The 260,069-nt window shown below is 41.8% G+C and overlaps 23 protein-coding genes and 1 non-coding gene across 33 annotated transcripts; 10 read left to right on the forward strand and 14 right to left on the reverse strand.

Moving 5' to 3' along the window:
• Positions 1-11,675: 11,675 nt before the first annotated feature.
• On the reverse strand, positions 11,676-11,794 carry LOC114443939 (5S ribosomal RNA). Its single transcript, XR_003671476.1, has one exon. It is a non-coding gene; the product is annotated as a 5S ribosomal RNA (ribosomal RNA).
• Positions 11,795-12,051: 257 nt separating this feature from the next.
• mettl26 (methyltransferase like 26) lies at positions 12,052-14,958 on the forward strand. Its single transcript, XM_028410158.1, has 6 exons — positions 12,052-12,388; positions 12,566-12,728; positions 14,046-14,105; positions 14,193-14,260; positions 14,435-14,513; positions 14,602-14,958. Exons 1-6 carry the CDS (start codon positions 12,195-12,197, stop codon positions 14,656-14,658), a joined length of 621 nt encoding a protein of 206 aa, XP_028265959.1. The 5' UTR covers positions 12,052-12,194; the 3' UTR covers positions 14,659-14,958.
• An 862-nt stretch (positions 14,959-15,820) lies between these two features.
• On the reverse strand, positions 15,821-17,702 carry wfikkn1 (WAP, follistatin/kazal, immunoglobulin, kunitz and netrin domain containing 1). Its single transcript, XM_028421634.1, has 2 exons — positions 17,445-17,702; positions 15,821-17,326 (listed from the first exon to the last, which is right to left on the reverse strand). Exons 1-2 carry the CDS (start codon positions 17,700-17,702, stop codon positions 15,821-15,823), a joined length of 1,764 nt encoding a protein of 587 aa, XP_028277435.1.
• A 1,322-nt stretch (positions 17,703-19,024) lies between these two features.
• LOC114438548 (ras-related protein Rab-40C-like) lies at positions 19,025-22,730 on the reverse strand. Its single transcript, XM_028410035.1, has 6 exons — positions 22,044-22,730; positions 21,893-21,953; positions 21,751-21,811; positions 21,588-21,665; positions 21,173-21,395; positions 19,025-20,865 (listed from the first exon to the last, which is right to left on the reverse strand). The coding sequence occupies exons 1-6, from the start codon at positions 22,195-22,197 to the stop codon at positions 20,564-20,566; spliced, it is 879 nt and encodes a 292-aa protein (XP_028265836.1). The 5' UTR covers positions 22,198-22,730; the 3' UTR covers positions 19,025-20,563.
• A 310-nt stretch (positions 22,731-23,040) lies between these two features.
• Positions 23,041-25,304, forward strand: zp3c (zona pellucida glycoprotein 3c). The gene is made up of 8 exons (XM_028409774.1): positions 23,041-23,615; positions 23,703-23,809; positions 23,890-23,993; positions 24,325-24,508; positions 24,590-24,710; positions 24,790-24,878; positions 24,956-25,029; positions 25,104-25,304. The coding sequence occupies exons 1-8, from the start codon at positions 23,076-23,078 to the stop codon at positions 25,268-25,270; spliced, it is 1,386 nt and encodes a 461-aa protein (XP_028265575.1). The 5' UTR covers positions 23,041-23,075; the 3' UTR covers positions 25,271-25,304.
• On the reverse strand, positions 25,294-39,254 carry LOC114438058 (inositol 1,4,5-trisphosphate receptor-interacting protein). 2 transcript variants are annotated; one of them, XM_028409145.1, is made up of 3 exons: positions 39,037-39,254; positions 35,208-35,351; positions 25,294-27,195 (listed from the first exon to the last, which is right to left on the reverse strand). In XM_028409145.1, exons 2-3 carry the CDS (start codon positions 35,262-35,264, stop codon positions 25,333-25,335), a joined length of 1,920 nt encoding a protein of 639 aa, XP_028264946.1. In that variant the 5' UTR covers positions 35,265-35,351; positions 39,037-39,254; the 3' UTR covers positions 25,294-25,332. The 2 variants fall into 2 exon arrangements, with proteins under 2 accessions (XP_028264946.1, XP_028265037.1); XM_028409236.1 differs by lacking the exons at positions 35,208-35,351; positions 39,037-39,254 and adding an exon at positions 27,464-27,573.
• calhm1b (calcium homeostasis modulator 1b) lies at positions 28,388-31,036 on the forward strand. The gene is made up of 3 exons (XM_028410598.1): positions 28,388-28,493; positions 29,143-29,730; positions 30,524-31,036. The coding sequence occupies exons 2-3, from the start codon at positions 29,185-29,187 to the stop codon at positions 31,034-31,036; spliced, it is 1,059 nt and encodes a 352-aa protein (XP_028266399.1). The 5' UTR covers positions 28,388-28,493; positions 29,143-29,184.
• LOC114438712 (RING finger protein 122) lies at positions 33,396-41,318 on the forward strand. Of its 2 annotated transcripts, XM_028410359.1 has the most exons (8): positions 33,396-34,038; positions 34,222-34,602; positions 35,659-35,710; positions 35,935-36,088; positions 37,496-37,538; positions 37,982-38,023; positions 39,062-39,144; positions 40,439-41,318. In XM_028410359.1, the coding sequence occupies exons 4-8, from the start codon at positions 35,982-35,984 to the stop codon at positions 40,557-40,559; spliced, it is 396 nt and encodes a 131-aa protein (XP_028266160.1). In that variant the 5' UTR covers positions 33,396-34,038; positions 34,222-34,602; positions 35,659-35,710; positions 35,935-35,981; the 3' UTR covers positions 40,560-41,318. The 2 variants fall into 2 exon arrangements, with proteins under 2 accessions (XP_028266160.1, XP_028266074.1); XM_028410273.1 differs by lacking the exon at positions 35,659-35,710.
• On the reverse strand, positions 41,315-51,693 carry pdcd11 (programmed cell death 11). 3 transcript variants are annotated; one of them, XM_028408588.1, is made up of 36 exons: positions 51,617-51,693; positions 51,285-51,410; positions 50,917-51,057; positions 50,673-50,837; positions 50,418-50,579; positions 50,220-50,340; positions 49,927-50,102; positions 49,734-49,841; positions 49,434-49,646; positions 49,223-49,347; positions 49,078-49,138; positions 48,720-48,866; positions 48,369-48,620; positions 48,162-48,278; positions 47,877-48,071; positions 47,611-47,781; positions 47,312-47,525; positions 47,019-47,168; positions 46,630-46,742; positions 46,018-46,517; positions 45,816-45,878; positions 45,632-45,728; positions 45,450-45,539; positions 45,258-45,360; positions 44,998-45,175; positions 44,685-44,741; positions 44,470-44,592; positions 44,197-44,319; positions 43,785-43,953; positions 43,394-43,519; positions 43,142-43,288; positions 42,781-43,031; positions 42,466-42,634; positions 42,203-42,356; positions 41,886-42,051; positions 41,315-41,778 (listed from the first exon to the last, which is right to left on the reverse strand). In XM_028408588.1, exons 2-36 carry the CDS (start codon positions 51,384-51,386, stop codon positions 41,607-41,609), a joined length of 5,421 nt encoding a protein of 1,806 aa, XP_028264389.1. In that variant the 5' UTR covers positions 51,387-51,410; positions 51,617-51,693; the 3' UTR covers positions 41,315-41,606. The 3 variants fall into 3 exon arrangements, with proteins under 3 accessions (XP_028264389.1, XP_028264311.1, XP_028264233.1); XM_028408510.1 differs by having other exon boundaries at positions 43,142-43,285; positions 48,153-48,278; XM_028408432.1 differs by having other exon boundaries at positions 48,153-48,278.
• Positions 51,694-51,838: 145 nt separating this feature from the next.
• Positions 51,839-53,161, forward strand: atp5md (ATP synthase membrane subunit k). The gene is made up of 4 exons (XM_028410481.1): positions 51,839-51,934; positions 52,679-52,783; positions 52,858-52,951; positions 53,036-53,161. Exons 2-3 carry the CDS (start codon positions 52,697-52,699, stop codon positions 52,945-52,947), a joined length of 177 nt encoding a protein of 58 aa, XP_028266282.1. The 5' UTR covers positions 51,839-51,934; positions 52,679-52,696; the 3' UTR covers positions 52,948-52,951; positions 53,036-53,161.
• Positions 53,155-58,494, reverse strand: taf5 (TAF5 RNA polymerase II, TATA box binding protein (TBP)-associated factor). Of its 2 annotated transcripts, none has more exons than XM_028408935.1 (11): positions 58,077-58,494; positions 57,537-57,765; positions 57,136-57,451; positions 56,877-57,040; positions 56,616-56,751; positions 56,412-56,532; positions 56,193-56,322; positions 55,925-56,089; positions 55,631-55,808; positions 53,802-53,979; positions 53,155-53,704 (listed from the first exon to the last, which is right to left on the reverse strand). In XM_028408935.1, exons 1-11 carry the CDS (start codon positions 58,492-58,494, stop codon positions 53,490-53,492), a joined length of 2,250 nt encoding a protein of 749 aa, XP_028264736.1. In that variant the 3' UTR covers positions 53,155-53,489. The 2 variants fall into 2 exon arrangements, with proteins under 2 accessions (XP_028264736.1, XP_028264816.1); XM_028409015.1 differs by having other exon boundaries at positions 57,537-57,762; positions 58,077-58,488.
• A 17,908-nt stretch (positions 58,495-76,402) lies between these two features.
• Positions 76,403-80,526, reverse strand: inab (internexin neuronal intermediate filament protein, alpha b). The gene is made up of 3 exons (XM_028409908.1): positions 79,456-80,526; positions 78,861-78,985; positions 76,403-78,776 (listed from the first exon to the last, which is right to left on the reverse strand). Exons 1-3 carry the CDS (start codon positions 80,500-80,502, stop codon positions 78,503-78,505), a joined length of 1,446 nt encoding a protein of 481 aa, XP_028265709.1. The 5' UTR covers positions 80,503-80,526; the 3' UTR covers positions 76,403-78,502.
• A 3,148-nt stretch (positions 80,527-83,674) lies between these two features.
• On the forward strand, positions 83,675-103,419 carry nt5c2b (5'-nucleotidase, cytosolic IIb). 3 transcript variants are annotated; one of them, XM_028409365.1, is made up of 18 exons: positions 83,675-83,906; positions 85,675-85,795; positions 90,280-90,353; positions 95,844-95,961; positions 96,174-96,269; positions 96,367-96,458; positions 96,570-96,627; positions 97,232-97,325; positions 98,752-98,805; positions 98,963-99,046; positions 99,182-99,223; positions 99,326-99,433; positions 100,348-100,414; positions 100,822-100,992; positions 101,105-101,156; positions 101,458-101,518; positions 101,782-101,958; positions 103,074-103,419. In XM_028409365.1, exons 2-18 carry the CDS (start codon positions 85,695-85,697, stop codon positions 103,308-103,310), a joined length of 1,686 nt encoding a protein of 561 aa, XP_028265166.1. In that variant the 5' UTR covers positions 83,675-83,906; positions 85,675-85,694; the 3' UTR covers positions 103,311-103,419. The 3 variants fall into 3 exon arrangements, with proteins under 3 accessions (XP_028265166.1, XP_028265245.1, XP_028265317.1); XM_028409444.1 differs by lacking the exons at positions 83,675-83,906; positions 85,675-85,795 and adding an exon at positions 88,581-88,698; XM_028409516.1 differs by lacking the exons at positions 83,675-83,906; positions 85,675-85,795; positions 90,280-90,353; ... (2 more) ...; positions 96,367-96,458; positions 96,570-96,627 and adding an exon at positions 98,624-98,681 and having other exon boundaries at positions 97,230-97,325.
• A 7,630-nt stretch (positions 103,420-111,049) lies between these two features.
• Positions 111,050-139,641, reverse strand: cnnm2b (cyclin and CBS domain divalent metal cation transport mediator 2b). The gene is made up of 8 exons (XM_028402347.1): positions 137,983-139,641; positions 118,494-118,637; positions 117,600-117,737; positions 114,871-115,040; positions 113,555-113,648; positions 113,094-113,156; positions 111,426-111,604; positions 111,050-111,331 (listed from the first exon to the last, which is right to left on the reverse strand). Exons 1-8 carry the CDS (start codon positions 139,478-139,480, stop codon positions 111,050-111,052), a joined length of 2,568 nt encoding a protein of 855 aa, XP_028258148.1. The 5' UTR covers positions 139,481-139,641.
• Positions 139,642-140,242: 601 nt separating this feature from the next.
• as3mt (arsenite methyltransferase) lies at positions 140,243-145,246 on the reverse strand. Its single transcript, XM_028398252.1, has 11 exons — positions 145,139-145,246; positions 144,847-144,895; positions 143,864-143,991; positions 143,631-143,781; positions 143,396-143,532; positions 143,242-143,311; positions 143,069-143,150; positions 142,868-142,999; positions 142,331-142,470; positions 142,086-142,208; positions 140,243-141,274 (listed from the first exon to the last, which is right to left on the reverse strand). The coding sequence occupies exons 1-11, from the start codon at positions 145,153-145,155 to the stop codon at positions 141,167-141,169; spliced, it is 1,137 nt and encodes a 378-aa protein (XP_028254053.1). The 5' UTR covers positions 145,156-145,246; the 3' UTR covers positions 140,243-141,166.
• A 1,196-nt stretch (positions 145,247-146,442) lies between these two features.
• wbp1lb (WW domain binding protein 1-like b) lies at positions 146,443-157,490 on the reverse strand. 2 transcript variants are annotated; one of them, XM_028398121.1, is made up of 4 exons: positions 157,134-157,490; positions 151,532-151,634; positions 149,935-150,096; positions 146,443-149,200 (listed from the first exon to the last, which is right to left on the reverse strand). In XM_028398121.1, the coding sequence occupies exons 1-4, from the start codon at positions 157,218-157,220 to the stop codon at positions 148,368-148,370; spliced, it is 1,185 nt and encodes a 394-aa protein (XP_028253922.1). In that variant the 5' UTR covers positions 157,221-157,490; the 3' UTR covers positions 146,443-148,367. The 2 variants fall into 2 exon arrangements, with proteins under 2 accessions (XP_028253922.1, XP_028254006.1); XM_028398205.1 differs by lacking the exon at positions 157,134-157,490 and adding an exon at positions 152,926-153,093.
• A 345-nt stretch (positions 157,491-157,835) lies between these two features.
• Positions 157,836-163,156, reverse strand: poll (polymerase (DNA directed), lambda). The gene is made up of 9 exons (XM_028413487.1): positions 163,122-163,156; positions 162,012-162,155; positions 161,627-161,924; positions 161,423-161,540; positions 160,944-161,282; positions 160,644-160,817; positions 159,695-159,823; positions 158,862-159,030; positions 157,836-158,777 (listed from the first exon to the last, which is right to left on the reverse strand). Exons 2-9 carry the CDS (start codon positions 162,124-162,126, stop codon positions 158,416-158,418), a joined length of 1,704 nt encoding a protein of 567 aa, XP_028269288.1. The 5' UTR covers positions 162,127-162,155; positions 163,122-163,156; the 3' UTR covers positions 157,836-158,415.
• A 218-nt stretch (positions 163,157-163,374) lies between these two features.
• Positions 163,375-165,885, forward strand: dpcd (deleted in primary ciliary dyskinesia homolog (mouse)). The gene is made up of 6 exons (XM_028413500.1): positions 163,375-163,467; positions 164,002-164,082; positions 164,184-164,308; positions 164,402-164,535; positions 164,696-164,798; positions 165,142-165,885. The coding sequence occupies exons 1-6, from the start codon at positions 163,404-163,406 to the stop codon at positions 165,244-165,246; spliced, it is 612 nt and encodes a 203-aa protein (XP_028269301.1). The 5' UTR covers positions 163,375-163,403; the 3' UTR covers positions 165,247-165,885.
• Positions 165,886-167,670: 1,785 nt separating this feature from the next.
• On the reverse strand, positions 167,671-170,503 carry fgf8b (fibroblast growth factor 8b). Its single transcript, XM_028413516.1, has 5 exons — positions 170,436-170,503; positions 170,298-170,334; positions 169,611-169,791; positions 168,225-168,331; positions 167,671-167,967 (listed from the first exon to the last, which is right to left on the reverse strand). Exons 1-5 carry the CDS (start codon positions 170,492-170,494, stop codon positions 167,671-167,673), a joined length of 681 nt encoding a protein of 226 aa, XP_028269317.1. The 5' UTR covers positions 170,495-170,503.
• A 20,824-nt stretch (positions 170,504-191,327) lies between these two features.
• slc2a15b (solute carrier family 2 member 15b) lies at positions 191,328-201,158 on the reverse strand. Its single transcript, XM_028408589.1, has 12 exons — positions 201,052-201,158; positions 200,019-200,117; positions 198,517-198,677; positions 198,312-198,436; positions 197,421-197,566; positions 196,933-197,065; positions 196,650-196,837; positions 195,337-195,447; positions 195,144-195,245; positions 194,725-194,800; positions 193,393-193,520; positions 191,328-191,976 (listed from the first exon to the last, which is right to left on the reverse strand). The coding sequence occupies exons 1-12, from the start codon at positions 201,088-201,090 to the stop codon at positions 191,758-191,760; spliced, it is 1,527 nt and encodes a 508-aa protein (XP_028264390.1). The 5' UTR covers positions 201,091-201,158; the 3' UTR covers positions 191,328-191,757.
• A 35,634-nt stretch (positions 201,159-236,792) lies between these two features.
• On the forward strand, positions 236,793-238,397 carry lbx1b (ladybird homeobox 1b). Its single transcript, XM_028413394.1, has 2 exons — positions 236,793-237,120; positions 237,548-238,397. Exons 1-2 carry the CDS (start codon positions 236,793-236,795, stop codon positions 238,033-238,035), a joined length of 816 nt encoding a protein of 271 aa, XP_028269195.1. The 3' UTR covers positions 238,036-238,397.
• A 4,374-nt stretch (positions 238,398-242,771) lies between these two features.
• cenpk (centromere protein K) lies at positions 242,772-245,163 on the forward strand. Its single transcript, XM_028413134.1, has 10 exons — positions 242,772-242,867; positions 243,115-243,207; positions 243,339-243,395; positions 243,715-243,778; positions 243,913-243,959; positions 244,058-244,140; positions 244,246-244,344; positions 244,452-244,575; positions 244,667-244,714; positions 244,854-245,163. The coding sequence occupies exons 1-10, from the start codon at positions 242,865-242,867 to the stop codon at positions 245,007-245,009; spliced, it is 774 nt and encodes a 257-aa protein (XP_028268935.1). The 5' UTR covers positions 242,772-242,864; the 3' UTR covers positions 245,010-245,163.
• A 727-nt stretch (positions 245,164-245,890) lies between these two features.
• On the reverse strand, positions 245,891-247,212 carry anapc11 (APC11 anaphase promoting complex subunit 11 homolog (yeast)). 2 transcript variants are annotated; one of them, XM_028409658.1, is made up of 3 exons: positions 247,025-247,212; positions 246,786-246,895; positions 245,891-246,438 (listed from the first exon to the last, which is right to left on the reverse strand). In XM_028409658.1, exons 2-3 carry the CDS (start codon positions 246,892-246,894, stop codon positions 246,293-246,295), a joined length of 255 nt encoding a protein of 84 aa, XP_028265459.1. In that variant the 5' UTR covers position 246,895; positions 247,025-247,212; the 3' UTR covers positions 245,891-246,292. The 2 variants fall into 2 exon arrangements, with proteins under 2 accessions (XP_028265459.1, XP_028265451.1); XM_028409650.1 differs by having other exon boundaries at positions 246,786-246,922; positions 247,025-247,208.
• Positions 247,213-247,780: 568 nt separating this feature from the next.
• smap1 (small ArfGAP 1) lies at positions 247,781-254,772 on the forward strand. Its single transcript, XM_028403891.1, has 10 exons — positions 247,781-248,047; positions 248,433-248,566; positions 249,303-249,388; positions 249,481-249,556; positions 249,644-249,706; positions 249,823-249,898; positions 251,738-251,865; positions 252,743-252,959; positions 253,312-253,649; positions 254,099-254,772. Exons 1-10 carry the CDS (start codon positions 247,930-247,932, stop codon positions 254,231-254,233), a joined length of 1,371 nt encoding a protein of 456 aa, XP_028259692.1. The 5' UTR covers positions 247,781-247,929; the 3' UTR covers positions 254,234-254,772.
• Positions 254,773-260,069: the final 5,297 nt, after the last annotated feature.

Genomic DNA, 260,069 nt, shown 5'->3' on the forward strand with positions numbered 1-260,069 from the left:
GCAAAAAGGTGACAATGATGGTTACAGATGAATAGATACAGAAAGACAAACATAAAATGTAATACAGGCAACAATGAACACTGAAAAACAACCTAAACCCGTTTTATGCTTTTGTACATAATAGATGTTTCCATTTAACAATACAATTTGTAAAATACTTGAACAACATATAATGATAATGGCATCAACCTACATTAAGTTACCTTTCCAAACCTCTTGCTCAGCCGTCTTGTCTTCGTAATATCATCACCGTCGCTTTCTCAAAATGGTTATGTAATGTTGAAAATGCAAATGAAATATTGCTTCAAATTCGTCCGTTTTTCCTGGGCATGTTTGTGTATTAATGCATATATGGCTGTGTGTACACACACACACACACACACACACACACACACACACACACACACACACACACACACACACACACACACACACACACACACACACACACACACACACACACACACACAGAGACACTGTATGTATATAGATTTGAGCTTAAAGTAGTTGAAAACATTAACAAAACTATAAGGGGTGGGGGGGGAATAACAAGGTAAGCAATGGCATGGCGGCCGCGAATACACTTTCGTAACAATATACAGTTTTGGCACAGCGGCCGCGTAACAATATACAGTTTTGGCACAGCGGCCGCGTAACAATATACAGTTTTGGCACAGCGGCCGCGTAACAATATACAGTTTTGGCACAGCGGCCGCGTAACAAGAAATAAACTTTTGTCTTACCGTTTGTAGATTGCCCTAGAAGAAAAACATGTTATTGTACTAAAACCGATGTGTATGTAACTGTATAGCAATAAATGACTGAGTCAGTGGTTGTTGTGCAGCTACTGATGAGAACCAATTTGAGTTGTAGTAGTTTAGTGTTCTCTTTCATAGAAAATTAAACTACACAACAAGGTGCTCACAAAGCTGTACAAGGTTTGTAATTTTTTTTTTAGTCTTTGTATCTATGTGTTGGTGTGTGTAAGCAAAAAAACAGTAGGAAGAATAAAGTTGGGAATTGGTACAGAGACCATGACAGAGAGCAACAAGATAACAAGGGCCCATTTCATTAAGGAGGTTCAACAAACTGATTTAATATGTGAATTCAGTTGATTCACTCTAAGCTAACTGAGATTCCAGTTTCAGTACAGCTGATTTGTTATATCAGTCAACTCCGAGTACATTGAGACATTCTTATTCAAGTCACTTATTTTAGGATAAGCATACATCCTACCATTAAACCTGCTTTACAAAATGGGCCCCAGTAAGACATTACTGATAAACCTTCTTTTTAAAAACACTAATGATATAGAATTCACACTAAAAATGAGACCTTTTGTAAAATTAAAAATGAATAGACTAATAACCAAAATTGGATGGCCTAATGGTGGGCCATGTTGGATGAAGGGGAAGAGAGCAGAAAGGACAGTGATAGAGCGAATGGCACGGCGGCCGAAAGCACAAAGTTAGTTCGGCACAGCGGCCATACAAACCCACACCACCTAAACTACTAAATTATTTACAATTATTGTAACCAATGCTAAAGATTTATTTTTTAACTGACACATTTTTGTATACTTTATTAACATTTTAAAAAGAAAAAGAGAATAGTTGTTGAAATAAAAGGATTGGCACAGCGGCCAAGAAAAATCCAAGAATTGAGCAATAAACATTTCCGTCTTACTGTTTGTTGACTTGCTTGCTTGCAGATCAGACTAGAAAACAAAAAAAAAACAAAACAAAAAAAAAACTTAGTCAAGTCTGAGTCCAACCTCAAACTTCCATTATCAAGCTTGACATCTTTTCAGTATCAATTTCACTGTGACGGTTTAAAAAATATGTACAAGCAGAATTGTATTGGAAATATGTAAAAAATTGCCCCTCTGTGCTAAATAGTGACATAATCGTAACTTAGTATTTCACTGTCAAAGTTTTAGCCCTGTAACCTTCAGGTTTGTGTAATAAAAGCTTCTAATATCGGAAAAATGAAATAGCAGTGTAACTGGGTGATAAACTGATGTATCATTATATGACATTTATATCCATTTGATTTAACTCTTTATTATTTTGTCTTAGTGCATATGACATTTTTCTAAAACAGAACACCAAAACCAAAATACCCTTTCAAATCATTAAGGAAAAAAAGTTAAAAAAACAAAATCACTGCATTGATTGCGAGAAGAATTATTGCAGTACAGTGGTTACCCTATTCCAGTGTCATGAAAATTGTACAAAAAAGAAAAAACATTTCCACATTACATATAATACAGTAGGGTTAGTTCAATATCAATGTCATTAATTACAGCTTTTATCTTGATTATGATTGTTTTTATTCAATCTTGTTTGGGGGGGGAGGGTAGTTAAATATGCTCAATGTCAGCTTCACTCATTGCTTCGCTTTGAACATAGACTAGATGGAGGTGGAGTCACATGACTTTAGCTTGTTACATACTCCCCGAGAACAGAGAAATCTGTCCCTGAGATGGCAAGAACAAACTGTTTCCACTAGGGATGTATATTATCAATTCATTAATCGTTGAAAGACCTTATCAATCGATTGATAAGCGACGATTTTCCTGAGCCGAAATTCCCTCAGTTTTACTAAGATTAATCAAATCAAACTTTATTTATATAGCACTTCTTATATATTATACTATAACAAAGTGCTTTACAAAAACAAAAATTCACAGGGATGTCGAAAGTGAGGGGGACCTCATCCATGTTAATGATGTGGCTGGGCTGAATGTTTTTAACCGGAAATCTTGCCACTGCAGTAGGCGCGAAAGCTGGCCAGCTTTTGTTTATAATCCGCTGGAAGTTGCTGCGCCATTGAGAGATGACGCCTTTTCATAAAACGAAAGCACCAAGACGGGCCTCCTTTAAAGTGTTCGATATCCATGTCCTGTGCTATCGTTGCTGCCTTCAGTCGAATGGTGACTGTAGAGATGCTTCTCCCGGCAGTTCTTTGTTCAACAATCCATTGCTCGAGTCGGTCTTCTAACTGTGGCCACCTCGCTTTGTTGCCACAGAAACTCAGTTTCATTTTCTTTGCTTGCCGCAGTTCGTCTTCCTGCTTCCTCCACCTACAAACCATCGATTCATTGATGCCGAATTCCCTCGCAGCTGCTCTATTTCCATTTGCAACCGCATAACTGATCGCCTGCAGCTTGAATTGCGCGTCGTAAGCAAGTCTCTTCACTGGTGCCATAGTTGTAGTTGTAGTAGTACTAAAAGATGTTATCGTTTTGCAGCATACCGGTTATATATACGTGCCGGGAGCTGTACCGTAGCATTCAGCTGATTGGTGAATTGCTGCCAACGTATGTAGTGTACGTATGACGTCGCGTTCAGCTGATTGGTGAATTGCTGCCAGCATACGTAGTTAAAAGTGCCTCAATGGGCCTGGGGTCATCAGGAGTCTATAGCTTTTGGATGAGGATTCCTTTATGGTGATATGGACCAGTAAGGCCAACCATATTATGAAGTCTGTTCAAAAGAATTTCATGGTCTACTGTGTGAAAAGCTGCACAACACAACACAAGGACAGAGGTTTCTCATGTCAGCATTTACCCTGAGATCATTTACAACCTTGATTAAAAGCTAAATATTGTTTATTGAATAAAAAAAATGTCAGGGTGATTTAGTACATTAGATTTAGTAGTGATACAGTACAATGACATTTATGTAGTATACCAAAATCAGTTGTAAACAGAAATTAAATAAAATATATAGGCTACTTTAACATGAAAATAAGTTGTTCACTGGCTCAGCTGTTGTATGTTAAACATTCGGAACAAAATAAATCCTGAACAGAAAGCTAAGAAATATATCTTTATTAACCTAGAGGGCAATTTGCAAGTAAAAACATTAGCAGCACCTATAATCTCCTTTAATCTGAGAGGTGACGGTAAATTTACAGGCAAATTTACAATCACCTGTCCTGAAACAAAAACGTTGCCATCTCATGTGTTGTCACTCCTCATCGCATACAGACACATGTCCAGGAGTCAGCTTGTTTACAGTGAGGGCAACTACTGAGAACACGTGTTCTATTCAACTAGCATCCTGATTTAAAAAGAAAGACATTCCAAGTACTTCATGTGACCTGCGTATTCACAACAAGCACAAATGGAAATGCAGATTATCACGCGGCAATCTCCTAGTTTGATCTATTATGGGACTATATTCTGACGGAGCACTGCTACATGCGCTAAGAGATCACACAGTGCCTAAAAACGTCAACATACCAGCATGGCTAGGCTACTAATAACTTTCCAACAGAAAGCGTGGTGCTTGACACAGTTTTTAAATGTGTGCTCTGTCTGCTGGTGGGAGTGCGCAAACCTGTGTTGGGGCGGAACTCCACTGTGCACAGTACAGAGAGCAGCGGAGAAATGCTCAAGCATGTAGAGACATAAATAACACGCCGAGCAGAACTGAGGCTGCCACCCGGGGAGTGATGAAATGTCTTCACCACTATATATATCAAAGAAATACTTAATGACAATTAATCAGCCGATTAACTTTTTACGTCCCTAGTTTTAGCCAAGACTTTTCATACTTCACGAGAAATGTCTGTGCTGAACTACTACTCAAGCACACACAGGTTTGGAAGATGGTTCGCTGCTAAACAGCAGAAGCCGCAGTTTAGGTGATATTTGGAAAAACAAGCAAAACCATGAAATCCTAAATAGTACCAACATCTTCCTCCTCCCCTTCAAAACACGTTCACCTGAACTGCTGCTTCTACCATCGTCTTCAAAATCTGTGTGTGCACAATGTGCACTGCACGCTGCAGTGGGCGGGCCATAAGGAGTTCTGCACACGTTTCTGGTTCAGAAGTTCTGTCCTGTCCATTTTCGCAACACTCAAGTCCAATAACACTTGTGCTCTGTTCCATGCGTGTTTAGCGGTGCAGTAATGAAAAACATCCCCTGTGAGACAATATACCACCACGTTGAGTTTCTGACATTTTTAGACTATTTAAACTTTTGTAGCTGGGTCATTGACAAATCAAGCTTCTAAAAGGCTATTTTTAAAAAGTATTTTTTTAAATAACGTAATGCATATTTTTGAGTCCAGAATAATGTGTTTAAACAAATCTCATTTATTAAATAACATTTCTATCTGTTTTAACTCATATTTTAACAGTTTTTTTCAACGTCACAAGCAAGAAATGTCAGGTGGCGCAACCAAATATTTATAAATATATATATATATTCCTAATATTTATTTCAAGATAAATCTTTGGCAAGTATCCATTAGGGTGTGTACACTAGGTAACACATTATTATTTGGTAGTTTTGTTTTGTTTATGCAATAATTTAAGATTTTTCCCTTTTGTAGGTCAGGTTTTAACTATCGTTAGCATCCAATTTTGTATTTAAAGACAGAAAAAATATTTAAAAAAATACACAAATTCATATATTCAGTAAAATAAGTACACAGATTACATTTAGAAACCATTTGGTCACTTTAAGCTATTATTTATTAGTTTAAATTGGTTGCACCACCTGACGGTTATTAGTTGTACCACCTGACAACATTAGTAATGACATGAAATATGCTCAAAAAATGCATTTCATTTCAAATATTTACATGTGTTTTAGTAAATAGTCTGTATTTAAATTTTTTTAAGTAAAATAAATCTTTTTTTTCAAGAATGCGAGTAGTAAACATCTCATCAAAACCACTTAATACAACATTACATTTGATACAACCCTATACTAAATGATAATTTAAAAAAGGGCATTTCATGAAGAAAATGCAAGTTTGATTGCTGCAGCTGAAGCATTGCTTTGAAGGCTGATGTGAAGGATTGCTCTGAATTGCTGGAGAATCAGAGCAATTCAGAGCTTTGTATGCCTCTGTGTGTCAGCCTGTCACCATGGTAACAGCAGAGTACTCCAACTTTGAGAGCCTGGTGTGCAGAAACAATTCAGAATTAGAAAATGCTGAATACAAGTTTGATAGAGCAGCATCTAATGAGCGTTTAAGACTAAAATGGAGTCTGTAGCTTGAAATTTGTAGGAGGAGAAGCATTTGGCAGATGACCCTCGTTGAAGGGCTCTCTCATAGACTCCCATGTTAAAAATGACATCGAAATTGCTTAATATTTAAAAAATTATCATTTTTTTTGAGAAAAACTTAAAGTTGACCCGGAATGTCCTCTGTGAGATGAACATTTTTATAGTTGAATGGCTGAAATCGGTCAATGTATGCTGAAGATACGCTGCACCAAATAATGTACGGAAGAATAAGAAAGAAAGAAAGAAAGAGGATGAAGAACACGAGTTTGATTGCCTAGCAGCAATCAAACTAACACTAAAGGGAAGTTTTAACAAAATTAAACCATTTTCAAATATGGAGTAATATTTGTACAGACCTACGGAGCCCCACTGATGACATGGTAAAAAAAAAAAAAAAATTTGTAGGCCACGAAATATGTATAATGCGCGCACGAAATACTAATTCATGGCCACTTAGTATTTCGTAGGAACTAATTAGTATTTCGTGGCCACGAATTAGTATTTCGTGCGCGCATTATACATATTTCGTGGCCTACAAATTATTTTTTTTTTTACCATGTCATCAGAGGGGCTCCGTACAGACCTTCTCAGGTCTGTGTAATAAAGAATTCCCAGTGTGAATGCATTAGCCATGTGTGCCATGAATTGAGAGGCTCTGGTTCTGATATCACTCTGAGAACTTCAGCTGAGTAGAAAAAAATGACGTCAGCACGGTGGGGCCAAGTGAAAGCATTTTTTCCTCCCAGTTACTTTATGCAGCTCACCTGAATCTCTTCACCAACTACTTGAAGAACTTGCCCTACAAAGCGGCATCTAAAATGTACATATTATTATGTAAAAATGTGTAATATCTTTGATTAAAACTAGTAAACATTTTAAACATGTCACAGATATATTTAGAGCTTTTAATAACATTATATAGTGATATTCCTTGCAGTTGTGCCACCTGACTAACTGGTTGCACCACCTGACTTTTCCAACTTATCTTAAAATAAATAGGCTTATGTTTGGATGCTAGTATTAGCGTCTACCCATGTCATCATATTCATATAGATCAATTTTTATAAATAAAGTGTTTTATGATAAAATTTATTTTTTCTAGTTTTCCATTGGTTGTACCACCTGACATAGAAAGTGTACCAGTCTGTATATGAATTGAAAGTAGTTGTTTTTATCAATATTTAAGAGAGAGCTACAAATCTTTTAGCTTAATCCCAAGGGTCCCTTGGGGTCCTCTGGCTGATACAACATCCTGTTTATGGCTATTGTCTATTCACTTTAAAATAAAAGCCCATTGTTTATGGTTGCACCACCCTGACATTAAGTAAATGTAAATTGCGGGACAAATGTTTTTCAGTTATCTCAACAGCTTTAAAACTGTTGATATGAGAAAAAAATAGATTATACAAAAGACTATAAACATAAAAGTATGCCAGAGCATTTAATTTTGAATGTATTGTTATTAAAAGAGCATTTTTAATAGGTTTTTTAGTCTGAGCATTTGCTCGGACAGGTGCTCCACCTGACATTTTAGGGGTTTGAGAAGCCAAAACAGAAAAGAATATAATTATTTGAATGTACTGAAAAATGTATCAAAATAAATAAGTTTTATAGATAAAAGTGACCAATGTTATGAAAAGATTACATTATTTTGAAAGAAAATAGTGGACTCGGACTCAAAAATATGCATGTCATGTCATTGACCCAGCTAGTAAATGAAAAATTCATATTGTAACACCAATAAAAAACAATTTTCAGTGCGAACTAAAAAATAAAATGTTAAATCTCTGTGATGACAAGTATGTTTATACTAAGTGTATCAACGAAGCAACGGTGACTTTAAGTTGTCAGTGTCACTCAAGCAATTGTGTTCTGACTTATTTAACGTAACAGACTTCTCGGGTTGTCCGAGTGACTTGTGTGTACAGATGCTGTAAATGTTAAAATACCCCCCCCAAGCAGATAGCTGCACAGACAGCAGCAAGCCAGTCGTCATCAATCATGCAATCAACCTACAAGAACTAAAAAATAAATTGATGCATTACTGCCACCCGCTGGTATGTCCGGTTATAAACTGACACCATCATGGGAGTTTGCTGCATTCAGCAGGCCTTAGATGGTTTGGCAAATCCTGTAGTCTGTGATTTCCTATCAGGAGCAGTGTGTAACCCCCACCATGTCCTCTTACCCTGAATTCACACCAAGCGACTAAAGCTGTAAAATCACTTTTGTCGCTTATGACGTGAGCAAGTTAAATGGTCGATTTTGCTTATCTACTTAAAGGAGCCATATGCTTTTAGTACAGACAGCATGGCAACTATTGAACAAACAGAAAACACAGCTCTCATTTACATTCTGATTGGTTGTCAGTGTTTTACAGCTGAAATGCATCATAGCCTTCAGCTTTTTTTAGTTGCTCAAGTTTTAATGCTTGTCACTTTTGTACCTTTAGTCGCTATTGCCCATAGAAAGTGAATGACTTCCAGCGATTTTACAGCTTTAGTCCGTTTTGCAGATTTGCGTCTTCACACACTCACAGTTTTTGGTGCCGACTACATGACGACTGCCCTCAGCTAGTGCAGACTTTGCCCAACTTGCAATGGAGGTTAGTATTTGATTACTCTTAAAAATACTACAGGTGAAAGCAGATTATAACTTATTTCCATGTAGGTGCAGCTCCCTTGGCTGAAAGCTAAAAATAATATTTAAAAAAACATTAAATCAGTTAACAGTAATGTTATGATTGTACCCAACTTTGAAAACATTTAATAATAAGTCCAATCACAGACACAATTAGGCCTGCACAATTCAGAGGAAACGTTTTACTGTGAGACGAAAGAGCAACAAGTCATGCAAGCATGGTGAGCAGCCACCAGCAGAAACAAAAATCAGCACCCCTGGTTCACAAGATCTACCCCCATTAGAAAGCTAAGATGATTGGCTAAACAGCTAAATCAATATCTTGTAGAATAGCCAATAACCGCTAGCTTTACTCCTGCTTGAAATCTCACGAGAGATGCAAAACGCATGTGATAAGGACTGAATCAGCAGCACTTCTGGGGGGGAGTCGGAGAGAAACTCTGGATTTTTTTTTTTAAAATGCTCCTGACCAGGTAACATTCACAGACTTAACTACCGTGTTAATAGTATAAACTTCCTCCTCTCCCTCTGGTGTAATTTACCCTTATTAAAAACAGGAAACCCAAGGTTTGCCTCCTTTCAGGCTTAATATACTCAGAGTTTCAACTCAAACTGCTTTATGAAACAGGCCCTGGTCTAGTTGTGGGAGTCCATCATTTCTACATTGTTACAATTCAGGTGCAGTTATTTAACTACAATACTACATCTAACAAGCTAGCTGGTATACATACAAGGGTGGCTAGCATTTGGGACACTAAACTACACTACAACTAAAGATAGGTAAGACTACCTGCCAACACCAGCCATTTTGAAATTGTTATTGTAGAGTTGGATTTCTAACTTCTTTCTCTCTTTAATCTTTAAAAAGCACCTAGGCATTCAAGTTTTAGCTTCAAAAAACGTTTTTCAAGCAATGACAAAGACGGCCATCTTGAAAAAAAAAATGGCCACCATCTTGGATTATCAGGTGGCTAACAGGCTTTTTTGGAAAGAGTAGGCCCAGGACATACTTCATGCCAAATTTAATGCTTGTATCACAAACTGAAAGATTCTCCTGGTCTATGCACTTTATGAACCCCACTACATCCTTTTAACAAGTCAATAAAAACATCAATGTTGTGGCTGTAATTCATATTTCTTTCACTATCAGACCGTTTGATTTATTACTACAAAACTGGAATACTATATGAAGACAAACTGTGGTTAACCATGTTACTGCTCACCTGCAGCCATTTTATTGGTGCTGAGCACACCGCAGCTTCACCCCGTTTTAACTCATGTAGCCTCAAGTTTAATTTGCCAACTTAATTCAAACAACGGTACAAAGTCAGAGGCAAGCCACCACTTACAGCACAAGATTAAAATGATCCTAACAAGCTAACACACCTGACAACAATTAAGCAACACCGATTAGCATTTGTGGTTAATGTAGCTTGCTATCAGAGCTTCACTAACCTTTAGGCCAGGTGAGAGGAATCACTCCGCGTGTCCAAACTTTCCACACATAGTGGAGCTCCGGCGTCTGGTGTCCTCATCTGTAGTGGAGAATAAACACGGCAAAGATGCGTGAAGCTCGTGGAAGCCATAACTTTTTTAGACTAGTTGAATGTAAAATCCCTGTGAGCCTTACTTCAGGCATGAGAGGCGCTGTCGACTCCACTTTGAAACGCTGATAAAACGTGCAACGTGTGTCCAATGGACGCTGTCCTCCATTAATTGACGGAACACTTCTGCGCAGAAACACAACGCGCAGCTCCTCTGAAGTAGGTGCGCAGCTGCTGCTAATTGGCAGCCGATTGTTTTTTTTTTAAATCTTTATTGAACGGTTTAACATATACAGAACATACACAAGGATACACTTATATTCTTGACTATAGGAATACTGGTAACCGATTTGTAGCACGCAGAGTGATAGTGACCCATATGTCACCTACGTTTAATTTAAACTTCCGGGACTAAAAATACACAACAGAAAAACAAATAAAATGATCATTATTGATCCCACCATCGGGTGAAATGGGCAGGAAAATAAGAAAGATCAATTATAATTTAATATAATCTAAAATAAAATGAAAATAACTCGTAAAATAACGTTTTACTGATAAATTAAATTTAAAAAAAAAGATTCTTCTTCTTCTTTTTAAGTTGGCAGCCAACTTGCAGTGTGCATTACCGCCACCTACCGGACTTTATTAGTCCCCCGCAGGGGAAATTCACAGTATTACAGCAGCAACAGCACACGTAAGAAGAAAAAAAAATGATCAATAGAAATTAACACAAGGTGAACGAATGCTTGATTAAATAACAGAATAAAGTGACTTCAGTACTGAACTGTTATTGCACAGTATGACCAAGTGCAATAACCTTCTTTTTACAGCTCTTTAATGTAATGTATAATTGATTTCCTATCCTTGTGATTTTAAGATGCTTCATTAACAGATCCCTTTAGTTTTCCAGATATTTTCCCTAAAATACTGTTAACAGTCAGGTTTTTATGTTCTCTCCTAAGATGATCAATCAGTGACTTTCTTTCTGTTTGGTAGGCACAACAATCAATCAGAATATGAACAACTGTTTCCGGGACACTGGCCGTGTCAGTGTACATAAACCAATTGGGTATTTATTAATCCATAACTCTCCACCTGACGTTGTCATCTTTGCCAGTTATTTGTGGCCTTGGAGTGCCCTCTGTTGGTGGATATGCGCCTTGCACTTACAAAGGTGTAATCATTTTCAACAATGCACTACTAATGCCATGATATAATTTTTTAAGTAATTTCTGTAGAGTAGATTTTATACAGTCCAGTAAAGATAATATATGATAAAAAATAAAACTTTATAAGTCTGACAGTGAAGATTAATATCTTAATTTTTCTGTAGAGTCAATACACACTGGTAAAAGTGCTTCACAGCATTAATAATGTGAAATTAAAATGTAAAATAATGCTAAACATGACATAAAAAGTTGTAAATTCGTGCTGTAAACAATTCCTTATTTAGAAAAAGCTTACAGCACCTGGTATTCCCAGGCGGTCTCCCATCCAAGTACTGACCAGGCCCGACCCTGCTTAGCTTCCGAGATCAGACGAGATCGGGCGTTCTCAGGGTGGTGTGGCCGTAAGCGACAGTCCAATGTATATTTAGAGTATTTATAGTTGACCTATATGCTTATTATGTGTGTTGATAACTTTATTTTTGCTGTTATGTTGAGGTTGGCCTCAAACCCCCAACTGACGTTTAAAATAATACAAATGTGTATCTCATATACATGAACACAGACATAATCATATCTGTTTTCATCCTTCCTGTACTGAGTAAGACTTGTGCCCGCCCCCACGCTCCTATTGGTCGTGAATTCAGTCATGTGACGCAATGCGGAAATGGACCATTTTCAGTGGAGAAAACATAACATTCGTGGGTGGCGTGGAGAGAGTTAGTGTGGTGTAACGTTAACTCAGACCCGCTGGAGTGGTTATATAAACTGTACCGAATAACTCGGCAATTACACCCGGGGTTTGGCAAGATGCTGAGCGCCGCCGCCGCGGAGAGAAACAAGGAGCCCATCCTGGCTGTGCTCCTGGAGAACCTGAACATCGGGAGACCCCTGCAGGCTCTGGAGATCTCCTCCGGGACCGGGCAGCATGTCACACACTTCGCCCAGGCCCTGCGAAATATAACCTGGCAACCTTCCGAGTATGACCGGCAGTCTTTGGTCAGGTGAGCGCAGGTTGTGCCCATTTAAGCCTCTAGTTTAAATTAAAGCTCGGGATTATATTGGAAAATTTTATGGGAAGATTTTTTTTCTCTGTGTTGCAGTCTACCTCTGACGCAGCACTCTGGTCAGGTGTGTTTTGTTGGAGGGGGGCAATAATAGTCTTTTGTTTGCATTCTCAGTATAGAAGCATACAGAGCTCACTACCAGCTGCACAATGTGAGGCCTGTCATCCACCTGGATGCTTCTCTGCCTCATCAATACTGGGGAGGGATCCAGCTGGAGAGCCTAGACCTGGTGCTCAACATCAACATGATCCACATATCTCCATTTGCTTGCACAGAGGTAGGAGGCAGAGTTTGTACATAACACAGAGAATACTACCAAAAAAGGTAAAGTGGGCGACTTCAGGGGCCCTCCAGACCTCTAAAGGGTCTGTTTTCAACGTGTGGCCATTTTTTTTGTAGTAATTGGCATGTTTGCACTGTAATAGTGCACACAGAACTAAACCATAACCACAATGTTAAGGTTGTTATTACCACCTTTCCACAATCTAATGTTCAGGCCCAGTATGCGAATAATGGTCATCAGACTGTTATTATCTTAGATTTATAGATGCATATTTCTTTACAATTTTCCTCAGCTCAACACAAACATATTTATCATATGGCCCTTGCTTATTTGCACCCCACAGGATCATGATGCTGCTTGAAATTTGGATTAATACTAATACTCTGTGGTTGCAGAGGCAGGTGAAAGCTAAAAATAGTCTAATATAGATGGGTCTCAATCTGACAAATGTCACTGCACTCTGGAGTTTGAAGCAATTCGTTTGAAGTAAAGGCACTAATTTAAGTGTTTTAATAAAGGTCAGCATGCCTTCAGTCTGGAGAAGCACAGAATCAAACCCTACAAAATTGTGTATTAAAAGGAATATTACTGCCATCATACCACCATTTCTATCTGTGAACTGAGCCCGTTGCTCTCTTCAAAGGTAGCAAACTGTGATTTTACCTCCGTAAAATACAGGAGCTGCTCGTATACCACTGCCTGGATGGCTTGATTTTTTTTTTTTTTGTGGCTCAAATTAAAGGAAGTCAACAAGTCATACAATGATGGTGAACCCACCACAGAGGGTCTGTTAGGGTCAACCAGTAAAAATACAGTTCACAACACAGTTTACATTTATCATATACATTTTGAACTGGCTGAAATCTTTCATTTTATTCTTACCCCATTACTCCAAACCTGGGTTGTGACTGACTATGGATATGTGTTTTTTTAATCACCCCACTTTGAAGAAACTGAATTGTCCGTTCAAGTTAGCAACATAAGCAGACAGTCATACCAGAGCACTAGCAGAGCATCTCCAGTGTATTTTATTCCTTATACATCAGTTTTTGTAAGTTAAGTGAGATATTCTTTGAAACCTGGTTCTGCTGTATTGACTGGCTCTGCTGTTATACCAGGTGTAATAAGAGCGGTGTATTTCTCTCAGTGTATTGGCTGACTCCTCATATTATTACTGCAAGCAGTGCCTCTTCACTATATCTCCCTCAGGCCTTTTCAATTTATAGAAGAGGGAGGGAACAAAAAGGCTTTTTACCAGTTGTATCTCTTGCCACTCAACCTCCCCGCTCACTGCCTTCTGCTCTCTTCCAGGGTTTATTCAAAGGAGCTGCGGCCGTGTTGAAGCCGCAGGGTCTTCTGATCACATATGGGGTGAGTGGCAAAAACAATTTAACACTATTTCTACATATATAAAGGCTAATTATAGTGTAACATTACATATCTTGTTGTGACCTTCAGCCCTATGCAGTGAATGGACGGATCGCTCCTCAGAGCAATGTTGACTTTGACTACAGCCTGCGGCAGAGGTAAAGTGGTCTGTGTTGTACGCTGAAGTTATTTTTTTGTTACAAAGGCTCTTGATGTGGATGAAAGCATCTCTCTCAGTTTGAGAGCACAGTTTTTTTTATATACACCATAATGTTTTTAATGATGAAATTAAAGTTCAATATACATAAATAGATGTGTTGTTTCACCTGCAGGAACCCAGAATGGGGACTTAGGGACATCTCACTTCTAAGTTCTCTGGCACAAAAGAATGGTTTATTCCTGGAGAAAATGGTGAGTATGCAGCTCAATTTATGTTTTATCTTAAAATGACCACAATGACCGCCGCTTTGATTTACTCACATAATGTTTTTGTTGCTAGGTGGATATGCCGGCAAACAACAAATGTCTTCTGTTCAGGAAGGAGAGTTTTGTGTGACATCACCTGCTTACAGACCGTTTTGCAGTGGGACGGTCAAAACGCCTTAAAATGACACTTTAAAGCTCTGATACATAGCCAAATTCTCAAAAAACTGTTTTATTTCTTAGAACACACTGACGTCATATTAGTGACAGTGTTTAAAAACCCTCTGAGCCTAACTTCTCTGCATATTTTGAACAATGCTGTGTATGTGTATGAGGCATAAACTGCACACTATATACTTTTCTCCTACTTTCTGTGATCACGTGTGTTGTATTTTACTACAGCTGAATTTACAATAAAGCTGTTCTCATTTAATCATTTTACTGTTTCTGTTGTCAGACAGGAGGCGTGTTAGGACTACCAGTATTCACTGCTCTGCAATGCTAAAAGACAGATGTCACTGAACTCAGAACAGAACTCAACCATACACACAAGTTAACAGCCATGTATCTTTGTCTCTGTGCTGAGTAATGCAAGTGGGAGAAATAACATTTTTATATCCATTTAATGATATTAAGACATCCTAAGCCACTGACTCTGTCAACGCTGGCCTTATAAGCATCAGAATAACATCAGTCTCTTGCAGTCTAATCTATGACACGCTATACTCTGTATTGCACATGTGAATAAATGTAATAATGCTCAACGTATATAATATATTTACCTGAGGACAGACGTATTTATTTTTTTGTACTTTTCAGAAGTGCTTTGCAGGATGAGATATTTTAAAAAGAAGACTGTTCATTACATAAAATCTGCACCAAACACCTACAAAATAAAACTCCTACTAGATGTTATATAAACTTACTATTAGGCTAGGGATTTTTGCAACATGATCAACTTGTATGACGACTTTTCACAAAATGAATATACACAACAAAAGGAAATTAAAAACAGTATTTCACAATATGTCCATATAAAAAGGTCCGCAACACATTTGGAATGTAGTACAACCTGTGCTGAATGAAAACACACATGCTAATGATCTCTAGTAACCTTCTTAAAGGGACAGTACACCCCAAAATCATACATATTTATGCCCCTGTTGCTGTTTCTTTTTTTTGGGATATCTGCAGTCTGTGTTTGTTTGATCACATTGTCCACTTTCAGCACAATTTATGGCTTAACTCACACTGAAACTATACAGACAGGTGGAGGTAGTTGTGTTGTGGTGTATTCAACATGTCTTTTTCTTCACAACATCGCGCAGCCTCTTGAGCCTGCGTTCAGTAATAGCTCTGACATAGCTGTCTGACTGGATGATAGCTATACCATCCTGCACCACTCCCATCACCAGCAAAGGGTTCTCCTCCACGGTGATGTTGGGGCAGGGGCAGCTCCAGTCTATTTTGGCAATAGTTACCTCGAGGTGTTTAGTATTAAAGAAAGTCAAGCCCATCTTCTCGTCTCTTAGGACCTCTTCCAGGCTGAAGCGGGCTAACCCAGAGTCCAGATCCTCCACCAGCTCTGTCAGCCGACCCACAATGGCAAAGTCGCTGTGGCACAAGCTGGGTACCATTTTCCCCTTCACCCGACATGTCTTGCAGGATTTCTTTTTTGGTTGCGGGCAGTTTGCCTCGCACTCCTTCTTGGTGTGGAAGCTGTTGGCATTTCCATGACAGCCACCATAAACAAAGGCTTGACACTGCTTCATTACTGTATTCCAGGCCCAACGTGCCTCCCAAGCTTTGCAGGGGCCCTGAACAGCAGGCAGGGAGCAGATCCCCATCCCTTCCCTCTGACACGAGGCTTTGCACTCCTCATAGGTCTCAAAACGGTTGCGGCTATCTTCACATCCACCATTGCTGAAGGTCATACACGAACCCAGCTTGCTGTCGTAGTACCAGTCAATGTGACGCTCTGTGCTGCACACCCTCAGGTCAACTTCAGCCAGACAGTCTGCTGGTGAGAATGGCCGCCCCATAGGCATCTCAGGATCTTCAGAGAAGTCGTCATCAGCCCGGCGAATGACAGACAGCGGATAGTCTGCACGAAGAACTCCTGCAGAATTCCGTGCAATACAGGTGTAGATACCTGTATCCCACACCTGGGCATTGTAAATGACTAACTGTCCAATGTTGGTGATTACTACATTACCATACATCTGGTCAGGCCTCATGACCAGCCGTTGACGCTGCTCACTCTGCTTCTCCCATGTCACATCAGGTCTGGGGACTCCGATGACGTCGCAGTGGAAGCTGACGGTGCCTCCGACGTAGATGGACTGATGATGAGGGTTGGAGTACAGTGTGGGTGGCATGGGGTCCTCCTGAGAGGACGTGGGAGTGGGGCTAACTGTAGTGTCCTGAGGCAGTGGACTGGTGTTGGGCCCAGCAAGGTAGAAGCGGCAGGGGACCACGGTTAGGCTCACCCCACGGATGCAGGCCTCTGCGTCCATGTAGCAGCGGTTGAAGTAGGTGAGGCCATCTGATGCACAGGTGAAGTTGGGCTCTTTCTCACAGCGGTCCTGGCACTTGCAGATGGGTTGTCCATCCCAGATGTCACAGGTTGCTCCCTGCTGGCTGCATATAAAGCCCTCACAGGTAGCTGTGGGCAGGGTAGACTCTCCCTTTCCTCCACCCTGCCCATCTGGCTGAGCAGGGGTGCCATCAGAGAAGCGAGCAGCAACACAACTGTTGAGACCACACACGTTGGTGCAGCATTTCTCAAAATCAGCACAGTCCTGAACGCACCAAAATATAAACCACACATTATTAAAATAATAAAAACAAGCAAACAAACGAAAACCAACAAATTTAATTGTTCTTTTTTTAATCACTGATGAATAATAAAATCCTCACCTCATCGATGCTGCAGTCTCTCTCGCAGGTGCTTTGCGCATCAACCCAAAGATTTGAGTTCAGCTTGTTAGGACAAAGTCCGTCGTGCTCAACTTTGGCCCCTGCCACACTTGCACACAAAGAAAGGTCCAGAACATCGCAGACAAAGAGCACCAATATATACACACGTGTCCATCTTTGTGCGTGTGTATTTGAGCAGCTCACATTGTGCCAACTTGTATCTTTAACCTCCAAGAATCGAAGAGGGATTTTACGCATTGTTGCTGTTTTGCATGAGTCGCTCACCAAGTAATTCCATTCCTCCTTTCAGGAAAAAAAAAACAAATACAGTTATTATCAAAAGTTTCCTCCCTTCCTTTTTGTGCGTAAATATTAGAGGCAGTTCACCGTGCGCAAAGAGAGAAGTTGTTTTTTCCTGCGACCAAGACGACTCCCTGCGAGCTCGACTTTCAGTGGATAAAATATTTTTCCGGCAGCAAGAAGAGAAATGCTTTTGGGTTTGCATAAAGTATTCGTCTTGAATAAGTAAATAAAACGATTGCAACAATGTAAGTATAAAAATAAGACTTGCACGAACAGCGTAATAAGCGAAGAAAAAGTGCACAATGAGAGAGAAGGACGCAACATCAGCCTTTCAGGGTGTGAATGGAGGTGGAGAGGGCAGCCCCCTCTGACCGCCCCCATGGTCGTCCACAGTGTCTGAAACTTTTATGAAGCAGCACCATGCGCTAAGCAACTGGACAAACATTGTAAAAACATCAAAGAAAACGTGGGGCCGCGTTTGCAAGCTGTCTCAACAACCGTGCGCACGGAGCTGAACATTCCGGTGAGAAATCCAATGTTAAAATGTGTCCAGACAGAATTTATAGAGGTGTCATTCATAAATGAGTTAATGAGTTGTTGTGGTGCTGGAAGCCGCTGGTACTAGTTCAGTTTTCGGTCATTATTGGGTGCTTCCAGGTGTTTTACGCGTCACAAAATAGGTGTTTTCTCTCACAAATCTAAAGCAGCACGAGGTAAAAAAACAAAAAAGAAAAAAAAGTTGTCTGCGGGGAACGGCGGAAAGCGTAAAATCCAAACACGAGGCGTGTCGCATCATGTCTCGCAAAACATGTTGTTTACGCCCTCCGTGTCTAGACGTGGGTCAATTTATCACCGTCCCTCATTCACGCGAGGCTCAGAGATGCCACGGTCAGGTGGGAAGACGTAAAGCGTCACATTTTCATCAGTGTGCGACGCATCTTTGTCCTGGACCCCGGGCTCGGAGGCGATGAGAAGCAGCTCCCCCTCATCTTTTCATTGAATGTGACCCTGCAACCTTTGGGTGACTTCTGACCGCACTGCATTCATGCGCTGCAGCGATTATACCCGTTATCCAAAAGCTGGCCAATACCGAGAGAGCAAATAATCAATTCAGCACCCCCCTACAGGCTTTATGACACTTGAGCACCGGCGGGCCCCGGACCGGACAAAGAGAACAAAAAAAAATACCCCCCACAAGTCTCACAATGAACTTGATAAATGTTTGAATGACAAAAATTTGTAACGTGGCACACAAGTTAGTGAAAATAAAAGGCAACTTTGTAGTTTCACCCTTTATTAGGATCGATGTTTTGAATGAGACAAAATGATGATTCAAGTCGTATCCAAACCTTTTAGACACACAGCTCTGAGAGCAACAATCATTATCAAACATAGTACTAGTAGCCTATTGTTCTGGTCTCAATACATCACGTAAAACAGGCGCCATGGAAACATGCACAACTTTGTATGCCCTTGATGACCTTATTACACACATACAGCCCTGACACATGAGTATTATGCTCAACAAAGGTGAAACAAAAATCAGAAGAATAAAGATACAGTATTTGTGTTGACTATTCAGTTATTTTTTTTTAAAAAGACTCAAATATTTTGTCCTTTCTGAAGAATTCACCTGCTTCTACATGGTCCAGAACACATCTTCCACTGTAAACAGTAACTCCTTATCATACATAACTTAAAGAAAAACGGCTGGAAAATGCGAATGAACGTAAGCAGCAGAAGTAGAAATACTCAAAGAAGCAGCAATGCTGACTGAACAGAGGTTGATGGTACCCGATGGCTTTTCAATGTCCTAACACAGTTTTACTGTGCGGCCACAGAAAAGTAAGAGATGGACAATGTTTTACATTCATAAATACATAGCATGTATATTCAAATTAATATATTCCTCACAATTCATAGTGAGAATTTACTGAAGGCAAAGACTAGATCTGTACACAAATCTGTACAATCAGCACCTAGAAATTGTTTAATTGCCAAACAGACGATCAAACTGTAGATGGTTTAAACTATGTTGAGGTTGCAGTACAAGAAGGAATATTAGATTCAGATGTATAAAAGGCCAGAGCAAACCAACAGATGTCTTAACCAAGGATGGATGAAGATAAAGGGTAAATTAATTTGGGCTGAACTTCAGCAGGCCACTAAACAAAGTCTTCCCCAACAAGATTTTTCATTCTTATCTGTCTGGGAAAACACACCAGCTCCTCTCCAATGACATTCAAATTAAGCCAGACTTATTTAAAACATAACTACTCTACGTCTTCAATAAGCAGCTCTTTACCCCTGAGGCTGCGAAGGGAATTTTCTAGGTCATAGGACACACAACATCTAGGCGGGTCCCCCCAAAACATTCAAGACAAAACAAGCATAGAAAGCACCTTCCCAAGACAGTCACTAAACGCAGACCAAAACAACAACACACACACACACACACACACAGCATATTTACAACTTCAACTCCCACTTTAAATACCGATAAACAGCTCTCATTGTCCCACGTTTTTTTGTAGTGCTAATCCTTGTTTCACATCTTGTTTTTGGTCCCAAGGAAATCTTGTTTGATCACAGTGAGACTCTGTAGTAAAGAGTACAGGTAAACAAACATCCACAAGATGGCACCAGCAAGCGCAAAGAGGACAGAAACCAACCCAACGGCTCCCAAAGGTGGAGGCGATTTCACAGCTATATCCGTTTCTGATGCTGGCAGCTCTCCGTGCTCCTCTTTGGCCCCATATCATGGCCTCTTGGAGCAACAAGACCTTTAACACTTGCCCTCTGTAGACAACTGTTCACTATGATATCTTGCAGTTCCCCTTGGAGGAGGACGATGAGGTCTTTGGCGGACTCTGTGGAGGCCTGAAAGATTTTGAGCGCTTGAGACTGTTAGCTTTGCTTCCACTGCCGCTACTGCCTGACGCTGTGCTGTTGGCCACCGAGTAAGAACGTCCATGCATCATGACTGCATTCATGCCATTGGCCATGGAGAAAGACTTAAGGTGTGACTTGATGGCCACAGGCAGCGGCAGTTTGTCGATGAGGTGCACAGGCGTGCAGGAAACGATCGAACGGCAGCACAGATCTTGGAGGCTGAAGACTATGGAACAAGAGTAGAGGATATGTCAGGCATCTACAGTGCTTTATTTATTTTAAGGGTACAAAACAAGCACAGAAGGAAAAGCACGTTGACAGTGACTTATTAAAAAATTAACTGGAACAAACTGTATTCACAGTGCCTTGAAATTTTATTTCTGACATGTCTTTATTCCAAAAGGTGAATTTTAGTGCCGAGTAATCAATCTAACCATTAAGTGGCTGCTTAAGCCACTCGTAAGACTCCTGTATTTAAATAATTCTAGATATTTCTGTAAAGATATTACAGAATCAGAATCAGTAGGACTCACCTCTGTTAGGCCTCCAGAATTTCTCCATCCCGTGTCTCATCAACACGATCCGTGAAAGCTCTGTGAAGGACTCAATGACATTGAAGTTGCAGAGTGGACTGACTTCGAAGAAGGTCATGCTGTTCTTCTCTGCATAAGCCCTCGCCTGCTCTGTTGGCACCTGCCGCTTGAAAGCCAGGTGGAGCCGGTTTCCAACAAGGATCCTGGGCACACCTGGGGCATGCTGATGAAAACAATATACCAAATGTATCTCTTAACATGCTGCTGTATGTATCAAACACTGTGAAAACACATCATATCAGAGTCAAAAGTACCTTTTCTTGAGCTGGGAATGATACACACACAGGACACACCCACAACTACAGCTAGTTCTTTGTTTTTATTTGTTAATGAGAAAGTGATTTAAAGGGATTACCTCATCAATTTCCCTGATCCAACGATCAATTCCATCAAACGACCAACCATTAGTTATATCATACACGAGCAGGATGCCCTGTGGAATAAAAAACAAAAAAAACTAGTTAACACACACACAGACTTCTATCATAAGGCAAAAACTAACTTGCTTTAGAAGTCACCTGTGCTCCACGAGAGTAAGACCTGAAGATGGTGCAGAATCTGCCTTGTCCTGATGTGTCCCTGTTAGAATACACAAATACACTGGTATATTAAAGTGTTTATTCGTACGTCACTTCATTTATTTAATATTTTTATACTTACCATAGCTCTAATTTAACTCTTCTCCCATCCAGCAGAATAGTGGTGGTCTTGTAATCAATACCTGACATCACACGCAATCCACACAAACTGAGTTAGTGTTGGTCAATCTACAATCACATCCAAAGTAACAGAAATAAATGCGGATATTCACCACTGCTGTAGGCATACGGAGACTCCACTGATCCATCTTGCAAACTGTCCAAGATCTCCCCCTTCCCTACGTCGCTGTCCCCGACCAGAAGGAATTTCAGGAGGTAATCGTAACTCTTGACAGGACTGCTCTGAGTTCCCATCATTCCACGCATTGGGTCCGGTTCACAGAGAGCTTTTTAAGCTCGCCAATGTCCACTGTTCAAGGCAAAGGGCACACCTGCCGGTCCCCAGCAATGGCAGCGAAAGCCAGGCAACCGCCGTTTGACGTTAGCTATCTAGTTAGCTGGTGCACCACCAACGATTTAGTCAGTCTAATACTTTTTGCTCCGTAGCCTCTAAAATTATAATTCCCTTAATCCAGAGGACTTAATAATGGGAAATACACACAGTGTTTAACGCTAGAATCGTCGATTCTATACAGCATCGATGTATCGTTTATGTTCACATTAATAAACAAAACATTTGCTGCTAGCTAGCTTGTTAGCTAGCCAGCTAAAATAAACGATAGCAGTGCATGCTAGCACGAATCGCGAGAACAGATCAACCAATTGTGACGTTCAATCCTACATAAAACGATTCTCTAACAAACCAAAGACGACAGCTTTACTTTGTTTGAGGAGAAAATAACAACGAAGGACCTTTGGCTTCCGAGCACAACGTACATCCTACTGTACTGTGTTGGAACTTCCGGGTAGGGACGTCATCTGGTACGTAACATCCGGGCATGCTTTTAAAATAAAAGAAGCCCCAAAAACGGTCATTTAGACCAAATATTAAATATAGCAGTCAATATAGTTGCAAAATAAATTTTGTAAACGTTAAACGCGTTGTGTGTGTTTGTGTGTGTTCGAAAGAAATGTTACTACACAAAAGAAAGAGACACACCTGTGGTTACCTCTGATTGGTTGTTCTTGATTTGTATATCCTGCACCTGTGAGCTCTCTTTTGAGTGCAGAATTTTTTAAAAAGGACTACCCTTCAGTTTGTTTAGGCGATGGGTCAGTGGTGGAAGGCAGCTGCTGGAGTGAACATGGGGCTGATACATGCTGGCCTTTTGTTTTTACTGGTTTGCCCTGCTTATTGTTTTCAGGCTGAAGGTAGCACTTGGGATGGTATGCAAGATCCTGATTCAGAGTTGGAGAGTATAGAGAGGGTGGTTGGTGAAGAAGTTTTACAAGCTCCTGTATTCAAAACCCAACTGGCAAGGAGCTCACCTGTTAGCAGATCAACAACACCTGCACCGGTGCTTCCTGCGTATGTCATTGTCTGGGCTGGCAGTGACCAGAAAGACCTCTTCAAGCCAGAAAATGGGACCAGACCTCTTCCAAAATCTGTCAAGAAAACACTACTTCCTTCCACTACTCCAGAACCCAACAAAACTGGTGGACCTCACAAGATTGAAATCCAATGCCACTTTGACCGAATGTATGTAAGAGTCCGAAGAACGATCTTTAAGACTACAGATGCATACCAGTATTTGAAGCTAGGTACTTGCCCTGTTAACGAGGGCAACAAGGCATTTTACTACCTTCTGTACGATGTGAAAACTGACTGTGGATTCAAGATAGTGGTTAGTAAAAACTTCATATTCAGAATATTTGTTTTGTACTTTATCTTTTTTTAACCTTGACCAGTACATAAAATGTTAATGTTCCAGAACAATCCAGGTTACTTGTCCATCAGCAATGTGCTCCACTACAATCCAAGAACTCCAGTTATGAGGGAAATGCCATTTCACATCCCCCTGAAGTGTAAACTCCCACGGTAAGACTTGCGTTAGACCAGCTATAAGACATTATTTTTCAATCTAACTTCTCCATGAGTTTTTTTCTTGCTTGTTGCAGGTTATTTCACTCCTATAATGTTGGCTTCCATCCTCGGCTGATGGGAGGCACAGTTTACAAAGCACTACAACCAAAAAGCAGCTTCACAATCAGCCTTCAAGATGGTAAGCCTTTCAAATGTGACTGGATGTTTGTATGCCGACAAGATTAGCACAACTTAAATCAAAGCTTTTTAAGCTGTCAAAGACAACTTCTAACATACCTGATGCAAATTTGACATCATTTCTAGTAGAAAGCTGGAGTCGACGGCTTTTAGTTTACATTTTTATTTTCATGTTAAAGTGTAAAAAAAAGCCATAGCAATTAAACAGTATGTAGTCTCAGGAATTATGGTATTTTATTATTAAAAAAAAAAAAAGGTAACAATCCATTATTCAGTCACACATGTGCTCCTGAGTTTCTAATTGTCTTGGTGACATCTCTCCCTTTCTGAAGCTTCAGGGAAACTACTCAGTGGCACCAAAACTTACGCCTTGGGACAGAGAATGTTCTTTGAGGCCAAAGGACCTGACAGCAACGTGAACCCTGGAAACAAAAGGCTGTACCTCAAGAAGTGCTTCATGACTGCCTCCAGAGACCCTAAATCAAGTCCTAAATATACAGTCATTGACAACCTAGGGTATTTTTGTACGATTTGTTTTTACTTAAATGTGCTTTATTATTCAGGGCTAAATGATAAACATGTGTTCTCTCATTGCAGCTGTATGACCGATAGCAAGCTGATACAGCAGTCCAGGTTCCTTACTAGTGACTCAAAGATGGTCGTAAAATTCAGTGTGGGCTCCTTGATGTTCAAAAATGTAGCTTCCTCTCCCTCACAGGTACTTTAAATGAGTGGAACTTGAGCTACATGCAGAGAGTGGGGAATATATCTTAATGCCAAAATTCACTGTCCTGCAGAAAGTCTACATGCACTGTGAGATTTCTGTGGGACCACTTACTCCAACTCGGAGTTCAAAGTCTTGCACGTATGATAGAGTGACCAGAAGGTGAGTTGAGCTAAACTAAGTTTAATCAAGGCCAACATTTGTTATAGTCTGCTTTATGAGCTGCTTTTATGCTTTAGGTGGACGGAGCTGTACGGTGACTCCTCTGTGTGCCTCTGCTGCAAATTCACTTGCTCATCAGGACAGCCAAAGGGTAAGTTTACACCTTGTGAAGTGCCTATGAAATGTTTTGTACAGATCAGATGATGAATGCATAATATTTTGCAGCTTTCAGAAGCTCGATCACAAGTCAGTCCTGGATGGTTGACGTGCACACAGAGGATGGCTACATGGAGGTCACGTCTCCTGAAGACTCATTCAGCCCTGATGACTCTGCATTCAGAATGAGTTACCCCAGTGTGGCAGAAGACCAAGACTGGGATGATGAATATTAAGATGTTAATGAGTTTTAAATAAAAATTTGCAGTACCTGGGACTCTGATACACTTCATTTAAGTCAGTTAGCAACGTACTCTTGAATTAACATGTCTGCATTTTTAAGCATCTCCTGAAAATGCATCACAGCCTCTCTGTAAATACAGTCGTGCACCACAAGGGGATGGAAGAGATTCACTGGCTTTGCTTTAATGAGCTCAGCAGGCAGTTCAATAACTCCACTCAGGGGGTTGCCAATAAGAATGTGGTTCAGCAGCTTTCTTTCAAGGCTACTCTCCATGAAGTCCAGCAAATCTCGCAGCCTACACACCACATCGTCTGGCTTCCACTGGGATGAATCTTTGGTCAGAAGCAGATGTATTAGGGCGGTTTTGTAATGAAAATCCTTCAGAACACTACTTGCTGATAATGCTGCTTGTCTTCTGTGGAGGAAATGTGCAATTCTGAGAGTCTGAATGTGGCAAGAGTTTTCAGGCAGGCTTTTAGAAAGGTGTTCTAAGAGATGGTCTTCATATGTGGTCAAGGAGAGAGTCCAGAAAGTATCTAAATCCTTAGAGGGCCACGGTGTAATGAAGAAATGAGCTTTGTTGTTAAATTTAACCACAGGTTTCATACTGAAGTTGATCTTCTTCCCCGATCTGAATCGAATGACCAGAGCACCTGGAGCATCGATGTAGCAGATGTTGAGTTCAAACTCATACTTGTGTGAAATCATCATCCATGCTTCTTTGATGGTGCCCTGAAACCATCGGGTAACCTGCGATTTTGAGAGGAAAGGAGTGCTTCTCGAGCAAAGGAGGCCATCGCAAGCATCTATTTTTTTTGTCTTTACGTTCTTGCTGTCACAGTGCAGCAGGCACACCATGTCCTCATCTGCATCAGAGGACTGACAGTAGCAGCCATTTTGAATTTTCTTATTTTCCACCAGCTTTATTACACCACAAAGCTGCATTTCTGACAACTGGTCACTTGCCTGGTTGTTGCAGAGGAGGTACTGAAAACTGTATGGCTCAGGTGGGTTGAGAGGGACAATTATTTCACACTCATTTAGTATGTGGAAATCCTCTATTAACATATCACCGTTTTTATCACAGATGATCCTCATGGCTTGTAACAGGTCATTTGCAAATCCCTCCAAAAACTCCTCCTTCCTCCTCGTCTTCTCAGATGAAACTTGAACACATTTAGCATAAAAATGCTGCAGGGTGCTGACGTCTGGCAGCAGCACATCTGCAGCAGTACACATCGCTGAGAAGGTTCCTCCTTGTTTTAACAGGTAGCATCTCTTCAGGTATTTTGTGAAGAAGTGAATCGTGGAAACGATGGAGACCATGTTCCAAATGTACCAGAGGTAATCGCTCTCCCAATCAACAACAGACTTCTTTGAAGTTTTATTTTCTGATGTCTTGGTGTGGATGTGAGAATGAGGGGTTTTCTGTTCTTTAGAGCTCTCCACAAGGTTTTCTTGGCGTTCTCCTGGGACAGTCGAAGAACCATCAGGCTGGATGTCTTTTGTGTTTAGCTCAGGTGATATTTGTGAAGTTTTCAAAGCAGTCTCGGGTTCACTAGGATCTGATTTAGCAGTGACACCTCCCTGTGGTAATTTATGATCAGCACTACCTTTCTCCGAGTCTTCAGTCGTTTCCAAGTTTGGAATCTTATTTACTGCAGTGACATGTTGACCAGTGTTTTTTCTGTCATCCAGCGGCCCTTCGCTGTCAGTGTGAGCCGTCTTCTCGCTGACAGGTGACGCTTCCTGGTCCAGTTTCGCTTCCTCTCTCAGCAGCTTCCCTTCATGCCTTTGCATTCTCGCTGTGATGAAATCATCCAACTCCTCCAGCCCAGGGTCATCCCTCGGACACATCAGAAGACCCAGAGCCACCATGAACACTCGGAGCAGAGTTTCCTGCATCATCAGTACTCTCTGTGAATGGATCAAAGAGCAATGTTCAGAGGATTTAAAATGATTTTGTAATCAGTTTGCTAAAACAAAAGACTAAATGACAACACATGAAGTGACGCGTACGAATATGTTGAGATGTGTTCCTGTTAGCACATTTCTCAGTGAAGCAAAGCCACAGAGAACAAAGTGACTTCCTCGATGGCATGGAAGTATCTTTACCCTTTTCTTTCTGTGGTTACATTCATTGTGTATTGAAATAAAATTAAAGCAGAAGAAAAAGAATACGCACCAATGCAAGCGATAGATTTTCTTAGTACTGCAGGGTTATAGTATGTGATGAGGTATGAAGGAGGAACCAGAAATCAACCTTGCACAGATGCAGGCTGTGTGTGATCTCTTCCTATTTTAGATGTAGGTTGTCTTTGGTAACTTATTTCCTGTACACCCTGCCCATGTGCTCTGCTGTGACATTTTTCCTGTTCAACACTCAAAAGAAAAAAAGTAGCACAGACTTCCTGTAAGTTTAACTGTCTCTTCAAACAGTCTGAGTGTTTACTATGAGCCACTGAAACTGTTTTAACAATCATACATTTTACTGTGACAGAAACAGTATTAGGCAACATTGTTTTGTCAAACAGAAGCTATGTGTAGAAAATGTTTTGTGTCCCCTGCCTTTTATCTTTTTTGTGGGCTGCTTCTAGTTGTTCTGGTTTGTCAGGCTCTGTATCAGTCAGTGTGTTTAAAAGAGCTGTGTGTAATAAACTGCTGGTTATATCTCTGACATTTAACAATAGCTTTGGATGCAACAAACCAATGTTCCTCTGTGGAAACATATTCACCTTTCACCTCACTGAAAACAAACAAATCTTCCAGCCAAAGCCACATATATTTGAATGGTTCGGGACCAGTTTTGCATGTCTGGATTGTTACGGCTATACATGAGCACAGCTGCGTCCTCATGCTTCAAACATGCACCTGATATTACTTTCATCTGTCTAAGTATATACACACATTGATGTGAATTGTGAAAAATAAGGAGTGGACACTATACGAGTGTTTTCTGAGCACTACTTTGGAAAAAAATGTGTGTGCTAAATGAGAATCTTTTGTTACGTGACACAGGTACCTGCAAAGGGAGGGGCCTGATGACAGATGATGTGGTCGGCTTTGAACATCACCAGAGCATTCAAGAAGTACCTTACAATCAGACGGAGATTACAGTGTTTGTGAAAAGTACAAGAAACTGTGAATTATTTACTAAGGAAGTTGTTATTGAATTGTGTTTACTTTGGATCTCTCCATCAGTCCCAAGTTAAAAGGTAAGTGTGGGTCGTGTTTTGAAACAAAACATACTGTGTACTTTTTAATATTAAACTGATGAAACCTCATTCAAGTGGATAGTTGAAATTCTAGTTTCAAATGCTCCTATAACTATAATGCTTTCTGAATCATTTAAACTATATTTAGCAAAAAATAGCACAAATGCAATATAATAAATATTAAAAGGGAGAAAATATTGTAATTGTCATATCATTTAAATCAGTGATTTGTTTTAGGAATGTTGAGACCCAGCGATTTCACAGTGTTGTATCGGATTTTAGCCACTTTACAGTTTGTGTCTTCTATTCGTCGTGGTTTTCGTTTTCATATTGTGCCAAAGAATAACACACCTGGACTGCAGGCGGGCCCAGGTGCTTGCGTGAGGAGTGATGTTGTTGTAATACAGGTACATGTAGAATTTGGTTTGCTATTGTGTTGTACAAATAAGTCCTAAACACGACATTGTCTACATGTAAGAAAATTTCACATCATAAAGCATTAAAGGTGATTTCAACTTTCCCTCAGCCCATCTTAAATATGTAAAACAGAAAAATATTTTTGACCAAAGCTTCAGACGCAGCTCGAAAAGGACTCATTTTAACAACACAATGGATTTGATGTGTCTTTATGTGCTTCTTTTTTTTATAGATTTAACCACATTCAAACCGAAGACCCACCAAATCTGACACAATGGATAAGTTCCGTGTGATGATCCAGTTCCTCCAATCTAATCAGGAGTCTTTTATGAATGGGATCTGTGTTATTATGGTACTAGCCAGTGCTCAGATGTACTCTACCTTTGAGTTCAGCTGCCCCTGTATGCCAGACTACAACTACACCTATGGGGTGGGACTCCTTATTGTTCCTCCTATATGGTTCTTTTTGTTAGGGTTTGTAATGAACAATAATGTGTCCATACTGGCGGAGGAGTGGAAAAGGCCGACAGGAAAACGGAAGAAGGATCCAGCAATCTTACGCTACATGTTTTGTTCAATCACTCAGAGATCCTTGATAGCACCTGCACTGTGGGTGTCTGTCACGCTCATGGATGGGAAGAGCTTCATCTGTGCTTTCAGCATCGACTTGGACATTGACAAGTTTGGGAATTACAGTCTTGTTAAAGGGTTGTCACAGACAGAGAAGCTTAAACTGCTGGCGAGGATTCCATGTAAAGACCCCTTTGAGCCTCAGGAATTAAAAGTGGCAGCAACACACTACATCAAATTTATATCACAGGTACTGTGGTATTTTTTTTTGTCTTTTTGCATGACTGTTCTTTGAATAGTTATTTAGCAAGCCATTTAACCATTTACTTTGGAAAAAAGCTGTTAGCTGTTAAGGCTACTTGTTTATTTCAAAATGAACATTCACTGGAAATGACACTCACATCAGCTAAACTATCGAGCTAATGTTGCCTTCTGCATTAAGCGGTGCTGAATCATTACAGACCGCTAAATCATTTATCATTATCATTCAAATGTTTTAAAGAGGTCCAGGTCCAATAAATAGTTATCTCAAGTGCAGGATCACTTCACGTAGGAACGAATGCCAATAGGAGCCTTTCTCACATGTTAGTGGGTGTTGCTTGGCTTGGAATGAATAGGGTCAGTTTTCGAAGACCTCGGTATCTCTAAAAACCAGACTGCACTATCTTCACATCACAGCACAATCACTCAGCCCTTCACATCACCCTCAACTTTTCTTGGTCACTTATTAGATAATAGATATGCTTCTAAATGCATTATTCATGGAAATGGATTCTATCTCAGTGCTTCTAAAACACACTGTTATCGAGGTCTTTGATTAACTCAATGGCTGTTATACAGGAAGAGAGAAAAGGTCTATTGATAATTGTATTAATGAGCAAGTCAGGAAGCTGCTAAATGTTTCCTTAATTATATCTGAGAGTAAAACCTTTCCTAACTAGTGTATCTGCAAAGACGCAGACTGATCGGAGGATTTCACAGTACTGGATCATGATGAAACTCCTGTTTGTACATTAATAAACTGAATTATGTCTATTTTACAGGTCTGCGGGTGGATGTTTTTGCTTATGATAACCATCGCTGCCTTTATGATCCGAGCTATTCGCCCATGCTTCACTCAGGCCGCCTTCCTCAAAACCAAGTACTGGTCTCACTACATCGACATTGAGCGCAAAATGTTCGACGAGACCTGCAAGGAGCACGCCAAGAGCTTCGCCAAGGTTTGCATCCACCAGTACTTCGAGAACATCAGCGGAGAGATGCGAAACTTCCACGGATATCACTCAAAGGGGAGCGACAGCGATGATGAAGACGAGGATAAAAAGAAGAGCGATGAAGAAAAGCTTCTAGGTATCAGGGCCCAGGATGATATGAACAAAGTTTTGTGGAACTGGCACACCTGTAAGCCAGCTCTGGCTCTCAGAAAAGATCAAATAGATGGTGTAAACAATGGCCAACTGAATGGAAAAATCAACGGAGCAGTAAATGGGTTCGTGCAGGAACACACCTATGATGTAGAGAAAAAGGAATGGGCGGTGTATTACAGCAAGGTCTGAAGAGTTAAAGACGAACAGGATTTTTTTTGTTTACTTTACTATTTTGGTATTCGCATAAATAAAAATATAACAGTGCATTCATATCCTGTTTTATTTCAATGCACTATTTTGACTGATTATAATGTGTAGCTACTGTAAGTTGTTTCAAGACTGTCAACATGCAATTTTTGCAGTTTATGTTCATGCAGTTTACTCACAGTATGTCTGCTACTGGGTGTAGTCCAAAACATGTTGTTTTTATAGTTATGTTATTTACCTCTGTGTTAGCTATGTGTCTCAAAATTTCCTTCAAAACACACTCATCAGCTCATCAAAAAACACAACTGTAAATTCTAGGCTGCTGATAAGAGCTACCGATTCAGGCTGCTAGTAAAGCATTATTATTACAGCACACTGGAGAGTTCTCATTGATAACAGCACTAATGAATGTTTGTGTTGCTCTCAAGTGCGGGGCCATCATAAATATTCCCAGAGCACAAGACAGAAACACAGGTCATATGAGCAAGGAAAAATCTGTTTGCACTTCGAGCACTGATTGGTCCTGCTTTAAAGAGCAGGGCTGTTTGTAAGACGTAACAGCCTTTCACTTATGTCATAAAGATTAGCCTGAAATAGCCTTACATTGGCTGTTATGAACAGTTGGGTAATGAAAACTAAATAAGTGAGTCAGTTTTCAGACAGCTCTACGGTGCTACCGTCTCCACTGTATCTGACAAACCTATGATTCATGCAAACACAAAAGGTTGTGGCAGCCAAAGCTATTTACATGTCACTCAGAAAACAAGGTCGGCATTTGCATCTCTCTTATTTTGTTGCCCTGTGCTTGGTTCTGCCAGTCACTCCTGATGCTGGTTTTACTTCACTAGATATTCTACTTTACATGTACTTAATTTGTAAGATATTCTGTTAGATTCATTTTTATTATTGCTGTTCTTTTAAATACTAATATTTATTGCATGAAACACCCAGGAGTCACCCTGATGAGGGTGAAAACCCAAATGTTATGAGTAAAAACTAAATGAAAATACAACTATGTGAATTCAAAGTTCCATTTTGTGTTTTTCTTTATGTTGCTTCCAATCTTCTTAAAATAAAAATGCCTTAACCATCCATCCATCCATCCATTTTCGACCAATTATCCGGGGCCGGGTTGCGGGGGGCAGCAGTCTAAGCAGGGACACCCAGACTTCCCTCTCACCGGACACTTCTTCCAGCTCCTCCTGGGGGATCCCGAGTGGTTCCCAGGCCAGCTGAGAGACATAGTCTCTCCACCACCGTCCTGGGTCCTCCCCGGGGTCTCCTCCCAGTGGGACATGCCCAGAACACCTCACCAGGAATATCCTTTAAACACTTTCTTACAGTATCTTTATGAAGTTGTTGATTAAGTGGTATTATCGCTACATTTCACAAGAGGGCGTACTCCTACCAAAAACACCACCCTTTACATGCCAACAATGACAACACAACTTGTAGCTACAACACATCACGTTTGAATCCAAAACGTGCAACAATGCATGCAGAGTATTTACGACTGTATTTATGCTTTTGCATCAGTGCAGTCGATCCAGCTGTTCCTCAGTACTCAGGAGTAATGTCATTACTAGAGCAAGAGGAGGGGAAGGGGGGGGAGGTGAATGAAAATGGCATGTATCCCATTGAAGCCTCACCCTCCCTCCCACCCTGCCCCCAGGGGGATTAGTGGAGCAGCACTCCCCTTGACCGTCTCACAGCTCGCCCAGTAGCCCAGCAGCTGTTCTCTCCCTCAGCGAATTGGCAGCCGTAGCTGCTGGTGTGGGGGTGGACGTGCAGGCAACGTCTTTGTCAAGCCTGTGATTTTTCTCTCTGTGTCTCTGTCTATGCTTTTCCACACAGTCATATCCTCTTATGGGTAAAGACACTTCCTTGTTCTTGTTCTTCCTGTTTGTATATGTATTTATAGGCAGCAGATCAAACCAAGCAAACACTAATAGGTATACTACTTTAAAAATACAGTCCGTGTTTGTGTGAAGGGAGGAAAAGGTGAAAGTGATTGTATCGTTTCTTCTTTTTATGACCTCCACTTCACACAAATGGCTTTGTTTTGGTTGTGAGGACGTCAGCCATGCGCATGCTACTGACTGGGGCCTCCCTTGACTTTGCTGCAAGTGTCTCTCTTGTCTCCCTCTCACATATACATGCACAGGGGTGTGCGCATACAGACACATACACATCAGCATGCTTGCAGGCGCCCTATTCGTCAGTGTCTGGCTCATTTTGCCTTCCTTCTGCCTACAGATTGGAGGACAGAGGTAGCGAGGGAGGGCTTAGGGAGAGAAGAGTTGCGAGGCAAAACGGCTGGTCACATGAGCAGAGATCTGTTTACAAACCCAAGGCAGAGCAGAGCAGAGCAAGGGGAGGAAGGGAAAGGCGAATTGCAGGCTGTCTCTGAGCACCATTATGGATTGAAAGAGGAAGAGGGGAAGCCTGCCATGACAAAGCCAGCTGGAGGTGCGAGAGGCTGAATGCGACACACGCAGACACACTCTTGCACACACACCCGCCTTTGTCTCTGTTTTTTTTTTTCTCAATTGAAGTAGCAGATGGTTAGAGGGAGAGTAGGATCCCCCCCTACGCACACACACACATCAACTGACTGACACACAAACACATACACGCACCAGCAAAACACCAAACCCAGCAAGAGGACTGTTGTTGTCTGCATGGAGCTGTCCTCACTTTGTTTCGGATTTGAAGGAAGCACATCTCTGCCTTCTATACTGAGGAGGAATACCAAGATCAGAGGACTGGAGGAGGAGACAACAGAGGAAACAAGAGGGGGATGAGAAGTGTGAAAATCCTCTGTTAAAAAAAGCAGCTTTAGGAGGAAGACAAAGCACAGATTAATGTCAGACAATTGCCTTCACTGGGTGAGAACTGTCATTTTGGACGCTGGATGTCATTGAATTTGGTGAAGGGACGACACTGCAGAAGTGAAGCCAAAGAGGCCCCATTCTACTGGAAATGTAAGTATTTCCTGTAACCAAGCAGCCAGCGTTGTTTATGACATTGTGATCGAGTGAGATTCAGCTCCTGAACTGCACATGACGTGAGGCATCTGAAAAACAATCAACAACATTTCTTTGTCTCTTCTTCCTCTTCTGCTTCCTCCTCTCTCCTCTGATGACATCATTCTGCCTGGGATCCAGGAACACATGAGGTCTCCAGTTCTGGTCCAAACCCCAGTTCCAAATCTCCCAATCTTAACGCGGAGTTGTTAATCCAGATTTGGGAATGCTGGGCAGCACAGACTGCTGAGCCAACAAAACCACACCTCCAGAGGATTTGTGGATTCTGAGCAAATCTGAAAATCTTGATGGTTGTTTTTGCATAAGCTAACACAACCCAACAAAGAGGGCGATCCAGCACACGGGGGGTGACTGAATCTGGGCTCCAAAACTGACTCAGAGTGTCCGAAGCTGCAGCCCACGAGTTTGGCTCTTCTCCACAGGCCTTCTGCTGACAGGGTCTGAGTTTACTGCTGCTGCCTTGGGAGTCAAATTTCATGCAACCATTCCAATGGTGTAACGGTAAGTGAGTGGATTTCTTTGCTGTTTGCTAACACTTTTTAAACGCAGTTCCTTAGTTGCTGTCTTTAGTCTCTACGTGCGGTGGAGGCTGTAGATTATGTTTTTATATCTAAGGTAAGGGAATATGTCTTTGACATATGTAGTTCACTGTCTAAACCTCTAAATTTAATTTTTGAATGCTTGATTCATAATTGTATTTCTCATTAGACCACAAAAGGTCTTCCCTACACTACTGCCCCCCTCCTTGTAAATCCCCCCCTAACTCCCTACCATGTTATATTATCTACCCCACACCCCCCACAGTGTGCAAGCTGTGCACATTCACTCACTCTAAAGAGAGACACATGGACATTTAGAGGCTGGCAAAGAGCATCCTTGCTGCAAATTAATAGGAACACATGTGGCCTGTGGAAGTGGGGCTTCCTCTGCTATTGTTTTACCAAATGGTCCTTGTCCCCAGAGTTCATTTGGTTTAATACACCACCCCTCCTCACACAGTATTTCTATCCTACCAGACAGCCTTACCCTTACACCCCCCAGGTCTCTCTCTCTCTCTCTCTCTCTCTCACACACACACACACACTCACACACACTCTACCCATCACCTCGACAGAGTCTGTGGAACAGATGGTGGTGTGGCGGAAGTGGTGTCTGTCCTTCATGTTTGTCTTGTTCACAGCCAATTAACGAGCAGTCCTAGGAGCGCCTCAGTTGCCACCACAGTGCCAGTCGCAGCTCCCTGAACACACCTGCATCCAAGCAAATACAAATTATTACATTTAAGTCCTCAACAAATAATTGAAGATGATTCAGAGAGTCACGCAGACTCACAGTCTGGTGTAACCAGAAGCCTTTGTTCTACAAGTTCCAGTTAATGATCAACAGCCTGCTTTCTTTCTCCAGTGATTCCTCTATATTCACTGTAAATACATCATGTTCACAAATGATACTCTTGGTTCACTTTTTCCTTACAAAGGAAAACCATTATCTTTCCGTCTACTGTCACAACAAAGAAACTTGTCTGTACAAATTGCACATCTTATGTGTTTGCTACAGATTTAGACATGGGCTGTCTGTGCTGCTGTTTACTGTGGACCTTTCAATACAGGTGATTATATTGGGAAAATAAACAATGTTGCAAGACTGGATATTTTTCTTTCCTTCTATTTTTGAGGCAAAAAGAAATGCACTGTATACTATTTTGGAGTTATGCCCTTTTTTAAAAACAAAAAATGAGGAGGAGTTAAAAACCTAACATGCACAAGACCTTTACCCTACAAAGTAGCAAATGTGTGTTAAGAGTGATCTTTATCTGCAAACTCTTCCTGGCAGGATGCTTGTGTGGTTTGGGTTTTCATCGCTCTGAACACTACTGCAGCATGACGTCTGACATCTATCACCTCCCGCTCAATGTGTATGTCATTGTGCTGGGCATCGGCCTCTTTGTCTTCATGCTCAGCCTCATCTTCTGCTGCTACCTTTTCAGGTAGGTGGAGGGGGTATGTGACAGCAGTGCGTCACAGCAGGTTAAAATTAATTCATAATTATCTTAGTAATGAGGTGTGATGATGATAGCAGCAAAGATAGGAGAAAAACATGCTTATTTTTGGTGTATTGCAATAAACATTATTCATACTATATATGCTGCAAAAGCAAAATAATTAAATTATTATACCTGCCACTGCCTTACCAGATTTACTGGTAATTACAAAACAAAATATAAGCATGCACACTTATTTTATATTAAAAACAGATTAAATGGCATTATGCATTTAATGTTGGAGCTCAAAAAATCTGCCACTCGTGTTTTAGTGCCACTTGTCACACTGCCAATTGTTTTGATTTACTGTACCTAATCTTTGCTGTTTTGAGTCACTCGCTGTTCTCATCAGTGTTGTTTTCAGATGCAACAGGCAGCTGTTAGTGAAAGCTCTTAAAGCCACAAGAAAACACCTGCAAGGCCACAAATGGAAGACAAAGTTAGCAACCAAAACCTGACCCTCAAGCATAAAAACGCTGCAAGAGAAAAATCTAATGTTGCTCTGGGAGTGCTTGATGTATAAACATTAATGCTATGCTACTGCTAATAAGCTGCCTCCATTAATTACATGAGGCAGGTATTGTTTTTTGTATTCTTTGAATATCCAGGTGTGTGTTATCAAACAAACTACCTAAAATAGATGTAAAACCAACATCTTAAAGGGACAGTTCACCCCAAATCGAATGTCATATTCCACTTCGCTGTACGGTATCAGCAGCAGAGATTTATCTCTCATCTCCATTATAATGGAACTACACAGCACTTTATAGCACAGTCTGTTTGCTGAACTCATGACTCAGTTACTGAAGGAAATCTACAGGCCCCATTTCCATAATTTAACTATTAACTAAACCTTGCATCACTGCGCACATTCCAGTATCAACAGGCCTGTGTTTGTGACAAAATAACTTCATGTAAACATTAATAGTGTTGGTGCATGGGTAAATACACATCGCCTGCTGTAAAGTGAGTGAGACAGTTTCACTTTTAGCACCACAATCAGAGTGCCATGTAGTTACATTATTATTGGAGAAATCACAATAACACTTCGACCTTTGATGTCCAGGTTACTTCAGAATTTTTACTGGTATATGTTCTTCAAATGTTGATGATTATAGGTCCCAAAAGTGCAGTCAAGGTCAATGAAATAATAAACATTGAATTAAAGTATGCCAGGGCTGACCACAGAGTCATTATCTCTTCACAGACTGTTCCACAAACCCGAGAAGCCAGTACCACATAATATTTAAAAGAAAATAAGCCGCATTTACCTTTATAATTTGTGACCTTGTGACCTAAATTACAGTTATTGCATTTGCTTTACAGATGTTGTCCTTTCTGTGTCTCTCTCAGGTTGAAACAACAAGGAACAAGGGAGCAGTTTAGCTACAATGAGGTATGTCAACGCAGTTTCTGTCACTCTGGGTGAACATGTAACACCAGCTTATAAATACTAGTATAGCATTTCACACTGTTGTCATCCACTGTGAAACCTAACACCCCCCCCCCCCTTTATAGATGGCCATGGCCACATGTATATGTGTCATAAGCCCAGTTTTGAAATGTTAATCCAGCTGCTGTGTGAGAAAGGACTCATAAGGTGAACAGGTAGCAGGGTGTGACAGCGTAGTGTGTTGACAGTAGCTAACAGCCTCGGGGAAAGTGGAACTGTAGGTGCAGCTCTCTGTTTTTTTATGTGTGTTGCATGTTGCAGATGATTTGAAGCCAATCACAACTGGTTCCTGAACCAACCTGAAGCATTGGAGTTACATTACATTAGCTTTAATGCTGACAAATCATTCACATGATCCTCTCCCCTTTTTTTCCTCCCCATTATAGGTGGTGCTGAAGGGAGCCAGCAAGAAACTGAGTCTTCTTGGAGTAAGTCACAGTTTCTGCTAAAAGCTTATACACAACACAGATCCTGTATGTTGTAAACAATGGCAGCTGCACACGTTTCATATTATACCCACACTGTTTCCGTGCCAACTCATATGATCCATTTATGAGCTGGGCGGGTTTCTGGGCTGGGTAACTAAATCAATTTCTACATTCAGATGTGATTAACATGCTGCACATACCCAGGGTGGAGATGTCCTGAAATATCTTTAAAAAATGTCAGAAAGAGAGAGAGAGAGAGACAGAGAGAGCCTGCAGAATGTAGGGCTCCAGGAATAACTGCACTCATTCAAAATGCATTATAAAAAAGATCTCTTCCCTGTCTCTTGTGATTCCTATAAAGACCGATTCCATCTCTCTCTCTCTCAAGAAAAAGAAAAAGACCACAGCCCAGGGATCATTTTGATTCTAACTTTTGTGTCCAATATCTAAAAGCGTCCTGTTGCTCGGAAACACATTTAAAACACCGGCATATTTGATCTTTTGCAGTTACATTGAATACATTTGTTACTGTAATGACATGGTATATTAGGCCCCGTTCACACTGGGGAAAAAAATGTGGCTTAAGCGGGATTTAGCCGCATCCAGATCAATCCAGATGTGTTTTTTTCCGAGTGTGAACATCTCCAATCCAGCTGAATCCAGTTTGATTTCAAGCCGGCTAGATCCACCCTCGAGAGGTGGATCTAGCAGGATTGGCTCAAATGTGGCTCAGGTGTGAACGCAAATGTGGCTAGCGAATCCGGCTTGCCACATTATTAGCCATATTACGAGGCGCCACCTAGTGGTTTGGAGAACAGCAAACACGCTGGATGAAGCCGGATTGAGTGCGGACACAACTGTGTGCTAGCCAGATTTGAAAATAGGTCTGAACGCATCCAGCTTAAAGGCTGTCTGGGCTCAATCCTACTCTAGCTGGAATGACTTTCTCCAGTGTGAACGGGGCCTTAGCTGTGGTGGAGCCTCCACTCTTTGGAGAGGTCACATTAACTAACCTCGCTGTTGTTTTTGTCCCTGCAGCAAACTTGTGCGGTTTGTCTGGAAGAATTCAGGACCCGGGATGAACTGGGAGTGTGTCCGTGCTCACACGCATTTCACAAGAAGTGAGTGCTGTTTTACAGAAACAAGAAATCATATTAATTTGACATCTCATGTGAGAAAAAAAAACAGACACACTTTCTTTGTTTACCTGATAAATTATGACAAATTTAATCCTCCCTTTAGGACGTTAGCTTAAATTGGCTTAGCTTAAAATACGAAAATGCTAGCTTTACATAGGAACTTGAAAGGCTAAAATCACAGATTAAAAACACAACTTAAAGTAATTACGCTAAAAGAAGTGAGGTGTAAAGTTTATTTGTCTGTTTAAGAGGTACTATTATGAATGGATTTACTCACCTTAAAGAGCTAAAATGGTGGTTTCCCTGTTTTTAGTCTTTGCGCTATGCTAAGCTAACCAGCTACTCAGTGTTTACACTGAAAACATACCAATACCGATGGTAAAACAATACTTCAGTACTTACAGTATGAACCAGTACTAAAAGTAGTTCCTACAATACTAAAACCAGCTGCTAGAAGCAGTCTTAATAGATCATTGATAGTGAAACATCTGTATGTTTGGAGCAAGTTAGCCGTTGTAGCTGCTAGAAGCTACGCAGGAAACCGAGGAGCTATTAGATGATAAATGGAAAAAGAGTCATAATACACAAATGTGTTTTTGTTCTTGTGCTACAAATGAGTGTTATTTTAACGTTTTTTATAGAGTTGCTAGTAATTTACTTACCTTAGGACAGTGCCAGGCTTCCTTTTGTTTTCTTTCCACTGTGCTAAGCTAAGCTAAGCTAAGCTAACTGGCTACTTAGTTGTGGAAGAAGGAAATCATTGTGACACCTATACTCCAGTGCAAGTAACATATAAAAAAAACCCTACTACTACTACAGACACTGTATGCTGGAAGTGGAACAAATGTGAATTGTAGTATTTTGTATATATTTGAATGTACTGGTCCAACAGCTGCTTTTTGTAAGATGTCAGATCAGATCAGATATTTATCCATGTGTTGTCATCTAAAAGCTTGTACCTGTTGTGTAAAACGCTGAGCTAAAAAGTAACTAAAGCTGTAAAAATAAATGTAGTGGAATAGAAAATAAAACTCATGCATGCAGCTCAGTTACTTATTTACTTTTGAGTCACTGCAGCGGCTGACATTGTTTATAAATGAAAAAGGAACATTGGTGGTTTAATATTAGATAAGTTATTGTTTTTTCCTTTGCATAGCAGCCGAGAGCTGTCATTTTATTATTATTTATTCCACATCTCATCCCAGTGTTAATACTGAAATCAGAATAGCAATAAAACAGACTTTAAGCTCTCCGTTACTGTTTTTTGTCCCATCAGGTGCCTGCTTAAGTGGCTGGAGATTCGCAGCGTGTGCCCCATGTGTAACAAACCCATCCTCCGGCTCCACACGGACGCCCCTCAGGGTGCTGAGGGTCCGATGGACCCCGAGGAGGTGTGAGAGGGACAGAGAGAGGAAGAAACCAGACTCCCCCTTACAGACGATACACACACATTAAAACACACTAGAGATGATGAACAGTGTGCATCTTAAAGACATCTCACAGGAAATGTTGATAATGATCCCATGTGGCAACGCTGCCGCTGACCTTTGAGCAATATCCCTCGGTGGGAATTGGATATCGATAGCACCAACATCATATGATATGGTCTTATCAGCCAGAGTGGGTGGATGAATAGGATTTGTTTCATAAAAACGCTCCTAGTTGTACTTCATGTTGCACTGTTCACCAAAAAAAAACAAAAAAAAGACAGGAAAAGGAGGCACATTAGAAAGATGGATATCATTGCCACTGTCACTGGATGAGTAGTGCAGCACTGCCAGAGACAAACAACACTACAGCCATTGAGCGGGACATCAGAATACAGGATCAGTATGGATACCTCTATTATCTCAGGGGTGTTACCAATACAGCCAGCACAAACCATGTCAATCACCCTTATAACCCTGTGCCACACACATGCATTTTCAATACTGCCAACGTAGTGATCCAGTGATCCAGCAGCCAGAGGAGGCCATGACGACCAGCTGGATTACAACCATGCCGATTTAAATAGACAGAAATTGTTACAGATTGTGTCCCAGGCCCTTCTCCTTTTCAAAAGACTGATAGAAAACTAGTCTTGCCTGTATGTATTGTATGTAATGTCTCCCTATATATTGTTATTTTGTATTTTAAATAAAGCGTCATGTAATGTATTGTAAAGGTGTTGGTTTTATTGCAAGGTCAACCTAAAAAATTAACCCTCAAAGACGAAGGAAGAAACTTTTTATCCTTACAACTCAGTCATTATCATACAAAATGGTTACAAATTCATGTTGATTAATTGTTAAACTACACATTTAAAGAAGATTCAAACTCACTCTGCAAACGTCTGTTGTGCTCTGCAGCATTAAAACCTGAAACTTTCAGTTTTAACAGTCCACAACAAGCTGATGAATCATCGCCTACAAACACAAAGCAAGTACAGTGATGAGCGTTGGTCTTCAGACAGCAGCCTGAGTGCCTTTAGCTTCCACAAACTCCATGGCCTTTTCTTTGACTGCTTGGATGCTCTGCGGGGTGCCGTGCTTCTTCTCGTACTCCAGATAACGCTTAAAGAAAAACTTGATCTTCTTCACAGAAACACTTAGATGGATCACTCGATCAAAGAGTGCCCTGCAACACACAGAAATATGAATAAAATAAATATTCCAAGCATGACCGTGAACTATTGCTGCAAAAGGATTTAAATATGTGAAAAGATGGCAAGAACGCATATTTACCTGACGTCCTTCTGTGATCCGTGTTTGATCACGAGGTCGATGAAAATGGACCAGAGGTCGGTGCGTTTCGGGTAGCTCGTCAGGACTTTGTCCAGCATGTTGCGACCTTTCTCTGCATCGCCGTAACGGAACTCCAACTGAGCAAACTTGGCGATCACGTCCACAGCTGAAAGAAAGAAAATGTTACAAAAATCCGTGGCAACAAAGTGGCTACGGTTTAAAAAAAGACAGCATTCAAACAGCCCAGCGTGCATCCGTCACACAAACAGACATAATATTTTGTGATGGTGTTTCCGCCTTTGAACACTCCATCTTACTTTCTTTGGAGGGCAGATTCTTCAGCGCCCTCTGCAGGAGAGCACTGGCAGCGTCGCTTTGACCCTGCTGGAGCAGGAAGGTCCCGTAGCTGAACCACACAGCCTTACTCTGACGGAATCGCTTCACCATCGTCTTGTACAAGTTGTCTGCCTCCTGGATAAAAAAAATAAACCAAACAACACACAAACACAGAACCATTAATGTCTGTGGAACATTTTCTTTTACCTAAATACAGATGAGAAAAGCAGCCAGTAGACTGGACCTTGGTTTTGTCGGACTTGGCGTAGATGTCCGCCAGCTGCTGGTACACAGGCATGGGCTCACAGAACTGCACTGCACGCTCAAAGACTTTCTTGAGACTCTCTTCTGTGCCGTACATGTTCTCTAGGTTCAGCAGCGCCACCCACACATTCAGCTTCTCTTGCTCCTCCCTGGATAGAATAGAATAGAATATACTTTACTTTATTAATCCCTTTGGGAAGGTCTCTCAGGGAAATTTGGGATGCACATGTGGTGAGATTTTACAAAAATATTTTTTTTTATTTATCATCAAACAGAAAACATGTCTACTGATTACCTAAAGGAGATGGTTTTCAGGGCTCTCTCAGCCACAGCACGGGCCTGCTCGATCTCTGTGGCCTGCAGATGGTGAGCCATGTACTGAAGCCAAAGCAGCGAGCTGTTGGGAGAGGCGAGGAGCAGGCGTTCGAAGGCCGCTGCATCTTGAGGCTGCAGGTTCGGATCCATGAGTTGGGCCTCCCGCTGTGTCAGAGCCTTCTCTGCTGCCTTTTTCTCCTGCTCGAGCTCATGGCGAGACTTTTTCTGGGGCTGACAAACCAATGTGCAGGAAAGATAGGAATATCAGCAGTGACACAAAGGCAGAGACATTAAATGAGATAAATGATCTGTCACATTGCATGCTGCTATGGCTGCCTCACCTTAGTGCTTCCATCTTGGTCTTCTCCATCACTGGGATCCTCCTCCTGCACTGCAGAGGCAGGCTTCAGCGAGCTCAGGCCAACATCCCAAGAGAAACCTGCTCCCACCTGCAGCCTGGATGGACCTGCAGAGCCGGAGGCCTCCTGCTGAGAGAGAGAGAGAGAGAGAGAGAGAGAGAGAGGAGGCTAAGCCTACATTTTCTGCTTCTGCAGCCATGATTCAACAGAAAAATAAACTTAGCAGCATCTTACTCTTGCAGGATGGGGTTCATCTTCTTTGTCTTCATCTTCTCTGAAGTACACCTCCACTCCGCTGTCACTGTCGTCTGTCTTTGCCTTCTTTGTTTTCTTTTTCGGGATCTGAGACTCCGCTTGTTTCTGGTAAATGAAAGCAGTAAAGTAACATCAAGGCCTAAATAGACCACAAATCCCATACACACAGTAAAGTGCACAGACAGAGTACAAAAACAATGAGGGGAAAAAATCAATGCAGCATTTGGGACCCTGCCTGAACAGACCATAAAAGATACATGACGACCAAATCGATTTTTTTCACCTCAGCAACACTTAAAAGGCAGAGTTTACTATGTATAATGAAAAAAAATAAAGTTTCATGTGAAGGAAAACTGGGCTGTCTTGTTACCTCTGCACCATTGGCCAGGGTGCGTTTATTCTTCTTCTTTTCAGTATCGTGTTTCTTCTCCTTTCCTACGAGACGCAGCGGCAGGCCGAGGGATTCTGGAAGGATGTCTGACTTCCCAGTGTCCACGGGGAGCAGAGAGAGGTCGACGAACTGCTCGTCTCTGTCAATACTGAAGAAGAAACAAGAGGAGATGCAGACTAAAAATAACACGATGACAGTATGGATTCTATAAATGGATGTTAATGTGAAGCTGCTCTCTGTGAAGTGTTATGCAATCAGCATTATGCTGCTGGATGTTTCCTTTCCAGCCTCGGCTATGATGAGGGAAGAGGCATCTTCCTCCATTTTTGCTGGATCAGAGTGCATCTTTGGTAAATATTCAACACTTTCTTTATGTCACAGTGGGTTGTACCTGATAATTTTGGTGGTGAGCAGGGTGTTGGGGGGCAGGTGCTCAGACAGGACCTTGTGGTTGTTAACAAAGTACTTGGTGGACTGCTGAAGTTGAGCCCTTCCTGTGATGCCTCTTGACAACCTGGCAGACAAAAACACAGAACAAAGGTGAGAAAAAAAGAAATAATAATGAGGGCAAAAGATGTGTCATGAGAACAGAGTGATCAGAGTGATGTTCTGCCTTTCAGAGGTGTTCCTGTGACACTCTCTGCTGGATAATTCTCTCAGTTACCTGATGAAGACGCCTTGTTCTCCCACAGATTTGACGTAGCCTCTAATGATCTGACCCGGCGTCAGTTCGCCTACAGACAGCACTTCTGGGTCTTTTGCTGACTTGGACTGCTGTGGGTTAAGCCTAGAGGAGCATGCGAGAATAAAATACTTTGTTTTATTTTTCAAAAAAGCTTCTAACAAAAGTCAGAATTTAATCTTTTACAATTCTCATACCTGGAGGGGCGCAGAGAGCACTGCCACTTGCCATTTTCATTACTCATCAGGTAACACCTGAAGCCAAAAGGAAGCAAAAATTACACTCTGTATCAATATATAGGAACCAACATGGGTTTTAAAGGCAGGTAGTGGCATTCTAAATAAAGCAGAAGATTCAGCTTTAACAATCAGACTGAAACTGATAGAAAATAATTTGTTTCTTTGTTCTAAAACAGCAAAGAACTGAACTTTCATTCATGTCTTTCAGGTTCACACAAGCTGTGCGCAGTTTATATATAAACAGGATTTTCATCCAGAGGTTGTAACTGACCTGAGAACCTGATCTTTGCTGTACATCTGCAGCGGGTTGGGCTTGTATGCATCAGCGAGGTCGGTGACACAAACCGTCCCCGTGGCTCCAAAGGCAAGTTTGAGCTGCAGGCCAGTTTGCGGCTGAACGTTGGTCACTATGCCCAGAGTGCTGCTGTCCTTCTCCAGTGTATGAACACCTGAGAAATAAATAGAAACCAGGAATCAAATGAAATGTTTTCTTTGGTACAGCCAGAAACAAAGAGACTGAGCTGCTCCTACCTGTGAGTGACAGCGCAAAGCGATGAGGTTTGAGGCTCACTTCTACCACTTTAGCCTTGACCGCCTGGCCCAGCTTGTACAGTTTCTCTGGGTGGCACGCATCCTAAATAGTAGCAATAACATTTCATTTAAGGTCAATTAAATCAGAATTCTCCTAAGACTAAGAGATTTGGCACTGAGCTGACAGCTTACTTTAGGATCAGTGATCATGGCCAGCAGTTCAACCGTCCCAGTAATGGAAGGATCAGTGGTGACCTCCAAAGACTTCCTGTCTGGAATAAACTGGAGAGACAGGCACATGACAACAATTGAGATTAAGATTAAGACCCATGTTCATGTTACCATATTGTTTTTTGGGGGTAAACCTTACACACCTTTGATACAAAGCATGTCAGATCTTCACCGACTTTATAGCTGCTCAGTTTCTCTTTCGCTGTAACTGCTTTGAAGTCAGCGCTTTCATTTAATTTGCTGAAGAGAAAAATACAATTTTACAGATCATGTCATTCAAAACAATTAAGAGACAAGAATATAAAAGGAACTGTACTGTTTAATCACCTGGGTATAAGTGTGAGCTCAGAAATGGTGTATCTGAATTTGGGGTGGGAGAAAGGCAGGAATCTGGAAAAAATGAATGAGATCATTTAAAATGAGGATAATCATCCACACAGCTTATCAAATAATGGGAATATTTAATCAACCGTGACATAGCTGATTGATGACATATATTCCTGCATGTATTATGGGGCACTGAGATCACCTGTGACTGGAGGCTTCCCGTCCTCCGATGACCCTGGCTGTGACCTCGCTGCCCACCTTCAAAGACGACGTGGGGAAGAATCCCTGACACACTTCTGTTGGGTCCACCACCTCCGACACGTGCACGCTGCCCGTGCTTCCGCCCTCCAGTGTGACCTGAATGAAGGTGGGCTTTACTGCCCGCACCTTCCCCTTCAGGATCTCCCCGAAGCAGTGACCTTTAGAGCCCGGCTGGTTTTCTGAGGTGGTGCGCTGTCGCTTCGGTGTGCAGGATTCCCACGACACCAGAGGGAGGCCCTGTAGTTCTTCACAGCTGGGCTCTAGAACTGTAACTGCCAAAGTCGTACCAGGCTTCAGCTTCTCTGCGTCAGACAGCAATATCTCATTAAGGTGGCTGTTAGTTTGGATCACAGTCAGCTGAGCCGTCTCAGCCAGTGAGATGACGGCAAAGTCTTTGTCTACGTGCTGCACCATTGCTGTGTATTTTGATCCTTCAGTCACCTATAGAATAAAAATACCAAGACACTAAAATTACAATGGAGAAAAAAAACAATCCAGCCAAGTTAAAAAGTATTTTAGTGTGAAGAACATGAGCAGAGAAGTGGAAACTCACAGATTTCTTCTTCCCCACCAGCTTAGAAAGGATGGAAACGTGGACACAAGAAGACAGGATGTCAACATGAAGGATGACCGCAGTGACTTTCTGTCCCGCAGTCAGGTTCACACCTAAAAAAAACAAGCAGTGTTTGTGGCAGAGAATACACAGAATGACCTACCTGATAAGTTCTAACGTAAGAAACTATATTGATCAACATTTACATTACTGTAGCTGATGCACTCATATCAGGAATATTTGACACCAGTCTGTGTTCAAAATTAAAGAGAGAAATTGTTCTTGTTCTTTGAAGAAAATGTTCCCATGTTGTGTTTATTTATAGACGATGAATTAGGAATTACAGGTGTGAAATTAAAACAACTATTTAGACACTTTCTGTTGCATACCTGTGATGTGGTGTCTGACAGCCACGATGGTCGCTCCAACCAAGTCATCAGACTTAAATGTGGCCTCATTGTCCCTCGCTGTGTCCACAGTCAGCTTCACCTTCTGACCAACGGCCAGAGCAGCCAAACACTGGCGGAGGTCACTGTTGTCTAAAAACAAAGAGGGAGCTAATAAGTGGCTAGAAACTAAATCCAAACTTTACCTGAATCAGAATACTAGGAAGTGTGCTAAGGATCTTCTGGAGTGGTGGAACTCATCATGTGTGGTATTGTTTTTGTGATAACACACATACCTCTCGTGGCCAACATTTCAGCCACAGCTTTTCTCTCCTGCAGACCGTTGACGAGTCTGGTCTGGGCGTCACCCTGCGGAGGAATGACCTCTGACATCTTCAGCATGACGAGGAACCGGCGCTTCTCCTCATCCAGGTTGGTCACTTTAGCGATGACCGTCTGGCCCAGCTGGAAGGCAGTCGTTGCATCCTGGAGGAACTTCTCAGTCATGGCCTTAAAAAAAGGGAGAGAAGAGAGAAGGGAAAATTTAATGGAGACGTGGTGGTTTTAGGGTTGTAAGGCAAAAACTTTGACTTACGGATTTAGGTGCAAGGCCGACCAGTCCGTGTGGGAACTCTACAAAGACACCATAGGACATGATGTTCTTTATCCAGCCGACCAGCTGAAGTCCGACTGTGATGTCAGAGAAATCTTTGGCGACCACTCCTTCCTCCAATGCCCACCTCACTGTCGGTTTCTTAGTGAGACTCTTTAAACAAGCAGTTAAGACCACACAGTGTACTTCATAGTGTACATAATAAATTATTATTTTAGTTATGGTCATAAATCTGCAAAGAAGGATACAATAATCTGTTTGTTCTTGTTGCAGCAGACGAGGTTTGAGATGATATCTCCTTCCTGCAGGCCTTCCCACAGTAAAGGGCAGTTGGACATGTGATCAGAGAGGTGCACCGTGGGTAAAATAGCATGGATCTCATCAGGGAGAATGGCCACCTCCAGGCTGTTGACTGACTTTTTCAGTACCTTTGCTTCCACCCTCTGCATCACATAGACATTATAAGAAGATTGGAACCGCTGAAAGATGAAAACATTCATATAAGAAGTCAAGCTTTATCTTACCTTCCCCACCTCAAAGTCAAACTGAGGTTTGGCAGGTTCCTTGATGTCTCCCTCCGTCACTGCTTTAAATGACAGCACCATCTTTTCCTTCTCAGGGTCACAATGAAGAACTTTTGTTTTTAATACCTGAACCGAAACAAACAGCTAATTAGATCCCAGCATTTTCAGGACATCGATGAATTTCTGCATCCATCCGTGTGTTTTTGATCCCCTCACCTGCCCAACATAGAAGACCTCCGTTGGATTGATGATAGGCACAGCGCTGAGCTCGCTGAGTGGCACCAGACCCTTGACACTATTGTAGAAACGAACGATGCAGCCGAAGTCTTTGATGCACACGATGTAGCCGTGGGACACGCGGCCAGGACGGGCGTCAGCGTAGCTGAGGAACAACGGCAGGGTGCTTTCCACCAGAGCCTTCTTTCTGGTCAGGTACAGCTTCTTACTGTCTGCATCCACTGATAGCACCTAGGAGTAAGAAACACAAAGACAAATATGATCAACTGTTAAAATCACGTTTATTTTACCCATGTGGTCTTCTCAGCAGGATTTAATAAGTGCACTGACCCGACATTTGACCTTCATGCCCTCAACGTACTTCTTCTCTGGGTTCTTGAGGAGGATGTCGGACAGGTGCGTCCGAGGCACCAGACCTTTAATGTGACTGGAAATATGCACCGTCATCCCACTTTCAAGTAGGACTGACACAGTCCCCTAAGAGGAGGAAAGAGCATGTGAGGCACAGGTGACAACAAGAGCTTTCTGGATTTTTAAAAATCTGATTTTGTTCATTACTACGCTGCACATATATTTGCAGAAGTTGTATCAGGGCATATAGAGATATCACAATTTCAAGCGTAGATTTGGTTATTTTCTCACAGAGCAAAACAACATCTGGCTATAATGCATACTGCTTTATACTCACTTCTACAACTTGTCCTGAGTGAAGGTCATGGTATCTGAAAAAAGGCATCTCAACCACACTCCTGAAATCATGTCAAGTAAAGGGTTAATGATATATACATTTTCATGGTTGCTGTAGATTAAGCACTAATTAATTTGCTACTTACTTGCGTAAACTAACAAAATTAATTTGGTCCATGGGGCTGAAGTCCAGAATCCTGCAAGTGTGCTGGGGCATGGCCATCACTCTGTTTTCATTTAGAGTCTGGTTGGTCTCTTTCAGGTGGTTTTTCTGTTGAGACGGACAGTAAAAGTATAGAATTATTCGAAACTTTAAGAAATAGGTTTAATTTTTTCCAGAACACCCCTCTGACTCACGTGTACAAAAGCTCTTGTTTTGTCAGGTAGTTCCAGGATTGCTCCGGACATGTGGTGCATGGCTGTCATCTTGCACTCCTTCACCACCTGACCGATCCGGTCCCCAGCAACAGGCATTATATCCACAGTGGCCCCGGGCTGAATGAGGTAGCTGCGCAGGCTTAGACCGACCAGACGGGTAGAAGGCTCCACATACAGCACACATGCTTTCACCTGGGCGGGATGGATGTAAAAGTTATACTCTCAACACACACACACACACTCATAACAAAAGACAAACAGCCACTGTGCCAGTTTTACCTGCGCTCCATCAGTATAGCTGGATGTCTTTTTGGGCTCTGTGTGTAGAAAGTCCACCTGGCCACCAAAGGAGGATAAGAAGTCCAGCAACAGCCCATGTTTGGTCACCTGCAACGTGCGGATTTTAAGTTGTGATGCAGTTTGTTTTCATGGTGTAGGTAACAGTTATAAGAGCAGAAAAGGCTTCCTTTACCTTTTTGATAGTCGCCTTGACCAAAAGTCCCGGCAGAAGGTTGGTGAGGTTCCAGCCCTGGCTGGTTTCAGCACAGGCCTGGGTGATGGTGGAGGGGTCGACAGACAGGTGGACAACACGGCCATCACTCTTTACTTCTGCTACTTGACAAGTCATACACTGTCCCACTTTCAGCTCTGGACACATGGAGATCACACACAAATATTTGAGAGATGCAAAGACATCTCCTTCTAACTGACTGCTTTTTATTAATATGTAATCTGGATTATTTTGTGCACATTATTTTCTCGTACCTTCAGGATTGCTGTATTTGGCTTTTATGGCATTTTTAGGCAGAAAGGCTTTCGTTCCACTGACGCCAATGTCAACAATGCAGCCATGATCCTCAACACTATCAACAAATCCACTCAGGACCTAAATTACAGACAACACATTACATACATATTATTATTTTTAAAATCTTGACTTATTGCTCAGGTGCTGTTACTCACCATGCCGGTTTTCAGAGAACTTGAGGAGAGGTTTTTGTTGACCACCTTTGGATTGACTGACAGCTGGACGCTAAGCGATCCTCCTTTACTTACATCCAACTTGGCAACCACACATCTGAGCACCATGCCAGGGTAGAAGAGATGAGACAAAGAGCAGATCTCCTGTGAAATCAAAGATGAGAGATATCTTAATTTCTTATGGAATATTAAAACAAAAACAGTAATGGACGAGAAATGACATGAACTTAAAAATACCTCTGTGTCAACTGAATCCAGCTGCTCACTGAGGAGCTTGGTGTACGAGTCACAGATGTTCCTAATGCTGAGGAAGCCCTGCAAGCCATAAGGCAGGCTGACTGTCACCTCAAAGTCTGACACCTCCTTCACACAGCCCAGGAACAGCATGCCTTCTTTTACACTCTAGGTAAAGAAAACAGATGCACAGAAAATATATGAGCATTCTGCTAGATCTACTAATAACCTATAAATATATACCTACCTTGATATGCAGAATTTCCACAGTTTTGGCAGAAGCGTTGAGTGTCAAGTCATCCTCCTGACTATCTGTCTTTTGCTTCTTGAGCTTCTTGGCATCATCCTTGGCTCCTTTTCTTTTCTTTGTCTCTGTCGGTTCATTTGACTGCGAGACAGAAGCGAACTTTCAATGCCACATGTCTAATAAAGTTCAGTCACAACTTAACCACACAGTACAATAAAAGCACACATTCTTTCTCTTATGTAAAAGGTGTCTTCCGATTATTGCATTAGATCAATGTTAGGGACAGTCATTCACAGTTGTATGGAGTCTTTTCCAATTAAACAGATCGATAGTATCGTCAGAAGCATGCAGAAAGAGAGAAACTCTACCTGAAACAGGTTGTCCACTTCAGTTCGTTGCACCACTATTTTACTCTCAGTGGGTTTCTTTGTTGTCCCACCTCGAGGGAAGTCTTCGTCTACTGATGCCATTTTTGATGTTGTTGTTTCAGATGTCTAAGAAGATTAAATTCACTATAAATGTACTGTACATAACGTTATCACGTAAATGCACCATATACCTAGCTAACTCTGATTCGGGAGCTAAAGGCTAAAAAAGATCGAACATACGCAAGATCTGCTGCAACAAAAGAGTTTAAGCAGAAATAAAATATTTTTGATTAAAATATGTTTCCATATAAAACTTAAATCATTGCTTTTACCTCACGATAAATCTCCGGTTTGTGGATACCAAAACTCACATGTTGTTCAGCAACACGCCATGATTACAACCCGGAAGAAAAGCCAATTTGGGCGGATCATATTCTGGCCAATCACAGAGAGGAACCAATGACTGACAGAATCTTTAGCCATTCAGTGATAGCTTCTAATCGTAAGTTTGAGTAACATTACGTTTGACCAATAGGAATGCACAAATATGGTCTCGAGAATAGGTGGGACTTCCTGGCAAATTTAGCATTGCGGCCTCTGCTGAAGGGCACTTGTCTCATTCTGGTTTATACAGGGGTCGTGTGTTAAAGGTAAGCATTAGCACTTTTTAACAGAGATACTCATTCGCTTTGGTTTTATTACTCCCGACTAAAACATGTGTAGTCTTTAAATTGACTCTGTTATATTGCATTATTAGCGGAGAGTCAGAAAAACATGAGCTAGCTAGCAAGCTAAGCTAGCAAGCTAACATTAATGTCCAGTAGTATGCTTGTCTAACTATGCAGTCCGTTGAAAGTCAGCCTGAATGAAATGTTTGCTGCTTGTGCATTTAAAAGCAGTTTAACATGTCAACAAAAAAAAACAAAACAAAACAAAAATACACTGGAATATTTCTAAAATGTAAACTTATTTGTCGCCTGTAAGATTTTTATCGAAACCGCAGGTCCTTTTACACAGTAAAGGTTACAAAAACTGTTATGTAATAACTGGTTATAATTTAGTAGCCAGATTCTTATTTGCAGCGTTTACCTTGCAATCAAGACCAAATTAAATTGTGCGACCAATATCCACTAGTAGGTACACGTTTCACGTCATATTTTTCATTTAAAATACTGGTTAGTTGACCTAGTATTTACTTTACCAGAAAGAAATCTTTTGGATGGAATAATAAATGACCTCAAACCAAATGTTATTTAACTTAATACATTACAAACACTGTGACATAATTTTTCAACAGTAAATCTTAGAGGTTCCACATTATTTTGTTGCTGATGTGTATTTTTTTTTTCTTGGTGCCTGCGATAATATTTAGTAATAATGTGTATTTGTGATAGAACCATTAATTATCCATCATGGGAGGACACGACGCTGGAAGTCAGTACCAATTCACTGGAATTGCCAAGCACTTCAACTCATACACAACACTCGGCAGGAGGAATGTGAGTTACTCCATACCTTCCCAGTAATAACTGCAAAATGTAGTACTTTAATGTCTGATGTCTTTTTTTTTCAGTGTGTTTTTGTCACCTATGGTGTCATAGCAGGTCTTGTCATTTTCTACAAATTGAAGCCCAAGAAACAGGCAGCTGTCACAGAAAAGTGATTATGTAAGTACATAACACGCCCCTCAGTCTCTATTACTTTCCAAATTAGTTTCTATGTTTATTCTTTTGATTCTTTTCTCCTCCCAGGTCCCCATTTGATCATCATCGTTTCTAACAGCTGGAAGTGGAGAGAGCAGCTGGATATGCTTGTAATAAAATGTTTGGTTTCCCTGTATCAACAATAAAGATCATTTATGCCCAAAACATAGAAAACATTTTGTTTTATTTACAGTTTGACCAGTATAAAAGACTATGTTACAGAAAAGTCAGCCACACATGAGTGAAGCTGTAGTCATGGCAGTGATTTATATGAAAAGTCCTCGGTCCACAAGAGCATTATTTTCTGAAACTCCGGTCTGTCAGTGTGAGGAGCAAAACTGTAGGTTATCCTGATTTTTATCCTTATTCACAGGAAGATGTTAGTCAAGTCATAGATGACTTGATAATGCAGCTTAGCTTATTCCCCACAGTGCCCAATGTTTCATGATTACTTACAGAGTTTTCAAGCTTCAATTAATCATTGTTCTCATTCATTAATGTCTTATGCATTGTAGGATCCTGCAGCCAGAAGCAGGTTCCTCCGGGTGAAGTGGAGATGAATGACAGGTGTAGATTTGGTCATGTATGTGCCTAGCAGAAGCTCCTGGGAGTTGTCTTGTAGATGGACGTGTCCCGTAGCTGCTGTAAAATCATCAGTCTCTAAATCATCAAACGCTTTCGTTGCATCCCACAGGCGAGCTGTGTTGTCCATGGAGCCTAGAAAATAAAAGAAACTTGGTCACTGCAGCTGTACACGATTTTAAATACATTTACAAGGACACTCAAATGACTAAAAAAAAGTACAAGGACTCACCAGAGGCAAGAATCTCACCATCCCTACTGAACCTGAGGGAATAGATGGTATCTGTGTGACCTTTTAGTTCTCCAACCATCAGTCCGTGCCCAATGTCCCACAGAAGAACTCTGCCATCAGTGGCTCCTGAAGCCAAGAACTTCCCATTGGGAGAGAATGCCAATGCATGAATTGGTCCCTGGTAAGAACAGATAAAAGACTGGATCAGTGGACATCTCTGTTTCAATCTATACTGAGAACAGGGCACCTCAGGCTACACAAAGTCCAATACAAGACACATACATGTAAGCCAACACTTAAGCTGGATCCATACTCCGCGAGACAAAGACATTTTCCCCCCCTGCAGACGTTACGCCCACAAAATGACGTCATTTTTTGTCTCTGACCGCCCGCTGATCCGCACTCCTGTGCACAGGGCCCGGGCCGAACTTTGTCTTTCAAGGCTGTGCGGCAACCATGCTGTGATTGGTCGGAATTTATTGTGGGCGTGATGAAAGTGGAGAAGCGCAAGAGCCTCTCCAGGTATATAGGTAGGTGTATAAACAGCACCGATTCAACAGATTTAGATAAGACCATACTGGTTTTGCATGATGAGCAATAAAAGAAAGAAAGAAAGGCAAGTCAGGGTGATTTGTCACCCATAACTCCAGACATTCACACATACCAGATGGTGACTGTTATTACCATTCTATATACTCCTACATACCCGGGCATAATAGGCTCGTTAACAATGTCTGTATATCTTTGCTATTGTTACTTTTAATGTCGCATCTTCACAGCTCATCACCGGACAGTTTGAAGTATCGCAGGCACATTGGAACACAGTAGATGTGCAAATGTGGTCATAAAGGCACAAACACTGAATCTTTGCTATTGTTACTTTTAATGTCGCATTTTCACAACTCATCGCCGGACATCTCACGCTGTTGCAGGCAGCCTCTCTGTATAATGCCCTCTTGCCATGGCACAAGTCCTTGTGGTGTGTTAAAAACTCAGTAAAGTCTTTCCTTATAGTTTAGTGGGCGGGCCGTATGAGGAGTTCTGCACACACGCGTCTCGCGGAGTATGGTACCTCAGTGCGGAAAAGACCTTTTTTTTGTATCTCTTACCACCCGTGGAGCGCGTTCTCCGCTCTTTGTCTCGCGGAGTATGGATCCAGCTTTAGTGACTAACAGAGACTAATGTGTTACAAAACTGACAGTAAAATCGGTGGCACAGAACAAAGAACAGTAGAACGGGAGGACGAGCTTTTAGCTATCAGACACCGCTACTATGGAACCAGTTACCAATCTGGGTCCGAGAGGCAGACACTGCCTCCAAGACTAGACTTTTCTGTTTAGTAAGGCATATAGTTAGCCTTAAACATAGTGTGTAGGGCTGGTAGGTATAGTTACAGTCGCCACAGCCACAGGTAGAACAGGTGTCATAGGCCGATAAAATCTTAACTTTTAGCACAGCTATGCTGCTCTAGGCCTACGCTGTCGGGGGGCACAAACATGATCCACTGAGCAGTTTCCCTCCCACCCTCTGACCTCTCCTCTACTCTCATTAGGCTGGCTTATACTGGTAATATCATCTCATAATCTGTGTTTACTGTCTTCTTCGTAGTTTTGTGCCCCGCTCTCTACCCGGCCGACTGGCAGCAGGAAGGTTCTTCCCTAAGAGACGGGTCCTGCTTAAGGTTTCTTCCTCTTAAAGGGAGTTTTTCCTTGCCACAGTGCTCTTAAGGGGGTCCCACACACGGGTTTCTGTGAAGCGCTTTGAGAGATTGTAAAATGCGCTATATAAATAAAACTCAGTTGAATTGAATAGCTCTGGTGAACTCTGACCTTATGACCAGTGAAGATTCGGACACAGTTTCCATTGAGGACGTCCCAGAGGCGGATGGTGCGATCAGACGACCCAGTGGCCACATAGTTGGAGTTGGGATGGAACCGAGTGCAGGTGACGTCAGCCAGGTGACCGGAAAATATTCTCAGTGGCTGATAGTGATCTGTCGCCCACAGACTAGTGGACATAATAAATTAAACAAAAATATGTTCAAAGAGATGCCATCATTTCAACACTATACTTATGTGTGTGTTAAGACTGTGTGTGGGTCAATTTATCGTTTCAGTTCCTACCGGGCAACTCTGTCATGTCCTCCAGACACAAAATAGTATCCGTGCGGAGAAAACTGCGTGTCCCAGACTGGGTAGTTGTGCCCTTTGTAGCCCACCAGACAGGTATATGTTTGGAGACTCCACAGCCTGACTGTTCCATCCTCAGAACTGGACAACAAGTAGTTTCTAAAAGGTAAAACAGTCAACAATGCCTTTATTCTTTAAGTGCTCCCAGTCTGTTTTCTTCATTCTGTTAACATTTTTTATAACATATAAAAATCAGCCCTACCTGTCCGGGCTGAAGCTGATGCCGTATACTGGCCCACTGTGTCCATACAGTATCTTTGACTCACTGGCTGTCTTCTCATCCATGATCCTCTCTAGCACATCATCTGACTCTTTGTCAATCAGATTCAAGTCTTCAGAGACAAAAAGAGGAAAATGTGAAGAAAACAATTGAAATTTTACATTAACTAACGATGGCTTCATTCAGAGTCATCCACTGTACCTGCTGCAGACTTGACCTTGCGGAGCTTCTTCGGTGTGACGCTCCACACCCTCACTGTGGAATCAGCAAAGCCTCCTGCGATCAGGCTGGAGTCGTCAGTGAAGTCCACTGCGGTCAGACCCTGCAGAAAAAAAAAAAACTTCTATTATAGATTCCAGAGTGTATTGTGTAAATACAATAAACATTCACACCACTATGTTTTACCTGGTATGCATTGAGAAAAGAGTAGAAGCAGATGGAGGGGAGGGTATCTGGTCCCAGGCGGATCTTCTTGGTGGACTCCTTCATGTACATGATCTTGTCCAGTTTGTCTGAGTCCTTTAGTTCTGGCAGAGGTATCCTAAACAACAAATAAACATCTCATCATAGACTAAAGGAGTTTCTGAATAACAGCCCAGTGAATGGAAGGGATGCTGCCACCAGGGGGCCTGGGGGGAAAGTGTGCCCCTGAAACTGAAGAATTACCTGCTCTGCGAAGGAGCATTAGGGTCCTGCTTCTTGCTCTTTGAACCCATGCTGTCCTTTTTAGGCTTCTTCTTCTTGGGTTTACCCTCCTCATTCTCTGCCTCCTCATCCTCGTCATCAAGAGGTAGCTCGATTTCTGGTTCTTTCAGCAGGCCATAGTAAACCTACACAGGGTTTAACAACAACAATAACACCATCGTGTCACAACAACATGTAGTGAAACACTGAATGTGTTGAACGTGAAGTGTATGAATCTGACCTTTGCCTTATTGGCCTCTCGCTTGGCTTCTCCTGCCAAGCTGCCAGACATCGCATCAATCTGGCTCTTGCTGCGGGGCATGCCATCAAAGATGTCAATGTAGAGGTGCTCTTGGATAATATTCCAGATCTGGTTGTTCTGCCGTTCCTGCAGGTGTCTCTTCAGCAGCTGATAAGAGTCACGAGATATCCGCAGGACAAACTTGCTGGTACGGAAGTCCAGCAGGGTCTCGTTGCCTCTCATGTGCTCCTTCTTCGTCAGACTCGATAAAACACGCAAGTCGTCTTCATAGTAGCACTCCTGGTCCCCACTGAACCTGAAGACAATAAAAGATGTACCATTAATAGGATGCGCAGACAGTATGAATATATATATATATGTATGAATATTAAAGTACTGACTTTTCAAAGAAGGATTTGGCCTCGCTTTCATGATTGTTGTACACCAGTTCTAGGTACATGTGGACAAAGAGCGGGTAGAAGACCTGCGACAGCTCTGCTCTGTGACAGTCCAAAACACTTTCTATGAACTTCTTCAGGCTGCTGTAGTAAACCTCGTACAGAGCTGGATCTCCCTGTTGGCTGTACGCCGACAGAACCACGTTGACGTCTGGCTGATCCTCCGCCACTGCTGAAACAAGAGTCCCGGAGAGATGTACAGGTATATTAGAATGATATTAGTCTTCAGGAAAGTATTTTGTCCTTTGTTCCTATATTTGCATCAAATTCAAACCTGCAAGTCCAGACAAAATGAAACTATCAGGACCTTCAGTGAGTAATAAATAAGCCTTTTAGTCAGAGAAACTGATTTTAATTTAATTTAATTGTATGTTCTGTTAAAGTTAAAACTTATTGTGAAAGTGTTTGCTAACAGTATAAGAAACTACTCCAACAGTCTGCGTCTCACTCATAAACACAACAGTAGGCACATTGTATTTGAACCTTTGGTGGGCGCCTGAGCTCCGGCAGAGGATGAAACCGTCACCCGGCTGAGAAGAGAGCTTGCATCCCCGCCTTCTAAGTCCACGCAGCCCGTAGTACCTCCCGCTCCTGCCCCGGTGGAATCGGCGCCATTTGGATCCAGTGAATTCTCCGGTAATCCCGCTTCACGACGCAGAATTTCGACGGACTCGGTCAGATTGTTCTTTTTGAGGAACTGCAGCACTGCCAGAAGCGTCTGCTGGTCCTCCGGAGCTCCGGCGGCCGTTTTGTTGCTTCCAGCCGGAGCACTGGCGCCGGGGGACGTGGAGACCATTCTGCCTTCGTTTGCATTATTATTCCCAAAGCCATCGCCCGATGGTTCTGTTTTTATGTCTTTTTCTTCCACCGCATCGACCTGACCACCTTGTACGGCCGCCATTTTCGAAATGAAATGCGCATGTGCGAGTTTAAAAACCGGAAACCACCAACTGTTCGAAATCGGCTATCTGATTGGAAGCGTCATCATTGTAGAGCACAAGTACCGCCCCTCACTTTTTATAGTGGAGGCCCTACATAGAATAGAATAGAATAGAATAGAATAGAATAGAATAGAATAGAATAGAATAGAATAGAATAGAATAGAATAGAATATTTACAGCGTATCTTCAGCATACATTGACTACAGCCATTCAACTATCAAAATGTTCATCTCACAGAGACATTCCGTATCAGCTTCAAGTATTTTTAAAAAAAAATATAGTTTTTCAAATATTAAGCAATTTCGGGGTTATCTGCCAAATGTATCTCCTCCTACAAATTTCAAGCTACAGACTCTATTTTAGTCTTAAAACGCTCATTAGATGCTGCTCTATCAAACTTGTATTTAGAACTTTCTAAATCCAAATCATTTCCGCGCGCCAGGCTCTCAAAGTTGGAGTGGTTTTTTAGGGTCTCCTCTGAGTTTAACATGACAGGCAGGGCTGTTACCATAGTGACAGGAAGAAACACAAGGTACAAAGCTTTAATTGCCGTTGCTAGGCAATCAAACTCTTGTTATTTATTTTATAATAACTAAACACATATGGTGAGATTCTTATATTATTATTTAAACAGCTTGTCTTTAAAGTGCATAAAAATAAAACGTAAACTTTAACTTTCAAGTTAGAGAGAGAGAGAGAGAGAGAGTGTGTGTGCGTGTGCACTTTGTACCTTGTCAACTACCATTTGGTGCCAGGTGGTGGCACTTGACTCACACACAAGACTTTTTCAGTCCTTTATGTCCAATAATATAACACATACATGGACAATGAGACCAAGGTCATACCTGATATGTCATGTTTTATTTTAAATACATAGAAAATAGCAGAAATTCCTCACCAACATGATTGATAAAATGATTAGTATAGTTCTGGTAGGTGTGTTATTGAGTGAAGCTCCAGATTAGATATAATAATAATACCTATCTATTCAATATAATGTGGACATTTGAAGCCTGTGTGTCTGTCAGTAATTTCCACCTTCTCATTCTAATTCAATATTAACATAATGTGATGAAATCACTTCAATATCTCAAAAAATGTTTTATTATTATATTATTAATATAGATGTCTTCATATGTTTTTGCCAATTTAATCATGGCTCAATGTAATGTGTTTTTTCTCAAATCTCTGTCACCACTCACCACCATATAAATAGCTTGTTTGTATTAACAATTAATGGTAATTTCAACCTGATATGTAATTGCCATATGTGCACTTTTGTGTGTGTACAACTTGTAGCAGGAGGAGACGCAGGAGCTTACAGGAACTACAGTAGGATCCGCCGGTGTTCACTTTGCATTCTGCTGAGGCTGAGTTTCTGCCTCTCCAGAATAAGACCGTGAACTGCCTGTCAGAGACACGGGTGTACCGCTGACTGTGCATATTTCAGGTCAGCACAACATCTGTTTTCATTTCAGGGAGGCTGTCAGTACAAAAAAATCAGAACTTAACAGAGTTTCATTTCATTTACTTTCAAACACTGCTAAAGCTGTTCTTATATTAGTTCTCATGCATTCCAAATGTCCACTTCATTGTGACTTAATATGAACTTATTCCACACAAGGGCGCACTTGTAGCAGCTCGTCCTGATAACTCAGCAGTAAGAGTGGGAGAAAAGAGGGGTTCACAGCAGAAGCAGCAGGGCGTTGTATAATACTGCGGCTACGTGTGCAGGAGAGATGGGGGTGGGGTCGCGTGGTGGATGTATATAGGAGACATACATGTTAACATCAGCTGCAGCTCAGGGCGTGGTCATGACTGCAAGCTCATCGTACAGCTGCTAATTAAGGAGCGAGTGTCGTCCCTCCTGCAATGAATAATGACAGTGAGAATATTACCCCGCACGGCTGCTGTGTTCACTTGGTTTAAATGTCATTAAGGGTTATTGATTTAAGATCTATATGTGTTACTTTTATGTGTCAGGCTGCAGAGAGCCTGCTGTGCGGCAGCACATGTCCCACACCTGCACCTATGTTAGGGTAACAGTTCATTGTTGTGCTTTTATTTTGAAATTGAAAACTAAGATAAATTAAAAGATTTGAATAAATTTAAGTGAATCAAGAGCTTTACTCTGTTAATATTGTGAGGTGCTTTAACATAACGTTAATAAACGTTTTAATTGTTGATATACAGTATAGTGTTCGAACCTCTAACACTCACATCTCATATTGAAAATATAGAAGCTTCCTTCCTCATTCTTACTGAAGCACCAGCTAAAAAAAGCAGGTCACTACATTTGGACTCTTCCTCGGATGTATTTTGAATTAAATATATATATTACAGATCATCTGTATCATTCATATATATATATATCCAATAACTGCACATGTACCATGCTGTTTACCTCCTGACAGTTTTGCACAATGATTTATTCTCTGCTCAACTTGCACAACAGCTGATGTAGCACACATGCATGTTTATATGTATATAGCTCCACTTACTTCCACAGTTTATATTTTTATGTGTACTTATTTGCATTTTTTGCTCTCTTAAATTTCTCTTTTTGTAAATTATAAAATTTTTTGTTGGTACCTTAAACCTTTATTGCATTCAGTGTGAGCAGCAAAGTAAGAATTTCATTGTACAGAGAAACCAGTTTCCTTACTGTGCATATGACAATAAACGCTTTGAATCTTGAATATATGTGTGTGTGTGTGTGTGTGAAGCTGCCCCCAGTGTTCTTCACAATGATAATGAAATGGGTGACAAGATGTGCACTCCCTTCACACCTCAGTGATGGTTTAGCACAGTTTGTGTGTGTGTGTGTGTGTGTGTGTGTGTGTGTGATGGGGAAGGTCTCTCTCTCTCTCTCGCTCGCTCGCTCTGCCATGAGGCAGCAGGGTGTGGTTTCCCCGTCAGAGACAGATTTGTGGGAGCCTCAAAGAAAAAGAAACTGTTTCATGTACAATTTAATGCCTGTAATCAAATCGCTGCTGTGCTCTGTAAGATACAGCACATGCACCGTATTATTCAACCTAAACAACTGTGGACACACCATAAGAAGCATTTTCTTTTATCATTTATAGCATAAGAATACATTATTTGTGCTGATGCTGCAGACGACATGCATCAGAGATTTAAATGAACAGGTTATTGCAGTGTGTTTACATGCTTAACGCACGCCAGGAAAAGATGTGCTGTTATGTTCCCCACAGGTCAATAAAAAACAGAGGGCAGGTTTGATGTGCTAAATATAATGAGAGGCTGCACAGACCTCTGTGAAGATGAGCATTAAAAGATTTAACGTTAAAAGCTTCTATTCAAAGGAGAGAATGTGCAGGAGAGCTGCGTGGTTCAGGGAGTACAGAGTGGGGTGTGGCAGAATTCTGGTCGCCTTCAGTAGTTTTTCATGTTTCACTGTGGAGCAGTGAGAATAGGAACATGATTATTCATGCACATTCCAGGCTTAAATTATCCCAAATATGAATTGATTATGACCGGATTAGTTGTGACTCCTCTTTATATGCCCTTAACACTCTGTGTTTCCCCTTCCCTCTCAGGGTTAATCCTCCCTCAGCGTGTCATGGTTAGAGTTTTACAGCACGAGTACTGAAAAGAGCGCGGAGGATCTGTAAGGATTACCTGCACATTTAGCAGAAACTAGACTTTTTTTTACCTCAGAGGAAACACTGCATGTCTGTCTTTGAGCCATAAACGGTCAAGAAACTCAGCAAAAATCCCCCATGGAGATGCGCAAGTAAATAATTCATGAGGTGTGACTCTCAGAGGAGGTAAGAAAAGCATGAAGAGGAAGAACGAGAGAGTGAGGAAAAGGACGAGGAAAGGAGGGTGGAAGGCAGTATGGCGGGTGGGATGTGCGTGAAGAAAGGGTCTGGGGTGGGGCAGAACATGGGGAGTCGTCACAAAACGGAAAGGATGGTAGCTGAGGATGACTGAGAGCAGGGCGAGGGGAATAAGACTACATGAGTGTGTTGAGGTGAGAGGTGGGAGGCAAGGTGCAAAGCAAGGCGCGAAACATGTGAAAGTGAAACAGCAAATGAAAGGAGCTCACAGCGGTTTCTTCTTTACAGAGACATCAGAAGCCAGCTGTCTTCTATGTAGCCATTAGCAACGAAGAAGAGCTTTAATCATGCTGACGTGAGGCAATAAAACAGAGCAGCATGCTTTTTACTGCGCATTTGAACTCAAAAGAAACTGTAAAGCCTTACAACACCAAAACTTTTGACACATAAAACATCTATAATGTTAGGAAGCCTTAAAATAAATCCGTCATTAGGCTGTATCGTTTCTCTAAAGCTCCAAAATCCAGTTATTTCTGTGTAGCTTCGATCCTGTCAACCTCTGTTTTTTAGAAGCTGATATTTTCCTGGCCTGCCTGACACACACACAAAGTGTGTGTGTGTGTGTGTGCATGAGTGCATCTCAGAGACTTTTGCCTATCCAAGTGTAATAATGGGTGTGAAGGCAGAGATGTGGTGCTGGAGAGCGGAGAGCTCCATTTTGGTGGGAGGGGGAATGAAATGTGGGGAGTCTGCATTATTCAATACTGACCTAACTGGAGAGCTGGATCCTGCACGCAGTCACCAACTCAGTCCAGACTGGATTAAAGGCACGCTTCACTTTGTCAAACATAAGCTAATAGCATAAGAGAAGTGATCATCTTCCCAAAAAAAATGGTGACCTGTTCCTTTAAGATGATGCCACATGTCAGAGGTGCCCTTCCTCTCATGGATCTTTCAGAATTGGGTAATGTCTGGAAAATGTACACATAAATGTTGGAAAACTTACTGTACAGTACAGAGCAGCTAGCATGAGAAATACAACACTGATATAAAGACGTCAGAGCGGCAACAAACTGCTTCTGAACCACGAGCCTGACCCAGGACCCGGTGGAGGGATTACATCTCCCAGCTGACCTGGGAGCGATCATCCACCAGGAAGAGCCTGAGGAAGCTGGAAGAGGGGTCTGGGCATCATTGCTCCCCCTGGTTTCTGAAAGCATGTCGTCTTAAGTTGTGACTGCGCTCGCTATCAAAGGCCTCATATTTCCACTATGCCTTTCCATCACATGTTAGCTCACAGAACTCATCCCTTTAACAGTTTGGGGCTGATTTTGAAGCTTTAAGTCAAAAGTCATTTGTTTCCTTTGCATGAAGAATAAGTCACAACATGTAAAAACTTTACATGAATGAATAGCTGCATACTCATGTTTCTACTTTTTCAAATAACACTGCAGCAGGACACTCTGTGAAGCTGTGTTAGTCACATTATTTTGCAAAACGCCACTGTACTCCATGGCCATGAGGCACCAGACTTGTGGTTGAGTGTGTGTGGTTCTAGTTTTTGTGGTGTGTATGGCCCCTAGTTAACCTGGAAGTTTGTTTAAAAACTGTCACATTGTCTTTGTATTCTTACTCTCAATGTGCTGGACTACATTTCATGCAGATATTCAGCAAGATGATGTCAACCATGCACTGTAAAGTCACAATAAAGACAAATTATATTGTATTAAGTACAGTGATTGATATTTCTTGCAGTGCCCTCGTGTGTGTGTGTGTGTGTGTGTAACCTCTGCAGATTGTGTGATGCAAGATGTATACGTGGATTACATTACTATAGCATATAAAAATAGACAGTTTGCCACACAGACATGCATCTGTTGTCAAACATGAGGAGTGATGTGCACGAACTTAATGATCTTATTTTTAACCTGTCATTTCATGTTAAGCACTATCCCCTCTCTCTCTTTCTCTGTTCCCTCCCACGCATTTTCTGTCACTTGAGATCTAACCAGGCACTTAAGCAGCCCCCCCCCCTCTCTGCAGGTCCTTCACAACACCACAGTTTCTTTATCACTTTAAATAATGCAGGCCCCATCTAAACTAATAAGACAGCACAGCACTGAGGCAACATAACAAACTTGTACCGAGACCCTGGCAGAGTCCTATTGTAGCATTCTGATTCAAATCATCACTTCATTCAACCAAAACTGTGGATCTCTGTGTGACGTGTTACTCCATAGTGATCGCTGCTGTTCGCCAGTAATTCAATGTTATTGAAACACAGGCTGTTGTTACAGAATCATGCTTTATGTAAAAGACAATGTCCTTTGTCCCTGCAATACAACCTCCTTCTGATAGCAGCCAAATTAGCCCTGTCTGCGGTCCAGTGAGTGTGTCTAAAGATTATCACACACACACACACACACACACACACACACACACTGACTGACTGCTGCTGTGAGGGTAAGATAAAGAGGTGGTTTCCAATTTAGTAAAGGTCAGAACCTTGGTACTTAAAGCTGCTCTCTGGGAAAATACTGAATCAATAATTAGAATTTGTAACCACTGGTAACAGTAACATTTTAGTGACAAATCATTTACATATACGTACATATCATTTATAGAGCATTTGCAGAAGTAACCCCAGTGTTTCTAATCAGTGTCATCTGCGTGCTTCAGTTCAAATTTGAAAAGAACTGTAAAATGTTTATGTGTCTCTACCATGCACTGTGTCTATTTTTAACCTTGGTAATACACACTGGGTGGGTGTCACATTGGCAGGACACTTCCTTAGAGGACATCCAGGACAATACCCAATAGACTGATCAAGATCCCACCTCCCTCATTGATAGCAAGCTTTTGTAAATTCCTGAGATTTGTCAATGGGAGCTGAAGTAAATCTCACTCTGTTCTGTAAGACCAAGTGTTCCGGAGCAGCTTTCTATTCAGTCTTATCAGTTCACTTGTAAATTGAAAGGATGCATTGATTTTCATTCAGTTTAGAAGAAGACAGGGGTTACTGCATGGAAATGTCACCTTCAAATATATCTCTCTTTAAAATATATATACATATATAGAATATGTGTGTGTGTGTGTGTTAAGAGGAAACTGAGGGTGGACCAGGTTTTCTTTTGTTACCAGCATTTTATGTGACCAGGAGGGGAGGGTGGACACAATGAAGGGAACGTCCTTGGGGACTGACCGACCTGTGCAAAAAAAAAAAAAAAACGACAGACGGACGAGTGGCATGAACATTCACAGGCAAAAGGCAGAAATGGACAGATTTCACACATGGGCTGGCGTACAGTATAAATCTGCATATGCATAAAGTGAGATAAACACATCTGGTGTGCTGCTCAGTGTTACAATACTGAATATACAGTACGTTTGATCTCTGACACAACATGCACATTTCATTACTTTTCTGAATATTGCAGTTGTCAGAACAAAAACATAAACATACAGAAGTATGTGGACACACAGCCATCATTTCCTGGTTCCCTATACGGCCTGAATTAAGCACTGTCATGTCTGATGAAGGGTGATGAGGTCAGACAGGAGACACACAAAGTTAGCATCTAAATACTTATTACTTATTACTTATTGCTGCAATGTTCTTCACCTTCTTTCTTTCTTTCTTACTTATTCTTCTGTACGTTTTTTGGCGCAGCGTATCTTCAGCATACATTGACCAATTTCAGCCATTCAACTATCAAAATGTTCATCTGACAGAGGACATTCCGGGTCAACTTCAAGTGTTTTTCAAAAAATTATAATTGTTCAAATATTAAGCAATTTCGGCGTCATTTTTAACATGGGAGTCTATGAGAGAGCCCTTCAATGAGGGTCACCTGCCAAATGTATCTCCTCCTACAAATTTCAAGCTACAGACTCCATTTTAGTCTTAAAACACTCATTAGATGCTACTCTATCAAACTTGTATTCAGAATTTTCTAATTCCGAATCCTTTCCGCACGCCAGGCTCTCAAAGTTGGAGTGGTTTTTGAGGGCTCCTCTGCTGTTACCATGGTGACAGGCTGACACACAGAGGCATACAAAGCTCTGAATTGCTCTGATTCTCCAGCAATTCAGAGCAATCCTTCACATCAGCATTCAAAGCAATGCTTCAGCTGCAGCAATCAAACTTGTTACAAGCCTAAAGTTGCGGCAATCAGTCAAAGAATGGGGGTTTGGAGCTGTGAGTGTGGAAAAAAAGAACATTTTCCACTGGTTTATTCCTAAACTGTCATTGATTGAATAATCAATCAACCAATCAATAATGCAAACGATCATTAGATGCAGACACAACCTGCAGAAATAAGGGTTCTCGCCCTTGTAACAAGAAACAGGTGTCCGTTTACTTTTGGTCACAGTATTTTAAGCTTGCTGCTGTAAATCTCATGGTTCATGTGTAAAGATAATGAAGTGTACACAGTGAGAGGAAGGTGAAGTCATTAACGCAGCATTTCCTGAGCAATAAGTGAACGTCTTCACCCTTTTATTTAATGAAAAGCTACAGGCATGGTGAGAACCAGTTTGAGACATGATTAGATGATAATTTAATCCATACACACATGGAGGTTCAGATATCTCACTGCACACAGAAACATCCCACACCAGTGACTCATGTTCACTCAGTCTGCACCAAACCTGAACCTTACAAACCTCTAAACTGCTTTTTAATTAATAGCTGATCCTGCCCTATTGATTGGCTCTCTAATTATGGGGCATTAGCTGAGATGGTGCAACCAAACACACACACACACACACACACATGCATGTCAGAGCACTCAGCTGAACATTTCTCCTGTTTCCACTTCATTGTGGCAGGTAAATATTTTAACAGTTTACCGGAAGCATTGCCTGAAAGAGTCTTCATCCTCATGTACCGCAGTCGCAGGGTGCGGCAGACCGTTTTAAATATGGTCACGCCATGATAATGGAACGCCTTGGGTGTTTTCTGCCTGATCAATAGCTGTTTATGTGTGTACAGTGACACAGTATATCAGCTCCTGGGCAGACTGCCAGCAGGTGGGGAATGAGTCCAGTCAGCAATTCATGAGATGTAGGAAGGAGGGGTAAACACACACTACACACACACACACACGCTCACCGTGGACCTATGTTTGGCGTGAAATTGTGTGCATCTGTGGTGTTGATGGAGAGAGGGTGGAGCCAGAGGTGCAGAGGTATTGGCAGCCGATGCATCGTGGATTTGTCATTGACAGATCCGCAGCACTGCAGTGGGAGGGTGAGAAAAGGCAAAAGGAGACACACAGAGAGTCATGTGTGTGTGTGTGTGTGTGTATCCTAAGCCTCCATCCCACCATGTCAAACAGACATGAGATAAGGACGTCCTCCCTATAGAAAATACATTGTTGTCATCAATGGCCAGTTTTATTTGTCACATCTGTAACAGCCTGAATCCACGAGTTAACAACATCTGTCTCTCTCTCAGCCTGTAAAGCAACATTTTTGATCAATGGTGACATTTCATACACGGATATGGGTGTTAGTGTGACATGTACCCATAACTGTCTCTGCTTTTATTAACAGAACAGTCGCTCTGTTAACCCTCGCCGGCCATTTCCCCCTCAGTGGAACTGCCGTGTTAGAAAATCATAATGCCATGAAGTCTCCGCTGCCTTTTGAATGATGAGATTTTGAATGATGTCTTGTAATTGCTCTGCACTCACCCATGGGGAGCAGGTTACAGTGAATGACTCACTTCCAGGGAAACAGTCCGCAGCGGCCCATCACTAATCTTTATGTTGGTTCTCCGGGTGTCAAGGTTGAATTAGATATGACTACTCACATAGGCTCCGGAGATCTAAGTGTTGGTATTTGATGCTTTTTTCTTTGCCATATGTGTGATCATTCCCTCAAAGGCCTCTGAGGCTCCTTTGAAGATGGAAGAATTTAATTTCTTTACTTATACGGTGCTTGTCCAGCTCTTCTTCTAGACCGTTTTTGTTTGTCTTTGTGAAGAGGACGTGTTCAAACATGGCTGCCCTTCCTGGCTTTAACAGCAGTCAGTGAGCTTTGCACGATGATGAACTGATCTGATGCAGGGTTTTTCCTATCAGCTGTTACTGGGACACACACAACCAGCAGCTGATCCCACAAATCTGCATACATGCCAGCGCTTTAATCAGCCGCTGCCAGAGACCGATCACTGCTGAGTGATAATCAATACAAGGTCAGTTTGCAGCAGCAGATAATACAACATCTTTCCTTAGGTCTCATTAGGAGCATGTGTCACTATTGTGTCTGGGATGGGAGAAACACAGGAGCTGGGGTGGGAGTATGGACAGCACCTCCCCGCCTTCCCCGCCTTCACTCCGCTGCCTGTGCATGTCTGAATGTTTGAAGACTATATATATGGAACAAGGGAGATTTGTCAATAAGTCGGCCTCCTGAGGCAGGTAATCTCCTGCAGCCGGACGGCCTGCAGCGCTGTGTGTATGTGTGGAGAACTGCATCCCTCTCTTTCCACTTTTTACATCCTCTGCTGCACATTGAAAGGAAACTACTGAGGCGGAGGGAGGATTAATGTATAACTCATACAGTAATCTCACTCTCAGTGTGACACAGGACAAGAACACACCTCCAAAGGTGAGCTGGTGGTCCTCTGACAAAGAGAAAAAATGATGTTTTTGTTGTAGAGCTGCAGTAAAAAAAACCTCATTGATCCATTCAAGGCCTTTTACTTTCACCATACACACACACACAGTATATTATGTTTTTCCAAGGTTAGACACTAATCCTCTCCCACAAATGGAGACTTTAGAGAAAGTGCACAAATTTATATTATAGTCAAATGTTTAATTTAGATTGTTAGAGACACACAGTGGGCAAATCGCTGTTGGATACTGATGTTGTTTCAAGTCAGCTGGCCAAGTAAATATGTTTGCTAACATCAAAGATAGCAGTAAAATAAAATAAAATAAAATAAAAAGACTTAACTTAGTTTAGTAACATATCTTACTCCCTATACAACAGTCAGTTGTCGCAGTTACACTTCAGGTTTTTGTGTGCAAATGAATCTAATAACATATGAATTTTATTGATTGATTGATTCAGCCATGACAGCAATATTTGACTGTAGCTAAACAGGAAAGCTAACGCCACCTAGCTTTGGCTAAGTAAAATCTTTAATTGCTGTACTTGTCAATATAAACGCACAAAATAATGGAATGAAACTCTACACACAGCTTTACGCTTTAAGTTTTGTTAACCATAAACCTTTGGCTGATCTTCCCATTTAGTACTGTGGCACCGCCACGAATTTGACCCTTCGCCAACGCACAGGAAACAGATGTTTTTGTGGCTGTATCTCCCACATACTTCATCTTATGTGGATGAAACTTTAGAGTCATGCTGAACATCTGACTCTGCACAGACTGATACGCTTAAGTCACTGCACCACCTACTGGAAGGAGGACCTGTCTTTTGCATATGTGTGTTTTGGTGTACTCCTCTGTCCTGCAGACCACAGCTCTCGACAGTAACAAGCAGAGAAGAGACGAGACGATAGGGGAGGCGACAGTTTTTTGTGATTTTTGTCATTTAACTCAACTTCAGATTATAATAAGGGGACAGACAAATCATAAGACATCTGGTTTTTTTAATGAATTTATCTTTAACTTAAACAAAGAAAAACAATAACACATTTGGTTGGGTTTAGAAAACTGAACATTGTGTGCAGCAGCAATAGTGACATTTCATTGAGAAAAAGTCTGCTCAGTCATTGATAGCCCTGATCACAGTGCATTTTTAAGATGCTGCATGCACAGGTCATATCCTCCAGGCCTGAAGATTAATGAATAAAATATGCTCTGTCTGACCTGTCGATTTCACACCTTTTCAGCTGCTAAGAGAATGAATGCTCACCGATGAGACTCAATTAAGCTACACTAGCGCTATTAATAAATGACTAAATTTAATGAATGCATTATTTCCAGGTAACTCTGTACCAGATCTATAGCTGGAGTCATTTTAATGTTTTATCACTGAGGAAACGGTACAAACACTCAAACCTTTCATCTGATTAGAATCTGCTTTAAATCTTGAGTAAGAAAGGGAATTCTTAACATCAGTGCCTGATCAGAGGACCCAGCCTCCCTCTGAGCTCGGAGCTTCTGCTTGTTAATGATTCCATTTGACACACTCACTCCTACAACTTTAAGGTTCTCCTCAACATCAGGCTTTATACCTCATTTTTTCTCAAAAGGCTGTGTCACAGTCTGCAGGCTGGATGCTGGGCTCAGCTGCTCTGTTATGGATTATGCAGCAGCAGCAGCACACAATGTTCACCCGTGTAATGGCGAGGGAAAAGTTTTAGGACACACACGCACACACACATTGATCTTTAGAGACTACAGTTTGTTGAAACTATGTTGCACATAACAAGGTGCCTTTCTTGTTGACTATCATGCAGCAGCTGTCATAAACCAACCTTAAAAATGTCACCGCCAATAGAAAGGACATTTCACGAACTGGCTGCACTTTTATGATGTTATTGTTGTTATTTATAAAAGGCAGAATATCATCCTCCAGATACACTATTGTAGGGTTGATTCCAAAATTCAAACCACTGCACAGGGTTGCTGTGAGGATGCATCCCTGTGGGTTGGATTTGTTTTGCCGCACCCTCCCAGGCCTCCTCTAGAGTAACGGGTCTCCTCTGAATAGGGAGACGACAGCACTTTAAAAAAGTTTGATAGAGAAATAGATCAGAATACAGTTGATAATTACATGCAGTATTTCCTCCTTTAATGGACGGTCATTACAGAAATAATTTCAGAAATGCTTCCATTTCAATAAATCCCAGTAATGTTTTTAAATTCAAAACTGATTCCTGTAAGTAGGTGAACAACATCTTCAGATTTGCCAAAATCATTTTTTTTACAGATTTGTTCACATTTTGCCTCGGGTGCATCCAATGCACCAGCGTCAGTCTGCAGAGATTCAGTTCTGCTATTCAAGACGCACACATCACAGTTCCTCAAAGCCTCCTCCACTCTCACCGGCGGAAGCCTAAAAATATCCACCTTTTACCATCTCATTTCAAGATTCCCTGTTTGACTGTGGAGTTTTTATTATATCCGTTTAATCACAGGAAGAAGTGATGAAAAGTGAGGAGGGAAAAAAAGGGAGAAGGAGAGAGATGTGGTGTGATGTGATCTAAATGTGTGTGATTTCTGGCAGGTTAGTTGTGAACAGATATATAAAAAGGTGTCTGTGTGCACTGCCAACAATGATGGTAAATCACTGACATGTATACAGCCAACAGGCAGCGGTGCTCCTGAAGACAAAGGATGGAAATCGTGAAACACAGCATTTAATCACTTACTAAGGAATCTGCTACAATATAAATGAGAACTAAAAACTATTTGGTGCCAAAAAAAGAGACACTTCAGAGCACACACAGTATCTATTAAGAGATTAAAAGTCGGTTAACCTTCACTCTATAAATCAAATCTTTACCTCTAAATCCAATTCTCTCACCCTCTCCATTTTCTGATTAGTGAAAAAAGACCTTCCAGCTAATGTAATTGTGTTTTTCTGGTTGAATACCCACTCACGGAAGCTTATAAGGGTCAAGAATGAGGGCTGCACCCTTCCCTTTTGTTTGGAGCAGAATGTCTTCCTTTGCTCTGTCTGTCTGCCTGTCTGGCTCTGCAGGCTCTGTCTCTGCTATTATTAGTACCAAGGAAGAAAAAAACGACACACGCTTGGTTAAGAGGGAGGCCACGTCACACACACACACAGGGCCTACCTCAAAGTGATTCAGCATTTTCTGCCAGACAGGAAAACAGGCAAAATTGGTCACTTACCGCAAAATACAAAACAAAAACAAACATATATTTCCACTCATTGTCAACAAGCCGATTTTAGTTGTATTTAGTATTTAATCCATTAACCTCAGGGATCCGTTGTCTTACATGTAATGGCCAAACTGCCCTCTCTTCTTGTTGTGACCTGTTTTCTGTCTCTTTATTCGTCACAGCCGTCATCGTCCATTTCTGTCTGTGTGTACTGTATGGCTCGTCAGACCTGTCTGGATGAGGGCAGTCACTCCCCAAGGCTGCAGCAGCACAGCAAGATGCTAGCAACAGATTCCACGGCAACAAGAGCAGCAACCCACAAATTAACACTTTGTTTACTGCTGTAAAAACACAGACTGAAACCAGTGTTAGAATGATGCTTAGGCTTGAGTACAATTTATGTCTGAATTAATTACTTATACCCACAATTAAGTGCAGAAAAGCTTTATACCATCCATGTACTGCTGGTCTTAAAGTTTGATTTTTTTTAAAAAGAAATCTCATAGTGGTAAGTAGCCTATTTTTAGAGCCTAGGCATATAGTGGCTAGATTGTGGTCACCTCATCTCATCACCTCGTTATTTAATACTTGTCATTAATGCTTCATTTTTTTTGTCATCTATTGAGAGTTTGACTCTCTGGCTGCTGCAGTGTCTCGACTCTTAGCCACAGTCTTTCTGTGGGAGGTGACTGAACTGCTTTAAATGTCCAGTGCTGCAAACCAAACAGCGAGCAACCTCCATGAAGCCACTTAAGCTTGACTCCAAGGCTGCATTTCTGCATTCAGCTCAGCCTCAAACTGACCTCTACTTTATACAACATATAGAAAATACCTACAGAGGCCTGTACAAAATTAATCTGGAAATGTGCTTTAGATTTCATCTCACCCCCCTTTATGGTGTCTAGATGGGTTTTTGTGTGTATGTGAGGTCACACATATTCACACTTTATAACGTCTGCAGGGTCGACAGCTCTGTCCAGTGAAGAAGAATGGCTTTGATCTGCAGACGCTGACTAACTGGCGAAATTTACGGTCGAGGCCTGCTCGCTCCACAGCCTGAGTCTCATTTCCACCACCATCATAGCGTCACACAGACACTTATCACCAGACAGAGCATAAAACATGCTTCTCCCGCTCTATTCCTGGATACTAAAGCAGACAACATGAAGGGAAGGAAGTACCACAGTCAGCAAGTGTTCATATTTAGAGATGATGCATTTAATAACCATACACATTTTAATTTATAACCTCAGAGATCACTTCTTTGTAGAAACTGGCATCTTGGATCTTATCATCACTGTCCAAATGGTAACCACTAAGCTCATTCTTTACTTTGGGGAAGAGGTAGAAGTCTGAAGGCGACAAATCAGGCGAACAGGGCGTGTGGGAGGCTGGTAACCATTGCTGCGGCAGACATGAGGGCTTGAGAGTCAGCCCAAGTCTTATCCATGATTACAAGGTGTTGAGGGTCCCTGGACTTACAGTGAATATTGTCAGCAATCTTATTAATAGGCTCCTGTGTGGTGGTGGTGATCAGCCTTCCATCACTGCTAAATCAGCAACCATGCTATAAGAAGACACGCCCTCCTCTGGTGCCATTCATGTAGTGGATCAATAGTACTAGTAAAGCGCTAATCACTCAAATAGCTCATGCACATGCATTAAATGAGAACCCATATCCCCAATCCTCTGGTCTGATTGATAAATCAGGACTGTGAGTGACGGTGCTGAAACAAGTCAGTGCTTTATGTGCATCAATGAAAGGAGAAAACTTTCTATGTGCTGCAGATCATTTAGCTCTGTCTGTTCCTGGATGCACCGCTTATAGGAAATATGTTGAGAGGAGCATGTGTTCAATAAATTTACTATAGCACACATGAGAAATCATGCAGCTGCACAGTGTGCTGATTACTCTGGGACTGAAGGCAAAACATGCTCCGATAGCTTCCAGCAGCAAATTTCCAATTAATCCCAGATTGGATGGAGGTTTTTTAGTAGGAGGTGGTATGTTATACATGATGCAAGGCAGTACAGTATTTCATGCGCCTTTACAGCTTTGGAAAGCTCTCGTGTGTTTTCTATGGTTGTGAAGTAGAAGCAGAGTCGCTGAGGTGAAACTTAAAATAGAAAGTTGAAGCACTCTTCAAGTTTGAAGCTCAAAAGGAGGGCGGGCTGTTTCATAACAGGGCTTTTACGGTGGCATTTTCACTCCACCGCACCTTCCACTCAGCAGCATTGCAGGGGTATAAATCTTTGAAGAACTGCAACCTGCGTCACACATGCACATACAGCCCCCAAGCTGTCCCACCCAGTTGGTGGGCAGAAGAAGAGAGAGAGAGAGAGAGAGAGAGAGAGAGAGAGAGATGGGCTAATCAGAGACAATCATTAGGGCCCAAGGTTTGAAGGTCTGGGACTGTGTGTGTGAAGCAGGGTTCGAGGGGTGTAAAGGTCAACGTAAACTACAGAAGCAGGTAATCCATCATAACTGTGAAACGCACATCTGCACAACGGCCCTGAGAAGCAGAAGAGAAAATATATAGCATCAAGACAGAGGTCAAGGTGACATTGCTGTCTGTTTGTCCTCTGCTGGATCAAAACAATATTTACTCAGCCATTTTATTTTCCTAGAAAAATATTACTATAACAATATTGGCTTTTGACTTTGAACCTCAAGGTTTAACTAGTTTATCCCAACATAGCCCACATGGGTACATCACAAGTTATTTTGTAATTGTCATAGTCAAAGTCAGCTTTATTGTCAATTGGAGAGGGGGGGGGGGGGGTAAAGTGGCTGGTGCACAGAGGGGGGGTTGTCAGGGTTTCTATTTAGGGGAAGAAGGGGAAGGTGGGGCAGAGCAGGGAGAGAGTTCAGCTTCCTGACAGCCTGATGGATGAAGCTCTCCCTTTAGACTTGAAGCTGTCCCTCGGGTTGATCACATTTCTAAAACTAAAAAAAGAGGGGGGGGGGGGGTTGAGCACAAAACTATTTTTCTTTCTATTTTCCGCAAGCTTATTCAAACAACACCAAATAACTGTTTCATAGAAGTGCCGAAAAAAAACCTGCAGTTCATTAAATGACCACTTGAGGCTGGTTCCAAAGGTGAGTTAATCTTAACAGACCTCTATGTTAAAACGTCCAGTTGTGCAGAAGAAAAAAGTAATGTTTAGCTATGGGCTTTGAATGAAAGGTAGGTACCCAGCTTCGCTCTACATATGTGCCTGTATTGGGATTAACTTGAAGTTAGGTGGACTCAGGTGCTGCAAAAAGGCCAGAGTTTTTCACACTGTGTTACAAAACTGCTCTTCAGAACCTTATGGGTTACATTACAGAAGATCTGATGATAATGTAACATCATATAGGCAGTTCAGTGCAGTGAGAAAAGCTCTGATCTGTACATTGGAGAAACTAAACAACCACTCCACAGAAGAAGGGATGTTCATCTTTACCTCAAAGAGAAAGGACACACCTTTGAGGACAACAATGTCCACATCTTAAACAGAGAGGACAGATAATTTCCCCATTGTGGGACTAATAAAGGTTTCTTAATTTGAAAGAGGTGTCAAGGAGGTGGACTCAGACATCACCATCATCGTCACATGTTCACAGCAAGAACAGTGGACTCTCTACCAGTCCCACCACCACAGCCCCCCTGTAGTATCATAGTCTTTAGTCAGTCGTTAGACACACCAGTCATTCAGAACAACACAGGTAAGGATGGAGACCTTTAGAGCTATTGTTTATGAGTTTCACACAGACCCACCCACTGAGGTCCTCCACTCCACCACATATAAACCATGTTTCCCACCAAACAGTTCGAGAAGACTCTACAAATCCAGATGCCTCGCTTCATCCTTCTGAATGAAAATGACCTGGATGTCTGAGAACCTTCATCAAACTCTGGTGATAAATACCAGATGTTGATCTTGAGTACCTCAAGATGAGTGCCATCTGGTTGCATTACTGTATATCTGAGAGAAGGCAGAGGGCATAACTTGTCTAAATTACTGCAGTAAGTAGCCCTACAGTAAGTGTCCTTGTAAGTAAACAGTCAAATGGTGAACATGTTTTTGACTAGAATGTAGCACATAAATGGAACTATTACCCCAAAGTGTATAATTGTAGTAGGTCATACTCAAAAAAAGTGATGGAAGGGCCTGGGCCTGTTATCTCCGCTACTTTTACCAAAGCAGATGAGTTGAAATTAGACACAATGAAATCGTGTGCAGCCCCAGTAATGTCAAGTCTTTATTTGATATGGTGTCATACAACGATACATGAGTAGTAAGTAACAGTAAAGAGAAAAGCATGTCAACTACATTCAATCCCTATGCTTTTTTTGTTGTTGTTGTCATGGCAATTATAACGCTAACAATGATTAAACACCCCGCTGAACAGAATCATACACATCACGCACACGGCCAGAAGCTGCTGCTGGTGTTTTAAGGCATTTTTAACATCCTACAGTATTTGTTGGCTACATGTTAATTGTTGGTTTTATTGATTTATTGGTGATCAGAAAAATGCTTTTGTTCATATGCGCTTAGAAAAGTTTGGCAGTGCTGCAGTAGTGGTGTTTTTTCCCCCCTTTTGGTTCACAGTGTAAGGAAACCTTTGCAACCATTCATCCATTGTATTCTGAGATTTTTCTTCTGCTTGACACTGGACCTCCCCCCCTCCCAAATCCAATCCTTTTTATTCCAGTTATGATAGGCCACTGTGTAGAGATACAAACACACTCAGTACAGTACTTAAAGATACTTCAGGTAAAACAACATCAACCCGATCCAGAGCAATCTGACCTACAATCTATTTTTTTCCATTCTTAGTGTGAGTGCAGTTTGTCAAGGCATGACCAGCAGCGAGAGAGAAAGACAGCTGTGTTCGTCAGCAGTGCACAAGCAGAAAAAAAACAAGTCTCTTCTATCAAAGGATCTCTAGTGGTGAGTTCAAACTACAACAGACATTTTATCCAGTCATGGCCACAGTTTAAAAGAGAGAGAGAGAAAGAGAGGTCAAGTTGTTTCAGACACACTGTGGTTAAACTGAAGCCGATGTGTTGTGTTAGGCTGAGCGATGTGGTATTGATTCTGGGTTTCAAAGGTGCTTCATGGAAAATGGTCTTATGTTCGCATATGAATGGATCATTGAGAATCTCATGCATTTGTGCCGAAGCTTCATTTACAGTCTCTATAACTGGCTCGACTGTGTTAAAAATTTCCCTTCACAGCATATTGTGCAGATCATCATTGTTTACCAGCTTTTATAAGGAGCTCCCCTCCTTGTGTTCATAGCATAAGCAGCCTATCTAAGTCACATCCTATAGACTCAAATCTAGCTAACAAACACATGTCTATCAATAGGTTCTGTGCATGATGATGCTCAGCATGATCGATGGCATCAACACCAAACAGCAGAAAATGTGTTGACTGAGTGACGGGCTGATGGTTTCCATGCAAGCATGAAATCTAAATACGCCATGCAAATTATGCTGGATTAATACATTTGTTTAACTGCTTGCTTCAAGTCTTAATCTCATTTAAATAGCTACAGTAATCCACTTTTTGCTGAACTTCACCAGGAAGTCACAATCCTCCTTCATACTGCCATCATGCAGAGCTGATCGGACCACTGATGATGAGAGAATATTGTGCGAGAAGCAGTTTTAAGCATTCTTATTTTCTTGCATTAATTTGCAGACAGTATGACTTATTGGCTGGTTTCTGGTGTGTGCTTGTTTGTTTTTTTTTAACTGTCAAGAGTCACCCTGCTTGTATTTGTATCGGTGGATACAGCTGATGTGTTTTGAACCCTGTAAACGTGCACCCTATTAACACTCGCACACACATGCTTCCATTGGAATGTGTTGAGAGTCGCTCACAGCTTGTGGTAGAAATGCACGAGCAGAGAGTGCCAGTATAGTAAGACATATTTAAGTGAGAAAGACCAGTTAGATTTTCGACTTCTGTAAGTGCTTGCTACTGTTTGATGCTGAGTTTGTGAAAGAGAAGAAGAGAAAGAGAAGAGATGTACTGTGGGTTTGTATAGTGTGACGGTTACAGTAATGGATTTTCTCAAGAGGCAGGGCCGAAGGGATACCTGTGGGGGGACAAGGGAGGAGGGGGCGAGGACACCACCATAAAACAAACCTGCAGATCCTGCACTCTAATCACTTGTAGACACCCCAACACAATCTTACTATGTTTATAATAAGAAGGCAGATCAGATCATCTTTGAAGTGTAAGGCCTCGAGGTTTGTTTTAGGATGGGACATGACCAGGACAGGTTTGGGGTTTGCTAGATAAAGGGAAGCTTTAGGGGGGCTTACAGTCGGCTCTTAGTTTTTCTGACTGGAGGGAACATCATCTTGCTGCTTCTCCATCTTCTTGGCGGTGACGATTGTTTCCTCATAAACTTCACGCTGGGACACTTTGCCACCAGACTTGCTCTGCTGCTGCTCTTCCTCCTTGCCCTCCTTCTTGGAGCCCTTGCCGGAGCTGGTGTAAATGCGGGTTTGATAGTTGTACCCCTGCCCGATAGAGGTGCTCATAGGAGGGCTGGGATAGGTGATGCCTGTCCCGATGCGGGTCTCCTCCCCCTCCAGAAGTTTCCTGCAGAGAAGATAATACAGTGGAAGGATTTCAGCAGACATACATAATAATGAATGACATGATGATGTGGATGAGTGACCTTACCTGTATGCTGCAATTTCAATGTCCAGGGCCATCTTGACATTCAGCAGATCCTGATACTCCCTCAGGTGACGGGCCATCTCACTCTTAGTGGTCCTCAGCTCATTTTCCAGTTCAGCCATGCTTTCCTAAGCAAGAAAGGTGCGGTCAACATTTTATAAAGTTAAGTTAAAAATAAGGAGACGGTGATCAGAGAGGAATGACTGCAGGACTTCCAGGCCAACAAAGACCTCCGTCACACCTTCTGTTAACCCGAAGCCTGCACGAATGACAAATGGCCACTGATGGATAAGATTTGAATGATTTGCCAGCTCCATTTTTATGTCAGAAGTGTTGTGCTCTTAAGTAAAATGACTCATTGACAGCGCTGGTTTAGACACATGGGCGTTGCCAGATGCAGCTGAGCGCACGCTGTCCCAGTGGATCGGCCTTCAGCACCACGGACAGAGCCGGGCAGACAGCAGCTGATATGATCACTGCTTCAGAAACACGTTTCAATCAGAGAAAACTTTTCTGAGACTGGTCATAAATACAAGCTAAAACCGTCGGTTCCCTTCAATCCCTCTGATAACTCATAAAAAGAGAATTTATAGCCTACCTGGTAGTTTCCAATCTCCACGCTGTGCCTGTCCTCCATCTCCCGGAGCTGCTTTTCCAGAGACTCGTTGGTCCCCCTCAGGCTCTCTATCTCGATGGTCTTGGACTGCAGCTGCCTCCTGAACTCGTTCATTTCCTCCCTGCTGGCGCGGATGGCCTCGTTACTCCGGTTGGCCTGTTCGGACAGATCCGCAAACTTGCTCTTGTACCACTCCTCGGCGGACTGCAGGTTCTTGGACGCCATGGACTCGTACTGGCTGCGAATCTCTTTGAGGGCGGAGGTGAGATCCGGTTTGGACACCTCCATCTCCACGGACACCTGCGCAGCCTGGATCATGTCCGTCAGCTCGGCCACCTCTTCCTCGTGCACCTTTCGGAGGAAGCTTATCTCATCCAAGAGGGATTCCACCTTCTTCTCCAGGTCCAGACGCACCATGGTTGCATCGTCCACATCCTTCTTAAAAGCCTTGAGGGTGGCCTCCGCCTCCTCTCGGGCACGGAACTCCTCTTCGTATTTCCCCCTGAGCCTCTGCAGTTCGTCTTCAATATTGTCCCTCTCAATCATCAGCTGGGACTTCTCTCCGTTCAGTTCGTCGAGCTGGGAGCGCAGTTCGCGGATCTCCTGTTGATAGAGCTCCGCCAGGCGGGACGGCTCGGTCTGCCTCTGGCGCAAAGCGATCAACTCCGTCTCCAGCACTTTGTTGTGCTGCTCCAAGTTGCGCACTTTCTCAATAAACATTGCAAAGCGGTCATTGAGACCTTGCATTTGCTCCTTTTCATTAGTGCGGACGATTTTAAACTCATTGTTGAGGAGACTGCTCTGTGTCAGGTCGAAGGTCTCCAGTGGCATGGGGGAGAAGGAGCGGCCAGACTTTCTGCTGTACGAACCCAGGGATGAGACGTTGCTCCGGGACAGGGAGGAGGACCGGTAACCTCCGCGTGAGGACATGCTTATCGCGGAGCGCGATGGAGAGGACGCATAACGGGGAGAGTCCCCGAAAATCCTCCTGTAGGAGGAAGAGGAAAAGACTTCAGATCCGTAGCTCATCTTCGCTCGCAGAGAGACAGAGCAGAGCAGTGGGCGCGTCTCCTTTATATAGGGGGATCGACCCAATCACTAATTAATGCCCGCTGGTCACATCCGGACTCAATTCATTCCACAGTGAGTCAGGGTAAATGAAAAACCTCATAAAACACTGATTTAGTGATTTTTCTTTCTCTCGGGCTGCCAAACATTAAATCTGACATCAGTCCAGATGTGCGCTTCAGACACTGTTCAGCCTGTGGAACAGATGGAACTGTCCTTTTTGGCGCAGTGGAGACGCATCCGGTCCTTGTCAGATTATTGTTCCACATTAAAAGCAGACAAATACACTGAAACGTGTTTCTGGAGCAACAAATTCAGAGGTAACTTGTAGCACACATGAAAAAGGGAATAAAACAAGGAAGCGTACTTTCTTTACTTTTCTTCGAAAGTTCTAAACACTGCTTTTAACCTTCAGTTGATGATGTCATCATGCTTTTACTTCTACTTTACATTTTTTTAATTTCTATTTTTAATTTGTTTTATTTTATTACAGCGTATTTAAGTATCTTAAAAATATGAAAATAATATTATTATTATTATTATTTGTTGTTGTTGTTATATAGTGCAACACGATACATTTAAAAGAATGTGACCTCTGAATAACATGTGCGTATTCTCCTCTGAAGTGTTGTGCAACGAAAACATGAGAACTATGTAAGCCAGGCTTTATATTATAGGGATGACCATTATTTTGTTTTAAAATAAATATTGAACTAACAGATTTTCGAATAACATCTGAAGTTACTCTTTTGTCACTCCTGCAGCAAAGTGTGCTCAGAGACCCTTTGGAAGACTGGAATCCTCTAACAGGCCTTTGCTGCCCTCTGTTGTCAAGTTACGTCACACTGCAAGAAACAGGATGAATATTTAAAATGTAGGTGAAGTACAGTAACTGTGTGACAGTGAATGCAGCCTGCGATACAGGATTTTAGGGTTAACATGGACATTTGTCCTGCAAGCCGACAGGAGACACAAACAGTCACAGAATGAGAGTGTTTCATTTTAATTATTGAGAAAACATGTATTTTAGAATGTGGATGAAAACATGAAGGTCAGGTATAGCTCAGAAAATTTCAAGGAACAGAAAAAAAAAACAAAACAAACATCAAAACTGGCTGTCATTAGAACAACCCTGGGAAATGAAGACCAAGTGTACAAATCTGAGGGTAAGTTTCAGTCACGGGTAAGCACAAATTAACAACCGCCTCAGATCAGAGGCCACATCAGTGCTTCACAGAGTTTAAGCAGCAGACACATCAACCCTTCAGAGGAGACTGGCCTTCATGGTTGAACCACTATAACACAAGAAATGGACATTAGACAAATTGAAATCTGTACTTTGGTCTGATGAGTCCACATGTGAAAGTTTTGATTCCACCAAGTCAGAAAAAGGTGAGTTGATGGTTTCTACATTTAATGGCTCCTACTGTGAAGCATGGAGGAGGCGGGGATGCGATGCTTTAGGGGCACACTAAGCAGCATGCCTACCACAGGACCTATAGGCCCATCATATGTTTTTTTAAACACACCTCCAGGCTATGTAAGAGCTATTTGACCAGGAAGTAGAGTGATAGAATGCTGCGTCAGATGACCTGACAATCACCAGACATAAACCTAACTGAGGTGGTTTGTAGTGAGGAGTTGGACCGCTGAGTGAAGGCAAAGCAGCCAACAAGTGCTCAGTAACTCCAGGAACTCCTTCAACTCTGCAAGATGACTAAAAAGTACATTAAATAGTGTAACTTTCAACACCCAAAGTACACTGTGCCTGTTCATATATTATCATAAAGTTAAAATGCAGTTTTGAATATCTCAATTTTCAAATGATTGATATTACCAATGTAATTACTTATATATCCACATGCTGTCTGCAGACAGGAGGTAAGATCTTAATTTTTAATAAGAGATCTTAAAGTCACATTCTTACTGCATCAGCAAAAATATAATTTGTCACAAGTTGGGCTGTATTAATGAATTAATTAAATATAACCGGCTTTATACACATGTCACATATGAACAGTGGTGGAAAGTAACTAAGTATTTGTACTTACTGTACTTAAGTATTTTTTTTATGTATTTATACTTTACTTAAGTAAAAATAATAGTGCATACTTTATACTTTTACTCCATTACATTTTGCAGCTGTTATCTGTACTTTCTACTCCACTACATTTCTACAGTGTTTGTAGTTACTTGTTCCATGTGATGAACACAGTGCTGGACTGATGTGAGGTCAGACTCTGCATGGAGCTGCTGTCATGCTGCCAGCTATGTTTCTATAATGAGCCTCAGTCATGATGCCGGTGCTCTGGCTCAGTTAGCTAATTAGCTACTGTCTGCTAACACAGATCCATCCATCCATTAATGTCTGATTAACATTAATCATCAATACTTACACAGTAAAAATGGTGAATGCCTGTTTTTTTATTAGCAGCCTCTCTGTCCACTTGATGCCCACAGCCTGCCTCATGACACACAGACCTGTCCATAGCTGCTTCTGGGTACTGAAAAAATAAATTAACCACACACATTTCTTTGATTATTTTAACCTAATCAGATATCCTTTGCAATGGAAATCAATACCTTGTATTTACCTTATTTTTTATCTTAGTTTTATCTTATTTCATGTTAACTATTATACGTTTTTATGTATGCACCATTCACTAAGGCAAATTCCTATGTGAATCCTCTTCACTTACATGCCAATTAACACAATTCTGAATAATATATATTTGATGCATGAGTATTTTTACATTTAAAAACTTTAAGTACATTTAAAGTAGTACTTAAGTACTTAAGACTTTTACTTAAGCAGGGTTGTTGATGTAGCACTTCTATTTTTACTTGAGTATATATTTTGCTGGGTAATTGTACTTTTATTACCAAGCTTCAGTACTTCCTCCACCAATGCATATAAACAAACTTATAGATTAGATTTTGTTGTTTTTACTTAAATTGGTTTTTATGACGTATGAATATGATTTAGCCTTCAGACAGAGGTCATATTATGACAGATGTATAAATGTACATGGAGTGCGTTTAAATCTTGCCATCGGGGTCACGTGTTTGTGCCACGACGACATGTAGCCCCGCCCCTCTGTGACAGACAGGAGTAAACACCGCCCCTCTGAACGACTCATAACAACAGCTGGCAGCGCAGAGAGAGAGAGAGAGAGAGACAGCAGGGGGAAAGCAGAGCAAAGACACTCATCTGCTGCTGCCTGGCTTGTAACACAGAAACCTCTTCAGCGCTTCGCTTGCAGCTTTCTGTCAGAAAACACTCTCCTTCTCCGACTTTCACACTGCTCAAGGCGCATGCTCAGACCGACTGTGACGGTGCATTGGCTTTATTCAGGAACTCAGAGGTGAGTACAGTAAACGGCAGCTACAAGCAGGAAAATCTGCTCCCTCACTGCTTTTGTTTTTTTTTCCTGCACCAGAGCCAGCTAACGCGTTAGCTTTGCCCCTTCGACCACACTCCGTCCTTCTCATCAATGTCAGATAAAAAAAAACACAAACAGAGAGCATCACAGAAGCTGTGTGAGCGGGCTGTTAGCTAGCTGTGCACTTCAAAAAATAACGGACCCTTGTTTTGTAACCCTGCGTGGACAAGGTATTCTCTGCTGCTAGCTTGTAAACATACTTTCACTGTTGCCTAAGCTAACATTAAGAGTGGTTTTTACTGAATAGCATTGAAAAATACGTAAACAAATGCTAAATAAATGAGTGACAGTTAGCGTGCAGTGTTGTTCAAAAGAAACGTCGATGGCAGGGCTGAAGCAGGAAACAAAGCTTCTTGTAAGTTATGCTTGTTTTCTCAGCTTTTCTCAACGTTTAGCTGTGAATTATTTCGCAAGCCAGAAGTCCCCTCAGAGCCCACAGGACCAAGCTATCATAAATGCTGAAAATGTATTTAAAAAAAGAAGAAAATAATAACAATATGTGTTATTTTTAGCAAAAAAAAATAATGCTAATTTCCTCAAACAGACAGACATGGAGAAGCTTTAGATTTTTTTCTTTAGTGTTGACATTCAGCAGTTTTTGTTGTGCTGGCATGAAGAACAAGAAAGCTGATCTCTGCCTTTCCTCGGTGACATGAGGAGGATGATTGAGTGTCAGCAGAGAGGGAGAACATACAACACACTGGCCCTTTACACTCAACACTTAACATTCCACACAACACACATCTTTCTCTTTGTTTGAATGAACCGATTAACAGATTTTATTGGTCTCATCTACACAGTGATCTGTTTGCAGTTTTATTAAAAGAAAACAAAGCAGATTAAAGCTGCAAGCAGCATTGCAGGCCCTCGCACACCTTGTCTCCTCTCTCCTGTGCTCTCCTCTCATTTCCAGAGACATACAACAAACACATGTTTACAAAAGAAATTTCCTGCTGCCAGTAGGTGGCGCTGTGACGGTATCATCCTATTAGCATATATATATTTATATATATCTGTTCAGACTCGGGTCCATAGCAGTACTGTAAGATTTTGTCCACATTGCATGAAGTATGTTGGTGGTACTGCAGAAAATACTGTGTTTCTTTGTAATGGCGAATGGTCAACTTTGAGGCCACGCCCCCGCCACACCGTAACACTTTCGAAAGAGTTTTGGAATGCGTTTTTTGTCTTGTCTCCTTTGATCACATCAGTAGACTGTTGACATTGCAACGTACCAAGCTAAAACAAAAGAGCCATTTTCCCATGTGCGTTGAAAAGTCGTCAAATTTCAAAAATGTTCGGGGGAGAGCATATTTCTACCAAGTTTGGTGAGTTTTGGGGCATGTTAAGGCCTCCAAAAAGACAATCTTGGGGGGGGAAAGGGAGAGAAAAGATTTTTTTAGTTTGATTGCTGCTAGGTAATCAAACTAAAAAATTCTTATAATAATAATCCCTAGGGTTTCAATAGGGCTCTCGCACATTTCGTGCTCGGGCCCTAAATTAAACACTCTACATGTTGGAGCTCGTGTTGTCCATCCAGTTAATCTCGTTTCTGCCTGAAATCCTTACAGTGATTTCATTAGGTCTATCTTGGTCAATATGTTAACTACTTTCAACTGTTCTCTGAAGATCATTGTTCACAGGCTTTATTAAATTAACCCCTTTTCTTTTATGTCGTCCTTCCCTTCAGATACTGAAAAGGTTTCAAAGATGACAACTTCATGGAGCGACAGACTGCAGAACTATGCAGACCTGCCTGCCAACATGGACGGCTTGGCAATGAAAAAATACAGGAGGGAGCCCTACCACAGGTAAGGCGTGACTGTGATGACATCCAGATGGGATTACTCATGGCCCAAACTGTGAAGCAAGAGAACAGCATTAGACCTTTCTGATGTAAAACACGACAGCCAACATGGAAAAACACGTTAGATGTTAGAGGATACTAGTTTTACTTCCAAAAGTTTGATTTGTTTGCCCCAACAAACACTTGATTATTAACAGGATTAATACTTTTCTATGCAAAAATGAATGTACTTGGTTGTGGTTACTACATTTACATAATGTAGTAACCACAAAGGAAAACAGTAGAAACAATTTAAACTCTGCCATCATTGATTCTTTGCCCAAGTCAGATTTTTACCTTTCTGATTCTGATCTAATCAATCCTGCATGGGGAGGTGTCACCACCCTCCACTGCCTCCTTATTCAGTATTCTACAGCACATACATCATGGATGACCAAACAGGTGGTGTCACTCGCTCCATCAAGAACACCAGATTCTGTTTTTTATTGCCATTATTACACAGTGGCTGTTTAATAATGACAACAGTCTATCTGAAGAGCAGGTTTCTTTCACTTCACAGGGCCTTGTTACATATATCAGGATCTAAAGTTGATGGCTCAGATTTCACATACAGATGATAGATCTTGGGCGTGGTTTTATTTTTTGGCTGCTGTATGCAAAATTTTTCCCTGCCTCATGAGGTCCAAGGAATGAATTCATAAATCCACAAACTGTACCTCAGACTGAACACATTTAGTAGGTAGAGTAGTAGTGTTTTTTTAATTTAGGTAGTTTTAATGACCTGGTGCACATCCTTCTTTCAGTACTTGCTGACAGGACACACTTTGCTATGAGTCACTGTGTGTCCCTGTTCAATGTTTAACTCCAAGGCGTGTGCACAATGGGTGCTGCTGTCCTCCTTTGCCATTATATAATATGCAGTGATTACACACTCCCTCCCTGACACACCTTTCAAACAATGCCACGTGCAGTACAAAGGTACAAAGATGCCGGTTAAACCAGTGCATCTGTGAGAGACATTCCTGATCAGTAAAATCATCAGTGAGAGTAAACCTCCTGTGTATCTTGCACACAGACAAAGAGGATTCCATCAAAGTAAGAGCTCAGCTGAAACAATGCAGACTGTATATCACATAGCGGTGGGGGGCGGGGAGGGTAAGGCGCTGGCGACTCTGCCCAGTGCAGATAAACCCAGCCCAGTGCTATCTGCACTGAGTCAAATCACTGTCTGCATGAGATTAGAGAGCAGCGGAAAAAATCTGGCAGATTGTTGCTCAGCTGTGCTCATATGGAGTGAAAGTTATTAAGGGATTCTGCTGTAGGTGTGGTGTGTCCCATGTGAGCTATTTGAAGCAGTGCTGTTATCAGCAGCATCAAGGCTGAAGCTGACTGCAGCAATCAAGTAACCCCCCCACCCCCCACCCACTCCCACCCATTGTCAATATGGGTGAGCTTAGGGATGCCAGAAGTTATCATTTATGGCAGAATCTCTTACCGACGCCTCCCACAGGCGTCCAGCAGGAGGTTACATCTGAAATGACAACAGCACAACAGAAATAGAAGAGATTTAGATTTAAACCCCTCACTTGAAAAAGGCTTCCAGTCGCTCAGTGCTGAGAAATGTTGACACTAACAAAGTTTATTTATTTTGGTCGTGCAGGACGACCAGTCGGTATCCCAAAGTTAACCAATATACTCTAAACAACTTGATATCTCTTTAAATATGAACATAGTTCGACACGTAAACTTCACAATGTAAATTTGTTAACTCCAGACAATCAAGCTGTGATTGTGAATTTGTGCATTTTAATGCATAAACAAATGATTTTGGAAGTTGGAAGTCGGGTTAGATCTGGTCCAATATCAGTACAGATATTGACATTATTTTACATGTCTGACTGATGTCACCCACCGATGTCAGGTCTTTTTTTTTCTTTTTTTAAAAATTGAAACTAGTGCAATAATGCAAAATAGTGCTGCATGTATTTAATAATGAATTAGTAATTAACAGTTTTACAAATGTTTTCAGTATTTGTTGTCTTTTTTTGTCCCCTTTTGTTGTTCAGGTGCTACTGCACATCACTATAGTTATGAATACTAAAACTATTTTAACATTGTTTTACATTAGATATACCTGAGCTTACTGTTTACATGATTGTTATATTATGAAATGAGGATCCCCCTGAAGCAGCTAAATTCACTGTAATGACTGGATCATTGCACATTAACCTGCTCATATGAAAGAAATGATTGACCAATCAGGACTGAGCATTCAGCGCAGCTGTGTAATAAGGCCACACAGCACATTTTAAGCTCAAATGCCACATTCCTCTGCTTCAGACCTGTTGTTGTTTTTAATCTTCTATATTGATTAAGTGACTTTTTTGTAGCCAATATATTTATTGATTAGTTAATTGATAGATAACTCTACTGAGGCCAGGAACAGTTTTGTTATTGCAGCCCTATTGCTGCTGTTATGTTGTGTTATGTGGAAGCAGATCTGAGTAATGTAAGCAGCTGTCGCTTGGGGCTCAGTGCTTGCTTGATTCTACCTGACTTGTGATTGTTCTGGATGTCTTTGAGGGCCCGTAAACATCATGCTGCACAACAACAACCCTGACTGACAGCACACAACAGAGAATGACGCAGAATGGCCACAATCATTTTTGCAACAAGTCAGAAAATTTCTGAATGGCAAGAAAGCAGAGAGAGAGAGGGAGAGAGGGGAGAGAGAGAGAGAGGGTGGGGAGGGCGGCTGGTTGGTGGGGGCATTGTTGCTGTTGTTGCTGGAGCAGGTCAAACCAACGGAGAGTCAAACTGAGGTTTAATTCCACACAGAATGCATTGCCAGTCGTGTCCTGGACTAAGCTCAAAATGGGAACTTGTTCACTATGGATCTGCTGCCAGGTATTTGATTTAGAGATTGGTGAAGATGAGAAGGTCATCCTCACAGGTTAATAACAAGATAAGTTGCATTTTTGGGCTTGTTTATTGGATTAACCTGTTTTTTTTCCAGTGTGTCAGTCCTGATTTCCCTTGAGCTGATTTACATCATTTTTTTTCCTAGCATGATTAAATATTGACTTATGTGGAAATATCTAGGAACACAGTTACACATTGAGCTCAGCCACAGTTGTTGAAGATAAGTGATGTAGGTGAATGCCAGCAGTGTGTGTCTTTTCTGTGTCATCCAGGCTATGCAAACATTGTCTCTCACGACAGCCATGTTACCTTCCAGCATTTTCAGATATGATCATGAATGAAGATGTGTGACACAAATATTTATTTTGCTTTGTCTGACAGCTGCTGTTAAATTTACAAATGTCCGGATGAACGTAGGAAGACGACCATCGTGGCACAATGTGAAAATGCGTATTTATATTTATAACATACCAGTGTTTGTCTTTCTTTTGATATGGGGTTGTTTTCTTAAATTACTTTGGTCACTTCCCCTTATACACTTGACTTAGGGCCTCATCCTTTTCTCTAAGGCAGGGATTATGCTGCCTTGTGGATGCAGACAGCTGGGGACATCAAGGACGTGTAGCTGCCCCTATTCTAGTTCAAAGTCGGCCTGTCTGCCAGATCACATTAACTATGCCGGGACACACTTTTTGAGCGATTCCCCTGCACATATTCTTAATATTCTGTTGAGGACAAATTGTCCAGATGTGGCCTGTAATGGCACCTCCACACATGACCTCTCCTTCACTGCTGTTTATGCTAGTGCTTGTATCACACAGGCTTGAGCTCAACCTCTTGTGAGAAATCCCCTCAGGACACTTACTGCAGATGCAGTAAATGTAATAACGTGCGTCCATGAAGGGTTGCGTTTCTATGCCAATGGGCTTTTCTGTCATTGTCGTCTTTGACATAACATATCCTACAGCCCAGAATGTCAAACATGACCAGAATAACTACTTCTCCTGTGGCGACAGTTCATGCACGTTTTTGTTTTTAGTTACTTGAAAAGTAAGACTACTTTGTTGACACCAGGCCCTATTGGAAAAGTTTACGAGAAAGTTCTTTCTTCAGGGGAATGCATGCAGCTGCATACACTCTCTCTCTCCTCTTTGGGAACAATTAAAAAAATGAAATGCTTAACAAAAACACCGGACACTCAGCTGACTAGTGACTTTTCAGTAGGAATCTGACCGGGTACAGTAAAACAAGACAAGATTCAACACCACCACTGTCCTGGTGTAAATGAATGATTGATGAAAGCATATTATGGTAACTGTGCTAACTTGAGGCAGCTTGTGTGATGACTTTTTAAACCTTCACACACATACAATTGAGCATTGTGTGTGATTTGTCTGTAAATTCTTGTACGTTTCCACTTGTCTTGTGGCAGCTGAATAGACTGACTAAAAGCCGGTTTATAGTAGGCGTGTTCAGTACAGCTCAAGTAAACATTTTCACTGTTAACTCAGTTGTTGATGATGGCACTAAAACTAAAAAATATCTTTCTTTTTTTTTTTTTTTTAGAGTTTTTGTCAACAGAAGCTTGGCAATGGAGAAAATTAAGTGCTTTGGCTTTGATATGGATTACACTTTAGCAGGTAAGTTCATCTATTATTTTATCTTTTGTAGTACCAAAACTAAACACTTGAGAGATTTAAAAAGTAATCTTGATAAGTAAAATCATTGTTATTTCCAGCCATATGCAGACTCTTTATCACTTTTAGAATATAGGTATTCAAGCCAAGTTGGACAGATCGCCAGTTTGCATAACAGCTCCTCAGTTACATGAATTGTCAGTGCTGTTGTCATCAAAACATAGGGTATATGCCACCAAATGAATCCAGACTTACTGGATTCTAACAATGGAGGAAAACCCTGATTCTCTGGGTAGATCTGTATTGTTATTATTTTATGACCATTAAGAGTCAGTTGTTGAGTTTCCCTGTGTTTGATATTAAAGCCTACTGTATCCCTTCTTTTCAACTCTATATTTGGCGACACCCCCCCCCCCCCCCCCCCCCCCCTCTTGAGCTGCACCTTGTTGTGCACAAAATATTATTTAGGTCATTGCTGATGACACATTGAGCACAACATGATGCTCAGATAAGAAAAGGTGCAAGCCTAGCTCCCTGGTAGTCGATTTACAATAATGTTTTTCCCTACTGACCAGTAACCAGGCCAGAAATATCCTGATATTTTTTTTGCGCCACTTTGTTCTGTGACTCAGCTCCAGTTTTTAGTCTCTCCAAAATCTATAAATAAATCCTCCCTGACTTTAAAAAGCAGGTCAAGTTTGTTTGTCCACCAGTGATGGCTTCCCTGAGAACGGGAATCACTCAGCAGTTACACTGTGGCTCTGAACACATATCCACGCTTAGACTGCAAGAGATTTTATGAACGCTCAGCTGTTGACATGACGCTCTTTATGGGAGCTCATAACCAAGTGTTAATGTTTGGTGAAGCGTGGCTATCATGTATCTTTGGAGAGTGTTCAGGTTCTGACCACAGCAGTGCTTCATCAGTGTCACAGAATGGCTGCTGCTTGACTGCACTGTTTGTTTAGAAGGGGTATTAAGGGCAGTTCAGACAGGCGCTGTGATTTTTAAAGCACATACTTTTCAGGCAGATAAGCTTGATGTCATTATCAAATGGTGGTGGACCTTATACAACATGTTGAAAACCAGTCTGACTTTGTACATCACTGATCCCTGGTCATGTGAGATTAATATACATGCTTCTGATAGTTCATCAAGCCGTGTCAATCGTGGCCCCTGTCTGCAGCTGTCAATCAATATTCATGGTAGCTTACCCTATATTTCACTGTGGTCAATACTAATGTTGTGACGCAACAACCAGATTTAGTGTGTTCAACTAACTATGGTTTAAACTAACATCCATCCATCCATCATCTGAACCCGCTTTGTCAACAGTCAAAGAGATCTTGTACTTTTAACCCTTTTCAGTGTTTTAGTGTCTAAATGATTAACAATAACAGAAACACATGTAATTAGTCCATAGTTAAACATCATACAGTGCAGATTGTTGTGGCTGAGAACATTATGAATGAAATACCTGCAAAAATTAGACATGCGTCTAACTCTGTAATGTTGTAGGAAATGGGTCGTTTCTAAAAGGCGAGGTGTAAATGTGAGAGTAGAGAGACAGAATAATGTTACACAGTACAGAAAGTTCAGGTTAATGATTTCTAACAGAATAAATAAGCAAACAGTGTTTGTATTTTTTTACATTTCTGAATCGTGGCATTAATATGACACACTTTACAAAGCTTTTATCAACAGTGAGAGGGATGACTGCTGCTGGGGAAAAAAGGAGCAGAAATCCTACACCAGAGCACTTTTTGATTATGATACATGCTGCAGACCGTTAAAGTTGGCTAAAACTAGCTGAAGTTATGTTGTTATTCTAGACAGAGCATGACTTAATAATGCCAAAATAAAGCATGTTTATACCAGAAAATGATAACAAAAATACACAACAAAGGAGAGTTTTAACTAACTTAAATCCAAAAAGGCTAAACAAACTAAAGCAATTAAGCTAACAAAGAACAAATGAAAGGAGATATAAAACAGGAACAAACCCGAACTCAGGAGAAACACAAAAACTGCTGAATACAGAAGGCTACAGGTGACAACAATCAGGGAGGAACAAGGCAGGAAGTCACCAAGGAGGGAAACACAAAAGGAGGTAAAACAGACAAGACACGCAAAGAAACTCGTTTTTTCAAACAGAACAGGACAAAGTACAAACATTCCAAAATTCCAGAAACAACAACAGAACCCCAGGATTTCAGTGAAGTGAAAAACCAACTAACCCCACTAAAGTGATATCGGATACTGCATTTAAGACAGATAATGCATGCTTGGTATATCATTGGTACAGTGGTGCAATATAACATCAGGGGATTGTCGTCATGTGCATGCTAAAGTATAGCAAAATAAAGCCTCACAGCATATTGTTTAAGAAAGTACGATATGCATTTAAAGCTGTTGACAACTTGATCTCAGACAATATTTTCCTATAACTACAATCCATGACTACAATAGTGTTTTGGATTTTTGTGGGTGATGTGATGATGCGCCTTGATTTGTGAGGCATTTCATTTCAGCGTTAGCTAAAAATAGACCTCCCTGTCAAGTTCATTTTTTACATTGCAGCAGTGTCGGTCATAATGCACAGGGTTCGTGCAGGTATACATGTTGTAATAGACTTTGTGAACTAAATCAACACTGTATGAGACAACATTGCTTCATTTGTTCTACTCCTAAAGGGAGCACGTATTAGCCTGCAGAAAGTGTTGCTCAAACGCACTTAGGTCCTGATTGCATTGGGAGATACAACACAGTTTTGTCCTAGTTTTCCAGCAGACTTTTGGCTGGAATGTAGGTCCCTAAGGCTGTGTTTAAGTTTTCCCATTTCCCACAATATCCTTGTTAGTGTCATAAATCTGTGACAAAGGCCTACATTTGCACATTAGAGGCCACAGAAAAATGCTCGACCTCTGACAGAGATTGGTATGTGACATAGTTCAGACAGACTGTCTATATCGGACACTTTATAGGATTTAGATTTAGTGGTCTCTATTAGTGGAAGGGTGCGGTTTGTTTACCTTGTGTGTGAGGGGTGTATGTTACATGTAGGCCTGAGGTGACCTGGCCTATAAATTCTGGAGAGACACCACGCTGCACAGCAATTGGAGCAGAGGGAGTATACTTATCTGACAACAGTCTCATCAGGAATACAGGGTAACAGATCTCTGAAACTGAGGCCGCTTCTCACCTTAGTTCTAAGTAGAAGGTGTGTGTGTGCGTAATGACTGCATGTGAAATATGAGAGGAGGCTCACAGTGGGGGGGGATTAGAGACCCCTGTAAAACAGAAATGTTAGAGTCAAGGACAGAGCAAGCAGCAATAATACCACTTCCTGTCTGCACATCATGCTATAAACATGGGAATTCAATCCCTTGATAAATAAAATGCACAACTTTCTGGGAATGCTGCCTCAAGTGTGGCTTTAATAAAAAACAGCTCTACAAATCACACCTCAATCCAGTCTTCAAACATGTGAAATACTGAGTGTGGAATTTCAGTCGGTGAGTGTCTTGAATTACGTGTGAAAAGGATCCAGTGCAGGCCATGAGTATCATGTGTCCATGTGGGGGGGGGGGCCAGAGAAGGCACTGCCCACCATCAGAATCTCCTCTGCTGGTAAAGGAAAGTCACAGTCAGAGAGAAAGGAGGTGCTTGGAGACAAAATGAGAATAGAGAGGCAGAATCCCACCCCATTCAGCGAACCACATGCAGATTTATTTTTGCCTTGTTGATTGATATGTGTTTTTTTTTTTTACATCCTAAGTTACGAGAAGGTGACATGCGTGGAGAGCCTCCCACTGAACTAAAGAAAGAGAGTGATGACAGCAAAGGTGACAGAGGGGAAACTGCTCTTAAAATAGGTTTCTTTGTAGCACCTCAGAGCTTCAAGAGGAATATGACAAGTAAGCGAGGAGGAGGGGGAGAGGAAATTTAGTCGATGTATGCTACTGCTCTGGGCAGAGGGCCCAGACCCTCAGTTTGCTGGGAGACCACAGTGGGGGGTGAACTGTGGGAGCCTACGTGATTACCCTGCAGATTCAGGCTCTTGCTTATGGAGTGGGGTTTATCAACAAAAGGACAAAGCTTTACTGAGCACAAGATTTTCTTCAAATTTATCACACTTCTGTTTATAACCCTGCATTATGCAAGAGCAAGAGCACACACAGATTTTGCAGAGTAGGCCACAGATGTTTTCCTGTTTGCCCCCCCCCCCTAAATAACTTGTCCTCTAAGTATCATCAGCCAATACTTCTTCTCCTCCAGGGGCCTCCCACCAGCCCACTGGGAGTATAGAAAGCAGGCAACAACACAAGCACATTCTCCATTTCGTATTTATAACATCTGACATGTTCTTTTCCCAGTGTCAGATAGCATTATAATCCTCTGCCAGCCTTTTCTTAGCCTAGCATCAATCTGTGTTTTTATTTCCAGACCCTGCCTCTCTTTTAGTTTGGCCTGTGGTAGATATGTCACAGCAATGGTGACAGGGTGGGTGGGGGCTCGTCCGTCTCTGCAGGGCTTGTTAAGTGTGGCCGCTGAAAGATGAGTGATTTTTTTTTTTTTATTTTTATGTTCGCGCCTGATCCACTCTCTTTATGTATCTGTGTGCAGAACATCCAGGCCTTTGCTGGTAGTAAAGGGCTGTCTTAGTGTGTGTCTGCGAGAGGAGCGTCACCTAGAGAGTGAGAACATGTTGTTATCAAAATATTGAGACAAGAGTCTCAAAAGGACAAGGCAGCCTCAGAGGTCACATGTGTTGCATCATTCGCTCATGTCACCTGTAACTATTGTTTGCTCACATTCCGCAAGTGTGTACATACAACCGTTTGTGTAAATTCCAAGTTTTGCTCTTTGAGCTCTCAGCCAGATACCAGTTATTAGCATTCTCGAAAGGGTAAATGTGTACCTGTTGTTCTGTGATGTTACCTTGATTCAGCAAAAAAAAGACTCTAGTGGAAAAGAAAACCTAACCTCCATTCAAGCTTAGGTGTTTGGTCATAAAGGACAAGGCCTCTGCAAATGTGGCCTTTGTACACTGCAGAGGTTGCACCTCATGTTTCCTATTTGTGGGACCAGCTGCTATAATTCCTGCAGCCTAGCAAACATGACAGCTGCAGTCAACGCTAACATTTAAAGTGTCCTCCTCAGCTTCTAAATTTGAAAAAGATTTGTCCGTTACGTTTCTTGTTACATCTGGACGAGCCTTCGACAGCTATCAAAGAATGCAACACCACATCTGAGACACGGCTAACAAAACTTTAACATTACAAGGTTGCATAGCCACATGTGAACTCTTCATATTCAACAGAACACAGACACATGCACATCAAGATAAGGCATAATCTTTATGTAACACCACTGTTGACTCAAATAACAGCAACGCTTAACTTACATCAGCACTATGTATTTCCTGATTATATAACCATCAGCTGGTAGCATTTATTGAACTAAGTGTGTGTATATGTGTTTAATTTCTAGTGTACAAGTCACCCGAGTACGAGTCGTTGGGCTTTGAGCTGACAGTGGAACGGCTGGTTTCCATTGGATACCCTCAGGAGCTGCTCAGCTTCGTTTACGACCCATCATTCCCCACCAGGTCAGACCATTCACACATCATCACCACACGGACATCGCGATGGTGACGATAGCTATCAGGTTAACTGATAGGCTGAATAGAGTCCCCACCACACACGAGTTCAAAGTCAAAAGAGTTCAGGTCCACTCGGTGTTTGGTATTAAAAAGATGGTGTTATTGTTTCAATTCTGTGCCACAGACTTGTACAATCTTTTATTTCTTTTTACTTTCAGGGGCCTTGTGTTTGATACCATGTATGGAAACCTGTTAAAGGTTGATGCTTATGGTAATATCCTGGTTTGTGTCCATGGGTTTAACTTCCTCAGAGGGTGAGCATTCTGAACATTCTTCCTTTACAATCACAGCTTACCTATGACTACATGGAAGACAGAAACATGATTGATCTTTCTTTCTCTCTCCTCTCAGCCCTGAGATCCGTGAACGATACCCAAACAAGTTCATCCAAAGAGATGATACAGAGCGTTTTTATATCCTTAACACACTCTTTAACCTGCCAGGTAAGATCTGTCAACATAAGAGGGAAGCGAGAACTGACACCAGAAAACACAGACAAAAAAATAATGACAACATTAATAGAAAAATAATGACAACATTCCTGTTTTCTTCAGAGACCTACCTCTTTGCCTGCCTAGTGGATTTCTTCTCTAACTGTGACAGATATACAAGGTAAGTAAGCCTTTCTTTACTCTGTCTGTCATGCAACAAGTTTCTGAGCGCTGCATGAAGGCACAAAGACAGTTGCAAGCCAAACTGGGTCAAGAGCGACCCCTGAAGCATGGGAGGGTCCAGGTGTCTCCACTGCTAATCTCAGCTAATGCTTCTAAAGTGGTAATCAGATTGGAGTTTAGTGCAAGAACCTTTCTTTTCTGGTACCTTATTAAATAATCTCTTCTACCGATTGTAAAAACAAGCATGGATTCTTAGCAAATTTAGATAGGAAATAAAAACATTTTTACTAACTATTGACTGAATGGAATCCTAATTATCTTCTTAATGTTATTGGAAGAAGGTTTAAAGGCCTGTAATTTTTTTTTTGAGAATGTAATCTGGAATGGCTGCATGTCCTTTGTCCTCTGAAACCTGGTTGTTGGTCTTTTAGGGGGAGAATACTTTCCTGTTTGGCTGGGGACCCCTCCAACAAGGGAAGGCTATCCCGTTTAAAAGCAAACAAAAACCAAATGTCATGTTTAAAAAAAACAACAACAAAAACTGTAAAGATGTAGCCTGTCCGACCGCTCTGTACGTGTGTGTCTCTGCTCCCCTCCCCCAGTTGTGAAACCGGCTTCAAAGACGGCGACCTATTCATGTCCTATAAGAGCATGTTCCAGGATGTCCGGGATGCTGTCGACTGGGTCCACTTCAAGGTGAAACACATACATCTGCTGCGATTTAGCCTCATTTTGGGGCCTCAGACATAATTGTGTAGAGGAATGGTTTGAGATCAGACAAAGGGTTTTGAGATGTACTCAGAAAATTATTTACCATGCAAAGTCTGTATATATGCACATTATATCATTTACATAAGGCACAGTACACTGCATAACATCAGTCTCCAGCAGCCTGGTTGCTTTTCTGTAAAAGTTGTAAGGCTGCATGAGATTCTCACCAAAAGAACACCAGAAGAACCAAAAGAACTGTCCTGTCCTCACATGCTCTCTGCTCCTGGATGAGCAGAGAGCATGTGAGGACAGGAAGAAGATGTAGGAGGCTATGAACAACTCGTCTATGTCTGGAAAATATCCCAGGCATAACTACACTCACTCTGACATTTACTTAAATAAAGCTGTGAGGAACAGTAAAAACTGACCAATGGCTGAAATATCCCATGTCTGAAAGAAGCTTCATTGGATAAGTAATATACTGACAAAACATCTTTTGTGTGTTCTTGCTGTTGAACTTTTGCTTCAACAGGAAACAGTTTCATCATGTATTTAGTTCAACCAGAGTGTTACAGGGAAGTAACACAACAGGATGGCAATAGGTTAGAGTGAGTTATGAGTCAAATGAAAAGAAATTAAAATAAAAGCGAACAATTACTGGGCACGCAGGCTCTCATTGTTAAATACACAAAGGAAATCTACTGGGCCAAAATTTACACCAGCGCAGAAAGGGAAGAAAACAAAGGAAAACAAACAGAGACTAGGAGCACCTTAACCAATACAGCTCCCCAGCTTTCTAGCAGATTACAAAACAAAATAAAACTAAAATACAAAGCCAGAATGCTGCAATTAGCGTTCGCCAAAACGCCAAAAACAAACAAAAAACACCAAAGCCGTCAGCAAACTCAAGCTGCCTGCGGAGGCTTTACAGAAGCAGGAAGAGAGCCAGACTAGCAAGCAAGATTTTACAACGGTTCACTATGAAACAAACAACCAGCAACCAGACTGACAACTGGACAGACTGCACAAGTTCAGACACAACATAATTTGTTTTACTTTTAAATTATGTTGCTCTAATGTAGTTCAATGGGAGAATAAAGTTTTACTTTACTACAGCTCACGTCAAAGGTCCCACATGCACTGTAGGGGTTAACACTGATTACTGTTCTGAGTTGTTCCTGTTGCTGAGCTGGATTGATTTGTGCTTTTATGTGTCCACCTGCTTAAGTGTGTTTTCACTTAGATGTTTGTTCAGGGTTTAAGATTTAAAATCTGTTTTTAAGGCTCATCGAGCATACACAAATGTGATGTGGAAGCCTTCGCATAACGTGAAAAGTTATGGTAAACAACATCACACAGAAGGTTTGCAGATCACTAAACATCATTCACACTTTTGTGTTTCACATTGCAGGGAACGCTGAAGGAGAAGACGGTTGAGAACTTGGAGAAGTATGTAGTGAAAGATGTAAGTAGTTTGTATTCATCAGGGTTGCTGTCGAGGAGAACACGTACACACACACACACACACACACACACACACACACACACACACACACACACAAAGTGTCTCTCATGGTTTGTAAAGATGCTTAGAGCCTTTCTTCTTCTCTGTTTCCCACCAGGGGAAGCTACCTCTTCTTCTCAGCCGAATGAATGAAGTAGCCAAAGTTTTCTTGGCTACCAACAGTGACTACAAATACACTGATGTGAGTATTTAGTACTATATAAGAAGTTTAATGTTCAGCAAAGATGTTTCTTAAAATTTTTGTTTTAGAAATAAGCAGGTGAAAGCACAGCTGCCGATGATTTCACTAAGCCTTTGTGACTTTTTGTTCTCACAGAAAATCATGACCTATCTGTTTGACTTCCCCCATGGTCCGAAGGTAACGTTTTTACTTTTTGATCACACAATATGCAAGTAAAGGTGTTTTATGTCCGCTTTGTGTGACCCCCTGCTTCTGTCTGTGTGTTTGAACCAACTACAGCCGGGTACCTCCCACCGGCCCTGGCAGTCCTACTTTGATCTGATCCTGGTGGATGCCAGGAAACCGGTGTTCTTTGGGGAGGGTACAGTGCTCAGACAAGTCGACACGGTGAGCAAATCACACAGCACAGAGAAGTTGGTACTAATAACTGCATGTCTTTGTATAACTCCTCCCCTTTCTGTAGGGAGAAGCGCTAGATAATCATGTCAGGCATCACTGTCATTCCCTCCACTGGTCTATATTTATGTTTACTTAGCACCTTACATCTCCATATTGTATCCATGTATCATATATTGTGCTCATACTGCGTACTGTACTCTTATTTTGGATTATAGTGACACTTATACTCTTATACTCTGTACTTAACTGCATTTAATGTAACTTGATACCTCTGGCACAAGAATTTCCTTCGGGATTAATAAAGTTTTATCTTATCTTATCTTATCTTATGTTGCCAGCTGACATATCTGAACACGCTGCAGCACATCTGCATGATGTGGGTGCTGTGTTTGCAGTGTCAGGGTTGTTCCTTGTAGGTAATGCTCAGCATACTGTGCACAGCAACAGCATTAACCACACTGAATATCAACACATACAATTACATGCACTAAGCAAACTAAGATAACTTGAGTTTTGTATTAAATAAATAAATATAAATATTTATTTATATATAAAATTAAATAGCAAATATAGCAAATAATTTGATGTTTCCGTTGCATGTTGTTACTTAGTTCTACCACCTTGTTTTAAGCAGTCAGGTGCAAATTTCATTGTGCATGACCGTATTACAATGATGATGAGCTCCAGCTCTAAATCATGAGAAAGCTTAAGAGTAAAGAGCACATATCGTCTGATGAAGCAGTGTATAAAAAGAGAATATGAAGAGTGGTACCTGACTGGATGGTGGCACCTAACTGAAGCCAATTTATAAAAATGGAAACTTATTCTTCCACAATTATTCTAGCACGTAGTAAACTGACCCTGTTAGTGGCTTAACTGGGCTATTTCTTCCCGCATTTCAGACCACAGGACGTCTAAAAATAGGAACCTACACCGGGCCTCTGCAGCATGGGATTGTCTACTCTGGAGGTAAGACTTGATTTTCCCTCAGTCGTTCATTCTAATGGTTAGGTGTGTAGTTCTTGACAGTGGGGAAAATGAGTGTCCTTTAAAAACTATTCAGGCAAATTGTGGTTTTAAGCTTTTGGAGAACTGCTCATCCAAACCATTGAAAGAGCGAAAGAATAGCAGTCAATGTTTGCCCAAATAGTGCAGTACTTGTTTAAAACGTGCCTGTTCAGAAGAGCTGATTGCAGCTTTATTTGAAGAAGTACGCAATTGAACTGCTGAGGATGAAGACATACTAAAAGCATTTCAGTCAAAATGGTGACTACAAGTTTCCACAAAAGTAGATTGGGTTAGTACACACACCAGTTCTTCACTGAGGTGTGCAATGTGTAAATTAATGACAATAAATGTAATTTATTGTCTTCCAGGTTCATCAGACATTGTGTGCGACCTGCTGGGGGCCAAAGGGAAGGACATAGTGTACATTGGGGACCACATATTTGGAGACATCCTCAAGTCCAAGAAACGGCAGGGCTGGAGAACGTTCCTGGTCATACCCGAGTTGGCCCAGGAGCTGCACGTGTGGACCGACAAGAGCTGTAAGTGTGCAAAAAAACGCACAGAAGCACTTAAATCAGAATATTATATATTATTTGGCACTATAGTAGCAGTATATTTTCTATAGAGTCACACTCTTGCTATGTCTTCCAGCCTTATTCGAGGAACTCCAAGGCCTGGACATTTTCTTGGCAGAACTCTACAAGTAAGACCTGTGATCTTTAACCTCTTTGTTCCCCTCTCTTCACCTTATTTCCCCCTCCTCCTGCTCTTTGCAGTAACAGCGTCTATTTGCATACATGTGAGTGAGTACAACAGGGTCAATAGTGTAAAGTCTGCAGGGTTGGCTCATGCAGGCTGCCCGATAACCGGGTTCACTGTCGTTATTTATAGCTTAGCACAACTTGCTATTGCACCACCTCTTTGCACCACCTCAGCAGACTGATATCAGTATCCCTCCCTCCCCCCACTTACATCACTGTCATTCTCCCCCACTTCTTCCTCAGACATCTGGACAGCAGCAGCAATGAGAGGCCAGATATCAGCACTATTCAGAGAAGAGTCAAGGTACGGCTTTTATCACCTCCGTTTCCATGACAACAGGAGATCCACATGCTGTCAATGGTAGCTGGCAAACACGTCCTTACAGTACGCTTGATACAGATTCTGTGTGTACTGCAGTTTAATCATTAACAGTAACCACCTCATCAGAGAACCCATTAACTGTTGATGATATAGCTGCTGATTCAGTTCAGTGAACCAACACACGTTTCACTTTTCTCACATCAACCTGCTCATCAGCATTTTCTCTTTTCTCTCTCACCCTTTAGAAAGTGACACATGACATGGACATGTGCTATGGCATGATGGGTAGCCTTTTCCGAAGTGGCTCCAGGCAGACTCTCTTTGCCTCCCAGGTGATGCGTTATGCTGACCTGTATGCAGCCTCCTTCATCAACCTGCTGTATTATCCCTTCAGCTACCTCTTCAGAGCTGCACACGTACTGGTGAGTCTCTGACTAAAGCCATGTATCCTCACTGCTGCGTAACATAATGCTACTCACTCAGTGATCATCTACTGCCTCGGCCCTGCTGGTCATACCCAGATAGCGATTGTGGCCCACTTCTGGCATTGATACGGCACTGATTGCCTAGTGGCCCAAATTGTATGTGGGCCTCTTTTGGCTAAGATGTGTTTTTCTTTACACTGTGTTCTGTATATGGTCCTAAAGTGTCCCACATGATATATTTGGCTTGTTTTTGGTGGAGATGTGGCTATGGTCTGGCTTGTTTGTGGCTCAGATGTGGCAAATGGATGTGGATCACTCAAGTGTCGTCATCCCACACCATAAGTGGGCCAGATAAAAGTGTTGAAGTGAGCCAGATTGGGGCCACACCAATTCTGCTATCTGGGAAGTTGTCTTTTTCAATTTGTCAGAGGGATATTTAAGAGGGTCTCTAGCTCACATCTTGTCCAAGTAAGGAGTGGAACTTTTCCACTTTGTGGGGTCACACATGGGCCTCCTTTGGGAGTTTTGTTGGACAACAACTTCCAATGAAAAGTTTAAATTTTTTCCTAGGCATTGCAGAGCAGTTTCAGCAAAGGCAACACCACTGTGTTCATATGGTTCTCTGCAGAACTGCTAAAAAAAAATGCCACTTTTGCTCTTTTCACACTTTGTTGAGTGTGGATTGTAACATCAAAGTAATAACATCAAAAACTGTTCGCACTGTCACAGTTTATATAATAAAAATATACAGCATTTCTCTGGATCTATTGTTGGTCCTGAAACATTTTGCCGTGATTGATCAGTGTCACATAATTGCTTCCTTACGGTGTTAACGCCATTAGTGCTGGAAAGATTATTCTGCTTATGCTCAACTTCATTAAACTGAAAGATTTAATAACACTTAACTATTGTGAGGGATTTCCTTCTTAATTTATCTTGCCTATGATATTTACTTCCATGTAATGTGAAATTTTGATTATATAACATAACACACTGACAAAATGCCTGATGCTAAAACACTGTAATAACGAGGGCCACACCCTTCTTGTCAGTCTGTTAGCCTTAGGTAGCGAGCCATTTTCTCAAATTTCATTCTACCTCCTCATCCCCAGATGCCCCACGAGTCAACGGTTGAACACACACACGTAGACATCGACACAGAGTCACCGCTGGCCACACGTAACCGCGCCCACTGCAGCGACTGCAAGGACCTGGAGTGCAAACGCAACCATCTAACCCGCTCTTTCAGTGAGATCAAACCTCCTAACCTGTTCCCCCAGACTCCCCAGGAAATCACTCACTGCCACGATGAAGACGATGATGAGGAGGAGGAAGAGGAGGAAGAGTAGGAAGAGTAACAAACTGGACCTAAGAGAGGAGAGCCATGTTCCTATTTATGCCTTCTTATGTTTCCTAGTAGAGTCAGTTAGTGATCTCTCCTGAAAGTGACGCAGAGAGGAAAAAAACATCTTCAGCGTGTGTGTGTGTGTACATATATCAATACTGTATGCACACAACACACACACACACACTCACACACACACTGGAGGCTTCTGAGGGAAGTACAAAGGACCAGTAGCGGAGATCATATGACTGTCAGAAGACTGTATGCATGCTCGGTCCTCTAAACAAAACAAGCTTCATTTAAAAGAAATGACACACTTTTAACTGATTGTAACATTTTTCCCAGCCCACAAAATACAAGCTCAAGCAAACATCACCCAGTAGTTTTCATCATCTTCTATAAGCCGTCATTGAAGGCCTGCTGGTGGTTTGAATGGTTGTACACATATGCACATTGTAATCAAAGGGAAAAACACTTTTCAGTTCCAGTGCTGGAAAAACATGCACGTATGAACACGGACATATTTTTATGCAACATGGGAACAACATTTAGTTTTTCATGCATTTTGTTTCATTTTGTTGTAGAGTTGTAACCATATGTGTGTTTGTGTGTCTGCCAAAGGAGACTTGCGACAGCAAGCATCTAAAGTGACGCACAGGAGCAACGAAGCACAAGCTGGTGTTAAACCGATCAATAACCAGATGCATTTTCTTCGTTTGAGGTTTGGTGGTGGTGGTGGGGGGTGGGGGGGGTTCATGTTGCGGTACATAACTGGGACTGTTGAAGTAATATTTTGTTACTAAGCAACAATACAGACAAGAGTACTGTATCTGTGGTTTATCTTTAGTCTCTATGACAACCCTTACTGACAGTCATGTGTCTGTAAATAGCCATAAGGTGGATGGTGTCACGGTTTGACAGCTCTGCAGGCTAACATGCAGTATTTTCTTCAGCTTGGATTGTGTTGGGCTTTTTTTCAAAAGGCTTTTATTTTGGTAGGGTGAGGCTGTACATTACAAGCAACTTAGAGGTGTGATATGATTTTGTCAAGTGTGTACAAAGAGTTCGGCCTCAGTATGCAAACAAATGAGGATTTTTTTCAGTATAAAAGCTCAAAATGTTTTAGCAGAACTGCCTTTTGCTTTCTTTGGTTATCTGCAGAATAATCAGCGTCATCATGTTGACAGTGTGTGTGTTGAGTGTTTTTCCGTCAGGCCTCCTAACACTGAAGAGTCCATTTTGTAATAGTGTAGGTTCTGACTGAAGAGTTTTCGTTTGCCTTCATATTTGCAACTAAAAACAAGCTTGTTGAACTTAAAAGGCCTGAAAATCTGAATCATACAATTTTTAAGTTTAAGAAGACATCATGTATTGTTTATCACGAACGCAGATTAGTGCATGCACAAATGTTTATATGGATTCACAGTGTGTGTGTGAAAAAAAAAACACTCCATGCCTGATAGGTGGTGTACTTCTTTAAACTAATTTTTTTTTAATTTCCTTCTAAATCTAGGCAAAACAACCCAGCAATTAATGATTTTTGGTGATTGGCATGAGGGGTGATTGATGAATATTTGGCCTAATATAGGAGTTTTACAGCACTGTTACGCAGTTCAGCTCTTTAAGTCTGAGGTCAATAGCATTTGCAGGGTTTCGGGTTCATTCAACACTGCAGTGCCTGCAGACGTCACAGGTTTCTCGTGAGCTGACTCCTCCAGTGTTTTTTCTTTTTCGTCTCTGGTCTCTTTCATCCACGGTTACTGACTGATGGAGAAATCTCTCAGGATCAGCAGATTGTACTTTGCCAAATCTGTTTCTCGTTATTGACTGCTTAATGCTTAAAACAGGTGAAATTCACATGCAGGTATAAGAACGTCTCCTTCGCTCGGCCACAGACTTATCAGTCAACCCATCAATCAAGTTTTTCCTGTTCATCTCCTCCCATTTCATAATAAATCAGCAGATATTGTCAGACACACTACATTTTCAGCCCCTTTGACCAGCTTCTGTATCAGTGACATCAGTGTTCATTTGCCTGCCTGCGACTTCTGTTTTCCTTTTTCCACTGTAACCCTTTACGTTCATGTTTCCTCACCTTGTGTTTTATTATTGTATCAGTCTTGTAAGTGTTGGATCGGCCTGCTGATTCATAGGCCACAAAAGGGAAGGAACATGCCGTCTACTTTTTGTTTTTTTTCATAGTATTCTGTTTGGCTTGATGTGGAGTGGAGAGAGATGATGTGACAACTCGTAAGACAAAAACTTTTGTTGGACTTTAGAAAACATTTCAGCTTTTTGTTATGTTTTTCTTTCTTTTCTTTTTTTTTTACAAAAGGAACATTTATATTCTCAAACATAGAATAACTGGATATGCTACATGAGGCAGCTGCATCGCTAATGAATAATAGTTGTCTTTGCATCATTTGCATGTGAAAATATCCGTTCTGACGCGGCAGTAACGGTAGCATCCGTTCTTCTATGTGGACTGCTGATTTTATTTTTTACATTTGTCCTTGTAGTTTACACAGAGAGGGAAAAAAATTAAACAATCTTAAAGGGAAATGACAACAGCATGTTAAGTATCATAACTACTTGTGATCAACACCAGGGGGTTATTATTTTTCTAAGCTAGTGTTTTTACATGGTCTTGGTTTACAGAAGTGTAAATAGACCTTTCCATTTCCTTTTCTTATCTTTTAATTTTTTGTTTATAATTTTTATACAGTACCACAGGAGTCTGTGTAAAGCCTGGTGAACAGGTGAAAGAAGATTTTTATCCATTGTTTGTAGTGCCCCGAATGCATTTAACAGGTGCAAAGAGAAAAAAAAAAGACAAAAAAAACACTGTTCATTTTCTAATCTATGGTAATCTTTTGTTTTTATGCATATCAGTTTTATGTTCTTCTGAACAGTGTTGTTGTTTGTTTCCAGAAATTATCCTTCAGACTGTACATTGAAGTTAAATACATACAAATGTAGAATAAAGATAGTTTGTAATATGTTGTTGTTATTCTTTTTGTTCTGTGATCAATGGCAAATTAATACATTATACATGACATATCGTATGTAATACTGGGGGAGACACACATTTTATTGTTTAATTTAATTTGGAGGCTCTCGTGATAGGACTTCATTGCTTTAGGACGTATTGTTCCTAGCATGTAATCAAGTTACAACAGAATATTTGCACTGTGTGTGTTAGGTAATGACTGACGGCAAACATGCAGCCCGTAGTGGTTTACAGTCACATTACGTTCAAGGACAGTGATCCTGAACACACATTCGTTCATTGATTCACTTCTGAAAAAAAAGCTGAAAGACGTTCAAGGGTGAGTCACACAGACACACACAGCACAGCACAGGTGTGTTTCCTGACTCAGCAGCAGAGCAGCTGTCCTCTAACAATAATGATCAAATACAAGTAAAAAGATAGATGAGCCTAAAGAGATCATTTAATGTGCACTGTGTATGATAGATAATCGATAAATCCAGTTATAAAAAACAGAACATGCATGTCATGTCGTCATCATCATGGCCTTCATCATATAATGACCACTGAGCTCCTTTATCAATGTGGAAAATAAAGACTGAAGGTGACGATTAGGTGTCAAATCAGTGACAGCTAAAGTGCTGCTGACTCACAATTTGTGATGACTCACAAAAGACGATGAAGAGTGCAGACTCAACAATTGTTACACTGTAAATTAGGCAGTATATTTATACTTATTATTATTATTTATGCACCAAAATATTGAGATTATATTTAAATCCCATGTCTTAACACACTGGACATTTTGCCACATTTGCGGCCCTACCAGTGGAAGCAACAGCACGAACTACTGCACCACCATGCTGCTCCGTTTTAAAAACAGCACAAAATTACAAACAAAACGTATATCAATTTAAAACACATTATTTTTAAGTAACACACACTCTGATTTGTCAGAATCTGCAACAGAATGATGTAAAAGAGACATAATAACAGCATGAATGACCAATAAAATAAATTGCCGTTTTTTTAATTAAAGTCTTCACATTTTAATTACTACTCAAAATCCGAGCCTCATAAATAAATGTGTAAAAGCAGCGAAGGTTCGCATTGAGTACACTGAGCCGGTCTGTCACGTCTGTTAATCATTCACTGTTTTATTAAAAGGACTGTGGTGGTCCTATAGAAGAAGCACTGACACTGCAAAGCATCACATGATGGAAGGATGATCATCAGTGTGTGTGTGTGTGTGTGTGGGAAGAAGAACAGCTCGAGTGTTTTCTGTACCACAGAATATTTAAAAAAAAAAAAAACAGCCACAGCTGATGCTTCCTGCCTTACACTGTATCCTGTTGGATCCTCGCTCTCCTCATCGGGCTCCACAGTTTGACTCCTACAGTCTGTTTGTTCAGTCCGGGTTCAGGGCTTTGTATCCAGATTTTCCCTGCAAAGCAGAGAAGCGTGGATCACTGGCATAAAACAAGTAAACAACAAACAACACAGCTGCAAACAGTGCAGACACACTCTTATGTCTGCTTATACAACAGGGGCTGCTGAACAGATGGAAGGGCTGTTTGTCCATGTGTGCAGTTTACACACACACAGTGACATACATGAGGAAACAGCTACCACCAGTGGTAGCATTCTGCAGATATTTTTATGTTGCCTGTGAAAACAAACAGTACACATCATGTTCGTAAATCAAGTATATTTATATTTTTAAAAAATACATATGAAGTAAACAGTTATTCTACAGTGACACTCACATTGCTTTAGGAAAATCTCCAGCATGAATTCAGTCTCTTAAAACCTACTCCTGTCTCCATGAGTAAAAAATAAAATGGCAAAAAATAATAAAGAGAGAAAAAATAAACCTTTATAAAATTAAATTATTATTCACTTGTGCCGTCGTAACATGTTTAGCATGATGAGGAAATGGTCTGTGCACTTAGCTTAACATTCTGGCTAGCAAAGGTAAAACGGGACCGACTCCAAGTGGCCACTTCGGGAACTGCAGGTCTTGGGGCACTTGATTTCTTTTTCTGGGCTCATATATTCATAATGCTAACAGGCGTATTTAGCATTAGCATAGGTGTATATGAGCAGCTGGGACATATCACTATAGAAGGCACGCACATACGTCACATTCTCAACGGGACACGCCCCCTTGACCCAGACTGAGCGGCAAAAGGCCGCCAAGATGGCGGCCACACGTAAAAACAAGGACGAAAACAGAAACACAACAGAGGATTACCTCCTTAAATTAACGACAGCTGGATAGTGACGGTTTATAAATGACCAGAGAACCAACGGTCCACAGACACTGACGTGAGGCCGGGACATTTGTACCCACATCAACGCAACAAAACAGTTTTACTAGGAATTAATATTGATTTATTTCCAGAAGTATTAAGTAGAAACAAAAACTACGAACAGTCTTCATGTCCCTTCATTTGTTTAATGGAACAATGGCCTGATTAGCATGGTTGTTTTTCAATAAAGGACAATAAAACAGACATAAAAGATGCTAAATATTTACCGGTCTTCAGCAGTAATCCATTAAAGTCTCTCCTCGTCACCAAAATAATACCTCGGATTTGTTATTGAATCCACAATCAGTCGCACAAGAAGCTCTTTCCCTGTTTATGATTTTTTTTTTATTAAGAGTCACAGCTTTTAAAACCACGCTGCTACTTAGCTAACTTTTTGCCACTCGGTGCAGTGTGACCGCAGTGACTTCCGCATCTCGTGACGTCACGTACATACCTTCTGTTTACTGATCTGCCTGAAAAAAAAAATACAAATTTCATGTGTCAGATTAATCAGAAGATATGTCAGCTGTGTGAAAACAGTTCAGTAACAGGATAGATCAGGATGTTTGCTTCTGTTAAGTGTTTTTAAAAATAGTTTTAAGAAATAATACCTACAAAAAAAAGGTTTTTGTTATTTTTTTCTGCCATGCTGCAAATGTACAATGCAAAATAAAGGGAAAAAAAGAAAAGGAAAAATGAAATCATGACTAATGGATCACTTCTATTGATGAACATTTATGGATTTAGAGTGACATCCAGCTTTTCACCAATATTCACCAACTGTGATCTAAACACATATGACTCCAGTGCATCTAAGATAAAAAGGAAAACAAGATAAATATGTCTCTTTTTTAATAGCAGCCACCATTTGTAAAATATATTTTAGAATCTGAATTAATCAAGCATAGATTATAATCTGCATTAAAATGGGAATTCCCAACAGGTACAGTCTGGTCTCTTTTTATATATTCACTGCTGAAAGGCAACAAAAAGACAAACTTATACACAAATATAAACAGTGGAAAAAAAAAACATAGCTGTGTATCATTCATGGACACGTTTAATGTCGAGGTTGCTTTTTGTGACGTTGATGATACTCAACATGTTAGATGAGGTCATTAATACTGTGCAATTATCAAGTTTGATTATGTGTAAAGTTGACAAAAAAGACACATAACCTCCACATGCATAGATGCCTACACAGACACACACGCACACACACACGCGCACACACACACACACACACACACACACACACACTGTGGTGACAGGTCAAGGCATCGTATGAACACTAGTCGACGCATCTGAGGTCAAAAACATGAAATGGACAAAAGAGGAAGAGAGGCTGACTAAGGACAGTTCTGCTCACGGATGGCTGCAGTTGAGCATGTTTCAAAAACAAATATACATACAGTACATACAAACATATCTGTCAATTTATATAATACAGTAATTTTATTTTATTCTTAATCATCTCTTAAATAAATTGTGGTTCATTGCACTTTGTTAAAATAATTAATTATATGATTTCTCTTAAAGGCAATAGTGTGATTTTTTTTTTAAAAGGTGAAAAAGATAGCGTACCATAAGCCTGATTTAGGATAATAGTAAAAATAACAAGATCTTTAATATACATACTGTATCTGTAAAAGACCCTCACCTCCTCATATACATGAATGGATGTTCATCCCCATATATGTAGCATGTTCTTTTTGATATGACACTCATGCATGCCAGTTTGTGTCATACCATGTCGGCACGCATACATATATACATACAATATTATTATAAAATAAATAAATAGAGGAAAACATTCTTGGTTCATGGTTTTAACAGGTTTTCTTTCAAAGCGGTTTTTGGTGCAGTCTCTGACTAACCGTTACTCTCTCTCTCTGCGTGTTTGGGTTTTAAGTCTGTGTTGATGGGTCAACAATCGACTGAGCCTCCCTGAAAGATGCACCAGTGTGGGAGTTGTGTGTGAATGTGTGTGTCTGTGGTGGGATGGTGGGAGTGGGGGGACCAAAGTCTTTGGTCTGAGGAGGAAGTACAGCTTTTGTGTTATGTGTTCATGCACTCTGTCGTCCTCTAGTCCGAGTCACCGCTATGAAAGTGTCAGATTGTCCCGAAGAAGAAGCTTAGTCACAGGAACTGTCCGAGTGCACCCTCTGTAACAGGGTGTAGTACAGCAGGGATTCTGACAGCGTTCAGGTGTGGGGGGTGTTCAAGGTGACGCGGCACCTGGCTTTCCCCACTGCCCCTCCATGAAAGGGACTGACTGACTGACTGACTGGGGGGCTACTGGTTGGAGCTGAACCCTCACTCCACCTGCCTCCGCTTCCCCACGTTCCCTCATCTCCATCTACGCCACCGTGTGTGTGTGTTCACGAGACAGGGTGGAGGGTCTGAGGTCTCCACCGGGCTTGGCGGGGGGGGGGGGGGGTGCTAGATGGGTCCCTCGTTGTGGGCGCTGTGGTTGCTCCTGCTCAGGCCCACACAGTTCTGCTGTTGGTTGAGCAGGTGGGACGTCTCGTTGGCCACTGCGATGGCCACGGCAGGGGTGGTGCTGGTGGTGCAGGCCGTGGTGGTGACAACGGCCGGGGCCTCCACTCCGTCATGGAGCTCCGTCAGCGTGAGCTCGATCTTGGTGAACTCGCTGTCTGTCGACTGGGGAGTTTTGTCCATGCGCGACGCCATGACGGCGTTCTGGTATTGCTGGCGTGTTACCTAGGAAACAGTGAAGATAAAACGTCACACGAATGTGCCGTTTGATTGATGACATTCTTGGCACACAGCCTGTACCACAGCCGTGTGTTCTCACCTTTATATACTGCAGGTCTGAGCGCGCTCGGACAGAGTAGTCGGGCACATAGATGTGCAGGAAGGAGTTGAGCTGGTTGTTGCTGCTGCCTAGAGTCGGGGTGATGGCGTCTATACGATCACTCCTGTTCAGAGAGTCTGAGTGGTTCAGTCCAAACGGCCGGGGGGGAGACTTGTTCTCTGTAAGCAGGACAGGATGTTTTAGACAGAAGGCTGACTCAGACCAGTCTGAACAACTTCCAATGAAAAAATAAAAGCCACAGGAAATATGCAGTGATTCAGCAGTGACGTAGCATTTCTAAAAATCTGAAGCTGGTTTAACGTGCATGATACTTATGGCAGGTCAAATATGTGTTGCTATATCACACCACAGTGGTGTTGATTCATGCATCCCTTTTTATTGTCAGGTTAGATACTCTCTGCAGCCTGTGCTTGTGCAATAATCCCATCACATGTGTAACTATCATATATAGTCAGATATTTTCCAAGTCTGAAATGTTTTGAGGTCACATCTTACTGAAGTTTCTGTGAAACGAGCTGAGCTGCTCAGCACCTCCAGCAGCAGGACAGATCCTCTGTGCTGCTGACATTTTTCCAGGTCAAGTGTTAGATATTAGCGCAGATGCTTGCTGTGATGTATGGAAATCTCATTTGTGCGTAAACCTTAAAGCGAGGGGAGTTTCATATAGCAGGTAATGAGTCGGTGGTCTCCAGTGATGCTGCTAGCGTGCCTCTATGTGCCACCACATCGAACACTTGTTCTGGTGTTTTTTTTTCTGTAATTTTTAATTAAAGCCAGATTATGTTTTCCACTTCTTAAAGAAGCCTAGCGAAAATCACACACAACAAAGTGGAAACGGCTTGGCCAACGCTAATGCTACTACGCTTGCTGGAATGTATGTAATCCCATGTTGGAATATGTGTGTGAGAATGCACAAACACTGTGTGTGTGTGTGTTGCCCACACACACACACAGACTGCACACAGTGCACACACACACACACACACACAGTGTGGCCAAAGACCTGGCATGTGAACTCCTGTGGATTAGTACTCCACTTTTTAGGGGCTGCGAGGGCCAGGTCACACACAAAGAAGTGTCAAGAAACACACATAATGCAGTTGTGTATATGCAGATACACACACAAAAAAAACACAGGAGGTGCACTATAGGTCAGTGTTTGTGTGTGTGTACATGGGCCTGTGCATGTCAACATATGTGTACGTGCGTGTCTTTGTATGTGCACTCAGTGGTGTCCGGCAGGGGGCTGTAGCTGTAGGTCTTGTTTATGTAGTGGGAGGGTTAAAGGTTAGGGGCTAGCGGGGCGGAGCCTGGTTCCGCTCGGGGGCCTCTAGTCTCCAACACCATTCAGCCACTTGACTAATGGCTCAGGGGATGAGGGTGTTAAGTTCTCAGACTGAATCTGTTTTCCTTACTCCCTCTTTCCCTTTCAGTCTCACACACATAAGTTTACTGTACATGTCACATTCAGTGACAAACGGACTTTCAGACATTCTTGCTCGCAAAGAAACACGTCTACCAGTAATCCACATGTAGTCAGCTTCAATTCAATTTAATTTCAATAAAATGCCACATTTCGAGCTCTCATGTTTCAATAATGAACAGTTAAGATGTGTGAAAAACCAAAACAAAAAAACCCCACAATACCTGGAGATCCTGCTAATGATTCGGCCCTACTCACTGCAAAGGTACGGGACAGGGACAGAGGCACTGAGAGGGGAGACAAGAAAAGAAAAATCATCTTGTTATGAATACTGCTGAAGAGTAAATGTAACATCATACAGTGCATGTTTTTTTGCCCACACACTTATTACACTCCTCCACCAGTAGGTGTCTCTCAGAACCCACCACCCAGAATAATCAAAACAGTTGAGAAAAGCTGAGAATAGTACTGTAGTTTGTGAATGAACAGTCAGAATCCCTACTATAAGTGATGATTTATTATTATTTTAATAATAAAATAAACAAAATACTTATTTCCATGTCGAATTCTGGGAAAAAAAAACATATGTTTTTAAATGTTAAACACTGCATAAACCAATCAGAAAACATATAAAGTAATCAATATTACAAAAACAACATGTACAAACACAGCTGTGAGATCTTACCTGGTGATGCTGTCAGGGCCATCATCCCGTAATAGGAGAATGGTCCCGCTTCAAACTTCATCCCCTCTTTTCCTGCCTCCACCTCCACCTTCCCCTGTGACAGCCAGATCAAGAGAAGAACCAAATGTTACCTAAAAAAGAAACTAACAGGCGTACGACACATTAGAAAAACCGAGGAGCACAAAGGTCAACTCCATGCTTGATGTTTGTGAAAGAACACGTCGAGGGAATGTCGGCCATTTTTTGAGCTGGATCCTGACCGATTTTAGAGTGAAATCTTAATTAAACATGGATGACACTTTGGTCTGTCACGTCCAACAGGAGAAGAAAGAACAGAAGTGGGAACACTAAGGGTCTCATGAGAAAGCTGTTTAGGGAGTGCTGCTGGTGGATGACCTGGAGAAGGGGTCACACCACTGCAGAGGTGGACCAGGCTGGTCTCTGAGAGCTATGGGATCAAATTAATAACATTCAGTGTGGGAAGCTGTCCACCAGGACAACACCCCAGACCAAGCAGGTCCACAGTGGTGACGATTTAAATCCAGAAATGCTTCACCTGATTCACCCCCCTCAGACTTCAACCTCTTGAGGCCATTTTTGACAGTGAGGATGACATTATTATAAATGTGCACACTTTATGGACACATAGTCCAGCGGAGAAGATGGAGACTATAAATGTTTTTGTTTTTAATTTATGCCAACTTACACGTGCAAATATTCAATGAAACTCTCCCTCCCTTTGTCACAGTATGCTTACGTGGTTTCCACTAACACACACTTGTTGACAGGATCTCCGGGCGTTGCGTCACTGCATCGTTTACAGTATATTTCTTTCAATCTTGGATTTCCGCTACAGCTCTGAGCTTCACAATTCCACTTTCAGCCAATTCGAAATCTTTTGATTCTTTTCCTGCTCAAATATATTTATTCATCATGCTTGTGAGTTCAGAACAAATCTCCCTCTTTTCTTTCTTCTCCTTTTTACTAGTAGAAAATCCACACTCGGTTTAATAGCTCCCAATCTGCTCCTAAACCCCGCCCCTCTGGGCACTGACCCTACACTTGTCCAAGCCGGACCTCAGTCGATCTGGTGACTTAGTGAACTGACAGGTGAAATATCAAACAGACAGGAGTCAATATATGTGGGTCAATATTATGTGATCATTTTAAAGCCCAGACTTTTTCTGCTGTACCGTGATATCATGCAAACCTTTTAAAAATGCATGGACTCTGCCATACAGCTCTGTAACTGTCAAATGATTCCAGTGCAGCAGGTCTGTGTAGTGATGCATCTGCACCTTAGTGTGTCCACACACCTGCAGAATGAAGATGAAGTAATCCACGGGTTTGTTCCTGTGGAAGAGGTAGTGCTCTACTGCCCGCTTGTTCTTCTCGTCGTATTTAAGCTCCTGGATGACGTTTGGGTGCTTCAACAAGCGCAGCAGAATCTTTTCTGACATCTGCATTGGAGCAAAGGGTTCCACCTCTGCAGAGAGATAAAAAGAATATAGACTGGTTTGTGTTGGAATGTTCATTTTCTGTCATCTAGACATTTTCTTATTGTCAAAAAATCTCTTTAAAAATGATCCTGTTGGGAAAACAATGACTACCTCTGCTTCCTAACACCTGTTTCTTAGCAGCTTCAGAAACTCACAGCGCCAAACAACTTCTGTAACATTCTGAAACCGATGACCTGACACACCCACTTCATCTCATGCTGAAACTGGCCAGCTGTGTGGGGGTGAAAGAGGAGCCAGGGGTTTCTCTCTCTCTAGCAACACTGTGAGGGTCTTTCCAGGAAAACACTGTGTGGAAATGTCAGCGATTGGGCTTGAATTATGCAACCACACATTATAGGAACATTCCTATCCTCTCTGCGCCATAGTCCTCCAAATAAAAACTACAGAAACACCACAACAATGCATTTTGTTGCATTTGGAATACAGTCTGACTGATATATCAATCAGCTGATATTGACTACATTGGTCAATACTTTTTTTTTTTTGCAGACCACCACAGAAAAAGATGTTTAGGGTGTCATCACTTAGTTTGTCTGTATCACATGTAGCAGTGGGATGATCGATCAAATGATGTTGTCAGTATTCAATTTAAAGGACCAATACATCCAAAAGTTTAAAATCATAACACATGGTGCTATACAGAGGTGATGAAGCTATTCAACTTGGAGTGATACAGATAATATATGCCAATAAATATTGTTTGCTTGCTTGCTTGCTTGCTAAGTCATCATGAGAGACAGGGGTTAGGCTTATAGTGAAAAGGGTGGCCACTGTTTATTACCCTTACAGCAATGTAATTCACAAACTAGCCACTGTTAAGTCATTGTGCCCACCATCTGCTCAGTTGGATACATGTGCTGCAGTCAGACAGTGCTGAGAGTTGAAACACACACAGACAATGTGATGACACCTACAGCATCTTATTTTGCATTATGTTTGGTAAGACACAGTAAATTACACTGATGTACACTACCGTTCACAAGTTTGGGGTCACAGTCTAGACTGTGGTAAATGACTGTTGAAAAGGCTTTAATGGAATATATACAGAGGCACTTTTCCAGCAACCATCACTCCTGTGTTCTAATGGTACATTGTGTTAGCTAATCATGTAAAAAAGGCTAATTGATGATTAGAAAACTCCTGTGAAATTATGTTAGAACTGGCCTGGTGACCCCAAACTTTTGAACCTCAGTGTATATATATGATATATTTGTGACAGGTCAATATTAGATGATGATATCCATCCAATCTGTTGGATTCTTGTCAAAGCATGCTGGCTGTAATAGTTAAAGGCCAAAGAGTTAATAAACAATGACTTCAACATCTTCTTATTGCAGTATAACTAGTATAACAAGTATTTTCACCTATACTGATCACACCTGTTCACTTTGTTTGTGAGGCAATACACACATGGGCCCCTACATAGAGAGTAGCGCCCCATATATAAACACTGGGGAATTTTAGTCCTCAAAACAGATCAGTGTCAGACCCAGACATGTAATGTATCTCTCTTCTTTACAATAAACATGTACAATGTTTACTGTCCTGCTGGTGTCTCCTCTCACATCTGCATCTAAAAAACATCCAGCTGTCAGCTGCAAAATTTGATTATTTAAAAAAAATATTAAAGTATAAATGTTATGATAAACACATAAAGAGGCATTAAAGTGGATTAGTTGAAGATCCTCACTTACTTTTAAACATCTATCCCAATCGTGACTGATCTGCCTCAGCCACCTATTGAGCCAATCAGCTCCTTCAACCCAGCAGCGGTGATACGTGTCAGCTGGCTGCTGGCTCCACCACCAGGAACTAAACTCCCTAATAGCCTTTAGAGGAACTTAATCAACGCTTAGCTGCTAGGTCAAAGTTCTAAAGCAAATCCATCTGCAATGAAGCACAGTGAACCGCCACCGCCACCACTGCTGCTGCTGCTGCTGCTGTAGCACTTGGATATTGCGCTGCCTCTCCTAAAATCCATTTCCCAAGGGAAAGCGGGTGAAATAGTTCACATTTTACACTAGTAAGTACACAAATATGTCGACTTGTGTGAGAACTGCGATCATAGGCCAAAAATGCTGGACGTGATGTCATTGAGGAAAGAGTGTAAGCAAACAGGGTGGTGTTTTTAAAGCTGTGTGCAGAGATCTAAACATGTAACCTTCGGTGCATGACATGCAAGCAAATACACGCCAAGGTTTTTTTTCACAGTCTGCAGGCATCCCATGCAGCGCTTCCAAGAGGCCTTCCACCTCTTCACAGACACACACACACACATGCATACATACCAACACGCTTGTTGTGAGTCCTCACACAACTCATTCCCTCACACACACACACACACAGCAGATACTCATTCTGCACACATACTCACTCCTCCTCCTCCTCCTCCCTACACCCACTTGCCCAAAACTCAAAGCCCGTATGGGCATATGCACACACAAACAGCTCGCACACACACTTTCCCCACAGTGTGGGGCTGAGGGCACACTGGGGGAAGTCAAGCAGCAACGCAGCCCACTTGCCTGTTGCTAGGAAACGCAGGGTAGCCAGCAGAAGCTGAGGTGATATTTTAACCTTCATTTCATTGTCAGTAGGCTTGAAGGCCGAGAAATCCTGCTTCCTTTCCCGATGGGTGATTTTCTTCTTCGTCTTGTTGTCAGCTGAGGAGGGAAAATGAAAAAGTGAGACACAACCTTCTCAGACGTCACAACCTTTGTTCTGCCTGACACTACTCAGATCCTGAGGTCACCGAGTGAATAAACTTGAGTTACCCAGAGCTTATTGCTTTTTCCGGAAACTTAGTTGTGCTGTCTTTCTCAGAACTTAAAAAAAGCTATAGGGGGCTACATTGTTTCCACATTCTCACCACATTCTCAGCATTCTCACCACATTCTCAGCATTACTGGGAGCCAAATGTATTAGGGCAACAAACCGACTGCCGCGTGCTGCATGTACACAGATCCATACTGATACCACTGTAATATTGGTAGTGGCTCACTGACTGGTGTGACACATGTAGGATAGGTAGAAATTGGAATTTTCTATTACAGTATTTCTGACAGGATGTATCATTTCTGAAGTCATTTATCTGTCACGTATAGGCAAGAACCCACAAAGAACTACCACCACCATCTGCCTGCACACACACACACACATGCTAAAGGCTCCACTGTGTTTACCAGCTTGACACTATGTTTGTCTGCTGTTTGATGAATAGTGTGCAGAGAATATTTGATAAAAACAGCTGCCTGATCCATTTAAATGTGGCACTAATATCACAGCCCAAAACAAAGGGCTGAAAGGTGCTAAGATGCTCCGTAGTGCTAGGAGAGACGGCTAAGGTGATGACTCTCAGTGAGGTTGTCTGATTGTAGTGTGAGCCAGTTTGCAGTGTGAGCTCTGAGAGGAGAACCTACTGTACAAGTCGGTCTCATCCAGGATCTCTGACTTGATGATTTCTTCAATAACGTCCTCCAGGGTGACGATACCCAGAACTTCGTAGAAAGGGTCTCCTTCACCCTCATTGTTCACCCTCTGAACTATGGCCAAGTGGGATTTTCCTAGCAAAACACACACACAGGTGATAAAGTTAGAGTCATATAATGATAAAGAAAGTTAAATATAAGTCAGGCAACGGGGATGGGGTTACAAGGGAACACACATGGCTCTCTGTGATGCACCACTGTGACATGGATCATTGATAACTTACTGCATTAGTCTTTTTGAAGTGCAACAGGAAGAACAAATGTCAGAGTGTGAACACAACAGGTAGGAGTTAATATTCCCCATGTCAGTCAAATAACCAGAAGTGCAGGACATGGTAGATCAAGTGTTAAAAGTGCCAGAAATAAGCAAGCCAGCCAAAGAGACAGACAGCTCTGACACCCAGACAGTCCAAAATTTCATCATATGAGCCCTTTTGGCCCTTCATGTCTCCACATCTGTGTTCCCAGGACCCTCCTGTGTGCTGTACCATCTGAAAAAAAAGAAACAAACTGCCGTGTATGCAGAGAAGACTGTCAGGCAAAACACTAAACAAATTCTTTGCCTTTTCTCAGCTTGTGATCATTTAAAAGGAATTTTCCAGAGGCCCAGGCTAATATTAGCCCCTGCAAAATGAAGTTTCCATTCCGCCCCGGCGATATTCTCACCGAGCAAAGGAACAGACTGGGCGAACCTCCGCTGTGTGATCAGATTGTCTCAGAATGGGCCGTTTGCATGCAGATACACCTGGGTGTAAAAAACATGGAGGACGTCAGTGTGCCTGTGTGTACGTGTGCATGCACGTGTCTCAGGGGCGTAAGCATGTGTTTGTGTGTTTCTGGAGAGCACAGGTACATCACTGAGTCTGTGCTCAGATGCTGCTTCAGCTTTGGTGCAGACTGTAAGGACCTCCGCACTCATCACTAAGAGTGTTTTATTGCACTGCAGCTCACTGCCTCCTCACTACACTATGGTGGCACAGTGCTGCTCAGCGGGCAGAGTGTGAGATTTCATGAGTGTCAGAGGCAGAAATGAAGCTTCCAAGAATTGTTCTTGGTTTACACCTAATATGATGGCAGGGTAAGAGCCTTGTAAAGAGATATTAATTATTAAAGAAAGAAACCTACTAATGTGAAGACTCTATTATCCAAGTGTCAAAGAAGAGAGGAGTGTTCCTATTTCTATTACAGTGTTTTAAGCATATTGACTCATCACTGAGAGGTTAGGATCAAACACAAATGGAGCCTCATGGGTTAAAGCAATCAGGCCTCAGAAGTCCTACATGCAATTACTCTAAACTGCCCGGAGAGCCAAAAGCAAATGGAGTGGCCAGCACAGATCAGCACAGCAAAGCAGATCAATGCTCACTTTCTTCTCTTTCATGGCATCCACTCCACTCACGCCTGGTTTATAAACACAGCTTATCACGTTCAGGGTTTCTAGTACAAACCTGTCAGGACAGGACAGGACCGTCTGTCACAGGACAACTTCCACCCACCACATTGCATGACAAATCATCTTTTTTGCCATCTAGAAGAAGATTAATAGCATTTTTACAGTATGTCCTAACTGTACTGTATCTTCAGGGGGTCAGCTTATCTTAGCTTAGATTAAGTTACTGACTGAAAAGTGGGAGAAACATGCAGCCAGGGTCCGTTCAAAGGGTAACAACACCTGTAGCGAAACACCATGTTATTATATCTGTAAAAGTGCAGTTTATCTTTATGCTAAGCTAACGAGCTTCTGGCTATAGCTTCATATTCAGCGTACATGTATAAGTGTGATGTTAATCTCCTCTCGATTCTTGACAATACACCACATCTGTTGTTTCTCACTGTCATCAGCACAGCTGCCAGCAGCACACTGATTTGATCAGAGACTATTGTTCAGACACAGAGATTGATCCGTCAGGATTCCACAGCACTCTGCTGCAGTTACAACTGCCAAATCCATCAGACTGTTACACCACATATTACAGTGCACCTCCCTGAAATCCTGACACAATCTACACAGCATGTTGTACAAAACAATGTATTATTGTGACTAGAATATAGTATAGTACTTATATTCCATTGTTATTATTTAATCAAAAACTGCAGGAGAATGCTATGATTAACCAAACAGACCTAAGTAATTAACATAACAGTGAATCTGCAAACAAATTTAATCCAATTTACATATAATGATTATTCAACACACAATCCACGTGTTATCACTGAAGCTTCAACGATAAGGTTACGCAACAATGTTTTAACGTCATTTTTAGCTATTAACATAAAGCATTACGCAGAATCCATCTTCACCTGCTACAGAATGAATAAATTACGGGAACACTGCACACCACAGCCTGATCAATATGTAAATAATGTGTGTAGAATGTGTGTAAACTTAACCTTTCTGGCATAAGGCTAGGTCTGACCTCTAACCTTTATGTGAGTCAACTGATAACACAGTGGAGGACAGCTCTCAGATCAAACACAATCAGTTCTCCTCTTCACACACAGTAAGCACACAGCGCAAATCACCTGTGCTACTAATCCCATCAGGATGTTTGTCCACATCAAGCACACTTTCTAACAACTCTGAACTGCAGAGGAGGGTTAACTGTTAGTGATGACCCTAATGTAAGAGCGTCAGCAGAGGCAGCAGAGGATATTCATCTAAAATAAGAAAGACACACTCAGGATAAATGAACTGAATGAGAAGCTATTCAGATGAAATGACAGAGAAAAGCATGTTTGTGCAAAGTGAAACAGTGTTTATTCTCGTCTCAGGTCCATGCTTACACTTTTCTAGTTGCAAATTGTACCTTGTTTTAACTGGATTTGCTCAGAGTTGTGTGCAGATTCATGGTTCCCGGAGTATATTATAGTCTGTGACATATGTTGAACCAGCATACAGGGAGGGAATCATCCACTCAAAAGTCAAATTTGCCTCTCTCAGTGTTAGACAGACACACACACACACACACTTATCTCTCTCTACTCGCACAGTAGCGCCACTTCAAATCGTTTTGTCTTGCTGTCCCACAAGATGAGTGCATACTTTCCAGTTTCCCACAAAGACAAAATACCACACCAGTGACAGAAAAAAATGTAGCTTCTGTCTTCCATAAATACATTGCATGATAATGACAGCCTGTTTATTCATAGCTCGTAGCTGCTGTTAAGGCAGTGAGTTTTGTGAAGGGGGGGACAGGAGGTAGAGAGTGGAGGCTGACCCCCTGGACCCTGTGGAGCCTGGAACTTGGCAACGGGCCCTGGGGAGAGCGTGTCCTTGTGAAGACCAGTCGTCTAGGGTCCTATAACCCACGACTGCTGCCTGACATCTGGGGCTGTCTAGCTGGGGCTGAGGCTGAATGCATGCTGGGTAGACCAGCACACAGGCACACTGCACACAACTGGGTCGGGGGGTCAAATCACTTTCAGTTTCGTCCATTAAGGAGGCATTTTAAAAATTAAACACATTTGAGTCATTAAATGGCTGATTTCTGAGGACAGTGGTTATGTAACTGACTCTGTAAATGGCAGTTTAGACTTGTAATTGTGAGGACATACACAGAGGATTATTTTGTTTCTCTTAACAACAGCACAGCAGAGGTACAGTACCAGGAAGTGCTTAATTTCACTGAGGAGACAGTGATGAAGAGAATGAAGATATTCTCATCTTCAACTGATTCAGATGCTCCATTTGATCTAATTTTTAATACAAAGTCTGTCAGAGTGCCTTTGTGCAGGTGTGTAAACTGAGTGCTAACACTAGGGGTGCACCGATCTGACTTCCACAGTCCCAGTAATGACACTGATTCATGGCCTTTGAGTGTCAGCTGATGCCTGACACTCAGTGATACTGTTACCTTCTCAAGCCTGTTGGTGTAGGAGGTGTAAAAATACCTCCAAACAGTCGACTCTTCAGCTCGCTCCATGTTGTCGCTGTGCTACATTTGTTGGTCAAGTCTACCTTCATGCTGCACTGATCCATCATAAAAAACTGACATAAAATATTACAGTTCACCCAATTTCATTCCTTTTATATGGAATAAAAAAAATACAGTTTCGGCATATATTCAGTTCTGGAACTAGAAAATCATGGAAAATCTAGAGTGTGGAAGTAATGTCAAAGTAGTCTGAGTCTAAAAGATACATAAGTATGAATGAACATTGTGTCTGACACCATCATTCCTGAACCCTTAGCATGATTTATGATTTAATTTAAGCTACATTTCATGAGCTCACATATAAATGAGACCTGTGCTGCTAATGTTAGCGGCCACCCTGCTACACCTGTGAGGCATACACTCACTTACATGAAGGCTGATGAAAAATATGGTGCGTTGTTCAAAAAGAAATAAGCACCTAGGGATCAAACATACTGCACAAATCAACAAAAAATGTAATTTAGCATTGTGTCAAAGTGTCACCATAGTAATAACTACTCAACAATTCACTCTGTGACATTTTAAAGAGCTGATCTCACCCTGTAGGATGAGGCAAAGGCCCCTGATAGCTGCAAAGGGCCAAACCAACAATCTACCTGTCTATCTATCAGCCCATCCATCCATCCATCCATACATCCATCCATCCATCCATCCAAAGCCAAGCCTGAGAACCTCCACTCAGGCCTTCAGAGATTTAGCCGCATGCTCTTTTCCACCATTCCCAGCTTATTTATGGAATGCAGCTTTGTCATATTTTTCCATAGCGCAATTTTCCCCTATAAATAGGCACGTAAGGCTCAGTGAGTTGGGGTGGGAGTATGAGGGGTCAGTATCTGTTGTGAACACTCATCACTGCACCCCCCCCCCTTCCCTGCTCTTCCCCCATTTTTCCAAATATTTGAGCACTGACAAATATAGTGCAACGTGAGGGTGATGGGAACTCATCGGATGGACTTTCTTCTCTAAATCTACCTCCAGTGAAAAAAAAAAAGTTTCCAGCTATTTTGACCCATTTTTCCATTGACAGGGACAAAAACTTCACCCTGATGCTGGTAACATGTAGACTATTTACAGATTCTTCATTTACATAAACATTCAGACTGAATACACATGCAGTACAATAATACCAGTCTGTGGCTTGGCCTGTATTATCAGGAGACATAAATGGAATGTGTGTTGGTATGTTTGTGTGCACAAGTGCCTGTATTTTCTCTATGAGTATTACAGATAGAACACATGGATGACATGCCCAATGAGATATCTACAATTGCTAAATGGTCATTTAAAGGTAGGTGATTTTGAAAACTCAGTGAGAGTCAGCCAGATTTTGAAAGTAAACACACACCCCTTTCTCTCGGAGCTCACCCCGAAGCCACGCCTCCCAACCAGTCTGTGACTTCGGCCATGATGCACGTACCTCTCTGATGTGCGCAGAGCAGGAAGAGAGCAGCCAACCAGCCAACTATATGCGCAGGTGCGCCTCTTAGGATTGGCTGATGTTTTTATCATTTTATAGCTTCCACAGATGATTAACATTCTTCGTTTTAAAGCGAAACTGCCGAACTACTCGGTTGCTATCGGATTGTAAAGAGAAGTTACACTAATTTAACAAAAAGTGCATCAGAATGAAATCTCCTACCCTACCTTTAAGAGAGCAGTGGAGCTGCTATAGAGGCTCCATAAACTTTTACTCTTGATTTTTTTTATGGCGTAAAAGAAGCCTCAAAATTGTCCCTTGGGCAGGTAAACACACATTAAATGTACTGCTTGCTAGATCGTAGCTTGATGTTACATCAAAGACCAGGACCAGGGCTCTCAAGTCTCATGCATCTCACTCTAAGCAAACTTGAAAACCTGAGAGCCCTGTTAAAGACATGTATGTGTTGCCTTGCAGTGACATCTACTTAAGTTAGAATGATAATGAAGTTTGTTTTTTTGGGGCCAATCCATCAGATTCATGCCACAAGATGGGATGGGCGAGTCAAAAAGTGATGTAAAACACTCCAAAGTGCCATAAAAAAGAAACTTGGTGTAAGAACCGAGCACGCTAATGCTAACGCCAGTTTGCATCACGGACAATTACATCTACAAGCAGCAACAGACTCAATTATTTCTCTTCCACTGTAATCGCCAGAGCAAACTTCATGGACTTAATGTAGAAACACAGGTGATTTCTGGGTAATGATTCCGATGCTACATGAGTCACAGTAACAAAACTGCTGCTGGGGGTTGAGAAGACAGTATGCCTTTCCTGTCCACCTTTACATCTGGGTGATATCAATGTTTTTCCTCTAAATTACAGAGACTGTAACTGAACACTGACTGCCCCTGAGCATCAGCAATCTGTTCCCTGCGAGCTCCCCTGGGACAATAAAAAATGCTGAGATGTGAACATTTGTGCTTGAGCTTTCTCCTGCACCACATTCTCCCTCATCACAAACTGGTCTAGAGCTCAGACCATAATTATTATTTCTCAAAACATGTATAAAACCACAGCAGTCAGTTGTCTTGCTGTCACATTAAAGTAAACATACAGGGTCCTGACAGAGGTGGACACTGGTCATTATTGCTGAGCAGAGTATGGCCTGTAGTTTATAATTTAACCATCAAAACAGACAGAAAACAGAAACAAACATTCAGAATTCATGAATTATTTCTGCATGACGACAAGTCATCCGGTGTTTGTGCTCAGTCACTGAGGTTGTGGACCTGTTGCCCTGGCTGGCCTTTGGGTCAAACAATACGTTTAGCAAAATATGGACTAATCAGGTCAGAGAAGTTAAGTCTGATTCCAGCTCCTAACCATCATTAAGGGGCCTTGGTCACAAGATCACTCTGCTGCTACTAGCCAGTGGTGTTTGACTGCATGCACACACACACACACACACATACAGTACATCCACATACACACACACAAACACTGCTGGAATGACGTTGTTGTTCATTCAGAGAAGCAGCTTGCTGTCGTAGCTGGCTGCGTTTGTTGTTGAAAGGTCCCCTGGGTGGAGATTCCTTTGGGTCTCAGTCATAAGGAGAGGCATCAATGGGAAACCAGTGGGGATAAATGAATGGGCCTGTGGTCAGGTGCTGCTCTGTTATGTGAGTGTTGCAACTGCTGAATGGTGAGCACATCACACAGTGATGACAAGAACTGGAGGCGTGTGCAGGAAATCTGTGCATGAGAGACTTAAATCAGCACAATATGTGTGACTTATGTCTACTTATGTTTACTAATCCTGAACAATCACACCACTTGCTTGTGGCTACTATTGCTAACCTATAGCAGGATATGGGCTGCCACAAGGTGAGATCTATTTTCTTTTCTTTTATGCTTCATATTCCACTTCCGGATGTAAAGGTGTGCCATTTTGAAAAAAGTTAGTGTTTATCGAGTCATAGTCATCCCCCCAGCCACTTGGGGGAGTGGTGAAACGTCTTCAAAAAACAATCCTTGAGTCCAGTTGCCTCGATTTAAACTCTTGGAAATGTTTATCGAGTGTATTGCATCCCACATCTCTATGTGAAGGGACAGGTGGTGGAAAAATGGAGCATCCTGTGGCATCTCTGAGCTTGCAGCAGAGGTAGCTACAGTGCTGAATCGACACCAGTGTGAAAAGGTAAGGTGGCACAGACTGAGGGAAACAAAGGTCTCAAGGCACACTTCCGATCATGTGAGTGCGTCTTCTAAAAGCTCACACCCAGGTAGCATTATGCTGGCTTTGTTTTGGAATGGAGGGGTATTCAGAGCAGCATTGCACCACAATCTCTGTGTAACTGTGTGGTCTCTCATGTCATTTGGCATGTCTTCTTTTAAAGTGCAGGGCATTTGCAAAGCAGCTCCCAAGTTTTATGCAGTCAGTGTGCCTAATAATCTGCAAACAGATGTGATATTTACACCTGTCCTAGGTTGCTGACAGGTCAGCTCCACTGTGGATAAACCTGGCAAGATGGACCAATGTGTCATCTTAAGAATCTTGGTCCTTGACAGGCAAAGTCAATCTGTAAATACAGCTTGCTCTGACCCAAACAAAAGGCATACAAACAAAGTCTAATAGTTCATTTGGATAGAAGGATCGCTGGTGAAATTCACCTCACACTGTGCTTAAGTGTGCCTGACCGAAATGATTCACTCATCAGGGATGCTCACTTTAGCTATGAGTGAACAGCAACATTATGTCACATATCAGTGTCACTGCTATTGATGAGTGATCTGATGCACTCTTCACTTGTGACACAGAACCCTTCGGCCAATTAAACACCTGAAAACACGCATTTTTGGCACACACAGTACTTGGGAGCTTTAAAACTCATAATTAATACCTCAATAAAAACAATTAGCCGAGGCGAAATCCTTAAAGCTAGAATGAGCTAAGTACCCAATAAAAAAAGCTCCTGCGCTTTGTGCAATAAGCTTTGAGAACATGAAGGGAAACACTGAACCTACGTCCTACGCCCTAATGTTTTTATTTCATGTTTACCGTCAGATGTGCTTCTAAAAAACAGCCATTTATTCTCCTATAAATCTGCATTTCCAGCTAATTTTATGGCGTGTCTGTGTCCATTTGTCCATAATTTGTTCCATTAAAATGCTGCCACAGTGGAAAGATGTGAACAACCTTGAGCAAAGACTGTCAATCAACACCACATGGCGTTAATGCATTACCTGTAAATGATCTGAAGTAATTCCATTCAAACAATTAAGGTCTTGACCCTCGAATGGCCATAAAAACCTCTTTCTCTCAACTTCCTGCTGATTAATAATTAATCATGAAATCACTTTAAACAGTCGTCATCCCCTTAAAGAGCCTTAAATAGAACTGATATTCCAAGAAATAAGACAAGATTTGAATAATTAGCCTGGGCAACGTAGGCAAGCAGGAGAGGAATATTAATTTCAGCCAGAAGGTCAGATGTGGATGGGGTTATTAATGCTTAGAGGCTGAATCTGGGTCTGGAGGGTCAGCTGGAGCAGTGGCAAGGGGCCTGCAACCCATAGTGGGGCTCTACTAGCAGCTCCCTCCCGTGCTGTCAGCCGGGAGACTGGAACACCAGGGAGGGGGGAAAAAAAGGTCCACTGCAGACATACCAAGAGAACTGAATGACCTAAAAAATGCATCTGTGCCTTTACAACAATGTCAGATATCTGGTTTCTATCTGCTCAGTAGTGCAAAAAAGAAAGAAAGAAAGACAGAAAGGGTCTGAAAAGACCATATTCATATAACTGTTTTTTCCCCTTTTTACATAACACATGGTTCATCTGGGCCACATGTGAGTCTAAATTGGGTCATTGTTTCACAGAAGACAATGTGGCACTCTTAATAATGATGATGATACCTTGATAAGAGATGTGTGAAGATAAAGAAATGTCTAAATATAGAAACAGTCATTACAGAAATTGTAATTCCTACATTTTCATCCTGCTAAAAAAAATGAAGTAAAACTCAGTGTATCTATATTTGAGCAGATTTTTACTTTAATATCTTTTTGTTTGTGTGACGACATGAAATGGTCACATGCACTTTTGAGAATTACACTTCATGGCCCATTGGCTTTTGCTAATAAATGCTAATGGGTGACTGGTGCCAATTTCTCAGAAACTGAAAGAGCAGTGTGAGAAGTTTCCAAATGCCCCCCCAAAAACACTCTGATTACTTTTCCACAGACCTTTAAGAATCCATCAAAACTTCTTTAATAATTAAAGGTATCCTGTCGGAGTCTGGATGCTCGGCCCCCTTTTTTTGTGGTTTTATTCATTATTGATTTTTTTCACATGGCCAGCTGAATTGAAACACTGCCACAGCTCAGGACTCCATCAGCTGATTGTAAAAAAAAAAAAAAAGCACTGGTGTCTTTCGGGCCTGTGAAGGGCCCGTCTTGGGCTTTTCCTCCTGCCAGTAAATGGAGAGAGCGACAGTGTGCCCGGTGTTATCAATGAAGCCAGCCTCTTGGCTCTCCAAAAAGTGCAGCTTGGATGGAGTCCACAGCAGGGCATTAGGCCTGGAGGTTTGTGTCGTTTGTAATTTATAACACTGAGGGAAATGGGCAAGAGGACAATATGGAGAGAAGAGGGAGAGAGAGGGAATGTGGGAGGAGGGGGATGGGACTTGCTGCACAAGCAAGTGGCTCTGCTTCCCTGAGTGTGCAGCACAGAGCCTGGTTACCAGGCTGAACAAGCTGCAGGTTTTCAACAGAGACGCAGCCTGAATGCGCTTTATTTTCCTTTTCCGCTCAAGTCAGAGTTATAGACGAACTAAGCATGTAAGCATATAAGCAACGATACACAAGTACTGTACTTCTGAACCTAAACTACATTTTCTTATTGTTTGGGGACAGATGATTAATATGTTTGGAATTAATTAAATATGAAGGAAGTTATGAAGAGTTATGTAGCACACTTAGGGCACACAGTCCACTACAGGTGCTTGTTTTAGCTGTTATCCTGCCATGCTGTTGTCTACAGAATAGCCTCAGTTAATAACTTTAACCTTCCCCCAGGCTGTCTGCAAGTGTTCTGGCTCGTTGAAAGTGTTTTGTTGAAGGATTTCTTCTTCTATTTGACTGGTGGTAGTCACAACAGCAAAGTACAGCTGCAAACAGGGTGGGCTGTAAGATGCAGTGCACAAACTATATCATTGTCATTAATTTTTAGCACAACTAGTCACTTCAGCATGTCCCCAAAGAAGATTTACACTTACACAGTTGTCCTCTTGCCACAATACTCATCTATCTCAGTAGTCTGTCAGACTCATTTACTCCTTTAGACTAAAACGTTCAGCACCTTTAAGCCCAACTTTAGGGTACATTTTCATTCCATCATGTGTCTTCACATTATTCTAGTTACTGTGCAGTTTATAGTTTTTATATAAAACGCTTTGGGATCTGGAGCTCTGAAAACACTCAACAGCAAATACACAGAGAGAGGCAGTGTGTGTTATTTATGTTAAATGTGAAGTGTTACTGATTGAACAGCAAATAAAGGCAGCTTCACCTGCACAAAACAGTCATTTGCTAACTAAGTATGCCTTTAGTTACTAATCCTAAAGCATTCAGGTGATTTTCGGTCCAAACTGCATTGCTGGCATTTCTTAATTTAAAGGTATTCACACATAAGCTGAGGTCTTCAGTATGTAACAACTTCACAGTGTCTCATCTGTCCTGATGTTAGGATGTTCCTTTACAGTATGTTTAACACAAACACACAAACAAATGTTTGGATCATAGAACTGTGATACGTCCTGTGGCAGTGAGCGCTTTAATTGATACTACTCCCTCCATCCCTGTACTGTCAGAGTGAATGCAGTGCGACCTATATGAGAGACGTTAAGAACAACAACAGAGGTACCAGCTCTGTAAGATGTACAGCAGCTAGTCCAGATTCTACTGCACGCTGACTCAAAGACATCAGGGTTATCATCACCAAGGCTGATGGCTTTTATAAACAAAGCAAAACAAAAAAAACGACCTTCTCTCATTATGGAGCTCTTCCTCTGGAGCCCAATAAGCAGTAACCACTGGGACCGACTATTACAGTGAGAAAAAGCAAAACTGACATTTACAAATTTGCACAATTTAGCCTTTGCTAATTTGACATAATGATCCCTGAATCATTCTTCTCCACCTCCTAATCACCACACAGCTCCTCTAATAGCAGCAATTTCCCTTCGTTTCATAAGAATGACATAATGCACAGCACCCAAATTAGACTGATAAGATCTTAAAGACATAACAACAGTCAAAACAAACATTTCCTCTCACCACAGACAAAATGAATGGCTCTATACAGAGGGCTATGATGAGGATCTTTCACAGATATTAAATGATGGAACACAGATTAATGAGGCTAGAAAATGAGGAGCTTTAAATCGTCTAGTCCTGGTGACAGATGAGGATCTGGCTTTTTATGGTTTCTAGCTTTGCAAGAAAATTTCTGAGTGTAATCGCTCTGAAGGGGGGCCAGTCATTGGTTAACTTGATTTCCCCTTAGAGTTATGAGATGAACCCTCCATGACATCACCCATAATTTCCCTTAAGATCTTGGCAACGCCTGACTCCGCCTGACTCATCCAAACTAGGTTCAGTGTAAATGGAGACTGAAGACCCTGAATGAGGCCTGGATGGCTAAACCACTCGTCCAATCCTAAATACAATGTAACAGGGAAGTGTTAAAAAAATTCACCCAAACTGTTTTTGTGCAAGGCTGTTTGTGTCTGTTCTAAATTCCACTGACTTTTGGAATTCAAGTGGCCCCAAGTGGCCATCCCGGCACTGCTGCTTTTAGCACTTCTGCTAGCAGCTAGAGAATTTCTAGAACTACAATCAGTATTCCTTAACAGACTGGTAACATGTTGGACAAATGCTTTGCTCTACAAACAACCAGTGGTGGAATGTAACTAAGTATTTGTGTTTCCTTACTGCACTTAAGTTAATCTTTACGTATCATTTTACTTAAGTAAAGATAATAGTGCATACTTCAGACTTTTACTCCATTACATCTATACTTTCTACTCTACTACATTTGTCATTGATCCTTACACTTTATGAATACAGATTTGCAGAAATGTTCCTCGACCCTACACATAAATATGGATTGTGTTGCTATCTCTGAAGTTTAAACCAATCAGGTGGCTCTATCAGCTCCAGTGATAGCAGAGCTCATGTTTGGCAGACTAGACTGTCTCTGACCTCCTGTCCTCTGCAGCTAACCTTAACATTGAACATGGATCCAGAGTCAGCCTCCACTGAACTGAGCGACCTGTGAGCATATTTAAAATATAGGTTTGAATTTAGAAGGCCAAAAAACGATTTAAGGGATTTACTAGTAGTGACGTCAGTAGAGGCAGAAGTAACACCAGGAGCTATATCTGCATTCTTTATCAACACGGCAGCACCTAGATATCGAGAGACAACTTATTGTGTGCCCATACTTAATACTTTAAGTACATTTAAAAGTAAGTATTTTTTCACTTAAGTAGGGTTGTTGATGAAGCATGTCTACTTTTACTTAAGTATAGATTTTGACTGCATAAACAAAAACACAACAGTCTTTTTTAATTTGTGTGACTGCTTCAAATGACAGGCATTACACAAACTGGCAGCCCACTGCAGCTTCACTCATAGAGGTAGGCGGACTCAGACACCGCTAAGATGGTAACAGCTGCAGCCTCCTACAGACTCATATTGTACAGTTACATCACGTAGGATTAGTCTGACAGCAACACAAACTTTCTACGTTTAACTCAGAGTCAGATACGTTACTGGTAAATTCAGGCCAACACGCTACCTGTTGAAATGAATCACTAATCTGTTCCATCACTATCATACATCACACCTCTCAGTCTTAGTATCCTGTTATGGTAACAGGTCTCCGTCCACGTCAGTTATAAAGTCTAAATAATCTGTCAACAAAAGGAAAAACACACGTCCAGTGTGTTTTGGGAAACAGCTTATTAAAAGCAACGTGGGGGTGTTTGCATTCTGGATTGCATAATAACAAATTTTCCTCAGTGGTGCATGGCTACAGATCCTAGGCAACATGCGCTGCAAGCAGAACCCAGCTCCTTAACTGCACACAAAACACAGAATCACCAAAGCCATTCTTCAGAGAACAGACGCCGTCAGAGACGACCACACCAACGGAGAGAAAATACAGTCAACGACGCGGTTTATCCCACTCACCTTTTTATTCATACAGGAAGTCTTCAGAAATACAAAAGAACACATCTGTGGATGTTCATAAAACCCCATTGTTGCTCCACTCTAAGCAGCCCATTCATCCATCAGGCTTACATACAAATCAACCTGACGTGAAGGCAAGGAGGTCAAATCTCAAAGGTTCCGATAAAAAAAGTCTTCCACAAAAGAAATCCTTCATGAGACGTCAACGTCAAGACAGGAGCCTTGCTGTCTGTCGTTTCTTTCATTGTGTTTCCTATTTGCACCTTTCATCTGCTGCACACAGTTTCGCCAAGTGGGGCGAATTTGGAGGCTCAAGCATTTTCCAGCTAATGCCAAATACAGCAGACTGACACTGACACGGTTGTTTGTTGGGAGAACAACAAATGCATGAGTAGTAGAGCAGTGCTGCATAATGGCATAACCTAAAAAAACTACACACACACACAAAGCTTACATTACACCGCAGTGTGTGGTCAGTCACACTCAAAGAAAATAAATGTAAAGAAAAGTAATGCCAGATCAGACAGGCTTTGGGAATGCACAGCGTCTAGATTCACACTCCTTAACTGTTGTACTAATCGGGTCTTAAAAACCTACTCCATGTTGTACCAGAATCCGAGGAATGTAGGCCAATTCAAAAGCCAGTCTTGTACCACAACAAACTCAAGAGTTCAATCCAGTCAATAAAAGTCAACCACGTATTATTTCATTTATATTCTTCGCTGTGAAAATCCGTGCTTCTTAAAAAACATGATGATTTGCTTCAAATGTAATTTAATGTAATGACTGACTATAAAGTTGCATTGTGAAATTAAGCTTTGGGTGCTGTGAAAAGGTGTTTTAAATTTGTTGTACAGTGGTCCCTCGTTTATCGCAGCGGTTACATTCCGAAAAAATAACCCGCAATAGGCAAAATCTGCAAAGTAGTCAGCTTTATTTTTTACAATTATAATAGATGTTTTAAACCCCTCAGTGCACACTTTATACACTTTTTCTCAGACAGGCATGAACATTTTCACACTTTTCTCTCTCGTTTAAACACTCTCAGAGTTAAAACATTCTTAGAAAAATATTATTATATAATACAGCACTTCAGAGTCGCACTACTAGCGATCAAAGATTTACATTTGGGAAGCTGAGCGCATTGATTGACAATGGTCTACAGACAATTAGGATGCAGAACACAATGTGCGAGGGACCACTGTCGGTTAGGCTACAACTTTTGTCTATTTTAGTCTAACATTTTGCATCCTAATGTAGAAGGGGATGCTGAGATTTTTTTTCCAAACTCTGCAGCTCTACAGAGCATCATTGAGCAGCTTGTTTTAGTTTTCATCAGTTTGGATCATCACTACCTGGGCCTACTTGCTAAGCATGTTATTGAAGTAGAATAAAAACGCTAATTCATTAAATCATTAATGTGAAAGGAAGCCTTTTTAGTATTAAACATCTCACTTTCTTTCAGTCATTAATTATTACTTATAGCACTGTCCAGATATTTTGTTGTGAGAAGCCTGGTGAGGTGACCACTGCTGGTACAGGAGACTTTCTTTCTTTCTTTCTTTCTGTGTTGCAACCCAAAGAACTGTAGCACAAAGTACAGAAATACCTGCAATGGAGGATGTTCCCTTGGTGGAAACACACAAATATAGGACGCCTAAAACGACCCTGCAGTTGAAATGCACCTCATGGTACCGACCACCCAGCAGAGCACAGAGGAGAACATCAGCTAAGCCTCGCTGACACTGTTCTTCAATAAAGAGAATGGGCTTCTTTGTTAAGTTGTGTTTTGGAAAAACCTCTGACAGTGAGTTTATTCATGACTTTTATGTGCATGGATGAAAACAGTTATAACAGCTTGTGTGAAACTGACAAAAAGTTGCTACTGACAGCAGGTTGCTACAACAGCAGGTTCTGGCTTCTGTCTTAAAGCGCTCCCAACAGAGTAGACTCAGTTCATAAAAGAACTCAAACACTGGAAAATGTTGATTATTTTCTTAAATGATGTCCCAAAAGGCAAGAGAGCTGCCTCCTACACTGCTGCACCTGCTACATGCAAACACTAACCTTTAACAATTACATTCCACACAAGAGAAAATCTACTGCTCATGCCGACTCCTGTAACACCCTGTATAGTGAAATGCAGCTGATTTGAGGTAATTAGTTCTGATAAAGTGAGCGGCTGGCAAAGGAAATCTTGCTGAGTTCAAAGGGGGTGTCCCTCATCAGGAAACATTAAGTGTTCTTACCAACACCATGCCATTTAATCCCAACAGCGGCTGCACCAACCGTTACCAGGCAAACACTCCCAACAACACGCTTTCTAGACATTTCCTATGATACGATCCACACAAACACTCCGAAAGAATACAAACCATTTAAAGCTAAACACAAAAATGCTGTCAGAGTTTCAACAAAGAAGCCCAAAGAAGGGGGGGGGGGGGAGTTTCACTTTAAGACAACGTGCCGAGCAGAGAGACTGTGAAAGGCTGTAGAATCTGAATTAAGCATAGATTGGCCTATATTGCAGCAGTCGGGAAAGTAGTTCAAGACGTGCCAGGCGGCATGTAGGCTCCTCTACACCTGACTCTCAAAAAGAGAAATGCACATATACTACACAGTGTAGTAGATTTTTGGATTACTTTTCACATGTGCACAATGGCATCATATGATTAAACAGTATATTTGTGTCTGGCAGGCAACTAGAAAATGCACAGACATGTTTTTTAAGTCGGAGATTATAGGAAAAGTAAGCCTGTCTGTTGGGTAATAAGTGGTCTGCATTCCCAGATGAGTGTGTAACCTGATTTCTAGTGGATCCACAGAGCCAGTAACAGTGAAATTATCACGCATAACTCAATATGAGAAGGGCAGTGATTTTTTTTTTCTTCTTGGACTTGGTTTGGTCCCAAATGGCACACAGTGACTCCCTCATTAACTGGTAAACCTGCAGCTTGACAAGCAACCCCTGGATGACAGTAATTGTTGCAGTAGCGGAGAGAAAGAGCAATTAATGCTTGGGTCAGAAGTTTCCAGAAGGGTGTCCACCTGCATTAAAAAGCTCCCGCATGAGTCTGACTGTGACCCCTGACCTGTAAGGCCGAGTTAAAACTCTGTGTGTGCTGTGTGTAAGCCTGGATGAAAGGCAGAATAAGAATCACACTGAGTTATGTAATAAAAGTTTAGCATCATCACCTACGAATCCACAAAGAGAAAACAACCTTGTCACAAACTTCCACCGCAAAGCAACAGCAGCTGCTCCAACATGCTCTCTAATTATATGAGCGGCGTTTTTTTTTTTTTGTAACAGACTCCAGACGACTATGCAGCTCCGCAAGCGGCATCAAATTAATTAACAGTGACTTACAATACAAAGCACTTTGAACCAAGTGTGCACTGTGTACAGAGCCAGATTGACGGGAAACTTTGACCCCACAGCCCTCCCTACAACAATCACTTATGACTTCCATAAGAAGGCTGAAGGCGAATTCCCCCTGGTGAACAGCCAGTCTGCCTCGGCCACCGAATAACCGAGCAGGGTCAACTTATATGATGTCAACATCATTTTTGTAACTATAAAATATTTCGTTTGAAAAACTTTATCAAAACACAACTTTTTATACAATATGAATCATCACACTCACAAGTAAGAACACTGGAAGAAAAGTGTGCCACAGCTCAACAGGCTGATGACATTAATTATGGTACAACAACTTAATCCTGCTCCAAAACACATACCAGTGTTAGGAGTGTAGCTAGCAGATGCTAGGACGCTAAACAGGGAATGAGATGTGACACTCCTGGACATGTAGCATGAGTGTTGTGAGTAAAGCTTTGACTTTAATGAGTCAAAAACTTCAGATGTGGATATGATGGATAATATTCTTTATATAAATGTACACATACACATCGCTGAAAACTTGAGGTGGTACTGGTTAGCATAAACAAATATTATAAGAATGAGTGACAGAACAACTGGCGATGTTATAAAAAATACTGTTTAAATTAACTTTACAGGTTAATTATAAAACACATATCAATATATGGATAATATCAACTAGTATGGGCATAAACTCCAACTAAATTAATGTTGTTTTTGTAGCAACAGATACAAACTTGTTGCATAGTGGGAGTTAATTCCAAAGTAAAACATGAAATTCAATGTAATCATTTGACGACAATACACATTTAATAAAATCAACAGCCAGATAATGTGTATTTTTTTATGTATAACAAATGATCACAGACCTCTTACCAAGAGGGAATATCAATAAGTTCAATAACAAATACTTAATATTAATAAAAGTTTCTGGATCACTTAATTTAAGCTGATGATAATCACCAAATCTGTCATTTAATTTCTTGTTTAACTGGTTAATCTGATCCAAATAGCTGCAAATGAATGAGTCTGTGAAGGAACCAACCAAAGTCCTGCCTATTCAGTGAGTACGCACACACACACACACACACACACACACACACACACACACATGTAAAATGTTCAATAAAAAAGTTGCAACAATATCTTAACCTTCAGATGTTCAGTCACAACAAAGATACGGGGGTCATGTGTGTTATTAGCATTCTAATAATCTCACACGTGGCAGTACACTTCCTCTGTTTTCTCAGAAAAGTGGTGCGTGTCTGTAACTAGTCAGCTGTGATGAAAACAAACACCCCCCCCCCCCCAAATAGTATATTATGTAATGCTAACTGGCATGGAGAGCTACGCCTAATTTCTGGTAATGGAGCTCAATGATTTTTTCCATTTTCCCTCCAATTAATCCTCTTACAGTAAAGTGAATATTCCAATGAGCACGCAATGCATCAGTCATGCTGTTTCCACACTGTTTTACGTGTGTGTGTGTGTGTGCATGTGTGTGTGTGTGTGTGTGTGTGTCACTCCTATAGGTGAGGACCAAAATGTAAAGACACCACCATGAATAACTTAGTCAGAGGAAACAACAGACAGGTGGAGGTGGCTCTGCAAAACATCAGATAAAGTAAGGGTGAGGTAAGTATCTCTCACAAGCACCATGCGCATACAAACACACACACAACAAAACACACGAGGGTGTTAGAGGCTGTTATTCATTATCCACACGACTGCATTCCAGGGCCGGACAAAAGGAGTTATCGCCACCATCACTTAAGAGGCAAGTGCACAAGAGAGGCAGAGAGGGATTTAAGCAGGTTCTCAAACAAGATGCCCCCACCTGATAACCTCAGCACTGCTGCTGCACCATTCCCACATGTCCTGATGCATGTTCAAATCACAGAGAGAGAGGGAGAGAGAGAGGGGGAGATGAAAGAAAGGGGAAAGAGTGAAAAAAAAAAGTTGAATGAGAGGAGAGAGTGAACATTAACAATGAATGGAAGTGATGGAGAAAGATAAAGACACCTCCTCCTCCTCCTCCTCTTCACAGGAAGTGGCTGCCTCACTCCTGAGGCCCACACTACCCCACCTGTTCGCCTGCATCTCTTTTTCTTTCAGGGAAGCGAGTACACAATATTCCTCCTTTTTTGTGTAGCACCTTGTCTTGTTATTCCTTCTGCTGCTGTAAGGACTTATTTCCCCTCTGGGGATCTTATCTTATCTTATGTTTAATTCCTGAAATCAGGTTTTAAACATTTTGGAATCACTCACATGCAACAGGTCAGGCTGAGGCTCTTTACACAACTCACCTGTCCAGCCTTCTCCACAAAAGGGGAAGGAGGGAAGCCTAACAACGGACAAGATGTTCTGTGCAGAAGGTGTGTACTGAACTTTTTCCACACACAGAAGAAAACAGATGTTGTGTGTGTCTCACCTTTTTTAAACTCCTCCAGCATCGCATCCAGTTTGGTGTCATTGAACACAAAATGCAACGGGTGGCTGTAAAACCTTGTGATGGTTTTAAGAGGGGTGCAATCATCTGGATCCACGAAGGCCAGGTCTTTGACGAACAGCAGGTCCACTATGTTGGACCTCTCGCCCTCAAACACCGGGATGCGCGTGTAGCCGCTCTTCATGATCTCTGACATGGTGTTAAAGTCGAGGGTGGCATCCCCGGGGATCATGAAGCAATCTCTCAGCGGAGTCATCACATCCTCCACGGTCTTAGTCCTGAGCTCCAGCGCGCCCTGGATGATGTTCAGCTCCTCCTTCACCAGGTCGTTGTAAGGGTCCGTGACGCGCAGCATCTCCAGCAGCTTTTCCCGGTTGTACACGGTTCCTATCTCCTGTCCGAGCAGGTAGTCCAGCAGCTTGCTCACCGGGTATGAAGCGGGGAAGGTGAGCAGCATGAAGAACTTGGTGAGGAAGATGGTGTTGGCGCCCACAGCGAGGCCGTGCCTGGAGCAGATGGCCTGAGGCACGATTTCTCCAAAAATAACAATTCCAATGGTGGACATGACCACAGCGATCAAACCCGAGCCGGCGATGTCATCCAGCAGGATGGTCAGCGTGGTGTTCACCAACACGTTCCCGAGAAGAAGAGAGCAAAGCAGGTAATTCCCTTGACTCCTGACCGGCTCTATTTTTTTGGCGTAATTCTTCTCCCTCTCTGTGCCGCAGTTCTGGACTATCTGGAGCTCCATGGGGTCCAGAGCCATGAGACCCAGGTTCAACCCGCTGAACATGCCGGACAGGCACAGCAACATGGAGATGAAGATGACCTGGAGCCAGAAAGGCAGCAGAAACTTTTTCTCCTCCACCACTATGACTTTGGTGTCATCCCCATCGTGGTAGATCCAGGTGTTCTCCGTCCACGGGTCGTGCATCCCAGGCACGGCCGGAGTGGAGGTGGCGATGCAAAGGTAATATGCTTTACTCCTCTCCGTCTTTCGCAGAGGTTTGACCTCAATTTCAACTATTCCGGACGTTTTTCGATTCAGGATGATATTGGGCAATATAATTATATCCGAAGTCCTAATGCCGCAGGGATGCAAGCCGGACGAGTCCTCCTGGCTCTGGTTATCCCCCGAGGAGCTGTCAAGACTCCCCACCGCCCGGCTCCGCTCATGTTCCGTAAAAGCAATTTTGGACCAGGTCTCGTTGTTGATGTTCTGCCCGTACACCCTCAATTTAACTCGAGACCGCTCACTCACCCGCAGGTAGCCCTTATCCATGAAGGAAATGTCGTCCGTGTCCTCCAGTCGGAGCCCTATGATGACGGTCTCCTCGGACCCTTCCTTGCCACTTGTCGGGGTGACACAACAGCCAGTGACAGTTAAGAAAATCATCGTCAAAGCTCGGACCCGGTTTAGTGACGCCATTTTTGCAGCGGTGGGTGCCTGGGATAACGGATCTGCCATATTGATAACCATTGGCAACCAACCTCCTGAATGAAAAGGGCTTTTAAAAATCAGAGCCAGTCGGAGTCCGCCTTCATCTCCGCCCAGGGTTGCCGTGACTTGTGCATCGGGACCTGCTCGTTCCCACTACGTGTCCGACACTGATGCCTCGCGAGCGCAGGCTTACGGGCCAACTCGTGCCTCCCCTGATGTCCCCAAGACAGGCGACGGCGACGGCCAATCAAAAGGCTCCGCCGAGCGAGGAGGCGGGGCGTACGCTGCCTCCTTAGCCAATCACATTCCAAAACAAGTGTACCTCATGTTAAGAGACGGACAGGACTCTACTCGTGACTTCATAAAACAGATAATACTACACTAAGACATTAATTAGTAAACAAAACAAATACTAACTCATGTTAAATGCACCGTAAAACTCAGTATGACGTAGTATTTCTTTATATATGTTTAGCATTTTTATGGTATGTAACTTTTTTAAGTAAAGCACCTGCTATCTGTGGCCTCCCATCAGCGTTATTGTGGACGTGGATCCCTTATAGGCAAGCAAAGTTAAAGATTTGTTTAAAAAAAAAAAAGAACACATTACACTTGTAAAAATGTGTGAACAAACATTAAAAATGGTAGGCAATACAAATATTTAACAGATTTCTAACTAATTTCCCCTGCAGCAAAATAAAACCGATATTTTTGATTAATTCAGATGTTTTTTTGCATGTGTGTAAATGATCTCTGCATGTAATAAAAGTGTACTGACCCTATAAAGTATATTAGAGAGACTTAGCTGATTGGAAGTATTTATTAAGAAATATAATTAACATAAACATAATTTACAAGATAAAGTAAAAATGCAAAAACTGCTAAAATACTGTCTGAAATAACAATTACTATTAGTACAGAGGGGGTAATTTGTCCTGTTGACAGTGTGAGAGTGGAAAAATGAGCCAGAGAAGGAGTATTTTTCAAAGTTTTGGCTGATTGTTGGTCACTTGTGCCATGCCTGTTGTGCAATGAGAATTGCAGTTTGTGTGTTCTCCTTGTGCAGCCTTTCTCCAGGTTAATATACACCAGCACATTAAGATAATTAGTCATTTGAAATTGGCTGTAGGTGTGACGTGTGTAGTTAACCCTGAGACGCATGATCAACCTGCACAGTTTCACCTCAAGCTAGCTCCAGGCCTTAGAGACTCACTGCAGCAGTGTTGCCCAAAAACTGGTGACCCACTTTTTAAAAAAAGACGATTCACAGTGACCCAAATTACTAGAGGCTGTGTCTTTAAATCATGGTATTAACATTTCTGACCATGTTTTCTGTCTTTTATTAATATAGACCATCCATAAACACACTTTTTTTGTGTTTATGTTTATGTTTATGTTTGTGTTTCAATTTCACTACCGAAGGTGCAGATATAAACCATATGGAAGATATTGAGTAAATATATCCTCCAAATAAAATCTCCTGTGATTCACCTGTGGGTCCTGACCCAGTCTTTGCTCTATAGAAATAGTTAATGGTAAAAAGCTCAATCCTTTTAGATTAAGACTAAAATATGCATGAAACATCAGCAAGACTGATGTGTGTCGTTACATTCTAAACCTAAAATCTTTTTACAACAAGGCACAGCATCATTACATTAGGCATGATTACTTTTTGTGCATGGTAAGATGCAGAGCCTGTGTTTGTTAGTGCTTTCCCCACCACCATCATCTGCAGCATGATGCAGACTGTGTGCTGCAGCACCCCCCAGTGGCTGAACCTGAGCCCTGCTTGCCCAACTGAAGGACCAACTGGAAAGGATCCATGATGCCTTCCTGTATCAACAGTTCAAACAAGGGAGAAAAGCATTAGGACAGAACTCCCAGTTCCATTCATGTACCATTAAAAAAAAGTGAACACACATAATCTGTGATGGCAGAATACAAGATGAGGATTAAATTTCCTTCTCTACGCACAGTGCTGCTTTCCTCAGACACTGGTTGTTCATTAAATCAGCATTTCACAGTAGCTATGGCATTATGAGTGATACCAAAGGCTTTTTATAACTATTATCAGTGCAGTGTTGATTAGAGAAAAGTATCTTGGACCTGATTTTACATCACAGTGCAGTCCAAAGTGTAAAAAGATGGGACACATCCTGATAAATCTTCTAAATGCCCTGAATAGTAGAACAAAAGTGTCATCAGTGATTAATGGGTCACTGGGCCTATTTAAGAGTCTATATTAGTATTATTAGACGTGTGTGTTCACACATTGACCATGAGAACTGATAAGATGGCATTCCACCAGTAGAGAAGAGAACATTCCTGCCTGTTCAAGGTTCCCCAGCATGACTCCAAAGTCTGGTTATGATTCTAAGACAGCTGCTTGACCTTGTGCGTTTGGATGTGTGTGTGTGTGTGTGTGTGTGTGTGTGTGTGTGTGTGTATGTATGTTTTGAGTGGGTATGTGAGTGTGAGAATGTGCAGCAGGCGTCCTGGTGTGTCTGAGTCTGTGTGTTTGACAGTGGGGGCCTTCTGGGTGTGTCACACACTACAAATTGATACCAGAAACACACTGACCTCCTGCAAAGGACAAATCAAAGAAAGGCATGTTCACATCTTTAAATTTAAACATGTCACTGACCTTAGGACTGACTCCACAGGACCCACTGGGGCCCCCCGGTGGCCGGAAAGTGAAGTCATCTGCAAATCTAGAGTGTGTCAGAATGCTGGCTATGTCTCCGTCTACCTCCACCACTTCATTGGCCTGTTGAACAACACATCCACATCATTTACATTATGAGTGGAAGCAGAACACAACACACCTGCCACCTGAGTTTGGTTTCACACATATTTTAAACCTCTGAGCTGTGTGCAGGATGTACAGACCTTGAAGGTGTACTGACAGTCAAAGTGAAAGCTGTCCTCTGCCCCAGTGATGCTTCCATTATATATGACCTGAGAGGTCACTGTGCTGCCTTTAGGGGCCTTGAATAGGCGGTATGTGGCAGAGACAAACCTGAAGTCACCTGTACAGTAAAAGAATTATTATGTTTAATTTGTGTATTCAGTGAAATGAGACTTGAGGTACACTGCACCAAAGCAGCAAGGTTGAAAAAAATAGGCTGCCTGCTCCATTTGAGGCCCGTCAGTCAAAGCAGTCACACCATATCCCTCGATCCATTTTCTTAACCTGCTTTGTACTGTATTATGAGAGGCAGTGGACTACCCGCCTTAACCTAAGCAGGTATTATAAGGTCTAATGTGTTCAGAACATCCACTTGTCCACTATGTAGTCCACTGTGTGGTCTTGATTTAGCCTTTCTGTATTTTTGACCCACTCTAGTTACAATTCAACATCAAGCAGATGAATTACAACGTAAGAAAAAAAAACAGATAGAAGTCATAAAGATCACAGTGACAGACCGAGGATGTCCTGCAGTTCTTTGTTGTCCACGGTGACGATGCTGGCGGTAACCAGCCGTGGTGGGCAGAAGCCCACGTCCTCAGCCAGTCGTAGCAGGTCCTCCCACCAGAGTGCTCCACCAAGACACTCACCTGCCAAGAAAAACCGCACTCTAATATTCTGCTAGGTGTCTGTGATGTTACAGCATGTGTGTCACGCACCCCATAACACTTTGTGATTTTTAATTTCCTCAGTTAGTCTTCCACTGCTGTAGATATCACTGAAGTATAACTCACCACCATCCTAACAGACAACAGTGGGACAGTGGATGCATCACTGCACTAACATGTACAAAAATAATGATTTATTAATATTTAAAGAAAACACAGTTCACCTTAAGCACATTGTAAGCTTCAGTCAGAACCCGCCTCTTGTCTGGAGAGAGATTCACCACACAGTTGGAGCTACACAAGGGCAGAAAATTACCAATGATCATTGTTGTTTGTAATTAAAACTAAAAGCAATCAGAGATGAGAAGTGCATCTTACATGATGATATCAAATGAGCTCTTTTCCAGATCAGCCTCAGTTAAAGCCTCGATGTAGCCCTGGACAAACCTGACATTTGGCTTCTTGTAGCCAAACTCCTTCATATGGTAGTCCACATACGTTCGGGCCACTTCAAGCTAAGAAAAACACTTTGAGTCTATACTGGGGGTCTGGTTACTGCCACAATGTCATCATTTCACCTCAATACCAATACCAAGATGCTGATGTTCAATACCTGGTCCTCAGTCATATCAATTCCGGTGACATGGCCGTTCTCGCCCACCAGCTGACTCAGCATGTAGCAGTCCCTCCCACTTCCACTGCCCAGGTCCAGAATCCTGCAGCCATCCAAGCACTCTGGCACTACCAGACCGCAGCCGTAGTACCTGTGTAAGAGACACAAACACTCACTGCTTCCTGCAGCATGGATACAAGTACATTGAATGAGAGTAACAACAGCTCACAAACCTGTTAGTGACTTCAGGGTGTACATTTTTCAGAGCCTGGCGAATGAAGGCAGGGACTGGCTGGGCAGGAGCCACACAGGCATTACTCTTCAGGTCTGAGGTCTTCTTCAGCACTTTGCCATAATAATCCTGCTTCCACAGAGAAAATCTGGCAATGGTAGCTCCTCATCACACAGTCTTCATTTAACAAATGGCAGTTAGGCAAGCAGTGCAGAATTAAGTGTTTAATAAGACCAGACTGTAGAGCTGAGAAGTTATGGTTTTAATTTTAAAAAATCCTCAGTGGTCAAACTAATTACAGAAAGTTCTTTAAACTTTACACTTTTATAGAGAGAGAAATTAAGATGCACACACTGTGATATCTATAACAACACATGCATTTTTGAGGTCCATTTTGTCATTTGCATGACATATTAAATAGTATAATTACAAACGAATGCAGACTTCCTCCACACTGCAGGTTTATGACACAAAAAACACAACTGCATGCAGGTGTACATGTTGTGCTCGATAACAGGCCTGATAACAGGTTCACTGTCACTGACTTGCATTAAAGCATATCCATATCTCACTTTCTGTATTTATTTATGATATAAATACATATAAAATACATTTAAAAATAAGTAAAAACACATGGTTTTTATTAATAAGGCTCTGCCTAACTTCCTAACTTTAGTTAGTGTGTTTATTCAGTCAATTGATTCATTTCTACAATTATTTCAAATTTTTTGTATTTATGGATTAGTAGTTAATAGATTATAGTAATTATGTATTGTAAGAAATTTTGAAAGATACACATGGATAAATTAATATTTAGTCAGTATATTCATTGAGTTATGTTGTTATATTTTCTGATCCCAATATGTCTGCATTCATGAAATTTATTATTTAGTCCTACCATAGTGTTTTGACGGTGCAGGTAAGCTATGCTAAGCTAACCGGTTTATAGCACGTAGCATCATTATATTACATAAGTTACGTTACCTTCACGTCCACGTGAATACTGTTATCAGTGAAGCTTTTTGCACCCGCACTAAAAACACAGAGCAGGTTAGTTTTAGTTACACGGTACAGCATACAACTTATAAAGCTGCTACAGCTAATTAGCTGCTACAAGTACGTAATATTTACATGATATAACAAACGCTGTTTTTTATTTTAAAAAGTCACTGTTTACGTTGAGGGTGAAGGTTCAAAGCTGATCGACACGCAAACACACCCGATTTATTAGGCAACTTAAAAACACGTAGAGCCAGAGGAATCATGATGTTCTTACCTGTTTTTATCAGACATGGTTTAAAGTGTGTTTACAAAGTTGACTGTGTGTGTCGCAGCAGCTCGTCTGCTCCCTCTACTAAAACAAACCTGCAGTGGACAGTTACTTCCTGCTCAGCAGCGCCCCCTATGCCTCACTGTCTGCAGGCACACCCAACAGACAAACGCAGTCTTGAGCAATTGGAATTAAAACACACACACAGTGAATTTCCAGCATATTTAACTTAAGTTACAACTTTTATGTGACTGTTTACCATTTTTAAGAAATAAAAATTAAAAAAGGAATAAAACTAAAAGGCTTTGAGCTTAACGTCACAGTGATGCAATGTCCTCGCCATGGGGTCCCTCTAAGAATGATTTCCTTTACAAGGACCGGGACTTTTGACAAGACAAAATGCTTTAAGGGAAAAACCTCATGCAACAACAAAATAAGCCACAGACACCACCATCATTTTGAATTTAGTATGTTTATTGAACATACAAACTCTTTAGTTGTTGTAATAAATGGCTTATGATCAGAACATTCAAAGAGAAATGTGCAAAACACACACACACACATTTACATAGAAAGAAAAGTGTCTTTGGCAAGATGCCCCTGATCCTGTTAACAAAGAGTTAACCTACTGCACTGTTAGTCAAACGTACCCTTCACACAACTTAAGTCTCAAAAAGAAGTTCAATCTTCTCTCAACAGAAAACACACAAAATAAAAATAATACCCACAGTGGAAAAAAAATAAAATCTGTCCATTATAATAAAGCTAATGATTTCATACACATTATGAAAGCATCTATTTGGTTCTGCAATATAAAGTGGTTTTAAATTTGTATACAGTTCAGTTACTGTTTTAAAGGAATCAGCGGATATGAAAAATAGCTCATCTTTGTATATGTACCACAATTACACAATAACATCTTCTAGTACACAGAAAGCATCGACATGTAAAGCACTTCAGAGTGTGCTCAGGCTTCACTTAGCTTGTTAGTAGTTACATTTTCAAACTGTGCTGCAAGTGTTGGAGAATAAACCTGTTTGATTGTAATTGTGCTTTGCAGATACTGCAATGAAAACATATATTGTCTTGGCATGATGGCATGTGGGCGAGTGAAGGGACAAAATGCATGTTGTTTCTTAGAATTTTCTTAGAAAGTCCCAAGTTTCATAATTAGTGGCACATTCATCATCGGAGCCAAAGATCTGTGCTGATCCTCTGAAGTAACAACATAACTGTTTCGGACATTCTGCAATATTAAACATCTTTTCAATGTATTTTTAATGTATTTATGAAAACTATCCTCTAGTGTGTGAACAGTGTTTTTAATGTCTTTGTATGGTCAGTGCAGTGTTACACATATTGCTTGTTTAGTTGTACATTTAATCTTATCGTGTACCAAGAATTTTTTTTTTTTTGCGTCCAAAAACAATAACAGGTCTTGTCAGCAATATCCTGTTGTGCAAGCTCTTGTTTATATGAGATATTTAGATAATGAAAACACCATCCGACAGTTGTTTTATTACTTTATCCGTTTTTTTTTCTTTGCTTCTAAAGTCATTTTTCTTTCTTTATTTATTTTTGCACTCATCAGGTTGCAACTATGGTAACCTCTGATTTGCCTTAATGTGATAAATACTCACAAAGCATTTTATTAATAAGATAAAAACACAATGTTTAGAAGTGACCAAAACATTAGTGGTTGATTGACATAAACAGGTCTTGATACATGCACACACAGCTCAACTCTGTGAGAGATCAATCGCTTCTGTGGCGTTCCTGTTTTGTGTAATTGAATACTTTTAAGTCAGCTCTGACATCATCGCCGTGTCATCTGCTACCACTGAAGGAGGCTGCTCCATCAGCGCTGCTTCTTCTTTAGTCAAACAGTGCTGACAGGCAATTCCAATTACCCATGACAGGATTAAAACAAAAGCTCCCACTCAAACTGCTCAAACTACACAGGCTGGCAAAGAGAGCTGAGGAAACCGCTGTATATTTTGGTGAATATCACCCTAGTTCAGCTGACTAAATGCCACAAAAATGTTGTTATATGTGTCATGAAAGCTGGACATCCAACACTAAAAGTGTGTATGTTTCTGATATTTCTACTGTGAAGCTGGTGGAGGTGATAATCTACAGAGGTGACTGACACAAACTCTTGAGGTCTGACGTTGCCCATCTCGGGTGTAATCTCTAATAAGCTTTACATTCTTTTGGTTTTTGGTACCTGCTTTCTATGCATCTTTCAAAATTTACCAAAAAGATCTGCATTTTTTTTTGGATAGGCACATACTACAAACATTCAACAAATTAAGATTAAAAAACGATTGTATGACGTAAATCTGTTGCATTCCCTACAAACAATTCACACAGATCCATTTATTTTTTTGTATAAACGCTGCAACCACATCGTTAAACAACTAATCATGTGCTGCAATTTAAGACTACACTGTTACGAAACTAAGCATTTTCTGTTTGATTGGTTTTGTTTTTGCTAAAAGTTTCTTTTTTTATTATTAAGATAAATACATTTTGTGCAAAATAGGAACACATGAAGGTTTGTTAATGCACTTACTCCTTCCTACACTTCCGTATCACTAGCGATGCTGCACAAACAGACACAAGGCAAAGCGGTTTTTAATTGCTGAAGAAGCACTTGAAAAGCTAATGGGACGTCCCACACAGTCTTGTTCTAATGTCCCTGTACTGTATCAGCTTGTATTAACACACACTCATTCAAAATGTTCCTGCTGTGTATGTGTGTGTGTGTGTAGTTCACTGCCTGCAGAACTGTTGTGAGCACCTATTGAGGACAGCTGCATTCATCATAGGCAGTGAATGTCCTGTCCTGACATCACAGCTTCAGCTATCCAGTCTGTTCACTGTGTCAGTAGCTTATGTTGAATGAGAAGAATAACTGAAGGACTGTCTGTGTGTGTGTGGTGAGATGAGTCTCAGTTGCCACAGGCTGTTAAAAGGCTTGTGCTGCCCAGATAGTAAGACCCAGATTACACAGGTTAAGGCCACAGTTCCAGTGTGGGGAGCAACGGGCGTCAACGGTTGGAACTCAGTGACTTGTTAGCTGAGATCCAACTTGCTGCTCCCACACCCATTTTATCTAAGATGCGCACATTGATAACAATACTCACTTAGAAAGACATGGAACACTTGCTTGGATACATAAGCAGTGTAGTGCTCTGCTTCCCTCTGTGTTAAAGGTCTGTTAGGTGTGTTTTCAGCCCTGCGGCTCGGTGCTGGTGCTGTGGGCTGGGCCCTCCTGCTCATTGATGGTGTGGAGGAGGAGGCATACGGGAGGGTGGAGCGAGCCACCGCCTATGTGGTGAGCTGGCTGTGGAGTTCCTGATGGGCCACGCCCTGCCCGCCTCTCCAGCACTCCCAGCGCCTGCTCCTCTTCCACACTGAACGAGGCCTGATGACCACAGCTGTCGCAGAAGTCACCTGCCTCCTCTTCCTCCTCCTCTTCATCATCTACCTCTCGCCCCAGCAGGCTCTGAAGCTCCCTCAACTCCTTGCCTTCCTGGCCTGTCCCTCCAGCTCCGCTACAACCGTTGCTCCCACGTGTGCCGCATACACACACCTCAATCCCAGAGTCCCCCGTGAATCGCCTCCTCCTTCCATTGGGTAACCGCTCTTTGTCCTCAGCACCTCCCTCTGACAGGCTGAGATCCTTTAGCAGGGGATCCTTGCAGGAGTCATCCCCACTCCTTTTCTCCTGGCTGCTGAGTCCCTCCCTGTTGAGCCCATCTGACATCAGTATCACGCCTGAATCCTGTGCTGTTTGTGTGGGTTTGTTGTCAGGCTTCGGCCTAAAGTCTAAGGTGGGAGGCTGTGGCTCCTCTATGCTGGGTCTGCAGCACAGACTGTCAGAAATTGGGGGCACTGAAGAGGGCTGGATAGCTGGACAGTGTCCCTCCTGCTGCTCAGGAGCTAGTGGACTAGAAACCACTGATGATGGACCTGTGTGTAAGGCACTGTAAGGAGGTGGAGGAGTCGGCGGCCGGTTGACCACCTCCTCATAGTCAGGCAGCAGATAGTTTGGGAGAAACCCTGAAGATAAAAAGGTGAGAATAAATGTTTCATGTTACATAACAACGTATCTTTTACATAAACACTTGAATTGCTGTGACCTCGCTGAACCTCTCACACCACTATTATAATAGTAGGGGAAACGGGGGGAGGAATGTGACAAAACAAGCTAATTTCTGGGTCAATTCTGCACTGAGGGCTGCTACAGCACTGTGTGAGATGGTGTTGCAACACTGGCAAGGTACCAAGAGAGCAATGCTGGCCGTTTCCTGAAAACTGGGGCATGCAAACAGCCAAGGTTTTGACGCTGTGTGAAAACGTGGATGGGCCTCAGTGCAAACATTACATCCGAGCCAGGCACCACCGCTTCGAGTCAGCAACAAGTGTTCTGTTGCCTAGTTTGATGCAACTGGAAATATACTGACAAGAAATAGGATGTTTCTGTCAAGCAAACAAAAAAGTTAGTGGACAGGATTATATGTGTGTGAGCTGCTGGGAAAGTTTATAACGGGGTTAAAATGCAAAGCTTCAGTCAAACAGACTTCATGTTCAATTAGTTTACATACACACATTTTCATCAGGCATGACTGAATTAATGTTTTTTAGTAAGAAAAGCAGACAACCACGCTAAACTAAAGTGTCTGCAGAAGAAAGAGGACACAGAAAGGAAGGTGTTAAATTGCAGCGAAGTGTTTACACGGACACTGACTTCATCATTCATCGAATGGTTTGTGTGTTTGAGAAGTAGATCTTACTGAAGTAAAAGGGCACAGAGGGATAGTTGTGTGCTTCCCGGTAAGCGATGAGGTTGATCTCGTGCTGCCGTTGTTGCTGCTGCAGTCGGTGTTTGGTGCGGCGATGGTGACACACACAGCAGCAGCTCAAAATGAATATGATGGCCCACACCAACCAAAACCCTGAAGATAAGATGAAGACAAGCAACAAACTTATGTTGACATGTCCACATTCTTGCATACTGTGTGCACTTTTTATGGCACAATCAATCGTTACCATCACTAAGAGGTCCATTCTGTACCCAGAATTTTTGACACCTTTGTCACAAGAATCCTCTGATCCCTAACTTGGGAGAAATATTTAATAGATGTGGTGAAATATTCTAGACCAACCTCGTACCAGAAGAAACTGTTCCCAAGTAACAGATTCTCATAAGAGGACAAGAGTTAAAATACAATTAGAGGGGGAAAAAACAGCTTCTGTGGCATAAACACGGACAAAAACTTGCATCTGTTTAGGAACAATAAGTGCTTTTACCACATAATGAGAAGTCCTATTTTTTCTGCATAGGAGTTATCTTTGGAACTCTAACTTCTAGACTTCAGTCTAAGCAGCAGCATGGAACAAAAACTGTAGAGTTATTGTTTACTGTGTTTTTGACGACCACTGCATCATCACAGAAATATGTGGGGAACTTCACTTCAAGGACTGCACATCAGGGCAGCTTCTGTCTCAGGAAAACAAGAATGTAAACCACATAATATGGTACCGAGTACATGTCTGAGGGTGCTGTGCAGTCACCAGTACTGAACGTTCTCTCTCTGGTAGACAGTTAACAGCATGTCCCACGCCTCATGGGGGATGTTTTAGTCAGTTCTTGCCAGCATAGTTGAATATTTTGTGGCAGGCCACGCCATGTTCTTAGTCAGGTCATTGGTAAATAGTTAATGTAATACGAGTCTGTGTGATGCCAGTTTGAAGGTTGCTTGTTTCTAGGAACTCACAATTGATGGCCATACCCCACCTTTGTCCTTGAAACAACCTTTCCACTAACTAGAATTTGACGAGACTTGAATTATCCAGCAGAACTTAAAGGAGTATTCCAACTCTATTTGTCAACAGCAAAAATAGACAGAGGTGTCTTAACTGCGTTAGCTTACTGCAGATATAATTTTACTTCATCTCTGGCTGAATCCACATTGCCAAGATGTTTAGAGCATCTTTGGATCCACAGAATAAAAACATTTATATTATTTAATACAGTAAGCCAGAAAAAGTTCACTTCATGATAAAGTGTGCCTGATATGTACACTCTCACATACACAGCTCCTCCAGAATATTGGAAGGGCCTTAACTGTTGGAGGTCCAGCAGCTGCACCTTCTACCACACAGCTGAAAGTTGCTGTGAACCTCAATGAACTTTCATCGGGGCAACAAAATGACTGGTTTAATAATTTAGGATTCCGGTATTATGAGCGTGAGAGGACTTGTTATTGGTGGTTGTGTCATTGTCGTCATTGTGTCTTTGTAGACCATCCACAGTAATAGTTAATAATAGAGAGAGGGCCAGAATGGGTACATACAAATATGAATATTAAAGACAAATAGGACACTTACACCAGAGCTCGTAGTAGTAGCTGCAGCACTGGGACTCTCCGCAGCAGTGTCCGGACTCACAGATGTAGCTCTGGTTGTTAACACCTTCACAGTGCAGCAGGCTCTGCAAGACAAGCATAAGAATCGCTGCCACTTTAACAGGAATGTATGATCAACAGCTCAGCTTTACAAAAATAAAAAACATCTCAAGCAGCGGTACCAAAAAAGAACCCCCGCTTTCAGGTTTCATGTTTATTTCCCTTACTGTGAGCCACACTGAGGACATTTAGAGATGTTTTTTTACATTGTTTTTGACAATAGAGCTCTTAAATAACCTGGAAGTAAAGATAAAGATATATTTAACACATAAAAACCTAATCTGGGATATATTCACTCTATTATATTGAGCTATTTTAACTACCAACTTATAGTAAGGTTGCTGATTTGGTTCATTTCTAGAGATTGGGATATTATGGCACAAAGAAGATGTGATCTTTATTTACTGCTATAATTTGAGCTCTGTGATAACTTAACAGCATTGACCTTCCACTCCATCTTTGTACCTTTTCACACCAAAAGAATCCCAGACTGGGTGAGTGGAAGAGGCAAGTAACCTGCAGCCTGAAACTAAAGACACTAAATTAAACCATTATTCATTTCATTATTTATATGGAACTTGCATGCACGTGTACACATTACACATCAGAAGGTCATTTTCATACTAATATCCCACAATGCAATGTGCAGAGAAAACAGATGCACTACTCACACCTGCAACAAAGATCTAAATATTATAAATAATTCTTACAAACCAATTACAAAAAAAAACAGACCAAACAAACGAGCATGTTGTGTTTACAGTTAGTATGTAACAAATATTTTTAAAGACTAATCCTGACCTCTGATCCAGAATAATTATGACACTGCAGATATCCAGCAGCCAACATTTATACTTAGCTATGACTCTGAAATAAACAAGTCCAACTTGTGCTGGTAAGCCTCTAGAATTTCATTAGTGTTTAGGGCCCGTATCAAGTGCAAATGTTTGACTCACAGCCAGCACAAACCCACTCAGTAAGTTGCTCAAGATCTAAAAAAACCAATATCAACTTCTTAAAACTCTATCCAAAGTCACAGCCAAAAACACTCGATATCAGCAGGACTGCTTTATGTTTTAACTGTCAATACAGAGAAAAAGTTAACCTCACAAAACCTGTTGTTAATATCAATGAAAACTAAAGTAGACAATGATCAGAACAGATACATCAACAGATTGCCCAAAAACAAGAGAGCACTGTAATCATAACCTTCATGAGACACATTTATGGATGTTTCCTAGAGGATCCCTTGGATGTTTTATAGTTTTGCTTAATGATTAGCTAAACAAAGCTCTATTTTTTCTCTCTATAGATTACCAGTGCAGGTCCAAGATTAAGAGGCATGATGATCCAGGGTCCAAAAATCCCAGACAAGTCCTCTCTACCTCATGGGTCATTATCCCATAGAATGAAAAAAGTCAAACACCTCGCAGACATACTCTCACTCCCTCTCTCCCTCTCTCTTTCTTTGTCGACAGACCCTCCACACACACACCCACACACCCACCCACACCCACCCACACACACACCCACACACACACCCTCACCCCGCTCCAGTCAGGTCCAAACAGTGGACAAGGATTGCTTTACGGAAATTTCCAAGCAGCAGTGGGGAGAGCGAGCTTCTAGCTGGGCTGCGGCATGATAATAAGGTGTGCAGAGCGGTGAGAGGTGTGTAAAGTGTGAGGCACAAGAAAAGCACCAAGAAAACCAGACACAGAGCAGCGACACAGGAATGACTCAACAACAACACCGCTGATATAAAAACTGCAGCCAGAACCACAAACCTGACAGCTCATCGGCTGTTATCATGTTTTTAAATAAAATGCAGCTCAGCACAGTGTGTAATAGTCACATGATGTCCTGTTTCTTTATGATAACTTCAGCTGTTTTCACTGACCTACTAACTACTCTCCACCAAATGCTCTGAACGTCTCAGGCCGGGCCCTGTGTAGCAGCTCAATGCAGACGACAATCTGGTTTGTTTGTGTCTTCGGCCAAGGATTTTTACAGAAGAAAAGCTCCAACTAATCTTTAACATGAATGTGAATATAACTCGCGCTGTTGGTGATGTCACAGTTAAACCTGAAAAACACCGAGATTATCCTGACTTCTAACTTTATACTTATTTTGACAGTGACCAAGCAAAGAATCCAGACTGGATTCCCCTGTCTCCCTGTCCAAGCAGCTACAGCGAAAACAATTCACCTCCCTCATCCCGTACTACCAGATTAAAGGCAGATTTGGTTACTGAAACTGATATTATTTAATGCATTAGAAAATAATCAACCCTAATAATGAAAAGCTGCTGAAACGAGCAGCCACTCAAAAATCTCCCGGTGACTATCAGATACTGTTCCTGGAGATAAGTGGCTGAGGTTCTTTGTTAAGTCCTGACTGCACATTCAGAGTTGATCCACTTAGCACAACTTGGATAAGTGTCAACCGATGCACAAAAAGACCTCTGTGACCTCTGGTTTATTATTTTGCCCTGCAACAAAGAAAGGTGCTCTTTCATAGCCGTCAAGGTTATGCAGAACAAACACTGCAGAAGCATCTGCAGCAAGCCTGGATGCCATAAATCCTCTCCAAGAAATTTCAACAGCTGAGAAGGAAGGCTTAACTCGTTTTATCTCCATCCATGGAACATACAGTGTGTTTGCACAAAGCTTAAAACTTCACTTTGAGATACAGACTTTGTTTGACAGAGAGTTACAAGCACGTTAACCCAGAGCATTTATGACTGACTGAGGCCTGAAGTCCTGTAAGACCGACTAAGTTAGATCTACCAATGTCACCTTGTGTTCACATTCAAAAAAATTGTCATTTCATGGTCACAGATATACACATAAAGAACATGATATGGCCGAGCACCACCGCAGTTAATAGTTGTAAATTTTTTGTGTTTTCATGTTTGATAGATGATGATAATACCTGTATTATAGGCAATTATTAATTATTATAGGACTTTTGAAAAGTGGCTTTGAGGGTCTCTGTCTGATGGCTGCAGCCATCACCATCTTGCCAGGGTCTGAGTCGTCCTAACCCCTGGTAACTCACCATCAATGACTGGCTTCACATCTCAGCCCTGATAGTAGCCGCTCTGGGATAACCCAGTGATGGAATATATCATAATAATGGAACTGTAGGAGGCAATTAAACTATTAAACCCCTCCATCATCATCTTCAACTTGCGGCCCGCGAGCCATTTGCGGCCCACTATTTTGTGGCCCCCCATTTGACATCAAAGTTTAGTGTTATTGCGGCCCGCACATTTTTCTCACACACACTCATTCGCTGAGGCTTGTCCTGTGTGTTTTATATTGTTTTATCACTTATGGGCTACCGGCACATGACAGCTTCTGGTGGTGTTTGTTGACAAGTTAGCCAACTTAGTCACGTGGTTGGTTGATTAACTAAGATTAACTATGATTAACTAAGAGGTTCTGAGGTTCTATGTTCTGAAGATCTGTTCATGTTCTGACCTGTAATTAGTAAAGACTGAGAAGATTGGACCAGTTGTACTTTTTTGGAATATTTGAAACCCTTTTCTTTATGTGGAATACTTGATGCGGCCCAGACTCTACCCCTAGCGGCCCCCAAGGTAAATTGAGTTTGTGACCCCTGATTTACAGGAACAAAAACGTTTAGTTTGCCCACTCTGTGTTACTGTAGAAACATGGCAGTTTGTATGTAGAACAAAATATAAAATAAATATACCATATTCCATTCCTACAACTTTGACCACGTAATGATTTTAATAACTCCCATTTTGAACTGATGGGGACTCGTGTTGACCAGCATGTCTGACAGTAATTTCACTATCAGACATTATGTAAGCGATGTGTGATCACTCGATAAAGATAAAAGATAGCTGACGGTGTTCTGTATGGAGTATCAGAGGTGTGAGTGCAGGCTGCAGAGACAGCTTTAGGCATTGTAGTCTACCTATTGTGGGCCATCATCTTAACATGGACCAACAAATGACACAATTCTGCTTTCAGCAGTGTAAATACACAGCACTTTCTAACTGTATGGTTTATGCACATACCCCATGCACTAATAACATAAAGACACAGCACGAGTCACCTCATGTGAGTGAGTAAATTAAGCATTTTATTTTGTATTGACTTAAAGAATCAGATTATGTTTTAGCCTATTCATTACTGACAAAAGTATTAGGCTGCTATCCTATTTGAAATCATGTACTAGTATGACAACTAATATTGACTATTATGTATTTTCTCTGGTCAGATGGGGCAGAGTAACAAATGTTTTAAGTCTAGATTATTAAGAAGCTCTTGAAATGATGTATCACACTATAATTTCTATTCAGTCCACCCTAATAAGATGCATTAGTGATGCATCCTTGAGCCTGTAATCTGCAAAAACACAAAATATCAGAACTGAATCTCCTGCTACTAATAAGAAATTCTCCATGTGCAAGCCTGATTTTGTACAATGCAAGTCTGTGGCGTCATACAAATAAAGACCCCAATACTCGCATCATGTGTGTTATTAACACTAAACATCCACATAATCAGTATAAATGATAGCATCACTAGCTAAAATAATAAATGTGTTCTAATTCTGCTGCATCCTTTGAAATAATTCTTAAAAGTGCAGCCTGTGTAATGGTGTGCCACATTTGAAGCAGCCTTAACAATAAGACAGCCTCATCTCACCACTGTGATGCAATGGGTTCTAAAAAGCATCTTTTTAAGGATGGAGAGCTTATCCTGGTGTATATAGTGATAAGAAACACACCAGTGTGTTGCATTATATGGACAAAACATGCACAAAAAATTCAAATGATGATACAATAATAGCTGATTGTTGTAGCATATTCCCTTTGACATACACAAACTATTTTTTGACAAAGGATTGTGTCTGTTCAGAGGTTACACTGTCAGTTCACAATGACACCAGCTGCTGTCCTTTAACTTTATAAATAATCATTATTCATCACTACAGCACTTTATATGATCATACTCATTATTACAGAGGATAGCATTAGCAGATGGCCTAATGACAGGCTGTACTGATATAAGATTATAATGATGGCCATGTAAACAGTGACAATAATGTCTGACATTACTCTGACACAGCCTGGGCTACTTTTTTCATGTGTTAGCTAAAGTATTGAGTTATTCTGTGTAACCGTGCGTCTGCATTCGCACCTGAAGAACTGCTTTTGGTGTTTATACAACTCACGTCCGGCTAAAATGTCAACCCTGAACCATAAACACAACACAGCAAGGCCCAAGCTCCCCAGTGTCTCGGTGCTAGGTGCGTTAGCCGCCGCAGCTAACACCGAACTTAGCAAGAATGCTAACATCTCTCTTGGAAAGCACAGCAGAAGTTTATAGTAATCGATATCTAACTACAATAATTACAGTGTGTCACCAAAGCAGCTGAGCTTGTTGTAAAACATCAAAGTTGGACAGTTTGCTAACTTAGCCGTGGACTTTAGCAAGCTAACACCTCCATGAGAGGGAGGCTTGTTTTGAAATGCTCAACCTTACCCTGTCTGCTGCGGACTCGGTAGGGGGCACAGAGCCAACAGCGTGCAAAAACAGTCCCATTTTAAGCCCCGACCATACGCCTCTCATTCCTCCGAAAAACAGCCGCTAAGGCTACGGGAAACACATAAGCCTGTCCGAATATCCTCAACTTATTTCGCGGCCCTTGTCGTATTGTGAGGCCGCTGTATGCGCCGCCTCCCCTGCGTACACATTTCACCAAAGGACAGTGCTGGTGCAACTGGTTGCAGTCGGTGCCACTGGCTGATACAGCTGTTACACAAGCCGTTCCTACAGCTCAGGCACTCTGCCTCGGTCAGCTGGGTGTGGCGTGGTCACCTCGACCCGATCCATGTGCGCAACGTGATGGGCGTTCAGTTCCGTGGATCATAACTGGTTTTGCGGACTGACCGTCGATTGGACAGTCCGGCCCAGCTGGGAAAAGCCCGACCAATCAGTGATCGGTGCGTCTCTAGTGCATGGCCTTGTTATCATCCTGAGTTCTAGCAGATACATAGAACACATGTTCAAAAGTCCCTCTCCATAACTCCCTATAATGCAGTTTTCAAACTTAATTTTTTTTACTTTATCAAATGCCCCATTTAATGTGAAAAGTGGTGGAAAAGACTTGACAGCTTGTTAGGGAAAATAAGCAGTAAACAAAAAATTTAAAATAAAATTAATGGTTGTTTTTCTTTTATTATGTCTTACATCTTTATTCATTGTCAGTAATTTAATTTAAAATGGTTCTGTATTTTTTTAATTTTATTTTTTCTTTAACTCTGGTCATTGCCTCTCTAGTAAGACTGGATCTGTTGATGGTAGTCCCTTGTTTTGCTCTCTGAAAGATCTGTTGTGAGCTGGAGGGCTCCTCCAGCTGGACCCTGCAGGAGCTGCAGAGCTGATTCACAAAGCTCATAGAGGCTACAGTGCAGAAAAAGGACGTATCTACCATCATCAGCTACAATGCAAGACTGTGGAGGTGCAGTCAATCCATGATACAGGCCAAGGTTAGCAGCGACTGAAATCACACATACCAGCAGCAAATTTAAAGAATCAAGCTACCTCCTCTATTTAAATGTCCCGTGTTTTTAGATATCTGCACCTGAAACCTCGTCATTAAAGCCAATTAATTTACCAAAAATAGCCAGCTATATCTTTAAACGGCTCAGAGCGGTTCTTACATGATTTCTGCACATTAAAAACGTCTTTAAAAGCAGCGGTTTGAATTGACTGCAAGTTGATTATTCATCATCTTCGTCATGATCATTTTCTGTAAAAAACATCACCAGTCTCTTTCTTGAGGCTCTCTGTACGGTATGCCTAAACGACTGAAAACATCCTTCTCTGTCGGTGTAGAAAGTGGAGTGCCACCATGAACCTTCATGCTTCCCTGACGTACCACGTCTTTGTTCAGCGAGTGCTCCGACAAGCTCATTTTTTTGGTCTTTGCCAGAGCTCTCATCGAGCGGTTGAAGTGTGCCGACCCGGTGAAATACATGAGAGCGCAGGCGAACTCGCCGTAAGGCACCACGATGATGTCCAGGCGGCGGTGGCGTTGGCCGGGTCCAGGGAGACGGCATACGCCCATGTATTTCTTCTGCTCCCCATTCTCCTCGTGGCTCACCAAGTCATCCGTCAAGAAACCTAGACAGACAGACAGACAGATGTAACCCGAGGAACAAAACTTTATAAAAGAGTTCATCTTTTTAACCAAGAACTCGGATTTACCACTGTCATGGAGGCTCTCTAACACCTTGCTGAAAACCCCCTTGTGGGACTTGCCATCAGGGTGAGATATGAGCACATCAACATCTCCACATGTGGCCTTTCCTCGACGGTAGGAACCACATGCCATCGCCACCAGGCCTGGGTCTGTGGCTTTTGTGGCGTCTCTGACCTGAACAAAGACAAAATAAAACCAAATAAACTCTCATATTAACATCACATAGAGACTAATGTTTATATGTTGTGTTTAATATTTGGCTTTTTGTTTTGTATGTTTTTTGTTTTTACCGTGTGCACCCACCCCCCCCACTGGCAAACAAGTAAGCTTTTGCCTGTTTTTTAGCCAAATACTAGGAAGTAGGTTTTGCTAAAGCATCACATATTATTTTGACAAGCCTGAGGGAGCACACATGCTTTAGTCATCTATCTCATGTGTGCTCTCTATCTGGCAGCTTCGGAGGAAAAAGAAAATCCGAGTAATACAATATGAAAACAACTAGCGTTGTACTTAACGCTCTGGAGTGAACAGGTATCTGGCTAACTTAGGATGCAGCAAGTTTCAGGATTTACTTTTCCCCTTTGGGATGCTCCACTTTATGAGAATACGGTCTGGTTTTCCCATTATCAAGCAGTGAAGGAAAGCTGACACACACTTTTTCCTTCTTCAAGCCCCTCTGCATCCAAATTTCTGAGAGTTCGAGGAGGAAATCTTATGCAAAGATATCAACACGTCTGTGTAAACCGAACATACTGAAGTGGTGAAAGAGGTAAAGGTATTTCAGTCATCGCCACAGAACTATACAAACTTGTATTTAGGACATATGAAGATGCATTACCACTTTCTCTATGGCAGCTGCTTCTTCTCTGGGCATTCGGTCTAAAAAGTCATCGTAGTGTTTGAGTCCTATTTTCTGAGTGTTGCTAAGGTGGGCTTTTGTGCGTATGTCCTCCAAAGTGCGAAATCCCTGAAAGACAAATGACAGTTTTTTAAGGAAAATCTTCAAAGAACAGTGTAACATGCTAAACACTCACTTAATCATCTTATATTAGTCAGAATAAAATCAAACCGACATTACAAACCATGGTGAACATTAAGATTAATATTCAAGTCTAGAAAATACACCATATATTTTGACACAAGGTGTAGACAAAGAATTTTTCTCAAAACTACTCTACTTCTGGAAGTCAGTTAAATAGAAGACTTGGAACAAAATGAGCCACGTACTTTTTAATATAACCTATAACCTATCCTCATCCCTGTCCCTCAGAGGTCATGACAGAAAGAAGTCCAGAACATTCACCTCCCTTTTGTCAAATGACACACCGTCTCTTCTGACATATTTTTTCAGACTTGGCTTAGAAGTTAAGTTACTATATGTGATTAAAGATAACTCAAACCCCACTGCTGGCTAGTGTTAAGCCAGTTTAATAACACACTGTGCACAGGTATAAATGTTTACAAAATATATATCAGCTTTCATGCTTTCAGTGCTGCTAGATTAACTGTGTATGGGTAACAGTGTTTTTAAATGACCTCAAATGTGAACATATACGCACATAGCATTGTATAAGAAATAAGATAGATGATGGTGTCACTACATCAGCCCTAAGTCCACAGTTTCAGCCTTGACTGTGTTTCTATTATTAGTCAAATTGTCTTTGTAGTACATGTAGATATCTTGTCACAGTGTTGTAAGTTGTACTTTGCTATGGATGTCCTGAGGGGAAGTACCGGTAAGTCTAACAACCTTTAAACATGTTTAGAGTCCATGCATGTGTTTTCACCTGTTGGTACCACAGCTGTGCAGTTTTAGTTCCTGCACCCCAGATATTGGTGAAAAGCTCCAGCACAGGCACGGCATCCCCGATGTGATCCAGCTTCCGCAGGTGACCGCTCTCCATGATCTCGTCAATTTTGTCCGCCATGCTTTTCCCGATTCCTGGGATCTGACAAGCCTCCTGAAGCCAGTAAAAAACTATTAAAATCATACAGTCCTTGTATTGTGAAAGAAAAAACAAGGCAACAGCACGTGAACCTCGACACATTATCAGCCTCTCAACATTAAAACTTCTGCATTACAATACCTGATACGAGGTGACAGGCTTGTGATAGCTCTTCAGTGCGTTGACAGCCTTAGAGTAGCTCAGTGCCCTCCACTTGTCCCCTTGGTGTGTGTAGGCCTTGGCTAGCACTTCAAGTTTGTCAGTGATGTGCTTGTTGAAGTTATTACTCTTGGACTGAGATGACTGGGCGCAGACCCACTTCCCTGATATTGGCTTCTGAGCAGCAGTGTCAGAACCAGCTTGGATGCTGGAGCCGGGAGTTTCCTCTTTAGGATGCTGGCCTGTGATGAGAGCTTCCAGATCGCTCTGAGAGACGCCGTCTTCCTCTCCTCGCACTTCGTCTTTGCTGTCTGGGACTGTCTGAGAGAAAGACGGAATGTAAAATCATTATATCCATGTGTTTGGAGACTAGCTTTTGCCCTTGACTGGACCAAATAAATACAAACTAAAAGATAGATAATGCAATATGAAAGCTGTAAAACTCAGCCAGCCAAACCTACCATGTCTACTGTGTCCTCTGTTTTGGTTGGAAGAGTCACTGGCTCCACAACAGTTTCTGCAGCAGGTCTATTATTTGATGACTCTTGTTTAAGAGTTTCCTGCTTTGTTTCAGCATCCCTTGGCAGAGAAAACATTTAAAGATGTTAGACTGCTAATTATTGCTGTATTAATGTGAACACAGTTCTACAAACATGTTAGCAAACCTCTTTGGTAAAAGAAGACTGTAGTTAGTCACGTCCAGAAGTTGTTTCTCACTGATGCACAAGCTCAACCAAGTGCATTTCACCAGTTGGACTCCAGAGGGCATACTATCTACTCTCAGCAAGCGTAGAGCCCTGCTAATGTCCATGTTGTCGTCTACAACAACATGGGTGACACTGGGGCACAGTGAACTCTCCGTCTGGCCTCCATTCTGCTGGATTTGTCTTTGGAAGATTTGGCATCTGGCATTCCCTATTCCAGCAGGCAGGAGGTACACAGTGACTCCATTAAAGGTGTTTCCTGGGGCAGAAGAGCGAAGTGAGCAGTGAGTCTGGTGTATGTGTGTTTGTTTCATGCAGACACACCGACAAACACAATAATAAGCACCTGTGACTTTACACTCATCTGGTTTCTTCTTTAAAGGGGGTGCATCGCTTCCCTGTAGAACTTTGGCCCTTTTAACTTTGGGGAAAGCTTTCATGATGCCATGACGAGGTTCCATCTTGTCTGCACAAATGTGGAGCCAGTGGCCTGTGCGTTAAAGAAGAATTATGAATTTCAAATAAATATAGGAATAGTTCTAAAAACCCATATTTAAAAAAAAGAAACAACAGGATGTACCTTAAATGTCTTGTGTGCAAGTGATTTTTTGATTTAATAGTTTGAAAGTGGCAGCAAGAAACATAAAAATAAATCACTACGCAGGAGATGTAGGACTCACATTATAATGCAGAGTTACACTACTGGCTTTACTTGTGACAAAGTATTATACCATCCAACACAAACTACTGGGTAATCAAGATTTATATTTATAACATTATTGTGTAACTTTTAAGTCATTCAATAATGTGCACTTGTAATAGCAGACATTACATACACCCTTTTAATTAAGTGAGGCTCACTATAAAATCCTATAAAGTACCATTTTGTCATTGCAATCGCTGTTCTTGACACATTGAAGTTTGATTGACAGTATGTCTTATTCATTATGGCAGACAAAATATTGGCACCACTGCTTTATAGTGTCAGCATATAGTTTGGAATTTGGACACAGGAATAACAGAACGTGGGAGTAGTTTCTGCTGCTTCAGTTATTCACCCGGTTGACACTCCAGTTAGTAGAGTTTGTGTACAACAGAAATCGACTTATGCTATAAAAATACAATGTTAGATATTTCCAAGAGTTCAAATCGAGGCAACTGGACTCAATGATTGTTTTTTGAAGACGTTTCCAGTTGCCTCGATTTAAACGATTTAAAATGATTTTGGAAATGACTATGACATGGATGAATGAGAGCATCCACAGATGCAATGTTAGCTAGTTAACCTTAGCTTCGGCTAACACTGAAAGCATCAAAGAATCAGTATTTAGACAGTTTTGATTATACTTTTTACTCGATATACAAATAATACCTTACTCAAATTCAACAGCAACAAATTATATTTACACAGTTAAATCGTGTTTGAACTTATAAACGGCAATGTTTTGGCTCTTACCCCAGTTCGGATGGAACCATACAGACAGGAAGTGTGAAAGGGGGACAACATTCAAACGTTTCACTTCCGGGTCAAACTTTCGGTTTAATTTAGTTTAAGATTTTTTTTTTCTTTCAGTCACAAACTTAATACAACAGTTGGATTTCTAATAACTATAGCAGCAATATTGTTTGACTAATTGTAGGAAATAATTGTTTTGTATTTTGTGTGTTGACCTCTGTTGCCGTGGTTACGTCTTGAGACCGGAAGTGATTCTACGGTCTCCCAACATTGTATGGAAACATGGCTGTCCAAAGCTGGATTGATATCTTAAAATCATCAAAGAAAACTGCTTTAATACACGACGGTAAGTACTAAGATGTTTTTACGTTAGCTGTCTCGTCCCCGTTTTTTATACTCTGCCGTGAAGTAGTTAGCTTTGCAGCTAACGTCAGTGTTACTAGGCAACAAGCAGGTAGCATAACTTTTTTATTACTGTAGAGCAAACAGGCAATAAAAACACCTTTACTTTTTCGACAACCCATCGCCTGATGCACAATATTTGAAATGAAGAGCTGCAGTGTGAAATGTTGATTTCTAGATGACTAGCTACAGTGGGTTAGCAACTCATTTCTATTGTGTGGACATTTCTCTAATCAATAAGGTCTCTTTTTACGACGACGACAAACAGCTGTTTTTATTTATAAAGGATTTACTTAAGATTTCATTTGTGTGGAAGAAAAATATATTACTGTCCCAGCAATCGTAGCATTCAGACCTGGGTTAGCACTGGAAATGTGTTGTGCTAAACAAGAAACACATGCTAGTGTTCTTTGTTGACATGATTTGTAATGCTAATATATTTCATGCTAATATAATGCTAATATAATTCCACCTCCAGGAAAAAGGAAGGTCCACTACCTCTTTACAGATGGGAAGGAAATGTCAGAAGAGTATGACTTGAAGACTGATGAGCTCATTGGTAAGCAACAAAAACCTGACTTTATGCAGCTATGAGGGCTTTTCATTTATATAATTCACTACACGGGTTTTTTGTCTTATGAAACATTTGGTACATTCCAGTGCGAAAATGGCGCCTCAAAAACACACTTGGAGGTCAGGGGCAGTGGCAGGCGGAAGTTGGCGAGCATCTGGCAGGCCCGGTTACATCTCTGGACTCCGATGGACTCAGGGAGAATTGCTCCAATGTTGGTATCTTTTATTTTATTTTATTTTTAACTTGAGAGTTACGTTTTAATTATCACGCTTGTGAAAAGGTTTGTAATTCCTTGTTTCCACAGCCCGTGTTCATGCGTAAAGACACAAAGACCTCCTTTCAGTGGAGAATCCGAAACCTCTCCTACCCCAAAGAGGTGTTCAGTGTTTCAGTGGAGCCAACGGAGAGATGCATTATCATTAAAACATCAAACAAGAAGTAAGTATGCACAGGAACGCTGATTTTCTCTTGCATACATTTCTCTGTGAAACACTTGTTGCATGCAATCCTTATATCCTCCCTATAGATGGCACTGTTTACAATGCATTAGTCTATACCGTTCAGCTCGATCTATAACATCCCTCCCATGTCTACACAGGTACTATAAGAAGTTCAGTGTTCCTGATCTTGATCGAAGTCAGCTGCCCCTGGACAGCTCTGCACTCAGCTTCACTCACGCCAACAACACTTTAATTGTCAGCGTAAGTCTTCCACAATAAACGATTTAACCTAAAGCTGGAAGGTTTTATAGGCTAATGATTCATATATGATAATAACAGTCACAGATCTGAGATATACACTCTCTCTTAGATAAATGTTAAATACCTCTCTTAATTTAAATTCAAAAATTTGATGAAAACAGTTTCTATTTTGTTTCACAAATCCATCAAACAAATTTAAAACAGTGTTACTTTGTGTAAATTACACATATGGTATTTCCACTCTTTTTGTTTAGTTTGTTTTATTTATTATGTGCTATCGCCGTGACTGCAGTGAAGCATGTGCACGAGGAGAATATAACAATTTTCCTTCTCCATTGTCCAGTACAAAAAACCCAACGAAATCCTAACCCTGGAGCGGGAGCTGTTGAAGGAGCTGAAGAAACTGAAGGGGACCTGCGACGGGGACGTCGACTGCAAAACCCAGTAAAAGTCTGACTGCGGGAGCGAAGGGAATCATTCTTGGTTGCAAAGCACAACCTCACAGCATTGTTTGTCAGTCTCATGTGAGCTCTCGTCTCTGTTTCTATACCGAACCCCGTCGTTAAGATTCTCAGTGCCTTGTTACTTTTTTTCTTTCTTTTGTTATACTTTAATAATGCGGAGAAATTGCCAGCAAGTACCTGGAGGCATGACTAGGGAGGAACCTTCTGGTTATTGGACAACCCAACTTGTTTATGTTTATAATGTTATTGACTTCGTGTTACCAAACCTGCTATAGAGCAGTTTTTCTAACCTGCCACCCTTCATCCGTTGTCCTTATAAAACACACAAAGCTTCATGCCTGTTCATTCCGAGGTCACAGTTACGAGGACATCCCATTTGTGTTGTGCTGAATACCCTCATGTTCCTTGCATGTAGTGGGCCACCCTGAAAGCCATTACTGAAACTAGAGTTACCCGTTTCCCATTACAACAGAGGGGTCACTCTGACTTAGTCGTCCCTGGCTGAAACACCACAGACACAAGTTAGGAGGTCTCAGATATTGTCAACGTTTTAGAATTGTAACTTTTTGTATGATCTGTATGATATGTCCGAGAGAAATGTGAATAAAGTTGGATAAACGTGTCTTACTTTTTCACCAAGTTCAATAAAAAAAACAACACCGTCCTGTCAGAAATACTTAGACAGTGGACAAAAAAAGAGACAATGGCTTTTAAATATAGATCATTTCAACCTTGTGATTCCGTACATTTTTCACCACTTGTCCAAACCCAGAGAGCAAGTGCAAAAAGAGTGCAGAGACAAAACCACACGTCTCTGTCACTATTGTGCTTTGTCTTCTTCCAGATGGGAAGAACGGGAGTACAGGAAAACATTTTAAAAACCAGTCCGCCCTGTTGTTTTGGTAACTTTGAGAGGGACACAACTGTTTGTGGCAACACAGCGATGCATTCGTACGTACTTGATTGACACCTTTGAAGAGTTGCCGTGCTGATTGTGATTTTACAAAGCACATCAGAAGCAGATATTGAGGTCTTTATTTCTTTAATACTTTACTGTCTCCTGTGACGGGGTGTCAAAACAAATTCCTGCAGCAGCAAACACCGACTAACAAATTGGACATCCAGCTCATGCATTGTGAGAGCAGCCGAGTCCCTCTGTTCAGAGTCTTCTTCCTCCCCTGTCATTTGGCCTCTGATGGTCATGCTCAACTGCTTCTGGGAAGAGGGTTTCTTTTCTGCCTCCCTTTCATTCCCGAATGCCTCTTCCCAGCCATTCCCCCTCTTTCAGCCGATGCCACATTTTGCCACACAGACCCTGATGCTTTTTCTGCAACCCCTCAGCTCCCTCTCTGCTGCCCCCTTCTCCCCCCCCCCCCACCCCCCTCTCCGAACCCCTCTTACCCCTCCCTGTGTGACTGGCTTCTTTTTGATAACTGACCCCTCCTCGTGTTATTATTCGAACCCACTATTGTATAACATGCCCTTTTATATGAGGTTTCACAAAGGGCCCATTTGATCAGAGGGTTACGGTGTGCGATCGTGAGAAATGCAACTACATGGTGGTAACCTTTGTTTAGGCCAAAATGGTGGGCTGACCTCATCGCTTTTAATGCATAGCTCAGGCCATTCAGGCCCAAGTCTCACTTGCTGAGCACATTGAATTCAGTAGCCTGTCACAGATATTGCCCCTCAGTTATCTGGGTCTCTCCAGCTTGAAGAAGAAGGAGGGGAAAAAAAAAAAAAAACAACAGTTTTTGGGGGCGACCAACATTGTTTAGTAGCTTTCCATTCCAAAACAAGCACACATGAGAACAGGCAAAACAGCTTGTTAGCTGGTTCTTTAGTGGTTTTAATATACACTCTACAATAAATATTTCCATCATTTGATGTAATTTACATTTTTACAGTAAAAATATATTCATATATGTAAAAAAAAAAACAAAACACAGGTTACATATTCACCAACATGGCCTCCTAAAGGCAAGATAGCATGTCAACTGAGACTCAGATGCTGTAACCACAGATAGCTGCCATGTCTAGCTTCATTGTACTTATTTCTCTTTTAGACATTCTTTGTTGCTGAGCTGGCTAACCCCTAACCATTCTGATGTTATAGTTGAGCTCTTCAGTACCTTAAATGCCCCCTGATTTATTAAGAAAAAAAAGAATCCCTCCTACAATCTGTCTGAATTGAAAATAACTAACAGATTAGATAGTCAATGTTTACATACAATCCAGTACAAAGAATTACATAATAAGTCCACAAATGAGGCAAAAAAAAAAAAAAAAAAAGTTTATGGGCACTTGACTGTAAAAGTGATTTTATGCTCCGAGCACATGTTTTCTCTTGCAGTGGTTCTTCTGTGCTGGTTCACCCGCTGTTGGTTCTCCCTCAGCGGTTTCAGTCCTCAGTGTCCCCCCGAGCGCTGGTGATGGGAATGTTTAGTCCGCTTGCTGAAAGGGTGCATAGGGACGGGGAGAGGAAGGACATCAAACGGCCTCCTCTCACTTAGCAAGTGCCCCCTGGGTAGGCGCTTCATGAAGTGGGCCTCCCTCTGGTGCTGCTTGGTCTTGGAGGCCTTCCGCGGGCGGCCCTTGCGTGTGAAAGCCATGTACCAGCCCTCGTACTTGGCGTTCTGCAGCGCTGTGTAGTTGTTTTCCAGAACAATCTCAGTGAAGATGCAGTCTTTGCCTCGTCCTTTCCGCTGGGAAGGAAAAAGAAGAGGAGGAGGAGGAGGAGAAGAAGTTAGAGATACTTTGGATAATCTTGATTTCCAGACAATCAAACACCCTTTGAAACTTCAGGAGGGCCGCTCAGACAGAATGTCAGAATCTCATTGGTTCTGTCTCAACAATGTGTTGCCATAAGCTGCAAATGTGCAATAACATTTCCAAGAAACAGACACACTTCAAGATGTTGCCGTTGTCTTATGCAGCCACAGAACTATGAATTCCAGATTACCTTTCCGATCAGCTTCCCCCTCTTGTTCATGCATATGTAGTATCCTGTCTTCACCCCTCTAATACGGACACGACTTCCAAAAGAGTCCGTCTCCACTTCCAGTTTAGCTGCACAGACAAAACAAATCACAGATAATGAGATGATGCAGTTCTAGCAGAGTGGAGGCCTGCAGATGATGATGATGTTACAGCGTGTGAGACACATGAGCTCTGCACCTCTGAGTGTATTCCTAATGTTTGTTCCTCTTAACCCCTTTTATGATCCGACAGCCACCTTTAAAAAAAAAGGATGCATGCTGTCCAAAATTGCATGAAATGATAGTGATTTTGCACGACCTGGTTGTTTCTGAACGTCTGTAAATGCTGTGCTGTGATGCAGCTCAGACTGGGGATAAAGGAGAGTGAGAACACTGCGGTCTGAGACACAGCCACAAGCACAGAGCAAACGGTCAGATTTGGGCCAGTTACAAGAGTGACACCCACTTAAGATGTGTGGCCAGTGTGTGCATGACTGACTCTCTCCCCTTGAGTGTGTGTGAGTCCAGGCAAAGAAATGTGAAAGACAAAAGTGCAGAGAAGAGAGAGGCACGGAGAGGAAAGGGTATAAAAAGTGAAGATGCTGACTTCACCGCTCCTTATAAATTGAGTCATACATTGAGTTGTAAAGCAATGAAAATTCCTCATAAAATCAGCCTCCAAGAAGCAGGCAGGCACTGAGGACTGGATGGATGGTGGTGGTGGCTGTGGTGGAAAGATGGCGAGACACAGCAGAATCATTTGGTGACAGGAATCATGCTCTCCTTCAGTCTCCATTTTTTTTTGGTCCTACTAAAACTAAAGAAAAATTTCCCATCATAACAGGTGTCAAGGACTTTTCAGACCACCAACACACTGCAGAAATAAATGATCTGCATTAAGCTATAAAAGATGGCAGCACTGATGCCACAAAATATGTTTACAGATGCTTCTACCGTTTCTCTTGGCTCAGACTTCTTTTTCCTGCAGACTGCCAAAAACGACATAATTTATACGGCTTTTCAGCGCCGTTCCGCGCGCCACTGAATTTAAACAATCCTCCTGTTTGTAAGGTGAACATGATGTTTGGAGTTTTACAGTTTTTTCCTGCAGGTTTAAAAGCACTGAAATGTAAGAAGCGATGGCCTTTAGCTGTCATTGGCTTTGATTGATCTGGTCATAACGCACGGAATTCAAGAGGTAAAGTCGCTTCATCATCGCAGAGCACTTTCCTACTGAACGCATTAACATATGTTCAACTGTTAAACTAAATTTATATCATAATATTTTTGAACATTTCTCTCATAAAGCAACTTAAATTATACGACATTTCGTCAAGCGCACTCAGTCTCTCCTTGATTTTGTTTCCTACCGTGAACCGCTCCGTCCTCTCCGTTGGCGTTGACCCTCTTGTTGGCCAGGACCTGGACGTGTTTCCCGCTGGTGCGGCTGTACAGCTGGTAGGTTCGGGTCAGCCTGCGGCTCATCCGGTCCGACAGTCGGCTCTGCTCGGTGACATGGTGCTTGAAATTAGGAGGAGACTGCACAGTGTTCTGCCAAACAACAGGAAAAACACCAAATATGACATTTGAAAAATAATCAAGTGTCAAACTCAGGCCATGAAGGACAGTCCATGAAGCCTTTAGTCAAACAAAAACATCTTCTTCTTCTTCTTTAATTTAATTGTTTCTGTTTTGGAGCTACTTTAAAGCACTGTCCTGGATGACATTTCAGGTTGTTGATCTTTCACCTCTTCATGACTTCTTCTCTCTTTTTCTTTTTTCCCCCCTCATTTCAGCCGTCCACATATGTTTTAACAATTACCTTTTAGGCTGGAGCTTACCTCTTTTCAAGATGTTTGAATTGTTGCCAATCGCCATAGCACTCATAATAAAATGTTTTCATTGTTATTGCAGCCTATTGGACAGGCAGAGACAGTGGACTCTATAAGCCGCTGTAAGTGCGGTGCCTGCATGGATACCTGTTAAGTTTTGACTTAAATTAATTAGCCCATAGAACTTTATTAGTGTTTTTTTATGGAAGTGAAAATGTGACTTACCTGTGCGTAAAAGCAAAGCGCCGCGAACTGAAGTAACCTGCGGCACACACACACACACACACAAGGAAAATTCAAATGTTGCTGAAATTTAACGAGTTACACAGACAGATAATTTATGTTGACATGTCTTTTACTTACAAGTAACCTAACCTCGATGTTCTCAGCCTCATCTTGTAATAGTTCAAATATTGCTTCATGAATACTCCACTGATTCGGTGCTGGAAGCTCTGGGAAATAAAGTTCCTCCTGATGAGGATTTCAGCTCAGTTTTATGCCCCTCTTGTTACTCATAGAAAGTGATACCCGTGACAATTAAGAGATCCAGAACTGTCAGGGTCCCATGCAGGTACAGGATCCGCTCTCCACTCATAGAATTAAAAAAAAAAGAAAGAAAGAAAGAAAGAAAGAAAGAAGAAGTTCTCGGGAAGATTTGAAAGCGTTGCGGTGCTAATCCAAACTTAAAAGTCCGTGAGAAAGTGTCGCTGTCACCAAACCACCTCCGTGAAATCCTCTTTGTATCATTCAGTCATTCAGCAGTGAAGGTTTTAAAATGAATCCCCTGTTGACTTGCTCTGACACCACATTGGTGAAGTTTTACGCACGGGGTTTTTACGCATCAGCTGTAAGAGACGCGCACTTTCCTGAAAAGAAACGTGATGAATCTTAAAAAAAAAAAAAAAAAAAAGTCCCAACAAACGTTAAAGCAGAGCTGCTGCAGCTGTCTCTCTATATGATGCACACATAGTCAAGCTCCAACGTCAACCTTCCTCCCACACGTGTGTTTCTTGTGGTCGCCTACAGTCCAACATACAGCATCTGTCTCCCTCTACATTTAAATACTTTAACTTGCGGGAAAGTCAATATCCTCGGCGAGAGCAGGCGGAGCGTCCAGGCTGGAGCCAAGGTGAAACTGAATACATGTAAAGACACTTTGCCTGCATGCAAATCTATAAACATTGCATTCATCAATAAGGTGAATGTGGAATTGAACACCTTATAAGATGAAAGATGAAACTCAACCCCCAGTCTGTCATAAAGAAATTAGCCTGTTGTTTTTTGGTTAATAGGCAGATTAGAGCCTAATAATCTTATTCATGCAGATGTCATGATATCACTGTATGATCACAGCACAGTTTGTTTCCTCTCAGCAGAAATGTCCACATGGAAAAAACTCCCCAGCATGTGCTTTAGAAAATCTACAGTTACATTAACTTATTCTCAGACTGCAGGTTGGAGGTTGTTTGGTGGTCCCACAGGAGAGACCTCATGTACTTTTTCATCCTACATATGTAAGTAATATATATACCATGTGAACACATGACACTGAATGGTTTTCACATAACATTAAAGGCTTTGCCATGGATACAAATGTGCTCTCGCTCACAATCACTTCTCCTGCTTTGACTTTTCTTTTTTTCTTTTTTAAACTGCTTCCTGGGCTTGGTGTGTTACTTGCACAGCGTGGATTCATACCATTCATCATGTAGTTATATCATAATTATTCTTTCTGACAACAAAGCAGCAGAGTGGCCTTAAAGGGAAGATCCCTGCATGTTTAACAGAGAGGAAGAGCGAGAAGAGCAAACACAAAATATGCATGTCTTCCATATTATGGATGCCAATCAGGTGCACTAGCAGATTTTTGTCCCATCTTTCAGGGGTCAGCCATCACAGAGGAACAGTGTGTAAGTCAAAAAATAAGAAAAGTGCATCACAAAAGCATCCCTAAATCCTAAATATACTCTCCCATCTTTAGGGTCATATTGTTAATGCAAACAAAAAACATGTATTATTCTGACCTGTGATAAGCAGCCCATCCTCACTGGGGACGTTTTCAGATCTGTGTGGTCAGTGTGGTGCCCTCCTGTGGTCATATCTACACATTTGTGTGTGGACACGTCAGGGTAGCCAAAAATGGTGGATAGAGCTAGGAAAGTTTTGTCTTGTAAAATATATTTAATGCTCTTAAAGGGTTTGTTTTAGGCTTTAATGATCTTTTCCTGAACCTAACCAAGTAACTTTGATGCCAAAAAAACAAAGGTGAAGTGACCTTCACAGCAGCTCATGGCGGCCGTTCGACCATGGACAGACATGTTGTCCGGCCATCGACTGTTACTGCGATGAGTGGATATCACAAAATGAGACATTTGAGACTATTGTTTATAAGTCATATTTGAAACCTGGACTGAACATTGAGGCGAATATTATCCCACACTTTCAGAAACATTCATCACGGACTGAGCAGTAACACCCTGAATGCTCAAATTGACGTCAAAGCATCTGGCACCGCCTTCCAAATCTCTTCTGTATTTCTGAACCCTCACGACACCTCAAGTGAAACAGATTTGAGGTGACACCAGCGTCTTGATAAGCACACTTTAAATCAGAATGGAGCAGTGTAGGTTTACAGACTCCAAGCCTCAAATCTGATTACTGTCCTAATGAGCCAAAACAGGTTTCTGGACTCTGGGTTGTTACCTGTGAGACTTTAAAAACGCAGGCCGCCGTCCTCTGTGCTTTTGCACCCCTCACACAGAACAGCTGTACAAAAGTAAAATACAATACATATATAATTGTGTGAGTTTGGTCAATGTCTTAGCTGTAAATCAGTCATTTTAGCCAATGCAGGGGATTTAGAGGGTGAAAATGGACTGCCTTATTAGTTCCAGCGGGACACTGTCTGTAACAAGTGATTTTGCCACCTGGAACAATTCAGCACTTTGTTCTTTCAGATTTTGACCCCTACGAAGCAACGAGTGCACATCCGAATATGAAACCCACATGTAGTATAATTAAAGCGCTGAAGTTTTATGAAGACCACACGGTGATGCATCAGACGTCTGAATTAGCTCGCTCACGAGTCATTTACAGAAAATTTGATTAAGAAGTGAAGGAAACGCAGAGTCCCACATGGAGGGTGTCGGTATATTCAAAACCAAATGTAGCAGCTTCAGTGTACATAACTCAACGTAGACTTTCTTTTAGAGAGGGGAAAAATACATATTCAAAGGACCAAAGTGACCTTGTAAGTCACCTTATATATCAGAATCAGAATTACTTTATTGATCCCAGGGGGGAAATTGCTTATATATATATATATAGATATATATATATATATAATAGTTTATTATGTAATATTTGTTTATTAAATGTAGGGTATTATTTGTTTTATGATCAGTGACAGCTTGCAACTTTTATTGCTGAGCCAAAACAAATGATTTCAGAGAATTTAAAACACTTTGAAGTTCATAAACTCAAATTTGATGTGTCTTCATGTACACTGTGGCTTTGCCGCCTCACGTGTACACACTGCCACAACACTAACCACAAAGTTAATTGTGTAGGCGTTCTCATTTTTTCTGACCTATTTTATGATTTTTGATCTGGATTTTATGTTTTTTTCTTAAAGAATATTTGCACTTTGATTGTCTCTTTAAGTCACTTTAAGTCTCTACTTTTAACCTTCAGTACACTGGAACTTTCATTCATCATGTTTATGTAATTTTATGCACAATGAGACAAAGCTAGCTTAGCGATAAGCTGTCAGGTCCACTCCAGTCCTTCAGCCTGTCTGTGACTGGATGACTTTAAATAATCCGATCACCTCTCAGCCTGACAAGACGTCGAACAGTCTTCATGCAGCAACTGAGCTGCCTCAAGAAAAAAACACCAAACCTGCTGGAGGATATAAATAAAGTTATTTTTTTGAGTCTTGGCTATAAAATATGTGAGTTTCTCAAAACTGACCGACTGCTCCTTTAACTCTTGGTTGTGTTTTTTTTTACATGCAGTAAGAACCCAGCAGCCACACAGTGCATTAAGACCTGACTGAGAACATTTGGTGCGCTGCTGTGCTCTTCATACATCTCTGGCACTTCACAGCAGTCCACAGCAGCCACTTACAATTTAGAAAGGATTCTGTCTCTGCAAACATAAATGACGTTGGGTTAGACCTGTCAGACGGGTTCGGATAAAATTCTCCAGGCTGAACATGAAAGGTTTCTTATGAAACTCGATCAAAAGGTATCGTTTTTTTTATTCTGTGTTCTTACATACCGAACTGTCTGCTGCCTCACTCCTGAGATTCTCTGCTGAGCACCTTTTCTGGCCTCTTAATGATTTTGAGAAGAGTTGACTCAGGTCCAGGTTTTGCCCCAGATCCCCACACTCCTTTTGCCTTCTTTCTCAGTGCTGCTTTTCTCATTTGGATCACAGTTTTGCTAATACAAAGCCTCGGTATCAGAGAGTGACGTACAAAGGCAGCCATCACTGTGAGAAAAAGTATCAGAGAGAGCGAAACCTTCTGGCAAAGATGCACTTTGGTTATTCTTAGAAGAGAAGTGACTGAATGTCTGAAAAGGCCCCAGAGCAGACTACCATTCAGTCAGAGGTATTATTCCCTCTAGCTAATGCGAGACATAAAAATACACACTCATGCATAAGGCAGAGCCAATGGAAAGGTAGACACCATAGACGTGAAGAGAAAAAACAGAGCCAGTGTGTGTGTGTGTGTGTGTGTCAGTGTGTGTTTGGGTGGAAAGAAAATCACTCGGTGTCATCTGCTCACAGTGTCGCTCAGAGCCTAAACCTCAGTGGCTTTTTGGAAGAAAAACTCCTCAACCACCTGTTGTAATTATGCACTGCTGCTTTGTTGCGACAACGTGAACCACGTAATGTGCCTGTAACCACATCACCGCGCCGACAGCGCACCTTGAGCCGGACACAGAGCCTGCTGGCTCACATCTACAGCATCACTGAGAGTTACAATTTGTTCCTGGTGCCTGAAGGACTCAAAACACTTATAATTGGGAAATATTACTATTGTTTTTAATAATTTGAAAAGTCTTTCTGCAGCTCTCAAGCTTATAATGAATAACCCACACTTCAGTGTTTGACCTTTGACCTTTTGGCTACAGTGCATCTCATCAAAATCAATGTCTGATTGTCTGATTCTCACACATAAACAGCTGAGAGTTTTTTTCCTCTGTTCTAACAGCTGAGCGTTTCATGAACATTTATCTGGTTGCCTCCTGGTGATGCTCCTTAAAATAAATGTTCTGTGTTTTTCTCATCGCCACTACAGACGAAGCTCACGCGGTGTCACCCGTTGGTGTTTTCATTCCCCCTGTGGAGGTGTCAAGTGTCGCCATGTTGGCGGCGTTAGGTGGAGCGCGAGCGGAGCTGAGGTGGGCAGTTGCAGAAGCAGCGAGCTTGTGCTGTGATTTGGAACCCTCTTGTCAGTCAAAGTGGTCACGCCCATATTTATGTGTATAATTTAAGTCTGATGTAATTAAAATCAGTGAGTTATAAAATAAAATTCAGCCCCTTATGCAGGTGTCACAAAAGGCAACTTATCAATAAAGGTCAAAAGATTTTGTCCAAGACAGTCCCTAGAGGCCACATGGTGAACTGCAGCCTGAGCTTTGTGTCTCAGCCCCACAGGTTGTTGTTCGGCTTCTCAAAATAATACAGCTGACATGATTTTATGGCATTTATCGACATTATTGTAACAAATATGATGCCAAGACCTGAAAACATTGACCTGCTTCTTCATCGTGTTTTTTTTGATGACTAACACAACAACTGCTGGCATGATGGTTTATTCCATTTATTAATGACTTAATAATATTTATAATTACAATTAATAATCAAGTGAGAAACACTTTCTCATTAATAGACTTTAAACCACCAGTAACACTGAAATCAACCTGCAGATCCTGGTCAGAATATCCATAAATATCTGTTTTGCTTTGCTTCAGATCAGGTTACAAGGAGCCTGTTGTCCAATAAAAACAAGTAATAACTACATTTGTGTCCCCATGACTCCCCGTCTGTGCACTGCAGAGTCTCATAGAGTTTAGTTCATAATGTGCATTTGTGTTAACTGTCATCATAGAGATGATTTTAATGATGGAAAGACAACATGCCACTGTCTAAACTAGGCAATAAGGGTGGAGGGAGTGTGGGAGTGTCTGTCTTGTTGCAGCTCAGTAACACACTCAGATGATTTGATGAGTGTGAATGTGTGTGTGTGTGCCAGAGCTCCGAGAAAATTGTTGCAGAAAATTTGGAAAATCAAGCCATGCAATGACGTTTGAAGTGCTCGCTGCTGCTTGAATGACTTTTTAACTGGATGAAACGACTGTCTGGGAATGACCCCGGTGTGTAGAAGTGATTAAGCGGACCCGACTTTGCCATAACCCAAATGTGTTTGCATAACGACTTTGAGCGGTGTTCCTCGTGATATTAAGTAAAGCTGCTGAAGCTTTTAACAACTGCTGAGAGTGGCTGTTACGTTTCTCTCTGTAAGCTCAGTTTGAAGTGTCGCAACAACAATTTTACTCCCCAATAAGTCTGAAATTACTCAGTTTGCTCTTGTCTGTGAACACAAAGGGCCCCACAGTGGCATCCCGGTGTGGAAAGATGTGTGTGTGTGTGTGACGTGCTGGCAGTAAAGTAGAAAGCTGCAAAGTTGTCATTGGCTCCGTCGGAGCGCTCTTCCTTCCTAGTGTCTTGGATGTTTCTGCCGTATTTCACCCCATAACCCCCCACCCCGAATGGAGCGTGATTTACTGTCTTGTAAACACATAGGAAGTAGCATTGAAAACGGTTTAACAAAGTCAATAAAAGCAGACATCATTCCTATCAGGGGGTGGTGGAGGAGGTCCGGGGTGGCTGGGGGCAGGTAGCCTCCCCTTGCTCCGTGGATTCCTCTCTCGCTCATCCATCTCTCTGTCTTTACTCCTTGTCTGTCATCTGTGTCCTCTGTTCCCTTTCTCCTTATTCACTTTAGCTGTTTTTAAATCTCTCTGTTTTCACATCATCCTCTTTTTCCTCCCTGCTCCCTGCTCTCTCTCTCTCTCTCTCTCTCTCTCTCTTTATTTCATGCGTTGGGCAGTGGACAGCCAGAGCAATGGCTTTAACAGACCTACCTGCAGGGCTGCTTAGGGCGGCTCTTTCATCTGGGCTCTGGAGAAAGAAGCCCCCGGCCCTGAAACAGCTGTGTGGACCTGGGAGTGAGAGGACCATGAAAAAAAGGCAGAGAAGAAAGAAAGAAAGGAAATTCAATGGTCCTCAGGGATTCATACCTCCCCATGCCTCTCTCTCTCTCTTTTCTCGCTCCCTCTTTCTTTCATCCTCCCTCTCTCTTTTATTTCTGAATTACTTGCTCGCTACGAAGCAAAGTTTTTAGGATTCACCTTCCAAACAAAATATGAAGTACTTCCCATTTGACTAAATTGCCAAATAACTAACTGCCAAAGTTGAAGGTTTGCAGTATTAATCGGGATCTGTTGATCACTGTGTTGTCTGTTGTAGTTAGTATGCTAACCTGCTAGCTGTGTATTACCACTCCGAACCACCAGATGGGTAGAAACGAGTCACTGTCCCTGTCTTTTTTTGTAGATAGTTTTTAGCTTTGTATTCATGCTTTAGCTGCGGGGGTTCACTCGATTCTACGTGCTTGAAAAAAACTAAAAAAAAAATTTGCTCTCTAGCATTGATGATTTTCAGCCTGAGCTTCTGAGACAGAAGAGCTGGAGTTTTGGAGCTGAACGTAATGTCCCCGATGCACCATCATCATCGTCAGTCCACTCTGTGGTGAGATCACCGGCCTGGTTTTAAAATTCCTCACACTCCTCCAAGAGGTGGGATATAATCATAAAAAAATGAGCAGTTGGTGAGAATCCTTGGCCTCCCTATGGGTGCTGCTCAAATCTCTGCTTTATAACTGCTGGGTTTTAGGCCCTCTGATCCTGTCGATGCCCCCTCAGCACAGACCTGTGCACTAGCTTCATTAGCTGATTTGTTTGTATTGGATGGAGGAACGCCTGCTGGGATGTATCAGTTTAGTGACTTGGGTCCATAATGCTTCAGATTGCTCTAAGTGTGCAGGTATGGCAATTTGGTTTTTATGGGAGTTATGTGCATCTTCCCTGCAAGTGAGTGATGTGCTGCTAACAGGCACAGGTAGTACATGTACTATAGGAGGGACTCCATTGGTCCTGGCAGCTAACTGACAATATGCGGAAGCTGCTGTGTTGTTGGATGTTCATGAGCCGTACAACAATGTAACATTTTAAATAAGTTTAAAACATGCATATACATTTATATAGGAATGCGTGATACTACCAGCAAGACATGGGCATTAGCAGATATTAAAGGTAGGGTAGGAGATTTCATTCTGATGCACTTTTTGTTAAATTAGTGTAACTTCTCTTTAAAATCCGATAGCAACCGATTAGTTCGGCAGTTTCGCTTTAAAACGAAAATAATTAATCATCTGTGGAAGCTATAAAACACTAAAAACATCAGCCAATCCTACGAGGCGCACTTGCACGTAGAGTTGGCCGGTTGGCTGCTCTCTTCCTGCTCTGCGCGCCCCAGAGAGGTACGTGCATGATGGCCGAAGTCACAGACTGGTTGGGAGGCGTGGCTTCGAGGTGAGCTCCAAGAGAAAGGGGCATGTGTTTACTTTCAAAATCTGGCTGACTCTCACTGAGTTTTCAAAATCTCCTGCCCTACCTTTAACATTAACATGGAATACTACAAAGTTATTGGCAGGTAAAACCCTGTCCACACTGGATGCATTTCATGATCTGTTTAACAGCATATGTCACTATAGCTACTCAAAAGTGCACTTCCAGCTGACTATAAGATGGTGCTATGTAGCCTATTATTCTCTCAATGGATGTCATGGCAGAGAAAGTGACGGAGCAGGAGCCCAGACCAGAGTGAACACTGAACCTGCTTACAATCAATTTCAAGAGCTGAAAGAGGGAAAGGGATGCACTCCTCAGTTTATGTTCAAAAGACAAGTAGTTCAAGGTACGGAGTGTCAGCATCCTGTTCCATCAGCGTGTTAATAAATACATGTGCATTACACCATTGATGGGGAAGGCACAAACACTCAGGTATCCATTCAGACTTGTTTCAGCCATTTAAAACCAACAGAACCAGCAGAATACCCACATGTCAATAAATCATTCTAACGCCGATATATTCATACATCCAATCAGCTGATAGTGGCTATCACTACCCATCATCATCACATGATCATCTTCAATAAATTAAAAAAAGTTTTAGATTTTAACAATACAAGCAAAAGCTTTTTATTGATTAGATCAAACACTTTCCATCCACTTATTGTCAAATGTTTTAAGGGACTTTAATAGTATCATAACACTCATAGGTTGATAGTTAAGTATTCCAGCAGCAGTGTTTCCCCACATAGTTGAAAGCCAACTGTAGAAGATGTAAAAAACTGACCTGTGGATTACCTGGCCCTCCTCTCCTCTTCCGATTCTCCACAGGAGAATCTACAGAGAGAGAGAGAGAGAGAGAGAGAGAGAGAGAGAGAGAGAGCAAGATCACAAAAACGTGAAACGGCAAAGGAAAGATGAAGGGATGAGACGGAGGGCGGGAGGGCGGCTGGGCAACACGAGCACAGGCAGGTACAGCAGAGTAAGAAAGCAGATGAGGAAAGGCCCGTTTAAGACAAGGAAGAGGGAAGTACAGAGAGTGGACCAGGGCTGGTGTTGAGTGCTGTTGTGTTTGTTTAGTCCCCTTCAAAGGAAAGCTTAATTATTTTACCATGCTGTGCCTGCAGAGACCGCAGGATTCATGGGCTGCTCTCAGCCTCTATCTCCTGCAACTGAGGGCTTAACCCTTTGTCTCCCACAAAGCACTTCAAAGCTTCCAGTCAAAGAGAATATCAGACTTTAACTTTCAGCTACAGATGATATTAACATACTGAATTAAAACGAATTCCCTCCCTTAAACTTTTTTCCTTTTTTCTTTCCATCACACATCAGCTCCTGTATGCACTCCTCTTAAAATACTATCTGCCAGCACAAGCTTATCACAAACAGTAAGTTTGTGATGAGCTTGTGCTGGCAAAACTGTGTTTTGATAAATATTAGATGATGATTGACACCACTCTGACTATGTCATTAATATAAAGCTATCACCAGCAGTCAGATTAGCTAAGCATACTGACAGTAACCAACAACTGTGGATGTGTAGATTATAACTGCCGTTTTGTGTCCCTGTGGGAGGCTTCAGGAGGCTCAGACTGTCACCATGTTGACAACGTCACAGTAGAGCAGGTGGAGCAGAGGCAGGTGGTCGTGGAAGGAAGACGCTGTCACGCTGTGATTCGGCACCTGTCTGTCACTCAAAGAGGTCACATCCATAGTTATGAGTAATTTTAAGTCCTAAAAACACTAAAAAGGAGTTACAAAAACACCATAAGATGTCATCATAAACTGATATACAAATTCATTTTCTGTGCTTGTGTTAAATTAGCATTATAAGCACTGTTCTGTTGAGGATGGTTCCAGGGACAGGAATGGACACTATGGTTGTGCAGTCAAACACACAGTGAAACACCAGATGAAATAATCCAGCTCAATCCATCAATTCATTGATATTATAATTATTATGCAAAGTTGGCAGGTAGAGATGGACAAAGTGAAGCTGGTTTCACTAAACAATGAAACGACATGTAAATGCAATCAAACAAAGACTCACGTTTATACACAGCAGAGCCTGCTGCAGGTGAGTGGAGGAAAAGGGCTCACACCTTCACTCAGTCCTCTACTTATAGCCTCGGTCAGGCGAAGCTCCTCCTCCCTCCACGGCCAGCTCCTCCTTTTTAGGGTCTGCTCCTCACAGCAGCATGTGTTGGCCTGTCAGCATCAAGCAAAGGTTGTGGTTAGGTCCTTATGAAGATAACAAACACCATCTACCAACATGCTATGCTATATTTTTGCAAGATCACATTACAGGTTGATCCAACTTGAGTGGAAATTCCTCAAGTCAAAATGAAGCTCAGTAGTGTGTGTGGCCTCCGCGTGCCTGTATGACCTCCCTACAACACCTGGGCATCCTCCTGATGAGGCGGCAGTTGCTCTCCTGAGGGATCTCCTCCCAGACCTGGATTAAAGCATCAGTCCGCTCCTGGACAGTCTGTGGTGCAACGTGGTGTTGGTGGATGGAATGAGACATGATGTCCCAGATGTGCTGGATTGGATTCAGGTCTGGGGAATGGGCAGGCCAGTCCATAGCATCAATGCCTTCATCAAGCAGGAGCTGCTGACACACTTCAGCCACATGAGGCCTAGCATCGTCATGCATCAGATGGAACCCAGGGCCCACTGCACCAGCATATGGTCTCACAATGGGTCTGAGGATCTGGCAGTCTGGGTACCTAGCACATGGAGGACTGTGCAGCCCAAATGTGTGAACCTTCTCTCATCCGTGAAGAGCACAGGGCGCCAATGGTGAATCTGCCAATCTTGGTGTTCTCTGGCAAATGCCAATCACCCTGCACGGTGTTAGGCTGTAAGCACAAGCCCCACTTGTGGACGTCAGGCCCTCATACCAACCTTACGGAGTCTGTTTCTGACAGTTTGAGCAGAAACATGCATATTAGTGGCCTGCTGGAGGTCATTCTGCATGGCTGTGGCAGTGCTCCTCTTGTTCCTCCTTGCACAAAGGAGGAGGTAGCGGTGCTGCTGCTGGGTTGTTACCCTCCTACGGCCCACTCCATGCCTCCTGGTGTACTGGCCTATCTCCTGGTATCTCCTCCATGGATGAGCTGCACTACCTGAGCAGCTTCTGTGGTTGTAGACACCACCTCATGCTACCTCTAAGGCTGAGAGCACTGACAAAAAGCAAAAGTGAGCAAAACATCAGGCAGAAAGGGAGAGCAGAGAAATGGTCTGTGGTCAGCACCTGCAGAACCTCTCCTTTATAGGGGTTGTCTTGATAATTGCCTCCTATTTCCACCTGTTGTCTGTTCCATTTGACCAACAGCAGCTGAAACTGATCCACAATCAGTGTTGCTTCCTGACTGGACAGGCGGACTTCACAGAAGTGTGATTGACATGGAGTTACATTGTGTTGTTTCAACAGGGTTTGGAGGTGTGTGTGAGCAGTTTGAATTGTACTTTCTGCCTTTATGCTAAGCTAAGCTAACTGGCTGCTATAGCTGCTTCTCTGTGTTCAATTTATAGGGTCTGCCACATGGCAGAGAAACCAGACTTTACATTATTTCAAGCCCTTTTTAATTTAAAAGACTCGGTAAAGGCTCACGTTTACTAGAAATTTGACACATTCATAACACATCTATGAACATGCCATTTAACATCTGTAAAGCATAGTCTTCAGTACATCTGGACTATAACAGTTTAATCGTGACAGCTGTACTGTGACTTGGCTGTGGGCGTGTACGCGAGAAAGATTCACAGCTTTTCAGATAGCGAAAAACACAAAAAGACGCTCGGATGGTTCGTTCAGCTGTGGGACGCTAAAATCTGGAGGATTTTTTTAAAGTTCAAACTTCTCACTCAGGTTGTGCAGCTGCGGTGTGGCGTAGAAAAGCTGCAGGGATTTAGTACATTATAACTTTAGTGACTCCTTCATATAAATTGTATAACAGGAATAGTGTTAGTGATCTTGTTCACTCGGTCCTGGCAGGCACACAGCAGATCACTTTACATCAAATGGGAATGCCACTCACTTTAGGAATTTATATGTGTTATTACTATGGTCTAGACAGTCTAGGACAGATGTCATGGAGATGTAAAATTGGACTTGCTCCATAAAAGGAATGCAAGAGGGCGAAGGTGTCAAGGTGCAATAAGAAAAAGCATATTTCTTTACCAAGAAATGTAAAAAAATATGACACATCATATCAGACAATTGCTCTATCTTTGTGGTAGAAATCAGGGCAGATTTTAACACCATAAATTCATATTCAAATTTTACAAAATGTGTTAAATTACTTCTCCCCCCTAGCAGCCGTTTGTCAACCTTCTTTCTGAGAAAAAATAATATTTTAAGAGTCCTAACTAGATTAAATGACTTGTAAGATTTCCTGCAGTGTGACAGCACCCAGGGTGATTTTTCTGGGAATACCATTTTCTGCTCCATAACTACCAATAATACAGACTAAAGCTCGTCGAGGTATAAAAAGAAATAAATACTCGGAGGACTCGCAAAGTCACCCCTTCATCTGCTGAACAGTTCCAGATTTTACTTCTCGATGGCATTGCTGTTTTTAGACTTTGTGCTGTGTGGTTTACGGCCGTGGAGCTGGAGGTGTTCTCGGTCACAGAGGCTGTAAATTAACAGATAATATATACCGAACAAAGAAAACACCAACACAAGGAATTACAAGCTCCTAAGGAAAGCTCTGTGATTTCTTAGAGGTAATAATGAATCTTTGTGATGTTTTATGTGAGGTTTTCATGTATTCATGGTGCCCAGGGGATGAACCCTCAATCATTTGCATAAAGTTTGATAAGGATGTATCTCTCAGGATAAATTGCAATTGTTCTTTGAGTTTCATGCCATCATTATTCTTGCCTGCTTAGGTCCCAGGTGTCTTTCTCTGCAGCAGTGTTCCTTAGTTTCTCCTGCAGACCGGGTCAGTAATCTGGCCTGTAACCTTTCCTTTGTATGCAAGAATGCGTGTTCTTCTTCTCTGGATTACACAGATTTAACCCTACCCTAGTTTAGTTCTCTAATGGCAGTCACACAGTTTTAGCTGGTCTTTGGGTACCAATCAACCCCCTGTTGTATACAGATCTATTGCTAATTCTGGGCCAGCATGAAGTCGATCCATCCGAAAATAGCGACTGCCCTGCAGGAAGGTGTGTTTAATGTTATGAAATCAGGTCTTTTAAGACTTTACCTAACTCCTTTACCTCTAATCGTTACCTTCACTTAACCACAGGTGAAAACAGCTGGAGGGGTTTGGTGGACTTGAACTCTTGACTCCTGAGTAGAAGTTCAATGGTTTGCATGGCTGTCTTGGTCCAATAATTGGGGTGGCATTGGGCAATACAGTCTTATGTGCTATTAGCATAAATTGCATTCCTGACCAAGTGTGGTGTGTTTTGGGAGGATGTGTTATCGAAAAACACTGATGTTTCCTTGTGTGACAAATTTTGAGCATAACATTAAAAATCATTGTAGTAATTGGTTCCTTGTTTCTGCTATAATCACTTAAAATCAGCCTCATCCAGCTCTCGGTTAGGGTTTAGGGGTTACTTTTCTCTAACATGCCACCTCTGCTGCTGACTGACAGCGGGTGGGTGTGGTCCATCACCTCTTCTGTACATGGTAATATTCAGTTGTTTCTGTCTTAAATATTCCGCGCTGTAACCGGCGTTTTTGTGAAACACCTGGGACTGAAAGCGACCGTCAGGATCCACCAGCTCTCCCTGACTAAACCGGCCTCAGTTCTGCAGTAAAAGTCACTGTAAAATTGCATCATGGAAAGAGGAGCTCTCTGCTCTCCTCCCCATCTTCCTCACTGTCTTTTCCATCCCTTCATCTGATTTTCTATCACTGTCCTCCACAACCCCTCCTCCTCCCCAACTCACCCCTTGTTGGCTCTGCATCCCCCCCCAAGCCATTTATGTCTCTCTTCCACCCTCCTCCTCCTCTTCCCTGCCCCCCCTCCTTCCTCTGTAGGCTGCAACCTGTGGAACCAATTAGACCTTGTAAGCGGGGGCCTTTTGCCCCTGTCGTGTGGTCGGTTTAACCTGCCGCTCCATAAGGACCGCTGCTCATAGCATGACCACCACCTCGCCTGCCTCAGTGGGTGGGTTTGGGATGATGTGAGGGGGAGTTGGGCCTCTTTTTGAACGCCCGACCTCAGTTAAAATGCTGCATCTCGGGTTGAAAAATGATGCATATTCTATGTGAGAAGATGTAAAATTGGTCTCTTGTTTCTCTGGTGTTTTTTGGGATTCGGTTCATCCACAGTGAGGGTAAACAAACTCCCCTTTTAGCAGCAGACCGGCTCCTTTCACCCTCTTTTCACCCTCACCCCAACTGCCAGGAATGCTTTTAACAATTCACTGTCGGGACGCAAAGCAACATGGGACGCTGGGAGATTGTCGCATTCCAAAGGGGAGCGTTTTTTAGTTGCTCTTCACGTGTCAATCAGCAACACTATCTCCTCGTCACCCCCACCTCTAAGACACACACAAACAGCGGCTCTGTGAGCTGCGCTTTGCTGCATCCCCAGTTTGAGGATGCAGTTGTCGATGTGTTAAGCACCTAAGAATGCGGGCCTTATGGCGGCCGTATAGGACACACAAACACAGTTTTCTCAGACTTCACACAAAAGGTCGCCACCACCTCTAACATCTGTGATGCGGGTCACTGAGAAGCACCTCGTCTTTGGTGACACACACACACACACACAGAGATCACCACTTTTAGGAGAAAAAAACACACTTGAGTTTAAGTTTCCAGTCTCATAACTCAACTCAACTGTTTTTTTTAATTCTCTGCAAAATCATTTAAAACATGCAATATATTTTTCTTCCTTAATCTGCAGTGATAATGGGTCACAGAGGGCACACACACACACACACACACACCAACTTTCAACAGCTCTCCCCCTCTAACACACACTTTTAGTCCTGCTGAAATTCTTTGGCACATTATCAGTGCGTTGAAAACACCTGACTGGTATGTGACAGTGGCAGTTAGTGACAGTTCTCTTTTAAGTGGGGGGTTGGGGGTGGTGGGGGTGGTGGTGGAGGGGAAAGAGTTGATCCATTTGATAGGAGCCCTGCTGGATACTTGACAGGAGCTGTCAGTGAGCCGAGGGTCGGGGTGGCGCTTATCGATCAAACACCCCTTCCTATCTGCCGCGCTGACCTTCACGTCCCGAGGAGTGTAATGGGAGACAGCAGTGTGAGGGGAGGGGAGGGGAGGGGAGACGGGGGTGGTGGAGGTGTGGGTGGGGGTTGATATCTGGTGATCGTGACAAGTAAATCCAATACAATATCAAAGCTCAAGCACAGAAAACATATTGACATGACATGTTTTTTATACTGTCTCATTACCGGCACTCAGGTTTCCCACAGTAAAATGATCTTATCATCCAAACCACACCAACGCTTCTGATATTTAAGATCTCTTTAGAGAAAATACAAAAATGATTTTTACTACACTGACAGAACAGTGTTACAGATTATGGGCCCGTAAACCTGCTCATATATTGTATATTATTTTTAACTAGCCTCAGGTTCCCATATTAGGATGACAAAATAATTTCCAGAGATTAGCTTAATTATTGTGTGTGAAGGCCAGCAGTCTGAAACATTAGTAAAACTCACCTCATCTCAAACTACTGTAACTTTATATTAAAAAAGTGATAGAAAGATTTGAATTTAAATGTTTATATTTTTGAATATTTCCATCAGAATATGTGTTTACTTCCTGCCTCTGCATGAGTTTTGCACAAACACCGTGTCATAGGCCAGCTGTTAATCTCTGTGAGGCTCCAGCTACTCAACACCCCGACCAAAGTCTGAATTATTCTGCACTTTCTGTCCAATTTTTCCTCCAGTTTGAAACTGAAACACACACACTAATAACATGTTTTTTTTGGTGATCCTGAAAACCATCTTTTTAAGTAATTCTTTCTTCAAAATCTGGCTCTGCTCCTGCCACAGTTTATTTTTGCTGGAGAGGTGGATGCCATGCATTGAACCTGCAGCAAGAGAGAAAGAAGTGAAACACAGGGACACCCAGTCATCTTGTGGTTGACCATAACCAGTGTTTAACCCGGACAATCTTTGACCACCGGTCATTACGGCACCGTGCTGGACCTGCTGTACTGCTGTCAAAACACTGCGCTTGGCAGAGAAAGGCGCTCCACAGAATGTGACTGTGTGAGTGTAAAGTTGTTTCAACGCTCTGTCACGTCAAAAGGAAGCAACAAACTGAACATATGGGCTCTGATGTGTGGTTAATTGGCTCCCCCTACTGTCGCCTGGGTTCCTCACATGACCTCGGCACAAAATCAATTCACTGCAGAGGAGCTGCTCTGCTGCTGCCCTAACGTCAGCATCACATCAGATATACTGTACATCTGTATTCCTGTGCACACACTTCCTCATCGGCCACTTAGACACACACCTTGCCTCTTCCTTCCTTCCTTTCTCCCTTCCTCTTTCCCTCCTGATCTATAAATACTCTGTCATCAGCAGAGGTTGGCGGTGAGAGGCGTCGACCCCGGCCTCTCTCCGTCCAGCAGAGCAGTGATTTATGGGGGCTCAGGCTGGCGCTAACCTTGCACTTGAGCCCTGGCAGTATAAATGATGGCGGGTCAGTGGCACCGTGGATGGAGGGGAGAAGCTCTCTATCTCCGCCTGCATCTCTTTCTCTCTCTCTCTCTTTCTCCTCTGTCCTGTTATCATCAGTGTGATGGAGACATCATCATCATCTCCTGGGAGTATAAATAGTGCTGGATCAGGTGACACTGCCGGCCCTGGCCTTTGATGGGAGCTTTAATTTCATGCCTAATTTCTCTCGGCAAAGAGGGGATCGATGCTGCCCTGCTTGTGCTCCCTATCCCTCTGCTTTCCCTCTGCCGCAAAGACAAGAGAGCAAAGAAGGACAAACAGTGACTGATGTCCATGCACCAGGACATTTAGCTCACCTGTGAGCACACAGCCACATTGACATCCCTCACAGGAAGCACACGTGTTGACAAATGCAGACAAATGCCACACTCAGAGTTCTGCACTCTCAGATCAATACAGCTGGAACAGATCGCTTTGGAAATAAGAGCAACAAGCAAAATATAACCACACTGCTACACCCACCTGTGTGGTTTGTGTGTGTGTGTGTGTGTGTGTGTTACACATTGCCATGGTGATAAATATGAGTCCTGTGTCCCTGTTTGCAGCCCCAGGGAGGCATTGAACTCTAGCCCCTCTATAATGACTTTGTCTACCTATCGATCGGGCTATGATCCATGTACTGTAATTCTTATATCATCAGGCCCGGTCTCAGCAATAACTCCAAGTCATATTTCGAGGGCCTCTCGTCCACTTGACAACTTAATGATGCAGGGGTCCTTGCAGAGTTTGGACTTTTACCCCCCCCTCCTCGCACACCTCTCCCTTTCCTCCTGCAGGGCTCTAATTTCTCCTTGTTCTTTCAGACTAATATCAGCAAAGGCACAGAGAGGCTGTTCTCTCCGAGGACTCCCCTCTCTGAACCACATATCTTCTCCTTTTCACCTCTGTGCGCTTGCAGTATAGTGCGGGGTCGGTTGTCTGGGACTGCTGTGCATCTGTCTCTGATTTGGAGCACAGCCCCTGCAGGCTCCCGGGGAGACTCAGCCGTCCCTCTTTAGACCCTGTTCTTTTTCTCCCTCTGAGCCAGAGCTATATTTCATTGTCATTTCAACCCTCTCTTTCATGCCCGGGTGTAATAGCGGGAGATATATGGCACTCGCTTCTGCAGCCTTCTGAGCTTCCTCAGCCTTTTATAAAACACTGTCAGAGTGACAAAACAGCAGCCCTTGGGTATTCGGGCACAGATGCCCCCTCATCCTGAGGCAATCCCTCAATATCCTGCACTGATCCTTTTAGTAAAGAGACAACATCTGGGTCCTTGGACAGTAGGAGTTGGAACAGTCATCTCTATAGCTCTGTCTGCCTATAAGCAATCTGTCAGCTCTGTTCTTATAAGCACTGATTGAGGGAGCTGGCCTGGAATCCAGAACCAACGGCAGCGGGCAGTGACACCCCTGATGCTACCAATCAAGGAGCTGATTCATCCTAAATGGTAAAGACAGAGCAGTGTGTGTGTGTGTGTGGATATTTGTTAGCATTTAAAACTCTAATGATGTTCCACCTGGCCGCAGGGGGCACCCTGCACCAGAGAGACGTGGCCTTGATTGAGATGTGAGTAAAAGAAGAGGAGGAGGAGGAGGAGGAGGAGGGAGCAGATGGGGGTCTGCAGACAATTAAAGCTGCATGTTCCTCCACTTTGTTCCTGTCGCTCAGCTCATCCTCACTGACATCCCATCTACCTCATTTCTCCCTCTTGCCCTCACTTTTCCTTCCTTCCTCTCCTCCTCGTCTTCTTCTTCTTATCTTCATTACATCCTCCTTCCTCTCTCACAATCTCTATCTCCTCTCTGCCTCGCTCCACACACCCCTCCTCTTCCTCCTCCTCCCCCTCCCCATCCCTCCTCCAGCCTTAATTGGGAGTCAGGGAGAGCAGTGGAAATCGCATTAACGCGGGCCCTGCCTGGGTGTGCCATCCATCTTCTTTTTTATTACGCCGCGCCGGGGCTGCCTGGGCGCTGCCGTTCGATTTGTCACCGGCCTCGTTCGCTGATAACAGGCATTTGTCATCGCCTTGCCTCCCTGTTAATGTTATCATCTCCTCCCTGACAGCCGCCCTCCACCGGGGAGCGCCGGCGACAAAGCACATCCGTCAAGCGAATATTTCCACGGCTAAGGGGACCGCACACTGCAATAAGCCACATTAAAGCACTTATGAAGGGTGCAGGCCGAGTGTGTGTATATGTGTGTGTACGCACCGGTGCCATGGTGCGTACAGGAGGAGGAGAGTGCACACACACACGCACAGAGTGGTGCACAGGAGCTGTGTAGTGCGCTTGTCAGTGCCGTAAAAGAGGCGAGGTGGGGGCCGACAGGGAGAGGAAGAGGTAATTTGTTGCAATTAATTACGCAGTGAGTGTGGCTTTGTTGTGTGGGAGAGCATTTTATCTGTTGGAATGCTTCCTTCGCCGGGCTGTGATGCTATTTGTTTGATTTATAGCTTCTGCCAGCCTGAGGCGGAGCATGTGTGTGTGTGTGTGTGAGTGTTTTCACACAGTGCTGTGGCATTATCCACAGAAATATACTGAAGTCTCCGTGACAAGGAGCCCTTTGTTTGGAAGTGACGTTACATATGAACAGCCACACAGCCACCCTGCTTCCTGCCAGGACTAACACTCCACTGTCCATTTGTCATTGAAGTCAGCTCCAGAGGTTGACCTTCAGTCACCGCCTCTCCTCACCCTTTCCCTCCTCCTCCTCCTTCTTCTTCTTCTCTTGTCTGAAAGGGCAGCAGCACCTTTAAAACGATCCAGATACGTTGATGTGTTTCTAACGCCGAGCCCGTTCGACCCCATTTCTCTGCTCTGTGATATGAGGACAGGCAGGGATGTGACAACATTTATCCATTCTGCCTCAGCTGGGGGTTGCAGGGCCCTTCTGCAAAGGGGCTGACAGATGGATCAGCTCGCCTCAAGGCAATGGGGGAAAAAAAAAGATGAGAGGGAGAAGAGCAGCGATTCACATCCTTCAACATACTCTATGGCTCCTCAATTCACCATAGCATGTCATATAGTATGGAAAATTGGAGAACTGCAGTCACAGTGATTTAACACACACAGGACCTCATGTTAACAAAGTCTCCTCACACCATGATGGCAGTCTGACACAGGTGAAGTCTGTATCAGTGTATCAGAAAAGGGTCAACACCCTCTGAAGTTTTTAACTTCTCCTTAATGCAGAACAGTTCCAGGACAACTATGCAAACCAGTGCATCTGGTGATTGGACCAGAAGCTCCCAAACAGCGACTAAATTCACATTTTAAAATGTGAAATTCTACATCTACATCTGCTTCACTGTGAAACACACAAGAAGTTTACCGTACAACCCTCCATCCAGACTCAATGATAGGAAGCTCTATAGTTACTTCTCCTCCATGCTGTGGAGTTTCGATTGCAGCGGCGTCCTGTTCCAGCATCATCACCGCTTCCTGACGGTGAAGTAAACACAGAGACCAATAGAATACTGTGCTAACTCAGAGGTGCTGCTTTGTATTTGATGGCACCGTGAGGTAAACATGAAACACAGCTTTAAACAGCAGTTTTTGTGCTGTTATTTTCCAGAAAAAAGAAAAAAAAACATGTTTTTCAGTGTCATTATTACACAGTGATAAAACACACAGCAGTTAAATAAACGACTTGTGATAAATACATCTGCATTGATTGAATAAGACCTTAAATGAAATGACTACTACAGTAGCCACAATACCCAGCTCTCTTCTGTAAAAAGAGACACAAATGACTGAACCAACTAAACAACAAACAAGCTCAAGTTCTTCTTCAAAACACTCACCTCGAACTCAATGGTGTAAACATACAGTAACAGTAGGAAGATAGATGGAGCCTCAGGCATGCTACAACACAATCAGGACATTAGTAATTAAAGGACCAGTGTGTGTGACTTAAGTGTCAGGCAGTGTTGAGTACACACACAAAGTTACAACCAAGTGTGTGTGTCTTTGAGTGAAATTATAAAAGAATTTGTTCTGTTTATGTGAAAGCATCGATCTAAATCCTACAGACTGCTCCTTTAAACGATGACAGGCTTTCATTCATAAGGAGTGAAACTAATACACGAGCCGAGAAACCATCTCAGCTCCCATAAAAATGCTTTAACATTCCAGGAAACGGCTTAAAATGTGACACATGGCTGATTTGAAATGCAGCAACATGTGACTTGTGTCTCACACATTGCACAGAGTGTGTTTGTGTGGGCTTTGTAGTGTTTGCACAAAGCAGCAGATCTCATTAGGACAGTTCCTTCCTTAATATTCTGGTTAAACTCCCTCTTATTTCTCTTCAAGGGTCCCATAGCCGTTCATCATTGTCATTTTCAGGTGACCGTTGGAAATCAACTCGTCCTCCAGGATCTTGTTCCTGCTAGCAAACATCTGACTGATCTCCATGAAGGTCTTGTTCCTGGTCTCAGGAATGATGCAGGCGGTGTAAAAGGCCACTCCCAAGCAGATCACACAGAAGATCAGGTAGCAGTAAGGACCTGTGGCCATCTGTGGTGGCAGATAACAATTATATAAACACATAAAAAAGTGACATTGCCATATTAAATCTTTCACTGTCACACATCAGCCAGACACGGAGCATCACTGGGATTCATGTTGACTAACTGTTCCTAAATAAAACTTTATTCCCACACAAACACTTGACAAACACTGCTCAAATATTCTATGTCAGGGTTCTTTTCAAGTTCGCTTGGAGTAAGGAGGGATGCGGTTCCTCCTGGTGTCCCATGGGCATCGTCTCTATTTTGCTTTGCTCTAGCTATGCCTTTCTAAACAAACAGTGTCATTCTGTCCCTCTCCTGATGATCTTCCTCCACCTCCACCTCCTCTACAACTTGCATTCAGACCATAGATCACATCTGCTGCGGGATCATGGAACACATGCTTACAGCTGAAGCTCAGACCTCACCCAGCAACAAGAAATTCTATTTTCTAATTTGTCACACGTTCAGTGCTCGACACTTCAGAGCTCTGATCTGTATAGTAGTTAAAATATGTCAAAATGCTTCTGTAAACCAGCTATACAATGTACAAGGCTACTGTTTTTTTTAAAGCAGCTACAATGCTAACAATCTAGCTGGGCGATGCTCAACTCATTTTACATATTCTGTAAAGCAAGTAAGTTGTTAATGCTTTTTTGTAAAGCAGCTTAAATACTAGCACGTAAAGTCAATTGTTAAGTGACTAAAACATGCCAAAAGTCATGTGATGCAGCCAAATATACTAATGTGAAACTGCTAAATGATGTTAATGTTTTTAAAGAAGCTAAAATCATTTGTGAAGCATCTAAAACGATGGTAAACATTCCGTAAAGCAGCTACGAAATGCAGCACAACATCTAAAATACTAACATACTCTAGCTAGAAGATGCTACAGTCATTTTTTTTGTTTGTTTAAAGATTGGTTTCCTGAGATGGTGACAACAGACGATGAGAACCATCAGCATCAAGTGCAATATGAGGACAAAAAGTAAAGTGCTAACCAAGAAGAACCGTCTGAAAAGACACCTGTATGAAGCTGTTAATATCTGTTGATAGGGTTAATGTGGACTGACGAGGTCCCTGTCTACAGGACAGTCCGTTGTCCTCTTTATTTTGGTGGCTGTTGGCTTGGAACAGCACTCAGGATGGAGAGCAAGGTCAGGATTTTAATTGGGAATTTTATTAGCATTTAGGGAGTCACCTCTACTCAAACTCAAACAACACACAGCTCACTTCATCAGCACCTGTGTCTGAGAAGCACATCCTGGATGCTAACCAGGATGGAGACACACAACTAAGGGTGTAGCTTGTTTCTTTTTTTTGGAGGGGTGCACATTCAGGGTGAATCTGTCACACAGGTGTGTGTGTGAAACTGTGAAATGATGTATGGATAGCAGCAAGTGTGACGTGAGTGTACTCTGACCTCTAGGAAGGGGAAGACGAAGCCGATGGTGAAGTTAGACATCCAGTTAAGGCAGCCGGCCACGGTGTAAGCGGCCGGTCGGTGAGACTGTTTAAACAGCTCTGCAGTGATGAGGAAAGGGACACCAGCTGTGAAGAGGAGATATTTTTGTGTCATTTTAAAAAGTCACATTTGGACAACAGCAGCAGTAATTTGATTGAATCTATTGTTTGAATGTAACTAAGCATCCTGTCATAACACAAATCACATTTAATCACTCGGTGAAGCTGTATGAATCTATTGGGCGCTGTGAAATTAACAGCAACCTCTTCATTCATCAACTACTTTATCAATGTTCCCACTCAGGACTATTCATTGGCAGTCATTCAAAATAAACCCACGATGATATAACCAATGATAAACACGGCTCAAGCTGAAGTGCTATTACACCACACTCCTTTATTCTGCCTGCACTTCATTATCTGTTCATTATTCCCGTCGTAATCACAGACTGACAAAAGAGGAAGAGGAGGTGTTTGTCAAGCCAGCTAAACTCCAGTTCTAAAACCACGAGAAGCAGAACAGCTTAGCCAGGACCTGCAATTCATTAGTTTGATATGCAGATGTTTCAACACGTGATTCTTCATTGTTAGAGGTGAAGGCTGTGAAGCAGAAATGTGCATTAGTAAAAGCTGTAATGATCACCTTTCCGAATGATGTCCTCATTATCTGTGCAGAGAGAAAGGTTTAATATTGTCCAAACAATAACGAGGCCCTAATTTGTCAACATCTGCAGCACGTATACATGGGAGGACTTCACCAATGCGAGCGAGGCTTCGTCTGAGGGAAAGCGTATTCATCACAGCTAGCTTATGAACAATGAGCCATTAAAAGTCTAATTGCAGCAACAGAAATCCTTGTGTGCGGAGGTATAGATTTAGCCGGTTTGACGAATGACGTTATGTAAACCAGATTCCTTTTAATTCATCATCCTCGCGGGTCCGCCTGACGTCAGCTATCGCCTCCTAACTCACCTCACTCATCTCCACCAGTGTACAAATAGGCTGTAGGAGTGGATGTAGTGTGGCAGTTAGGATTTCCTAATTTACAAGAATAATGAAATACAATATCTCAGGAGGAGTGTGGAGGAGAAGGAGGAGAAGGAGGAGGAGGAGGAGTGAGGCTGGTCTTTTCAGTTTTAGTGCCTGCTATTGTGCATGCTTCCAGCAGGGAGCAGTGTTTGCCTAAACACAGAACATCACACTGTTAAGAGTGGGGCTGAAAGGTTCAGTGTGAGTGTGTGTGTGTGTGTGTGTGTGTGTGTAGGGTGGATTGTGTATTAAAAGTTTTTACCTGGACCGATGCAGAAGCCTGCAATGATTCCAACAACGCATCCGACACTGATGTAGCGCATGAAGGTCAGGTGCGCCTGTGGTCCAAAAGTCACAAGTTTAAGGCGCTGACACACAAAATCGCACAATAATCGATACTTTAACTGTTTACAATCGTTTAGAGAAAACTCATGACAGGCACATTGTTATTTACATTTACAAACTCACTCTTTTAAACAGATCACAGAAATATACACAAGTGAGCGTATATGTATGTGAGTATTAACAGAAACACATAATCATAAATCACACCTGTGAATTATGTAAATTAAATCATGTCCTCAGCCCCCCCCCCCCCCCCCCCCCCCCAATCCCTCATGCCTTAATCTGCACAATAATGCGATATATTCCCGCCCCAGCAGGACGTCAGGTGACGGGTACCTGGTAGAGGACAGACACCGTGATCCCGGCACAGCAGAGTCCCATGAAGAGGAAGCCGCCAATCATCAGAGGTCTCCTCCCCACACGCTCGATGGTGAAACACTGGATCAGAGGCAGGACGGGTTGTGATGTGCAACACATGGAGGATATTTGTGCAGTTGTGTGTTTGGTGTGTGTGAAATTGTCCACTCACCCCGAGCATCCCAGAGATGACCTCAATGGCACCGGTTCCCACTGTTGTGTACTGAATGTAAGGGTCTGGGATTCCTGCGTTCTTAAATATGTCATTTGTGTAGAACCAGATCTGAAATTAACACAGATGTCCGTTCATGTCAGTCAACACACTGGAACTTTTCCTGATTTTCTTTAGGATCTCTCTGCTTCCACGTGATTCATCATGGAGATCATTATCATCAGGCAGACCATCACTCATGCATTTGAGATGCAGCGTTTCATCAGTATGGACTCCTGACAAGTGCTCCCGTTGAAATTAATTTGCGTATTCTCATTAATCACACTTTGCTGATGCAACATCCATCATGGATGAGTTGTGGACGAGACCGTCTGGTTGATTTACTAACCATACATCCAGCATTTCATCAACACTCGCAGCACTGAAGTACACACTGAGGTCTGTGTTAAAGCACAAACACTAACAATACTTTACAGAACTGAAGCATAACACTCTGCTAATACCCCGTTCACACTGGGGAAAAAAATGTGGCTTAAGCAGGATTCAGCTGCATCCAGATCAATCCAGATGTGTTTTCTTCTTTTCTGTTTTTTTTACTCTTTTACTATTTACTATTTACTATTTTGCCAAAACCTCACCTCATTTTTGTCTTAAGTCTACTCATTTGTGGCTTTCCAGACGCCAAAAGATTTTTGTTTTTGACTTCTCGGTGCAAACTTGTATTTGGCACATTCTTAAACAGCTAACAGTGAGGTGCGGCTGCAGCTTTCTAATGGGACAGACAGGGCTGTTACTTAAAGACAGACGGAGTTGCTGGAGCTTCATCAAGATTTCATCTTAGGTTCAGTTGTTCCCCAGATCCTTTTGATAACTTGACAGAATCAGTGCTGCAAACACTACATGTGGACTTTGTGAAAAAGTGTGCATATATATATCCACTGGAAATTCTGACAAGTTTGGATACATGGCTTCTCCTGCATGTTTGAAGCCTTTTCAGAGTCCCTGCCTGGAACAGCTGGGAATGAGAGACTCAGCAGGGAGCACCCCTGCTGGGAAATGGAGGCAGAGCCAACATGAAGCAATGAGCACAAAGATGTGTTTGCCTTCATGTTCGGATGGGTGGACCTTGTTATGTGAGAGAGGAGACCAGGAGATAAATGAGGCATGGTCACATGGCCCCCTGCTTTGTTACTCTGTGGGTGAATGTGAGGCTGATGTAGGAACGGGAGCAGCACAGCTGGGAACTGTAGCAACAGGACGTCTCACTTTTATATAATAACTGCATGCACACACACACACACACACACACTCACCGCATCAATTCCAGACAGCTGCATGCCAATGTTGACCACAATGATAGTGATGACCTGCCAGCGGACGCAGCGGTCCATGAGCAGGCCGCGGACAGTCAGGGTCTGGACTGAGGACAGAGAGCGCTGCTCCTCCTGCATCTCCTCTACCTCAGCCTGGATGTTTCCTTTAGTGCGGTACCACTTCAGGGCTAGAGGACAAAAAAATAATACAACACCAGTCGCAACAATTTAAATCTCAGTAGAGCGAAATAACTGCTGCAGTGAGTAGAGCTGACTCTCTAACCTGCAATGGTCGCCTGCTCGTCTCCCTTCTCTATGAGCAGGTACCGAGGACTTTCTGGAAACCATGGCAACAACATCAGCTGGACCAGAGTCGGAAACACGACAAGGGACAGGAGCAGAGGCCAGTAATTTTCCTGAGTAGAGAAAAAAACACATGACACTTTAATAAAAGTAACATCAAGCTTCTTAAGAACAGAAGGATTTTAAAGCATCTCAGGAGTTGTAGGTCAGTCTTCACATGTTACATGAGTGGGCAGACAGAGCATCACCGAACCAGTGTTTCTCAGAAAAACTATGAATGAAAGAAAGAGAAAGATGGAGGGCCGACTGGACAGCTTATAAAAATGTTACCTAATAACAGAGCAGCCTGTTCACATGTTACATACAGCAACTTATTTAAGAAACATGTGAATGTGATGTCACATCAGGATTTAACACAGATGACTCAGCCCAGCCAGCAGGTCACATGTGCAGTTACAGCGTCAGTACCGTTCCCAAGAGCTCAGACAGCCCGAGGACCTGAGCGATGAAGACTCCCAGACAAATATGGATGCTGGGAACCAGGCCCAGGAAGCCTCGCAGGTTCTTTGGGGCGATCTCACCAAGATACATCGGCACCACACTGAGAGAGATCCCTGTTGAAACAAAAAACACAGTGTGTGATTAACACAGAGGCCTGTGCTGTTTCTCATGGCTCTTGTGATGAACAGTTTCAGGGCTCACAGTGGGCGATGCTAGCCTGTCACTTACACCCTAAATATGCATAACTTTAACCTTTGATCCGATGTAAATAGGTGAGTTGTACACTAACTGTAAACATGTTTACTTCTCATTTAAAGTTTGAACATGGAGGACAGCAGGGACTGACTGTTGGAGCCATCCTCTAGTGGCAGTTTGTGGATCCATAGTCTGGATTAAAGTAGACTCAGATTAATCGATCAGATTATATATTCATAGTTTAGTTTGTTAGCCTGTACAACATACCTTATTATAGGTCAAGATAATGGTTGGATTCAATATAAAAACACCTAAATAATAACATGAAGCAACCCGAGTGTAAACAAACTCAGTATGAACCAAAATTAGCAACACATCCATGTCAGGTCGCACAGCACCAGTCCTGAAGTACAGTAACAGATTTCTTTTAATTGATAAAAACATAGGCCTGAAATAGTCAGTAAAAGTTTGGCCATAATAAGCAAAACTATGAGACAGTAGTGATTAATACTAAATAAATAAGGTGGAATAATTCACATTTAACTCAATTTACAAAGTGCTGTGTACAGATTTTATATAGTTAAACCAATAAAAACAATAACAAAGCCAAAGAGAACAAATGTGTTTTAGGACAGAAGTGAATTTAAATTCAGTCAGATCTACCTGAGTGTATTCCCGTGATGAACCGACCCACGATGACCATCGCAGGAAATCTGCACATCCTGCTGAAGCCCATCATAGTTCCTCCTATAAACACCAGTACGGTGGCTCTGACCAGCGTCCCCTTCCTGTGTGGACACAGACACCAGTCTCTACTGACAGCGTCTCAAAGGATGGAACAGCCAGAGACACACAAACACTGACTGACCTTCCATATTTAGTAACCAGTCTGCCCACCAGCAGCGCCCCCGTCATCCCACCGATGGCAAAGATGGACACAGTGACGGAGTACAACAGGGTGAGGAGGTCCTCGTCTGGATACCAGTCGTAACTTTCTATCATCGTCTCGTTGTAGAACTCCTTAATGTACTGTGGGGCGGAGAGGAAGGCTGCATGTTAAACACATGTTCACCACACTGAGACCATCCTGATTCAGGTGTGAACGGCTCTTTACTGATGTCACACACAAAAAAGAGAAAAAGAGCTCCACCTAGCAGCAAAAACACATGTGGTAAAATTCATATTTGATCATCTAACGTGCTGAATACTTATGTTTTTACTTGACAGATAAAATGATCAAACAGAGTAGGGCTCTACTCAGGTGCAATGGCAAACTTTATTTATATATCTATAAAAGCTAGCGAGGCAGCAGGTACACCTGCCATTCCCAATACTTTTATAATGTTATAATACAAAGTTATGCACCTATGCATACCTTGACAGATTAAAAATAATATTTTGATTTTATATTTATTTAATTCATTTCAATTCAGTTCAGTTTTATTTATATAGCGCATTTTACAATCAGAAGTTGTCTCAAAGCGCTTCACAGAAACCCAGAGCCTGAGACCCAGAGCACCGTGGCAAGGAAAAACTCCCTTTAAGAGGAAGAAACCTTGAGCAGGACCCTTCTCTTAAGGAAGAACCTTCCTGCTATTAGTCGGCCGGGTAGAGGAGGAGAAGAAGAGGGAGACAGGACAGAGAGGATGAAGGAGAGAGAGAGAGAGAGAGAGAGAGAGAGGAGCAAACATGCAGCAAACATGATACATTACAGAGAGCAAACATGACAATCAGAATCAGGATGGTCCCAGTGTATTTACAGACAGATTCTGACACTAAAGTGTTCCTTTAAACACAAGTGTTGCCTAAAATAAGTAGTTAGCTCTGATAATCTAATATGCAAAACACATAAAAAACCAGGTCACTGATTTTCGCCACACTGACCACCGTGCTGCACCTTAAATCTGATTTGGAGCACACAGAGCAGCAGATTCAAAAGAGCAGCTTCCTGGACTAAAGGACTGAACTAAACATATTATAGCAGCAATTTGGAACACGTGCGACACTGAGCACTTGTTTCCATGCGAATGCTAACATTAGCTCATTAGGTTTGCTGACATAATGCTTAATGCTATGGAATCTATTGTTTTTAGCTACTTACTGGCATGAAGCCTTATCATGAAGCATGATCAGACCCTGAAGCTCACATGCTTCACTGTGAGACTGTCCATGTCCAAACAGGAATGGTCCACAGTGTTAATCGCTGCGCTGAATCAAATCCGACATCGCAGGAGCAGAACGGAGCACATGATGGAATTAAAAGAACGGCAGAACATCGATGATATGCTAAAGCTGACACGCGGGACACACATGACTCCACATGACCAGGCTGGCCTGAGTCTGGGTGACATGTTGGATGGAGGCACTCACCTGTGCAGGTGAGTTGACGACGGCCAGATTGAAGCCATAGAGCATGGAGCTGCCGAAAGAGGCCAGGAACGCCACCGCCAGCAGCGACTTGGTGAGATGCTGAGAGTAAGAAGAGAGGGAAAGTACACTGTAAAATGTCCACTTTGATAGAATGGAATACATGCACATAAACAACTTGTCACAGTAGGCCTACACCAAAGTCCAAGTGGTGAGAATGGATTAAAACTACCAGAAAACCAACTGGTTTCAAGCTTGGATACTAAATGTGCAGCATGTAGAGAGATTAGTGCATTAAGCATGAGTATTATAAGGGTGTACAGAGCATTATGAGTGTATATACAGTATTATGGGTGTGGACTTCAGACTTGGCAGTAAGCCTGCACAGCCACTGAGCAGCCTGTGAGATGACAGCTCATGACTTCTTGTGCTAGGCGCTCCTGTTGACCACCCAGACACCCCAAAGTCACATGAGCCGGAGCCTACTGTATTTTCAGTAGTCCTGGCTCTCTCTTGGCTTGGATCCTAAATTCCACACGCCGAGCTTAGCTGACCTTTGCAGTACAGGTTATGAGGATTATAACCTGTTGTTGAGTCTGCAGAAGAATATGGAGCAGCTGCTCACATCTCTGTGGATCTTCTGAGACATGTATGATGCCAGTAAAGGAGCAGACTCTCCTCTGAGAGTCTTCTCTGACTGAACAATAACAGCACAGTTCCTTAAAGAAACCTAATTTAGACTGTGATGGCCTGATGGAGAGAATTAGACGACTACACGTGAAAATAGCCTAGAGCACACAAAGACGGTCACTCAGCATCAATTTAGGTTGATTATCCGCCAGATGTGCAGCTCTTCACATGTTGCATTACTTTGGTCAGACAGTTTTACAAGTTTAAGACTCACAGTCTGAAGTATGCAGGCAGGATCTGATATTTATTTTTCCTTCTTATATAATGAAGCCATGGCGACATGAACACACATTAGATGTGACAAAAAAACTGTTCAGTGTAATAAAAACAAACAAATAAAACTCACCGAGCTGACTTCATTTTCAAACAAAAGTTCCTCCGCCATTTAAGTCATGAATAATGACTCCCGCTGTGTTTCTCTGCTCCTTCCGGGACGACGAGCTGCTTCTCTGCACCAACTTTTCACAGCTCCTCACTCCGCATCCTCCTTTGTAGTTTCCAGCCGTGGAGGAAGAGCGTGGAGCGGATGGGCGGAATCCAGCAGCCGGTCTCAGACACGCTGACCTCCAATCAGAAGAGCGCATCAAGGCTCCGCGAGCGAGGGTCACATGACAAGAGCCAAGCGGGTCATCACGCGCCCACGAAAGGGTCAAGTTTGTTACAAAGAGCCCAAAACAGACCGCGCGCGTCTAACAGCGTGCAGGGGCGTAAACCAGAGGGCACCACCCACCGGGCTCCGGCGTGTGTGTTAACTTATGGAACACTGAACAATCTCCATTTATTTATATGCATAATAATAATAACAATAATAATAATAATAAAGTCTTACTTAATAAAGTCTTAATCAAATGTGCAGATGAACCAGGATGTCCATCTCCTTAGAGACACGTGTGAAGGGAGTGAAAAAGAAACATACATGCAGGAACTGTCACAGCGTCTCACCGTGGTGCATTCTGACACTTATGAAAAATAACATTATTTCCCAAAACTTCAAAGTAATAAAATGATGAGCCCCCTCACAGTCAGTGTGTGTCTGCTGTGTCTGCTTTTTATTTGAGAACTGGACTCACTTTGTCAGACTGTGTGTGGGTCAGTCAGTAATGTTCGCTTTCTGACATTTTGATGTCGCTTTACTACAGACCGCTTTAGATTTTCATGACTCCTTCCACCCTGACAAGACTTCAAACAATCTTTTTTTTACATATTTCTTTCTGTCATCATGCCTAAGTCTTATTTGTGCTGTGTGTGTTCCATCCTCTCTTTTAAGCATACATCAAATATTTACAGGTGTGCTTAGTTAATGTCAGGGGGTTGTGAGACGGAGGACACAAATGCAGACTTAGCCGGAGGTGAAAGCAAACTCAGTGTTTTATTTCAGGTTCGGTTCCGTACACAGAAGTTCAGTCCGCGAGGCAGAGGTAACACAAAGGGCAAGGCAAAAACAGTAGTCCGATCCAAAACTCACTCGAAAACTCACTGGGAAAATCACAAGAGCGGAAGGCTACTTGGAAGGCTGTGTTGCTAGGATTACTCACAAGACGAACTGGCAACAAGGGGCAGGAAACACACAGGCTTTATACACAGGAGGGCGGGAAGACAATTGGACACAGGTGAAGCACATTAGGGCAGAGCAGGTAATCACAGGAGGGGGAAGGGAGCACACATGAGGAAGGGGAAGTAAACAGAACTGAAACACAAGGGGAAGATCAAGTTTCAAAATAAAACAGGAAGTGACTAGTAAAACTAAAACTAATACAAACAGAAAATGAACTACAAAATAAAAGACCTGGCTGAAACCATGACAGTTAAAGTATAGAAGCGTTGGATCATTGCATGGCAGTGATTTGTATGTCTAAGCACAGAGGACTGCTTTTCGTAGTTTTTTTGGTTTATGAGAAAAAAAAATCTGTTACTCAGTGAAAAAAAAATGTTCAAGGCTTTCTCAGGGGAAATGCTAAAATGAAGTTTCTTTGTCTATTAAACAGCAGTTGTGAAATATTAAAAAAAACTCCATGTGCTGCAGACCATGTGGTCAGTATGGGTCTGGAAAACAGAGGCTTGTTGTCTTGGAACTTATTGGGAATTATTTTATGTAAGTCTGCAGCTTCAACAGTTTATTACTGCGGAGGTCATATCCTCATAGACACCAGGTTTTAAAAACATTTATTATTTTAAAGAAGTTTGGAACATGTCTGAGAAGTGCAGAGAAGTGTAGATGCTATTCCCTGTTTGCTGCTAAATGCATCTTTATGTCATTCAATAGCTAGAATACATTTACCTGTATGATTTTACCAAGTGGAATGACATGTATGTCCTTAGGGGTAAAAATGGACAGTGGTCTGAAATTTGATGTGCAGATCAAATCAGTTGTCAAGTCCAGTTTTTATCATTTACGACAACTAGCCAAAGTCAAGCCATTTTTATCAAGACATCACTTTGAGATTTTAATCCATGCTTTTATCTCATGTAGACTTGACTACTGTAATGCACTTTATGTTGGGCTCAGCCAGACGCTGCTGTCTCGTCTGCAATTAATTCAAAACGCTGCAGCCCGTCTTTTAACAGGTACCAAAAAATTTGAGCACATCACTCCGGTTTTAGCTTCCATTCATTGGCTCCCAGTGCATTTTAGGATTGATTTTAAAATTCTTTTATTTGTTTTTAAATGTCTTAATGGCCTCGCCCCACAGTATCTGTCTGACCTGCTTCAGCCATACACTCCCTCACGCTCTCTTAGGTCGGCAGATCAGTCTCTTTTAATAGTCCCACAAACAAAGAGGAAATCTAGAGGGGATCGTGCTTTCGCAGTCACTGCCCCCAAACTATGGAACAATCTGCCCCTGCACATTAGGCAGACTGACTCTCTTGTAGCTTTTAAATCCTCTTTGAAAACATACCTTTTCTCTTTGGCTTTTAACTCAGTCTGAGATGTTGACTTTTACTGTTTTATGTTTTTACTATGTTTTTATTGTTCTTTTTATCTTCATGTGTTTTATATGCTTTTGTATTTGTGGACAGCACTTTGGCCAACTTGGTTGATTTTAAAGTGCTCTATAAATAAAGTTGAGTTGAGTTGAGTTATATCGTTCAGGTAAACCGGTTTGGTTACGGTGTCTGCTGCTGCTAAACATATGACTGAAGTGTTGGCATTTGTCCTAAGCAAACACAGGACCTGGTGGCATCACATAAAACATCAAAACACAGAAAGAGTTTGACAAACTGAGATGCAGAGTGAGAGGCTGAAATTCACCAAACAGACATGCACATCTGTGTCAGACCGTCCCTCCTTCATTCCACCTGCCTCACATGGCCTCTTTCAAACTTCCTGCAGCCACTTGCTGGTGCAGAGTATATTCCTAACACACGCTCCTAACTTTAACCCAACGAGCCAAGTTAAAAAACAATCATGCAGGTCAAATGGCTTGTGTCATATGATTTGTATCAATGTGAAACGTCTGCGGCATCCTGCTGCTTTTGTGTATTAAATCAATTACGATGAGGACAGTGACACCGCAACAGAGGAGAAGGTGCAAACACGTCTGTGCAATGACATGAAATATTATCAGGGCAGCATAATATTATTGCTTTGATTACATCTTGCAGCTGGCCGGATGAGCTGGTGAGAAGAAGTTCTGGGTTTTCCTCCTAGACTACTGCCCCTGTTACCCGGTCCCAGACAAGTGGAGAAATGTGTTGCGTCTTTTTCTTGCAACATAAACGAAATAAGTTGAAAAGTACGGTAATTACAAGATATTTTGTGGAAAAAAAAAAACTTGCCAGTGAACTGATACATTCAGACTTTCAGATACTTGTTTCCTCATTAAGTTAATAGAAAAAGAAATTGCAAATAAAAGTGTTTCTCCCAAAATACAATTGCTGTTGCAGAAGCCTGATTGGAAAATCTTCTCCCACTTAAGTCAGAGCAGACTTATGTTCTGTTTCTCTCTCATAGCTGTAGCAAAGAGTTGAAGCTGTGAAGTGACACCTATTAGCACCAGGGCGTGGTTAACACCTCCTCAGTGGAGATGGGCATACTGTAACACAACTGTGAAGACCCAGAGGGCTTGACTTCAGAGTCAGAATGATTCTTAGAGCCTAATGGTGAGAAAAAGGTTAAGTATTTAAGCAATGTGTCAGTAATAAGAGACTAACCTATAAAACAACAAATCCTCATGAAAAAAAACTCAAAATACATCTCACAGATACAACACATGGTTACAGTTGTGCTGATTGAACATATGGACGTATTGCCCGACATACGACAGTATGTCCCATGTAGATGCGAGGTGAGGGGGTTTACTCAGGAGTCCAGGGTTCGAGCCCCTGTCACAACTTTGGGAATGAGTGTAAATGTTGTGTGCTTGTTTCAATGCCAAGAAGCTTTTGTTATTATTTAGTATTTACTAAGACCCTGTTCACACTGAGGAAATCAATCCGGGATATCGGATCTCTAATGCTTCCTATTACAAAAACTAATTTAACCTCCTCATTATTGTTTTCAGATTTTTTAAAGGATGCCCGGTGAATAAAGACACACACAGAGAGTGGCTGCAGGCCTGTGAGCCATCAGGGACATAACCTCAGCTTCTTTTTTTGGTCTCCACCAACTCCAACAGGCAGTGTGTGATTTTGAACCTACTAAACGTCGCACTTTACTGGTTAATAGCTGTACTCGTCTGTGTGTTTTGTATTGGCAATTTAGTGCACAGTGGTCAGTCAGCTGTGTTCTGCGGCTGGAAACTGAGGCTGAACTGAGAGCGAACGGTAAAGCTGTGGGCTGTAAAATCGAAACACTTGAAAGACACTAAAAAGCTCTGCAGAGATGAGAGGAACTCTGGAGCCATAATTAACTGTGGGCTGATCAATACAAGTGACTCCTATCACAGAAAAGGTAATTCATCAACCCACGGTTTATATAAATTATTGATTAGTGCAGGTTTAAACACGGGCTGGTTCCTGGCTGCTCTCTGTCATTCTGATGATAAGCAACAATATAAAGCTTGTTTTTTGTTACAGGAAAATAAACATCATTGTCTTTGTGCTTAAGAGCAGGTTCACTATTTAGGTTGAGTTGTGAGTCAGGAGACTGAAGTCTGTGGCTGCTGATGGATCCTAATGGATGTCAGGTCAGCTCTCATTTGTTGCTCATCGGGCCTCCGTCTGGACTGAAGCCAAGAGTGGAGGTTGTTACGGACACACTCTGATTAAAACGAGGATTACAGAAAAACAACAAAGGCGTTCACTCTTCTTATTTTCTTACATTACTAGTCCCTGGCTGAAGCACCTCCCTCCCTCCCTCCTCCTGAAGACACAGTGGGGCTCATCATGTGACTTGTGGGAGTTTTAGTGGTAATAACTCCATTCAAACTTTCCCACAGCAGCCTGAAGTGTTGACCTTTTCCTTTCTCTTTCAGCGTCTCTCTCTCTCTCTCTCTGATTGCATCTCCTCATTAACACAATGATTAGGTGAAAAACCATAGAGAGAGAGAGAGAGCGAGAGAGAGAGAGGGAGGCTGACAAATAAAAAGCTGTGAAGAGGAATGAACATCTAACTTGCATAATTTACAAGAGGGACATCTCATGATCATAATCAGGATCTGGAACTACATGATTTAATTTCCTCTCAGCAGTGAATGAGATGTCATTTGATAAATTACCCATCAATACCAGACAGTAGGGGATGCTGTGCTGCGTGTGCATGTGTGCACGGTTCACGTCGCCACAGAGCTCCCAAGCATTTCAAGTGTGTGTAAGTGTGTGTGTGTGTGCTGCAAGCTCAGAATAACCTCACATTAGCAGCCCATTATTTCAATAAAGCTCCTCTTGCATCCAGTTGACAGATCATCTGCCTAGAAAAGCAGATATTGTGGCCTTTAATCAGTCAGCCCCCTCCGAGCCTCCGTAGTCTCTTGTGCAGTATTTAAATTCCTCATTTACTCTGTTGCAGGCGGGACGTGCCTGTCCCCCATTGTTCGTTCTGAATAAACTGGGGAGCTGATCGTGTTAAGTGCGGCCGTGATTGATGGCTGCTGATGAAATCTAATATACTCGCCCCATGCCATCGTTTAGCAGAAATAGGATTAGAGAGGAAAAAGACGCCGGCACAAGCTGATGAAAGGTTGAAATTTCAAATTTTTAAAACTGAAGAGTTTTGGTCAAAAAAAAAATCTCAGAGAGGATATTAAGAGCTGAGTGATGCTGCAAGTGAGTTAGCACAGTTCATACATCCGAACCCATGAAGTGGAAGGGAGTGTCATCAGCCGAGATGCTGTGTCTCGTCCTGCTGATTATTTTTTGTGTGTTTGTGGAAAGGTCAGCAGCTGATGGCAGACGATCTTTAACTTGCATGCATGTGCAGGCTCTTTGTTTACACACTGCAGTGGCAAAAAGCACATGATCCCCAGAGGAAGGGAGATTTTACTGACCCCTTGTGGGACGTCAGGCTCACTTCATGATGGAGTGACTGATTAAAAGGAAAAGAAAAGGGTATTTTGTTATACACACACACACACACACACACACACACACTGGTATTTAGACAGACAAATGGAGCAAATACACACACACCCATCATAAGTCTCAGCCATGCCCTGTCATCCTCTCGCTCCTCTGTTCTGTGTTTCACCCACTTCACAGCTACATTAGCACTTGATTTGGGTGTAATGGATCTCCCTCCTCCCCCTTCCTACCCGTTCCCATTGGCTGCGGCTGGCCTCCAGCCCAGCCCACCTGCTCCACGGCGCTCTCCTTAATGTGACTGGCCGAGGATGATGGATCACCCCCTGTCACTTCCACCTCTTCCTCCAATCAACAACCAGCCATGGAAATTGATTGTTCTAATTTGCTCTCATTATTATTATGATATTAAGCACAATATACAGACACAGCTCACTGTCAGATCTGGGCAACGCCGTCATTAGTTACAGGGGCTGGAGAATACGCCTCGGCGGGGTTTTCTCCCACAGACGCCAAGATGTAAAGGAATCAGCGAGCTTTGGAGAAACACACTGCTTTTTCTTAATAAGATTTGCTATGCAGCCCCTCACCGAGGTGATGTAGCATCTAATTAAGTTCAATTCGGTGCATCTAGGAAGGAGAAAAAAAAGAAGATATGATTAAGTTCCTCCATGTCAGATGCAGCGTGTTGACGTGCGGCTGCTGCTGCTGGATGGGAGAAAATGGGAGGCGCCAGTGTGAGAAAACACTCATCTTTACATCTGCAGCCACTGCAGTTTGTACAAATCCGCAGTTAATAAATGCTTCTTAGAACATGCAATTAAGATGCAGAGTGGATGGTGCTGAATAACAATGAGAGCATCCCACACAGCTCTGTGTCAGCGTCCCTGTTATTTAAAGCGAATGCTGCACAGGTTTGACTTTGGAGATGACCTTTTCTTATTCTCCGTCTCTGAAAACAGACTTTGTGTTCGTCATCATGGCCGAAGAAGAACAACCAAAGGTCAGCAGTGTTATTATTATTCTGAGTGCTTTAGGCCTCTCTTACCCCCCCCCCCCCCACCCCCCCCACCCTCTCTGCTGTATTCACAAGCCTGATTTGAGATGGTACAAATGAGACTCCAAAAGGCCAAAGCAAATACCAGAGAAATCTGCTGATCCTGATATTACCACAGCAGCCCCTCCAGCTGTATACGACTCCTATGTTCCACAGACCAAAGTGTATCCCCAGCCATGCTGTTATCAGCCCTGAGTATATTGGATAGCGCTTACATTAACACACAGTGTCTAACAAACCGCTTACGCTCCTTTAATTGGATTACAAGGAGTGCTGCATTCCCATTGGTGAGATTAGGAGGGTCCGGGCACACAGCCGACCCCCCCCCCCCCCCCCCCCCCCCCCCATCCTCACCCTCTCCACCCTCCTCCTCCTCCTCTTCTCCTCTGCGTGAGTGAGGGATCTGATTCGTCGTCGTCCCTAACGACCCTGCAGATGCCAGATGTTTGATTGGTGGAGTGGCGCTGGCAAGGGTGTTTATTGGTCCATGACAGTGTAATAAGGGGAGATGCCAAGTCGACTGTCAGGGTGTTAAAGTGTCTGCTCTGATCTAGAGGTGATTAATGAGGCTATTTATTTATTTACTGGCCTTAAATACAGTTTGTGGAGATACTTTCCTCTAAGTAGATTTAAAGGTCAGTCTTGAAATAGAGTAGAAAGGAGTCAAGCAGCTAGTGCGTCTTATTTAATGCTTAAAAAAAAGCCAAAACACTGTTCTAGGTTAGTTTTTTAAATCAGTAATATTTGTGTTGTTATAATAATTAGTTAATAATTTTCTTATTTTTTTTGCAGGCAGCAGGTCTATATAAATATATAAATATATAGATTCAGATTCAGAAAACTTTGTTTGTCCCTGAGGGGCAATTTAAGGTTAAGTGAGCAGCTTGACATATAAAATACAATTAAAAAAACTAGAAAATAGATACAAAATAAAATATTAAATATGAAGTGTGTACAGGTTATCATGTCATAAATGTTATGACTATCCAAAATGTCCATGAACAATGCAAACAGATATAATATATAGGACTGCTTAGGAAGATTATAGTAATATATATATATTAAATTAGAGTAAAACTCATGATTTCCCCCCTTATATTTTTTTTACCAAATACTTTTTAATTAAAGGCTTTGACTCAAACTGAGCTCCACCTTTATTTTTGAGTGTAAATAGAAATGTCTTTATGACACATCAAATTATATTTATTTTCTGACATTATCATCCTGTTGGATTACTTTAAAACAAGAATTATCAAAATGAAAGTGAAAAAATGATGCACATGTTGGTGATGAGAGAGCAGCACATGTTTGTTTTGTTTTGAGTGAACTGACCCTTTAGGGTCACATTTGAAAAAAACATGATTCAGGCTGGTAAAGTTAACTAACTGCATTATAGCACATCCATGAGTGCACGGCGAGAGAGAGGAGGTGCACCTTGTGGCCTTCCACAGTCTGACCCCTGACCCCTGACCTCTGCTGTAAATCTTGGTGGTTTTCAGCCTTTTCTTTACACATTAGACACAAACCTCTGACCACTAACTTATGTGGAGTCCTCGGCACAAGCTGCTGAAAACCTGGCAGCTGCTGGCCTCCTGTGAAGGAGGACCCTCTCCATCATGGCGGTGACACCTTAACTGTCCAGCTCTTGCTCAGTGAGGAAGGCCCCCTGCCACCACACACACACACACACACACACACACTTACTCTTGTAGAGTTAAAAGGACAAACACAATGACACAAACTGCAGCCACTCACTTTCTTTTCTCACACAGGTGCAAATGTAATTGCTCACACACGTATTCACACACACTTTGAGTCCCAGTTCCTACAGCACACACACACACACACACTCATTTCTACATAATCACCAGAAACAATCCTCCTTTTGACTCTCTCTTTTACACACTCACACACACAAATGAACCCACACTGAATTATGCTCTAATGTACTCTGGCCTGTCCCTGCAGGTGACCTGACCCTTACTGTCCTGTCTGTCACAGAGAGGGGAGCCAATTCAGGCAGATGGCAGCGGAGCCGAATGGCTCCGAACAACAGGCCGAGTTAATGTGTAGCTTTAACCATTGTCTCCTCTGCCTGACAATGGAGCGAGTTGAGAGGGAGGAGCCGTGGCTGAAGATGGACTCGGTGCGTATTCTTGCAGGAGTTCATAAAAACTGAGCTAAAACCCACTTGATTCATCACTGTCTCATTTGGGCAGGAAAGCAAATGGACAGAAAAATAGGTGGGGGGGGGGGGGGGGGGATTGCACATGTACCTCTGTGGGGAGGTTTCATTGTGGAGTCAGCAGATAAAAGTGCAAAAACATCTCTAATAAATCCATTAAAAAGATTGTGTTCAGGGGTAAATGACATAAAATATCCAGCATTCAATGTTCCGAATGTGTTTCTGCTGTCGAGTTAAATACAGAAACAGAGATCAAAGTGCTTTTTTCCCCTCAATAACCGCCTGCAACAATGCCTGCTAACATCCCCATTGTCAGCCTCCGTTCCTTGGCGCTATCACTTTCCTAAAGATGAGGGTAATTTTCTATGCAAATGTGCCGCCATCATTGTCCCCGCCTCGTTAATCTGGGCCTGGGCTCCTTTGACAAACCCCTCTCTGATTGATGAGGCCCTGACAGCTCCAATGTGTGCACGCATTTTCACAGATTGACATCATCATTAAGGAGCGAGAGCAGGGCCTGAATCACTGCAGATTTACTCCCCACAACCACCACCACCACCACCACTCTATCCTCCTCCTCTCCTCCTCCTCCTCCTCCTGCACACATCTCAAACATACAAGGGTTGATGCATGCGGGAGGATCAGCACACCATCCGTCTAACAGCTGAGGTTTCCCTTCTGTACCCACAGAGCCGGGCAGGCGGGCAGAATGCAAAGCCCTCGCTCATTGGCTGCCTGAATCTGTCATGTTGAAGTTAATTGGTGTAGGCTTTAAGCAAATTTCCAGCAGCAGCCCCCCCCCCCCTCCAGTCACCACGCCACTTGATGGGTGAGCCACTGTCATATGGCACCTATTGATTCACCCAGGGGATGAGATGAGTCCCATAAAGATGGCTATGTCGGTGTCGGGGCTCTCAGAGAGCGGCCGACAGCCTCTGTCTGACTGTCTGCTGATGTAGATCTGAGACAAGAGTGTTTTAAATCATGCTTTATTCATATTCATTCCGACTGGAGGGGATCCGCAGGCTGGATTTTTTAGTGCTTCAATCGGCTAAAGTCCATTTTGGAGTTCATTTGAAAATGGAAAAATCGTTACCTAATCCTATTGCTTTGGCCCCGAGCTACAACATGAAGAAACATGGCGTGTGCTGGCAGAGCAGGGGAAAAAAGAAAAGAGACAAGAGACACAAACCCTGACTGAGTGGAGGCAGCTGCAGATGAGCAAATAAAGCATTCAATATTTATGACTGAAATTAAAACCAGATAAAGATGTCACATATTACCACGTCCCCGCCCCTCCTCTCCTCCCTCCCAGGCCTCTGGCCCTGACTCCGGTGCTCACAACTCTCTGCTGCTCTCTCAGCGCGAGTGAAAGAGAAGCATTATTCCTTCCCAGCCCAATGTCTTCAAAGACAGTAATGAATGCAATGCAGTGACCCAGAAAATGGACTTTAGAGAAGGAGTGGGAGAAAAAAAAAGCAATCTTGCGTTTGTGGCGGAGTATTATCACTTTACTCCCCTCCCCGCCTGGTGTGTGTGTGTGTGTGTGTGTGCACCTGCCATTATGTGTGTCTCCAAGGGCCTGTGTGCCTTCATGTGAATTTGTATGAGTGTGCATATGTGTGTGTGTGTGTGTGTGTGTGAGAGAGAGAGAGAGCTGAAGTCTCCATCAAGAGGGAATGGGCGCGGGCTGACAGGCAGGCCCATTGTGGGGTTAATTAAACACTTCAGGTTTAACACCCCGTCTCTGTCGTTAACCCAAACACTGGCTCATCACTCATTCCCGCCACACTTCAGTTAGAGAGCAGAGGGAGGGGGCCAGGAAAGGGGGGGGGGCAGCAATGGAGATGTCACAGCGGGTGTGTGTGTGTGTGTGTGTGTGTGTGTCCTGGTGATGGGTATCAGAGATGGTGAAAGTTTTCTGGCAGATAGCTTCTCCTGTGTTTTGATGACAGTGGTGGAGAACACACACACACACAAACACACACACACACCCTCTGACGCCTTCCATATGTGTGTTCAATTAAGCTGAACCCTGGTGTCAGTGATGTCAATCAAAACTAATCAATGAGCCCCCGTGTCCTGTAAGGAAACATCCTCATTCATAAGAGGCCCCACAAGCCCGGTACTCACTCAGGTTCTTCTTCATCTCCAGTCATGAAGACAATAAACTCTGCCAGCAGAGAACAGGGCTGTGATGCTCCAACTCCACACTCCTGCTGACGTCAGTTTGTAACAATCTCTGCAGAAAAATTCACAAAAAAGTGCGTATAAGGACTTGAAGTTTGGTTCCCATGTGGGTTAAAATACACCATTTACATCTATAACACATTATAATCTCCCATCTTAGGTAAGCTTCTCATCCATGCTCTGCCCTGCTGTGGCATCTTCACCACAGCTTGGTCGTGGTCTCACAGCATCTACTTGTATTCACTTAAAGGAAAGTCAGTCAGACCACCATGTTTAAAACGACGGCCCTCAGTTTACCTCACCAAGTGTCCACTGTGATGGACATTTGATCTATAGACCGAGAGATAGTAGAGACACTGAATCAAGTCACAGTCAGATGCATCATACCACAGTAAATAAAGGAAAACTATCATTTTTCCTTTAACAGCTCATATTAACTCCTTCATGTCCTCATGCCACTTTTTTTCTTTACAGACTCTTATTCTCGGTCGTCACTCTGTTAATTCCTCTTTTCTTTTCTTTCTCTGTTCTTTGCTTTGTGTGTTGTGACAGAGAATATAGTGACCACTGCCTGGAATGTAATGAGCCGTGTAGTTGACAATTTTCTGTTGTTATATCACATTTGTGGTGATGGTTTGAAACAATGACTGAAAAAAAAACTGATTTCTGCCACAAATCTTCTTTTAATTTTAACATTGTGGGGAGTCCTGATCATTAAGAGCTAATTTAACATTTAAATATTTATATTTTTACTTAACAACATTTAAAGAAACAGGATCAGCGCTCTGTTGTTTTAAACTTTTTGTGTCACTGGTGTCTCCTGCAGTGTAATGGACCCTCACACCACTAGATAGCAGTAGTTTACACCAGTGACGACTTAACCAGCCCACTCAATTACTGCAGAATGAATCAGTGAGTAAATGGAAAAGATGAATGAATGAAGCTAAAAGGTTTTCTATAATTACACCGTCTTTACTCAGAATCATCAGAACTAGCCATTAATAAAGGGGGGAAATGAATATGATAGAATTAAGTTCAGGTAATGTGATGTATTATTGTGGTTAAGTGCACAAACCTTAATTGTCCTTAATGATATTAGAGGATCTAATCTGTGCTGAATAATATGTGACTTTGTACTTTTAATATAAAATTAAAGGACAACACTTTCAATTCAGCCAGTCAGTATAAAAGAATTATACAGTTTCTAATGGGTTTGTAAAACATTAACACACTCTTTTCTAATTGTAATTAATTGATAAACATTACAGACCATCCAAAAGCCATTAGCGGTGATAAATGTCGGCCTACATCAGATTATCTATAGATATTTTAGAATACAACATTGATATATATATATTTTAAACTATTTAACAACTTTTAGATGGCGACTCCGATGTTTGCAGGGATACTGAAAGTTAACGAGTAAATCGATCAATATTCTGTTTCAATTGTAAACAAATGTTTGTTTGACACGTGAAAAATCTTCGTTTTCTATAATAACGCTATAAATGTAAAATATAACATTTATGTATAACATCAGAATAAAACAGTTTAAACATTTTCCTTCTGGTCTGATGTATTTGTGTTAGCAGAGATGCTAACCTGCTAGCCTCTTCTAGCCAAAAATGCATGATGATTTTTGTTGTTGTTTTTCTACATTTTTACACACAAGTAAATGAATCAGCTGAGGTTGTTTAGACTGACGTTTTTGTCGGCTAATTAAAATTAGCGAAGCAGCTGTTAGCCGAACAGGTTTATATATATATATATATATATATTCTCTTTTAACGATGGCACAGTATTTGTTGCCATGGCGTCATGTGTCCGTGTTATCGTGGAGGTTTTTTGGTGAGACATGAGCCCACGACTGTGATGCAGTCTTTCCATTAGCCATTAGCCCATTAGCCCGTTAGCGCTCAGGCTGTTGGAACAGCTTGAACGTGTGATGCTAATGCTTCAGGGATCCAAAACCAAACTGGAGCTTTTGGCAAAAGGCCAAACAGGAGGAGCGGTGCAACAACTTCCTGTAGGCTACCTACACCCGTCCCCTCCGCCCGCGCTCCCTCTCCTTCATATTATCACCTCACGTTGTTTAGTCTTGTTTGTCTGCTCTGGATTCTTATCAGATTCGGGTGCTTTAGCATCTTTAAGCTACACTTTTCATTGGAGGATCGGCTCTGTTTCAACCCCCCACTCCTACCCCCACCCGCCATATGTTAGTAAACAAGACTAATGAACATGTCTATCCAAATGTGGTGGAGGCATTTTTCTCCTTCAATTCACTCGCCGTTGCCCACTGCAGTTTATCCCCGGTTTGTTTCCAAAGCATTTCTCATAAAAGTGATTTATCAAAAACACTTAATACCGAAGTGCCGATGTTTCATCCTGAATGATTCCAGAGGCTGCTGAAGCTGGTGCTTTTTATGGCTCGGGCTGAAAAGGGTACCTCTCGGGGGCATGTTGTGTTAGCTTCTTGTAAAGTAGTAAGACACACAAACACACACACACACTCATTCTCTAACGCCATTGGTGTTGACTGGGGATGGGCGGCGGAGAAATGTCAGGAGGGATAGAGGTCATTGCCTTCCAAAGGGATAAACACACATTCCACATGGCTCCCCGCTGTGTTATCATTTACTGCCCTATCGGACACGTTTTGCCGCCTCTGAATGTATTTATATTTATAAACATATTCTTTATTTATTTTCTCCGAGGCCACTGCGCCGAGGAAATGATAGTTGAAACCTAACATTTGGAGAGCCATCGTGACTGCCAGGATGCAATTTGTGTTCTATCTCCGTGGAAAAAAGGGGGCCGTGATGCCCTGGGGCGGCCATTTCCTTCCCTGCAGTGACATTTTTAACAGGGTGCCTGCAGGACACGGGGACGCAGCCTGAGCCACGCGCTCACCCGTCATGGCAGACGGCCTGCGCACCGTGCCGTGGACACACTGACTGTCTCTCTCAGGTTCTCTGCCCGACTCAATATGCTGAAGCAAAGGTTTGCTTTGAAAAGGCTACAAAAGCAGCAGAGAATCCTTAACACGATTTACAGGTCACTTCTGTTGCTGTTTATAACTTTCATTAGAAGTTTTAGGATGAATGTTTAAAAAAAAAAATTAGCAGATCTCCTAGGCTGCTCCGAGGCGCTTTTATCCGTCACCTTGCTGCGCTCTCAGACCTCCATCAGCAGCCAGGAAACCCTAATGGCCGCGGTTGCTTCCTTTCATTAACAATGATATATACCAGTTTTGTGTGAGTTCCCTGTTCCTGCCTATATTTATCAAAGCAACATTAGGAGTGTATCAGCATCAATTTGCCATCATGAAGCATGGAGGCTGCATTCCACTCATGTGTGACCATTATACTAATGAGGTTAATGGTTCAGCTGTGCTTACCATAAGATGGATGCCCCCCAGTGGAACCTACCCCTTTGTGTGTGTGTGTGTGTGTGTGTGTCGCTCTCTCTCTCTCTCTTCCTCAGTGTGTGTGTGTGTCAGCTTTTGAGGTGCAGCAAAGAAGGGAATAAAGTTTTTTTCTCCTCCCTGACAAACAGCATCATGACATTTCCTCTCACACACACACACACACACACACACACGTCTCCATCGTGCAGAATTATCTTTGAACTTTACAAACTAATGTGATGAACTGATGACTTCTTGTAGACTATTACGAGAGGGCGAATTACCAGGGTCTATTTTTTGCTAATTACAAATGGTAAAACCAGTGAAGCCTTTTATAAGCTAGGATGCTGTTTACACCCCCCCCCCCCCCGCCACATGCTATTCAGTCTAAAAGTGAAACAACCCCACAGCACTGAGTTCTCTAACAGATGGGGTGTCCCAGCTATCTGCATCTGTACCTGCTAACACAATTCAAACAAACTGATTCATTCAACGTATTGATCTCAAACGCCGCATTTTGTTTGTTTTCTAATTTAAAATTCGAACACACTGGTGTCTTGGGCCAGCACTTGTTTACACACAACCCCAAAACCACAGTATTGCTTCTTAATTAGATTTACAGGATATTAAAAACACAGTAGGTGCTCCTAAACGATGATCATTGGAGACAGCGCTGAAATAGCAGGCAGTCATACGTCTTTTTTTTTATACTGCTAGTCGAACCGTAGCAATATCTGTTTTTGTTTTTATAAATGTTTTCAATTATCACCACCAGGCTCAGACAAAAATATGAAAAAATAAAACGTCAAATTAAGAGCGCAAATTTAGAAATACGTGCCACCGACTGTTATCAGTTTTATCATCTTCACAATGGAGCTTTAATGAAGAAAATGAAGTTGGCCTCATTTACTGTTAATGCAGTCAAATGCTTTTTCTCAGTGGGTGCTACCCAATAAGCTGAAGGGGAGGAAGGGCCACTGGGTCTCTGGAGGGGCACAGCTCTAATTGGATGATCTGAAAGTCCTTTTTTCTCCCCCTCCAATTCCAAATGTAAACAAGGCATGTCATGGCACATCTAACAGCAAATGAAGAAACCTCGTGAAAACGCCTCTTAGAAGTTTGACAGTATTGTTTGTGTGGAAAGTGAAAAACTGTGAGGCAGAAAGGAGGCAGCTCGAGGCCAGGCCAGGCCAGGCCAAGCCAGGCCAGACCAGGTTCTTCAGACTGAGCCAGCTCTGCAGCACATCTGTGAGATCTGATGACACAGTCAGTGCAGAAAGAGGAAAATAAAAAAAAAATGCAAAAAATGGTGATTTTCATTATTAACGAAGTTGACTATGTTTTTAGTTTCATCTACAAAATGACCGAAAACCAGTGAAAATAACTTTAAGCTCTCCACAGGCCATGCTGATGTCCTCAAAGTATTATAGTTAATAATATAGGCTAATAATTGAGGCTAAAATAAAAGATAGCACACATATAATAGGTTATTAAAACATGAATGAATGAATGAATGAATGAATGAATGAATGAATGAATGAATGAATGAAAATACTCTATACATACTACCATACTTACAGCACTACAACACAAAGGTCTACCATATAGATGCTGACATCTTATTTATTAAGTGATTACACATAATCACTTAATGTATCAAAAGTAGTGTTTTACTTTTATTCTGCAAAATAAAAAATAAATAAATAATTTTTGCTCATCATCGTTAAAAATAACATGAAAATGAATAAACAGTAGAAATAGCTGGATGAAACAAATCGTTTGGAGACAATGTTGGGGTCAAATATTTCAACAAAACTGCATTTTTAAACTCACTTCTATAAATACTAGCACTGTCTCTGTCTTCTAATTTTGTGTTCATATATTTAAAAAGTGAATGTAAACATCCAGCAGTGTCGCAGTGTCGGTCGTATCTCCTGGAGTTTTTGGGCCTACTCGTGTAATTTCAGACCTTCCTCTTCGTTTCATGCAGATTAAGCGGCTGATTTGGCGTGACAGCCATGAATCACAGTCCGGGTCACAGACAGTGAAGAGACGAGTGCTCAGAAAGCTGAAATCTAAAGGTCAGATTTAAAGTCCTAAAACCTGCATGTGTACATGATCCAGCTGCAGCAAGGTGAGATACAGCACATAACTGAAAATATGTGAGCATAAATACAGCTGTTAGCAGAGTAACCTGCACACATGAGCAGCTGACGGTCTGCAGAAAGCCGGGGTTTCACTGAGGACAACAACAAATGCCTCCTGTGTTGTTGTGTTGCTCCGCTCGTCTGCATATGGGCGATAATACCGGGCCTTTAAGTTTGTTTCCCAGTGCCTCAGCGAATGTGTTGAGGAGCTGAGCTAAAGAGTGCTGAGGCAGGGAGTTAGCTTAGCCGACCCTTGGGCCTTTAAAGCTGCTGAGCACAGCACAGCACTTTGTGTGCACACACACACACACACAGAGCCCTGATAGCACATAAAAAGTTTTCAACCCCTGAAAACACTCGTGTATGCACAGCTTTATCTCAGCTGAGTAATTTAACAAGACTTATATCAACGTCTCAAGGATGTGAAATATGCAATCGACAGACAACCCATCGTACAGGAAGAGAAGCGTTCCATAAAGTTCATGCTGGTGCCTGTTTTATTGGCTCTTTTAGGATCACTGAAACTCACAGCCAATGGGAGCGCCTGAACACAGACGGCATATTAATTCATCGCTATTCGTTAGGACCTCCGCATGTGCTAAAGATGGTAATCTTAAGTAATTTGTTAGTGCTGCATCGGCGCTTTGACTTTTTAGAGAGCTACTTGACAGCAGCGTTAGCCCCTGGGCTCCCGTCAGTAAGAAGAAAAGAAAAAAAAAAAAAAAAAACGATGCTCCAATTTGCAATTCATACACATTGGGGGAAATGTTTAATTCCATGGCCGTTATTCAACTCAGTTCATTAATTAAAGAAAAAACGCTACCATTCTCTCCTCTGCTTTCCCGCCATCTTTTTGATGAGCTTTCTTCAGGAGTAATTGAGTCCGTTAATTAGACAGAATTAGGCTCTAATTATTCCAAAGGCCCAGTGCCGGGGGAGAGAAGGAACCAAATGTGCCATATTTCAGCGCCTTGCCACTCCAACAGCTCCCACCGAATCCCCTTTAACTCTCTTTGATGTCCCTTACACCGCCGGTTTCACAGGAAATGGATTAGATATCAGGCCTCTTAATTCTGCCGCCCCGCTCAACAGGAGAGCTCTTTTGACGTTTGTGCTCACTTCTGCCTGATTTCAAGCCCGTGCTGCAGTAAATGCATTTCATTACAATGAGGTGTTTTATTTTCTGCAGCTCCGTCTTTATGTTATATTAAAAGGGGGACGGGCATCCGTCTTGTTTATGTCCTCCCTCAGCCTCTCAGTCAGTGGCAGTCCTTTGCTATATCGCATTTTTACGGCCTCACCTTAAAACGTCTCTTTGTCATGCTGAGCTGTGGATTTAAAGATACTGAATGAATCCTTCGCAGCAGTATTATTGAAAACACGGGCGTTCTATGCTTCTCATCACTGCCGCAAACTTTCACCAACACAAATATTAGTTTATTCCATTTTTTTAAAGTTCCTGCATAAAGTCTGGGCCGTAACAAAACACATTATGATTATTAAAGTAAATCGTAATCTTAATCTTAATCTTAATCTTAATCTTAATCTTAATCTTAATCTTAATCTTAATCTTAATCTTAATGCTACCAGAATGCGAAATATGACAATATTTACAAATTGTAAACAGCAGCTTTGAGCATTTAGCATGTAAAGCCTGCTATAGCTGCTAGAGTTGTAGCTAATTTGCTAATAAAAAACAGCCAGTGGGCACCATTATGTGTTCAAACCATTAAAATTTAAGAAAACAATTTTGGTATGCAAGCAGCTAGCAGGCTAGCTAGTCCATGCAGCGGGAAATAAGGTAAAAACGACAGTTTCTGCAGCCATTTTTAAGAGGATCAATGTTTACTGCAGCTGTTAATTCACATAGTTTGGTTTGTTTGTTTTTTATTTGCTTATCACTTGATGGTAAGGATTGGGGGGGGGGGTATGTTCACCTTTTTTAGGTAGACAAAATAATAATGATAACTTGACAGTGTGAGTACAATAAACAAACAAACAGGGGCAGAAACAAACTGTAATCTGGAATAGAAGGTTCAGACTTGAACTGTGGATTCATATGGATTGTAAATCATATTTCATGAATTCAGATTATCATAATCTACGTTGCTCAGTTCAGTTTAAATAATCTAACAGAATAAAATAAGAGGCCCGTATTCTTCAGCCTGTGATAAAAAGTCTCACAACACTTTAATGGCAACTTGTTGTTAATGCTTATGTCTGCCTCAGCAAACAGAACTGGGTACATTTCTGTGTCTGAGATTAAATCCAGAAATCTTACAACATCTTCCGCCTCTTATGCAACTATTGATTTCTAACATCATAAAATAAAAGATACAAGAAAACCTCCTCTACCCCTCCCTCCGGTGTTAATCTGAGCAATTCTTTATTAATGGTGTAATATTGTCTCCAGTTTCTACTCAATTAGAGGCCACCAAAACACCCAGCACACACACACACACGCTCCCACGTACACAGCTGCTCTGCCGGAGCCTCTCGTGCAGATGTTGAATTGGACAGACCACCCTGAAAGCGCCAGGGCACAGAGGACCGCGAGCCTCACCGCCGCCAAACCTGCTGTGATGGATCGACCTGCTCTCATGCCAACTTACGAGAGGCGGCTCGCTCTCATTGGTCGAGCTCCAAGCGTTAATGGTTGTTCCCAGATTGTAGCACGAAAAGGCCCTTTAGCTGCTCTCATAAATATGTTAAAGAGGTAAAAAGGTGGGGGGGGGGTAGGTTGACACAAGCGAAGAAGACAACAACAATAATAGATGGTGCTAAAATCAGTGTTTTATATTAACGAGTTTTCTGATTCAGAAATGGTAGGATGCGACCTCCTGAATCAGTCGAGCTTGTATATCAGTCTGTTATAGCTCTCTCCAAGCCCACACCCCGATGTTCAAGGGTAAAACTGTCGCCCTGTATGAACACAGCCATAAACCAAGCATTGTTCAGAGGTGTTTTCTTCTATTTTCAGATGCCAGATGCTGCATGTTATATGAAATGCCCTCGTCGTATTTTTCACCCTGACAGCAGCCATAGCTTACTCTAAGGGGACTGGGGTTAGTTTATCCTCAACTGGTGTATTACTCTTTGAATGTCTCTAAGTTAAACTGCCGGTGACAGCTTATCAGTCAATGTAATGCACAATGCCTCTATGTGAGCGCAGCGCTGGAGTAATTCAATATCCCTATATGATTCAAGGCAAAAAAGAGAGGAAGAAAAAAAAAAAAACGAGATTTATGCCTCCAACAGTGGCGAGGGACATTAATGTTGGCGGAGTCTGAACTTCCCGCAAGAAAAATCCATCCCAGGCATCAGTCTTCCATTTGTAATTTATTCTAATATTAAATTGTGTTTACCAGCAAAGACAAATGGAGACCTCACACACATGCAAATCTGGGGGAGAACAGGGATAGGGAAATAAGGACGGTAAACAGTATTAAGTTTTTTTCCCTTCATGCTTTGATGCACTTCTTCTTCTGCTGTGTCTGATTTCGTGCCTTGTTTCAGGACATACAATTTCTCATGTGTCTGTGAAGTTGCCCCTGGTTATTCCTCTCTGTTTGTGCAGGATTCTCTTTGTTTTTGCACCTCAGCCGAGGCCGCACTCTCTCACAAGTGGGCCCATCTCTGCCTTAGCCATGAAATCCCAGCGCCACGACCTCTGCCCCCCCGGTGGCTAAGCCCCTCTCCCCAACACCAGCCCTGATAATAAACATGAGGGACCAGGCAGCACATCACTGTGGGCTTCGTGCGTGTTGTGATGTGTTGTGGTGTGTTGGTGCATGCCTGCACAACCTCACATTTCTCTGTTCTGCTGCGTGTAATCCGACTCAAAACTTTGCATGTGCATCCACCCAAAACCGACGGAGGACTGAAATAGCAAACAGAGTGCCGAGCGCGCAGCAGACGTCTCTCCGTCGCCTTCAAACGTGGATTTTTGACATTTTTTTCTGATCCACGGCATCTCTGAGTTTATGAGCTGGGTCAGGATGGTCGGTCTCACTGGAGCGACCTCGTCCCCTCTCACGATTTCTGACTCACTCAGAAGCACTCAGAACAGGCTGCGCTCATTTGAAAAGCTGCACCTGTTCCACCACATGCATGAACATAAAGGCCTGATTATCTATTTATACACGCAATGCATGCAGTATTGGAATTGTAGTGCGGCACTACGGCAGCCAGCAGGAGATGTTATTGACCAGCTTGCACTTGTTTGTTGATGCTAATCTCTTAACGCTTCATGTTGTTGTTGCTCTATTAATAGTTAATAAATCATTTTGTTTGGGGGACACTTTCTCTCCTGTTCTAAACGGAATATTAAAATAAAGCAATATGATTCTTTTCATTAAATAATACAACAATCACCAGTTTTCTAGTGTTCTATGTTTTTCACTAGCTACAAAGACAAATGTTTAATGTGCCACCACATGACTACAAGGAGTTCATGGTGAGTTTATCGCAACATCTTCCCAAAATCTGGCTAAAAAAATATCTGTCAAAATCAAATTTGACTCAAACATTATTAGCTGAAGGGCATTTTTAGGAGAAGGGCACACTTTGAAATGTGTTTGATGTTCTGAATGCTGGTCTTTTTTTGTCTTTACCCTCCCTAACCTGTGTTTAACTCCTAACTTTAACCAGTAGTTTACACTTCCTGACTCTGACCATGAATGAAAACAAAACTTGACAGCTGGTGAAAACAAAAACAGGCAGCGCTGTTGAAACCAGCAGACAGGATGGGTGACTGCAGTCAATATGTCGATGGTGTTTTATTTTGGAGTTAAATATTAGGTAAGTAGGTTAAAATGCAACTTAACGTGAAACAGCATCCAACAACAACAAAAGGCTAGCTTAAAATGTGTCGTTACCATGCGCACAACATCATTAAAATTGTGTTTATATGGTGTGGTGTCACATCACATTGGATTACACTGGTACAGGTAATTGAAACGAGCTGGAGGTGAAGGTGAATAAACAGGTTCTCTTTTTGTCTTATAATGTTTAACCCTTTTGACACCATCATCATTGATCATTTCTTCCATAATAATGAATGGATGGGCCACTTTCACCTAATAAATCCTATTAGACACACTGTGAACAATGAAATTACACAGATTGTGGAGCTCTACAGGACGATGACTGGCTCTGGGGTTCGGGCATCAGCATCAACACTTTTTCCAGAAATGTTTTTCACATTTACACTACGTTGTCATACATGTGTGTATTTAAGAGGAAATCAGTGTTTCAGTTTAAAATATAACTCGGAAACATTTTGTCTAACAAGTATTAAAGACATCAAATTTACCTTGTTTACTTGACCTTATTTACCATAATTTTATCTTATTTCATGTTAATTATTATATGTTTTTATGTATGCACCAATCACTAAGGCAAATTCCTAGTAATGTGAATCCCCTTGAGTTACATGGCAATAAACACGATTCTGATTCTGATTCTGAAATAATAAGTACCACCAGGATGCTCCACTGTGATTACAAAGAAAGTACATTTAAGTTTGAGGTTTACACTTCTCTTACATTTATGCTAATGAACATATGGACATATTGCCTGACATACGACAATACGTAATCTTTATGGTAACTGAAACTGTGATGGTAGTGCCTGATTTTATTCGATTATGGGGCCAATACAGCCAAGGTCTGTGATAGGAGGTGGGCTGAGGATGGCGGAGTTACATGGAAAATCGTGGAGTTTGAGTCTAGGGTTCCCTTTCTCTTGTAACTTCTGTTTTGGATAAGTTTTGTTATTAATCGTGATTAGATCTGGCACAAAAACTACTGGTACGGGTTAGGTAAAAGAACAGGGTAAAGGGTTTGGTAAAAATAATACATATATGAACTACTTTTAAGGATTTTAATTAAAGTTAAAGAGGTAAAATTGAAGATCAAGCAAGTTTTTTATTCTGCAGCCCACAAGTTGTCACTAAATCTCCCCTGATTTAAACCTAAAAACAGGATAAATAAACCAGTTTTAGGTAGTCTATCTAAGTGATACACACACACACCACCCAGTCAGTTAGTATGCAGGTGTTTGTAAGTATAGCAACATCTTCCCCTCGGCAGCTGATGAAACACAGCCAGCCACCACTTAAAGTCAGCAATGAACTCCACATAATCAGATTAGCCAGCTTCCCTTATCTAAACATCTACAAGTGTTACTGACCTAACCTAATGCCACCTTATAGCCTGAGAAAAATCAACACCCGGGCTCATGTTCTGTAAAGTGGCCATTGTCCATTTACAGCCCATTTAAAATAATCGTGCTTAATGCACGTTGTTTCTAGAGGACGTTTTGGAGAGCATGCCTGGGAGGAAAGCAGATACACTCGTAATCCAGCAGCCACAGAAGCATCATTAATTCCTTTAATGAATCTGTAACCTGAGAGCGGGTAACCTGTGAACTTGTCATCCTGGACACACATTTTGTGGTGAATCACAAAAACGCAGGCTTATCTGTCATTTGTAAGGAACTGGCAGTGGAGCGGCTTTGTTTTCAGGAGGGATATGAGTGCGGTGCGGTCACGCCCGTTAGTGAAGGCATTAGCAGAGCGGTGCGGCCAGGCCGCTTCCTGCCGCGCAGGGTTACGGTGTCACGCCTTGAGCTCTGATTGAGTTACAGTCCAGAGAGAGAAGGTCACGGTGCCTCTCCAGCACGTCTGCCACTCACATTTGCTCCGACTCCAGAGGTACAAACAGCCTCGTATGTGGAAATAACACACACAGCTTGCAGTCCCTCAAGGAAACCTGAGGTCACTGGGAACGGGTGTGTGTGTAAGTTGTTTGTTTGAGGGTGTTGTAGAGGGATGCCCTGTTGTGGGTAACATTTTGACTAAAAAAACACATTTGTGCTGCATATTCATTGATCAATAATCAAAGCTATCAACAGAAATGTTCATTAGTACATTCAAATATTATCTAACGCCTCCTGAAAACAAAGAAGCTTGGCGAGTAAAATCAAATAGTTAAGGAACTTGTTTATATGTAGTTTATTAACTTGAATATTTATATCTAAAGTAAGAATTTGTTTAGAGTTTCAATCAAGTTACTTCAGAATTTGGCATAACAATGTTTTTCTCTGTGCCCTGTGTGAAAGTTTCAATTGGACCATTCAAATGCAGCTATTCATGCTGGAAATACAATTTATGAATCTATAAGTTAAAAACTATTTGAGTTTACAAAGTTGATAAATGCACATGTGGAAGTTCTCTTCTGTGGACTTTTATTTTTTAAAATAATCAATAATCTACTGATATCGGTCCCGAATCAAAAACAGCTTTATGTCTTTAGGTTGTTGTGTCAAATTTCAGTAAATTAGGGAAAAATAAAAAAGGGAATATCTCAAGATTTGGCACAAACATCCAGTCAAAGATAAACTGATGAGATTTGTATGCATCTTATAGAAATGTGAAAACTGAATAAACTGAGTTATGTAATTTTGTATACAAAAGTCCAAAGATCAGCTTCACTTTGCTATTTTAAATTCAACCATCACATTTCCTTTCCCTTCACTGGTGTCCCTTCATTAAAGGCTAAAACAAACTGTTCAAATAAGGTCATCAAAGTAGCAAAAGCAAACTATGTGTGTGAAATTAAGGTCTGGGAAACATTCAATCAAGCAAATGACTACAACGTGTTAATTCAGCACTAATTAAATGCTGTTATTTTCCTTGTTCTGTAGGAAAGGGCGGCAACATTTGCACTACTGCAGCAAGAGCACAATTCTGCACACATGGTGCATCCATTCAAACACACTTTTTGTTGGTTTTAAGGAACATGTGTACCAAAACCTTTTCTTGATGTCATCTAAACAATCTACACTGCAATAAAAAGATAAAAAGATCATTATCAAATGCACTATAGTGGTACAGTCCGGTTTTGTGTGGTGGAAAACGAAGTCCCTAGAATTGCAGTTCCTCAAATGGCCACTTGAGGCTGCCCACAATAAAGAGTCAGTCTCCATAGACATCAATTAAAAACCATACAACATAACAATTAGGTTAAAATTAGGGGACCGGTGGACACTTATAGTGCTGTTGTGTTCTGCTGCTTTGCCCCTATTGGGATTAGCTGGGAGCTAGGTGGATTTTGACAATGCCAAGATGGCAGCAGCTGAAACTTTCTGCACTGTGATGTCACAGAAGATCCATCCATCTATATTTACAGTCAGTGAAGCGACCAATGAAACAGCACATTCAAAGCTTACCATGATGGCAACATGAGAATTTACATGGTAAGTCCTGCCATCAGATTATTACTCCATTGACAGCCATAGCATCATGTAGAAAAGGAGCCTGCTAATTCTCACACATACCTGCATGCAAACACACACACACACACACACACACAATCAGATGATTGAGTTCTCTCCCCTTAATAAACCTCTGATTCAGCATAAGTATAACCATTGATTGGTGACTTAATTCCCAATTCAAATTATCATCCTGGGTTCCTATCCAAGGTTGACATGAGCCTTGAGCTTCAGTGTGACTAAATTATGCTCTACTCCACTCCCTGTTAGCCACCCCCACCCCTCCTTTCACACACACACACAGACACACACACACACACAGACTCCCAGTTCCCCCATCTCTCTCCCCTGTACACCTCTCTCTCGGTGCAGCCCAGGTGCTGATACAAGCAGAAATCCTCTACGCCCCATCGCTCCCAGAACACATATGCACTTACAGACACACACACATACAAAATAAGCACACACAAATACACCCACACACATACACACACACCTCCATTCACTACACCTCCTCAGTAAAGCCGAGGGGAGGCAGCATTCGTCTCCTCGCTATTTGCTGCGTTAGCATGGACGCAATATGAAACACAGGAACGTTGTAGTTTTTCCCGTTGAGGGACGGCGTTGCAGTATACCGGCTGCAATGTGTGTGTGTGTGATGGTGGGAAGCAAAAAATAAGAGATTATCACTGTGATGCATTGGCGGCCGCAGTCTTAAGTCACCCAAGGTTGCGGCCCTTCTCCCTCAATGAGGATGTAGTGGCCAATAACAGCAGTTTGTCAGTCCAAAGACAGAGAGAGCTGAAGGAGACAGAGGAGAGAAGACGAGCAGAGGAAGAGTGAAAAGTAGTAAACAAGATAAAGGAGGCAAAAGAGGAAGAGGAGGAGTGGATTGAGTCTGCTATTGTCTCTGCTTCATCAATATCCTCTTATATAAATGTCAGCTGTACCATTTCCCTCATCACTGTTTCACCACCCCACTGGCTTTATCCGCTGGTACAAGGGGAGGGACATCACTCTCTCTCATCTCTCTTTATCGTTTTTATCCCTCCCTTTTCCCTAAATCGCTTTCTTTCTTTCGTTCTTTCTTTCCCTCCTTTTCTCTCTCCCCTGCTCCATGTGCCTTCTCTCTTTATCATTCTTCATCCCTCCCTCTCTCCCTCTCTCCATCCCTCCGTCCTGTCTCTTCGCCTCTCATGGCGATGCGTCACTAGCCTGCCCCCATGAAACAAGTCAATTTTCTGCCAGCTCGGCGGATGAATAAATCTCCCTGGCTCTGCTCAGAGCGATGGGGATATTTATCTAAGTGGAGTGTGTCCTCCTCGGCTCAACGCCACCGACTTCTCATCTAAGCCCTCCCTCTTCTCTCTCTCTTTTTTTTTTAAACAGGAGAAAAAGGCAATGGAGAAAGCAGTAGCTAAGGAGGAATGTGAAAGGTAAAAGAAGGAAACAGAAACAAAGAAGGAGGAAAAATATGAGGAAGATGGATAGAAGAGGGGGGGGTGGATAAAGGAGCTGCCTCAAACAAAGCCTATAAAGCAGTGTGAGTGAGGCAGGGGCATTAGTCGAGCCTGCTCGGGTTTAAACGGCAGGAACAGGCAGAGATGTGGATGAATGGCAGCCCTCCTCCTTCAGGCCACATTCATCTGTTAGGGAGGAAGGGAGACGCAGGTTATTGGGCTTGCTGTGAACAATACTGCATGACACTGAAGAGGGGATGAGAGTGAAAATGATGACAGATAGATGAGGATGTTTTCCCCCAGTAAAAAAAAAAACCGAGAGACTGTTGCACTTATTAGCAGGATAATCAACACGAGGTGGTGTCTGGTATCTCCTACATATTTAATGCAGCGCTGTATTTTGCAGTGTAACAAGTCCAAAGCGGGGGCATTTGTAGGAGGAGGTGAGGTGGGGGGGTCTCGCTTGCTACTTGCCACAGTATTAAAGCAAAGTAAATAGCTGTTGTGTCTCATTACCATTCATTTTTAAAGGGGACTGTTAGTATAATGAATGCCTGCACTATCTTCTCCAGGCCCTCCTCCTCCTTGAGTATTAAGAAGAGTAATACTATCATTCACGCTAGATAAAGTGCAAGCAAATATTTCCTTTGCAATTAAAATGGTCAATTTTGCTTATGCACAACAGGCGCCGTATAACACCAAGTTTTTGGACTTAATTACCTACAATAACAGTGTGATATATCGGGTGTGCGCTTCATGATATGAAACAAGACGCTTTTAATAAAGTCATAAACACAAGCCCAGACCCTGTGGAGCATATAATGTGTAAGTGTGCGTGGGTGTGTGTTAGTCTTTAATTTGTTTGCACACACACACAAACAGAAAGATGAGCACCTGCACAGAAAGTCACAGGAAAAAAAAGACATGTGTGGTGGTGAAATAAGCTCTCAGTTCCAAACACGATTTTTAGTGTCACTCCAAAACAAACCATTTTGAATTGTGTAACCAACCGACGCTGACACGTTTTTCAATTATAACGGGGTTAAAGGTTGAGAACCTGCCTCACCTCACCGTCGCCCCAGGTTTTTCTGTTGTTTATGTTCTCACCGATGGAAGTGACCATCACATCCTTTTTAACTGGCTGTAAAATTAGTGCTGATTCTGTTAAATCTGTCAAAGCAACTGCTGAATTAAACCATCACTTTGAGGGAGGGGGGGGGGGGGGGGACTAACGAATAAGCATTTTCCCCGGCTGGTTCATAGAAAATCAAGAAAACTGCCTTTAAGTGGATGTTTTTTTTTCTCTAAATTGCACAAATTAAAGGCAGAAAATTAAGAAACATTTTAGGCAACTGAGAAACTATTTCTTCAAAATAAAAGTTAAATGGCCCAGAGAGCTCTACACACTGTTTCACCACACATGGGCTGCAAACAGAATGTAATACAAAACAAATGTTTGTAGAGGAATCAATAATAATAAGTAAACGTTTAGGGCATAAAGTGACCAGAATGTTGAAATAAACCAGGCATGCAGATAACCAATAGTGTCCAACTCATCTGGTTTGGACAACATAGGCACATATAGTGGAATTAACACAATATACTTCTATTGTTGAGTACATTTTGGCTTCTCCCTACATGGCTACCAACTTAATAAAGAGACTTTCTTAAGAAGTAATGTGGTGACCCTCCATGGACAGTTCAGGAGTTGAGGAGTTTCAGAGATTTCTGCCCTCCATATTTAAATCAACCGGGGTCTGAGCAATTTTATATGTAGTTTGTTGTTTAAACAGAAATATCTCACTTAGATAATGCTTGAACAAACCCCTTTATATCAATTAAAAAAACATTTTATTCATAATTTCTGATGCTGTTGTCATCACTTTAAAAAAACTGTCCATGACAAACCATAAGTATGTGTTTTTGTGTGTGTGTGTGTGATTTGGGTTAAAGTGTAAAATTAAATTACCACACAGACACAAACTGGCATCCCATATGTTTCCTGCACATATTAATGGTGCAAGAAAGCGCTATAGGTCGCCATGTGTAATATTTATATTGTCACCACATTAGCATGACGAACGCAGACACTTTTCATTAGAGACAAATGGAAGCTATCCTGACACAATTATGGCAAAAACAATAACAGCGCTGTGTGAGTCGCTACATGATTGATACTACTGCAGGGAGGGGTGGCTTCAGTGGTGGTGTTGGGCTTAACCAGGCTTTCCCTGAGGGGTTCTCCTTTGGCATTAGTCAGACAAATCCCTTTGTCAACCTCTCCCCTCGCCATTTTTATTCATAAGCATTTGGCCCCTAAGAAAGACATCAAACCAAGAATACAACGAGAGGTCAACATCATCTTTGCGCAATGTTAACCTCTGCATTGATGAAGCTAATTCACATTTCCTCAGTCCAGCCTACGGGGGTTCAAGAGGAGTAGGAGGAGGGAGGGAGAGGAGCAGAGGGAGGCACAGTGTGTGTGTGTGTGTCTGCATGTGCCTCTCTGTGTGTCAGCAGCCACTTTGTAGTGAGACTCCCTCTTGACCCGGGCCCCTCCGCATGGGGTTTGTATTGATAGCGTTTGCTGAAAGGAGGCGAAAGTGAATGTTGTCCGAGCTCATTGTAATGACAATGGGGGCATATGGTTGTGTGTGTGTTGGTGTATGGTCATGGCAGCCACCATATTCCTCTGTGCAGGGTTGCCAGGTGCTTCATGAACGGACCCACTGAGAGTCGACAAATCATGCACAAACGCAACAGACTGGCTCGTGGCTCCTCTTCTGCAGAATGAGAGAGAGGGGGAGGGTCTAGCTGTTCTCATATGTCTGCTTAAAATTATATAATAAACCACAAGAAGCTGTTCATTTAAATAAATGTAAACCACACCAGAGATGTGTGTCAGGCACATTCTCCCTATCTGTTCATCCATCTGATCAAAGGGCCCCCCCCCCCTCCAAAACCCCACAGCCAGAGAATAAAGATAAGTTGATGTAGTTGCATCCCCTCCCACACAAAGCCACTTCTTCTGTCATGAATAGTCAGCTCCACCCTAATGACTATTCAATACAGTCTGCAGGCTGCAGATGAACGGCCAATCCACAGCAGCATCTGCTGCAGGCCTAACTCGCCAGACGCCAGCCTTGTAAGAGGGCCATTGCAGGCTAATTGAAAGACAGAGGCCATCTCTCAAAGACAGTGTTTGTGTGTATATGTATGTATGTGTGTGTTTGTTGGAGGAGGAGGAGGAGGAGAAGTGGTGAAGAGGGAGGAGAAAAGTGAGAGAGAAGAAAATAATTGACAAAGGATGGAGAGAGAGAGAAGAGGAGGAGGAGGAGGAGGAGAAAGAAAGACATTCCTCTCCTCTCAGAAGGAACAGCTGACCTGTCAGCATTTGGTCCCATGCGGCCATATTGGAAAAGCCCCTGTGGGCATTGAATTAACACAACCCAAACCCACTTCATGTAATTAGAGTGGCCCTGTGGTCTTATCCTGATTTAAATACATGTTTTCATGCACAGCTCTTTTTCTTTTTTTGTTGTTGTTGGACGTATTAAAGCTTGAGCTGATCAGATTTCTGGAAACACTGAGCAGGTAATTGCAGGTGGGAATAAACAGTAAGTAACAGTAAGTTGATCTACAATTTTACATTTGAGTAATCAACAGAAATGCAGCTGGTATTTACACTTCTGTATATGACAAATTGGATTTTCTGTTGTTTTTCACCTGAAGGTCTCTTTATCCTCCTTTTGCATCAAATAAGAATAATAATAATATAAAACACACACACACACAAAAACAGCCTCCACAAATGTAAAGGATTGCTGTCATAATTCTCCACAGTTCTCCTCTGGCAGTTTTTATTACCGAAGGTGTTGAATAATCTTTTCCGCCCCGGCCATTCCAAATAACGCAATCCTTCAGCATCACTGCTTACTGTGTTTTATGGTGAAGTGTAGATGAGAAAGGAGGAACATTCAAATGAAGCACTATCTGCTGCTGCGCTGTGGCACTCCTGGTGCAGATAGAAAAGAAAATGTGGAGGTAAATCTAAAGAGGAAGGATAAAAAAAACAAGTGAGACGGTCAAAACTGGCACCGCCTCACTTCCAATGGCCACATATGTGCAGTTTCAATAATGTGTCCTTCTGTAAATTAGGAATGTTTATGTTCAGACTGCGCCAACAACAAGTGAACAGGCCCCAAACCACAGCAGTACGATCAGGGGGGCGTGCAGCCAGGCTGTTACTGGCTGGCAGAGATGAGCAACTGTTCCACCAGGTGAGACACAGTAAACACATCTCATGGTCCAGTTTCAACATCATGAGTAAAAAAAAACAAAAAAAAAAAACATGATGCCACACTCTCTGAGTCCAACAGTATATTCTGTATTACAGCAGGCAGAGAGCCATGAAAAGGTTCCTAACTGCATTATGCTCTCTGCATGGGGCCACTCCTGCACTTCTTGTGTTTCTTGGGAGGCTGTGCACCTGTTTTTGCTTTTCTTTGCTCGGGGAAAAATGTCTGATTTATTTACTGACTGTTGAATCTGACCCCATTCATTATTCTTTTTAATTCATTTTTTCTTTACCATTGTATCTCATTAAAACATTTTATTTTCTAAATAAACAGATTGTGAGCAGATAGTCCAGCCAAATAAAAAAAAAAAATTATTCTCAGGGTTGGAATTTAACTAAGGTTATTATAGATTTAATTAACTTAATTAACTTATTTAATTAACTTATATATTTTGTATATTTCACTTTTTTCTACATGATTTTACTAACCTACTAACAATTAGTTGTAAAATTTTACAAAAAAAAACAGAAGAAAAAAGAATAAAAAATATGTAAAATATGATTGCAGCAACATTCATTTGCATTAATTTTTCCAGTGATATTTTCTCACCTATGCAGCTAGCCGTTGTTTTAGTATTTGTCGTTTGACTGGTTGTGTTAACTTGTCAGTCCAATGACAAAAGCTGTTGTTTAAGCTAGTTAAGCACCTGAAGTGGAATGAACAATGGATTTATTATTTAAAATAACATGAATATAAAAAAATTATTTTAGAAAGAACACACAGTTTTTAACAATAAAAAACAGGTGATGGTATAGTTTTTAAAGGTGTATTGATTTCAGCTTATTTATTTGTAAGATTTTTTTCCCAAATGTGGTTCTTGAGTATTTCTTGCTCAGTTTGTCTCTACAGAATAACAGCAGCAGCAGCAGTCCAATTTTTAATGCGATTTAACTTTTGTTTTTGTTTTTTTTGTTTGATTTAACTGTTTGCATAGCTATGAACCTTCATGTAGAAGTGCTAATGAGTCCAATCTGCCAGGCAGGAGTGGTCGCCATGGTTTCCATGAAAATGGTGGAGAAGCTTGTTGCTCACAGGGGAAGTTTACAAGGATATTACCTAAACTATAAGCTTTTACTAAATCAAACCAAAGTACTGTTGATGCTTTAACCAAACCACACAGCGCTGATAATGAAAACTAAGGAAAAGCTCATGCTTTATCCCAAGCGTGTCAACAATACAAATGTAAACATCTAAATACAAGCCTTCCTCTGTGTGTGTGTGTGTATTCATTTATTTTTTACATGGTTGTGTAGTGTACATTCTATACTTTTTGGGGTTAGTATGTTCATGTTTGTTTTGATTAAACAAAAAAAAGTCGGAGACTTTTAGTGCCAGCTTTAGTTGTTTAGCTTTTTTCTGTTGATCAATAAATACATTAAATAAAGGGGTATCTATTGTTGGTCTTTGTGTGTTTGATCAGTTTTAGTTTTGAGTCTATAAAAATAATCAATCACATAAACTAGGTGACAGATTTGGGGGGACGTCCTCCTTTAATAAGACTCCTGTGACTGAACGACACAGTGCAGTCCACGTGCATCACGGTGATAATGGTGCTGCTTATGATCTGCTTCCCCAGCAGCAGCAGCGGCAGCAGCAGCAGCACCGGCACTGCACTGCCAGGCAGGAAAAGCCGGGCCGTTGGGGATTTGTCAGAGGCCTGTTATTACATCTCTAGTCACATAAAATATGGCTGCCTCTCCAGAGATCCAACTGCCAGATAAATCCACTCTCCTCCAACCAGACCGGCCCTGGTGCTGAAACCCTCCAATAGTGTACCACAGCCAGTGACCTCTGGTAATGACGTGTGATTTATACAGTACATGCTTTAAACAGAGAGACACATCTAAGCCAGGCTCTCTCTGCCCCTCTCTCTCTCTTTCTCTCTGTACCTATATCTGGTGTCATGTGAGATAACTGACAGGCCTTTGGGAAAGGGGAGACATGATGCCCATCTTTGGGGTCTCACAAAATGGCTACAATGTGGACATTGGTTTCCCCTGCAGCTGTCTGAGCCTGCAGTGAACACTGTGTCTCCTCCTGCATGAGGTCACTCACACATAATGCAGGGTGGCTCTTTAAGCAGACAGACCGCAGTGTGGAAGACCTAAATCAACACCTGGTTGGAAGGAAACAACGCTATTGTGTTCTGTAATGATAATGTAAATACATAAAACTAACACTTGAATGGATTATGCTTTTATTACAGATGGAAACTGAATATCCAGCCTAATAAAATGATGCTGGTGTAAATAGCAGTGATGCAGTTTGCCCCCTGCACAGCCCAGTAACTTAAAGAGAGGAAGGTTCTCTGGCTAACAGAGAGCTGAGAGGGGAGGCCTCTGTGGCTGACCTTGGCAGGCACGATGCACAGATGATGACACACCGCTGCAAATATCTGTCTTTAATAAACAGGCCGGGGCAGCACTGAACACCATGATCCCGCACACACACACACAGAGCACTGATGTAAAATTAGAAAAAAACAAATTTTCATTAATAATGTTGTTAATCATAATAATGTGTTAATTAATTATTTTTAAATCAGAAATTTATCATTTTATATGATTTTGTTTTAATTAAGAATTAAATGAATCTGTAAAGTGATTTATTTTATTTTATTTTATAAATTGTCAAAAAATATTTATGTTGAATTTCCATTAAAATAAAAGTTCAAAAACAGGAAGAAGAAGAAGAAAAAGGAGGAGGAGGAGGGAAAAAAGGTGTTTAAAAGTAAAGTGCTTATATTTCAACCAAACATCCAAAGAACAGTTACCAGTGAAATTAGATCTCACCCCCCACCAGCAGCAATATAAACTGTCTGGCTGCTATTTTCCGCTTCATATCCTGATAAAGTTAAAGTGGCCACATAACTTCAGATGCCCTTTGCGAACTGACAGCGGGTTTCTCTTTGTTATCGTTTTTATCTATTACAAAAAAAAGGAGGAGGAGGTGGAAGAGAAGTGACCGAAGGTTCGGTTCGAAGCTGTCTGCTGCTTTAAATATTACAGGCTGGGAGTGGATGCTGGACAAAAGGAGATCATTCTATTTTCCTTGGTTTCTTTCCTGTTCTTTGTAGTTTTGTCTTCAATAATTTGAACATTAAAAATAGATGTAATATAAATTTACAGACATAAAAATATTAACGTGAAATACACGCGTCTAAATAATAAATAAAACAAAATAATACAAATAAAAGCAATCTATGGAAATGTAATATTTACCCTCATCATCATCATCAGGTTTATGGTTTGTCCATCAGTGAGGTAAAGCTGAAATATGTGCACAATATTATTTTATAATAATAATAATAATAATAATAATAATAATAACTTAAAAAAAGTCAGGAAATGGAAGATAATAAAAATAAATACAAAATAAAAATAAGAAGAATTCACGTTAAAATATTATTTTCAATTAACACATTTTTTTTTTAAAGAATTGTTTCCTAAAAAAAAAATATTTTTGCAACAACAGCCTTTAAAAAATCTGAAATTTAAGTGAAATATTAAGCCCATATTTCGTCCTACAGTCTATGGAAATGCTGCGCTACTGTCGCCGATTTGTCAGGCCACGCAGCGCCGGAATAAAGCCATCATCACGTCAAACCTGCAGGAGGAGGAGGAGGATGCAGGCAGATTTGAGAGGAAATGAAATATTTTTCTCGGATGATATAAAAGAAGCCCTTTCGCCTGAGTTATGGCCCGGGTTTGGCGTTGCTGAGAGGGATGCATGCTGCTCCTTCTCTCCCGCCCCAGAGGAGGTATCATCAGAGCTGATCTATGGCCCAGCTCTTACATTACCTTTACAAAACAAAGGATCATCCACGCTTTGGGTCGAGGGGGGAAAAAATCCTTCTCACTATAAGTTGCGATATCTAAGTTTACCCGAGACCTCGAGCTGTCTTTTTAAAATAATCCGGATAATCCAAATACTTTCTTAAGACTAGAAACTGCACCTGAAGTCAACTTTTACGCGTAAAAACCTGCAGATTGTGATTTTTCTCAGCCCATCTCTCTCTCTCTCTCCCTCTCTCCCTCTCTGTTTCCCCTCATTTACCCCATATAGCCTACCTATTCCTGTATCTCACCACACGACTAAATTAGACCAAAGATGATAACGGCACAAAGCATTATAATTCCGCCGGGCTCCTCCTCCTTCCAGCCATGCGTCCTAATTAATGGGACACCCCCAGTCGCAAAAAGCCCTGCACTGGACTGCAACATAGTCAAAGAGTGAAAGGGAAGAGGGCGAAAGTGCCACTGGAGATAATTGATTACCTACCAATCAATGATAACTTGTTAGTAATCGTCAACTCTTTGGACCTCGCCATTTTCAGGGAGGCATCTCACTCCTGCGGACTTGCTGCTCCGGAGGATCGACACTTTGAGCACATCCCATTTTGGAATAAGATTTTCTTTCCTCTCTCTCTCACGTCTTTATCTTTGCTTTTTTTTTTAAACCTCCACATTGTTATGTGACTTTTTTCCCCTCGGTATCCCTCGCTCGTTTCTAAATATTTCAACCAAGTCCTACAAACTCTGCGTACAACCAATGATGACATCCAAAGAAGTGGCCAAATGTGATGCAGTGGAAAACAGGAGGCGAAGTCCGCTGGACCACTTGCCGCCTCCAGCCAACTCCAACAAACCGCTGACCCCCTTCAGCATCGAGGACATCCTCAACAAACCGTCTGTGAAACGAAGTTACACAATCTGCGGCACGGCTCATCTAATTTCGTCCTCTGAGAAGCACCGTCCGTCCAGCATCCCTCTGTCCAGCCGGGCTCTCCTCACCCAGACCTCCCCGCTCTGCGCGCTGGAGGAGCTGGCCAGCAAGACATTCAAGGGGCTGGAAGTCAGCGTGTTACAGGCTGCGGAAGGTAAATCTCTACAGATGGATTTTTAATCTGATTTTACAGCCTGCACCAGGCAGAAAAATGATCATTTGTTTATATTTTTCGCTCATTCTTGAAAAACAGACATGATTTATTTACGCGTGTATTTTCCTTCTAGTATGTAATCGAACAAAGGGTTGTAATTTTGTGGGCTGCTCCTTAAAGAAATAAATCGCCACCGCTTTTTTTTAATTTCACGGCCTCGTGTGTCTGGTGCTCAGTATTTCCCAGAGGTGTCTGTGCAATATTCTTCCAAGTGCTCATTCCCACAAGGACTAAAACATTCCTGTTAGTTTCATTCTCATTGCTGTTGCTGTTACGCGCACACCGCAGCGGTGCAGCAGAACATCCCTGCCCTGCACCTGCATGAATCAATGATTTTCACTCAGCCACCGTTTCTCCCTTTTAACAGGCCGGGATGGGATGACTCTGTTCGGCCAGAGAAGCACCCCGAAGAAGCGTCGGAAGTCTCGGACGGCGTTCACCAATCACCAAATCTACGAGCTGGAAAAGCGCTTCCTGTATCAGAAGTACCTGTCCCCCGCCGACCGGGACCAGATCGCTCAGCAGCTGGGCCTGACGAACGCTCAGGTCATCACGTGGTTTCAGAACCGCAGGGCCAAGCTAAAGCGAGACCTGGAGGAGATGAAGGCCGACGTAGAGTCGGCCAAGGCCATCGGACAGGTCCCATTGGACAAACTCGCCAAGCTGGCGGACCTGGAGAAATGCGCCAATGGCACGCTGGGCCACCCGCGTGCCGAGTCCCCCGCGCGGGGAGGCCAACAAGAGCACGAGCTCGCTCACAAACAGCGGACGTCGCCGCTGTCTCCGTTCTCAGACCACACAACAAGTAAAGAGTGCTCAGAGGACGAGGACGTGGAGATTGATGTGGATGACTGATGGCGCAGCGAGGCGCTGGAAGGTTCAAACGCGTAAAGACGATTTAAAAAAAAACAACCCACAGAGGACTTGTAACTTACTGCTTATATTGTATACCATATCTCAGAACATGTACCAAAATGTAATGACTTTTATATCGGCACAGATAGACCTATTCATAGTGAAGCATGAACACAGAACAAGAAATATGCAGTGGTATTTTACAGTGTATCCATTAGCAGACTGATCTTTCTTTCTATCAAAGCAATATGGTCTAAAGCGACATGACTAACTTATTTTTTTACAGCACACACACACACACACACACACACACACCTGTTCTATTGCTTTTCCTGTAAGGCCTGTCCTCACACACACACACACACACACACACACCACAATGAAAGTGCTCCAGTTCTCCATATGTTTTGCATGTAAATGCATGATTTGATTTGTGATCATTACCTATTTATTTTTTTTTTTGCTCTTTTTTTTAATTATTTAATTGCTTTTTGTATTTTTCTGTGAGCCAAACCGCCACTGAGTCACGTTGTCACTGCCGGCTCTCCTCCCCCTCCTCTTCCTCCTCCTCATCATCATCCTCATCATCATCATCATCATATTTTGACTGTAACCTTTGACTTCACTTCATATTGTCCAGACGCTGCAGCGCATGATGATGATGATGATGATGATGACGATGATGATCGGAAACTCGGACATTTCACAGTTTATATTTTGGGAATGCTGAAGCGATGGCGAGAAACAACAGTTACTGTTGCTGTGATTTTGACAAAAGCTATAGGCTACTTTTTAGATTTATTGTTTGGATACAATAGATTTACAGTTATAAATTTGTTATGTTTTGTACACCTGTAAGTGCCTTTCTAAAATCAGGACATTATTTGAAAACCAATGCACAGACTGTATTGTATATAGGCTACTATGGGAATAAAATGGCTTTTCTGAATATTTCTTTTATGTTGCCATTCTTGAATTAATGCTATTCTGGGTATAAAAAGCCTGTTTTGTTTTTTTTAATTGAAGGGAGAAAAATGATTTTAGAGACGGCTCTGGCTCCTTTTTATTCTCCCATATCTGGCCGTGTTAAGCCCGTCAAAGCGGCCTGTTTAGAGTTATTATACTGAACTATTTTGTCCCTTTGTGTCCTTTTCTACTAGGATGCTCTAAACATTTTGTGGCTCGGAATCTCACATCCCCTTTCACATCCTTTAAATGCGTATCATGGCTTCTTGACCCTTAGACGTGTTTCTCCATTCGTGGTAAAAATTTATGTGAGAAACACAAATCTGGTGCTGGGAGGGGGAAAAAAAAGACGAGGATGCAACAAAAAACACAAAGTTTTTGGGCCAGTTTCCCCGGGCCTTTATAGACCCCCTTTTTTTTTTGTTCTGCGGGACTGGGCCGTAATTTTGAGCGTAAAGCATGAAAAGTGGGGACAAATGAGCAGCAGTTCCCTGATGGGACGAGCCACAAAGGAGCAGGGCCGGTCCCCCGCAGGCAGCAATACTGAGACAAGTGTGTCCCACCGCACAAAAAGGACGCGAACGTTTGGAAGCCATATGGTTTTTGAAATTTCCTCACAAATTCAGACAATTTGATGGATTGAGTTAACCCTCCTTTTAAACAGTTTAACTGGGTGCGAACAAAGGCCATAATGCCTACATAGACTCTCCCTTCATGAGGGCATCTGCGGCTATTAATGTCTGGCCCTTTTCTTTGCCTGGCGTTTTGAACAAGTCAATGAATTACAATGAAACTGCCCCTTTTTGTGAGCCGCTTGTCTTTCTCCGCTTTTTAAGCTGTGGAATAATATGTTTGACTTCTGTCCAAGAAGGTTTTCTAAACAAGAAATGGATTTTGTTGGAAGTGTTTTTAATGTTAAGTAGGGAGCCATAAAGAGTTTGGACTGTGACATTTATGCCAAAAAGTCTGGTTAGGGAGCCTTTTGTTTGTTTTCTTCTCATCTCTTTTATATTTTTTTTTCTTCTTCTGCCTTTTGATTTCTTTTGTCTTTAAGGAGTTTAATGAAGCTGAAAACATGGTGATGTGAGAGAGGGTCCAGAAGAGGAACTCAAAAGGCAACCTCCCGTTTAACCCTCTTTGTTAAAGGAAACGATAAGTGGAGCTGTCTTCTTGTGAGCTGTTTTATAGTGTTTGTTCTTTTTTTTAAACTATTTTTATTCAAGTAAACCTGAATAAGTTTATAGGCCTGTAATAAGAGCAAAGCTGCTGTAAACTGTCTGCAGACAAATTACTCCTATAAAAATATTCTTTACATACTTTTACTGCATTTATAATGTTTGTTATGCAGTGGTAAATAGATATAGGGGTTTATTTAGGCCTATATTTTTTTTACCAATAAAATCATGACAAATAAACAGATAAGGTATTAAAATAATGTAATAAATGTATGGTTTATTTATAAAAAAGAGGAGGAGTTAGAATTGTTGGCACGTTAAATGTCTATATTCTTACAGTGTGTTATGATCTTTATATTCTCATTATAAATGCAAAATCAGGTATTAAAGTCATGTCAGTCAAAATTATTTATCCTTTATTTCCAACATAAAAAAAATCAATTCAATTATTTTGAAAACTGAGCTCCAAATAAGAACATGTCAGTTTAGAACTTATTTTGTGTGTGTGTGTGTGTGTGTGTGTGTGTGTGTGTGTGTGTTGCTCGGCAGCCTTTTTTTTTTCTGAATCCAGCATATTTATGAAGGGAGAGAGTGTTAAGGCAGGATAAGTTTATGGATTTCACTTGCTTATTTTATGAGGCCTTGTCAGGCGGGCCCGGTGATAAGTAATACTACAGTCTGAGGGACCACTTCGTGGTAATTAATCTAGAGGTCTTAAGTGTATTTCAGTATTTCACTTCAAGATAGAAAAAATCACTACTTCAATCGTCCGGAAAATTGAAGTTTGATGCATGAGTCCCTACTGAAACAATAGTATAGCCCTCCTCTCTCTTTTCATCTCCTCCCCTCCTCTTTTTTTATTCTCTCTCTCTCTCTGTCTCTGTGTCTCTCTCTCGCCCTCTCTCTCTCCTTTATTATTGTGGAAAACAGTGTAAGGTGTAAACCAATATTTGAGGCATGAGTTGTGTGAAAGCCGAAAGAACATTAAGATTTTTCACCTTCTCAAATAAAACATTTCAGGAAAAAAAAACAGATAATGTATATATAGAGTTCATCAGTTTATTATTATTACCATGATTATAATTATTATTATTATTGAATAAGTGTAAAGGCAGATCTGTAAATGACTCTATATTTGCCTGGAGTTAAATCACTCTATATATCTAAATAGAGCTGAAATGTAGAGTTTTAATCATAGCCTTCCTGTGGAGCCAGTTAATACTTCAAACTTCAATTTTACGGGCGATTGAACTAAGCATGTTCCTGACAGAATTGATGTATGTATTAATTTCCTTTAACTGTTGATTAATTAGGCTGTGCTGAAGGCTCAAATGGAACATTTTTCCCCAGAAATTTGCATATTAATCAAATTCTAGTTGATCATTCAAATAATCAAGGCTATGTGTGAATTTAGGGGCTTTAGCTAGAAAAAAAAGAAAGAAAGAAAAATATATTCGCTCTCAGACTCCTGCTGCTGCTGCTGCAGGTCCACTGTATTAAAGTCAAACAAGCAGAAAGAGTCAGGTCTACCAGGACTAAAGTGTTCATACTGAAATGCTCTATACAACAAAAATGCAACCAAACATCAGCTACTGTAAGTCTGATTATTTATAAGCTGTTGTGGCTTATAAATAAACCAGTGTGTGTGAAAGTGTTGCATCCTGTTTTGTATTTAAATTGAAAATATGTATATATATTTTTAAAGAATGCCATTGCTCAGACGGGGATGACAAATAGGTCAGCATAGGCAGCAAAATGTAAAATTATTAATGTGGAAAAAATAACTATGCTGTTAGTCATCAGAAAGGTTTACCCAGATCATTTAGCCTTAAAAAAAGGCTATTAAATGATGCTTGTCATTTACTAAGTAGATCTTACTCTGGTTAAGGTCTAAAATGAATGATGAATATAATGATATCAGCATTATAGGAGGTCAGTACCAGGGATGTTAAGAAAACGCCCACAAATAAAAAAATAATCGTGCACGTCATTAAATCTGCTCCTGAAGAATTAATGGAAGTATAAGAGTTAAGATAACAAGGGGTGTCACTGTTAGTAAATGCACATCTGACGGGCTTCTCCTTTAAATTGTCTGTCAGATCTAAACATAGTGGTGATGAAGAAAAACTCTTGGTGTTCAGATAGGAAAAAAACAGAAGGGTGGGGGAATCTAGTCAGAGAAACAGCGCCACCTCCTGGTGGTTACAGGACAGTGAGCTGCAGTACAGTGAGCAGTTAATCAGCCATGGTGTGTGTTTGTGTGTGTTACTGATTTATAAACACATGATGACACCTGCACCTTTTTGGTAGCATTCCATCTACTTACACTGGCCTATATACTAGGCCTACTTACACCTGTTTAAGTTTAACTAATAAAAAAAATAAATAAATAAATTTTGTTGTCAGATAAATGCAGCTCGTAAAATACTAATAATAATAACATCTTAATTGTAGTTCGTTTGTTCATTCAAATGAAACTATATCGCTGATTATAATTTCTGGTGGGATTACAGAGTTTCAAATCTTTCTGCGCAAACCCCATTCGCTGTACCTGCGCAGTCATGCGCAGCATGTACGCTTCTCAACGCTCTCCGTGTCGCATGTGATACGTCATCAACGTTGGCGGTATTTTGAAAAGGAAGCGGAGTCTGTTGTTGTGGGAGGAAAAGGCTTATAAATTTGATAAATATGGTAAGTCTGCACATTATCCAAGAAATCCAGCTGATTTATGTTACTGTTTAACAGAACGTCATGGATGTTTTCACGTTTATCACACATAAAATCGATCCAGCTAACGTCAACAACATATTAGCTCAACTTTTCACTTAGCCATTGGCCGATAGCTAACCAGAGCTAACACATACACTATTACCGCGTTGTCTCAGCTGTATTTTGTTATTAAAATAAGACCATATCCAAATTGTTCAACTGTGTTCAGGCTGAGGTGACAGCAGCAGCAGGACAGCTGTCGGAGGCTGCTCGGGCTGAGCTGCTGGACCTCTGTGAGGATCAGTTCGCACAGCTGGAAAAGGTAAACACACGTAGTTACCTCATGATCCAGGATTATTCTCTCTGACTATCTGTGTGTCTTTTTAACCTTAACTCATCCTTAAATTTATTTAAAAAGATTCACATTGCAGACTGTATGTTTCTGTGTTGCAGCTTCAGAATGAGATTATACTGTGTGAATCAAACTTCTGCGAGAACCCGCAAGAACAGGTGAGATGTTTCACTCTTTATCTGCAATATAGACAAAATATGTAAGTGTTTTACTTTTAATGGATAATAACGTTTTTACTCACACTTATTTTAATAAGGGGGTCCAAAAGATAGACATGAAATGGTTAAAACTATAAGGATTTAGTCATTCTTTTCTCATTCATTCAGTACAGTACTACTAACTACTTTATCTAGTTGCATAATAAAAGCTTTATTAGTATTAAAAATATTTTTACTTACTTTACTTTACTGTGACATTTGTGTGTCTGAGTCTTAATCACAGCTTTATCTATGCATTGTGAATATTCCTCTCCAATAGTCAGTGAACAGACGGATTGCAACAGAAGCTGAACTGAAGCTGTGGCAGACAGTGGAGCCAACATGTAAGTAATGGGAAGCTTTACATACTTATGTTTAGTATTCAAAAATTGAAATGTTTACAATGAGGCAGTTTGGGGTTTTCACTTTTAACCAACACTTAATATTATCTATGGCATTATTTATTTTGCACCTCTAGTGCTGGCAGCAAATTCAGAAATTTTACTTCAAGCTGGAAAAGAGGAGGTATGTTTCTGTGTAAAATGCAACACTGAAGAATGTTTATTACTAAAATGTTTACTGTTCATGCTATTTAATTCATTTACCTTCTTTCTTTTTGATAGATGCTCAAGCTGTGTTCTGAACTGGAGATGGTTGTTTCTTGCTCTGAAGCCAAAAGAGACAAACTGAGAGAGACTATAGAACTGTATGTGACTTACAGTTACATGTGTGACTCAAAGTCTGGAGAAATTTCAGAGATTATCCATTTGTTTTGGTCTGTTTTGCTCTGAACATCATGTTTGTTTTTCAGTGAGCAAAAATGGCTGGCGGAGAAGAGACAGGTGCTAGAAGCAGCTGCTGTTCACACTGAACGACTTCAAGCGGAGAAGGAGAACTCGTCAGCACACAAGTGAGTGCAAAGTCAGAGTTCAGGTTTTTAGACAAACACAAAAAGCAGAATGTACATGAATGGAAGAGAAGAAATAATAAGTATGTTGATGTCTATGCATTCTGCAGTGTGCTGCCGGACACTAAGGCAAAAATCCAAAAGATGAAGGCCTATCAGGACAGGTTGATGGAGGCTCTGGGGGACATCCTGGAGAAGTACGCTCCTTTCCCGCAAAATTCATCCATAAACAAGGTGACAGAGGCGCTATGATCTGCTTTACATATAAAACCCATGCTGTTACTAGATGGTGCACCTAACAGCCTTTTCTTGTTTGTCTTTTCAGAACACTGAGATAGATGAAGACCTTATTTCACTCAGGGAAATTCTGGAGGTAGAGTCTCACACACTGATCCACTCAATGCTAAACATTCTTTAATCAAATATTTATAACTCTTATAAAACTGTCCATACGTGCACGTTCACTGCTTGGCTGTTTGGCTTCAGCATCCCTGTTTTCTCTATGTCTGCAGGTACTAATGAACAAGATCCTGAACACGCCACATGACCCCTATGTGACGATAGATAACACATTCTGGCCGCCCTACATAGAGTTGCTGCTGCGTCATGGGATTGCTGTGAGGCACCACGAGAATAACTTTAAGATCCGGTTAGAAAACTTTTTCTAGGGGGCCCAAAGTACTTATTTAACTGTAGTTCGTCTTCCAGATATTTTGTATGCTTGTACAAGCTGATATAAAAATATATAATTATATTTTTTAAGTTGTCCATAAGCTTCTTAAGTATTTCTTTTTTAGGTTAAGACATGTTTTTTATGAGAGTAACCATGTTTCTTATTTTTTACAATGCATTTTTTTCTGTATTTTGCATCCAAACTTATATTTATACATTTGACTCTACTCACATTGATGTTGACACCAAATGTGTCTGTAGTGAGTGTTATTTGGTCTCAAATCCAGTTTTTAATGTTTTGTTTTAAGTCTTATGATAAATTTTATAAAAACTTTAGATACTCCAATAATGTCCTGTAAATATGTAGGTATCTTTTGTATTGTATATAGTGTTTAATAAACTTACTCAAGCAGTCAGGCTCCTCTGAGTTTTTTTAAGGCACTAATGTGAAAATGTATCTTAAATTATAAACATTATTCCTCAACATCAATTGATGACTTAGTCAGTAAGGAGCTACATTTGTTGTTTGAAAGAAGAATTTTATCTCACCTATTTTTTTGATACATCTATGTAAGGATGCTGATGTTTACACCTATACAGTTATAATTACTACCATCCTCTGTATTTTTTTCCAAATATTTACCATTCTGTTCAATAGTAATAGTAATAGTAATGTTTTCTACACAACAAGCTTACATTATTTTACCTTACTTAACAATAAGGTCAACATGAGCCAAAATCAGAAGCACTTGGATAAACATTTTTATCCTTCTCCTGCTTTGTACACATTAAAAATTCTTTTTCTCAAATCTATAATTGTTTCCTTAAATTAGCCATGATGTCTTCACATGTTAACATAACTTGTTATGCTGTGTGTGTTCTGCAAGATACCAATCCTCACTTTTAAGTGCAAATAAAATGCTTAGAATGTCACTCAATTAAAGCATAGACATAGTACTGCACTATATGGATAGGTGTTTGGAAAAAAGTATTGAGAATAATTTAGGTTTTGTCATGGGAAATACTAATAGTAAAAAATGTTGTCTTCAAATTTCTTTGCTCTATTAAACCAAAAGTATGTGCAAGAATCAACCCAAACACCAACTTACTCACCAGAAAATGTCTTGCAGTGCATGTGATTTTTATTTAATCACATCACAGTATAATATATTCAAAAAGTGTCCATACAAAAACAGGGTTATTTACAACTTATATATATAAAAAAAATCAGACCTCAGAACAAGATTCTGCAAGGGAGTCTGTGTCTGCCTCCACAAGTTCACTCTTTGAATTTCCACTCCTGCCGGCACATGGGGCACTGCTGCTGCACTTGTTGTGAGTTCAGCCACTTCAAGATGCAGTGCATGTGGAAACAGTGGGAACACTGACCCCAGACCAATGGGCAGTCATCCCCAGGCACTTTACCTTCAAAAGAAAGTTCATAAAGTAAGGTATACTGATAGGCATGGAAGTGCTGATGGCTCGAATATCAAATATAAACTAAGATCCGAGAAATTCAGTTATTTCAAAGTTATCTCATCACTGGAGACCATACATGCAACTAATCAGGCATCATAGCAACCCTGAAACTGCATGACAAATGGCAGTTGATACGGCAGTATTAGTCAGATGTGACAAACTGGTGGCTAAAACGAGTTTTAATCAGTAGTTTGCTGATTTTCACCCATGTACCAATACAAACGGCACACTAAATAAAATTCCAAGCAAACACAGCTTTAGCAGCTTGTTTCGATTCGAGCGTGGCTACTCACAGTCAGGACAGCAGCCATTGAAAGGCATCCTGCAGATCCCACAGTTCTCGTCATTGGCCACCCACAGCCAGGAGGCCACTCCGTTCCACTGTTTTATCTTTACCTTCATCCTTGGAGTCCCACAGAGACAGAAAACTCTAAGCAACACACAACATACGAGGCAAAGCAGCTAAGGTTAGCATGTTGAGCTAATGTTGACAGTTCTGTAGCCCGATGTTCACTAATACTGGATTACTTACTGTGCACCGTACAGCGCTGCTTTAGATATCCACACGAATTAAGTTAGACTGTGTCTTTGCAACACAATAATCATTTTAGGGTTAGTTTAATACTTATAAACAACATCCGTTGTACTAGCAAACCCGGCAAAACGCTGCTTCTTCTTCTGCTGTTGATATTCCGGCAGGTACGTCGTTGCGAGACCGCTGAATTCTCGCGAGATTTGCAGGATTAGCTCACGTTTTGTACAAAAAAAGAGAGAAAACAAAGACCTTGGGTACTGTTGTTGTTGTCAATAAAACAAAAATAAACACATTAAATAACATGCAGATAAGTTATTACCAATAAATACTGGTCTGTCTGCTTACAGAAACATTTATAAGAAATAGAGAAGTCATCAGTTTGATAAACTTTACTCCATAGTAAGAACTCACTCATCTGCCTTAGTGGGACAAATCCGATGCTCATCTCAAAAAAGCTAAATTCTTAACCGTGCTTCAGCAAATTAAATTCAGATTGCAGATTCTCCAGCAATTCAGAGCAATCCTTCACATCAGCATTCAAAGCAATGCTTCATCTGCAGCAATCAAACTTTGGTTTGTGTCCCGTGATGCTAACTTCCGGGTTGGAAGTAACAGTAAATACGTCATCCTCGTGAATGGATTGTTTTTAATTAAATGTTTTTTGTATATATACACAATTCATGCGTCAGACTACGTCACAACACCCGACCAATCCGGAGCGGCCGCCGCGTCAGCTCTCGAATTCCTGTGGGCGGAGACGAGATTCCGGTTCCGGGTGTTTGCATATCCCACTCGGAGGCGTTATAGCTCTGATTATGGTATTTTATCAGAAACTTCTCTCGATTCACGACTGATTAAAGTAGAATTCTTTCAAATAAGGAAGTCCACTCAAAGCTCCAAACATGACGACCCGCTCGGAGAGGGAGAAGGCCCAGAAACTCAACGAGCAGCACCAGGCCATCCTGTCCAAAATGCTGAGAGAGGAAGACAACAAGTACTGCGCCGACTGCGAGGCGAAAGGTGCGACCGTCACACTCGATTTTTTTTTCTCGTTTTTACTCCCTAAAGTTCATTCTTTTTCTCAGAATCCAATAACAATATAACATCTGCGTTGTTTAGCCCAGCTAAGCTAACTCGCTACTGTATAACTGGCTCAGGCTAGTCAGCTGACATCTCTTCCCCTTAAGCTAAATAAGTGGCTAACCAGCAAGCTAACTTCTGTAAATCTACATAAGCTCCCCACAGAGCCGCTCTCTCAACGCCGCCCTCTGTTCAGCCGCACGGTGTTACCAACACATTTTGTTATGTCACAGATAAAGAGTTTTTCTTTTAAAGTTACAACATAGTCAAAACATACCTGTGTAATCCTCAAAACCTCTTTCCATCTTTAAATGGTCATCAACAGGTCCAAGATGGGCATCCTGGAATCTGGGAGTATTTATCTGCATTCGGTGTGCTGGCATACACAGGAACCTGGGAGTACACATATCCAGAGTGAAGTCAGTCAACCTGGACCAATGGACTTCAGAACAAATCCAGGTACTGAGCCTATGTTACAGTAGTTATTCAGTATGCTGCCTCATGTTATAATTCCTTTAGTATCTAAGGCTCCAATTACAGAAGGGCTAAGTTAACATAAATATAGTAAAAGGCTACGTGGAATGTCTCCACTTTTGTGCATACATGTTCTGTTAGCCCTCCATGTCATTATCTCACATATGTGAATATATGTAAAGATGAGTTATGTGTAATGCATCTCAGTAGCAATGATGACCTTATGAGTGAAAACAATGTGGTCAAATTGTGTGCAGCATCACATCACACAGACAACAGGTCTAACTTTAATTTACCAGAGTGGGTAAAGCTTCATTTTCCAAAGAGAATGAGGTTATGTAGGCATGCCACATTTTAAGATCACATCAACAACGGTTTGTCTTTAAATGTAACTTACAATACACTTACTAAAGGATGTTGTCATTTTAGTGAAGTATAATTAATCCTAAAGCAAACTATCTGGAGTTGTTCAGTAATGACAACCCACATCTTTCAAAGTCCGCGCCTATAGTTTGTAACACAGGCTCTTTAGATATCTTATGATATCATCAGTTGTTTTCACTTCCATGATAAGTACCACAGAAGACATGATACAGTTTTCATAGTCTGATTTCATAGGGAGGGTCGTACTTGTGATGAGCAAAGTACGGTAATCATCGTGTATGAAGTCAGTGGAGTGAGTGCCCCTGTAAATATTTTATGTCTTTCTTTTTTTTTTTAGAGTATACAGGACATGGGTAATACCAAGGCCAGGCAGCTTTATGAGGCCAACCTTCCAGACAGCTTCAGAAGACCTCAGACAGACCAGTATCCTTCTCTGTCAGCAGACTCACACACTTGTATAGTTATTTATTTTTTTGCATTTTATTGCCCGTTTTTCCTCTTAACTCTGATCTCAGAGCGGTGGAATTCTTCATCAGGGATAAATATGAGAAGAAGAAATACTACAGCAAGAATGTGACCAATGGGAGCAGTGTATGTATTGACCAAAACACTGTTTTGGGGGATTTAGCTGTTCATTACATTTGTACTTATTGTTTTTGTTTGGCCTTTTTTTCCCAGCCAAAGGATAGTAAGAAAGAGAGGGAGCCAGACAGAGGGAGCAAGGTGTCATCTTACACCAAGGTAGGTCTCACTCACATTCATCTGCTAATAAGGTTGTACACATAGACTGTTCTCCTTAGGGCTGTTTGTGGTCCATGCTGCTTTTTATTAAAATTTTAAAACTTATATTTCTCTAGAGTGAAGAGTCGAGGCCAGTTCCAAAAATTAGCCCTGCTAAGACATCAGAACCTCCTGTGAACCTACTAGGCCTTGGTGAGTATGGTGTGCTAACACATACAGGCTTACTTAAACCTTCAGAGTCTTATGTTTAATCAATAATGTTTTATCATAAACACTGTATTCCTAATTACTTGTATCAACACTGGTGGCATTTAGTTAATGTATGTTTCACTGTCTTTATGTGTGGCTTTTCCATCTGGGTGTGTCCAGCATGATTTCTGAGATTGTTTACTGTGCCCTCACAATAGATTTGCATAAGGCTGACTGCCTCCACCCTTAACTGAGTTATTTTGTCACTTGTATTGAGAGAAAGTGTCATCTTTTAAAGGCTTGTTGAGATCTGCTGTTTGCAAAGTATGTGCTGCCAGTCTGCTTGTATTGCTTGCATGCAGTGTATTTTATTTCCCCATATATAGTGGCATTAGTTTGTATAGGTGCAGTGCAAATACTGGTAAATCCTTGAATTTTTTTTTATTTGTTATGCTTCTTAAGAAACACTGAATAAACAATAAGCAAATGCAAATGAATAAGGACGTAGAATTTGCGGCTGAGATGTTGACCCAGGTGTTATGTCTACATCGCAGCCAAATGCTTGAGTTGAACTGTAACTTTTGCAGAGAAAATTTAGCTGGCAGTGAATGCAGAGTGTTCCCTCAGAGGCAGAAAGACAAAAGCCAGATGTTGATAAGCTTAGACCCTCTAACATCTGGCTTTTGTCTGCAGTGGGAAAAGGGTAATATTGATATTTTCTGGCTGCTCTAATTAGCAGTGATGTAAACATGACAACTGGGTGAACACACCGGCCCACTGTAACATCCTCCTTACTACCTTGTGCTGTTTACCAACACTGGTTATTGTACTGTAACCCCAGATACTATGGGTATAAGCACATCTGTTGCATGTGACACTACAAAAAAAACTTGCAGACTCGTCTGCTTGCAATTAGAAACTAGTCTATTCCTTTGTCTAGATGTCTGTATCAGCAGACTTGATATCCTTCCTACTTCACATTAAACACCACTGCTGGGTAACAAGAGGAAGTGCAACAGCTGCTGCTGCCTCAGTTTAACTTCCTGCTTTGTTTTAATGCTCAATGGTGTATGTCTAGATTTAGACATTTTTGATGGATCACTGTTAACAATTACAAAAGAGGACAAACAAAGTGGTATGCTGTGAACTGATTGGAAAAGAGAAACTGAAAGACAAATGAATGCAGCTGCTCATAGCACTGCACTACTACACAAAAATGTGCTGTAGATGGTGTGTAGACAAGAAATTCTGTTGTAGTACATCTATTCTGTTGAATGCATGAAAGTTATTTTAGCTGCTCCTTGTGCTCAAATGGCAGCATTGAACTTGTTTGTTTGTTTCATGTTTGTTTTCTTTAGTGAGCTGAGGTTGTGACACTGGTGATTCAAAGGAATAAATTGCGTTCCCATTTTATTACAGCCGTTTCATTTACACTTACCCAAAAGAGGGTCATATATTTATGTTAATGATTGGCTTGCAGGAGGGGTGTTGCATTATTTGGATGGTAAATTTACTGTTATTTTTGTATTGTGGCCAAATAACTGAATAGAGTAAGCTGATTAATTTTTTATTGTGCTAACTGTTCTCTCTGTGTAGGCTGTTATGCAGCAGCGGGAGTGCCATGCATTTAAATAGATAACTTTTTATAGCAAGTAGATATTGTATTGGGGTTTATTTATTACTTTGTATTAAGTCTTAATGAATGCAGTGGTATATCACTGGGAAATCATCATGCTGAGTTCTGTTAAAAAGGTGTCAGTGTTGTTTTGTTTTGTTTTGTTGTCTGGGGGCATATGCTTATATTCCACCTGTAAAACCAGTTTTTCAACTGTTCTGTCTCAGATGCACCAGCAGCTGCATCCACTAACAATGGTAGCACAAGTACAAACCAGAATAATGACCTGGATATCTTCGGCCCCATGGTATCCAACCCCCTCCCGGCGTCCTCCTCCGCAGCTCAGTTTTCTCAGGTAAAGTCACGCTAGAATTCCCTATCTCAGATTTAATTCTCAATTCAGAGTATTGCTCAGAGGGGCTCGGCATTTACGGGTGCCTGGTTGTAAAACTGAAATTAAGTGTGCCGTAAAATATAAAAAGGCAAATGATAACCATCAGCATCAATGGCCCACAAGACGGCAACACCGATACAGAGAGACAGTTAAGAGAAGCAGAAAAGCACTTCAGTAAATGAAGGCAGCAAATCAGGCACACTTGACTAAACATTCAAATACATAGGACTTTAAGCCATGGTTATTTTCATGATCTATAATTTTGATTAATAACACATCTAAATATTGTGATAATCATCAACATTTTATAAATTAGACTATAACAGTGTTTGCTTCTTCTATATACAAACATGTTAATATACATACATATACATTATACTTAATGATGTTAGAGCAGATGCTATTAACACCTACTTCCTACTTCACAGAGCCCATGCATTTCCCCTCTACATTTGTCTTTATGAAGACCCATTGTACAGATCTGTGTGGCTACAGTCCTTATCACATAGGCTTACAAGTTTACTCTTTGACATCTATTTTACCTGGCCCTTGGTGCCATTAGGCATGCAAAATTATGGCACTGCTCCTGCACAACATGAACCCCTCTCCTGGATGGCAGTGCTATGTCTAACCCATTAACTTCTATGTGTGCCAAGCAGGGGTTTTCCTGCTGTTTAGCTAATGCCAAAGGAAATGATAAAACCTAAAATTAAAAATATAATTTAAATGTCAAAGTGGTATGCAAGTGCAGACCATTTAAATCTGCAATAACACCGAGTACTGCATTCCCTCTTTCATCAGTATCTTCTAAACTTCAGAATCTCTTTCCTCCCACCAGGTGAGCTCCAGTAACTCGGCCAACACTCCTACACAAGCTCCAACAGCAGGAGTGGCAGGAGGCGGAGCCAGCTCAGGGTCAGGACAGGGTGACCTCGACCTGTTCAGTGACAGCAGTAGTACCACTAAAACTGACGACGTGGCCAAGAAGCCCCTCTCAAAAGACTCAATCCTCTCCTTGTATGGAACCAACAGCATGGCCCAGCAGGCCCCTACAGGTGAAGACCCAATGCTTGGATGTACATATACTGTAGATAGACACTAAAACAACACCAGGGTCAGAATCTGTGTTAAAATATAGGGGGACATAAGGGAAAAAGTTCTTACATCTGGGCTTATCAAAAGCCTGAACTGCTGTAGCTAACAAAAATTCCTTTACTCATCAACATAATGCTGACATGTTAATGTGATTACATCATTACATCTGAATCCACAGAGCAAGTAGAGACCTGCTTGGATTTCACAACTCAAACAAAGCTTCCTAACTTCTTGTCCTCAGTAACAGACCCACACATACAACTTTGAAATCCTCACATATTAACCCTGCCGTACATTCCATTTCCTCCACAGCTGGAATGTTCATGGGCCCCTCTCAGATGCAGTTTCCTGTTCAGGCCACTGCTGGTTACCAGGCGTTTCCTGGCATGGGCACGGGCATGCCACCGACCACCGTCATGGGTGCCATGATGGCTCAGAGCGGGGCAGCCATGATGGGGCCCAGTCCGGGTATGATGGTTGGGATGACAATGCCAAACGGCTTCATGGGGAACGCGCCTGCCACCGGTATGATGGGCATGGCCCCCAGGATGATGGGACCACAGGGCGGTGCGATGCCTGCAGGCATGATGCCAGCTCAGGGCATGTACACCATTCAACCTGGACAGCAGGCTCAGTGGAACATGGGTCAGGTACGCTGACAACAGATATATTCAACGGTTAATTTAGGTTGTGTTCAATTGTGTGACACTTCTGACAAGTGATATTTTTTTCCACACATGGCCACGCCCAGCTGTTGTGATGCATTGCACAATGGTGCAGTTTAAAGTCCTCTGCGGACTGAGCATCCAGCATCCACTAGATGGCAGCATAAGCATGATTCCTGACTATTCCTACATCCTTCAATACATCCTAGAATATTAGTTTAAATGAATATTTGACCAAAAAAACACAACACTGGGCTTGTTACTATTTCAGCACATTGCTTCTATTTTTGTATTACAAAAATCTCATGAGTAAAAAAAAAACACTAAAGTATCTGTATTTTTTAATAGGTCAACATTTTCAGCAGTGTTTACGTGTTGATTACTGAAGCTTTCTTTAATGTTAACGCTCACACTGACCTCTGTAACATCCCCAGGTGAACCAGCAGATGTCAGGATTGACTCTGAATGGTGCAGGTGCCCAGATGGCCTTTGGTCAGCCACCATCAGCTATGGGTGGTTGGGCCGCCACTGGATCTGGCCAGACTCTGAGCACACAGCTATGGAAGTGAGCCTTTGAGCAGGTCGATGGTCAGGCAGTGTAGCAGTCAAGGTTGCAGAAAGTGCAAAGTATATCTTGTACTTCTTTGCTTCTCACTATGAACTGATGCCCCTTCCCATCACGGACCAGCCTTCAGAACATGAAAACTATCGCTCTTTTTTTTTTTTTTCTCCTTCTTCCTTTCTGTCTCTCTCTCTCTCTCTCTCTCTCTCTACTGTGTGAGTGAATTGGGAGTTATACAGGAGTACAGCCTGGCAGTTTCTGCCTGTCGTATGGTTTTTGATCATAACTTTTATTTTCCTTTTTTGGAAAAAACAAATTACAAGGAAATAACAGTCCCAACAAAAATGATATCGACATATCAGAAAAGCTGCAGGACCAGTTACACAAGCTTTTATTGTATCACTGTATCATTATAAGATTATAGAACATTTAAATGAATAGTATTTAAAGGGAGAGGTCAGTACTGCTCCCGAATGTACAGCGCTGTATAACCTTCTTTTAAAGTACTTGTGGTTCCCCTATAAAAATTAAAGTGATAAGAAATCATTTGCTTTGATGCGTCTTCTGTTTTATATTTGAATTTAAACATGTGTTTGTAGTAAAATAATAATACTGTAGGAACTAAAAAATGTAATTGTGGCTTCAGAGTTACACGGTTAGGTTTGTAGTTTTACATCAAACTATGACAATTCTTGTTTTTGGTGTATTTTTTTTTAACTCATGCTAACTCTTCTAAAGGTGCTGCTGTGGTTTAATGATCTAATCTTGACAGCAAATCTCGGCTGTGACACCGTGCAGTTGGTGTGTTGGCTCAATCCAGAGAAGGAAGATCAGATAACTGATAAACTGGGCCTTATTCTGTCTAAACCCTTGCATGGAAGCAAACAAAACAACAAGCATGACACACAAACTTTTATCTCCACCTGATATCTAATCAGGTTTCACCTGAAGCCGTGAGCAAGAACAGTGAATTGTGACATATTTTGGGCATTATCGATCTTGATAACAGTTCTATATTGTGTTTTAGTCACTCGTCAAAAACTTTACTTTATGAAGGCTATAAAGTCGAGTATACAACAACGATGAAAAGCTTGAATGAAAATGCACATACAATCCTGCCCACTAGATGACAGTGTTGTCATGTTTAAAAACATAAATGGAACAGAAATGCTTGGTGACAAAACTGAATTAAAGACCCAACACTGTATCATAGTCAGTACAGATGGTCACTGTGGGCAGTGAGCCCATAGGTCTGCAAACCAAAGGTCTTTTTCTGTGTGAGTCACTCCTGTCTGTTTGCAGAACAGAGTGGAAAAAATAAATATAACTATGCTTGTTCTAAGCTTGATTAAATCCTCCCCTCTAGTCTGTATCTGACTAGTTTAAACCTACATTTAAAGCCATCGATGCTGGTCTCTCTGCCTAAGGCTTTCCAGGAAACAGACCTCCAATGTAATTTATTGCAGCTAAAGATCTCATTTATCTTTGACTATGATGGTCCTGACTGCACTGTGCTTAAAAGTATCATCCTAAACTTGTGACCCGAGTTTCTGTTGACAGTCTCTATTCATGTGATAAATGTTTCTTTTGGCACACACTGGCCTGGTGAAACTATTTCAGACATGATGAATGTTTGCATCAAAAGATGCAACATCTGCCTTTCTGTGGGTCTGAATCAGATTCAAATATGTTAGAGTGTGTGTCTTAAAACATGTCTGCTGGGGGCAGCAGAGCTTATAGGAGTTTCTCTATGATTTCACTAGGTGCTGAGTTTCTACCACTGCTTATCCTGAACATAAACTTTATTATAATGTATGCTTTTTTATGTAGCTGGTGCAGTGAATGCCCTTTTATTGAAGTTTAGTATACAGCAGAGGCACATTCACTAGCGGAATTTGGAAAATCATAGTCATCCTACGTGTTTACAGTCAGTAGCATTTTTTGCAGGGAAAATGTGCCTCACTCTGCCTCCGAGCAGTGTTAATCAGTAGCTGTTCTCTTACTTCCAACAAAGACGTGTAGCTTTTTGCTTCTCTATCCACTGCATGCTGGGATGGGCTCCAGTGCACCTCCACCCAGCCCATGGGAAGCTCTAAAAATGAATATGGTCAATGCAGAAAAATGCCACAGGATCAGACCTATTCTTTGCATAAGCTTACTTTAATAACAGCATGTATAGGATGCTACAGGGGCTGTTGTGACTTGTATTGTATATATAAAAGGTAGCCTTGCCCACATACATTCATCCTGGACTACAAGCTCTTGGAATTTCAGGCAGGGTGTGGTTCTCAAAACATGCCCTACCTGTTAAACCTCCTCCTCTCTGCATAGCCAGAACCTTTCTTATCTACTCTGCACCAAGGGATGTACGAATGGGTGAAAAATCACATCTATCTCATGCTTGGCAGCTCCTAAAACTCCCTGAAATGTTCCACTCTCTGCCTCTCAACACAAACCCAGTTTGAAAGCTTTCACGGTAAGGTCTGACACCATACAGCGTCTGAAGCCTTTAGCAAAGAGGCTCGGCATTCCTCTCAGGCTGTGTGTCAAACCTAACACTGCTTCAGAATAGAATGAAGAATGTCCCTACTTTCTCCAGGCCCTCAATGGACTTTCTGACCCTGAGACATCAACATTCCTGCTGATATGGACATCAACCTCCACTTTTGCTGCTGCAAACATGACTAATACTTAACCAAACATTTCACTGATATGAAATCTTAATGTGATTTGGCTGAACTTTACACTGAAATACACCAGCCTACTCAGTAAATTCAACAACTTGATTTAAATTTAAAAACTTGTGTTAAAATAATCTTTTTCTGTTTCTGTTGACACAAATCATGTCACATTTGGGGCTGAAAAAAAAAAAATCACCCATCTGCCTCAGCTCCACCTGCGGTCCCCCTCTTTGTCCATACTTGTCCGTCCGAGTTTTGGCACTGCCAACATGGCGATGGTCCCAGGGCTTTCCACCGAGCCTCAAAACAAATTTGTGTTATTGATTACCATGTGTGTAATTTGTTACTATCATTAAGAGGTTACCAAAAAAGTAACACTGTAAAAAGTACACAGCATAAGACACATCTGCAAAAAAATGTGATTATAGGATTATAGGCATGCATATGATACTCACATTTCACAATGAAAAAATCTGAAAAGCTGCTAAGGCCCACACAACTCTGAATAATACAAGTGACCACCAACATTTTCCCAACCATTGTGTTTCCTGTACTGAAAATAAAATATAAATATATATATACAGCGCGCACACACACAAGCACGAGCATACTCCCATCAGCGGACAGAGAGCGCGTACACAACACTGCCTTAAAATGCGCACTCCGAAGGACGCAGACCCTGAATTGGGACACAGCTTTAAACTGCACCTAAGCGCTGGCCACACACCTGCGCGCGCACACACAAGCGCTTGTGTTAGCCGAGCGCTGCTTAAGCTAACACTAGCCTGCTAGCTGCTAGCTAGACTACAAAAGTAAAGCAAAGTAATTTTGGATAAAGTTAGCTAGCGACCAGCTGCGCTCTGGTGTGTTAACGATGAACTCAACATGCCTGGTTGGGAAAACGTGAGAAAAAGTAGCAAGCATAACACGTAGCTACATTGTTTTTAGCCGTTAGCTTATAGCCAGATGATGACTTTAACCTCGTTTACCGCTTACCTCTCAAAGCAAGATGACAGCATAGATGAACAGTTTATGTGACGACCAAATCAGAAGCAGCCGTAGACGTTAGCCACAATAAATGCTAAAATGATCGTAGCTGCTTATAGAGCCGATCAACTCCGACTTTACAATGACTGAAACTTCTTCTGAACGTTGTCACACGTCACATGACCATTTATGTTAGGGCATGCGCGTTGCTTGTGCACATGTAGGTATTAAAGTTATTGAAAACAGGACAGACTTACCCACCACCATAGGAGTTGCACCTGCTACGCCACTCCTGTTGTCATAAGCAGAGGCCACCAAAATGGCGGACACCGGAGAGGTCAGAGGGTGATCTCCCGCGCATGCTCTGATAGTTGAACTCCTCCTGTTAGGGTTTGAGAGTGGCAGCGGAGTGGGAGCTCTAAGGCTCACGGTCCCACATGTTATGTTACACTTAATATATAAACATGTTTGGGTATTGTTGGAATGAATAAATTTTCATAAGGCCACCTCATCTGGCCAGGGAGTGTCCAAACAGCACTAGGTTTCAGTAACTTAATTTAACTGAAACTTTTGTTACACATCAGGAATTTCATGACATCAACTGATTACCATCTGCTTCTACACTCCCATGACCTCACTCAGTGTTCGCTGCGGGCTAGCTTTAAATGGCGCGAAGCCACAACAGTGAAAGAAAATACTGAAATGACTGTCGGCAACTTGGCAAAGCTTTTTATCAAACTCATTTATGTGCCCGCATGCAGACAGTCTGCCTATTCATGTTGCATTTAATAACCTAACTGCTGCTTCAGTCGGCCTTCTGCCTTTCTTGTTGTCACTAATCTTCTTATCTGTTCAATCCATCATTAACCCACATTTCTTCACACTGTTTTTTATGATGGAGGCTTATTGTCATGACAAGGTGAGGCTCTGATACAAATTGAAGCAAATTGTACTGCGGCTCCCAGTTACATGAATCACTCATAAAATTACAGCGTATTTGATCATTATAATATAACGGCAAATAAGTGACAGTGTCTTCAGCACTCATCGTGTTACTGATATCGCGTGTACTGTAGCTCTGTATATCTTTCCATCACTGGGCTGAAATTGGAGAATATGGGTCACATGAACGGCCTGTTTTTGTTCAATTTTGTTGTTGTACAAACAATACAACCATTTGTATTGTACAAACCAAAAATTAGGCTAATTAGGATGCTGCTGTTTCTCCAATGGTCACTTGAGGCTGGAAAAATCCTTTTAAACCTCAGTTTTATTAGGGTTTTTTAAATTTGAGTCAAGCATTTCCTTGTTTTCACATAAGCTGGAAGTCAGGTGGAGTCACTGCCAGACTGGCAAAGAGCCTCCACACTGAGCTTCAGAACTGCTTTTTCTAAACAACAGGTGGCGCCATGCAGAGTTCATCAACTTACAGATGCAGCTAGCTTAGCTTAGCACAAGACTGGCCCCAGGGATCCAGGCTACTATACTGCTTTAAAAATGGCACGCTGTGACAGCAGTGCAGACTTTCTTTGTGTATGCTGGGATTTGTGTCATACTTTTTTGTGGGCACCAAAATCATCAAATTAGTTAAGACAGACACTTTTTGAGGCACCGTTCTCTCGTCTAGAACAAGCTTCTTCACCATTTTCTTGTCTACAATGTTGACAAATCACACACACTTGCATGTGCACCACTATGAAACAGCCACAGAACCTTGTAAAGCCACTTGGAGCAGATCTGTGACAGTGGTATAATTATGTGATGATGAAAACACCACCAGAAAAAAACAGAACAATGCATCAGGTTCCGTTCTGGCTGTGCACAGTTTGCTTTTGATGGGGCCCACTGGGTTAAACGTTGATCTGAGGAAAATGGTCCGGTGTTGGTGCATCATCTTTTTATGACCTCTTTTGGATTTTCATATCAAATTGCAAGCATAACTGGACACAGGCAGTGTCATCAGCTCTCATTATAACAGTATGAAAGAGACGCTGATGTGCAACAAAATGGGTCCAAATATGGGTAAGAGAAGCTCCGCAGAGAGAGATGGAAAGTGCGATCTGATCCCCTCAATAATCTCACTGACCAGCATTACACCATCCTCAGAGTATTACAAACACCTCGCAGGAGTCATCTCAGAGGCTGTAACTGCTGACCTGTGCAGAGTGTCTCAAC

Source organism: Parambassis ranga, chromosome 1 (genome assembly GCF_900634625.1).
Source record: "Parambassis ranga chromosome 1, fParRan2.1, whole genome shotgun sequence".
Taxonomy (NCBI): domain Eukaryota; kingdom Metazoa; phylum Chordata; class Actinopteri; family Ambassidae; genus Parambassis; species Parambassis ranga.

What these genes read in the sequence shown, in the direction of transcription:
- mettl26 (XM_028410158.1), top strand. Translation starts at nt 12,195, where the DNA reads ATGCTGAGCGCCGCCGCCGCGGAGAGAAACAAGGAGCCCATCCTGGCT. An exon ending in GACTACAGCCTGCGGCAGAG is followed by an intron (nt 14,261 to 14,434) that starts GTAAAGTGGTCT and finishes TTTCACCTGCAG; the next exon opens with GAACCCAGAATGGGGACTTA. An exon ending in GTTTATTCCTGGAGAAAATG is followed by an intron (nt 14,514 to 14,601) that starts GTGAGTATGCAG and finishes TTTTGTTGCTAG; the next exon opens with GTGGATATGCCGGCAAACAA.
- wfikkn1 (XM_028421634.1), bottom strand. Translation starts at nt 17,702, where the DNA reads ATGCGTAAAATCCCTCTTCGATTCTTGGAGGTTAAAGATACAAGTTGG. An exon ending in GAGACTGCAGCATCGATGAG is followed by an intron (nt 17,327 to 17,444) that starts GTGAGGATTTTA and finishes TGGTGCGTTCAG; the next exon opens with GACTGTGCTGATTTTGAGAA.
- LOC114438548 (XM_028410035.1), bottom strand. Translation starts at nt 22,197, where the DNA reads ATGCGTGGAATGATGGGAACTCAGAGCAGTCCTGTCAAGAGTTACGAT. An exon ending in AGAGTTAAATTAGAGCTATG is followed by an intron (nt 21,812 to 21,892) that starts GTAAGTATAAAA and finishes GTATTCTAACAG; the next exon opens with GGACACATCAGGACAAGGCA. An exon ending in CTTACTCTCGTGGAGCACAG is followed by an intron (nt 21,666 to 21,750) that starts GTGACTTCTAAA and finishes TTTATTCCACAG; the next exon opens with GGCATCCTGCTCGTGTATGA.
- zp3c (XM_028409774.1), top strand. Translation starts at nt 23,076, where the DNA reads ATGGGGCTGATACATGCTGGCCTTTTGTTTTTACTGGTTTGCCCTGCT. An exon ending in ACTGTGGATTCAAGATAGTG is followed by an intron (nt 23,616 to 23,702) that starts GTTAGTAAAAAC and finishes TTAATGTTCCAG; the next exon opens with AACAATCCAGGTTACTTGTC. An exon ending in CACAATCAGCCTTCAAGATG is followed by an intron (nt 23,994 to 24,324) that starts GTAAGCCTTTCA and finishes CCCTTTCTGAAG; the next exon opens with CTTCAGGGAAACTACTCAGT.
- calhm1b (XM_028410598.1), top strand. Translation starts at nt 29,185, where the DNA reads ATGGATAAGTTCCGTGTGATGATCCAGTTCCTCCAATCTAATCAGGAG. An exon ending in ACATCAAATTTATATCACAG is followed by an intron (nt 29,731 to 30,523) that starts GTACTGTGGTAT and finishes TCTATTTTACAG; the next exon opens with GTCTGCGGGTGGATGTTTTT.
- LOC114438712 (XM_028410273.1), top strand. Translation starts at nt 34,578, where the DNA reads ATGCAACCATTCCAATGGTGTAACG. An exon ending in ACCATTCCAATGGTGTAACG is followed by an intron (nt 34,603 to 35,934) that starts GTAAGTGAGTGG and finishes TCTTCCTGGCAG; the next exon opens with GATGCTTGTGTGGTTTGGGT. An exon ending in AGCAGTTTAGCTACAATGAG is followed by an intron (nt 37,539 to 37,981) that starts GTATGTCAACGC and finishes TCCCCATTATAG; the next exon opens with GTGGTGCTGAAGGGAGCCAG.
- LOC114438058 (XM_028409145.1), bottom strand. Translation starts at nt 35,264, where the DNA reads ATGAAGGACAGACACCACTTCCGCCACACCACCATCTGTTCCACAGAC. An exon ending in GTTCCACAGACTCTGTCGAG is followed by an intron (nt 27,196 to 35,207) that starts GTGATGGGTAGA and finishes ATCCATTCACAG; the next exon opens with AGAGTACTGATGATGCAGGA.
- pdcd11 (XM_028408432.1), bottom strand. Translation starts at nt 51,386, where the DNA reads ATGGCATCAGTAGACGAAGACTTCCCTCGAGGTGGGACAACAAAGAAA. An exon ending in AAGTGGACAACCTGTTTCAG is followed by an intron (nt 51,058 to 51,284) that starts GTAGAGTTTCTC and finishes TCTGTCTCGCAG; the next exon opens with TCAAATGAACCGACAGAGAC. An exon ending in TCGGCCTTGCACCTAAATCC is followed by an intron (nt 47,526 to 47,610) that starts GTAAGTCAAAGT and finishes CCTTTTTTTAAG; the next exon opens with GCCATGACTGAGAAGTTCCT.
- atp5md (XM_028410481.1), top strand. Translation starts at nt 52,697, where the DNA reads ATGGGAGGACACGACGCTGGAAGTCAGTACCAATTCACTGGAATTGCC. An exon ending in CAACACTCGGCAGGAGGAAT is followed by an intron (nt 52,784 to 52,857) that starts GTGAGTTACTCC and finishes TTTTTTTTTCAG; the next exon opens with TGTGTTTTTGTCACCTATGG.
- taf5 (XM_028408935.1), bottom strand. Translation starts at nt 58,494, where the DNA reads ATGGCGGCCGTACAAGGTGGTCAGGTCGATGCGGTGGAAGAAAAAGAC. An exon ending in AGCTCAGGCGCCCACCAAAG is followed by an intron (nt 57,766 to 58,076) that starts GTTCAAATACAA and finishes CTCTTGTTTCAG; the next exon opens with CAGTGGCGGAGGATCAGCCA. An exon ending in AATGCTCCTTCGCAGAGCAG is followed by an intron (nt 56,752 to 56,876) that starts GTAATTCTTCAG and finishes TTTGTTGTTTAG; the next exon opens with GATACCTCTGCCAGAACTAA.
- inab (XM_028409908.1), bottom strand. Translation starts at nt 80,502, where the DNA reads ATGAGCTACGGATCTGAAGTCTTTTCCTCTTCCTCCTACAGGAGGATT. An exon ending in TGGAGATTGGAAACTACCAG is followed by an intron (nt 78,986 to 79,455) that starts GTAGGCTATAAA and finishes TTTCTTGCTTAG; the next exon opens with GAAAGCATGGCTGAACTGGA. An exon ending in ATTGAAATTGCAGCATACAG is followed by an intron (nt 78,777 to 78,860) that starts GTAAGGTCACTC and finishes TCTTCTCTGCAG; the next exon opens with GAAACTTCTGGAGGGGGAGG.
- nt5c2b (XM_028409365.1), top strand. Translation starts at nt 85,695, where the DNA reads ATGACAACTTCATGGAGCGACAGACTGCAGAACTATGCAGACCTGCCT. An exon ending in AGGAGGGAGCCCTACCACAG is followed by an intron (nt 85,796 to 90,279) that starts GTAAGGCGTGAC and finishes TTTTTTTTTTAG; the next exon opens with AGTTTTTGTCAACAGAAGCT. An exon ending in GACCCATCATTCCCCACCAG is followed by an intron (nt 95,962 to 96,173) that starts GTCAGACCATTC and finishes TTTTACTTTCAG; the next exon opens with GGGCCTTGTGTTTGATACCA.
- cnnm2b (XM_028402347.1), bottom strand. Translation starts at nt 139,480, where the DNA reads ATGGTTATCAATATGGCAGATCCGTTATCCCAGGCACCCACCGCTGCA. An exon ending in GCTGGAGGAGTTTAAAAAAG is followed by an intron (nt 118,638 to 137,982) that starts GTGAGACACACA and finishes GTGTTTTGCTAG; the next exon opens with GAAAATCCCACTTGGCCATA. An exon ending in GGCCCTGACAGCATCACCAG is followed by an intron (nt 113,157 to 113,554) that starts GTAAGATCTCAC and finishes CTCCCCTCTCAG; the next exon opens with TGCCTCTGTCCCTGTCCCGT.
- as3mt (XM_028398252.1), bottom strand. An exon ending in CACCCTGAAGTCACTAACAG is followed by an intron (nt 143,782 to 143,863) that starts GTTTGTGAGCTG and finishes TCTCTTACACAG; the next exon opens with GTACTACGGCTGCGGTCTGG. An exon ending in ACTGTCAGTACACCTTCAAG is followed by an intron (nt 142,209 to 142,330) that starts GTCTGTACATCC and finishes GTTGTTCAACAG; the next exon opens with GCCAATGAAGTGGTGGAGGT.
- wbp1lb (XM_028398121.1), bottom strand. Translation starts at nt 157,220, where the DNA reads ATGAGAGGCGTATGGTCGGGGCTTAAAATGGGACTGTTTTTGCACGCT. An exon ending in CCGAGTCCGCAGCAGACAGG is followed by an intron (nt 151,635 to 157,133) that starts GTAAGGTTGAGC and finishes CTTGTCTTGCAG; the next exon opens with AGCCTGCTGCACTGTGAAGG. An exon ending in CTCTGTGCCCTTTTACTTCA is followed by an intron (nt 149,201 to 149,934) that starts GTAAGATCTACT and finishes TTTTATCTTCAG; the next exon opens with GGTTTCTCCCAAACTATCTG.
- poll (XM_028413487.1), bottom strand. Translation starts at nt 162,126, where the DNA reads ATGGAACCTCGTCATGGCATCATGAAAGCTTTCCCCAAAGTTAAAAGG. An exon ending in CAGCTGCCATAGAGAAAGTG is followed by an intron (nt 159,031 to 159,694) that starts GTAATGCATCTT and finishes GTCTTTGTTCAG; the next exon opens with GTCAGAGACGCCACAAAAGC. An exon ending in AGAGAGCCTCCATGACAGTG is followed by an intron (nt 158,778 to 158,861) that starts GTAAATCCGAGT and finishes CTGTCTGTCTAG; the next exon opens with GTTTCTTGACGGATGACTTG.
- dpcd (XM_028413500.1), top strand. Translation starts at nt 163,404, where the DNA reads ATGGCTGTCCAAAGCTGGATTGATATCTTAAAATCATCAAAGAAAACT. An exon ending in ATTAAAACATCAAACAAGAA is followed by an intron (nt 164,536 to 164,695) that starts GTAAGTATGCAC and finishes ATGTCTACACAG; the next exon opens with GTACTATAAGAAGTTCAGTG. An exon ending in ACAACACTTTAATTGTCAGC is followed by an intron (nt 164,799 to 165,141) that starts GTAAGTCTTCCA and finishes TCCATTGTCCAG; the next exon opens with TACAAAAAACCCAACGAAAT.
- fgf8b (XM_028413516.1), bottom strand. Translation starts at nt 170,494, where the DNA reads ATGAAGCAATATTTGAACTATTACAAGATGAGGCTGAGAACATCGAGG. An exon ending in CGCTTTGCTTTTACGCACAG is followed by an intron (nt 169,792 to 170,297) that starts GTAAGTCACATT and finishes GTTGTTTGGCAG; the next exon opens with AACACTGTGCAGTCTCCTCC. An exon ending in GGGGGAAGCTGATCGGAAAG is followed by an intron (nt 167,968 to 168,224) that starts GTAATCTGGAAT and finishes TTTCCTTCCCAG; the next exon opens with CGGAAAGGACGAGGCAAAGA.
- slc2a15b (XM_028408589.1), bottom strand. Translation starts at nt 201,090, where the DNA reads ATGGCGGAGGAACTTTTGTTTGAAAATGAAGTCAGCTCG. An exon ending in TGTCTGAGCTCTTGGGAACG is followed by an intron (nt 197,066 to 197,420) that starts GTACTGACGCTG and finishes TTCTCTACTCAG; the next exon opens with GAAAATTACTGGCCTCTGCT. An exon ending in TCGTCTTCCCCTTCCTAGAG is followed by an intron (nt 191,977 to 193,392) that starts GTCAGAGTACAC and finishes CTGCCACCACAG; the next exon opens with ATGGCCACAGGTCCTTACTG.
- lbx1b (XM_028413394.1), top strand. Translation starts at nt 236,793, where the DNA reads ATGATGACATCCAAAGAAGTGGCCAAATGTGATGCAGTGGAAAACAGG. An exon ending in CGTGTTACAGGCTGCGGAAG is followed by an intron (nt 237,121 to 237,547) that starts GTAAATCTCTAC and finishes CCCTTTTAACAG; the next exon opens with GCCGGGATGGGATGACTCTG.
- cenpk (XM_028413134.1), top strand. An exon ending in GCGAGAACCCGCAAGAACAG is followed by an intron (nt 243,396 to 243,714) that starts GTGAGATGTTTC and finishes CCTCTCCAATAG; the next exon opens with TCAGTGAACAGACGGATTGC. An exon ending in CACTCAGGGAAATTCTGGAG is followed by an intron (nt 244,715 to 244,853) that starts GTAGAGTCTCAC and finishes CTATGTCTGCAG; the next exon opens with GTACTAATGAACAAGATCCT.
- anapc11 (XM_028409658.1), bottom strand. Translation starts at nt 246,894, where the DNA reads ATGAAGGTAAAGATAAAACAGTGGAACGGAGTGGCCTCCTGGCTGTGG. An exon ending in CAATGGCTGCTGTCCTGACT is followed by an intron (nt 246,439 to 246,785) that starts GTGAGTAGCCAC and finishes TTTCTTTTGAAG; the next exon opens with GTAAAGTGCCTGGGGATGAC.
- smap1 (XM_028403891.1), top strand. Translation starts at nt 247,930, where the DNA reads ATGACGACCCGCTCGGAGAGGGAGAAGGCCCAGAAACTCAACGAGCAG. An exon ending in ATGTGACCAATGGGAGCAGT is followed by an intron (nt 249,557 to 249,643) that starts GTATGTATTGAC and finishes TTTTTTTCCCAG; the next exon opens with CCAAAGGATAGTAAGAAAGA. An exon ending in TGTGAACCTACTAGGCCTTG is followed by an intron (nt 249,899 to 251,737) that starts GTGAGTATGGTG and finishes GTTCTGTCTCAG; the next exon opens with ATGCACCAGCAGCTGCATCC.